The sequence below is a fragment of the Salmo trutta genome, chromosome 28, assembly GCF_901001165.1.
Source record: "Salmo trutta chromosome 28, fSalTru1.1, whole genome shotgun sequence".
NCBI lineage: Eukaryota > Metazoa > Chordata > Actinopteri > Salmoniformes > Salmonidae > Salmo > Salmo trutta.
Window position 1 is genome coordinate 19,630,806 of NC_042984.1, and position 243,793 is coordinate 19,874,598.

The following is a 243,793-nucleotide window of genomic DNA, read 5'->3' on the forward strand; positions in this document are numbered from 1 at the left end:
AGAGGAGAGGCTGCAGAGAAGAGAAAAGAAGAGAACAGAGGGGAAACGAAGAGTGGATAGGTACGGGAGAAAGGGAGAACGTGGTTGAGTTTCTACCTATTTACTATTTCTCTCTCTCTCCTGCAGAGCTCACCTGAAGAGCAGTAGGACAGACATGAAGAAGGTCTGGAAGTTGTTGTTCCTGTTGATATGTGAGTTGTCATCTATAGCAATCTTTCCAAATGTCTGCAAAAGGTGTGAGCATAGGCCATATTGTCACCAGCTGCATTTTAAATACTTTTGAAGGGGATACAATACATGGGAGGAGACCCACCTGCATGCCGATCACAGCGTAGATGAAGAAGATCATAGCAATAAGGAGACCGACATATGGCAAGGCCTGTGAGAGGTAGAAACGTACATTTTATTTACAAAATATAAATCAAACGTCACTGTGCATGTCTGTCTGTCTCTCTGTTTGTTTGTCTTGACATCTGTCTGAGCATAGTACTGACCTGGAGGGACTTGACAAAAGTCCAGAGGAGGGTTCGAATGCCCTCCCCTTTGCTGAGCAGCTTGACCAATCGCAAGACTCGGAACAAACGGAAGAATGTGATGGATACTTTTCCGCTTTCCTTCTTGGCCCCGGGCGGAGCTCCAGGTACGGCTACAGCTGCAGCTTTGGCTGCAGCCTCGATGGCCTGGAGAGAAACACAGAGGTTTAGGGAACAGAAGCTTGTTTTCACACAAGTTATGGAGAGAGATTAAAGGAAATAATTGTTTTGAAAGAGAGTGACAGAGAGAAAAAGAGAGGCAGAAAGAGAGAGGTGACAGACAGACAGACAGACAGACAGACAGACAGACAGACAGACAGACAGACAGACAGACAGACAGACAGACAGACAGACAGGCTGGAGAGAGTTGTGTCCCTGTCGTGGTCTTACTTCTCCATCCTCGTCTCCTCCCTGAAATAGAAAAAACCCCAGAAAAATATACATTAGATATCATATATCAGGGCTCTCCAACCCTGTTCCTGCAGAGCTACCATCCTGTAGGTTTACATTCCAACTCTAATCTAGCGCAGCTGATTCTAATAATTAGCTGGTTGATATGATGAATCAGGTTAGTTATAACGGAGGTTGGAGCGAAAACCTATAGGAGGGTGGCTTTCCAGGAACAGGGCGGGAGAGCCCTGACATATATGAACATCCAAAAGTTATTCTGACTGTAGCATACCCTACACAAGAGTATTATAAAGCAGTGTGTTTGTTAAACTGACCTTGAGATGTTACAATGAATAACTGTACACAAATAGTGTTGCAGGTCTCTTCCAAGCATTTTCTAAGTATCACATGTTTCCCTGACGTAAATAAATGGCTGAAGATGCAAGAGATGATGTAACATGAAGTAGCTAAAGGAGATACAGAGATAGTACTCACACTAAGCTCTGAGACCATGATGTCTAGCACACTGCCCACAACTATCAGAGCATCAAAGGTGTTCCAAGCATCAATGAAATATTGCTGGATATACAGACACACACAAACACAGTCAACAGCATGGAACATTAGAACATGGTATCGGAACATTAGAACATGGAACATTAGAACATGGTATCGGAACATTAGAACATGGAACATTAGAACATGGTATCGGAACATTAGAACATGGAACATTAGAACATGGTATCGGAACATTAGAACATGGAACATTAGAACACAGTATTGATATCAAAATGTGTCCAGTGAAAGCCTGTTGAACTCACATGTGTTCGGAGAGCCAGTAGCTTGATGACCATCTCTATGGTAAATAGGGCTGTGAAGATCAAGTTGAGGATGTCCATCACAGAGTTGAACGTTTTAGACTGCTCATAATGCTGCAGGGCAATACATGTAAACAGTTTACAATCTTATTCCTGTTGTAATATATACTGAACAAAAATGTAACCGCAACATGCAACAATTTCGAAGATTTTACTGAGTTACGGTTCATATAAGGAAATCAGTCAATTGAAATAAATTAATTAGGCCCTAATCTATGGATGTCACATGACTGGGAATACAGATATGCATCTGTTGGTCACAGATACCATAAAAAAAAGGTAGGGGCGTTGATCAGAAAACCAGTCAGTGTCTGGTGTGACCACTATTTCCCTCATGCAGTGCGACACATCTCCTTTGCATAGAATTGGGCAGGCTGTTGATTGTGCCCTCTGGAATGTTGTCCCACTACTCTTCAATGGCTGTGCGAAGTTGCTGGATATTGGCGGGAACTGAAGCACACTTTCGTACACGTCGATCCAGAGCATCCCAAACATGTTCAATGGGTGACATGTCTGGTGTTTATGCAGGCTATGGAAGAACTGGGACATTTTCAGCTTCCAGGAATTGTGTACAGATCCTTGTGACATGGGGCCGTGCATTATCATGCTGAAACATGAGGGGATGGCGGCGGATGAATGGCACGACAATGGGCCTCAGGATCTCGTCACATTATCTCTGTGCATTCATATTGCCATTGATAAAATGCAATTGTGTTAGTTGTCCGTAGTTTGTGCCTGCCCATACCATAACCCCACCGCCACCATGGGCCACTTTGTTCACAAACCACTTGCCCACACAACGCGATATACGTGGTCTGCGGTTGTGAGATCGGTTGGACCTACTGCCAAATTCTCTAAAACGATGTTGGAGGCGGCTTATGGTTGAAAAATTAACATTCAATTCTCTGGTAACAGCTCTGGTGGACGTTCCTGCAGTCAGCATGCCAATTGCATGTTCCCTCAAAACTGTGGCATTGTGTTGTGTGACAAAACTGCACATTTTAGAGTGGCTTTTTATTGTCCCCAGGACAAGGTGCACCTGTGTAATGATGTTTAATCAGCTTCTTGATATGCCACACCTATCAGGTAGATGGTTTATCTTGGCAAAGGAGAAATGCTCTCTAACAGGGATGTAAATACATTTGTGCACTAAATGTGAGAGAAATAAGCTTTTTGTGCGCATGGAAAATGTCTGGGATCTTTTATTTCAGCTCATGAAACATGGGACCAACACTTTACATGTTGCGTTTACATTATGCATACATTATGACTAGGTGTAGTTGAAACTGCAGTATTGTACCTGCACAGCCAAGGTGAGGGTGTTGAGAAGAATTAAGACAAACATGATGTATTCAAACTGGCTGGAGGCGATGATTTTCCAGAACTTTAGCTGGGACGGGTTTCTGGGAATGTAGATCTTGATGGGCTTGGCTTTCAGAGCGTACTGTACACATTGTCTCTGTGGAGGGCAGGACAGGAGACACAGGGAAGGTGGGAGTTGAAGTGATCACTCGCATTCTCAGTAGACTGAATGCCTTTCACATGATAAGGTACAGTAGCTTTGTGATTGTGATGAACATCATAATAAGTTCATCAAGGAAAAGGACTAACTTGATTTTTGTTCAGTTCGCAGTTTTTGAACTCAGATTCTCCCTGTTCACGGAACGTGATGATGACGAAGCCCACGAAGATGTTCATCATGAAGAAGGCGATGATGATGATGTAGATGATGAAGAATATGGAGATTTCCACACGGTAGTTGTAAATAGGGCCATGGTTCGCTGCATTGGCGTCGATGGCCTTGTACAGCAGCCTACGAGTTTATAATGGGAGAGATGAAAACAACAACAGCTATAATATATAAACAGATAGTCATCATATGTACTAATGTGTGGTCTTGGTACTCACTGTGGCCAGCCTTCAAATGTAGACACAGTGAACAGGGCCAGCATGCCCTGCAGCACGTTGTCAAAGTTGAATTCACTGTTTTGCCATTTCCTCTCTCTCACCATAGGGTGATTCATATCACCGTCCTTATACACCACAAACGTTCCCCTAAAACACACACACACACACACACACACACATAAAGCCATGCTTATTAGTAATCACATATACTGTAGTATGTCATGACAGGAATTTGATTGAGGCATTGGCTAAAAGAAAGACAAATAAATGACAAAATATTAAGACTTACATGCACTCATATGGATTGTGTTTAGCTTCATCAGTGCAACTGTAGAATCTGCCCTGTAATATACAGTGCAGAAAAACACATGGCTTTATAATGAGAAGACAACACACAGAGTATTTTCAAAGTACTGCTAAAAGCAATGACCAAGTACCTTGAAGAGCTGCACTCCAATACAGGCAAACATGAACTGGAGGAGCGTTGTGACGATCAAGATGTTTCCGATTGTTTTGATTGCCACAAACACGCACTGCACTACATTCTGCCAACAAAAGCAGACACAAGACCACATTTGCAGTTACAGTTGAAGTCGGAAGTTTACATACACCTCAGCCAAATACATTTAAACTCAGTTTTTCACAATTCCTGACATTTAATCCTAGTAAAAATTCCCTGTCTTAGGTCAGTTAGAATAACCACTTCATTTTAAGAATGTGAAATGTCAGAATAATAGTACAGAGAATTATTTATTTCAGCTTTTATTTCTTTCATCACATTCCCAGTGGGTCAGAAGTTTACATACTCTCAATTAGTATTTGGTAGCGTTGCCTTTAAATTGTTTAACTTGGGTCAAACTTTTCAGGTAGCCTTCCACAAGTTTCCCACAATAAGTTGGGTGAATTTTGGCCCATTCCTCCTGACAGAGCTGGTGTAACTGAGTCAGGTTTGTAGGCCTCCTTGCTCGCACACGCTTTTTCAGTTCGGCCCACACATTTTCTATAGGATTGAGGTCAGGGCTTTGTGATGGCCACCCTATACCTTGACTTTGTTGTCCTTAAGCCATTTTCCCACAACTTTGGAAGTATGCTTGGGGTCATTGTCCATTTGGAAGACCCATTTGCGACCAAGCTTGAACTTCCTGACTGATGTCTTGAGATGTTGCTTCAATATATCCACATAATTTTCCTCCTGATGCCATCTATTTTGTGAAGTGCACCAGTCCCTCCTGCAGCAAAGGACCCCCACCCCGTGCTTCACGGTTGGGATGATGTTCTTCGGCTTGCAAGCCTCCCCCTTTTTCCTCCAAACATAACGATGGTCATTATGACCAAACAGTTCTATTTTTGTTTCATCAGACCAGAGGACATTTCTCCAAAAAGTACGATCTTTGTCCCCATGTGCAGTTGCAAACCGTAGTCTGGCTTTTTTATGGCGGTTTTGGAGCAGTGGCTTCTTCCTTGCTGAGCGGGCTATCAGGTTATGTTGATATAGGACTCGTTTTACTGTGGATATAGATACTTTTGTACCTGTTTCCTCCAGCATCTTCACAATGTCCTTTGCTGTTGTTCCGGGATTGATTTGCACTTTTCGCACCAAAGTACCTTCATCTCTAGGAGACAGAACGCATCTCCTTCCTGAGTGGTATGACAGCTGCGTGGTCCCATGGTGTTTATACTTGCGTCTGTTGTTTGTACAGATGAACGTGGTATCTTCAGGCGTTTGGAAATTGCTCCCAAGGATGAACCATACTTGTGGAGGTCTACCATTTTTTTTTTGTGGTCTTGGCTGAATTCTTTTGATTTTCCCAATGATGTCAAGCAAAGAGGCACTGCGTTTGAAGGTAGGCCTTGAAATACATCCACAGGTACACCTCCAATTGACTCAAATTATGTCAATTAGCCTATCAGAAGCTTCTAAAGAAATTACATAATTTTCTGGAATTTTCCAAGCTGTTTAAAGGCACAGTCAACTTAGTGTATGTAAACTTCTGACCCACTGTAATTGTGAAACAGTGAATTATAAGTGAAATAATCTGTCTGTAAACAATTGTTGGAAAAATTACTTGTGTCATATACAAAGTAGATGTCCTAACCGACTTGCCAAAACTATAGTTTGTTAACATGAAATTTGTGGAGTGGTTGAAAAACGAGTTTTAATGACTCCAACCTAAGTGTATGTAAACTTCCGACTTCAACTGTATTTGAGAGAGTGAGAGAGAGAGAGAGAGAGAGAGAGAGTGAGAGAGAGAGAGAGAGAGAGAGAGAGTGAGAGAGAAAGAGAGAGAGAGAGAGAGAGAGAGAGGTGGTCAAAGTGGTCAAACGATTACCTTGAGTCCCTTGGCTCTGTTGATTGCTCGAAGAGGCCTGAGCACTTTAAGTACCCTGAAAATCTTGACCACAGAGATAGCGCTGGAACTGAGAGTATAAGAGAGGCAGATAAGAGTGTGAGAATGAATCACAAAGACCTGTTCTTGTCTGACCAGCAGAGAGTGCTGTTACAGAATTATGTCAATATAATCAGGGCCAATACTATCCATGGAGCTGTCAAGAAAGAGCAGTTCATCATCATTCCAATGTCATTTCAGGACAGAATCAATTCAACTAAATGTAGACTTTATTGTCCTCACAAATGGGAAATGTAGGCCCTATTGTGTAGCCAGAGTATGTATTGTAAGACACAATAAATACAGTATTCGTAACAATACGCACACACACATGCACACACACCGACAGCTGATCAAATCTTTCATCCATCTGCATAGCTAGCTAACTACCTTGTGATGGACTTTGATCCAATGGTCCATTGAAAAGCATGGTACAGCTCCAGTATTTTCGACCAACCTTTACTTGCCGATACTTTTCATAATTCCTGTTTCGGAAGGTCTTCCGTTTCCAGTTACAGGTGAAACTCCAAAAAACAGAGAATATTCAGAGAAATATTAAATCCACTTTTTGCACCTCGAGAGGAGTTTCCTCACCATCTTAGTTGCCGGACATCTGGCATTTTACAACATCTTTTCAGGAACTTGTCATTTCTAAGCTATGTGGCAGTAGCCACATATAGAAGATGATGACAGCACATCATGCAGAGTGACTCAAACAAATATTTACACACGTGAAAGTCCATTTCTCACTCGATACCAGGGTTGAGGAGTAACTGATTAAATGTACATGCAATCAGTTACATTTAATATGATTACAAAAACGGTAATCGGTTACATTACCAGCAAAGATATTGTAATCAGATTACAGATACTAGATGATTACTTCTTGGATAACTTTTAAATTCAGAGAAGATGTTTGCGAAAAAATACATTGTGACATCTTTCTGTTTTCTCAATGACATTCACTTCAGCATTGAAAAAAGGCACAAGTTTCAGTTTGATCCACCTGAGTGAGTCTGAATACAAGTCAGAGACCACTATGATGACACACCAAATACGTTTCATGGATCAATTTATCAAATAAATTTGACATTTTGTTAGTTGTATGTTTTCTTCTAATGCCTCTTAAGGGGAAAGTAATCCAAAAGCAACTGAAAATAATCATTAAGTTACTGAGTTTGGGTAATCCAAATGTTCCATTACTGAGTACAATTTTGGACAGGTAATTAGTAACTGCAACAGATTACATTTAGAAAGTAACCTACCCAACCCTGCTTGATAGAAAAAGTGGATTTAATATTTTTCTGAATATTCTCTGGTTTTTGGAGTTCCACCTGCAACTGGAAACAGAAGGTTAAAAGACACCAGAGACTTTCAAATAATAAAGGCAGTATTGGCAAGTAAAGGTTGGTTGAAAGTTATTGTACCATATTGTGCTTCACCTCAGGCACAAGCTTTAAAGCTGGAGGTTCGAGCCTGCTGGGCTAACATTCTGACAGATACTCACTGGAGGAAGAAGGACGCGAGCGACACACTGACAACCAGTAGATCCAGAAGGTTAAAGGCATTCCTACAGAACGATCCAGGATGAAGGAACGCACCGAAAACTGTCACCTAGAGAGGGAGAAAAATCACAAGAGTTAAGGGGGATTCTAAATGGCACTTACAATGCCATGTGTACTACTATATACGTTTACAGATAGACATAAAGCTCAGTGGAGGCTGGTGGGAGGAGCGATAGGAGGATGGGCTCATTGTAATGGCTGGAATGGAATGAATGGAATGGAGTCAAACATGTGATTTCCATATGTTTGAAGTGTTTGATACCGTTCCACTTTTTTGAGGAAAAGATCATGATCATTAGAAAGCAAATTACGGACTCCTCTTTAAATCTGCGTATTCCTCCAAAGCTCAGTTGTCCTGAGTCTGCACAACTCTGCCAGGACCTAGGATCAAGGGAGACACTCAAGTGTTTTAGTACTATATCTCTTGACACAATGATGAAAATAATCATGGCCTCTAAACCTTCAAGCTGCATACTGGACCCTATTCCAACTAAACTACTGAAAGAGCTGGTCCTGTGCTTGGCCCTCCTATGTTGAACATAATAAACGGCTCTCTATCCACCGGATGTGTACCAAACTCACTAAAAGTGGCAGTAATAAAGCCCCTCTTGAAAAAGCCAAACCTTGACCCAGAAAATATAAAAAACTATCGGCCTATATCGAATCTTCCATTCCTCTCAATTAAAAAAAAAAGCTGTTGAGCAGCAACTCACTGCCTTCCTGAAGACAAACAATGTATACAAAATGCTTCAGTCTGGTTTTAGACCCCATCACAGCACTGAGACTGCACTTGTGAAGGTGGTAAATTACCTTTTAATGGCATCAGACCGAGGCTCTGCATCTGTCCTCATGCTCCTAGACCTTAGTGCTGCTTTTGATACCATCGATCACCATATTATTTTGGAGAGATTGGAAACCCAAATTGTCTACACGGACAAGTTCTGGCCTGGTTTAGATCTTATCTGTCGGAAAGATATCAGTTTGTCTCTGTAAATTTCAGTGTTCCTCAAGGTTCCGTTTTAGGACCACTATTGTTTTCACTATATATTTTACCTCTTGGGGATGTCATTCGAAAATATAATGTTAACTTTCACTGCTATGCGGATGACACAAAGCTGTACATTTCAATAAAACATGGTGAAGCACCAAAATTGCCCTCGTTAGAAGCCTGTGTTTCAGACATAAGGAAGTGGATGGCTGCAAACTTTCTACTTTTAAACTCGGAGAAAACAGAGATGCTTGTTCTAGGTCCCAAGAAACAAAGAGATCTTCTGTTGAATCTGACAATTCATCTTGATGGTTGTACAGTCGTCTCAAATAAAACTGAGGGACCTCGGCGTTACTCTGGAGCCTGATCTCTCTTTTGATGAACATATCAAGACTGTTTCAAGGACAGCTTTTTTCCATCTACGTAACATTGCAAAAATCTGAAACTTTCTGTCCAAAAATGATGCAGAAAAATGAATCCATGCTTTTGTTACTTCTAGGTTAGACTACTGCAATGCTCTACTTTCCGGCTACCCGGACAAAGCACTAAATAAACTTCAGTTAGTGCTAAATACGGCTGCTAGAATCCTGACTAGAACCAAAAAATTTGATCATATTACTCCAGTGCTAGCCTCCCTACACTGGCTTCCTGTTAAGGCAAGGGCTGATTTCAAGGTTTTACTGCTAACCTACAAAGCATTACATGGGCTTGCTCCTACCTTTCTTTACGATTTGGTCCTGCCGTACATACCTACACGTACGCTACGGTCACAAGACGCAGGCCTCCTAATTGTCCCTAGAATTTCTAAGCAAACAGCTGGAGGTAGGGCTTTCTGCTATAGAGCTCTATTTTATGGAATGGTCTGCCTATCCATGTGAGAGACACGCAGACTCGGTCTCGACCTTTAAGTCTTTATTGAAGACTCATCTCTTCAGTAGGTCCTATAATTGAGTGTAGTCTGGCCCAGGAGTGTGAAGGTGAACGGAAAGGCACTGGAGCAACGAACCGCCCTTGCTGTCTCTGCCTGGCCGGTTCCCCTCTCTCCACTGGGATTCTCTGCCTCTAACCCTATTACAGGGGCTGAGTCACTGGCTTACTGGTGCTCTTCCATGCCGTCCCTAGGAGGGGTGCGTCACTTGAGTGGGTTGAGTCACTGACGTGGTCTTCCTGTCTGGGTTGGTGCCCCCCCTTGGGTTGTGCCGTGGCGGAGATCTTTGTGGGCTATACTCGGCCTTGTCTCAGGATGGTAGGTTGGTGGTTGGGGTCTCCTGACCCCTCCTGTCTCAGCCTCCAGTATTTATGCTGCAGTAGTTTATGTGTCGGGGGGCTAGGGTCAGTCTGTTATATCTGGAGTATTTCTCCTGTCTTATCCGGTGTCCTGTGTGAATTTAAGTATGCGCTCTCTAATTCTCTCTTTCTCTCTTTCTTTCTCTCTCTCGGAGGACCTGAGCCCTAGGACCATGCCTCAGGACTACCTGGCATGATGACTCCTTGTTGTCCCCAGTCCACCTGGCCGTGCTGCTGCTCCAGTTTCAACTGTTCTGTCTGCGGCTATGGAACCCTGACCTGTTCACTGTGATTACTATTATTTGACCATGCTGGTCATTTATGAACATTTGAACATCTTGGCCATGTTCTGTTATAATCTCCACCTGGCACAGCCAGAAGAGGACTGGCTACCCCTCATAGCCTGGTTCCTCTCTAGGTTTCTTCCTAGGATTTGGCCTTTCTAGCGAGTTTTTCCTAGCCACCATGCTTCTACACCTGCATTGCTTGCTGTTTGGGGTTTTAGGCTGGGTTTCTGTATAGCACTTTGATATATCAGCTGATGTAAGAAGGGCTATATAAATACATTTGATTTGATTGATTGATTCCATTGATTCCATTCCAGCCATTAAAATGAGCCTGTTCTGATATAGCTCCTCCCACCAGCCTCCACTGGTACAGCCACTGCCAGCAGGAAGGATAGCCTATGCAGAACATTGTCAATTCACAATGAACGAACATTCCAAAATGAAGTATATATTCATATTTGCTCATATTTTACCTTTAATATAATTTCCACAGTGAATATGGAGGTGAATGCATAGTCAGCGTAGCCAAGCATCTGAGGATAGACAAAATATCCTAAGTCAGGATTATGACAGCCATATTGAAACACTATTTGGTGGTGGCCGGTGTAAGGTGAGTGAGTATGTGAACAGTAGTTTTGGTTGAAACTGTTGAGCAGTGACGGTAGATGTATGGCAGAGTTGAGTGAGAGTGTGAACAGTCGAATCAATGACAGTTATACAGTGAGGGAAAAAAGTATTTGATCCCCTGCTGATTTTGTACATTTGCCCTCTGACAAAGAAATTATCAGTCTATCATTTTAATGGTAGGTTTATTTGAACAGTGAGAGACAGAATAACAACAAAAAAATCCAGAAAAACGCATGTCAAAAATGTTATAAATTGATTTGCATTTTAATGAGGGAAATAAGTATTTGACCCCTCTGCAAAACATGACTTAGTACTTGGTGGCAAAACCCTTGTTGGCAATCACAGAGGTAAGACGTTTCTTGTAGTTGGCCACCAGGTTTTCACACATCTCAGGAGGGATTTTGTCCCACTCCTCTTTGCAGATCTTCTCCAAGTCATTAAGGTTTCGAGGCTGACGTTTGGCAACTCAAACCTTGAGCTCCCTCCACAGATTTTCTATAGGATTAAGGTCTGGAGACTGGCGAGGCCACTCCAGGACCTTAATGTGCTTCTTCTTGAGCCACTCCTTTGTTGCCTTGGCCGGGTGTTTTGGGTCATTGTTATTCTGGAATACCCATCCACGTCCCATTTTCAATGCCCTGGCTGAGGGAAGGAGGTTCTCACCCAAGATTTGACGGTACATCGTCCCTTTGATGCGGTGAAGTTGTCCTGTCCCCTTAGCAGAAAAACACCCCCAAAGCATAATGTTTCCACCTCCATGTTTGACGGTGGGGATGGTGTTCTTGGGGTCATAGGCAGCATTCCTCCTCCTCCAAACACAGCGAGTTGAGTTGATGCCAAAGAGCTCCATTTTGGTCTCATCTGACCACAACACTTTCACCCAGTTGTCCTCTGAATCATTCAGATGTTCATTGGCAAACTTCAGACGGGCATGTATATGTGCTTTCTTGAGCAGGGGGACCTTGCGGGCGCTGCAGGATTTCAGTCCTTCACAGTGTTACCAATTGTTTTCTTGGTGACTATGCAAATTATTTGCGAATAATCACACCAAATGTTGTCACCTTCTCACCAAGCTGCTTGGCGATGGTCTTGTAGCCCATTCCAGCCTTGTGTAGGTCTACAATCTTGTCCCTGACATCCTTGGAGAGCTCTTTGGTCTTGGCCATGGGGGAGAGTTTGGAATCTGATTGATTGATTGCTTCTGTACACAGGTGTCTTTTATACAGGTAACAAACTGAGATTAGGAGCACTCCCTTTAAGAGTGTGCTCCTAATCTCAGCTTGTTACTTGTATAAAAGACACCTGGGAGCCAGAAATCTTTCTCATTGAGAGGGGGTCAAATACTTATTTCCCCTGTTAAAATGCCAATCAATTTATAAAATTTTTGACATGCGTTTTTCTGGATTTTTTTGTTGTTATTCTGTTTCTCACTGTTCAAATAAACCTACCATTAAAATTATAGACTGATCATTTCTTTATCAGTTGGCAAATGTACAAAATCAGCAGGGAATCAAATACTTTTTCCCCTCACTGTATATTGATTGGGCAGTAGTTTGTGTTTGGTTGTGAGGTCGGGACTGACTGTTGGCTGAGGAGATATCTAGAGGCTCTTTAGTTTCTTTGTTTGTTTGCCTTACGTTGTTTCTAAAAGAGTGAGCTCTGATTGGATCCTCAGCAGCCAGAGAAATGCTACTGGCGATGATGAAGACAAGGATGAGGTTGGTGAAGTAGGAGTGGTGGATGAGGTTGTGACAGGCCACTCGGAGGCTGAGGGGAGAGGAGAGAACATGCAAATTATATGGGTGCTCTGAAATGGCACACAATTCCCTATATAGTGTACTACTTTTGACCAGGGCCCATAGGGCTCCATGGCTGTAACTTACCAGTTTCTCTTTCCAAGAATGAAGAAGGAGCTACCATCTGGAATGGGTTCAATCTTCTCTTTTGGAGCGGAAAATTCAGGCTTCACAGGCATAATTCCTAGAGAGAGAGGGGAGTTGATCAGATCAGCGGATTTAGAGAACAATTCATGTGTCACAGTCGGATGAGAAGCCATCTGAGGTGTATGGAATAACACTTACCCTCCAGACCCTCAATGGCTCTCAACTCCTCATTCTCCTCCCAGTCATCCATCTCATTCTGCACAAGGAAAGAGTGAGCAAAAGAAATGCAAACATGAGATAATTGTTTATCATTAAAACACTGAGGATCACAGACACTTCTGAACCATTATCAGTTGGAGAAGGTAGCTGCTGTAGAAAATATTGTAGTGAGGCCTCCTGAGTGGCATAGCGGTCTAAGGCACTGCATCGCATTGTTGTGGCGTCACTACAGCCTGGGGTTTGATCCCAGGCTGTGTCACAACCGGCCGTGACCTGGAGTCGCATATGGCGGTGCACAATTGGCCCAGCGTTGTCCAGTTTAGAGGAGGGTTTGGCCGGGGGGGCTCTAGCAACTCCTTGTGGCGGGCCGGACGCCTGCAGGATGACTTCAGTCATCAGTTGAACAGCGTTTTCTCCGACACATTGGTGCAGCTGGCTTCCGGGTTAAGCGAGCGAGTGTTAAGAAGTGCGGCTTGGCGGGTCATGTTTCGGAGGACGCATGACTCGACCTTCACCTCTCCCGAGCCCATTGGGGAGTTGCAGCGATGAGAGAAGATCGTAATCACGAAAAAGGGGGTAAATAATAAAATAAAAAAAATCATAATTGTGTATTGGTCCCCTGAAACAACATCTAGGTACATACCGCTGCATCTTCCTCTTTGTCTTCGTCATCGTCCCAGTCCTCTTCCTCCTCCTTTTTCTCTCTGCAAAACCATTCATTCAGCACTTGGTCTTTGTTCACCATCTACATATCATCCTTATTACTGATGCTACTTAGCGATGTCCAGTACTAAGCCCAGACCATCAAATTATACCTTTTCTTTGTCTGCCTTTTGTGATACTTACTCTACTTTCTTTTTTCCCCCATCTCCTGCCAAGTTGTCCACAGCGATAGCCAAGAAGACATTCAGCAGGATATCTGATCAAGAGATATTAAGGAACTGACCAAGAGCTTGAGAACATCAGTGAATACAGATCAGTACAGTCTGTATCTTCTAGAGTACCTCTTGATAGAGGTTTGTGTACATTGAATGGCTTTGTACAAATGTGGATTATGGAATAACCAACACTCTGTCTTGGTAAACAGAAAGGATACAGTTACCGACAACAAAGAGGGAGACAAAGTAGATGCACACGATCATCTGTGGGAAGACTGGCCCGCCATAAGCCATGATCCCATCATACATCACTGCATTCCAGTCCTCTCCTGTAAGGATCTACAGAGGAAAAAGGTAGAGAGAGAGAGAGAGGGAGAGACAGACAGAAAGAGGGGGTCTGTAAGGAAAAGAACATCCAATGTGATTGTAGTGTGAAGGGTATTAGAAGTATAAGTCACCTGGAAGCAGGTGAGCAGGGCCTGGGGGAAAGTGTCAAACGTGCTCCTCTTCATCTGAGTCTCATCAAAGTTGAATTTGCCCCCAAACAGCTGCATACCCAGCAGAGAGAAGATGATTAGGAAGAGGAAGAGCAGGAGCAGTAGAGAGCAGATAGCCTTCATGGAGTTGAGCAGTGAATTGACCAGGTTTGACAGGGCTGCCCAGTGCCTAAACAGGAGACAGATGGTTTCAGTGTTTGAGGGTAAAGAATCAAGGTATGCAGTACCCTTCCATATGGAATTCATGCATGCAAAGCATTTAATCAATTGCAGAGAGTGACATTCCAGATAGTTATTTCAGAAGTACATTTGATTTGCATAGCAGCGTATTCTGGAAAGATCTGGGACCAGTCTAGCAAGACAGCCCAAACAGATTTGTAACCAAGCTAGCAAGACAACACAAACAGATCTGGGACCAAGCTAGCAAGACAACACAAACAGATCTGAGACCAAGCTAGCAAGACAACACAAACAGATCTGGGACCAAGCTAGCAAGACAACACAAACAGATCTGGGACCAAGCTAGCAAGACAACACAAACAGATCTGGGACCAAGCTAGCAAGACAACACAAACAGATCTGGGACCAAGCCAGCAAGACAGCACAAACAGATCTGAGACCAAGCTAGCACGACAGCACGAACGGATCTGGGACCAGGCCAGCAGTTACCTACCGTGTCACTTTGAACACCCTGAGCAGGCGGACGCAGCGCAGCACAGAGATGCCGATGGGAGGGATGATCTGCAACTCAACAAGGACCGTCTCCAGGATGCCACCACACACCACAAAGCAGTCGAAGCGGTTAAACAGAGCCAAGAAGTGGATCTGGAAACCGAAACTGTACATCTTCAACAGCATCTCCAGCGTGAACAACATCAACAGGATCTTATTGGCCCGCTCTGAAGGAAAGACAGAGAAAATGAAGGTTATTTATTTATGTATTTATTTATTGTTCCTGATGTCTATGTCACCATTTCAACCTGCTGAATTAGAGAGAAAATGACCCAGAGAAAAAGAGAGAGGGGAGGACGTAGAAATAAATAGAAAAGAACAGATCAGGTAGGTGAAGACAGAAAGTAGAACAGACAGAGATATAGAGAGGAGAGTGGATCTTGACCCTGCATCTCGGTGAGCCACTTGGGCTGGCCGTAGTGTTCAGAGGCGCTCGCTGCAGTGTTGAGAAAAACCAGTAGAAGCACCAGCCAATAGAAGTTCTGGGATTTGACTGCTACACGACAGTTTTTCCGAAAGGCGTGGTTCAGTTGGCATAGCTGGTCACTGAGTGAAGAGAGAATCAGTAGACACATTATATGAGGAGCGGAAGGGTCAGAAACAGGCTTTGTCAAAAGTCTGTAGTATAGGTACACTTTAAAAAAAACTAGAAATAAAACATTGTGTATATTCTTAGAGGTATCCTGCTCAACTTACCAGAAACTGTTGGCCATCATTTTAGCCCTACAAAAAAGGAGGAAGAACCATTAAAATATCACCAATGATAATTAATAAAAAATTAACATTTGTTTATTTGCTTACATTAGAGATGCGCAGCAGCCATTGTCGTCATCTAAATATGCTCCAAATTCAGAGTCTGAATCCGATTCTGTTGAACACAGAGCCATAGATTAGATTTTTTTGTTGTTGTTTTTATTAGGATCTTCATTTGTCTTACTGGGGTCCGACACATAACGAAAAAGAACAGGCAAAAGACTTTACAACTTCTATACATTTAAAAACATGAACATGTAGTGTACTTGTGTGTGCTTGTGTATACATCTATCAGTTAAACATACAGTGCATTGGGAAAGTACTTAGACCCCTTGACATTTTCCACATTTTGTTACCTTACAGCCTTACTGAAAATTATTATATCTTTTAAATCTCATCAATCTACACACAATACCCCATAATGAGAAAGAGAAACCTTTTTTTTCAAGTTAATGAAAAAAAGTAACAGAAATAACTATGTATTCAAACCCTTTACTATGAGACTCGAAATTGAGCTCAGGTGCATCCTGTTTCCATTGACTACCCTTGAGATGTTTCTACAACTTGATTGGAGTCCATCTGTGGTAAATTCAATTGATTGGACATGATTTGGAAAGGCAAACACCTGTCTATATAAGGTCCCACAGTTGACAGTGCATGTCAGAGCAAAAACCAAGCCATGAGGTTGAAGGAATTGTCCATAGAGCTCCGAGACAGGATTGTGTCGAGGCACAGATCTGGGGAAGGTAACCATAAAATGTCTGCAGCATTGAAGGTCCCCAAGAACACAGTGGCCTCCATCATTCTTAGATGGAAGAAGTTTGGAAACACCAAGACTCTTCCTAGAGCTGGCCGCCCGGCCAAACTGAGCATCGGGGGAGAAGGGCCTTGGCCATGGAGGTGAATAAGAACCCGATGGTCACTCTAACAGAACTCCAGAGTTCCTCTGTGGAGATGGGAGAACATTCTAGAAGGACAACCATCTCTGCAGCACTCCACCAATCAGGCCTTTATGGTAGAGTGGCCAGACGGAAGCCACTCCCAGTAAAAGGCACATGACAGCCCGCTTGGAGCTTGCCAAAAGGCACCGAAAGAACTCTCAGGCCATGAGAAACAAGATTCTCTGGTCTGATGAAACCAAGATTGAACTCTTTGGCCTGAATGCCAAGCGTCAAGTCTGGAGGAAACCTGGCATCCTCCCTATGGTGAAGCATGGTGCTGGTAGCATCATGCTGTGGAGATGTTTTTCAGAGGCAGGGACTGGGAGACTAGTCAGGTTTGAGGATAAGATGAACAGAGGAAAGTACAGAGAGATCCTTAATGAAAACCTGCTCCAGAGTGCTCAGGACCTCAGACTCAGGACCTCAGACTCCCACCCATAGCACGCGCTCCAGCAGGTATATTTCACTGGTCATCCCCAAAGCCAACTCCTCCTTTGGCCGCCTTTCCTTCCAGTTCTCTGCTGCCAATGACTCCTCATCCAACCTGACAGAGCTTGAGAGGATCTGCAGAGAAGAATGGGAAAAACACCCAAATACAGGTGTGCCAAGCTTGTAGCGTCATACTCAAGAAGACTCGAGGTTGTAATAGCTGCCATAGGTGATTCAACAAAGTACTGAGTAAAGGGTCTGAATACTTATGTAAATGTTATATTTCAGATTTTATATTTTTATAAATTAAAAAAGGGGTCTGAATACTTTCCGAATGCACTGTACATGTCAATACATATACACAAAAAGTATGTCACATAAGGGAAAGGCATTGTGCCGAGAGGTGTTGCTTTATTCAGGTTTTTTAAAACCAGTTTTGCAGTTCACTTGCGCTATATGAGATGGAAGGGAGTTCCATCCAATCATGGCTCTATATAGTACTATACACTTCCTTAAATTTGTTCTGGACCTGGGGACTGTGAAAAGACCGCTGGAGGCATGTCTGGTAGGGTAAGTGTGTGTGTCAATCATGTGTGTAAGTTGACTATGCAAACAATTTGGAATGAATGTTTCTTATTAAAAAAAACAGTCTGTCTTTCCTCAACTATTTGCCAAGAGGGACTGGCATGCATAATATTGATATTAGCCCTCTGATTGCAATGAAAAGCAAGATGTGCCGCTATGTTCTGGGCCAGCTGCAACATAACTGGGTCCTTCTTTGCAGCAATTGACCATATGACTGGACATTAATCCAAATAAGATCAAACTAGAGCCTGCAGGACTTGCTTTGTGGAGTGTGGTGTCAAAAAGCAGAGTATCTCTTTATCACAGACAGTTCTCTCCCCATCTTTACAACCATTGAATCTATATGTTTTGACCATGACAGTTTACAATCTAAGGTAACACCAAGTAATTTAGTCTCCTCAACTTGCAGCCACACCATTCATTACCTGATTCAGCTGAGGTCTAGAACTTAGGGAATGATTTGAACCAAATACAATGCTCTTAGTTTCAGAGATGTTCAAGATCAGTTTATTACTGCCCACCCATTCTAAAACTGACTGCAACTCTTTGTTTATGGATGGAGTGAATTCACTAGCAGTGGTTGCTGACGCGTATAGGGTTGAATTATTAGCATGCATGGAAACACAGGCTTTATTTAATGCCAGTGGCAGGTCATTGGTAAAAAGGGCCAAGAGAGCTGCCCTGTAGTACACCCTACTTTACATGTTTAACATTCGAGAAGCTTCCATTACAGGAACCCCTCTGTGTTCTATTATATAGATAGCTCTGAATCCACAATATGGCAGGTTGAAAAGCCATAACACATACATTTTTTCAACATGAGGTTATGGTCAATAATATCAAAGCACACTGAAATGTAACAGTAAAGCTCCCACAACCTTCTTATTATACATTTCTTTCAACCAATCATCTGTAATTTGTGTCAGTGCAGTACATGTTGAGTGCTCTTCTCTACAAGCATGCTGAAAGTCTGTAGTTAATTTGTTTACAAAGAAATAGCATTGTATTTGGTCAAACACAATTTTTGTCCAATAGTTTGCTAAGAGCTGGCAGCAAGCTGATAGCGGAATGACTTTGGCTTCCCTCCAGGCCTGAGGATAAACACTTTCCTCTAGGCACAGATTATTGATATGACAGATAGGAGTGGCTATAGAGTCAACTACCATCCTCATTAGCTTTCCATCTAAGATTACAGAGAGTCAATTAGTACAATACACAGACAGTAACAGTGAGAAGAGGGTGACAGGTTATCATACCTCCGTCCTCGCTGTGTTTATACCAGCCAAACTTCTTCATCATTTTCTTCTTGGCAACAGCAGCACCTTATTAGGAGACACAAAAGTTGAATATATAGGTGCGAGGCTGTGTTTGTGTGTGGGTACAGTTATATGTTTGTATGTATGTGTGTGTGTGTGTCTCTCTTAGGCAGTCAGTTAGCCATACGTTTGTTTCCTTCCTCATCCACATCCTCGGCCTCGATGAGCCAGTCCATGTAGCCACACATATCCTCCTCCATCTGCTTCTTATTCTGGGCGTCCTGCAGCTCTCCACGAGCCACAGCCTTCTCTCTTTCCTTGGAGAACTCTCTGCACACACAGACATGCACGCACGTACGCACACACACATATAGAGGGTCATTACACAACCTACACTCGGACAAGGCCTTCACACACAAATCTAAAACAAGACAAACATTCACACACACTTCAACTCACTCACCCACTCAACACTCCCAATACAAGGTTGAGTACGAAAAACGAGCCAAAGATGACCAGAGAGACAAAGTAGACCCAGGGCATCTCAAAGCCAATTGCATCATTCATCTGCAGGAATGCAGAGAGAGAGAGAGAGAGAGAGAGAGAGAGATAGAGGGAGATGAAGTATCATTAATCAGACACTGCCCACTGGGCACAGATGTCAATTCAACTTCTATTCCACGTTGGTTGATTCAAGCAGTGTGCCCAGTGGGCGTGTTCCATATTTATATGAAGATAGAAAATTTGATAAGAGGAGTACAGATGTCGGATCTTAATTTGAGCCAGTTTGCTACAGCAGGAAATGAATCCTGCAGCAACAGGAAATGTGAATTATTATGTGGATTAGAATGCATTTTGCAGGGATTGACACATTTTTCGTAAGGGAAGAAAAATGTCAAAGTGGAAATTACAAACTTCAGAAGCCTCAAATACTCTACAAGTTAAGATCCTAAAAGGAAGAAAAAAAGGACTAGTGTTCATCTGAAATGGCACTATTTTTCCTATGTAGTGTACTACTTTTAACTAGAGTCCACAATGCCCACAGCTTTCTGGTCAAAAGTAACGCACTATAGGGAATAGGGTACCATTTATGATGCAGCCAAGAAAGAAAAAAAGAGTGTGATGTTACCCAGTAGAGCACATCGGTCCAGCCCTCCATGGTGATACACTGGAACACAGTCAACATGGCAAAAAAGATGTTGTCGAAGTTGGTGATCCCACCGTTAGGCCCCTCCCACGGTCCTCTGCACTCTGTCCCGTTGCCCACACATTCCCGTCCGTTTCCAGCAAATGCACACGGTGTGGGGTCATCATCCACGTTCAGCTCTGGGAGAGAGGACAACATGGGGAGGTCAATCATCGTGACAAATGTATTTGTCTTCGTAAAAAGATGGAAATCTCATATGAAATCCAGGCTTCCAAAGCATTAATTGATAACAAACTTCTACAGTATGTAAATAACTTGCTTTCCCCGTCTGTGTACAATGACTGTGTGTACAATGACAGTAACATTGTTATATAGTGTTTGCATGTGTATGTACAGTATTGAGCAGTGTATATGTATATAAGTATAATTGTATTATTATTATATTATTATTATTCTGTTGTAAAAGTGGAGTCTGTACCTGTGCCCACATAGAAACAGGTCTTGTGCATCCTGCCGAGGAAGAGCTCCAGGCCGATGATGGCATAGATGATGATGACAAACATGACCAGCAGACCAATGTGCAACAGGGGAACCATGGCTTTCATGATGGAGTTCAAGACAATCTGGAGACCTGGACACACACACACACACACACACACAAACACAGCAGAGAGGGGTTTTACTGAAACACACACACACACACAAACACACAGCAGAGAGGGGTTTTACTGAAACACACACACACACACAAACACACAGCAGAGAGGGGTTTTACTGAAACACACACACACACACACACACACACACACACACACACACACACACACACACAGCAGAGAGGGGTTTTACTGAAACACACACACACAGCAGAGAGGGGTTTTACTGAAACACACACACAGCAGAGAGGGGTTTTACTGAAACACACACACACACACACACACACACACACACACACACACACACACACACACACACAGCAGAGAGGGGTTTTACTGAAACACACACACACACACACAGCAGAGAGGGGTTTTACTGAAACACACACACACAAACACACACACACACACACACACACACACACACACACACACACACACACACACACACACACACAGCAGAGAGGGGTTTTACTGAAACACACACAAACTTACTGGGCACTCCAGACACCAGCCTAAGGGGTCGCAGCACCCTAAAGGCTCTAAGAGCTTTGACATCCAGTCCTCCTGGTTTGCCTGCTGCATGGTGGGAATCTCCAGGCTTGTGGTCAGCCGTCCCCTCAGCAACCACACTGAACAACCTGCAACAACGGCCACACAACAACCAGTCAGCACACAACAATACAGCAAAAACACCATAAATAGAAAGGAGGGGGTAACAGAAGTGGAATGGAGACATGAGCTAGCATACCCGACGACGACGATGACAAAATCAAGCAAATTCCAGCCACTGCGGATGTAGGCGCTGGGGTGCATAACCAAGCCATAGGCCAGGATCTTAGTGAAGGTCTCAATGGTAAAGATAACTAGGAAGATGTACTCTACTTGTTCCTGCACTCACAGAGAGGAAGAAGATGGCATGGTCAAATACACATACTTCTTAATTTGTCTGTTTACTGTAATCAGTCAAGAGCAAAGACAGATGTTACGAAAATTAGGTAAAGACATTTTACAAGATGTCTGTGGAAGTTCATTATGCAGGGTTAATATGCAACTAATATCCTAATGAATATATTATATGTAGGGATGTATTGTTTTAATGTTGATATACACTACCGGTCAAAGGTTTTAAAATACCTCATTCAAGGGATTTTCTTTATTTTTATTATTTTCTACATTGTAGAATAAAAGTCAAGACATCAAAACTATTAAATAACACAAATAGAATCATGTAGTAACCAAAAAAGTCTTAAACATATTCTTCAAATAACCACCCTTTGCCTTAATGACAGCTTTGCACACTCTTGGCATTCTCTCAACCAGCTTCACCTGGAATGCTTTTCCAACAGTCTTGAAGGAGTTTCCACATTTGCTGAGCACTTGTTGGCTGCTTTTTCTTCACTCTGCGGTTCGACTCATCCCAAACCATCTCAATTTGGTTGAGGTCGGGGGATTGTGGAGGCCAGGTCATCTGATACAGCACTCCATCACTCTCCTTCTTTGTAAAATAGCCCTTACACGGCCTGGAGGTGTGTAGGGGCATTGTCCTGTTGAAAAACAAATGATAGTCCCACTAAGCCCAAAGCAGATGGGATGGCGTATCGCTGCATAATGCTGTGGTAGCCATGCTGGTGTGCCTTCAAGTGTGCCTTGAATTGTAAATAAATCACAGACAGTGTCACTAGCAAAGCACCCCCACACCATAACACCTCCTCCTCCATGCTTTATGGCGGGAAATACACATGCGGAGATCATCTGTTCATCCACTCCGCGTCTCACGAAGACATGGCGGTTGGAACCAAAAATCTCCAATTTGGACTACAGACCAAATAACAGATTTCCACCAGTCTAATGTCCATTGCTCGTGTTTCTTGGCCCAAGCAAGTCTCTTCTTCTTATTGCTGTCCTTTAGTAGTGGTTTCTTTGCAGAAATTCGACCATGAAGGCCTGATTCACACAGTCTCCTCTGGATAAGAGCGTCTGCTAAATGACTTAAATGTAAATGTAAATGTAATGTTGAGATGTGTCTGTTACTTGAACTCTGTGAAGCATTTACTTGGGCTGCAATTTCTGAGGCTGGCAACTCTAATGAATTTATCCTCTGCAGCAGAGGTAACTCTGGGTCTTCCATTCCTGTGGCGGTCCTCATAGGAGACAGTTTCTTTATAGAGCTTGATGGTTTTTGCGACTGCACTTGAAGAAACTTTCAAAGTTCTTAAAATTTTCCGGATTGACTGACCTTCATGTCTTTATGTAATGATGGACTGTTATTTCTCTTTGCTTCTTTGAGCTGTTCTTGCCATAATATGGACTTCGTCTTTAACCAAATAGGGCTGTCTTCTGTATACCACCCATACCTTGTCACAACGCAACTGATTGGCTCAAACGCATTAAGAAGGAATACCTGTTAATTGAAATGCATTCCAGGTGACTACCTCATGACGCTGGTTCAGAGAATGCCAAGAGTGTGCAAAGCTGTCATCAAGGCAAAGGGTGGCTACTTCGAAGAAGAAGAATCTAAAATACATTATTCCATGTGTTATTTCATAGTGTTGATTCTACAATGTAGAAAATAGTCAAAATAAAGAAAAACCCTTGAATGAGTAGGTGTTCTAAAACTATAGACTGGCAGTGTATCTACTACATGTGGGGTGGAAGGCAGGCACCGTCACGTTGATGGCATATATAGGTCAAAATTTGTGCACAGGAGTAAGGAGCCATAATAAGCCTGTCACTTAAGCGCTAGTCAGTAACCCTGGGCCAAATGCATCCTTATGCTGCTAATCTCTGGCACCACGGTCACTGGGCTTCTATGTCAGGCTGGAATAGAAAGGCAGCCAAAACCTGGCCATATCATCCTGGTCAAACAAGGTGATGTGACAGATTAGAAGGATAAGCTATAGTAGTATAATGAATGCATGAAGACATAGTGTATCACGATAGCAGAGAGGGGGTGGGGGAGGATTATGGGGAAGCGTCAGACTTCAGCCTCTGTTTCCTCCCCACAAATGCTAATCCAATAAAGGGATCTACTCCAAGATCTATAAAGGGATTTAAGGAGAGTACTATCCAACCATTGTCCTGCCCCACAGCCAAGCAGATGGATAACACTGACCCAGTATGATGATCTGCAAGGTTGTGTTCAGTGCGCCATGGCATAGATTTGACATATACCCTTATGTCGCTTCTGTCGAAACGTTGGACATAAATATTTTTGCATCTGAGCTCATAGAGTGTGCGGCTCTCCTTAATTGTTTTAAGTGTTCCACTCCGCTAGCCAGCACTTCGCCTAAATAGGTGTGCGTTTCTTTTGCCTCTAGATAGATGTTACAAGTGTCTGGAACTCTATTGGTGAGATGAGACGCCATTCTTTCTCGAGAAATTCCGTCATTTGGTGTTTTGTTGATGGTGGTGGAAACGCTGTCTCAGGCGCCGCTCCAGAATCTCCCTAAGTGTTCAATTGGGTTGAGATCTGGTGACTGAGACGGCCATGGCATATGGTTTACATAATTTTCATGCTAATCAAACCACTCAGTGACCACTCGTGCCCTGTGGTGGGGGCATAACCATGGTAGCCAAAATAATGGCAAAACCAATGGCCTGCCCAGCATTTTTATACATTACCCTAAGCATTGGATGTGTGGAAGCACCTGCTTTCAATATACAGTTGAAGTCGGAAGTTTACATACACTTAGGTTGGAGTCATTAAAACTCGTTTTTCAACCACTCCACAAATTTCTTCTTAACAAACTATAGTTTTGGCAAGTCGGTTAGGACATCTACTTTGTGCATGACACAAGTCATTTTTCCAACAATTGTTTACAGACAGATTATTTCACTTATAATTCACTGTATCACAATTCCAGTGGGTCAGAAGTTTACATACACTAAGTTGACTGTGCCTTTAAACATCTTGAAAAATTCCTGAAAATGATGTCATGGCTTTAGAAACTTCTGATAGGCTAATTGACATAATTTGAGTCAATTGGAGGTGTACCTGTGGATGTATTTCAAGGCCTACCTTCAAACTCAGTGCCTCTTTGCTTGACATCCTGGGAAAATAAAAAGAAATCAGCCAAGACCTCAGAAAAAAATGGTAGACCTCCACAAGTATGGTTCATCCTTGGGAGCAATTTCCAAATGCCTGACGGTACCAACAATAGTACGCAAGTATAAACACCATGAGACCATGCAGCCGTCATACCGCTCAGAAAGGAGACGTGTTCTGTCTCCTAGAGATGAGCGTACTTTGGTGCGAAAAGTGCAAATCAATCCCAGAACAACAGCAAAGGACGTTGTGAAGATGCTGGAGGAAACAGGTACAAAAGTATCTATATCCACAGTAAAACGAGTCCTATATCAACATAACCTGATAGGCCGCTCAGCAAGGAAGAAGCCACTGCTCCAAAACGGCCATTATAAAAGCCAGACTACGGTTTACAACTGCACATGGGGACAAAGATCGTACTTTTTGGAGAAATGTCCTCTGGTCTGATGAAACAAAAATAGAACTGTTTGGCCATAATAACCATCATTATGTTTGGAGGAAAAAGGGGGCGAATTACAAGCCGAAGAACACCATCCCATCCGTGAAGCATGGGGGTGGCAGCATCATGTTGTGGGGGTTCTTTGCTGCAGGAGGGACTGGTGCACTTCACAAAATAGATGGCATCACAAGGGAGGAAAGTGATGGGGATATATTGAAGCAGCATCTCAAGACATCAGTCAGGAAGTTAAAGCTTGGTCGCAAATGGGTCTTCCAAATGAACAATGACCCCAAGCATACTTCCAAAGTTGTGGAAAAATGGCTTAAGGACAACAAAGTCAAGGTATTGGAGTGGCCATCATAAAGCCCTGACCTCAATCCTATAGAAAATTTGTGGGCAGAACTGAAAAAGCGTGTGTGAGCAAGGAGGCCTACCAACCTGACTCAGTTACACCAGCTCTGTCAGGAGGAATGGGCCAAAATTCACCCAACTTATTGTGGGAAGCTTGTGGAAGGCTACCCGCAACGTTTGACCCAAGTTAAACAATTTAAAGGCAATGCTACCAAATACTAATTGAGTGTATGTAAACTTCTGACCCACTGGGAATGTGAATGAAATAAAAGCTGAAAATCATTCTCATCTATTCTTCTGACATTTCGCATTATTAAAAATAAAGTGGTGATCCTAACTGACCCAAGACAGAGAATTTTTACTAGGATTAAATGTCAGGAATTGTGAAAAACTGAGTTTAAATGTATTTGGCTAAGGTGTATGTAAACTTCCGACTTCAACTGTACTTTGTATCCCTAATTTACTGAAATGTTTTCTTTATTTTGGCAGTTACCTGTACATAAACTACAGTGGAATTGTATTCTATAAGAGATCACAGATCAGATCATGTCCTCTGCCATAGAGAGAGAGGGGCAGAGGGGCTTACATGGGGATGGAACAGATAGTCAGTATTTAAGTGTCATTGTCTCTCACACGGTCACCTGATCTGAGTCAGACCCCCATCTTTTCCTCTTTAAAGGGGCGATCAGCAGTAAAAACAATAACAAAGGGTCTTCCCCGCCCGTTCCGACAAAAAGCTGAGGGATGGGACTGGGGAAATGTACCCACTCTCAAATTCAGAGACAGAGCTATGGATGCATGTGTAACTGGTGTGAAATGGCTATCCAGTTAGCGGTGCGCATTAGTTGTGTTTCAGTCGGTGACGTCACTCGCTCTGAGACCTTGATGTAGCTGTGGCTTTTGTGGAGTGATAGGTAATTATGCTTATTGGGTGACTGTTGTCGATGTCTTCAGAGGGTCCCTGGTTCAAGCCCAGGTTGGGGCAAGGAGAGGGACTGAAGCAATACTGTTACACAAGGACTGACCATCCACGATATCAGTATTATATTTTTAACCATGTTTTGAGGCTATAAAGTATTTGTTTACTTTTATTTATAAACAATGGATTAAAACAAGCTGATATTTTGGGTTCTGATGGTGTATGACAGTTGAACTAAGTTCAAGTGGCATTTATAAGTTATATTGTTCAGGAATCAATGGGTACATAGCATACATATTTATAAGACAATACATGGATGTAGAAACTGCAGATTGCCCCTTTAACGGCATTATTCTTTAGGATTACACCCCTACCTTCACAGAAGCTGTTGTAGTCTACCTGTTGGATTTTCCCTAGACTTTTGATACCACCCTTTGATGTGCCACATCTCCCTTCATAAAAGACCTCCATGTTTTCCTGAAGTTGTTCAAATACTTTGAGCATTTGCTTGTGCCTGCCTAGAGTCCCAGATGGGTTTTGCACTTTTAGGTGTATTCCACTGATTCAATTGTGCCAAGTAAGCTCAGCTAAATTAGCTAAGATTTCAAATACAGTATATCTATTTGAACCCAGGTTTGGCCATTATATAGCACTCCCAATAACCCAGCCTCTATGATCTCCCTGACTGACACCTCAGCCTCTATATCAGCCGCCTTGCACCAACTCACCAGGTTGTGGTTGGTGGAATTGGAGTCCTCCTCTGGGAAGGGTTTAGATACACCCAGGGCCACACAGTTGGCAAAGATAGCAAGTAGAATGAAAATATCAAAAGGTCTGCAGGACCACAGTTAAGGGTAAATACTACACACCACAGTGAATGCATGATTGACTTACAGTTTTTCTCAATTGCGTACAAGCAATTTTTGGATCTGCATTTAAATGTATCTATTGCAGAACAGCAATGATCAAATGCTCAAAATACATTTACAAACGTCTGATAATTTTCTTGCCTTTGTACCTAACGTGCATATCTTAGACCACCTTTTGAAAAACGTTAAATACAAATGTCATCAGTAAATACAAAATTCACTGTTAGGTGTTTTGTTCACAAACATTGTCTTCATTAGAAGAGAAATGTGTGCAATTGTCTTCACTGTTTCCTGCTATCAGTAAATACTACTGCACAAAATTCCACATCACCCCATCAAGGTCATTACATGTACTGTACAATGTAGGGAAAGATCTAGCCAATGGGACTGTCTAATTTTTATGATTTTGTACAATATTGCTGATATGCAGAGATGTAGAGAATGAATGAGGTTACTTTCTAAGTATCTTTGGGTCATCATCTCTAACATTGTGACCTTCTATTATAGAGGTTTGCTTCTATTATAGAGGCCTCCACATTCATAGCAGTTGTGTTACTCCATTGTACTCACCTTTCCTTATTTATATTGTGGATTGTGTTTCTGTGTGCCGATGTAAAGTCTACAAAACTGTGAGCAAACCAGCCTATGTATTGAACACATGGAATTGAATTGTGATAATATCAATGAATGAATTCTGCACACAATGTGCTTATTTTTTTATTGATTTGATGTGTATAAAATTGTTTGTGAAATATGCATAATAGGAGATGAATTGCCCATAATTCTGCACCTTTGGATAGTTGTACTTCCAATTTTGATCACCGTGATTTGGTGACTTCAAAGAATATGTATTGTTCCCTTTCAGCCAGTCACTCAGTATAACATACTATGGGGAGTTAATGACCAATCATATCCACCTGAAGAAAACTGAAATCACACCACACGGGCCAATGGACGCCGAGCCCACCCTCGGAAGCCTCGCCTTCCTGGCTATAATACCGGGACTTGCATTATTTTTCTCAATTCTTGCTCTTCAGCTTGCCTGAAAGAAGAATATGTCACGCAATTTACAAACAGTCTCTTACTGGGGAGAGAGTACTCATCCTCCTAGATGTTGTGAGTTTTGGGTCTTGGTATCAATTTTTGTGTTTGCTAAAAACCCACTACTTTCTGCTCTGCTTGAGTAGCCAGTGCTTCCTTGCTTGAGTAGGATGGCCAGTGGTAAGTGTAAATTAAAAAAGGCTAACCTGCCTTTTCTAACCTGTTTGAACCTAAAAAGTACTCTAGGGCATGTGGTTTCACAACTTAAATTAAAGATACTCACGAGTGCTGTCCTGTTTGTCTGGGTTGGAAACACGCTCAGGAGGCTTTGGCTCGGACCAGTTCATGTGACCATTGTCTCCGGCTGGGTTCAACTTCCATTGGGTGTCGGGCTGACTTTGTGAGAAAGATTGGGTCTGCTGGTGAAGGGTCTTCCGGTGAAGCGACCTCGGGAATGGGGTTGTCTGAGGCCGGGAGAGAGCAGCAACAGTGGTGGGAGTTGACAGCTTTGGATTCGGCGGGTGAGAGTGAACCATTGGTGAAGCTGTGTCATAGGGCAGCAGATCACCTGGGGGTGGATTGGCCATCTTCTCCCTAACAGCAGAGTTCCTCCAGGTTTGGCTCGGCTATGGAGTCCTTACAGGCCCGGTTCGAGGTGAAACAAAAACAGGACGCAGCTCTACGGGTCCTTTTCCCACAAACTCCTTTGCGGGGGTGGCTCGGCAGTTCCCGAGGCGTGAAGGAAAGGGTTCAGGCCAGATGCGGGTAGCCCCGGGCCAGGGGGCGGCTTCGAGTTCATTTAATGACCGTCTTGTTGCTTCTGAACAGCGGGAGACGCCTTGGCACAGACGCCAAGCTGCGTCGAAGGAGAGTGGGGTGAATGCTGATTCTTACGCAGTGCTGGGGAAGGAGCAGACCCCGCAACCTTTGCTGGAAGCCGGGGAAGGGGCCCTGTTCTTGGGGCCCTCCTCCCCAAGCATTGACTGTGGCAACAGTGCTCCCAAGTGGCTCGGTCAATGGGGCAAGTTACTGGTTGCTGAAGTCCCCGAACCCAGTGTGGGCCGGGTATCAGAACGGCGGTTCCACAAAAGCACATTGTTTTTACCCAAGGTTCCTCTGTGTTCAAGTATATCGAGAGTGCGGTATCATCCAGGTGTGGGCATAATAAACACAGTTCCTTCCCTACATTCAGACATACAGTTGTCAAGAGTGGTGGATATGAAAAGAAGCATGACAAAAAAACGGATCATCCCAGTGCTCAGAGTGGCGCTCTACCCATTCAGGAGCTAATTTATGGGAGACTGGCAGCATGCTCTGTCCAGCGGCGTCATCAATGTTCCCCGAGGTCCTAGCGCCTGTCTTGAGAGATTTCCTCTCTCCTTCGAAAGCAGGCTATTTGGGTGGTCCCTGTGTTAGAAGTACAGAGCGGTTGGTACAGCCGGTACTTAGTTCCCAAGAGCAATGGAACGTTGCGTCCCATCCTGGACTTGCGTGTTTTAAACAAGCACCACAAGGCTTGCGAGTTTAAAATGCTCACACTTCGCCGGCTATATTGGTTCACGTCCATAGATCTGAAGGATGCGTATTTTCATGTGGTTTCTCACTGACCTCCCGAGTGGCGCAGCGGTGTCAGGCACTGCATCACTGTGCTAGAGGTGTCACTACAGACCTGGGTTTGATCCCAGGCTGTGTCACAGCCGGCCGCGACCGGGGGACCCATGAGGCCCAGTGTCATCCGGGTTAGGGGAGGGTTTGGCCGGCCCCCATATCCTTGTCCAATTGTGCTCTAGAGACTACTTCTGGCGGCCGGGCGCATGCACGCTGACTTCGGTTGCCAGCTGTACGGTGTTTCCTCCGACACATTGGTGCGGCTGGCTTCTGGGTTAAGCAAGCAGTGTGTCAAGAAGCAGTATGGTTTGGTGGGGTCATGTTTTGGAGGACGCATGGCCCTCGACCTTCGCCTCTCCTGAGTCCGTGCGGGAGTTGCAGGGATGGGACAAGACTGTACCTAACAATTGGATACCATGAAAATGGGGTAAAAATAAATAAATAAATAAAAGATATGGGGGTTTGGCCCCTGAAAGGTTTATTTTTACGGCTAGGGGTTTACCCTCAAACATGATTACTACTATACAGTCGGCACGTGTGCCCTCTACGAAAGGGTGAAAACATATGTGGTGGTGTGCGTTTGAGGGTTGGTGTCAGGTTATAGGAGTTTCTCCTTTTCAGAGCTCTTTATGTTCTTGTAAGAGCTTTTTGAGCAGGGCCTTTCTTTTTCCACATTGAAGGTTTATATGTCAGCCATCTCAGCGTGTCATGTAGGGATTGACTGCTCTACCCCGGGGTCTCATCTTCTGGTGGTGCGGTTCCTGAAAGGCGTGCGTTGGCCCAGACCGGTGTCTAAGTCTATGGCTCCGACCTGGGACCTGGCGAGCCTCTGTTTGAACCATTGTCGTCTGTGGACCTGAAGGTCCTTTCACTTCCCCTTTTTACATTTTAGTCATTTAGCAGACGCTCTTATCCCGAGCGACTTACAGTAGTGAATGCATACATTTCATTTTTTCTGTGCTGGCCCCCCCATGGGAATTGAACCCACAACACTGGCGTTGCAAACACCATGCTCTACCAACTGAGCTACAGGGAAGGCTTTCATACAAGACTGCTCTGCTCATAGCCTTGGCTTCGGACGAGCGCATTGGGGATCTCCACACACTATCAGTACACCTTTCCTGTTTGGAGTTCGCACCTGGCGAATCCAAAGTGATGTTATGTCCTAATGCAGCTTTTGCCCCCAAGGTCCCTGGCGTATGAAAGCAAAGGATGAGGGTTGCCTAGCAGTGTGTGTGCTCATTGTTTAGGGGCACGAGGATTTGTGATATCTGTGCTGCAGCGAGTTGGGACTCCCCAGATACATTTGTGAAGTTTTATTGCTTGGATGTAACTGCTCCCAGTGTGGCTCATAGAGTTCTTATGCCTGGGTCCGGGAGTGGGTGTTAGGCAGCATGCAGGTTGCACATTTATCCGGGTTACAACAGTTCTCTGTAGGTTGAAGCCTTAGGCTGCCTTGGCAGCGTGTGAGTACACTGTTTCCAGGTTACTTCAGGTTTCCTGTGGGTTTGAGACTCGCGTTGATTCTATGCAGTGAGCGTGTGCAATTTACCAAGTCACGACAGGTGTTCTGTTGTTTTGGACTTGCGGTTCCTTGTACGAGTTCTGGCATTTTGGGCTTGCAAGGTAAGCATTGTTCTTGGAACCTTGGGGTCTATGGACTTGGTATTCAGTGGCAGAGTGTCAATGCGCATAGCCACTTAGCAGCAGGTTCTGGTTCCCTATATGGGGCTCTGACAGTTCAGGCCCCATGAGGCTCTGGCAGTTCAGGCTTCTCGGGTAAGCCGGTGGAACCTGTGTGTGCTTGGGTTGCCATGGGCCTCCTAGTTTGGTACCCTCTGAGCCAGCTTGGCGTGTGATTGTATGTCTCCATCGTATGTTATACTGAGTGACCGACCATCAGGGGATTTGGCTTGCTGAAGAGCGGTACTGAATTGAATAAATGAATGCGATCCCCGGTATTACAGCCAGGAAGGCAGGGCTTCCAAGGGAGGGCTCGGCATCTTTTGGACTGTTGGGCGTAATTTCAGTTTTCTTCAGGTGAATATGATTGGTCGTTGACTCCACATACTATATTATTGTCACACCCTGATCTGTTTCACCTGTCTTTGTGATTGTCTCCACCCCCTCCAGGTGTCGCCCATCTTCCCCATTATCCCCTATGTATTTATACCTGTGTTTTCTGTCTGTCTGTGCCAGTTCGTCTTGTTTGTTCAAGCCTACCAGCGGTTTGTTTCAGCGCCTGCTTTTCCCCAGTCTCGCTTTTTCTCGCCCTCTTGGTTTTGACCCTTGCCTGTCCTGTCTCAGAGCCTGCCTGCCTGACCACTCTGCCTGATCCTGAGCCTGCCTGCCGTCCTGTACCTTTGCCCAACCTCTGGATTACCGACCTCTGCCTGACCTGAGCCTGCCTGCCGTCCTGCACCTTTCCCCCACTTCTCTGGACTATTGACCCCTGCCTGCCTTGACCGGTCTATTTGCCTGCCCCTTTGGGATGATTAAACTATTGGTTATCTGACGTGATCTGCATCTGGGTCTTACCTTCATATCTGATAATAACTCATTCCCTCCTTCAGGGAACAGTAGTGATATTCATAACTGTACGATCTACTGAGATTTCTTTTTTTTTTTAAACAGATGAACTTTCTGTTTTGTCTGTTTGGACTCTAAGTATGGTTGCGTTATTTTTGCAGCCAGTTTTTTTATGAATGTATTTGTAATTTGGATGGTATATAGTTTTAATGTATTTATGTTTTGAAGGCCACTTACATTTACTGTTTTGCAAAAGGCCACAGAGTTCTGTGTCTTGTGGACAGTGTTTTGAAATCGACAACATTTCAAAACATGAGGGGGTTTAACATGCATGCAGACACACGCGCGCGCACACACACACACACACACACAAGTTCACACACACACAGAGGTACATCATCATTGAAGGATATTTCCATTCAACAAGGGCCAAGGCAGCCATGCGGATGGGGTTACTGAGGGTGAGGCAGCAGAGAGCTCGAGGAGCTCGGAGAGCAGATTTGTTGGCTTGCATCTGCTTCTTCTGTCCTCCACCTCTCTTCTTGCCCGAGGCAGCAGAGCCGAGGGTGTCGGACTTGTCCCCGGCAACCGAGCCAGCCAAGGAGACTCCATCCTCTGCAGGAGACAGAGGGAAGATAGTCACCATTCATTCACCAAATTTATTTTCTAGGTTATTGCTATGTAGTTACTATGCACTACTGTGTGTATACAATGTTGTGTATTATTTGTATTTACTAGTCTATCAGGTGGCCTACTCTTTAATATTGTGTCAATTACTCAAACTGACCAATAAAAATTGACAGTGAAACGAAAATATTATAAACATATCAAACCTGGGAGTTCATTTGGATCCTTCTCTGTCCTTTGATACCCATATAAAACATATCTGAAAAGCATACTTTTTCCATCTAAGAAACAGTGCCCGGCTCAAACCATTGCTCTCCTAGCCAGATGCAGAGAAACTCGTCCCAGATCGACTACCGCAATGCTCTGTTCAGGGGCCTTCCAGCCAAATCCCTTCAGAGGCTACAACTCCTCAAGAATAGTGCTCCCAGAGTCCTGACCAAGAAGTCAGCCCACATCACCCTCATCCTTACTGAACTCCACTTCCTACCGGTCAACTATAGAATTGACTTTAAAATCCTCCTCCTAGTGTTTAAAGCCTTGAATGGATTGAGTCCCACCTATAACAGCGACCTACTTTCTATCAATGAGCCACCTCTGACTTTCCGCTCCAGCAACTCACCACTGCTTCAAGTTCCAAAGACACGTCTCCGAACTATGGGGGACCGAGCCGTCTGCTGTCTTGCCCCTCGCATATGGAATACTCTCCCTGACCATTTGAGAGCCGCTCAATCTGAATTTTTAAAATTGAATCTGGAAAGTACTTTTAGCACCTAGCTTACTATTGCTATTTCCTGTCTTGATTGTAAATGCATGATGTTTATATTCTATTTTTTCATGATAGGCCTACAAGGTACAGTAAAGTATGATAGACTTACATAGCACAGTAAGGTGCCATATTGAGCAGAACAGCCACAGGTGTTGGTTATTATTTCCTATTGTGTTTCATGACAATGGTATGTAGGCCTAATGGCTTTAAATTGGATAATGACATTGACAAAGCCGACAGAGTTGTTTTTAGAGTGACTAGGACTAACAATCTATATTGTAAAAGATCCTTGGGTTACAACTGCTGTTCAATATTATTTCAATACATTACATACATTATACCCACTGATTCTTGAAGAATATTAAAAGCCTTATGAGCTTATCCTACTATAACACAAAATCTGACATTGTTTTACACCATTGTTTATGTTGCTTTTCCATTGTCATGTGTAAACAAACAAAGTATAACTTCAAGATATGATTAGAAGTATGGTATCATGTCAATCTCATCCCACTGGGATCACCACGTCATTTCAAGGTGGATAATATTTGGTCGAGGCATTGATCAATGAGATTACAACCTATATTCACCCACTCAAAAAGAGAACCAAAAGTTAGTTGAATTTCCAATGTGTTATCATTATGCTTTCAAACAATTAAAAGGACAACAAAATTCCAACAACAGATATTTGGTTTAGTTGTCACCCAAATGTCTGTCACTGCACTTTCAACCATTTAAAAGCACAAAGTTCAAATGGGAATACAATGTCAGATATTTTGATAATTTATACAACAGATTGTGTTATCACTGCGCTTCATCTAATCGCACAACCAAATGACCTGAATTGAGATTACATTAAAAGTACAGTACCAGTCAAAAGTTGACACACCTACTCATTCAAAGATTTTTCTTTATTTTTACTATTTTCTCCATTGTAGAATAATAGTGAAGACATCAAAAATATGAAATAACACACATGGAATCATGTAGTAACCAAAAGAAGTGTTAGTCAAATCAAAATATATTTTATAGTTGAGGTTCTTCAAAGTAGCCACCCTTTGCCTTGATGACAGCTTTGCACACGCCTGGCATTCTCTCAACCAGCTTCATGGGGTAGTCACCTGGAATGCATTTCAATTAACAGGTATTTCAAAAATGATATTGAATTGTGTTTGGTTGTCAACGCAACCAAATATCAACATTTATCTTCTTCTTGGATAGTTCCATCCGTGCCACTGACTTAGTCTGGATTTAATTCCAATTTGTCAACAAATGTATAGTTGATGTTGGATTCACATCTCCGTCTCAACCAACAATCTAAGTCAAAGAATAGACCTAAATCAAATCAAACTTTGAATGCACTTTAAATAAAGTTTTATTTAATTTAGTCCTATTCTTTAACTTTGATTGTTGGTTAAGATAGTAGTAGCAGGAGGTGGCCGGTAGCCTTGCAGTTAAGAGTGTTGGGCCAGTAACCGAAAGGTTACTGGTTTGAATCCCTGAGCCGACTAGGTGAAAAATCTGTCAATGTCACCTTGAGCAACACACGTAACCCTAATTGCTCTGGATAAGAGCATCTGAAATGAAGTGAACATATAAATGATTGTTTTGTAGAAAAACTGGAATAAAAGTCACACTACTGTAAATCAGTGGCGCAGATGGAACTATCCAAGCAGAAGAAACTTCTTCAAATGTTGATATTTGGTTGTGTTGACAACCAAACACAATTCAATATCATTACAATCAACCAGAGCTTGAAACCCTATGCCTATTGCATTGTCTATTTTTAGTTGAATTCTGAGTTGAATTCAAACAATTGCTGTTGATCGCTTTGCAAATGCTATATAGGTCTAAATAGCATAATTGATGATTGATAAAGTATGGTTACATTTCATTTGCTCTGTTAAACCCACCCTTTGGAATAACTTTGATAGCAACAGTGAATCTATTTAATTTTGAAGTGGAGACCTCTCAACAATCCTTCTCACAATAGTACATTGGTAATAGATTCCCCAATATCAAAGCTAAGCAGGGCTGGGATTGGTTAAAACCCTGGATGGGACAACAAGGGTAGCTGTAGATCAGTGGTTCCCAAACTGTTTATAGTCCTGTACCCCTTCAAACATTCAACCTCCAACTGCGTACCCCCTCTAGCACCACGGTCATTGCACTCTCAAATGTTGTTTTTTTGCCATCATTGTACGTCTGCCACACACACACACTATACGATACATTTATTAAACATAAGAACGAGTGTGAGTTTTTGTCACAACCCGGCTCGTGGGAAGTGACAAAGAGCTCTTATAGGACCAGGGCACAAATAATAATAATCAATAATTTTTCTCTTTATTTAGCCATCTTACATATAAAACTTTATTTGTTCATCGGAAATTTGAATAACTCACCACAGGTTAATGAGAAGGGTATGCTTGAAAGGATGCACATAACTCTACAATGTTGGGTTGTATTGGAGAGAGTCTCCGTCTTAAATCATTTTCCACACACAGTCTGTGCCTGTATTTAGTTTTCATGCTAGTGAGGGCCGAGAAGCCACTCTCACATAGGTACATGGTTGCAAAGGACATCAGTGTCTTAACAGCGCGATTTGCCAAGGCAGGATACTCTGAGCGCAGCCCAATCCAGAAATCTGGCAGTGGCTTCTGATTAAATTACATTTTCACAGAACCGCTTGTTGCAATTTCGATGAGGCTCCCTTGTTCAGATATCGGTAAGTGGACTGGAGGCAGGGCATGAAAGGGATAACAAATCCAGTACCAATTTGTAAGTCGCTCTAGATAAGAGCGTCTGCTAAATGACGTAAATGTAAATACACTGTGGCTGAGGAAAGGCACTACTCCCAATATAAGTGAACCCCAAATCAATGTAGTTCTCATCATATTTGCGTCTCTTCGATGGTTCAACGTCCCTGTCTGTTGTTCGGTGCTTTCCCCGGTAAGGGGGCAGTAGCTCTTCGGCTGCATCAGATTCACAACTGTCAGTGTCCATGCTAGCTGGGCTAACAACAAATGTAGAATTACTGATGCTAGCATTGGATGTGCTCGTGTCAGCAGAACAATCTATCTACACCCCTGGTGTAGATAGATACATTTTCCAGTTCTAGGTGCTGCCCAGCCCATTTTGTTTTTGTCTGATAATGGATAAAACTTTGAAGATTTGACATTGTTTTAAAAGGTAAAAATGTAACATATGTTATGCTGAGTTTGTCTGTTGAAATTTGGTTACCACAATGACATAATCCTGTGGTTTAAATGTCACCCTCAAAGCAACAGTTGATTACATTTTTCAAATCCAATGTATTCTTCCATAAAGATGCACGTCACAATATGTTGACAAATTATGTTGAAACAACGTTGATTCGACCAGTTTGTTCCCAGTGGGTTAGTTTCCTTCAATGTGTAGCCTACATTTTGCATCATTCCATTACATCGTCAGTTTCCCTTTCTTTCCTCTGTCACGTCCGTCCGTGTTGTTGACCCTGATGGTTGCTAGCCATAGTGGATAATGTTATGCTAACGCAGCGTAGTGGATAATATTACGCTAACACTACACAGCTGATTCAAATGATCAAAGCTTGATGATTAGTTGATTATTTGAGTGCTAGGGTAAAAACCAAATGTGCACCCCTTGGGGTCCCGAGGACCGAGTTTTGGTAACCATGGGCTAACATATTACAAGTTGTGCATTAGTTTCGACATGTAGCCTATATGAATCACGATGGAATGCAGACCATACATAGCGGTTTAAACCTGGAGCCTGGCGCATGGTTCACGACAACTGGACTGTTGTCATCACAGTTCTATGATTAGTGAGGATTAGGGAACATTTATAGGACTATTGTTCCACCCATATTGTACACTTTTCTCACCTTCCAATATTTAATGGATTGAACAATTTCATATGTCAACTTTCAGGATATATTTTTGATCCACCTATATATTTAGTGCGTAAAGGCTCTCCAACCCTGTTTATGTACGACTCATAAATACTTCCCTAACCCTAAATAAATGCCCTAAGTATTCTTTTAAATCTAATTGGTGCTGAAAATGAGACGTATATGCGTGTATTTAGATGGCTTTCTTTCATTGATCCCTATTCTGAACGTGTCTCTAGATACATTGTAATGAGTCTGTCGAGAAAATTCGAATTAACGGTACAGCATATTTAAAGGATTGCTTTAGATAAATGTACTGAATGAAAACTCCAGGAGAAAATCTATTGGCCAGCAAGTGGGAGGGTTTTCAGCGGTTGAATTAAACGTATTCAGTGTGCTAGGGAGCCACATGTGCCTGCAAAGCCTGTTACACACCTGCATACCAACTGTTGACAAGTACTTAAATCAAAACGCATAAAAACTCAATAGATTTCCTAAGTCTGAATTGGGCCAACAATGCATAAAAGAAACAACCAAAATACATTTTGCACGGTCTACATCTTACCTTTTCCTGCCATGTCGCAGTTCAAAACCACAATATGCCTTCAGGGAAAGAGCCACCATCAAATAGTTGTGTAAGTTGCAGAGTTTGACTGACAACCAATTTCAAAATTGGCTGTGCATCGCGTATTGACTATTATCAAAACAAACACTTAAGAGTTAGCAAGCCATTTCTTAATCGTGTCAGTGCGCCACACCGGTAATTGGGACATCCTTGCCCATTAATTTCTACAGGAAATTACTCATGAAATCTGATCTTCTTATTTATTTGATCCAATGCAGCATCTTTTTGACCATGTATGCCCAGATACAAATGGAACAAGAATAATAATAAACTCGTCCCCACACACTCTACAGGTTGCTAGCTACCTGCTGTGGTCAGCCTTGAATCAGGATTAGAGTAATTGAGCCGTTTAAAAGGATGACCGTCCTGAAATCTTTAAGGGGAGGGCAGTGGGGACGTAGAGAAACTCCTGGTCAGTGTGGTCAGTGGATATACATTTCAGCACCGTGGACAGCAACTGACCACTCAATAACAGGGAAGATGGGCAAGTGGTGTAGGAAGTGTTGCAGTGGACACCTTGTGGGGGCATACTTTTATAGTATATTGGTTCTGGTACACAATGTCTCTTACTTCCAAGTGCAGCAGCATTCTCTTTACATTCATTTCTATATAGTTGATCATTAATAACAGTTGCATGCTACAGAGAAAATGTGTGATTCTATTTAGAAAAAGCTTTGTGTGCTTGAGCTTTTCCCAGCTGTGCTGACCAGGTACGTGTTTTCAGTTATTGTGTGACCAGGCAGGCAGGATGAATCTATTCTTCTACTTTGATCATCAAATCTAATAAGTTATAATAGGCTGATTGAAAAATAAAATCATGACAAGATATTGCATATGTATAAAATAAAGTGTAAATACATTTTGACAGCATTGGAGAAAAAAACAAAACCGCAATATTATAAGTCCATAGAAGGCACTGCTAAAAAGAAATACAACATTCGCAATGGAATAACATTTTACACAATGAAGGCAAACTGACATTAATGTTCTTGGCAACACATAATGCTTGGACAGAGACACATACATAATCCTGGTAAAAAATGATTGGAATCATAGCATCATAGAAGTAGAATTCATTGTATTTCTATTAAAAGCATACAGTTGTTCCACAATTGTCCTTGATCTGTCCCAACTCATTGAAACTTTCAACTGCATCAAATAGTAAAACCCAACAGCAGTAGAGGATGGACAATAACACAAAAAGTAGTGTGTTCAGAAGTTAGAGTAGTGGCTCATCAAACACCTTCAGGTTTCCATGTAAAAAAAACATAACGCTGGCGTTGTAACCATAACGCTGGCGTTTAAATTTCATTTTAAAAACCATCTTATTGTAGCACTCTCCACACTCCATGTCTGTTAGGAGGACACATTTGTTCTCAGAGCAGTATTTTAGCTCACATAATGTCAGCTTTCTGAGGATAAAATGCAGACTCTAATAAGGAGCTTGTCAAAGTGTGCAATATGACTTGTGGGGGAAAGAACCCATGACAGTTAGTGTGTGCATTAAAAAGGCTGCATAGAGTCCATAGAATTTGCAATCTGTAACACCACATTCGTGACACTGTGATATCATAATAATTTCACCACTGCTTTACTGTACTTCCCTCCTCTCTTCCTCTACTTTCCTCAGTCTCCCTCCCTCACCACCTCCCTGTCTCCCACTCTTAGTCTGAGAGGACTCATTCCATTTAGGTCTCTATCCCCTACCACTGTGATTACATATCAGGACAGGATATGTAAAGGAACTGAGCTCAACATATTGATAACATCTATCCAGTCCTTTCCGATGTGTGAATAGGGCTAGGTGCAAAAGATTGAAATAGAAGCAGGCATCTCTCTACCCCTTCCTCTCTTCCCCCTTTAGGACCCAGCCTCCTGTTCCTGTCCTAGTGACTCCAGTAGGAGCCCCATGGGTGTTCTCTTCAGCCCAATGTTCTCCAGCTTGTTCTCCAACTTGTTCTTGAGGGTCCTCAGCCTAACAGAGGCGTGGATCAGTATCACTGTAAGAGAGATAGAGGTAGAGAGAAAAGAGAGATCAGGGGCATAACAAAGGGAGAGAGAGCCTGAGAGTGTTATGTTACAATATTGCTATAAGCCGAAGACTGATATATGTTTACATTGTGGCAACAATAGTGGGGGTGAGGTGAAAGAGAGAATAAATACTAACAGAAGATGGGGAAGGCTATGCCGAAGAGGAAGACGGATACTCCTCCGAGCACTGTGATGAAAAGGAAGCTGGCCCCCAGGATGGCACCCAGGGCCAGGGATGGGTGGTTCCGTCGCAACTGTCTGATGGGGGCCTGGTTCTCTGCTGCCCACACAAACCCCATAAATATCAACGTCACCACTGTGGCCCCCAAGAAGAGGTGGAAGGGCCAGAAAAACCTGTCAGAGCAGGAGGGATATCAAATCAATTCGTATTGGTCACATACACATGGTTAGCAGATGTTATTGCGAGTGTAGCGAAATAGTGCTTCTAGTTCTGACAGTGCAGCAATATCTAACAAGTAATCTAACAATTCCACAACAACTACCTAATACACACACATCTAAGTAAAGGAATGGAATAAGAATATATATACATATAAATATATGGATGAGCAATGACCGAGCGGCATAGGCAAGATATGAGATGAGTAATGCAAGATATGTAAACATTATTAAAATGCCATTTTTAAAGTGACTAGTGATCCATTTATTAAAGTGGCCAAAGTTTTCAAGTCTGTATGTAGGCAGCAGCCTCTCTGTGTAGAGAAAAGGCTGATGTTAGTGGATTTCTCTATTTAGGTTAACTAAATTGTGTGTCACATTGATAAGGCCATGAATCCAATAAAACGATTAATCTGTGCATTATCACAGCCAATGGCTTGTTAGCTAGCTTATACATGATTATATTGATTATGGACCATGGACCCAGCACATCCATTTCCACAGAATTTGTGATGTCTCACATTACATTAGTAGCTACTATAGAGCTTTCCAGCTTGTAGTCCTAAAAAACGGAAATGAGTAACCTCTTGTTGGTTCAGTCATCCCTATTGGGAAAAGCAATGGGGAAAGAATAGGGCTTTGGGATGAACGCCGAAAATAAGGTCTGGGGTTAACACAGGCTTAGATCTTACACGTTTTGTTCTATGAGATAATATTAATATGTTAACATGACCTTTATGACTTATGAAGCCTTTTATATACTTTTTGTATTACATAAATGCTTAAAAATTCACAAAAGTGACGTTAGCCGATTAAGATTATCATAGAACAAAACGTATAAGACCTCCTAAACCTGTGTTGACAACAAAACCCTACTAAAACGCCATTCATTTCCACATAGACTTTTTCCAACGAACCATGGAGCTGCTACAAAAAGACGCCATTACTATTTATCTCCATAGCTGTGGTTTCATGCAACAAACGACCACTTCAGAAACATACCCTACTATTCCCAGGAATGTCAAAAACGAGACGAAATAGTTGGACTGGTAATACAGCAAGTTATTTATGATCCGATTGTTCCATCTCTCCAGATGGCGAATGTCTCGCACGGCAAACCGAGACGAATCCAAAACAAAATCATTCAAGGTTCGGATAGGAGGCGGCTGCACGTCCATTTTCACAATATTCAATCTAAAAACGAACATCTCCCATTACTCAAAGCGGCGGTAGGGGTGTGTTCGATTACGGACTTGTTCAAGAGAATCAACTGCTGCTTACTTGATGGCCTCAGAGGCTGATTAATGCCACAACCAGTAAGCGAATCGGAAATGTCCGAGTTTCCTAGATAGGAGTAGCACTCGAACGCGGCAATCAACATACGGTCATTGATCAGAAGGAATTCAGGAGCCACACAAGAATCAACAATTTAAATAATTTTCCCAGTCAATAACACTGTAAACATTTATTTTTCTGCATCATAAATACATTGAAACCAACAACTATTGTACAGCATTCTATACATTATAAAACATATCTTCATTGTGTCACAAAACCATCTAATTTTTCTCAACACAATAACACAGAGATGGAGTAAGAAAGTGCTTTGGTTCATCAAAGTGGATAGACCTTATAGTGCTTAGATGGTGGGAATGTCTAGTAATGCATGGCATAGTGGCAGGCATCCAATGAAGGTAGTGACATAAACAGCAGAACAAATGAGCCGTGACTGTATTTGGTCATGACATGCCATTCCAGCTATCTGAGTTTCACAAATGGAAACAAATCCTTGGTGCGTTTGTGATGTGACACAGACCCTTATAAGCCATACAATTATAAAAGAGGAGAGGAAATGAAATGATAGTGCAGTTCTCCTCCCTCAGTGCATTGCATTTTAAAAGCAAGAGAAAATATATCCGTTTTGAACGGCATTGATTGTGCCATAACTGACACACTTCTGATAAGATTGAGGGAATTTCTAATCCTAAATCTTGGCATCCCATACTTGTATGCCTGTATTAATGCCTATACATTTTCAGCTACCCATTCTATTTCTGTAGCTGTGGTAATAAAGCACCAACATTCTTACAGTCACCATAAATGTATCTGATAAAAGTGTGTATTATTCGGGACTACTCAGAAGGAACACTGGTGTACCGGTATACACAAACATATATTCATAAATAACTCAAATCAACTGTAATCTAGCCCTGAGGAATAACACTAAAGTGCATTTACATTCTTATTGCCATTGAGAGGATGGGGGCTTAGATTAGATATTTCCATTCCCCTGAGGATGCTGACACCTGTGTGGTCAGGTGATAGAGCGCCTCTCTAGTCAGAGACTGCCACAGTATGCAGGGCTGTAGCTAGGCTCACTAGCTCCAGACCAAGTTGGGTTCTACTGGAACCCAGTCTGCTGTTGGCTGGCATCCTTCGGAGGAAGCTGTCTGGGGTCATACACAAAGGGACTCGCTGGATAGGAGAAAGAGACATAAAACACGGATTTGTCATGTCTACTAGTTACTGCTGTGTGGTGGTTTTTCAGGTGTTTTTCATTCTATAGCTAGAGGCTCTCTCTAAACATTACTTACGGTTCTGAAACTGCTGTGCTGTGTATCTGGTGAGAAGGATCCCAAAGCCCTCGATCAGGGCCAGTAGGATGCCCCCCATCATAGCTGACCCCATCATAGCCAAGGGCCCACCTGAGAAGAGCACAAAGCCAACAGTCAAACCCTTGAGGTAATCTGACTTTGTTGGGTCGGTGGGGCAAGATGGTCAGGCAGAGGGTGGGGATGTGCTCAGATTAGAGGGTCTAGAAAGAAAAAAATATATATACCAAATTTAAATTATTGTCAAATAAATGTTTGCTTCTACACTCACTGCGTGCAGCCAGGACTGCACCAGTCATCGCTCCACTAGTTATAGAGTTCCAGGGATCCTCTTTCCCTCGAATATGGACCAGACCACAGTCGATCGTTGAGAAAAGTCCACCCCACACAGCAAAGCTACCTACAGGAACATCACACAAACTGTTAGTGAGAAATAAACAAACGGTACTTTGTGCTGTAGGAGAGAGAACTCCTGTAGGGACAGTGACCCTTACCGCCGATCTGTGGAGCTCTTATTCTCACAGCATTGGCACTACCTTTTAGTCTGTGCTGAAAGCCCTGTGCAGAGATGGAAAAAAGGATTGAATCACTGTGCTGATATTGATCTTAAAATATATTTAATATCCTCAGAGAAAGTATTTTAAAAACTCACCACAGGAGCGTTCCGAAAGCCCTTGATTGACTGGAATACCCCTCCGCCAATTGTCCCCATGGTGAATGCACCACCACAATCATCTACTATTCTCCAGGGACTGAGAAGTGTGTGTAAAAGACATGGGTAAATAAACCACAATACTGACAGATTCAACAGAAATCCTTTGTCTATCTATGCATAAATGTGTAGGCTTATTACCGATTTAAACGTTATATATACACACATACTACTATAATATTTAAATAGCTAATATTATTATTAGGATACTAATTAAAAACCATTAACAAACATTTTATAAAGAACATTTATAAAAAGGCTATTTTAAAGAGCAACTGAATGCACCGATTCTGCCTGTGTTTTTCTGTTGCTCATTACGAAAAACGAGATTTCAGTCTTTACGACCAAAATGTATATACTTACACTTTGTCAATTTTTGGCACTGGAATAAATGTTTGACCATATGCCGTTTTCAACGAGAGAAGTTGGTTCTCGATTTCAATTCTCATTTAAAGCAAGGAGTTAAATAAAGGTTAATTAAATTTTTTTTTTAAAAGGACAAGTACCAGATTTCTCTTAAGGTTACTGCTAGCTAATTCAACCATAATGTTTGTAATGACTCAGTCATGAAAGGCATAACCATATGGGGAAGCATACTCTTTAACCATGTATGTTGGCTAAAGAGAGATCGGACCAATATTGAAAACGGTTTACTTAATTCTCTGCCTAATCTGAAATGTACTTTACCAAGGTTCACGGGCATATTCCTCCATGTTTGTTGTTGCTGCTGTGACGACACATTTATGAGACGAAGGAATTGGGTTGGTTCACGTGCGTTCATTTCGCCAGTCTGAAGCGACGCTGCGTAGGTGGCTAGTTGTTTGCAATTTTGCATTGTTTCTGGTAGACTGGCAGCCACAAAACTGGACAGAACCATAGCTTCAAAAATCAGGAGACTGCGTTTCTATATTTCCCGACTTCAAAATAGAAATGCAGATACAGCAGACATGTTAGCACGTGAACCTGAACCCACCCCGCAAATAATGACATAATCCTAGTGCTGTTTCTATTGTCATTGAGGGGGCTAGCTAGCTAGATTTCACTCCACATCTGAAATTAAGTAGCTAAGGACACTTTTGGCTGCAGGTAACTATAAACCGGGCTTTTAGTTGTATTCACATTTGATTACATTAACGTTTCCCTTAAATTACGGCTAATTTGGATTGTCTGGAAACGTTAGTTTGCAGGCTACAATACGGATGCTTAGACGCGAGTGAGCTAACGTTAGCTACACTTTTTAAAATTTTTATCTAGCCAACTACCGGTAATATCTTTTGGCAATGACTGTGTGAGTGAGGCTAGTGTTAATCATTTATTTTCTCTTAGGATGCCTCTACCCTCGGCGTTACTGGCTCGCCTAGCCAAAAGAGGGATTCTTAAGCACTCAGATGAAGGTATGGCAACAAACTGTTCCAAACAATCTAATTTATACTCACTAAAATGTTAGCTATCTGTCATTCACCAGCACTACTTGTCTCTAGATGTGGAGATCATTGCTGAGGACTACGACAACAATGTAGATTATGAGGCCACTGCCCGTGAGAATTTACCTCCCAACTGGTACAAAGTATTTGACCCTATTTGGTTAGCACTCTTTCAGATTCTCTACTAAATCTGTAAATTGTACAACACCCATTGGCTACTGGACAGCAGCTATGATGGAGTGATTTATTTTTGCTCATAGACTGACTTTAAGATTCCATGTATTTTGTATCTTCAGTGGTCTGCCATACTACTGGAATGTGGACTCTGACCTGGTTGCCTGGCTGTCCCCAACCGACCCCACATCTATGATAACCAAAGCTGCCAAGATGTTGAGGGGTAAGAAGAGTCCTAGCATGACCACCCAGTAGGAGACTTGTATGTATTCAGACTCAATATTTAGGATGGATTTGATTGGCATTCATTAACCCCAATATTCTGTTTTTCTGTCTTACAGCAGAAGTTGGAGAGGACAGAGAGAGGGCGCAAGAACCTGAAATGGATAGGGAAAGAGGAAGGAATGATGGGAGGGAGAGAGACAGACGGATGCAGAGAAGAGAAGACGCTGCCCCTTATAGCAAGAACAAGCGAGGAGGTTCATAACCTTCCTCCGGAGGGACGTTGCATTTCTTGCTCCAAACATAAACAATTGTATACACTTGCTAACAGGTCTCTAAACTCTTTCAGGGAGGAAGGTTGAGGAGATGGACCCAATGGATCCCAGTGCTTATTCCGATGCTCCCGCGTAAGGCCACTGACCCAACCATAGTGGTCATTCATCGCCACTCTTTTCCCCCTGCTCTGTATCTAAGATTAATTTTCCTTCCCACAGGGGCAATTGGTCCACTGGCTTGCCCAAGCGCAATGAGGCGAAGACTGGGGCAGACACCACGGCATCAGGGCCTTTGTTCCAGCAGCGTCCGTACCCCAGCCCTGGAGCTGTACTCAGGGCCAACGCTGCCCATAAAAAGCCCCCCAGTGATTATGATGACGACTGACCACAGGGCTACAAACTGAGGGAAACACAGAACTGTGGGCTCCTGGTCTGCTACGTTTGTCTCTGACGTTACCGTTCTATTCTCAATCCATACACAACATGGAATGTGAGACTCCTGACCAAGCTTATCCGGTGAGGCAAATAAATTCATGTGCTTCAGTACATGTGTAAATATTACTTGGATTTATTTTTCTATTGCTCAAATGTTACCTGCAGGCTACCTTTTTAATGATCATCAGATGAGTGGCATTTCTAAATAAATTACTCATTTTGTAAAACAAAAAACATTTGACTTGAACTGGTGTTTTTCCTTTGGAGAGGCTGTGTGCAATGCTATTGCAGGAAACCTAGCAAATAAAAGGCATTCTGAATATTGTAGTATGGCCAACATGATTTTGCCACAGCACAATAAAATGGCTTTGCTTTTGACATGATTTTATTACAAAAGGTACTCAGTGTACACAGAGAAACTTGCATTTTATAACAAAAAGTGTAAAATGTAGACATTACATATCCACTAAGAGGACGTTGGGGCATGTTGACATCAGTGTTGTAGTGGAGGGTTTACACACTTGTGCACAAGAGTATACCCACCTAACACAGGGAAATGCATTGAAAGTACAGGGAATGTTACTTTCTTCACACTTTTTAAAAATGTATTTTTTAACCACTGCATCACGAGTTGAGCAGGTAAGACCAGAGAGGGTCAGTGATCTCCCCCTCCTACATAATGGCAGATGGAGTCATAGTCCAGGGTGAAGACTTTCTCCTCATATCTGTCCAGCTGCACCATGGCTCTGCTTCGGTCTTTGTCCCTCTGGAGGATACGGCCCACCTGAAACACGTAATTGACAACGGACCCTTTAAAATATGTACTTAAACATTCCCAATCTTGTAGCCCTTCAATCCAATCAGTAACGAAAGCTATGAAACAGAAATCAGCATGGATATTTTACAGGCAAAATTATAATGAGCCAGCCAACCCATCCACTTACCTGCCCTCTGTGTTCACCGAGTACAACCATGATGTCCTCCGAGTCACTCTTTGGCACAATGGTCTCTAGCATTGTCTGTTTAACATCTACGTTATCATAAAGACAAGGGCATCATTGAGTAAAAAAATAGATGAGTAGAGGGAATACCATTTAAAAGCATATGGGTTGGAGTGAGTAGAATATAATTCAGCAGTAAACCAAAGACTCATGAACTCACCATCTAAGAATCTGCCTTCCTCAGTACGACACACACAGATGTTTGGCGTCAAGACATCCTCTATTCGCATCTACAAGAAACAAACATGGGATATTAATTAAACTGATTCTAATGATCAACAACAGAACTGTTGTGGGCTGTAAAGTGTCAACAGGCAATGAGTTGCGATTTGTGTACTAGCGCCCCTTGTGTTAGTACCTTTGAATTGTAGTATCTTCCCCCTTTGAAGGCTTTATCTACAAAGCGAACTTTCAGGTCTCTCTGGAGCCAGGGGGGAGAAGCAGGGGGTAGCTTCGCCATAGGCTTCTCTCTGAGGAGAGAAGGAAAAGGTGATATGTGAGGATCAAGAAAAAATGACATTACAAAAGCTGAAGCAATCTACCCATACCTTTTCATTATTTGTTAAAAGCTGCAATATGTAACTTTTTGGGCGACCTGACCAAATTCACATAGAAATGTGAGTTATAGATCTTTAATTGAAAGAAAGTCTAAGAAGCGGTAGATATGTTCTATTTCTATGCATCCCGGTCTTAAGTTTATTTTCGCATTATACTTTCGGTTTTGTACACCAGTTTCAAACAGCTGAAAGTACAATATTTTTGGTTTAATGAAAATACATTTCACAGCGGTTTAGATGGTACAATGATTCTCTACACAATCTATTGCTTGTTTTATCAAACTGAAATTAGGCAAACTATTACAATTTTAGCAACCAGGAAATGGCGGAGCGATTTCTGCATATCGCACCTTTAAGAAATTAAATGGCGTGAGTAAATAATTGCTTCATATTTGTATTTCTATGAACGAGTACTATATTCCATTATAAACTAATCCAAGTCATATTCGTTATCCGCTTGTATTTATTATAAATATTACACTTCTGTGGGGGATGAATCAGAATTAGTTGGGTAACATAGATAATTAAGATGTTTTATTAGTATAATATGCTTATGTGAGATACTTGTCATTAGAAAGTGTCCTTTGACTCTGGAATGTTTCAGTTGCACGTTTCCCTCAGCTGGGGCTCAGACACTTGGGGCCCAGAGAGGGGAAGAGGTCAGACTTGTCTTTTACTTGTCTCTGTTGCTCTGCAGAATATCAGCAAGAGAGGAGGACAGAATGGAATATTGTCTTCATATGCTTAAACCATGTGAAGGGATGGCGTGATTAATGGGGAACCAATGACTTGTCTCCACAATGTCTGTGAGCAAGTCACACCCTCCTTTTTCTTATTGTGGGGAGGTTTATGGCAGTGTCTGGGACCATGGTCTCTTAGATATCGCACTTATCCTGTGATAGTATATGGCCTAGAGGCTCACTCACCCCAGTGAGCCTGTCCAGGAGAGGGGTCAAGAGGGGGTTTGCTTGAGATGGGAGTATCTAGAGTTGACAATTGATATATGCCATTGGATGAAATGGTGTTTTTGTTATATGAAGTACCAGGGACGAGATTAGAACCTTGTCATTAGGGATCAAACTGAACGATAATTTATAGTGAATGTTATCTAGCTGTGGATACTCCTCTCTAAAGTAAACAGTCTTTCTTTGTGAACCGTTCCTAACTGTCTGTGATTTGTCATGTCAAAAGGGGGTGGATCTTACTATAAAGATCTCAGAAGTCATTGTGTTCAACACTCAACGGGTCATTAGAAATGGTGAATCGTTGAAAGTCAACTGCTACTGCAAAGCTCTTATAATTAAAATTGTAGTTTAAGTATAAACTCTGACTGGTGTGTGTGAAGTTTGTCTCTCCTCCTTTGTTAATACAGAAATTAGCAACCACACTTCCAACATCAAATATTTTCAGGATACTCTACCTGTCCTGACTTGAATCCTGATGTTTCCTTTTTCTTTGATCCTTCCCACCATCTCTGTCCCTCTCAGATCTACCTTTCTTCCTCTCATCTTCATTATTCCTTTCTTTCTCCTTCTCTTCCCGTCTCTGCCGTTCCTTCTCTTTCTCCTTTTCTTTGTGGGCCCTGCTGAGGCGACCTGTTTTGAAGAAAGATAGTATTACAGGGGACTCCATTAAACAGTTGCATAAGCATTATCAAGTAGTCTCATCTGCATCATCGATAATAATAGTGCTGATACACATTTACCTGTTCAGCAATAACAAATAAGCCACAGAAGAGCAGTAAAATTAGCCTGTGCATAAACACATGAGCACCAATATTATTTGACTGGTATCCCTGATGTGTGAATCTCCCTCCACTTTTGGAACAGGTCTGTCTGATTACTGATAATAGAAGCAGTAACAGCATGGCTGTTTGTGGTTTAAATGGATATGGCCAGATCGCTCCTTTTCACACAGTGGCTCAAATGTCAGTTAGCTAGAGAGAGCTCAGCTCATCCCTCAACAGACCATTTTTTGCCCTTCTTGTCTGGAACCTTCCATCTTATGTAGAGGGGGTATCTCACAATATTGCAAAGAAGACAATAATATTGGAAATAATGATGGAAAGAACATTTCCATGACTCCCTGTTTGCTCAATTTGTCCAGTATTTTACTGAGAACAGGTTCAGTGTCATTTCATAGAGCATTCACAATGATGTCAGAAGACAGACTTACTGAGGTCTTTGCAGTTTTTGTCATATTCTGTGCGGTCAACCAGTTTCAGTGCATATTGACTGATTGTCACTGTCCTGCTACCAATTGCGAGCTTAACCACTACTCGTGCATTGTCCGGATCAACCCCTTCAATCTGTAACAAGAATGGTATGGTAATGAGAGGGGTGTGAGAAGGAGGGCGAGACAAAACAGTCAATCCCTGTGAAAATGCACAAGTAGAGGGGCAATAACATTTTAGCAAAGTGAAGTTAACTGTCTTGCTCTTTTTAAATAAGTCATCAAACTAGAACAACAACTATGACACAGAATATTGCCAGAATATAGACAGTGATATACCACAATGTCATGGTCTCAGGAGATTGATGTTGCTTTCTGTGGTTTCAGACTCCAGACACACAAAGTCAGATATCTCACCTTCCCGTAAAGGTCCTTGTGTGCTCCAGACTCAACCAGCACATGGCTTCCAGGCCGCAGGACGAGGGTCTCCTCCTTCCGCTCATCGCCTGGCTTGGGGGGCCTCCGGGGCCCACTGGGCTCCAGGTCTCTTATGGAAGAGCGATCAGCTCCCAGACCAAGACCCTTAGGCCTCAGCTGGTGCTCTATAGGCTTCACATCTCTAGAGAAAGAAAAAGACAAAAGAAATACTGATGCAATAAGCATGTGTAACCGATGTGAAATGGCTAGCTAGTTAGCGGTAGTGCGCGCTAATAGCGTTTCAATCGGTGACGTCACTCGCTCTGAGACCTTGAAGTAGTTGTTCCCCTTGCTCTGCAAGGGCCGTGGCTTTTGTGGCGCGATGGGTAACGATGCTTCGTGGGTGTCAGTTGTTGATGTGTGCAGAGGGTCCCTGGTTCGAGCCCAGGTAGGGGCGAGGAGAGGGACGGAAGCTATACTGTTACACATGGACACTATTGACATTATAAATAAAGCAGACAGAGAAACCTGGTTCTAAAAAAGCATTAACTACTATTTATAATAAATAAACACACACACACACACACACACACACAACCAGTCAAAAGTTTAGACAATTACTCATTCCAGGGTTTCTCTTTATTTTGACTATTTTCTACATTGTAGCATAATAGTGAAGACATCAAAACTATGAAATAACACAAATGGAATCATATAGTAACCAAAATAGTGTTAAACAAATCCAAATATATTGTACATTTGAGAATCTTCAAAGTAGCCACCCTTTGCCTTGAGGACCGTTTCGCACTCTCTTGGCATTCTCTCAACCAGCGTCATGAGGTAGTCACCTGGAATGCATTTCAATTAACAGGTGTGCCTTGTTAAAAGTTAATTTGTGGAATTTCTTTCCTTCTTAATGAATTTGAGCCAAGGTAGATGTGGTATACAGAAGATAATATGGACTATGGCAAGAACAGCTCAAATAAGCAAAGGGAAACAACAGTCCATCATTACTTTACATTTTACATTTACATTTTAGTCATTTAGCAGACGCTCTTATCCAGAGCGACTTACAGTAGCGAATGCATACATTTCATACATTTCCCCCCCGTACTGGTCCCCCATGAGAATCGAACCCACAACCCTGGCGTTGCAAACACCATGCTCTACCAACTGAGCCACACGGGACTTTAAGACATGAAGGTCAGTCAATCCGGAAAATGTCAAGAACTTTGAAAGTTTCTTCAAGTGCAGTCGCAAAAATCATCAATCGCTATGATGAAACTGGCTCTCATGAGGACTGCCACAGGAAAGGAAGACCCAGAGTTAACTCTAATGAACTTATCCTTTGCAGCAGACGTAACTGCACTTCAGATTGCATCCCAAAAACATTTTTCACAGAGTTCAAGTAACAGACACATCTCAACATCAACTGTTCAGAGGAGACTGCGTGAATCAGACCTTCATGGTCAAATTTCTGCAAAGAAACCACTACTAAAGGACACCAATAAGAAGAAGAGACTTGCTTGGGCCAAGAAACACGAGCAATGGACATTAGACCGATGGAAATCGGTCCTTTGGTCTGATGAGTCAAAATGTTTGATTTTTGGTTCCAACCGCCGTGTCTTTGTCAGACGCAGTGTAGGTGAACGGATGATCTCCGCATGTGTGGTTCCCACCGTGAAGCATGGAGGAGTTGGTGTGGGGGTGCTTTGCTGGTGACACTGTCAGTGATTTATTTAGAATTCAAGGCACACTTAACCAGCATGGCTACCACAGCATTCTGCAGTGATACTCCATCCCATCTGGTTTGCGCTTAGTGGGACTATCATTTGTTTTTCAACAGGACAATGACCCAACACACCTCCAGGCTGGGTAAGGGCTATTTGATCAAGAAGGAGAGTGATGGTGCTGCATCAGATGACCTGGCCTCCACAATCACACAACCTCAACCCAATTCAGATGGTTTGGGATGAATTGGACAGCAGAGTGAACGAAAAGCAGCCAACAAGTGCTCAGCATATGTGGGAACTCTTTCAAGAGTTTTGGAAAAGCATTCCAGGTGAAGCTGGTTGAGAAAATACCAAGAGTGTGCAAAGCTGTCATCAAGGCAAAGGGTGGCTATTTTGAAGAATCTCAAATATATATTTGGATTTGTTTAACCTCTATGGGACCGGCGGGACGAATTCGTCCCACCTACGTAACAGCCAGTGTAATCCTGTGGCGCGATTTTTAAAACGTTTGAAATGCTATTACTTCAATTTCTCAAACATATGACTATTTTACAGCTATTTAAAGACAAGACTCTCGTTAATCTAACCACACTGTCCGATTTCAAAAAGGCTTTACAACGAAAGCAAAACATTAGATTATGTCAGCAGAGTACCCAGCCAGAAATAATCAGACACCCATTTTTCAAGCTAGCATATAATGTCACAAAAACCTAAACCACAGCTAAATGCAGCACTAACCTTTTATGATCTTCATCAGATGACACACCTAGGACATTATGTTATACAATACATGCATGTCTGTTCAATCAAGTTCATATTTATATCAAAAACCAGCTTTTTACATTAGCATGTGACGTTCAGAAAAAGCATACCCCCCGCAAACTTCCGGGGAATTTACTAAAAATGTGCTAAATTACTCACGATAAACGTTCACAAAAAGCATAACAATTATTTTAAGAATTATAGATACATTACTCCTCTATGCACTCGATATGTCCGATTTTAAAATAGCTTTTCGGATGAAGCACATTTTGCAATATTCTAAGTATATAGCCCAGCCATCACGGGCTAGCTATTTAGACACCCGGCAAGTTTAGCCTTCACCAAAATCACATTTCCTATAAGAAAAATGGTCTTACCTTTCCTGTTCTTCGTCAGAATGCACTCCCAGGACTTCTACTTCAATAACAAATGTAGGTTTGGTCCCAAATAATCCATCGTTATATCCAAACAGCGGCGTTTTGTTCGTGCGTTCTAGACACTATCCCAATGCTAAATCACGGTCGTGCGCATGGCGCAGAACGTGACAAAAAAATTCTAAATATTCCATTACCGTACTTCGAAGCATGTCAACCGTTGTTTAAAATCAAGTTTTATGCAATTTATCTCGTAGAAAAGCGATAATATTCCGACCGGGAATCTGCAATTAGCTAAACAGCCGAAGGAAAATACTCCACGGGGTTGAATCGCGCACGCGCCTAATTCTATTGTCCACTGATGGGACACTTGGAAAAGGGGATTCTGTGTTTCAGCCTGAGGCTGCCTCGTCATCGTTCAGGTTTTTCCCGGGTTCTGAGAGCCTATTGGAGCCCTAGGAATTGTCACGTTACAGCTAAGATCCTGACTCTTCAATAAACAGAAGCAAGAACAACAACACCTTGTCAGACAGGGTACTTCCTGCATGAAACCTTCTCAGGTTTTTGCCTGCCATAGGAGTTCTGCTATACTCACAGACACCATTCAAACAGTTTTAGAAACTTTAGGGTGTTTTCTATCCAAACCTTAACAATAATATGCATATTCTAGCTTCTGAGTTGGTGTAGAAGGCAGTTAAAAATGGGCACATATTTTTTCCAAAATTCTCAATGCTGCCCCCTAGCCCGTAGAGGTTAACACTTTTTTGGTTACTACATGATCCCATATGTGTTATTTCATAGTCGTGATGTCTTCACGATTATTCTACATTGTATAAAATGGTCAAAATAAAGAAAAACCCTGGAATGAGTAGGTGTCCAAACTTTTGACTGGTACTGTATATTTTTTTATTGTTAACTCCGCATTGTTAGAAAAGGACCTATAAGTAAGCATTTCCCTGTTAGTCTACACCCGTTGTTTACGAAGCACGAGACAAATACAATTTTATTTGAAGACTGACCATGAGAGAGAATACTCACTGTTTGAAGGTCCGTCCAATTCCCTCTCCTGCCTTCCAGCCCATCCCCTTCAGCATGGCTAACCCGTACGCCTCCACAGGAACACTGTCATAGTCTGCCTCTGTGGACTGAACATACAGCAACTGATCAGAAACACATCAGTCTTGATGAAGTCCCAGAAAGGGAGAACATTTTACATCACTCTTTACACACCCACTGGTAGTCTAAGGCTCTGTACATCTGATTGTGTCAGCCTGCCAGACAGTGCTTCAATAGACTGACAGATGCTTGTGTATGTCCGGACTCCATACACAAGAAAAGTTGATGCCAATGTTGTTCTTATACAATCCTTTGGCTCAAGGCTCAGAGACTCAGCCAGTCCAGGCTGACTGATGTCACCAACCACATCACAGCAGACCACAGCAGTGTAGAGAGATGCTGCTGCCATTAATGTGTGTACTCTGTCCCAGTGGCCATGCTCATCACTAGCTCCCTTGTGGGCTCTGTCTGCTCTAGGAGGAGCTGGGATCACTCTAATGGGGGGAGAAGCATGAAAGTGACCCAGAGGTGGAATGAGCCAACCCCTTCTGCATTTCTACAGTCAAGACAGATGTAAGATGACAGTGATGAGAGGGCGGTGGGAGGGGTATTGAGGAAGAGTGGCACAAAGGAAGATGACTGTTGGTCTCTAGGTAGAGGGAGGGCGAGCAAGTGTCATCTCGTTCTTAAGACGCTGCCAGATCTGAAGTGTGTAAATATCCTGCGGTCAGCACTTTCACACAGTCTATGACTTCAGTCCCAGTTAAACTGGTCAGTCCACATGCCGCTGTCATTGTACACACTGTTGACCTGACTTACACACACTCTTGGTAATCCATCTCACTCTTATTCACTCACCCTTACCATAACTTTCCATCTCTGTTTATGAATCAACTTCTCTCTCATGAGCTGAACCAATTTTCAATCCCCCTCTGTAAAAGTTGCCTTCCCTAATTTGATTTCACACATAACATTTGCTGTGAAAACACATTGAAGTTACTTTACAGCCCAATGAGAAAAGACCTAAGACCCAGACAACAAGAATCAGGCAGTCACAGACAAGGTTTCTCTGACCTTTAACCCATACTTACAGACTCTGGTCGCAGGTCCACCTTGATGTGGTCTCCATCCTCAAACCCCTGTGGAGCCTGGTTCTGCATCAGCAGGGGGATGGTGAGGTTGGGGTCTGCCTGGTCCCCATTTTTCCACTGGTCAAGCTGCCTCTGGGATTCTGAAAGATAGATGTGAAGTTGAAAGCGTGCTAACAGACTATATCCTGTGGATTCACAACATTAGGATCATTTCTCAGAGGCTATTTTCACTGAAGTAGTAACTGAAGCTGACGAACACAAACCTTCAATAATTTCTTTGACAGCCTGTGATTCCACTGAGTCCTGCTCCTGAGAGGGGGGTTGTGTTTTGGCTTTAACCCCTCCATCACCTTGCCCCTGGACCAGGCCAGCTCTGTTTTCCTGCCTGCTGCACCAGCGGTTCCTTTGGATGAGTGGAATGATCAGCTCCTTCGGCTTCTCCACAGGATTGGTACTATGACAGACAGAGGTAGAAAGCATTTACTAACTAGACAACAATTAGCTATACAAGGGCTACATCCCAATTATCTCTCCTTTCCCCCAGTGTGTGCCCTTGTTCACTTTCCTTCACTGATTTAATGACTGGTCTAAAAGATAGTGGAAATTCCCACTAGCCCATGCCTCCACCAATCCAGATTTGTGGGAAGTAGGGAACGATTGTACACACTTTAGGAGAAAGGAGATATTATTAGGACGCACCCCCAGTCTCTCGTGGACAGGCGTCACATCGAGAAGCTGGTCGGCGCTCACGTGGGAAAACTGGGCTATGAGATTACTAGCTAGTATGCAAGGCTAACAGCCAGCAGAGCACACCGGGCGGGGGGCAGTAGAGTAAACAGCGGGTATTGAGGGGCCTTCGTATTGGGAGGAATGACGGATGACGAGATGATGCGAGGCAGAAAGAAGGGCGCTAGGTACAAACCGTACAAATCTAAGTCCACGCAACACAAACCAAGTACTTTGTCCTGCTTTGCTCTCCAGAGGAGAGCGCCGCTGAAAGGAGTGATAGCTGGGGTGGGGTGGATCAACTGAAGCTGAGGATCCCCGGTGTCTGTGATGCACGCCGTTTGGTGCAACGCAGACCTGGTGGTGAGCACGAGACTGAGGAGACAGTGTCCTGAGTTTTGATGCATTGTGTTCACTGGATAAAGTCATGCTAAGGTACTGTATATAAATTATCCTGTAAGAGCTTTTGTTCCGAACCCACTATGGTGTTTCAAGTTTCTGGTCATGTTGCAGCAATATGTACAGTACCAGTCAAAAGTTTGGACAAACCTACTCATTCTTTATTGGGACTATTTTCTACATTGTAGAATAATAGTGAAGACATCAAAACTATGAAATAACATACAATACTGTTCAAAAGTTTGGATTGACTTAGAAATGTCCTTGTTATTGAAAGAAAAGCACATTTTTAGTCCATTAAAATAACATGAAATTGATCAGAAATACAGTGTAGACATTGTTAATGTTGTAAATGACTATTGTAGCTGGAAATGGCAGATTTTTTATGGAATATCTTCATAGGCGTACAGAGGCCCAATATCAGCAACCATCACTCCTGTGTTCCAATGGCATGTTGTGTTAGGTAATCCAAGTTTATCATTTTAAAAGGCTAATTGATCATTAGAAAACACTTTTGCAATTACGTTAACAGAGCTGAAAACTGTCTTTCTGATTAAAGAAGCAATAAAACTGGCCTCTTTTAGACTAGTTGACTATCTGGAGCATCAGCATTACAGGCTCAAATGGCCAGAAACAAAGACCTTTCTTCTGAAACTCGTCAGTCTATTTTTGTTCTGAGAAATGAAGGCTATTCCATCTGATAAATGAAGGCTATTCCATGTGAGAAATTGCCAAGAAACTGAAGATCTCGTACAACGCTGTGTACTACTCCCTTCACAGAATTGCGCAAACTGGCTCTAACCAGAATAGAAAGACGAGTGGGAGGCCCTGGTGCACAACTGAGCAAGAGGACAAGTATATTAGAGTGTCTAGTTTGAGAAACAGATGCCTTAAGTCCTCAACTGGCAACATCATTAAATAGTACCTGCAAAACACCAGTTTCAGCGTCAACAGTGAAGAGGCAACTCCGGGATGCTGGCCCTGTAGGCAGAGTTGCAAAGAAAAAGCCATATCTCAGACTAGCCAATAAGCAGAAAATATTAAGATATATGGGGGGGGGGGGGGGGGGGGGGGGACACAGACACTGGACAGAGGAACTCTGCCTAGAAGGCCAGCATCCCGGAATCGCCTCTTCACTGTTGACATTGAGACTGGTGTTTTGCGGGTACTATTTCTATTTAATGAAGTTGGCAATTGGGACTCCCAATCACGGCCAGGTGTGATACAGGCTGGATTCGAACCAGGGACTGTAGTGACACCTCTTGCACTGAGATGCAGTGCCTTAGACCGCTGCGCAACTCGGGAGCCCAAATGGGGGATAGTGGTATATATTTAGGGTTAGATGGGGGGGGGATAAATTGCACCTCCATTTCCCATTTTTGTGAACAAAATGTGCAATTCACTTTCCGGACTGTGAAAGGCAGCAATACGCAACAAAGCGTCTAGTCTGCCGGAAAACCACATGGAGAAGAAGATCGCACCAGGTTCAAACAAGTGTAGCTAATACATAGCTAACAAACTAATACATGAATGGGCAGCAACATGTTTATTCAACACAGACTAGTAAAGTTATTAGCTAACTAGGCAACAACATGTACCTAATGGAACTGTATTTAGACACCAACGTTAGAAGAAAGCTAGATTTCTTACCTTAGCAATTCTTTCCCATCGACTCCGGTTAAATAATCTCGCTCATCTGCATCTATAGCTTCATCCCGACTAGATTTAAATTTACTTAAAGTTTTGCTAAAACCAAAAGATATAGCCCCTGCTTTTCTATCTCCTTGCTGTTGAACACTAGATGTTGAAGTATCAACATTACTGCAGTATTGTTCATGTTGCGACGACGCCATGTTTGCAATGTACGAGAGGAGACAAGAACAGAGAGCTTTGGGCAATATAGTTTTATATGCACCGACATGCTACTTGATGGATGCGTGAAGACACTACATTTCCCAAAATGCAATCGGCTAATGCCTTCATTATAGGGAATATTGTTATAGGCGGGCTTATTGCACATGCAAACAGTTTTTGTTGTTGGCTGTAGTCTATTTTTCCTTTCATACATGTTGTATTTTATATTAGAATAAACTTTAACGATTTTATGTCCAACCTGAGTTAATCCAATGGAAGTTCTGTGTATGGTCCATTACTTCAACTACAGCGTACTGTGTACTCATGTCAAAGTAGCCTAATGCTGAAAGACGAGCGCATCAGACAAACTAAATAAAGTGTATAATACTGTACACCACTTTCTCTAGGGGCAGTCCCCCCCCCCCCATTTTCATTCCCTTCCCTCCATGCCCCACATCCCTTGGTGCTCATTTGCTTCATCACGTTTTTTTTCTCAGCTTTTTGTGACCGACAACATTATGCCAAACATAGCATGCAATTTTGACTTGTTCAATTGCCTCAAGCCATGGGTATCGCGCTCTGACAGCATCTCATCTGCAATTCCGTAACACCTCTGTCCAGATAAAACCAATTTCGTCGTCGTGCCTTTTCTTTACATTAATGGTCTCAACTACAGTGTAAAAATCGTTTGAAAGTCTATAACCACACTGATATATCAAAAGAAGATCAAAAGCTAAGGAATATGCCTAGAAGAAAGCAGGATATTATGAAGGTGAGCGTCAGTGACCGGGTTCGTGTGTTAGCTTATCGATATTGTATCCCTTAACAAACATGTAATATCCCACTGTACACAGACGTCAATTCAACGTCTATTTCACGTTGGTTCAATGTAATTTCATAGACATTACGTGGAACCAACGTTGATTCAACCAGTGTGTGCCCAATGGGATAGCCCCATAATAAATGAAAACACCCATGCCATGTACCATTGTCATAATTAACAACAGCCCGGTGTATAAACTACCTACTCAGGCTCTTCATTTAGAGTAAATCTGTCAGATATTTTGCCTGACCGTTTTTTTTCGTCTGTCAGATCATCGCGGGTCTCGTGCTCAGCTGTAGAGCGTCCTCGTTGTTCATGACACACAAGTCTCCACTACAGTGTCCAAATACTCTGTCTGGCGTGCACATTGGGTCTGAGTGTCTGCAGAAACTGTCGATAACAGCTGTCAATAAACGCGCGTTAGTCCGATTTCAAATAGCTTGTATTGAATTAATGTAGAATAGAAAACTATTTGGCATTTATTTTGTAATATTCAATTCAGTGACCGTTGGGGTCAAGTGTAGTTTCGGTCGGGTGAATGTATATAGACGCGTTTAAACGGCTCCTCTTTGAACGGCTAAATTGCTTGAAAAGAATGTGTGTATGTCAGCGCCAAGGCAGGTCAGTATTTTACCCTGAATATTACGTATTGTGAGAGTGTGGGCTCGTGAGACAGAGAATAAGGGAGGGGAGATCTTATTGATAAAGGTAACAGTTGACTGGTCAAAATGGACCCGTAGGCTGTAGCTTTTAATTTTGTTTAGGTACTTTAATGTTTTGTTATTACAGTATAGTCAGAATGTGATTTTTTTCCACCATAAAGTACTTATTAGGCATAGCCTAATTATTTTGTGTTATTTGTGTTTCTATAATTAAGACAGTCTCAACATGCTAAGAAATATAATTTCCTTTTATTGTTGGATTCTGTGTTATACCCAAACAAAAATGTAAAAGGTAATAATGACAAAAGTGTATTATAAGTTTGTCTACTGTAACAGTAGAGCATATGTTCAATGAGTGTTTACATAGATACAGCTTTGACATATTTCATGCCTACAACATCTAGTGTGCTTGACAAACAGCTTGTATGTTGTTGATGAAATGATGTGTGCAGATGTCCATTATTATCTGTAAGAAAGCCTTTGTGTTATTGTGTGTGCTTCACTGTCAATTGGTGTGTAGGGTGTGTCCCTGCTTGTGAGAGCCTGACTTCACACTGAGCATTGCTCTGGGTTCTAGGAGCAGTCAAGGTTATAGTGGTATTATGAATCATGAATTAAGTCCAAGAGAACCAGAGACATGTGGCACCACCTCAGACCCTTGTGCTTTGAGAACACTGTCCCTCGCACCTTGACAAACACTGTATCTCAGAGAGACCTGATCTTTCCCTCTCATACCCCCAAGTTTACCCTTTTTTTTTTTTTTTTTTTTTTACATTTTAGTCATTTAGCAGACACTCTTATCCAGAGCAACTTACAGTAGTGAGTGCAAACATTTTCATTTGTACTGGTCCCCCATGGGAATCAAACCTACAACCCTAGCATTGCAAGTGCCATGCTCTACCATCTGAGCCATACAGGACCACAGGTCTTGAGTGTTGACTTTTCAGGATCTTGTTTGTGGAATCAATCAATCAATCAATCAATCAATCAATCAATCAATCAATCAAATGTATTTATAAAGCCCTTTTTACATTAGCCAATGTCACAAAGTTCTGTACAGAAACCCAGCCTAAAACCCCAAACACCAAGCAATGCAGATGTTGAAGCTCGGTGGCTAGGAAAAACTCCCTATCAAGGCTGGAACCTAGGAAGAAACCTAGAGAGGAACCAGGCTCTGAGGGGTGGCCAGTTCTCTTCTGGCGGTGCCGGGTGGAGATTATAACAGAATATGGCCAAGATTTTCAAACATTCATAGATGACCAGCAGGGTCAGATAATAATAAGCACAGTGGTTGTAGAGGGTGCAACAGGTCAGCACCTCAGGAGTAAATGACAGTTGGCTTTTCATAGCCGGTCATTCAGTGTTAGAGACAGCAGGTGCGGTAGAGAGAGTCCAAAACAGCAGGTCTGGGACAAGGTAGCACGTCCAGTGAACAGGTCAGGGTTCCATAGCCGCAGGCAGAACAGTTAAAACTGGAGCAGCAGCATGACCAGGTAGACTGGGGACAGCAAGGAGTCATCAGGCCAGGAAGTCCTGAGGCATGGTCTTAGGGCTCAGGTCCTCAGAGAGAAGAGAGAAAGAGAGAGTCCTCAGAGAGAAGAGAGAAAGAGAGGGGTGCGTCACTCAAGTGACGCACCCCTCCTAGGAACTGCATGGAAGAGCACCAGTAAGCCAGTGACTCAGCCCCCGTAATAGGGTTAGAGGCAGAGAATCCCAGTGGAGAGAGGGGAACCGGCCAGGCAGAGACAGCAAGGGTGGTTCGTCGCTCCAGTGCCTTTCCGTTCACCTTCACACTCCTGGGCCAGACTACACTCAATTATAGGACCTACTGAAGAGATGAGTCTTCAATAAAGACTTAAAGGTTGAGACCGAGTCTGCGTGTCTCTCACATGGGTAGGCAGACCATTCCATAAAAATGGAGCTCTATAGGAGAAAGCCAGCTGTTTGCTTAGAAATTCTAGGGACAGTAAGGAGGCCTGCGTCTTGTGACCATAGCGTACGTGTAGGTATGTACTGCAGGACCTTATCTCGGAATATTATAACGGAATAGCAGATTAAGTGGGAAGTGACATGCTTTTGTGTAGTATTAGTGTATGTCACCAGGAAGTTGTTGATTCTGTAATGATGTGCATGTTGTGCCCTTCACACTCATGCATTTTCATGACAGGGGTTTAAGGTGTGGTTAAGGAGGAGGAGGCTGCAGAGGGAAGATGTGTGTCTGTTTACCCTTGACAGGGCAGGGCTACACAGACACTCCCCCCATCTGTGGACCAAACCTTTATTCTCTGTTACTGCATTGGAATTCTGTAGCACTCACTGTCTATTGTCTTAAGTATAGCACGTCTGGCTGTACATTGTGATAGACATACTGTATACTTTGATTAGATAAATGTTTGCTAAGTGTGCAGGTGTAAAAAAAAAATATACTCAAATTGACAGACAAATTAATTTAATGACATATCAGCTTGTGAAATAACAATTGCACAGCAATAATTTTGGAAATGTCAATAAGGCCCTGAAAAGGCCCTGGTGGTGGTATCCTTGTGATCAGGTGATGCAGGGAGGGATGCGGTAGGAGTGGAGGGAGGGTCACCTTCACCCATCCCTACTGAATCAGCACAATCCCACACACCCACACACTAGAGACTCGTAATAATACACACACTCTCTCTCTCTCTGTCTCTCTCTCTCTCACACACAAACACGCACACTCACCAACTACCGATCGGTTTCGCCTTAAGTTACCGTACTGTGACCTCGTAAAACACAGAACCACACCTCTCCTCCTCCTTATCAGTTCATTGCTTCATCAGAAAAACAGCCAGTCCTTCCTTTATTTCCTGGTCTTCTCTCTTCTTTTTTAACTTTCCTTTCTCCTCTTATCCCATTTCCTTTCATTCTCTCTCTCCGTCTAAAAGTGAGCCATCTGCGTGGTGATGAGAGCTCATCGTTGACCTCACTGAGGAGTGATATGCTTCCCGGCAGACTTAGGGAATCTGTTGTTGCATTTTTCTTCCTAGGAGTACTGGACGGCTAAATAACACTGCTTACTTGCCCTAATGTGTTCATTTGAGGTTCAACTGAACGTTCCCTACTTCACTCCTTAGGGAGCCCCCTTTACTGAGACTGCCATCTATAGACAGACAGGTGTTGTATTTATCAGTATGTTTTCATTTTGCGTCTATCCTCAGATCTCTCCCATTCTGTACTGTGCGTTAGTCCCTAAGCACCATTGTGAGAGGAGTACAAAAGGACGCCATGAATAGACTAGAGGCACACACTACTCTAAATTCATGGATGAGAAGAGAACATCTCTGATTGAGGATATTGAATGGAATATCTATCAGATAGACAGGTTTACAAACAAATGCATCTTACATTGGGGTTTATGTATGCCACAGGTTTGTTTGTGTGTGATATTGTGGTTGGGTGCGTGCGGTTGTGTGTGCATGCTAGCGTGCGTTTGAGACAGAGGGAGTTATTTTATGTTTTTCATCCCACAGACATTTAATCTTTTATTTTTAAATCTGCCACTGCTGTCTGTTTTGTGTTGAACACTCCTGTGCCCTAGATTTAATAGTGAGTGAGCACCCCATGTTGTTGCACTGTCACGGTTGTCATAGGGTTGAGACCAAGACGCAGCGGGAAAATGTACACTCAACTTCTTTTATTAAAGTGAAGAAGGAAAAACACCAAAAACGTATACAAAATATAAAAACAAACTTGACAGTCTTGTCATGCACACATAGCTAAACAAGAATAATCTCCCACAATACTAAAACAAACACATACCTATTTATAGGACCCTCAATCAGAGGCAACGAGAAAACACCTGCCTCCAATTGAGAGTCCAACCCCCAATTAACTAAGCATAGAAATACAAATGACTAGACTAAACATAGAAATACAATAACATAGAACAGTGCCCAAAACCCAGAATAATAAATCAAACACCCTACTACTAACACAACCAGCCTGAACCACATAAAACAAATATCCTCTGCCACGTCCTGACCAAACTACAATAACAAATAACCCCTATTACTGGTCAGGACGTGACATGCACAGCTAATTTAAGTAAATATTCTGCAGGGGGGGTCAAAAGAAAGATGCTGATCAAGATGAACATTGAACCCTAGGATAAACCCTAATTTGCATTTCCTGTCTGTTAAAGAGAGTATGGTCTTCCTGTATCCATTTTATTAGTTACAATGAATATAAGGTCACTGGTTATGGTTGGCTGACCTCCAACACAGACAAGCCACAGGAGGATGGTGTAAGATTAGGAGCAGAGGACTTAGAGAAATACAGGTTAGAATGAATGAAGGAAAGGGCTTAGTGCAGTAGTAGGGGGAGATGTTGTGACAGCAGCTTAAATACTTGTACAGTGATACTTAAATAGTTTTAATGCTTATAAATGTGTGTAAATAGTTCAAAATGGAATCTCCTACCACCAGCACTTGAAAAAGTGTTTTGTCTTAGTTTCTCTTCTTTACAAGATCTGATGTAGCTTTACATCTCTTTGACATGGGTGAAGGATGACCGATAGATTGACATTAGAAGCACTGAGATACTCATCAAACCTGACAGTCTCTTCACCATGAAGACATTGTAATATCGCTACAGAGGTGATACTGGGTGAGATACCGGATGAGATACCGAGTGAGATACCGGGTGAGATACTGGGTGAGATACCGGGTGAGATACCTGGTGAGTTACTGGGTGAGATACCGGGTGAGATACCGGGTGAGATACCGGGTGAGATACTGGGTGAGATACCGGGTGAGATACCTGGTGAGTTACTGGGTGAGATACCGGGTGAGATACCGGGTGAGATACCTGGTGAGTTACTGGGTGAGATACCGGGTGAGATACCTGGTGAGTTACTGGGTGAGATAACAGAGTGAGATACCGGGTGAGATACCGGGTGAGATACCTGGTGAGATACCTGGTGAGTTACTGGGTGAGATAACAGAGTGAGATACCGGGTGAGATACCGGGTGAGATACCGGGTGAGATACCTGGTGAGATACCTGGTGAGTTACTGGGTGAGATAACAGAGTGAGATGCCGGGTGAGATACCGGGTGAGATACCTGGTGAGTTACTGGGTGAGATACCGAGTGAGATACCTGGTGAGTTACTGGGTGAGATAACAGAGTGAGATGCCGGGTGAGATACCGGGTGAGATACCTGGTGAGTTACTGGGTGAGATACCGAGTGAGATACTGGGTGAGATACCAGGTAAGATAGCAAGAAGCACGAGGCTACTGTATCAGTACTGAGATTGGTTATCAAGACAGGCAATTGAGATAGCCTATTGCCTATGAGTTGTGTCTGGACCAATGGCTTTATAATGTACACTGAGTGTACAAAACATCAGGAACATCTTCCGAAATTTGAGTTGCAAACACTTTTGCCCTCAGAACAGACTCAATTCGTCGGGGCATGGACTCTACAAAGTGTCTGAAGCGTTCCATAGGGATGCTGGCCCATGTTGACTCCAATACTTCCCACAGTTGTGTCAAGTTGGCTGGTAGTAGATCTCAACTCCAAATATCTTGTTTCATCTCATCCCACAGATGCTCAATTGGATTGAGAGCTGGTGACTGGGTAGACCACTGCAGTAAGCTGAATTCACCGTCATGTTCGTGGAACCATTCCTGGACAATCCTAGCATTGTGGTATGGGGCATTATGCTGCTGAAAAAATACATTTGCAGATGGATACACTGCTGCCATGAAGGGATGCACCTGATTGGCAATGATGTTCAAATATCCTGTGGCATTCAAACGTTGTTTCACTTTTTTCAATGGGCCCAATGTGTGCATGAAAACACCCAACACCATCACACCACCACCACCTGCCTGTAATGTTGACATGTGGCATGATGGATGCATGTACTCATGTGGTTTTCTCCATACCCTAGTCCTCCCATCAGCGAGAAACAGCAGGAACCGGGATTCATCAATGCTTTTCCAATTCTCCTGTGTGTTTTCGTTCCTTAGCCCACTGCAACTGCAGTTTCTTGTTTTTTGCTGAAAGAAGTGGAACTCCGTAAGGTTGTCAGCTGGCATACCCCATTTGTGTCAAGGTATGACGAGTTGTGCATTCTCTTATTGGTCTTTGGGCACCAATGTTGTACTGGACCGTCAGTTCACTAACTGTATCCCGTCTGTTGCTCTGCACAATTCGTGTCAGCCTCCTTTGTCCTCTTTCATCAATTACCGATTTCGACCACTGTCCTGCCGTTGGCTGGATATCCTTTGGTTGGTGGATCATTCTTGACAAACACAGGAAACTGTTGAGCGTGAAAAACCCAGCAGCGTTGCAGTTCTTGACACACTCAAACCAGTGGGCCTGGCATCTACCACCATACCCCCCATACCCCGTTCAAAGGCACTTAAACAATTTCTCTTCCCCATTCACCCTCTGAATGGCACACATACACAATCCATGTCTCAACTGTCTCAAGGCTTAAAAATCCTTCTTTAATCTGTCTCCTACCCTTCATCTACACTGATTGAAGTGGATTTAACAGGTGACATCAATAAGGGTTCATAGCTTTCAAGTGGATTCACCTGTTCAGTCTATGACATTTAAAGAGCAGATGTTCCTAATGTTTTGTACACTCAGTGTATATAGCATGTGATGATCCAACTGATATGTGTCTAAATGCTCTCTCCCCCTTGTTTTCCCCAGTCCTGTCCTGATAAATCTGCAAAGCAACACAGTTTTTCTATTTTCCAACGCCCTGCAGGAGCTGCTTAGCTGTGGTATTCAATTAGCCACTGTCTTAATTGAAGTGATTTGTTTACACCATTTTCTTGAAGGTCTTTGAAGATTTTATGGTCTCCAATGTCAAACACAGTGTCTCGTATCCTTTGTTCTTTCTTTTAACTTGACATTGAATTATTGAACTGAACTCAAGGCCTCATCTGAAACGGTGTTCTCTTTAGTTGGGAACTTGTGTTGTAAATAGGTCTAACCTGAACTGAAAGAAGCGCCAGGATAATGCTTCCCAGTATGCAGTTTCTCTCTGTTTTGGGTACTGTTTGGTGGCATTTGTAGTACAACAAAAGGGTCAGGTGGGTGATATGTGAGCTTATGAGTGTGTGATATGTGAGTGTTTGAGTGGTTTTGGTTTGACATTAGTATGCAATCTTAGTACTGTTTTAAGTGCTGTGATTAGTGGTTTTGTTTGAGTGAATTGTTCAGTATTCAGTGCAAGAAAACAAGCATGTTGTATGTTCCTCAGGATTAAAAAGCACATACTGTGCATTTGGAAAGTATTCAGACCCTTTGACTTTTTCCACATTTTGTTACGTTACAGCCTTATTCTAAAATGGATTAAATCATTTTTCCCCTCATCAATCTACACACAATACCCCATAATGACAAAGCAAAAACATTAAAAAAATAAACATTTTAGCAAATGTATTACCAAATAAAAAAAATGCAATATCTTCTTTACGTAAGTATTCAGACCCTTTGCTATGAGACTCGACATTGAGTTCAGGTGGATCCTGTTTCCATTGATCATCATTGAGATGTTTCTACAACTTGATTTGAGTCCACCTATGGTAAATTCAATTTATTGGACATGATTTGGAAAGGCACACACCTGTCTAACTAAGGTCCCACAGTTGACAGTGCATGTCAGAGCAAAAACCAAGCAATGAGGTCAAAGGAAGTAGAGCTTCGAGACAGGATTGTGTCGAGGCACAGATTTGGGGAAGGATACCAAAGAATTCTGCAGCATTGAAGATCCAGAAGAGTGGCCTCTATAATTCTTAAATGAAAGAAGTTTAGAACCACCAAGACTCTTCCAAGAGCTGGCCACCCGGCCAAACTGAGCAATCGGGGGAGAAGGGCCTTGGTCAGGGAGGTGACCAAGATCCCGATGGTCACTCTGACAGAGCTCTAGAGTTCCTCTGTGGAGAAGGGAGAACCTTCCAGAAGGACAACTATCTCTGCAGCACTCCAACAATCAAGACTTTATGGCAGAGTGGCTAGACGGAAGCCACTCCTCAATAAAAGGCACATGACAGCCCGCTTGGAGTTTGCCAACAGGCACCTAAAGGACTCTCAGACCATGAGAAACAAGATTCTCTGGTCTGATGAAACCAAGATTGAACTCTTTTGCCTGTGTGCCAAGTGTCTCGTATGGAGGAAACCTGGCACCATCCCCACGGTGAAGCATGGTGGTGGCAGCATCATGCTGTGGGAATGTTTTTCAGGGCAGGGACTGGAAGACTAGTCAGGATCGAGGGAAAGATGAACGGAGCAAAGTACAGAGAGAGATCCTTGATGAAAACCTGCTCTAGAGCGCTCAGGACCTCAGACTGGGGAGAAGGTTCACCTTCCAACAGGACAATGACCCTAAGCACACAGCCGAGACAACGCAGCAGTGCCTTCAGAACAAGTCTCTGAATGTCCTTGAGTGGCCCAGTCAGAGCACGGACTTGAACCCGATCGAACATCTCTGGAGAGACCTGAAAATAGCTGTGCAGCAACGCTCCCCATCCAACCTGACAGAGCTTGAGAGAAGAACAGGAGAAACTCCCCAAATAAAGCTGTGCCAAGGTTGTAGCATCATACCCAAGAAGATGCTACAGCAAAGTACTGAGTAAAGGGTCTGAATACTTATGAAATGTGATATATCAGTGTTTGCTTTTGTATACATTTGCAAAAATGTCTAAAAACCTGTTTTTGCTTTGTCATTATGGGATATTGTGTTTATATTGAATGGAAACAGGATGCACCTGAGCTCAATTTCGAGTTTCATAGCAAAGGTTCTGAATACTTATGTGAATAAGGTATTTCAGTTTTTTTCTGTTTCTTTAATAAATGTGCAAACATTTCTAAAAACCTGTTTTCGCTTTGCCATTATGGGATATTGTGTGTAGATTGCTGAGGATTCGTGTTTATTTAATCCATTATAGAATAAGGCTGTAACGTAACAAAATGCACTGTACTTAAAATGGAGAAAAAAAGAAAAGCCTTTGCTGTTTATGCTTTTCACGTTTTTCTTCTAAATGTGGCCTGAAACAGTAGCTATTCATACTTTCTCAATAAAAGAATAACGATCGTATAGGAATGAAGATTGACCTCCAAGAATAGCTTCCTCAGGGAGATGACTACATTGAGGTCTTTGTCAGGCGGGACTGGTATGAAATTACCTCAGAAAGACAGTAAGGAAAAAGCAGAGAGCCTAAACAGATCATTGGAAGGAGGAAGCCTGTGAAATAGGATACGTATTGGTCAGCTCTTCCTTCTGCTAAAGGTCAGCATTTTCAATACTGGGTGCTTTTTATAGGGCGAGATATCCTTGAGTCTGTATAGTGTGTTCTCCTCTGTCAAGCCGTTTAATTGCAGTCCGAAGTATTGCTGTTTTTATTTGTGATAAGAGCCTTCCCAGTGGGCACAGACGTCATTTCAACATATAGTTTTGATTTGGTTAAATTGTCAACTAAGCGAAAGGGGGATACCTAATCAGTTGTACAACTGAATGCATTCAACTGAAATGTGTCTTCCGCATTTAACCCAACTCCTCTGAATCAGAGACCTGTGGGGGGCTGCCTTAATTGACATCCTCATTATTGGTGCCCGGGGAGAAGTTGTTGTTGTGGGTTAAATGCCTTGCTCAGGGGCAGAACGATAGATTTTTACCTTGTTGCCTACTGGCCCAATGCTCCTACCCGCCAGGCTACCTGCCGCCCCAACTAACGTGAATTCAACGTGAAATCAACCAAAAAGGTCACCTTGTTATCGGATTTAGGTTAAAAGTTGGGTGAAAAAATCCGAAATTCCCTTACGTTGATGACTTTTTGCAAATCCAATCAGTTTTCCACGTTGATTCAACTTCATCACATTTCATTTTTGTTTGTTGAAATGACGTGGAAACAACGTTGATTCAACCAGTTTTTGCCCATTGTATTTGTATTCATTAAGGATCCCCATAAGCTGCTATCAATGTGTTGTTAATAATCATTTAACCCTAAAAGTGCCAAAACGGGTAAATTTTGACCCCAAAGGGTAAAAATGTCATAACCATTTTTTTTTGTTGCAACTAGTAACCGACAAAATAAACACAATTTACCATGATTTCTGTGTTTATGTGGAGGACCGAAAAATAATCTCTCTTTTGTACATTAGTGGTGCGTGGCTAAACTGAAAATGCGATCTCAATGGTAAACTTTGTGAACATTTGCCACCGAGGTAGTATATACCCTGAAAAGATATAGATATGGAGCCACCCTAGATTTGGCCCATGGTGGGTGTGGCAGCCACTATATTTAAAAAATGACTTAAATATTTAAATACATATTTAGTTTAGAGTCAATGTATCTATACTAACTGGAGAGTAGCATCTTTCAGATGCAATTGGAACTGAGTTGGTAGCCCATAGCGTTCCAAAGTTTGATCTAAAAGTCTAATGGCACCAGCACCAACAGTGCTTTCAGAAAGTATTCAGACCCCTTGACTTTTTCTACATTTTGTTAAGTTACAGCCTTATTCTAAAATGTATTAAATAAATACAAATCATCAGTAATCTACACACAATACCCCATAATGACAAAGCAAAAACGTTTTATTTTTTATTTTAGCAAATGTATTAAAAATCAAAAACAGAAATACATTATTTACATAAGTATTCAGACCCTTTACTATGAGACTTGAAATCGAGCTCAGGTGCATCCTGTTTCCACTGACCATCCTTGAGATGTTTCTACAACTTGATTGGAGTCCACCTGTGGTAAATTCAATTGATTGGACACACACTTCTCTATATAAGGTCCCACAGTTTACAGTGCATGTCAGAGCAAAAACCAAGCCATGAGGTCAAAGGAAGTGTCCGTAGAGTTCCGAGACAGGATTGTGTCGAGGCACATTATTCTAAAGTGAAAGAAGTTTGGAACCACCAAGACTCTTCCTAGAGCTGGCCACCCGGCCAAACTGAGCAATCGGAAGAGAAGGGCCTTGGTCAGGGAGGTGACCAAGATCCCGATGGTCACTCTGACAGAGCTCTAGAGTTCCTCTGTGGAGATGGGAGAACCTTCCAGAAGGACAACCATCTCTGCAGCACTTCACCAATCAGGCTTTTATGGTAGAGTGGCCAGACAGAAGGCACTCCTCAGTAAAAGGCACATGACAGCCCGCTTGGAATTTGCCAACAGGCACCTAAAGACTCTCGTCCCATGAGAAACAAGATTCTCTAGTCTGATGAAACCAAGATTGAACTCTTTGGCCTGAATGCCAAGCGTCACATCTGGAGGAAACCTGGTACCATCCCTACGGTGAAGCATGGTGGTGGCAGCATCATGCTATGGGGATATTCTTCAGCAGCAGGGACTGGGAGACTAGTCAGGATCGAGGCAAAGATGAAGGAGCAAAGTACAGAGAGATCCTTAATGAAAACCTGCTCTAGAGCGCTCAGGACCTCAGACTGGGGCAAAAGTTTACCTTCCAACAGGACAACAGCGTCTTGACAAGTCTCTGAATGTCCTTGAGTGGCCCAGCCAGTGCCCGGACTTGAACCCGATCGAAACATCTCTGGAGAGACCTGAAAATAGCTGTGCAGCAACTTTCCCCACCCAAACTGACAGAGCTTGAGAGCTTGAGAGGATCTGGAGAGAAGAATGGGAGAAACTCCCCAAATACAGGTGTCAAGCTTGTAGCGTCATACCCAAGAAGACTCGAGGCTGTAATCGCTGCCAAAGGTGCTTCAACGCTGTACTGAGTAAAGGGTCTGAATACTTAAGTAAATGTGATATTTCTGTTTATAATTTTTTTTTTAATTAGCAACAATTTCTAAAAAAACGTTTTTTCTTTGTCATTATGGAGTATTGTGCATAGATTGATGAGGAAAATAACAATTCATACATTTTAGAATAAGGCTGTAACCTAACAAAATGTGGAAAATGTCAAGGGGTCTGAATACTTTCAAAGGCACTGTATATCGCACATATCGTTAACATTATGTCAGATTAGCTCAATTGCCAATTTCTCAGTCTCTGAGTATCACAGAAACACACCACTTTTAATGAATACCAGACGCATGTTCATAACAAGTGGCTATGGATGAAATTGATCAAAATATCTATTCAAAATATTTTATGTTTAAGGTCAGGTTTTCTTTACTGTTTGTTATATTAAATACAGGACAGGACAGGGACAAGCACACAGTTTTCTGTACCCAGTCAGAGGTATCATGTGTTCATAGAAAACAACCTTCTCTTGTTTCTTAGGGCAACATTGTTATGAATAACCAGTTGAAAGAAGAAGGACATTTCAGTACAAACCCACAGCACTAGAAACAGTCTAGGGAGCCGTGGGGCAGAGTGGGGCCAGGAAAATAACCTCTCTCTCAATGTCAACAAAACGAAGGAGCTGATCGTGGACTTTAGGAAACAGCAAGGGAAGCACACCCCTATCCACATCGACGGGACCACAGTGGAGAAGGTGGAAAGCTTAAACTTCCTTGGCGTACTCACTGACATCACTGAAAAACTGAAATGGTCCACCCACATAGACAGTGTGGTGAAATAGGTGCAACAGCACCTCTTCAACCTCAGAAGGTTGAAGAAATTCGGCTTGGCCCCTAAGACCCTCAGAAACTTTTACGGATGCACAATTGAGGGCATCCTGTCGGGCTGTATCACCGCCTGGTACGGCAACTGCACCGCCTGCAACCGCAGGGCTCTCCAGAGGGTGGTACGGTCTGCCCAACACATCACCACGGCCACACTGCCTGTCTTCCAGGACACCTACAGCACCCGATGTCACAGGAAGGCTAAAAGATCATCAAGGACAACAACCACCCAAGCCACTGCCTGTTCACCCTGCTATCATCCAGAAGGTGAGGTCAGTACACGTGCATCAAAGCTGGGACCGAGAGACTGAAAAACAGCTTCTATTTCAAGGCCATCAGCCATCAGACTAGTCAGCTACCACCCAGCCACTCAACCCTGCACCTTAGAGGCTGCTACCCTATAGACGTAGACATGGAATCACTGGCCACTTTAATAATGGAACACTAATCAAATCAAATCAAATTGTATTAGTCACGTGCACCAAATACAACAGGTGTAGTAGACCTTTCAGTGAAATGCTTACTTACTAGCCCCTAACCGACAGTGCAGTTTCAAAAAATATGGATAAGAATAAGAGATAAAAGTAACAAGTAATTAAAGAGGAGCAGTAAAAAAATAACAATATATACAGGGGGGTGCGGGACAGAGTCAATGTGTGGGGGCACCGGATGGTTGAGGTAGTATGTACATGTAGGTAGAGTTAATTAAAGTGACTATGCATAGATGACAACAGAGAATGACAGTGGTGTGGAGGGGTGGGGGTGGGGGGGCCATGTGAATAGTCTGGGTAGACATTTGACTAGATGTTCAGGAGTCTTATGGCTTGGGGGAAGAAGCACTAGTCACTTTAATAATGTTTACATACTGCTTTACTCATCTCATATGTATAGGGCCTCTCTATCTGTGAGGCGAGAGCAACATGCTCTCTTGTTTATTTATAAAGCGCTTCTTTTAAAACTACCTCCATATATATCATCATTAATTTCCACTAGATATACACATTTTAAAACCAGATCACAGATGTGGATTACATTAGAGACTCCTGCGGTCTCCACAGAGTTGGGTAGGACTGCCTTTAGTTCCTTTGCGCCTTATTTATGGAACAAACTGCAGATCCAACTTAAGTTATTAAGTTAAACACTCTGGTGTCCCTTGCCCATTTCAAAAATTTTATGGAGGATCAATATGATGTTGTCTGTGATTGTTTCTGTTGAATTGTGTCTTTGTTTTGTATGTTTGAAATGTTCTTGTCTGTATGCCTAAAACTGTACATGTCAACATGTTTACACAGGGCACAGCCGTAAAAGAGATCCAGGTCTCAGTCTGTTTTCCCTGTTAAAATAAAGATTAAAAAAAAATATATATATATACTGTTTTCTATTGTACTGTATTTAGTCAATGCCACTCCGACATTGCTCGTCCTAATATTTAAATATTCTTTTACTTTTAGATGTGTATATTATTGTGAATTGTTAGATACTACTACACTGTTGGAGCTAGGAACACAAGCATTTCGCTACACCCGCAATAACATCTGCTAAATATGTGTACGTAACCAATACAATTTCATTTGATTTGTACTAAGCTGTGTTGACTGGCACAGAAAGACTCCAAGCCTCACCAGAGTTGACACAGTTGCGACTGAAGGTAAGAGACCAAGATAGCAGCCACCACACCAGAACACCACACCACAGCGGGCAACCCTGGTAAATCTAGACCACAACCAGAGCCATGCAAAACCCAAACATCATAGGATAGTTGGTATTTTTAGCGTGAGCATGTATAGCTCAGAAGATGAACATCTTTAGATAGAGCATTTGGGATCTCAAAGCTTATTGAACTTGTATTAAAACATGATGGAGTCAGGGTACTGCTCTCAGAAAGATGTACAGATCACATATGTCGATGCTAATACAATTTGTTGTGCGTTATTATTTTCGTTCTGTATTAGATGGCCTGACTGCCTCTTTTTGTGTTGAATCTGTATTTGGTGCATGTGTTTTATTGGTTGTGTTCGTGTGTACTCTGTGTCTGGGTGGAAGGATGGGTGGTTGGGAGGTACAATTTCAGCTGCAGAAGGTCTCTCAGTATGTCAGAAAGAGAGAGAGAGTGAGGGCACAGAGAGGACAATTAGGGATAAATTAAGAAATAAGCATAATATCTAAAAACAAATTCAGAAACAACACCTACTCATGACTTTGCTTTTTATCAATTAAATTCACAGACTCACTTGTCTCTGGACCAACAGAAGCATAGAACAAATAGAAGTTATTTCCCCATGGAGCAGACCAGACTGTAATCAAGCTCTGGCTCCTGTCGCCCTGCAAGGTCAAACCGGCGACTCCACTGCCAACCCCAGGCTGTGTAGTGCCTCTCTCTCTCCCCCATTCTCTCTTTTTTCCCTCTCCCCCACTCTCCCCTCTCTCTCCACCCCCACCCCCCTCCCCCGCTCGCTCGCTCTATTTCCAGCTCTCCCTCCCCGCTCTCTTCCCCTCCCTGATAAACATTACATTGGGGATCTGTGGAGTTGTCCTTCTTATATTTCTATTTTTCCTGTCTTTCATTATATGTCAGTCTCTCTGTGTTGTGTATCTCATTTAGAGTCCATCTTTATGTTTGACTGTCTCACAAAGCCTCTCATCCATGCACCCACCCATCCCTGTGTAGATCAGTGTGTGTCCTGTGTAACCGTGTGACAGTGCTGCTCCAGTCCTGTCAGACCAAGGCATTCTCTCTGTCACGGTGTAGGAGCACCTGCCCTCTCTCTGAGCCACCCATCTGTCACTTCACTGGCTCTCAACAAAGACCTTTAAAAGTCAACTGTTGGAAGAGGCATCACTCTTAACTTACAATTTTGTTATTTTGGAATTCTAGACAGTGGTGAATCATGTAAATCACCTAGCCTACAGTACAACATGTCCTATGAACAGCAATGTTTGACTGCAGTGCATACTCATTTCCATAGGTTGCGATATGTGACTCTAAAGCAGACATTACCTCAACAGGAGCTTCAGTGAACATGGAATAGTCTTCATTATTCACGTCTGACAAGACGATTTATAGATGCATATTACTGTAAGTGCAACTCATAGTGGAAATGAAGGAGGCCCAATCACCATGATTCCTTACAGGAATCATTAAAACAACAACACTTAGCTGTCAATTTATATGAAATATTTTACCCATATCAATAATGAGTATTCATTTACCTTGTCTGGTCTCGTCAGTATTGACCTGTTCATCTGATTGTGACAGTTTGTTTACTGTATTTCAGTTCAACCCACTGCCAAATACCACATACACACAAATACAGTTTCCAGGTTAGTCTGCTTCACATGTTCTAAAGGAGGGAATAGTTTAACTTGTACTGCAATTATTTCCTATCAGAGGCATGCTATGTTCTTTACCTTTTCTCAACAGTACCTTAGATAACTTCTGTGTTAAAAACTATTTCAGGGCAATGAAATTCTGAGCTTAAAGACATGAAATCACACCTTAACACGATTGTGTGAGTGACACTGCCTTCCCTCTGTGTCTGTCTCATACTCTCTCTCTCTCTCTCTCTCTCTCTCTCTCTCTCTCACACTCTCTCTCTCTCTCTCTCTCTCTCTCTCTCTCTCTCTCTCTCTCAATTCAATTTAAATTTAAGGGCTTTATTGGCATGGGAAACATATGTTTACATTGCCAAAGCAAGTGAAATAGATAATTAACAAAAGTGAAATAAGCAATACAAAATTAACAGTAAACACTATTCCAAAAGAATAGAGACATTTCAAATGTCATAGTATGTCTAAATACAGTGTTGTAATGACGTGCAAATAGTTAAAGTACAAACATAAATATAGGTATTTACAATGGTGTTTGTTCTTCACCAATTGCCATTTTCTTGTGGCAACAGGTCACAAATGCTTTGATTGCACACTGTGGCATTTCACCCAGTAGACATGGGAGTTTATCAAAATGGGATTTGTTTTCAAACTCTTTGTGGGTCTGTGTAATCTGAGGGAGATATGTGTCTCTAATATGGTCATACATTTGGCAGGAGGTTAGGAAGTGTATCTCAGTTTCCACATCATTTTGTGGGCAGCGTGCACATGGCCTGTTTTCTCTTGAGAGCCAGGTCTGCCTTCGGCGGCCTTTCTCAATAGCAAGGCTATGAGCTATCTGTACATAGTCAAAGATTTCCTTAATTTTGGGACAGTCACAGTGTTCAGGTATTCTGCCACTGTGTACTCTCTGTTTAGGGCCAAATAGCATTATAGTTTGCTCTGTTTTTTGTAAATTTTTTCTAATGTGTCAAGTAATTATCTTTTTGTTTTCTCATGATTTGGTTGAGTCTAATTGTGTTGCTGTCCTGGGGCTCTGTGGGGTCTGTTTGTGTTTGTGAACAGAGCCCCAGGACCAGCTTGCTTAGGGGGCTCTTCTCCAGCTTCATTTCTCTGTAGGTGATGGCTTTGTTATGTAAGGTTTGGGAATTGCTTCCTTTTAGGTGGTTGTAGAATTGAACTTCTCTTCTCTGGATTTTGATAGTTAGCGGGTATCGGCGTAATTCTGCTCTGCATGCATTATTTGGTGTTTTACATTGTACACAGAGGATATTTTTGCAGAATTCTGCATGCAGAGTCTCAATTTGGTGTTTGTCCCATTTTGTAAATTCTTGGTTGGTGAGTGGACCCCAGACCTCACAACCATAAAGGTCAATTGGTTCTATAACTGATTCAAGTATTTTTAGCCAGATCCTGGTATGTCGAATTTAATGTTCCTTTTGATGGCATAGAAGGCCCTTCTTGCCTTGTCTCTCAGATCGTTCACAGCTTTGTGGAAGTTGCCTGTGGCGCTGATGTTTAGGTTGAGGTGTGTATCGTTTTTTGTGTGCTCTAGGGCAACGGTGTCTACATGGATTTTTTATTTGTGGTCCTGGCAACTAGACCTTTTTTGGAACACCATTATTTTTGTCTTACTGAGATTTACTGTCAGGGCCCAGGTTTCCAGAATCTGTGCAGAAGATCTAGGTGCTGCTGTAGGCCCTCCTAGGTTGGGGAAAGAAGCACCAGATCATCAGCAAATAGTAGACATTTGACTTCAGATTCTAGTAGGATGAGGCTGGGTGCTGCAGACTGTTCTAGTGCCCTCACCAATTCATTAATATATATGTTGTAGACATTTAACACCATAGTTCCCTCCAAACTCGTCATTAAGCTCGAGACCATGGGTCTCGACCCCGCCCTGTGCAACTGGGTCCTGGACTTCCTGACGGGCCGCCCCCAGGTGGTGAGGGTAGGTAACAACATCTCCACCCAGCTGATCCTCAACACTGGGGCCCCACAAGGGTGCGTTCTCAGCCCTCTCCTGTAATCCCTGTTCACCCATGACTGCGTGGCCATGCACGCCTCCAACTCAATCATCAAGTTTGCAGACAACACTACAGTGGTAGGATTGATTACCAACAACGACGAGACGGCCTACAGGGAGGAGGTGAGGGCCCTCGGAGTGTGGTGTCAGAAAAATAACCTCAATGTCAACAAAACAAAGGAGATTATCGTGGATGTCAGGAAACAGCAGAGGGAGCAGCCCCCTATCCACATCGACGGGACAGTAGTTGGGAAGGTGGAAAGTTTTAAGTTCCTCTGTGTACACATCACAGATCAACTGAAATGGTCCACCCACACAGACAGCGTGGTGAAGAAGGCGCAGCAGTGCCTCTTCAACCTCAGGAGCCTGAAGAAATTCGGCTTGTCACCAAAAACACTCACAAACTTTTACAGATGCACAATCGAAAGCATCCTGTCGGGCTGTATCACCACCGCCTGGTACGGCAACTGCTCCGTCCACAACCGTAAGGCTCTCCAGAGGGTAGTGAGGTCTCCACAGCACATCACCGGGGGCAAACTACCTGCCCTCCAGGACACCTACACCACCCGATGTCACAGGAAGGCTAAAAGATCATCAAGGACAACAACCACCCAAGCCACTGCCTGTTCACCCCGCTATTATCCAGAAGGCGAGGTCAGTACAGGTGCATCAAAGCGGGGACCCGAGAGACTGAAAAACAGCTTCTATCTCAAGGCCATCAGACTGTTAAACAGCCATCACTAACATTGAGTGGCTGCTGCCAACATACTGACTCATCTCTAGCCCCTTTAATAATGAAAAATGTATGTAATAAATGTATCACTAGCCACTTTAAACAATGCCACTTTATATAATGTTTACATACCCTACATTACTCATCTCATATGTATATACTGTACTCTATACCATCTACTGCATCTTGCCTATGCCGTTCGGCCATCACTTATTCATATATTTTTATGTACATATTCTTATTCATTCCTTTACACTTGTGTGTATAAGGTAGTTGTTGTGAAATTGTTAGGTTAGATTACTTGTTAGATATTACTGCATGGTCGGAACTAGAAGCACAAGCATTTCACTACACTCGCATTAACATCTGCTAACCATGTATATGTGACAAATACAATTTGATTTGTTTTGATTTGTTGAAGAGGGTGGGGCTTAAGCTGCATCCCTGTCTCATCTCCTGACCCTGTGGAAAGAAATTTATGTTTTTTGCCAATTTTAACTGCACACATGTTGTTTATGTACATGGATTTTATAATGTTGTATGTTTTTCCCCCCAACACCACTTTCCATCAATTTGTATAGTAGACTCTCATTCCAAATATGGTCGAAAGATGTTTTGAAATCAACAAAGCATGAGAAGACTTTGTCTTTGTTTTGGTTAGTTTGTCAATTAGGGTGTGCAGGGTGAAAACCTGGTCTGTCGTACGGTAATTTGGTAAAAACCAATTTGACATTTGCTCAGTACATTGTTTTTGCTGAGGAAATGTACGAGTCTGCTGTTAATGATAATGCAGAGGATTTTTCCAATGTTGCTGTTGTATCCAACGATAGTTATTGGGGTCAAATTAGTCTCCACTTTCGTGGATTGGGGTGATCAGTCCTTGGTTCTAAATATTGGGGAAGATGCCAGAGCTAAGGATGATGTTAAAGAGTTTTAGTATAGCCAATTTGAATTTGTGGTCTGTATATTTTATCATTTAATTTAGCATACCATCAACCCCACAGTGGTTTTTGGGTTGGAGGGTTTGTATTTTGTCCTGTAGTTCATTCAATGTAATTGGAGAATCCAGTGGGTTCTGGTAGTCTTTAATAGTTGATTCTAAGATTTGTATTTGATCATATATATGTTTTTGCTATTTGTTCTTTGTAATAGAGCCAAAAAGACTGGAGAAGTGGTTTATCCATTCATCTCTGTTTTGGATAGATAACTCTTCGTTTTGTTGTTTGTTTAGAGTTTTCCAATTTTCCCAGAAGTGGTTAGATTCTATGGATTCTTCAACTACATTTAGCTGATTTCTGACATGCTGTTCCTTCTTTTTCCGTAGTGTATTTCTGTATTGTTTTACTGATTCACCATAGTGAAGGCATAGGCTCAGTGGATAGGTTTCTCAATTTCTTTCTTAGGTTTTTGCATTCTTCATCAAGCCATTTGTCATTGTTGTTAATTTTCTTAGGTTGTCTGCTTGAAATTTTTAGATCTCTCTCTCATCCTGCCCACCCCCCCTTCCCCCTCTCCCCTCCTCAGCTCATTTGCCATGTCTAAGGCAGCCGCGAGGAAGCTGCACTGGCACTCCAAGGTCCAGGATAGCTTCATCCCCCTGGTTGGTTCCTCGGGGGATCTGGGCGTGGCAGTGGGCGGTGGAGCCGACTATGGAGAGTTCCCATTCGTCACAGCAGCCCCTGGGGGCGGGCTCACAGTGGGCGACATAATCCTTGAGATTGGGGGAACCCCTGTGTTAGGGATGACACTAGGAGATGTCCGGGGAGTCCTCCACTCCTGCCTCCATCCCATCCGCATCAAGACCGTCTCACCAGGTGCTGTAAGGCTCAGTGTGGTAACTTACTCCTTGGTCTGGGGACACATTGTGAATGCTGCTGCTTCCTCTATCTCTTAAACCGATTTAACCAAATTGAGTTATAGACTTTGTCTGAGGGGGAATTGTTTTTTCATGTCTGTTGCATATTCAAACATCTTATAGAGTACCTGCATAACAGCATTGTAAACCTCAACTCCTTCTTCACATGACAACACTATGGGATTGGTCACACTGCGTTGCTCAGGCAACTCATAGAATAACACTTTACCCAAGTGTTTGTCCAAACATTGCTGAATAATCACTGTTACTGAAAAAACTAACTTGACACACTTTTAACATTCTGGTGTTGAAGTTCCTTTCAGTTTGCCCGGAGATCGTCTGAGTTTGGCCCTGGGAGGGAAGTGTTATAATTCCTGATGACACATGATAGAGTCCAGAGAGGGCTGTGTGCATGTGACGATACAGTTGTCTGTCACCCTGGAGGAGCCTTGATATTTATAGGGGGGATGTCTTTGTTAGGTCTGAACAGAGCAATATGTCACCGCTATATCACCTGACCGAGGCTCCCCCATGGCCTTGCTGGGGTAGATTAACGTCTGAATTCGCCAGCAGTACTGTAAATGGGGCCCTTTACTCCTGGTCCCTCTGCCACTGGTATATCCATAATCATTCTGTGAGCTAGGCGGCCAGGTAAACCGCTCTCCCTGGGTATTCTGACTGCATGAACTGTGGACAGTGATGGATGGGCTGAGCTGTATGGTGCTGCTGTACTGCCTGTACTGTAGGACTACTCCTCCTCCCCCTTCCCCCTCCTCTCCCTCCTCCCACTCCTCCTCCCATCCTTTCCCACTATTCCTCCTCCCCCTTCCCCTCCTCCTCTCCCTCCTCCCACTCCTCCTCCCATCCTTTCCCACTATTCCTCCTCCCCCTTCCCCTCCTCCTCTCCCTCCTCCCACTCCTCCTCCCATCCTTTCCCACTATTCCTCCCCCACCTTCTCCTTCACAGTTCACGCCATCAGGGACTCCATTGTGTTGTCAGGCTTTATAACACTAATGATATGATGTGAGAGTAAATAAGTGTGGTAAATGACCCCTCCATTGTGACACAAGAGGATTAAAGGTACCAACACTGTTAATGTTTTTGACAGACAGACACATAATTACGGTTTATGACAACCTTGAGAGCAGAAGTACAGTGTAGGGAAAACCTTTGCTTAAGTGATATGTGGCATATTGTGTTGTGGTGATGCATTGGTCATGGATGTTCATCATATGTGTTTTTGTCTAGGGCATTCTGTTGTTTCTGTGAAAACAACATGGCAATTTGAAAGCAAGCACTCTAGTTCATTTTACTTACAGTCTATGCCACATCATTAGTCTGATGTATTTTTTATATTCATAATAAAGCACAATGCTGGACAGCTGTTACACAATGCCAGTAAAAGCCTCTCATTATTACCCCCAGAAAGCTGCACGTCATACTGACCATATGTGGCGGGTCATGCGTGTGTGTAGGAGACTGCCTGTGCTAATAACGTTTTATTACAGTGATGTTTTAATATCATATCATACTCATATCTGGGCCAGGCGAGATTCCAGGGGGTGGGGAGCAGCAGCAGCAGGAGCAGGGGGGTCGTCCGTCAGTGTGACAAGCAGGAAGACGTATTCAGGCCATCCATAACACCAACTGACCTGTCATCAGAGGCCATAAAGCACTTGAGATGAAATGAATAGATCAGAGAGTGTAGTAAGTGCCTGACCATTAGCCCAGCCTGCTGTGTGACAGCACCACACTGTTGTGTTTTATAGCACTGCCTCTGTGTTATTACTTTATGCATGAGAGGCTGGGAAATGCCATATTATGTACTCTGGATGGCTGATCAAGTGTTTAGAAGGAAATGTACACTCTTAGTGTCACGACTTCTGCTGAAGTCGACGCCCCTCCTTGTTCGGGCGGTGCTCGGCGGTCGACGTCACCGGTCTTCTAGCCATCATTGATCCATTTTTCATTTTCCATTGGTTTTGTCTTGTCTTCCTACACGCCTGGTTCCAATCCCATTCCTTACATGTTGTGTATTTAACACTCTGTTTCTCCTCATGTCCTTGTCAGAGATTGTTTGTGCATATGCTCGTGTATTATGGATTGGTGCGCGACGGGTTCCAGTACCCACTTTTATTTATTATGTACTTTGGTTTTGGAGTTTTAGCAACGTTATTAAAATACTCCATTTATACCAAGTTTGATTCTCCTGCACCTGACTTCCCTGCCACCTACACACACGACATTACACTTAGAAAAAGGAGTCATAAAGGGTACTTCGGCTGTCCCCATAAAATAACCCTTTTTGGTTTCACGTAGAAACCCTTTTTGGTTCCATGTAGAACCCTCTGTGGAAAGGGTCCTACATGTTAGGTTCCCTTTAGGTTCTAGATACAGTAGCAAATGTTTTTCTATGAGTGTATTGTGTTTTAGATAGGGGTAGGAATGATATAGGGGGAGATTAAACCTACTGTAACGATACAGTCTCATTTCTATTTGGGAATGCTAGCTTGGGCTGTCACTCCCTTTTTGACGGGGTATACAAATATTTAGACATTTCGTCAGTTTTTGACTGTTGAGCTGATATTGCAATTTCTTTCTGTACGTCTTCGTCTCCTTCCGCTTCTCTCTCCCCCTCTTTCTTTTTCTCTCTCCTCTCTCTCCCTCTCAGGCTCTGTATTGTGTAAGGACCTCAGGTTGTATCTGAGTAAGTGTTTTACTCCAGGATCCATGGACAGCCAGCTTCAGCAGGTCATCCGGGAGAACCTCTACCTCAGAGCAGTGCCATGTAAGTCCCATGTTGCTGTGCTCTCTACCCCTCTCTCTAGCTGTGTTCTCTCTCTCTAGCTGTGCTCTCTCTCTCCTCTCTCTCTCTAGCTGTGCTGTCTACCTCTCCCTCTAGCTGTGCTGTCTACCTCTCCCTCTAGCTGTGCTGTCTACCTCTCTCTCTCTAGCTGTGCTGTCAACCTCTCCCTCTAGCTGTGCTCTCTACCTCTCCCTCTAGCTGTGCTCTCAACCTCTCCCTCTAGCTGTGCTCTCTACCTCTCCCTCTAGCTGTGCTCTCTACCTCTCCCTCTAGCTGTGCTCTCAACCTCTCCCTCTAGCTGTGCTCTCTACCTCTCCCTCTAGCTGTGCTCTCTACCTCTCCCTCTAGCTGTGCTCTCTACCTCTCCCTCTAGCTGTGCTCTCAACCTCTCTCTCTAGCTGTGCTCTCTACCTCTCCCTCTAGCTGTGCTCTCTACCTCTCCCTCTAGCTGTGCCCTCTACCTCTCCCTCTAGCTGTGCTCTCTACCTCTCCCTCTAGCTGTGCCCTCTACCTCTCCCTCTAGCTGTGCTCTCTACCTCTCCCTCTAGCTGTGCCCTCTACCTCTCCCTCTAGCTGTGCCCTCTACCTCTCCCTCTAGCTGTGCTCTCAACCTCTCTCTCTAGCTGTGCTGTCTACCTCTCCCTCTAGCTGTGCTCTCTACCTCTCCCTCTAGCTGTGCCCTCTACCTCTCCCTCTAGCTGTGCTCTCTACCTCTCCCTCTAGCTGTGCTGTCTACCTCTCCCTCTAGCTGTGCTCTCTACCTCTCCCTCTAGCTGTGCCCTCTACCTCTCCCTCTAGCTGTGCTCTCTACCTCTCCCTCTAGCTGTGCCCTCTACCTCTCCCTCTAGCTGTGCCCTCTACCTCTCCCTCTAGCTGTGCTCTCTACCTCTCCCTCTAGCTGTGCTCTCTACCTCTCCCTCTAGCTGTGCCCTCTACCTCTCCCTCTAGCTGTGCCCTCTACCTCTCCCTCTAGCTGTGCTCTCAACCTCTCTCTCTAGCTGTGCTGTCTACCTCTCCCTCTAGCTGTGCTCTCTACCTCTCCCTCTAGCTGTGCCCTCTACCTCTCCCTCTAGCTGTGCTCTCTACCTCTCCCTCTAGCTGTGCTGTCTACCTCTCCCTCTAGCTGTGCTCTCTACCTCTCCCTCTAGCTGTGCCCTCTACCTCTCCCTCTAGCTGTGCCCTCTACCTCTCCCTCTAGCTGTGCTCTCTACCTCTCCCTCTAGCTGTGCTCTCTACCTCTCCCTCTAGCTGTGCTCTCTACCTCTGCCTCTAGCTGTGCTCTCTACCTCTCCCTCTAGCTGTGCTCTCTACCTCTCCCTCTAGCTGTGCCCTCTACCTCTCCCTCTAGCTGTGCTCTCTACCTCTCCCTCTAGCTGTGCCCTCTACCTCTCCCTCTAGCTGTGCTCTCTACCTCTCCCTCTAGCTGTGCTCTCTACCTCTCCCTCTAGCTGTGCCCTCTCCCTCTACCTCTCCCTCTAGCTGTGCTCTCTACCTCTCCCTCTAGCTGTGCCCTCTCCCTCTACCTCTCCCTGTAGGTGTGCCCCGTTACGGTCCCCTTTAAGTCCCTTGCAGCTCTGCCTTCTAAATCCACTGGGACTCTAATAGCTGTGCCCCTGTATGTGTACCTTGTAAGCCCCCTTGTAGCTGAAACATGTCATTCCATTATAGGTTTCCATTTCATCATGGAAATAGGAATTAGTATCTTGATGCTCATTACTTATGCTGGACATCACGTCTCAACATTTCATCACTTCAACAAGTTCCTTATCGAACACATTCATTTCGATTTAGACCTGCATGGCTGTCACCATGAGAACCGTGTTAATTGGTGTGCAATCACAATCAGTGCCCGGGGAAGCTGTTTTTGCCACATCTCTGTGACAATGTATGCAAATGTGTGTTGAGTAGATTTTAAAATGTAGTTGTTACCCTGGCTTCATCAGCCAACCATTACAAGTTTAGGTGATAGGAGGAATATTCTCTAGAACATTTCCATGGCTACTGTCTGTATGGTTTAGAATACTCTCCGGCCTGTATCGGTGCCTTTTTCTGTCTTTATGCTATTTCACAGAGACATATGTCTGGTCTCTCCTTCTTGTTTGGTAACATATTCCCTTTTCTCTTTATTTCAGATGTGTTTTCATCTATTTTTACACTTAAAGCTATCCAAAACATTTGTCAAAGTCTCTTGGGTATATAGTATAGAGCATCTGTTTCTGTCTTAATAATCCTTTCGCTAAGGGCCTGAATGATGTCACAGTGAGAATGGACAGGAAAGGACTATGGTGTGGTTTTCTGTGAAGTGACTGGTGTAATATCTGTCTGATAGGTTTGGCTTGTGTCATGTTGTCTCTCTTACACAGTCATTAGTCTGTCTGGCTGGGCACAGACCACCCTGGCCGGCCGTAGCCTGGCCAGCCCAGCAGCGATGGGGAGTTTGATGCTAATCTCTCGTTTAGCCAGGAAGTAGGTCATGTGGAACAGTCTGCCAGACCAGTCAGCCCTTCGACTACGTGTCGCTCTGATCCGTTGAAAGAGCAAGACGCAGGTCACTCCCAAGAATACGTAAGAAAACAAGACATTCTGTGCTTTTGAGCTTTGAACAACGTGACATAAAAAATACACAATAAACAGGCACACATTCTCCAAGCCATTTTACATAACAATTCCATTTACCCAGTTTCTAATTAGCTAGATGGGGGTGGAGGATGGTGGATCAGTTTGATCTTAGTCTATACATTTTTAGCATCTGTACTATAAATATACTCAGCATTTATGGTGGTAGAGTCATGTGGCGATAGACTTGTGACACTTCCTGCCTGGCTCTAAGTTGGAGTGACAACGAGGCAGCAAGCTCAGCCTGTGGCTGTGTAATCCTCTGATCTGCAGGAGATGGATGACACAGTACGATGTTGCTGCTGCTCTCTCTCCTATAGGCTACTGACACAGACAAACATTGGAACAACGTTTAAACCCGTCCAAGTTTGCCCACTTGCAAAAACACAAGTAAGCAAGTCAACACAACTGACTCTATTTTATTGGACCTTATACCTCCCATGCTTGGTTTGAGACATAGTGGTATTGTTTTTCATGGTGGAAGAATACATAGTGCTTATGACTAAAACTTCAGCCTAAGGAGTAGAGTGCAACAGTCGCTCAGTGTCACCCCCTTCAGGAGCTGTGTTGCTCCTGACATTCCGTTATTTATACTAGCTTAAAACCGTTGAGTTAAATGAAGCTAAATACCAACTGTAGATCACAGAATGGAGTGAATGGTGAGTAAATGTAGTCAACAGTGACCTTATAGTGTGAAGTCACATCATATTATATTCAAATTTGATGTATTGCCTTTTCAAATAAGTATTACATGTTTGGAATACTTTTTTAAAGATATGTTTAACAAATGTGTTAATTTCTATTTGAACAGTGAAGTGAGTGTGCATAGCATCACTGTATTTAATTTTGTTCATAGGGGACCTGAAAAATTATTGATTTTGATTTTGATTTGCACTTCTCACCATTTAAAACACACTGTGTACTCTACTGTACTCTGCATTCTGCTGCCACTGGCAAGGAAAATGTTTACTAAGTGACTTTCATAAGAGCAGGGCAATGCTCTTATGAAATGCTGAACAGAATTAAGTAAACACAGGTCATTTATCAATAATTTAGCGGCAGAATGAAATGAAAAGCAGGCGTGTGGTCGAGACCTAATGTCTCTATGGGTTGTTATGGCTTCCCTGTGGCTCAGTTGGTAGAGCATGGTGTTTGCAACGCCAGCATGGTGTGTGTAACGCCAGGGTTGTGGGTTCGATTCCCACGGGGGGCCAGTACAAAAAAAACAAAAATGTATGAAATTAATGCATTCACTACTGTAAGGCGCTCTGGATAAGAGCGTCTGCTAAATGACTAAAATGTAAATGTATAAATGACACAGACACAACATTATCATTATTCATTTGGGAACTAGATACTGTATGATGCGCTCTTCTAGGAACTGTTTGTACATATGCCTTTGTCCTCCCACCCCGCCCCTAGAGGCATCATCAGTGCATTGGTATATGGTATCTGCCCTTGACTTTACATAGGATGATTCAAAGTCAGGGAAGACCTCCATGAATTCTAAATGACTCAGAGATGGGGAAAAAAGCACTTGTACTGGATTATTTACATTATTTTCCATTTGGTTACGTGATGTCCAGTTCTGGGGTTGATCATGGCCTGTCTTTGACTGACAGTTGTGTCTTGGTGTTTAATTACCCCTCTACTAACACTCCTGCTATCTCTCTCCCTCCCTCTGTCTGTCTGCCTGGCCCAGTGGGATCAGTGGGGGGGCCTGAAGCGAGACGCATAGAGGAATATGTCAATAATCCCAGCTATCTCCTGCTGACTTGTCATATATATCTCAGAGAAGGGCATGGGTAATGAGTCCCAGCCCCATCCTTCACACACACACACATGCACACATGCACGCGCACACACACACACACACACACACACACACACACACACACACACACACACACACGTACACACACATGCACACACGTACACACACTTTTGCTATCAGATTTGCTATCAGAATTTTTCATTACAGACAGAGCCTCATCTTCTGTTGCTGATTGGGACCTATTAACAGGCTCTCAGGGTATAAAGAGGATAGGTGTGTGTGTGAGTGTGTGATCTGTGTGTGTGAGTGTGTGCGTCTGTGTGCTCTCTCCTGCCTGTGTGTGTCATTGTAGTGTGGAGTGCTGTGCCCTCCCTGATGGTGAGACGGCAGTGCATTAATCATATGTTTTATGGAGTAACTGGGTTTGTCCTCCTACTGGCCCCACACTGCCATGTGTGTTCCTCCAGGAGAAGGAGAAGGACAAGGATTTGACCTTCGCTTGCTGTTTGGACAGTACCGACGTGTGGGTACAGTACTGGGGAAGCCAAACCAGGGGAAAAAAGCTATATTAAAAACGGTGTTAATTGCGTTGTTTGTTCTATAATCTGTCAGTTCATATGCCTTGCCACCGTGATATATAGGCCTAAGGCCAAGACAATAAGAAGACACAGTGGTAGAATAAATTCAATCATACCTTTGTTTCATCACAAAACCGGAGAGCAACATCTGTCCACAAAGCATATTGCATGTAACAAACAGTTACATGACCTACAGCATGGTCAAGCAAGTTAATGTTTCTGATATTTTCAGACTACTAAACTAAACAACTATTGAGTTAGAACCAATGAGAGTTACTGCGAAATGCCTCCACTATTCCAGAACCATTTCATCTTCAACATCATCAAATAACCTATAAGCACCTACTTTGTATGCTTAGTCTAATACAGTGACAACTAAAATATATCAAAAACAACTTAGTCCAATTAATGTAAGCTAAATATGATCTGTCTCTCCATGGTAGACTGCTGATTATCTGTCTGTGTGTGTGTGTGTGTGTGTGTGTGTGTGTGTGTGTGTGTGTGTGTGTGTGTGTGTGCGTGCGCGTGTGTGTGTGTGCGTGCGTGCGTGCGCGTGTGTGTGCGTGCAAGTAGAAAAAACATGTTGACTCACCCTCCTCTTCTCGTTAATGTTGCTGAAACGGTCTATGACTCTGCCATACAGTAGGCTACATGCTTTTAGTTTTTGTTGTCCTGACTAAAATGCTTGCTCGTTAGCCTAACTTCCTTTCATGGGCAACGATGAGCCAGCTAGTTAACATCAGCCTACTACATCTAGCTACATATTGAACTTCTATCCTCTCAGGCCAGAGGCACAAAGTATGAATTTATGGTTGAATCAGAATCTCTGCTATAATCATTGGCCAGTACGGATTATTAAGTAAAACCTCAAATCCAGATCCCTATCTCCGTCCATGGCTAATTTAGGAAAGGGCCAATTTTGCTAGCTAGCCACCGGAGGACAACAGAATGAGATGCAACAATTCGTTTTTTCTGTAAATTACGTTTGGCTTTTGTTGTGATGTGATTGGTGTAAATCAAAACTAGCATTCCTTTTTTTGAGCTCCAAGACCATTCGCAGTTGAGCTCACTCAGTTTAGCTCAATGCTGATTGGTTATTATTTTATACTTTTTTTATCAAGGGAGGCCAAATGCCCGCTAGCTTCCCTTGCATTCAATGCTACAGGCAGCAACAATATTATACTATTTTTGACTAGACAGCATCAGATAGATGAGTTACACATACAGAGACAGAGGGGCGCTATTTTGCTCGCTCGGATGCTTTCTCCAGTGAGATACTGTACATTCAGCCTCTTGTGAAATGAAGGAAAATTCTGAAACATAGTGAGATGAAACATAAATTATACAGTATATATATATTTTTTAATGCATTGGTCAATCTTTTGGGGAAGCCTGGTTTCGCTTGGCATCCATGAATACACGCCACTGTGTTTGGAAAGGAATCATTTCGGACAGATTAGAAAGATTTACAAGCAAACTGCACTCACGCTGACAAGTAACATGCAACTCACAAATAAGCGTTCATTTAATAATGAATCTACCCCCCTTTCATCTTTATAAAAGAATATGAAATGCTGGAGTCTACATATCCTAGTTGCAAATGCTATATACAGTATCAGTTTCAATACTTTGTTTAATTTCATTAGGAGTATATTAATGTATTAGGTTGAAACAGTGAACTGTGGAGACAGACTGGGATGTGTAACGCTCTGTTTGTCTGTTGTCATCTACCCCTCTCCAGGCACGACCAGACTGCCCCGTGATGGGGAGATATCTGGGGTGGACTACAACTTTGTCTCCATAGAAGAGTTCTTCTCTCTGGAGGAGTCAGCAGCGTTGCTGGAGAGCGGCAAATTCAAAGGTGAGCAGAGAAGAGGCCCAGGTTGGTATTCATTCACTCAGTCATCTCTCTCTGGCCTCAAATGCATTGTCATTTCACATACGTTCTTTCGTGATCAATGCACTATAAGTTGTATACTGTATATTGCAGATAGATAATGATGATAGTTTATATACAGTATAGGGTTAGAGTACTAACCCACAACCCACAAACCAATACACACAGCTTCACTTACCAGGCAGTCTCATGGCTGGTGAATGTCACTCATACAAATCAAATTAAATGTTATTCATCACATGCTTCGTAAACAAGTGTAGTCTAACAGTGAAATTGTTACTTACGGCCCTTCCCAACAATGTAGAGAGAAAATTAGAAAAAGAATAACACAAGGAATAAGTATACAATGAGTAACGATAAATTGGCTATATACACGGGGTACCAGTACCAAGTCGATGTTCAGGGGTACGAGGTAATTGAGGTAGATAAACTCAGCAAAAAAAGAAACGTCCCTTTTTCAGTCTTTCAAAGATAATTCATAAAAATCTAAATAAATATACAGATCTTCATTGTAAAGGGTTTAAACACTGTTTCCCATGCTTGTTCAATGAACCATAAACAATTAATGAAAATGCACCTGTGGAACGGTCGTTAAGTCACTAACAGCTTACAGACAGTAGGCAATTAAGGTCACAGTTATGAAAACTTAGGACACTAAAGAGGCCTTTCTACTGACTCTGAAAAACACCAAAAGAAAGATACCCAGGGTCCCTGCTCATCTGCATGAACGTGCCTTAGACATGCTGCAAGGAGGCATGAGGACTGCAGATGTGGCCAGGGAAATAAATTGCAATGTCCGTACTGTGAGATGCCTAAGACAGCGCTACAGGGAGACAGGACGGACAGCTGATCGTCCTCGCAGTGGCAGACCACGTGTAACAACATCTGCACAGGATCGGTACATCCGAACATCACACCTGCGAGATAGGTACAGGATGGCAACAACAACTGCCCGAGTTACACCAGGAACGCACAATCCCTCCATCAGTGCTCAGACTGTCCGCAATAGGCTGAGAGAGGCTGGACTGAGGGCTTGTAGGCCTATTGTAAGGCAGGTCCTCACCAGACATCACCGGCAACAACATCGCCTATGGGCACAAACCCACCGTTGCTGGACCAGACAGGACTGGCAAAAAGTGCTCTTCACTGACGAGTTGCGGTTTTGTCTCACCAGGGGTGATGGTCGGATTCGCGTTTATCGTCAAAGGAATAAGCGTTACACCCCGAGGCCTGTACTCTGGAGCGGGATCGATTTGGAGGTGGAGGGTCCGTCATGGTCAGGGGCTGTGTGTCACAGCATCATCGGACTGAGCTTGTTGTCATTGCAGGCAATCTCAACGCTGTGCATTACAGGGAAGACATCCTCCTCCCTCATGTGGTACCCTTCCTGCAGGCTCATCCTGACATGACCCTCCAGCATGACCAATGCCACCAGCCATACTGCTCGTTCTGTGCGTGATTTCCTGCAAGACAGGAATGTCAATGTACTGCCATGGCCAGCGAAGAGCCTGGATCTCAATCTCATTGAGCACGTCTGGGACCTGTTGGATTGGAGGGCTAGGGCCATTCCCCCCAGAAATGTCCGGGAACTTGCAGGTGCCTTGGTGGAAGAGTGGGGTAACATCTCACAGCAAGAACTGGAAAATCTGGTACAGTCCATAAGGAGGAGATGCATTGCAGTACTTAATGCAGCTGGTGGCCACACCAGATACTGACTGTTACTCTTGATTTTGACACCCCCTTTGTTCAGGACACACTCCCGACAGCCGAGCGGAAATGGAGGAAAACTAGCCTCCCTGCGGACCTGGCATCTTTTCACTCCCTCCTCTCCACATTTTCTTCCTCTGTTTCTGCTGCTAAAGCCACTTTCTACCACTCTAAATTCCAAGCATCTGCCTCTAACCCTAGGAAGCTCTTTGCCACCTTCTCCTCCCTCCTGAATCCTCCTCCCCCTCCCCCCCTCCTCCCTCTCTGCGGACGACTTTGTCAACCATTTTGAAAAGAAGGTTGACGACATCCGATCCTCGTTTGTTAAGTCAAACGACACCGCTGGTCCTGCTCACATTGCCCTACCCTATGCTTTGACCTCTTTCTCCCCTCTCTCTCCAGATGAAATCTTGCGACTTGTGACGGCCGGCCGCCCAACAACCTGCCCGCTTAACCCTATCCCCTCCTCTCTTCTCCAGACCATTTCCTGAGACCTTCTCCCTTACCTCACCTCGCTCATCAACTCATCCTTGACCGCTGGCTACGTCCCTTCCGTCTTCAAGAGAGCGAGAGTTGCACCCCTTCTCAAAAAACCTACACTCGATCCCTCCGATGTCAACAACTACAGACCAGTATCCCTTCTTTCTTTCCTCTCCAAAACTCTTGAGCGTGCCGTCCTTGGCCAGCTCTCTTGCTATCTCTCTCAGAATGACCTTCTTGATCCAAATCAGTCAGGTTTCAAGACTGGTCATTCAACTGAGACTGCTCTTTTCTGTGTCACGGAGGCTCTCCGCACTGGTAAAGCTAACTCTCTCTCCTCTGCTCTCATCCTTCTAGACCTATCTGCTGCCTTTGATACTGTGAACCATCAGATCCTCCTCTCCACCCTCTCTGAGTTGGGCATCTCCGGCGCGGCTCACTCTTGGATTGCGTCCTACCTGACAGGTCGCTCCTACCAGGTGGCATGGCGAGAATCTGTCTCCGCACCACGTGCTCTCACCCCTGGTGTCCCCCAGGGCTCAGTTCTAGGCCCTCTCCTATTCTCGCTATACACCAAGTCACTTGGCTCTGTCATATCCTCACATGGTCTCTCCTATCATTGCAACGCAGACGGCACACAATTAATCTTCTCCTTTCCCCCTTCTGATAACCAGGTGGCAAATCACATCTCTGCATGTCTGGCAGACATATCAGTGTGGATGACGGATCACCACCTCAAGCTGAACCTCGGCAAGACGGAGCTGCTCTTCCTCCCGGGGAAGGACTGCCCGTTCCATGATCTCGCCATCACGGTTGACAACTCCATTGTGTCCTCCTCCCAGAGTGCTAAGAGCCTTGGCGTGACCCTGGACAACACCCTGTCATTCTCCGCTAACATCAAGGCGGTGACCCGATCCTGTAGGTTCATGCTCTACAACATTCGCAGAGTACGACCCTGCCTCACACAGGAAGCGGCGCAGGTCCTAATCCAGGCACTTGTCATCTCCCGTCTGGATTACTGCAACTCGCTGTTGGCGGGGCTCCCTGCCTGTGCCATCAAACCCCTACAACTCATCCAGAACGCCGCAGCCCGTCTGGTGTTCAACCTTCCCAAGTTCTCTCACGTCACCCCGCTCCTCCGCACACTCCACTGGCTTCCAGTTGAAGCTCGCATCTGCTACAAGACCATGGTGCTTGCCTACGGAGCTGTGAGGGGAACGGCACCTCCGTACCTTCAGGCTCTGATCAGTCCCTACACCCAAAGAAGGGCACTGCGTTCATCCACCTCTGGCCTGCTCGCCTCCCTACCTCTGCGGAAGCAAAGTTCCCGCTCAGCCCAGTCAAAACTTTTCGCTGCTCTGGCACCCCAATGGTGGAACAAGCTCCCTCACGACGCCAGGACAGCGGAGTCAATCACCACCTTCCGGAGACACCTGAAACCCCACCTCTTTAAGGAATACCTGGGATAGGATTAAGTAATCCTTCTACCCCCCCCCCAAAAAAAATATATAGATGTACTATTGTAAAGTGGTTGTTCCACTGGATATCATAAGGTGAATGCACCAATTTGTAAGTCGCTCTGGATAAGATCATCTGCTAAATGACGTAAATGTAATGTAAATGTCTGTTAGTCACATGTCTGTGGAACTTGTTCAGTTTATGTCTCAGTTGTTGAATCTTGTTATGTTCATACAAATATTTACAGATGTTAAGTTTGCTGAAAATAAACGCAGTTGACAGTGAGAGGACGTTCTTTTTTTGCTGAGGGTTAGGGTTAGGGTTAGGGGTTATGTACATATAGGTAGGGGTAAAGTGACTAGGCAACAGGATAGATGATAAACAGTAGCAGCGGTGTATTTGATGAGTCAAAAGAGTTAGTGCAAAAAGGGTCAATCTAGATAGTCTGGGTAGCTATTTGGTTAACTATTTAGTAATCTTATGGCTTGGAGGTGGAAGCTGTTTAGGGTCCTGTTGGTTCCAGTCATGGTGCATCGGTACCGCTTTCTGTGCGGTAGCAGAGAGAACAGTCTATGACTTGGGGGCTGGAGTCTTTGACAATTTTTAAGGCCTTCCTCTGACCCCATCTGGTATAGAGGTCCTGGATGGCAGGGAGCTAGAGCCCAGTGATGAACTGGGTCGTACGCACTACCCTCTGTAGCGCCTTGCGGTCGGATGCCAAGAGTTGCCATACCAAGCGGTGATGCAGCCAATCAACATGCTCTCAATGCTGCAGCTGTACAAGTGTTTGAGGATCTGTGGGCCCATGCCAAATCTTTTCAGCCTCATTTTCTCAGAGGTAGCCTTATTATTTCCATGTAGTTAATGACACCAGGTCTTGAACAGGTCTCAGTCTCTCCACCCCAGGAGGGTTAGAGTTGGACTGCTTTCTCTGATTAAAAAGACATCCCCCGAGTACAACAGCAATCTAATGTTTCCCCTTATCTCCTTACCCTGATCTGACTGCATGAGCTGGAGGAATACATTTAAGTAATTTGATTTGTATTATAGCTACCATAACAGAAGGATAGAATTGAAGGGGAAAATAGAGTAGACTTTACTGATCCTAAGGGTGGATGGTAATCTATGTGATATTATATTTAGGATTGACTGTATTTTCTATATTTGGTATAATGATAGCCTTTTCAGATGTGTGTTTGGGATCTCCATCTCTACGCTGAATTGCTTTACCTCTTACCCTTTTCGCAATCATATTTTTGATTTCTCTTTTCCCCATTCTTTCTTGGCACCAAGGACCAACAGTACAAATATGATTCTAACAATAACGTTGTGGCTTATTCACTCACTTTCTCTTACACCTCCTCCTCCTGCTCTCTCTCAGGGAACTACTACGGCACCCCACGGCCAGTACACATCGGTCCAGAGAGCCCTCCCATCACCTACCAGGAACACTGCAACCTGCTTCGGAACTTCCGGACACGCAGCAAGTCGCTTAGCAACCTGGAGAAAGCAGCAGAGGAAGAGGAGAATAGCGAGGAGGTCTCTGGCCTGTCAGGCAGGTTTACCAAAGACAGGCCGCTCCCCCGTAAGACTATATGGGTGACCAATTTACTACAGTCATATATAGTGTTAATACGTATTAGTAGTAGCAGTCATAGTAAGCATAGTGTAAGTAGTAGTAGTAACAGTAGTTGTAGTAAATTGTTTTAATTTGAAACCTTTTTGTGATTTTAAGTTTTCAAAATGTGTGCCAGGTATGGTGGCCTGCAGCTACTGTAAAGACTGTAAATACTGCATTGTCCTTCTGTACCTCATAGTCTTTGATGGCCAAATGAATCAATGATTAGCATGATTAGTATGCTCCTGGCTCTATGTGGGGCTGTGGCCACATCGATCGCTGGACTTGCTCCAGAGGAGGGTCAAGCTGACCAAAGGAAGGCTGTGTGGCAGGCAGGGAACAGGGAGTTGTCTATGGTCCTGACCTGTGCTGCTGAGTCTTCTATCGCCTGGCTATGTGGTGCTGAACGGAGTGTTGGCTGGGCTGGCTCTGACCGCAGCTCTGGGTATGCAGCAGGCCACATCCTCCCACGTTTAGTACATTCTAAAGGACAGGAGGGTTGAGCAAAAGCTGTTTACATAGACCCTGTGCTGTACTGTAATGTATGGAATGCATGCCTTGCTTTTTTGCTTATTTTTTTTTACACTAGACTCAATGGGTCTGGATTTGGAAATGTGGATTTAAAGCTAGCTGTAAACTAAGTCCAGTGTAGACAATTTCCATGATTCCAGAGATTATTCAAGGGTTCTATTTTCACTGAGTGTAAGCTGAGAACAACTTTAATAATGTGTCAAACACTCGTTTTCAGTGTTTTGCCTGTTGTCTTCAATGACGTTCCAGGTGGATCAGCGGGTATCAGCAATGCCCATCCCACCTCCCTGTCCCCCTGCCGGTCAAGAGGGTATGGCAGCGCCATGGAGAACGGTCATGGCAGCACCAGTGCCAGGGTGCCAGCAGTGATGTCTAAAAACTGGAAGGAGGCCTTCAGCAACTCAGGAGAGCCTTTCTACATAGAGTGAGTGAATCATATCCCAATTTATTCAAAGTGCATTTAACAAGGTCACACCACACTTTACAGAAATAAATAAATAAAAAAGAAAGTGACTATTCTATTCTGTTCTATGTTGATAGACTGCTCTCTGTATGTTTTAGGTTGTTTCTGGTCCAGGATTAAGTTCCTCTATATCTTAAAGGTGTTGGCTTGTAAATACTGTTATATAGCATCACCATGGTGGTGCTTGATTGGTGACTTTGAGGTGGCCTGTCTGTCACTCTCTTTTAGCCATTACTCCAAGACTACCAGCTGGCAGGATCCTCGTGCTCAGAGCAGCAGAGAAACGACGCTAGACAAGAATGAATGTGAGCTCTCTCCCACTCTATAATTATGGAAACAGTGCTGGAGCGTTTAACCATTGGGCTGCCTAATGATGCACTGTACGTTAATAAGACGGGAACTATAGGACCATAGGCACAGTGAGCCTGTTAATACATTGAAATGAAATGAAATGAGCTTTTAGTAGAATTGAGATACTGTGTAGTGATTAATCCCTAACCCCATAACAGCAAGCAAGGAGGAACCACTGGCACAGGTCTGTTCTGCAGTGGATGACAGAGGCCATGTGTTGGGCATGACACTGACAACCTTCCATCATAATTGTGTCATGTGATTCACAGATAAAACAAACTAATACAACAACGTTTGACCAATATAGCTGATTATAGCAATTAGAGCCCCATCTGCCAGAATATCATGGGTAAAGCTGGTCAAAATCTTACTGGGTTGCAGTTCACTGTTTTAACCAGCAGGAGGTGATACTGATCAGGCAGAGAGTTTATTTCCTTTTCAAGGGGTTTGAATCTTCTCTGTGGGCCATTATGACAGGGAGGAAAAAACCTTTGCCTGCATGTCTATTTATTTCTAAACGTTTTGCACTAAGTGCCATCTGGCCATGAGTTTTCAGTTTTCAGTGTTGTGCGTCTCAACTCAGCCCCGAACGGCACATTCTAAACAGTTCACTCATTCACACACATACAGGGTGCAGTCTCTCTCTGTCTCTCTGTCTTTCTCTCAACCTCTTCTTGGTGACCTTTAGTTCCTCTTTACCTTCCAATTGCACATAACCTCTTTGTCGCTCTCCCTCTCTTCTTTGCACTTTTCACTCCTTCCCGTATCTTTTCCCACTCTCTTTCCATCCCTCCATCTCGTTATCTCAGTACCAGGGTTCACAGACCAGCCAGGGGAGCTGAGGGGTTTCTCTATCCACATATGTCTCTCTAAAGGTCCCAGGGGGTTTGGTTTCAACATCGTGGGGGGCAGCAGAGCCCGGGAGTTCCTCCAGGTCTACAGCGTCACACCAGGGGGACCTGGAACTCTCAACACAGGTAGGAGGGAGGGAGGGAGGGGACAATATTATTAGCATTTTTGAAAAGTTTTACACTTGTAAATGTAAGTCTTTGATATTCCTTCCTAGGAATATGTTACATTTTGCTTCTTTAAGGGTATCATAACTTTGCCAGTGTTGACATTACAATATTGAGCGTTAAAGCCGGATTCCTCGTAAATGTAATTGTCAGTTAAACAGAAATTAGTCTTGGATTTATGTTTGCAACAGATTGAACTGTGGATTATTGAGCGTTAAAGCCAGATGTTTAATAGGCAAAACATTTTTAAAAGCTATTAGCTACACACTGTTGAATACTTGCAGACTGTGAAAATGGACTCCTGTAAACTCTCTCTCCTCACTGTACTTGACCTTGGTCTGGGTTTTTTAACCTGGTTTAAATGTGGCTTGTTTAGGCAGTTTGAGAATATTCCATCTCTCTTTGTAACTTTATCAGAGATGTCAACCCACAGAATCACATTATTTTTGTTGTTGTTACAATACTCACTAGAATGTAAACACTATATTTAGTATTGTTATACTGTAAAAAGCATGTGACTATCTCTCTCTCTCTCTCTCTCTCTCTCTCTCTCTCTCTCTTTGGAGCTGGAGCTGGATTATAGTGGTGTGATTTTTCTGTGATCTCTCACAGAGAGTAGATCTCAATCAATCCCTAATCCTAATGGCATGCATGCCATAATCTAGCTATCATCACATCCAGCAACACACGTGCATACTGTATGTGCACACTAACACACACTAAACACCCACTAATACAGACTGTGACACCTGTCACAAGCACCCAGAGTTGAGCATTTTAGAAGGTTGGGATACAGAGGGATTAGTTGGTAAGATCACATTTCACACATACCAACACAAAAATAGCATAGCATTTATGAACTAGAACTACAATGTCCCTCAAACAATTTGCAAATAGATGATGTGATGTTCTATATGTAGGCTTTAAAGGTATTCTAATGCTGTGGGATAACTGAACCAGAACCCTTTCAACCCATCCCCTCGGTCCCCACAGCGGATATCCTGGTGTACATCAACGACGTCTGTGTCCTGGGAACGTCTCATAAAGAGGTGGTGGAGATGCTGAAGGCAGTGCCTGTGGGCCACAGTGTGGACGTGGTCCTCCGGAGGGGCTACCCCATGCTCTACAACCCAGATGGCTGCCTCAAGCAGTCCCATCCTGGGTCAACTGATGTCTGTGACCCCCTCCTCCCACCTACCACCACCCAGCCCCAGCCATTACACCAGCTCCTCCCCCGCCCATCCACAGCCCCAACCCAGACCCAGTATCTTAATCTCAATGGCGTCCTTTCTCACCACCATGACGTGGGTTATATGGGTCCAGGAGTGGGGCCGGGACTGGATGCCAATGGGAATGCCACCTCCACAGCTACCCGACCGCCACCCTCTTACAGACACTCCAGTGGAAACCTCGCTCACTCCACGGCCCCTTCACCACCCTTTTATAGAATATCCAGTGGACATCTTTCTGACTCCACTGCCTTTGATTCACCCTCATACAGACGGTCTAGTGTGCACCCCGCTCACTCCGCCGAGCCACCCTCCTACAGACGATCCAGGCGTCACCTATCTGACTCCACCTCCCCTACACCACCATCTTATAGACGTTCCAGAGGCAGCATCACTGTCACCACCCCCCCGGCCCGCCCACCCCGCTCCCTGAGGGGTCTCGCCCACCTGCAGGCCCCGGACAACTCCCAGAGTGACAGTGAGGTGGTCTCAGCCATCGGCTCACACAGGTGACACACACACACGCACACCCACACACAATGTAATTTACAGATACAGAACCAGTTTTTCACAATTCCTGACATTTAATCCTAGCAAAAATTCCCTGTTTTAGGTCAATCTCAATGGCGTCTTTTATTTTAAGAATGTGAAATGTCAGAATAATAGTAGAGAGAATGATTTATTTCAGCTTTTATTTCTTTCATCACATTCCCAGTGGGTCAGAAGTTTACATACACTCAATTAGTATTTGGTAGCATTGCCTTTAAATTGTTTAACTTGGGTCAAACGTTTCGGGTAGCCTTCCACAAGCTTCCTACAATAAGTTGACTTTGTTGTCCTTAAGCCATTTTACCACAACTTTGGTAGTATGCTTGGGGTCATTGTCCATTTGGAAGACCATTTGCGACCAAGCTTTAACTTCCTGACTGATGTCTTGAGATGTTGCTTCAATATATCCACATTATTTTCCATCCTCATGATGCCATCTATTTTGTGAAATACACCAGTCCCTCCTGCAGCAATGCACCCCCACAACATGATGCTGCCCCCCCCCCGTGCTTCACAGTTGGGATGGTGTTCTTCGGCTTGCAAGCCTCCCCCTTTTTCCTCCAAACATAACGATGGTCATTATGGCCAAACAGTTCTATTTTTGTTTCATCAGACCAGAGGACATTTCTCCAAAAAGTACGATCTTTGTCCCCATGTGCAGTTGCAAACCGTAATATGGCTTTTTTTATGACGGTTTTGGAGCAGTGGCTTCTTCCTTGCTGAGCAGCCTTTCAGGTTATGTCGATATAGGACTCGTTTTACTGTGGATATAGATACTTTTGTACCTGTTTTCTCCAGCATCTTCACAATGTCCTTTGCTATTGTTCTGGGATTGATTTGCACTTTTCGCACCAAAGTACGTTCATCTCTAGGAGACAGAACGCTTCTCCTTCCTCAGAGGTATGACGGCTACGTGGTCCCATGGTGTTTATACTTGCGCACTATTGTTTGTACAGATGAACGTGGGACCTTCAGGTGTTAGGAAATTGCTCCCAAGGATGAACCAGACTTGTGGAGGTCTACAATTATTTTCTGAGGTCTTGGCTGATTTCTTTTGATTTTCCCATGATGTGAAGCAAAGAGGCACTGAGTTTGAAGGTAGGCCTTGAAATACATCCACAGGTACACCTCCAATTGACTCAATTGGTGTCAATTAGCCTATCAGAAGCTTCTAAAGCCATGACATCATTTTCTGGAATTTTCCAAGGCACAGTCAACTTAATGTATGTAAACTTCTGCCCCACTGGAATTGTGATACAGTGAATTATAAGTGAAATAATCTGTCTGTAAACAATTGTTGGAAAAATTACTTGTGTCATGCACAAAGTAGATGTCCTAATCAACTTGCCAAAACTATAGTTTGTTAACAAGACATTTGTGGAGTGGTTGAAAAACAAGTTTTAATGACTCTAACCTAAGTGTATGTAAACTTCCAACTTCAACTGTATTTTACTTTCATGGAGAACACTGACTATCTTTCTGTCTCTTTTCTTTCTCTGCAGGGCATCCATGATCCGTAACCACAACAATAACTCCCTCTTTACCCCCCCTCAGCCCGTGCGCTACAGAACCTCTAAAAGTGACCTGTCAGAAAGCGATCTGTCCAACTCCTCCACACTCCCTGTGTCCAGACAGCCCATGCCCCAGTCAGGGAGACCCCGCCTTTCATCGTCCCCAGGCGGAGGGGTATACTCCCGCCTCATCAGGCCCCAGGCTTCCCTGCTGAGACCCCCTCCCACCCCTGACAGCCCACAAATCGGCTTCCATGGCAACACCAGTGGCAGTGGCAGTCACAGCAGCATCTCGTCTCCGGGGTTGATGAGCCGGTGCAGCGGAGGTGGGGTCGGAGGAGGTGGGGTTGGAGGTGGAGGGGAGCTGGTGCCTGTAGCCCTGGCTCAGTGTGAGAGGGGAGGAGATATGGGCTTCAGTGTGATGGCCGGGGGACAGGGGGGCAGGCTGGCCCTGGTCAAGAGGGTCTGGGATAGGAGGCAGTGCTCCTCCCTACAGCCAGGGGATGCCATCATGAAGATCAACGGAGTAGACGTCCAGAGTCTCAGCTTTGCACAGGTACTGAGGAGGGAAACGTGGAGAGAAAGAAGATATGAAAGAGATGGAGAATACATAAGATTAGGTCAAGTTAAATCAGATATCCTAAATTGATACCTTTCCCTCCAGATACAACGAGTTCTCCAGGAATACACCAAACAAGGAGAAGTTATCCTATTGGTTCACAGAGGAGGTAAGAACATTAGCTACTTTACTGCAAACTTGTTTTTAGGAGATTTTATTTACTGCATTCATTACATTGTTTCTCAGTAATGAATAAAACCTAAAAAAATCTCTCAACAACTCCTTTGTCTTTTGTGATGTTATTCCCCTTCTTCAGGTTCCCATCATTCTTCCATCTCCCCCAACTCTATGCGGAAAGTCCCCTCACCACTCCTTCGCCCCCCTCCTTCACCTGTGGCCTCAGGCAAGAACCCATCGCCCCATGCAGTTGTCCTCTTCCCACCCCGTCCCACCTCCACCCCTCCTCCCCCTCCCCCAGCCATGGTGCGCTCCTCTCTGGTCCAGAGCACCAGTTTCCTGGAGTCAGTCCCAGTCACCCTCACCATGGAGCCCAAAGACTGGCTGTACGCAGGCATAGAGGATGAGGGGGACAGGGGGGTGGTGGTCCCAGGACCAGGGCAAGAGGGAGGGGGACGGAATCGTGTACCCCGGGGATTCGATGTGGAGCTGAGGAGGAAGCCAGGAGAGGGGTTCGGATTTGTCATCGCTTCACAGGATGTAGAGAAGGGGAAAGGTGAGAACTAATTCATTTGTAGCAGAACACATGTCATTTTACATTGTCAAATATGCATCTTCTTATTGATTGGATTGAGTTTCAGTTTTCCCTCGCTTGAAAGTTGGTGAGGTATTGTATTGCAGTTTCTGCAGAAAATAGGAACCATAACATTTTAGACCAAATCCCTTATCTTGTCCCCAACAAATGTCAACGGCAGTCATCACCCAGTGAAAAGATGGTCTTTCGCATGAAGAGAAAGGCTTCCTAACTAGACATACTGTTCTGTAGTTTGATGAATAAATAATTATGGCTGCATAACAGTCACTGAGTCATGATGATGAGTCATAGGTCTATGTCACTTAAAGACAGCCCCCAGGCTGCACACTGCTCATTATCTTTTTAGTGTTTCAGCCAGCGCTCCAGATAATATGGAGTCATAAAACACAAAAACAGTCCAATGACAGCATTTATTGCACTGCATTTACCCCATTTCCCTTTCCCTTCCCCATTATGCTAAAGCTGGGATCTTGTTACGCTGCTTCCTTCCTTGTGTGTGTGGGTGTGTGTGTGTGTGTGGGTGTGTGTGTGTGTGTGTGTGTTGAAGTGTTATATTGCTGTTATAGGGTGTAATATTTTGTTTGGTGGTGCCCATGTGTTCAAGTGCATTAGATGAATATGTATGTGTGTGGGATTTGCGTGTGTACTACATACGCTAGCCCTCGTGACAATCAATGGAATCAATAGTGAGATTATCCAGCGTGAAGCCCCATGCCACAGGGCTATTAGGAGCTAAGCCACACAGGTTTTATATGTGTCAGTGCTCTTATCTACATCAGCCTGTCAGCTCTATTTGCCTCCAACAGAATAACCTTTTGATGATAACATGCTGCTTTACACCAATACAATCCTAATCCTGATGTAACACTACAGTATCACTACAACTCTGTCACGTTACAGATGTAGGATCTTAATTTGACCTATATTGTCACAGAAAAATAATCCTGCAGCAACAGGATTTCAATGTTTAGTTCTTAATGTTGCTTGATCGGTGCTTAGGCTCTTAGCTGGCCAAAAGTAGTTTATTAACAATACTGTTAATAAAATGAGTGTGGGTTTTCAGTGAATTTATGTAAATCATTGAACTCATCTGCAGCAACATAAGTGATCAAATTAAGATCCTACACCCGTAACAGCGCAATGAAGCTAGTTTGTGTTCTCATTACAGCTGTGAAGGGGAAAACATCCCACCTGATAAACTATTAGCTAGAGGGAATTAATTAAATACCAGGTTAGCTACAGTATACCAACCATTCCCTCCCACTGGGCACAGATGTCCATTCAACGTATATTCCACGTTGGTTCAACGTAATTTAATTTAAATGTTGTGGAAACAACTTTGATTCAACCAGTGTTTGCCCAGTAGTTTCCCCTCTCTTTGTATTTGCCTCTCTGACCAATTCTAATGCAGTTCAATTTGCTTTATGGGCAAAGTTAACATACATTAATGCTGTCTTGTCTCAACAGCACAAAGAATGTCTCTCTCTCCATTATCCTCTCTCACCCGCATTTCACCTCTGTCTTATCTCAATAACTATAGTCTCCGTCTCCCTGCCTCGCTCTCTCTCTCTCATAATCTATCCGTTTCTATATACCACACTCTCCCTCCCTTTTCTCTGCAGTGAAATGATTCAGTCTGGTTTCTCTAAAGATTAAAACTCCCTCCCCCCTCTCTTTCACGCCTCTCTCGCTCTCAATCTCTTTCTCTGAATTGCTTTAGTGAGACGTTACACTGAACCAGAGCAACAGCAGGGACATGTTTTAGTTCATTGTGTTTTTTTGGTCTGACCCCCATTCATTTAGATGTAAGCATCTCCAAGCTGTTTTGTTGGAATTCAGGATTTTTTTACGCTACATATGTAATTCAAAGAGCCATGTTGGAAAGACTGCAGTCTGCTTTGAAAACTGTCAAGGACTCCAAACGTAATTATGTTGCGACTTTCTGGTTTCTGGTTGAATGCTGTCTAAGTTTGATGCTTTGTGTGAGTTATGCCAATGTATGAGTATGTCTGCGTTTGTGCGTACGTGTGTATTTGCGTGCATGTGTGTGTGTGTGTGTGTGTATGAGAATTTTGTTTAATTGAAATTAACATGACAGATTTGCATCAAAGCTGTCAATTAGTTCAACATCTGCAATATGTTTCTCATCCTGTTTCCTTGAGCAACATTGGAGTTTGAGTCATTCATGGCCTGAGGTGTACTGTAAGCAGTTAACAGTTGTATTGTAGTTGTGGATGTAATCCTACAAGTGGTAATAGTAGTGGTAAAAGTACCAGCAGTAATAATAATAATAATAAATGTAATTTGTATGGCGCTTTTCATTACAGTTATTTGAAAGCTCTACCGAAGAATAAAAAAAATATATACATACCATAAAAAGAACACATTTAGAATCAAGGCAGGTAATAGTTCAGAGGGGTGGAGCGGCTCTCAGATGGTCAGGGAGAGTATTCCATAGGCGAGGGGCAAGGCAGCTGAAGGCTCGGTCCCCCATAGTTTGGAGATCTGTCTTGGGGACTTGAAGCAGTGGTGAGTGGCAGGTGGAGAGTGCAAGGTGGCTCGCTGATTGAGATGAGGTCGCTGATGTAGGTGTGGCTCAATCCATTCAAGGCTTTAAATACAAGCATGACAATGCCGGTCCTGTAGATGACTGGTAGCCAGTGGAGTTGGGCCAGGATCGGTGTGATATGGTCTGAATTCTTGGTCCTGGTCAGAACCCTGGCAGCACTGTTAGTTAGAGCCTCTGTACTGATTTGACTGGGAGGTCCCCAAACAGCACATTGCCATAGTCGATCCGAGAGAAGAGGAAGGTGTGGATGAGTTTCTCTGCATCTGGCTGGGAGAGTGATGGTATGACCCGGGTAATGTTTTTAAGATGAAAAATGATCTAACAGTTTTGATCTAACAGTTTGTCAGAGAAGCACACACACACAAAACATACTCACACACACCATTTTTCACCTTATCTGCCCTCTGTGTCTCTGATGTTTTGCATGACAGAGAGGGTGAGTCAGTGTGAGTGATGTTTTGTAAGCTAAGTTGAGGGGGAGGGCTGGGTAAGTTTGGACAGTGTTCTTCTCACAGTCAGGGAAAATGTCAAGCAAGCACAAACATCAAAGACTGAAAAAAGTGTGCATGAAAGAAAGAGACCAAGCAGCGTGGTCCGGAGAAATGGACCAGGGAAGACACCCAGGAGGAGATGGCATCCATAACTATTGAGGAGATGAGGAGGAGTATATCCAGGGCTTTGGAGGAATTAGGGGCAGGAGAAAAGCGCCTCCAATGGGAACAGGTGGAGGCAGCAAGAGCACGGCAACGAGGGAAGCACGAGAGGCAGCCCCAAACAAAACATTTTTTGGTGGGGGGCACACGGGGAGATTAGCAGAGTAAGGTTGGAGACCTGAGCCAACTCCTCGTGCTTACCGTGGGGAGCGAGTGACTGAGCAAGCACTGTGTTATGCGGTGATGCGCACTGTGTCGCCAGTGCGCATTCACAGGCCGGTGCGCTCTGTGCCTGCCCCATGTACCAGGCCTCCAGTGAGTATATCCAGCCTGGTACGCCCTGTGCCTGCTCCTCGCACTTGCCCTGAGGTGCGTGTCACCAGTCTGGCGCCACCTGTGCCAGCCCCACGCATCAGGTCTCTAGTGCGCCTGCCCAGTCTGGTGTGTTCTGTTCCTGCTCCTCGCACTCGCCCTGAGGTGCGTGTCACCAGTCTGGCGCCACCTGTGCCAGCCCCACGCATCAGGCCTCCAGTGCGCCTTCCCAGTCCAGAGCTTCCGGCGACAGTTCCCAGTCCAGAGCTTCCGGCGACGTCCCCCAGTCCGGAGCCTCCAGCAACGTTCCCTAGTCCGGTGAGACCTGTTCCGGCTCCAAGTAAGAAGCCTCCAGTGATGATCCATGGTCCGAAGCCTCCAGTGATGATCCATGGTCCGAAGCCTCCAGTGATGATCCATGGCACGAAGCCTCCAGTGATGATCCATGGCCCAGAGCCTGTAGTGATGATCCATGGCATGAAGCCTCCAGTGATAATCCATAGCAAGAAGCCTGTAGGGATGATCCATGGCCCGGAGCCTGTAGGGATGATCCATGGCCCGGAGCCTGTAGGGATGATCCATGGCCCGGAGCCTCCAGTGATGATCCATGGCACAAAGCCTCCAGTGGTGATCCATGGCGTGGAGCCTGCAGTGACGATCCATGGCATGGAGCCTGCAGCGACGGTCCCCAGTCCGGAACCTCCTGAGACAGCCCACAGTCCGGAACCTCCTGAGACGGCCCACAGTCCGGAACCTCCTGAGACGGCCCACAGTCCGGAACCTCCTGAGACGGCCCACAGTCCGGAACCTCCTGAGACGGCCCACAGTCCGGAACCTCCTGAGACGGCCCACAGTCCGGAACCTCCAGCGACGTTCCCCAGTCCGGAGTCTTCAGCGACGTTCCCCAGTCCGGAGTCTTCAGCGACGTTCCCCAGTCCGGAGTCTTCAGCAACGTTCCCCAGTCCAGAGTCTTCGGCGACATTCCCCAGATCAGAGTCTTCGGCGACATTCCCCAGTCCAGAGCCTCCGGCGGCAGTTCGCAGCCCAGAGCCTCCGGCGGCGGTCCGCAGCCCAGAGCCTCCGGCGGCGGTCCGCAGTCCAGAGCCTCCGGCGATGATCTACAGTCTGGTTCCTCCAGCAACACAAAAGCGGAGGGATCAGCGGGCGGAGTGGGGGCTACGCCCCAAACTGGAGCCGCCACCATGAGTAGATGCCCACCCGGACCCTCCCCTATAGGTTCAGGTTTGCGGCCGGGAGTCCGCACCTTTGGGGGTGGGGTACTGTCACGCCCTGACCTGAGAGAGCCGTTTTTCTCTGTTTGGTTAGGTCAGGGTGTGACATGGGGTGGGCATTCTATGTGTTATATTTCTATGTTTTTTTCCCCCTTTGATTGGCCTAGTATGGTTTCCAATCAGAGGCAGCTGTCTATCGTTGTCTCTGATTGGAAATCATACTTAGGCAGCCATTTTTCCCACTTTCAGTTGTGGGATCTTGCTTTTGTATTGCTGTTAGTAGCCTGCAAGACTTTTCGTTTGTTGTGTTGTTTATTGTTTTGTTTTTTGCTGGTTCACCGTTAAATAAAATATGATGAACCCAACACACGCTGCGACTTGGTCTACCCTTTACGACGAACGTCACAGTTATGCAGAATGTGTCACGGCTGTTCGAAGGATCAGACCAAAATGCAGCGTGTTCGTATAGTGCGAGGAGCAGGTATCGGTCTCACCGGACTGGGGAGATGCACTAAGGGCCGAGTGCTCACAGCAGGCACTGGCTGTACCGGGTTATGGATGCGCACTGAAACGAGAGTGCGAGGAGCAGGCACAGGACGTACTGGACTATGGAGGCGCACTGGAGGGAGAGTGCGAGGAGCAGGAACAGGACGTACTGGACTATGGAGGCGCACTGGAGGGAGAGTGCGAGGAGCTTGCACCGACCGCACCGGGCTGTGAGTGCGTATGGGCGATATAGTGCGCACCATACCATAACTCATCGCTCGCTCCCCCGCACGCCCGCTCCGCCGTGCTCTTTCTGCCAGTACTTCCCTTCGGAATCTCTCGTCGAGCTCCGCGCTTGACTCCTGTACTGACTTCTGTCTGCTCCACGGCTCTCTCCGATAGGCACGGGAAGTTCGATCAGGGCTCCCCCTTGATGTTGACAAACTCCCCTTATGCCCCCCCCCCAAAAATGTATGGGGCTGCCTCTCCACCTTGATTATAGGTGGATATAGCACTTCGTAGTAACGTCGCTCCCTCTTGGCTTCCTCTAGTTCCTCCTTCGGGCGACGATACTCCCCAGCCTGCCTCCAGGGTCCTTTCCCATCCAGGATTTCTTCCCAAGTCAATTTCTCCTGCTGCTCCATTCCACGCTGCTTGGTCCTTTTATGGTGGGTTATTCTGTCACGGCTGTTCGAAGGATCGGACCAAAATGCTGTGTTCGTAGTTCCACATATTTATTCAAACGTGAAACTGAATGCGATACATAAATAACTTGAAAACACAAAAACAACAAACCGTGACGCAAAGAGGAAAACACACTAGTCAAAAGATAATAACCCACAAAACAGGAAGAGAAAAACCCCTACTTAAATATGATCTCTAATCAGAGTCAATGAGGATCAGCAGCCTCCAATTAGAGATCAACCTAAACAATCCCAACATAGAAATAGAAAAACTAGAACTTAAACATAGAAATAAAAAACATAGAACAACCCAAAACACCCCCTGTCATGCCCCGCCCTACTCTACATTAGAAAATGACATCTTACTAGGGTCAGGACGTGACAGAATGTAAGCACATTTTTTGCTTACAGTTTAGAAAATGACTTTAAGGACTGTAGTATTGGAATAGAGAGATGGACAGAGGGAATTATTACATTCTAGAGTTTATAGATATCAGAGTCAACCATTCTTTGCTTGTCGCTGGTACTACAAAAGGTTGAAAAACACTGTTAGAAGACATGTCATATCTGAAAATGTCATATCAATAAGGACAGGAAATGGCCCTTGTTGTGTCGGGGATAGAGCTATGGACTGATTGATGGGGGGGGTGAAGGAGGACAAATTAGTTTTGGAGATGGAAAGAGAAAAGCAGACGAAGAGAGAGTAGATACTGACTAAGTGCAGTCAAAAACAGCCAAGGTTTAATTACAGCTTGTTTTGAGGGATTCTGCCACAAACCAGGATGATTTACAACTTCTCTCTCTGCTCTTTCTCTTAGATGACCTTACTCATTAGTTCTTCACTGTGACTTTTAAAGAGGTTTTCTAATGAGCAACAAACTCTAATGAAAATACAATTATTGGGGAGAAACAGGGAAGTTTCAGTCTCTTGAGATGTATTTAACCTTAAAAATGTTTTATTGTTAAACGTTCAAGTATATACTGCAGCAATGTGCTTCAACCTGAGGTTTGAGATACGTGTTCTTCTGTGCCGCTGTACCGATCCAGGACTAATTAGGGGTTGAAGAGAAGGTTTTACTATGGAACTTTAATACCTCTCTCTCTCTCTCTCTCTCTCTCTCTCTCTGTCTCTCTCTCTCTCTCTCTCTGTCTCTCTCTCTCTCTCTCTCTCTCTCTCTCTCTCTCTCTCTCTTTCTCTCTCTCTCTCTCTTCAATATACTTTGACATGGAAAGTAAAACACTTCCATTGTTAAAGTAAACATACAACAACGATGGACCAATAAGACAGGAACATACTAGACTGTTAGTAATAATAATAATGTTAATAACTTTACCACAAATAAAAATGGTTATTGTTATTCTCTCTCTCTCTCTCTCTCTCTCTCTCTCTCTCTCTCTCTCTCTCTCTCACACTTTTTTTAGCTGCCTCCCTCCTCCCTCACCGGTTTGTGACGGTGCGTCGGGGCAGTCCTGCGGCGAGGAGCGGTCAGATACGGCCCGGTGACCGGTTGGAGGCGGTTCAGGGGCATTCTGTGGTGACCCTTCCACACCGGGAGCTCACCCACATCCTCCGCAGAGCTGGAAACACCCTACGCCTCACCATCATCCCCCGTCCTAGCACCTGTGAGCATAGAGAAATACACACAATGTTATACACACACACACATTTCCAAAAACACAATAAAAACCGAAATGCACACAATCCACTTGCTTGCATACTCCCCATTAATGCTCAGAGTATAACTAAGACACTATGCATCTCCCCTCTGTACTGGAGCGTTAACTTCTTGTACCTATCTATGCTAACCACTATCCCTTATTTCTTTCCCAGACTCTTCCAGCCTATCAGAGACCACAGATTATGACCCCAATTACACAAGCAGGAAAGGTCACAGGTCACGACCCAAGGTGAGGACAGCAGCCATCCATTATGTTTGTGTCAATGATCCACACCTTTTTAAGAGTAAGCCCAAATACATCTGCAATACATTGAAATGTATTTTCCACTTTAAGTTTAGATCTCGATCTCATTCTGTCCATCTCTCCCTCCATGTTTCTTATAGCATGGCTCTAGGTATTACAGTGTGGATCTAGACCGCGGGCAGACAGGGTTTGGGTTCAGCCTGCGAGGGGGCAGTGAGTACAACATGGGTCTGTATGTATTGGGACTGATGGAGGGGGGACCTGCCTCACGCAGCCACAAAATACAGGTGAGTGTATTGTGTACCTCTTTAAAGAATGGGGTGTCTAATATTTCACAGTAAACTGTAAGTTATCTCAACTCAGGAAATCAAGTTTTGTTGACAAAACATGATATTACATGCATTATGGGATACTATTTCATACAACAACTGACTATGCTGTCACTGTGTACTGTAGGTGAGTGATCAGTTGGTGGAGATCAACGGGGACAGCACAGCAGGGATGACCCACAGCCAGGCAGTAGAGCAGATACGCAGGGGAGGACACCGCATATACCTGGTTCTAAAGAAAGGCAATGGATACGTCCCTGACTACGGTAAGATACAGAAAAGGACAGGGGGGGTGGAAACACTGTAAAACCCCAGAGACGCTCCTCCTACTGCGCAAACTGTCACTCGGTTTCACTTGGTTTTAAGAGAAGGTGTGAGAAAAGAATAGGTGGGATGAGGACTGAGGATAAGGTGGCAATATACTAGAGATAATCATGACATTCAACTGAGCATAGCCACTAGAGAATCCTCCTCAAACTGTCACAACTTATGTTGTTTATCTCTTTTTGGTGTATAATATCTCTCTTGGGTGTATAATATTTCTCTCTTGGGTGTATAGTATCTCTCTTGGGTGTATAGTATCTCTCTTGGGTGTATAGTATCTCTCTTGGGTGTATAACCTCTAAATTACTAACACCACTTTTCTTGTTTCTCTTTTTGGGGCTTTGCTTCCTTCTATTATTTCACCTTTCCTTGTGATTCATTCTTTGGACTCTCCATCTCTCACCTTCTATCTTACCTTCACCACCACGTTTCCCTTTGCTCTCTCTTATTTCTTCTCTTCTTTCCCTTTTTCATATTACTCCTACACATCTTTCTCTAATTATTTTCTCTTTCTCCGTTCCTCGTCTCTCCCTCTCAGTGGAGCTGTCCAGTCTGTCTCTATGTATGACCAACTCCAAGCTAGGCGAGCCTTGCTTCTATGTCATCGGCCGGACAGAGAATACGCGGTTGGTGATCGTTCCTGTTAGTCCTCCATTTATTTGTCTCTCTACATTCCTCTTCTCCTCACTTCCTATGTTGTCTTTACTGTTGTCGTTGTTGAAAATATATTATGTGTCACTGTACGTCGACACCCTCATCGTGAGACCATGATCACCCACGTGCTGAAATCATATGTTGTATTGTCTTGAGACCGGGGTATAACTAAATGGGCTCTATGTTCTGTTGCGGTTAAGGCGGCGCTATTGTCAAACCCACGTCAGTTTGCAATTTCGTCATGTCAAAACTGGTGCACTGGCATTTTCCAGCCCTAGCGCTCGGATGGGCGGGGTGGAAATATTTGAGGGCTGTGCTTAAAAACATGATCCAAAGTGCTAATTTCAGGCAGCACTGATAGGACCAACCAGAAGCTGGTTTTAGCATGTTGGTTATGGCATGAATTTGACAGCGGAAACGCATCCTATCCAGCCGTGACGCTCACTGCCCATATGCACATGGAACAAGAGTAGTCTAATGTGCTTTTGGTGCCTGTATACTTCGTATTTAGAAACATAAAAAACTGATGTTTTTTCCCATTTCGTTTTATTTGATTAAAATCCTAGCATAGCTTCGCCTCCTCTCAATGAAGGCTTTTTTTGTCTGCCCAATGCAATCTCAAAGCAGTCAAGACAGACAATAAAGGATTTGGCTCCTGAGACTGCTTGAAAATAAATCGTAATCACCAAAGCTTCATTAAAATATAAAGTTTGAAAGGAGTAAAACAGTGAGCTGACATACATTTTTTATCTATGCATTGTAGGCATGCCCACATTATTTTAGCCATGCCGGTCCCGTTTTGAATGTGCGTAAAAACCCTCCAGGATGTAGGCTACGTGTCCATGCCCATTATCAAACGATATATGAGAACCTCAGTGAATACCGGTGAACCTCGTATTTAGAATCTGTAACCTTAAAAAATGGGTTGTTTTCCGTTTCATATGTTCAAAACCCAAGCCCTCCCATATGGCTACTATAGCGAAGGCTGGTTCAACAGCAATGTGTGTCTTTTTTATCCTGGCAGTTTTATATCATTACATTTTACATTGTATTAAAAAAACTGATTGCTTGGTTTTCGTTACATTTTATTACAATCAAACTTATTAGAATGATTCACCTTCATGGTTTTATGGTGACAACATCCGCGGCGCTCTTGCATTGCAATTTCTGGAGATGTGTCATGTGTGAATGCGATCTGATCTGTAAAATGGTTCCGATTATGTTCATAAAACATAGACCTATTTGGGAGCAGTATAATGGTGAGTGGACATTCTCGCTTTCCATTTATATTGGATCTTTGTCCAGCTACTGTGAAAAGTGTGGATGTGTGTAAAACCCTCCATAGTCTGCATTGTTTTAATATTATAGTGCCTGTAAGTGTGACATAGCATATTTAAAACAAGTTATTTCGTTTATAATTTGATTCAAATTATTATTTTTAGGCCTTTTCAATAAATAATTGACAATGTTTGGTATGTTCATGCTCAGCCATAATATAATGTACAGTAGGCCTAACTGTCACGTTCGTGAGGAAAGACGGACCAAGGCGCAGCGTGTGTTGAGTTCCACATCTTTTAATAAAGTGAAACTTCTAAACAAACCAATAAACAAACAACGAAATGTGACATCCGTGGTGCTACATGCACATACACAAAACAATATCCCACAAAGCAGGTGGGAACAGGGACACCTTAAGTATGATCCCCAATTAGAGACAACGAACATCAGCTGCCTCTAATTGGGAACCATACTAAGAGCACCAACATAGAAATGAAAAGACTAGAACACCCCCTAGTCACGCCCTGACCTACAACACCATAGAGAACTCAGAGGGCTCTCTATGGTCAGGGCGTGACACTAGCCCCTATATCAATGGGAATGATATTGAAGCCATGCAATTACTTAGAACAATGTGGACTGCAAATGGGTTCAAGTTAACGTATTTAGCAAAGATAGTCTACATTTTGTTATTTAGTTTCTATGAGCCATTTAACAAACAAACTATAACGGACTGACATTGGCATTGGAGTTGATTCCAAGGAAATACATAAAAGACCGTAAATGTACAACTTGAAGCAACCACATATTTCACCATGGAGCACGTTCTGATTGGCCAGTGAGGGGCCAAGCCTCTACACACCCACAACTTGTTTATTCATTAAAACCCAGCCGTTTCGCGCCAATGCAGTAAATGCGACTATAATTGTGATGGTGAAAATAGCAAAAATATTTCTGACACACCCCTGAACCTATAGCGCTACCACCTGCGCTTAGATTTACCATTGTGTTAGGTTTGTTAAAATAGAGCCCTATAGCTTAAAACTCAGTTTTAAAAATGGCTTAGCCAGGTTAATCAATGACAACCAATATCCCTTGGTTGAATTAATTCTAGTGTGCAACCTGCCACTAGTGTTGCTGAATGTAAAGGAGAGCTAGTGATCTATATGCTTCAACAGTACAGCTGACATTCTGCATGAGAGCACACAATGTTGATAAGTATTGTAATATAATGAGGGTCAGGGAAGTAGCAGCTGTTGTTACACAACACAACCTACACACATACAGCTTCTGACAGAGACATGCTCCGTGAACTCTGGAGTTCCTCCACAGTGATTATGTAACATCACCTGCTTCTCTAACTCTCCTCACTCTCTTCTCCACCTATTCATTTTGCTCTCTCTGTTCCCTGCTTCCTATGTCCTGTCCCTGTGTGTTCATCAGTCCGTGAGAGCAGAGTCACCTCCCCCTCCCTCCCACAGCAGCACCCCGAGGAGCAGAGTGTGGCTCCAGTAGACCTGGCCCGCCTGGAGGGCCGCATCCACAGATCCAAGGTGAAGATGCGGGGGAGGTCTTCGAAAGGGGAGATAAAGGAAGGACATCAGGGAGAGGAAGGAGCAGGGGCAGTAAGACACAGCCTTGATTCAGACCCTGATTCTGAGAGACAGGAGGAGGGCAGTGAGACAGGAGGCGGTGGACTGAGAGAGAGGACTCAGGTGAGAGGGAAGGATAGCAGGAGGAAGAGCAGGAACAAGGGAGGCTCTCACAGTTTACCCAGAGATGCCCTGAGGAACTATGGCAACGATGATATACACACAGAGGCGGAGTGAGGGAGGGAGGGAGGGAGATAAAGAGAGTAAAAGCAGGAGTGAGGAGAGGGTCAGGAAGAGGGAGAACAATGAGAAAACTGAGGAATATGAAGAAACAGCGGAGGTGAAGGAAAGGGGGTAGGAGCATGTGGAGGAATAAGAGGTGAAACAGGAGGAGGAGGATGAAGAGGAGGAGGATGCTTACCTCCCCATTCCTAACCAAAGTCTGCCCAGGCCCAAGCAAGACTGTGAGGAAGAGGATGTGGAAGAGAAGACGAGGAACAGGAGAAAATGGGAACTGGAAAGAGAGAGGGAGTTGGAGGATGAGAGGTTGAGGGAGATAAAGTGGAGAGTATAAATGATGAAGAGAGTGGTGAGGATCATGAACAGATTGAATGGGTGGAGAGAGAGAGGTCTCAGTCCCTGAACAACCTGCTCTCCTTGGAGTCTCGCGTGACCTCTCCACTACAGAGAGAACCCTTTTTCTTCCTCACTACATCCTCAGAGCTGGAGAACGCAGAGTGTGGAGCCAGCCACTCGGATGGCAGTATTCCTGCTGCCTATGTCTCTGGCCTCTCCCTGGCCCTCACAGAAGGGGCCGTTCTAGGGGCACTAGGCCTGCTACTCCCAGGCTCCTGGCTCACACCCAGCCAACAGAGGACTGGGTTCATACAGGAGAACAGGCTTATAGGAGAACAGCGATAAAGAGGGAGAGGAAGGGGAAGAGGAGTCATAGAATAATTGGTAATCTAGCGGTAACTGCCAAAATAAAGGAATCGCCAACATAAAGTGTCTTAATAGGGCGTTGGGCCTTGGCATAGATTTTACAGGTATCTGGAACGTTATTTGAGGGATGTGACACCATTCTTCCATAATTTGGTGTTTTATTGATGATGGTGGAAAACTGTCTCAGGCGCCGCTCTAGAATCTCTCATTAGTGTTCAATTGGGTTGAGACCTGGTGACTGAGACAGACAGACCACTATGCTCCTTTGAGACCCCTCGTTAAAAGTCACTGAGATCTCTTCTTCTAGCTATGGTAGACAACATAATGGGCAACTAGGAATTTTTTATACATGGCCCTAAGCAAGATGGAATGTTAATTGCTTAATTAACTGTGGAACCACATCTGTTTGGAAGCACCTGCTTTCAATATACTTTGTATCTCTCATTTACTCAAGTGTTTCCTTTATTTTGGCAGTTACCTGTCGTAGCAAAGCAAAAATATACACACTGTTTGAGGAAACCATAATCATATAATTCTGAGGGCCCATGATCAGTGACAGTATCAAACCATATCCCCTTTGGAATATACCGTAAACTTGCTTTTTCAAACTACACACAACGCTACTCACACTCAGTTTGTTTTACTGTGACTTTTGATAATGTTGTATTATACAGTAATATTCTATGTGCCTTTTAACAGCTGGTTTCTGGCTGATGTTAATCAGCTGTTGATCATGTTAATTTGTACATATTTTAAGATGTTCCAGTGGAACACAATCTCTGTCTTTTCTCTGCTTGTTTTCTTTATGCAGCGCTCTTCTCTGCTCTCCCTCAGGAGTTGCCATAGAATTGTCCTTGTGTTTGGGGACACTGGAAGACTGTCTCAGGGGACAATGGAGACAGTATACAGTACATGAAATGATACCTCATGATACTGAGCAATAATATGTGACAGTCCCAGGCTATACTATGTCCAGTCCACCATACACTCTTAGAAAAATAGGTGCTATCTAGAACCTAAAAGGGTTCTTCGCCTGTCCCCATAGAGAAACCTTTGAAAAACCCTTTTTGGTTTCATGTAGAACCATTTCCACCGATTGTTCTACATTGAACCCAAAAGGGTTCTACCTGGAACCAAAAAGGGTTATCTTATGTGGACAGCCAAAGAATCCATTTGGAACACTGATTTTGTACGTTTGCCCACTGACAAAGAAATGATCAGTCTATCATTTTAAATGGTAGGTTTATTTAAAATCAATTTATAACATTTTTGACATGCGTTTTTCTGGATTTGTTTGTTGTTATTCTGTCTCTCACTGTTCAAATAAACCTACCATTAAAATTATACACTGATCCTTTCTTTGTCAGTGGGCAAACGTACAAAATCAGCAGGGGATCAAATACTTTTTTCCCTCACTGTAGATATGGTTAGAAGGGAAGGGGTGGTATTGTATAGTAACATTCTTCTGACCATTCAATTGGAGAATGAAATAGATCCATGAGGTTGTTCTATGTATGGATTTGATTGTGATGACTTTCAGAGCAACGTGACTTTGACAGCCAGTTTGTGCTGTGTGCAATCTATATAATGTAAAGATATTTGTATGAAATAAATAACTAAATGCTATTGTATATACAATATTGAATGGAGCCCTGATTAGTATTGTTGATACTGTGGAATATAATAATATATGTAACAGATATACTCAAAACATTTTAATCAATATGATATATTTGTGTTGTGATATTGGATACGTTTCAGGGTATTATGTGCAAAATTCAATAAAAAAAATCTTACCAAAGTAATACATTATGCACATATAGTAGAGTCAAAAGTTTGGACACACCTACTCATTCAAGGGTCTTTCTTAATTTTAACTATTTTGTACATTGCAGAATAGTAGTGAAGACATCACCACTATGAAATAACACATATGGAATCATGTAGTAACCAAAAAAGTGTTAAACAAATCCAAATATATTTTCGATTTTCGATTCTTCAAAGTAGCCACCCTTTGGCTTGATGACAGCTTTGCACACTCTTGGTATTCTCTCAACCAGCATAATGAGGAATGCTTTTCCAACAGTCTTGAAGAACTTCCCACATATGTTGAGCACTTGTTGGCTGCTTTTCCTTCACTCTGCAGTCCAACTCATCCCAAAACATCTCAATTGGGTTGAGGTCGGGTTATTGTGGAGACCAGGTCATCTGATGCAGCACTCCATCACTCTCCTTCTTGGTCAAATAACCCTTACACAGCCTGGAGGTGTGTTGGGTCATTGTCCTGTTGAAAAACAAATGATAGTCCCACTAAGCGCAAACCAGACGGGATGGTGTATCGCTGCAGAATGCTGTGGAGCCATGCTGGTTAAGTGTGCACCAATCGGAGTTAAACAAAGCTAGCTAGATAGCCAATGAGCTGGGCTTTACGGGAGTATCCGGAAACCTTGTATCTGTTGTAAAATGTAGCTACTAACCTTGTTCGACAGCATGCCTTTTCCTTTTGGACAAAAATTATTAGAATATTCAGAGTTATGAAGTTATGAAAGTCCAAGTATACAGATTTGACGATATTCTTGCAGAATATGAATGCAAATGTCTCCTTCACGATTTGCCTTAATGTACCTGGGTGACTTCACACTAAATGTTATGTAGTTCGCTCATACTTCAAGTATCTGTCTGAAACTTTGCACGTACACTGCTGCCATCTTGTGGACACCATCGGAATTACAACCAGAGTGATGACTGGAACAGGGACCTTTTTGTTCCATTTTAAAGATGGTGGTAGAAAAAAAACGGTTGTTTTTTTCTTTGTATTTTCTTCTACCAGATCTTTTGTGTTATATTCTCCTACATTCAATTCACATTTCCACTTTAGGTGAAAATTGAAAAAAGGGGGGCTATCCCCAATTTTTTGGTTACTACATGATTCCATATGTGTTATTTCATAGTTTTGATGTCTTCACTATTATTCTACAATGTAGAAAATAGTGAAAATAAATATATCGGTGTCCAAATTTTTGTCTGGTACTGTATATTTACATTGTCAAAAGTTTATTTTATGGAAGTAAGAACAAATACACTATCAATTGTAGTAAGTGTTGTGCCCTCTTACCCTGTGAGACCCAAGCATTGATCCAAATGAGGGGGAAAAAGTATTACCTTTCAGAAATACTTGCATCATGAATTTCAAGTTTATAAAAAATGTTCTTGAAAAGTAGCAATGGTATGAACATTTTGTGATAAGAAAACTGTTAAATTCTATAAAAATCACATAAAAAGTGTATTAAGAGTATTGACGTAATGGAAAATATTGGGTAATGGTATATTTTTCTCAAATAGTCATATTTTGTCTGAAATACCAAATTGAACAACTTGACCAATCCAAATGTTAGTACTTTGCTATCAAAAATGTATATTTTCGAAAGCATCAACTATTTTGTGGGTTTTCTATGTAACATCTAACTTTAAGTAATATTTGGTTGATCTTTCTGGCTTAACTTGGTGAGATAACCTCCTATCTTGATTCTTTGCCATACAGTTATTGGTCATCAATGTCAGTAATATGACATAAAAAAAATATATTCATTTTTGTTCTTTTGAAGTGTAGAGGGAACAACGTTACTCTTAAAGTATTTGGTTGTCCATATTTGCAGAATTTGGAAGGGAAACAATCTCTCTAACATGTCAGTCCTTGCATTCTTAGCCACGTCTCCAGCCCCATCCCTAAGCTGTTTACCTAAAAAAGGTGGCGGGGTGTCCGTTTTGTTGTTATTTGAACTGCAGATTGCCCCTTTAAGCCCTATGTTGCCTTTTTGCAACACTTGCAAAACTACCTCTAGCTCCGGCTCAGAATGTTTGTTTGTCAATTTCTTATTTAATATTTAAAGTCATGTACTTGCATGGATGGCTTACAACATATGCTTGTGTAGGGGACCAGTATGGTCTCAGACGAGTTGACAGTTTTCTCATGTTTCAGAGGCTACTGAAGCCCCAATAATCATACTGACACACAACAATACTACTAAGAGAAACATCTGGGTCTAAGGAGATGCACTATGTAGTGTTTGACTAGATTGTTTGGTTTAGGACATGTACAGGATGCAATTTAGGAGACATTGCATATTTGCAACTGTGGGTCTCACAGGGTTAAGTGCCACTTACAGTTGCCTTGGTAACCAAACCATACTGAACCATTAAGCTGGCTCTTACTGTAAATATAGCATTGAATGAATGAGTAGTGGGTGTGTCATTATAGTCCTCCTGTCATGTCTGAAATGGTCAAATATCGACATATTTTTCCTGTCTATTGAGCTTCAGTAAAAACAATCAACGACTCTCCTGACGTTGAGTTATCTGAATTAATAAAGGGCACAATGTTAAATCAATATGTTATCGCTTTGCCAAACAATTGGCTGACAGTTGTGAGCCAGTTATGATGGCAGAGGCTCAAATATGATATTTTTGTAAAGATGTTTTTTTTAAATGTTCAGGTACTGAGATGTACTCCATAAACCAAGATATATTAAGTCCCTGATTGCTCCTTTGGGTCGCTGTCAATGAGAGTGTCTGCTAAATGATTGGAATGTAGTGTACATTTTGAGCGGCTTTACTGCAGGTGGTTGTATATAAAAGAAATTCTGTAAAACAGTTTTATATATATATATACTGAGTATAAAAAACATTAAGAACATCTGCTCTTTCCATGACATAGACTGACCAGGTGAATCCAGGTGAAAGTTATGATCCCTTATTGATGTCACTTGTTAAATCCACTTCAATCAGTGTAGATGAAGGGGAGGAGACAGGTTAAAGAATGATTTTTAAGCCTTGAGACACTTTCAACACCTTGTACAGTCCAGGCCCCGATGAATTAAGCCTGTTCTGAGGACCAAAAGTATATACTGTATACACTGAGTGAACAAAACTTTAGGAACCTAATATTCCAAATATTGAGTTGCACACACTTTTTCCCTCAGAACATCCTCAATTTGTGAACTACAAGGTGTCAAAAGTGTTCCACAGGGATTCAGGGCTGGCCCATGTTGCCTCCAATGCTTCCCTCAGTTGTGTCAAGTTGGCTGGATGTCTTTTGGGTGGTGGACCATTCTCGATACACTTGGGAAACTGTGGAGCGGGAAAACCCCATCAGTGTTGCATTTCTTGACATACCGGTACGCCTGGCACCTACTACCATACCCCGTTCAAAGGCACTTCAATCTTTTCTTGCACTTCAATCTTTTCTTGCACATTCACCCTCTGAATAGCACACATACACAATCCATGTCTTATTGTCTCAAGGCTTAAAATATTTTTTTAACCTGTCTCCTCCCGTTCATCTACACTGATTGAAGTGGATTTAACAGGTGGCATCAATAAGGGATCATAGCTTTCAGCTGGATTCACCTGGTCAGTCTATGTTATGGAAAGAGCAGATGTTCTTAATGTTTTGTACACTCAGTGTATATTAAGATGAAGGACTGAAAACTAAATACAGGAAGACACATATTGCTTCAATGTACATCCCAGTCAAGTCATTTGGAAATGGTGCTGTATGCATGGAAGTATGTTGTATACACAGAAGCACCTGGTGACCTACAGAAAACATGTGAGGGAAGCAACTACAGTATGTATTACCTAGATGTTGTCTAATTTTATATACCGTTTTTATATTGTTATTCTTATTCTCATTCTCATCCCAATCGTACAAAGCAGAGATGTCACATTAGAGATGGCACAGCACGTCTCTAGTATTAACCAGTGTATGACTACATTATTACACATCAGCATATGACTACCAGACCAAACCAGTCCAGTCTAGTATTAACCAGTGTATGACTACATTATTACACATCAGCATATGACTACCAGACCAAACCAGTCCAGTCTAGTATTAACCAGTGTATGACTACATTATTACACATCAGCATATGACTACCAGACCAAACCAGTCCAGTCTAGTATTAACCAGTGTATGACTACATTATTACACATCAGCATATGACTACCAGACCAAACCAGTCCAGTCTGGCTCAGTTTATTTTTCAGACTGTCATTGTTACTGTTGTAAGTTATGTTTTTGAATGCTTCTTTTTTTCATTTTCCTAAAGAAGATAATCGCCAATAAACTGTCAAAAAACATATAATAAACTGCTAATAAACTATTTATATTTATTGACATAGTTTTCTCAGCTATTTGGACAATACTTGTGTGTCTTTTAGAGAACAAGGATCGTTGACAAAATGTTTTCTACTTAAAGCAGTAGATGGCAGCAACATTTTGTACTGTGGGTGAGGGTGAAAATGCATCTGTGAAAAACAACTTTGCCAGGGTGTGTGTGTGTGTGTTTGTGTGTGTGTTTGTTTATATCCATCTTATCTTAAGTATCACTGGAGGGCACTGCTTCAGAGCACTTAAGGACACTCGTCTCCTCTACCCTGTACTGGTGTTGACAGCCATCAAACCAACGTCTCCAAAAACAGAGAGTTGGGTGAGAGCCAGGACTGATAGAGGCTGACAAACAAATAAGGAGAGAGTAAAGAAACTATCAGAAGAGAGCTGGAAATGAAGGATGGCATAGAGAGTTGTATAGAGTGTGTGAGAAGAGAGATTGAAATGGAAGGTGAGAGATGTGGTTGTATAGAGTGTGTGAGAAGAGAGATTGAAATGGAAGGTGAGAGATGTGGTTGTATAGAGTGTGAGAAGAGAGATTGAAATGGAAGGTGAGAGATGTGGTTGTATAGAGTGTGAGAAGAGAGATTGAAATGGAAGGTGAGAGATGTGGTTGTATAGAGTGTGAGAAGAGAGATTGAAATGGAAGGTGAGAGATGTGGTTGTATAGAGTGTGTGAGAAGAGAGATTGAAATGGAAGGTGAGAGATGTGGTTGTATAGAGTGTGAGAAGAGAGATTGAAATGGAAGGTGAGAGATGTGGTTGTATAGAGTGTGAGAAGAGAGATTGAAATGGAAGGTGAGAGATGTGGTTGTATAGAGTGTGAGAAGAGAGATTGAAATGGAAGGTGAGAGATGTGGTTGTATAGAGTGTGAGAAGAGAGATTGAAATGGAAGGTGAGAGATGTGGTTGTATAGAGTGTGAGAAGAGAGATTGAAATGGAAGGTGAGAGATGTGGTTGTATAGAGGGAGTGAGAAGAGAGATTGAAATGGAAGGTGAGAGATGTGGTTGTATAGAGTGTGTGAGAAGAGAGATTGAAATGGAAGGTGAGAGATGTGGTTGTATAGAGTGTGTGAGAAGAGAGATTGAAATGGAAGGTGAGAGATGTGGCTGTATAGAGGGAGTGAGAAGAGAGATTGAAATGGCTGGTGAGAGATGTGGTTGTATAGAGGGAGTGAGAAGAGAGATTGAAATGGAAGGTGAGAGATGTGGTTGTATAGAGTGTGTGAGAAGAGAGATTGAAATGGCTGGTGAGAGATGTGGTTGTATAGAGGGAGTGAAAAAAGAAAGAGATGCCTGAATAGCTTCAGTGTAAGCGTGGCAGAGGGAGCACTCTGTATGGGAAATGTTTAGATGCGCCTGGATAGAGAATGTATAGACAAAGGGACTTTGTGTGTGTGTGACAGATGAGGATCATTTGATCTTTACGTAGCACATTAATGATTTACCAGGCTCTGTGGAAGAGCAGGGATTTCACTTCTCTCCATGTACTCCACTCACTGATCTAATATCAGGCTTTTTACTGTTAGTGTACAGGGTGTAAAATTGCCTCACCTGTAACACATGCACACAGGCATCTCTCACTCACTCTCTCAATCTCTCTCTCAATCTCTCTCTCTATATATATATATTTCTCTCTGTGTCCCTTCTTTCTCTGTCTCTTCCACACACACACACACACACACACACACACACACACACACACACACACACACACACACACACACACACACAGTTATTAGCACATTTACACAAAGACCTTTATCAACCTGGCACTGGGATCTTAAAACAAAATGACAGTTAGGTAATCCTGTATTACTAAAAATATCATGGAACAGAGGTCCTTCAGATGGCTATTTTCTGCCATAGTCTGACGCTTCATTGAATTATTCAAGTATCATTATTCTGAAGTAAATGCACAGAGGGAGCCATAAGAGTAGGCAATATTACCAATAGTGACATATTACTGTAGGCCTAGTCTGGTAAAGACTAGAACCGTCTCATCAGCATAGCGTTCTGCAATTAAACTTGCTAATAGCGCAGAACGCGCAGCGCGCGCTAGTTTTTCTCCAGTTGAGTCCAGCCTGGCCCTAGAGCCATATATACAGTATACGAATCATACTGTACGTATTTTTGTGCACTTCCAAGACTTAGGCCCGTAATATACAATGGTCTACTCTAGTCTAATGGTCTAGTTACTTTAGACCATGCAGCCTGGCCTCAGAGCCAAAGAATCAAGTGTGAAATGAATCGGCTTGAGGAAATGACTAACTTCCCTTCACCTCGGAGATTTTGGGAAATGCTTGCGAAGTGGAGTTACAGCAAACCAGTAGCCTAAGCTACAGGCTATAATATTAAAACCAATAAGAAAAACAATTTAACCGTTGGTAAAGCCATTGATAAATGCAGTTAAAAAGACAACATAAAATGTTCGTTAAATGTATCATTATAGACAATTAATTAAAACGTTTTGGAAAAAATATACATTTTAAGTTGCCGATGCAATATAGAGTCTAGGCTACATGTCTATAACGATTGTGCAGCATACCTTGCGCGTCGCCACGGGAGCGCTCCTGAGCACCACGCGCGCTCAGGACAGTTCACAGATTTGCAAGGAGTCAATATCTTCGTTTATCTGTGCCACCACTAGTGCGAAGTTACCGCAACTGTAGTTGAAAATCGTTTGCTAAATGCACTTTATTTTTATCATAGGGGATTTTAGAAATTAGCAGAGGACTATTTTATTGGTTTCCCTGAAACGTCGCGACACAGGCAAGTGGAAACTCCTTATACCGATAAAGTATGTATATTGAAGACGTGTGAACTATTTTACATTTATATTATTATTCAGCTAACAATTTTCTAAAAGAAACTGGACTGTCGAAAGATTTGTAGAGGACTCGATCGAGTAGGCAATTATCCGTTATGGATGCGTGACGTTGATCGCAGTGCGGTGATATACAAGGAACACTCGGGCAAAGCTGTAGCCTAAAAGCCAATCTCAGGCTCTTGGATGTGGTCTGTACAGGGCAGGGGTGAGGACTTGGACCTCAACTATGAAATGAATCAGTCGTCCAACGTCTTCATTTTTTCCACCCAAAGACACATCTAGTCATGGGGTGAGGAGGATGAGGTAGAGACTGCGGGATAGTCTGTATGGGAGGGAACATGGAATATTCTCTATTATATCATCTTTGACAAAAACTGCTTATTAGTGGGAGACCATTACAAGCCATTTTGCCTGACCCCTTTCCCCTTTCCCTTTTTAGCAGGAGAAACAGACAACGTTTAGTGATCATTAATACTTTAGGAAAGAATCAATGTATTTGCACCACAACACTTGGCTGTTGAGATCATAATACATCTCGACTGAAGTTAACAAGGAGAACACGGGTTTATGAAAAGTGCCACTGGTGTGTATTCTCTTTATTTGACTGATCTTTTATTACACAGAAACCCCCTATGTTTGCCTCTCCATAAGAGAGAATAATATTGAATTGTCAAGATGGCTAAGGTGCATTTATTGTTTCAGATTTCAACTATACCTCTCTGTCTCTTTTCTCTGCGATGATCCATCTCTATTTTATTGTTTGATTTTGGTTGATCATCTGGAATAATGACACCTGCCACACAAAGCTCTGGATTTCAAACCTCCACCATCCTTCAACATGCTGAATTTAAAGACACTAAGTATTCAGCTAACCCCACTCAGTTGTACCCCTTACTTGTTTTTCAACTTTGCACCGTTGTCTTGGTTTAGCCATCTCTTATGGACCTAGAACAATTGCAGCCAACCCCATCTTGCATTGTGATATTTGATATGTAATAATTAGAGAAACTGTCGACACACTCTGTTGTGTCCCTTGACCTCTCTGAATCTCTGAAAGGCTTTTTGCGTAAAGTAGAAAGGGACAAAAACAATCTCCAAGTTCATCTTCTTCCAGCCCCCCTGTCCGTCCTCCCCTCTCCCCCCCACTCATCAGGGCTGGTGGGGGGGTGGGATCTGGAGCTCCAGGGTCGTAGCGGCGGAGGTGGTGGTACCCTGGAGCCTCCCTGGAGCAAGGCCTCCCACCATGGAGACCAGCCCCGAGAGCCCCAACCGTGCCGTGGAGTACCTCCTAGAGCTCAACAACATCATCGAGAGCCAGGCCAAGCTCCTGGAGACACAGCGGCGGCGCATCGAGGAGCTAGAAGGCCAGCTGGACCGAGTCAGCCAGGAGAACCAGGACCTGAGGCTGGAAAGACCCACTCCTCCACGAGCCCCGGAGCTCCCCGAACAGAACCATACCAACACCAACCACAGAGCAGAGAAGCCCCTCTCCCTGCCCATCCACCCTGGCAGCAGTAGTGGAGGTAATGGCAGCACCACCAGCCCTGTCGCCATCCCGTCCCCCGCGGTGGTGGTGCCCCCTGCAGGGCCGAGCCGGGAGAGACGTACCCACACCAGGCTGACCCGGGGCATGTCCTGTGGCTCGAACCCAGCCGAGAGGGAGCAGCGGGAGAGACTGGAACACACAGACAGCTCCGATACCAACAGCTCCACCATCCGCAGAAAGTGAGTTATGTTACAATGTGTCTCTGGTTCTCTCTCGTATAATTCCCATGTTTTCCCCCCTAGTGCTTTCTTTCCATGGCCCATGGAAGCATGGGTTGCTTCACTTGCTTGATGGCTATGGTGTTATGATCCTATTCCCTGACTGAAGTAAAACATTGTCACTAGTTGTCACTGTTTCTTGATGGCAGTCACCCAGTATTAGCTGGATGTTCCCAACATGCCCAAATGATGTATGCCCAAAATGTCCCCTGTTGCTGATCTTACTTAATTTGGTTTGAATTCAACGAGTTGACATGCTGTTCATTTAATTGTGATCGCGCCGTTATATAACTCCTCTGTGTATCTCAGTGAGTGACAGCACCATTGTGTAAAACCAGAGGGATATTTTGTGTGATGCGCTCACTGTGTAGAGACCACATCACAGATAGGTAGCTACTGTACTGAATGGGTGAGTGTGTGACACACTGGGATTATTAGATATTGATGCATCTGCTTGGGGCTTTGTTTTAAGGATCCTGAGTGTATTTATGTGGATAGGGTTTCATTTCCACAGACTGACCGTTACTGTAATACAGTCTGAGTTTTAGTTCAGTGAGTGAAATGTATAGGCACTGCACTGTGTGGGCTGTTCATGTGTTCCTCTTTCTGTGGGTGTTCCATTGTATGAGTGTGCTGATTTTGTTAGTGGGGTCGTGAGATCTGTGTGAAGGAGGGATTTTGATGCATTGTGTGTAGGAGTGAGATATGTACAGTTGTGTGCAGAGGAAGGCAGTGTGTGTGTGTGTGGGGGGGGGGGGGGGGGGCGTGTGTGTTCGCGTGTGTGCTCGCATGTGTGTGTATGTGGAGGTATCTATGAAATGATTATGTTCTGCTTTTTGCCTATCAGGAAAATATAGCTGGACGCCCACGTCTGCTCAGAAATACACTTTTGTTATGTCTTGTGGGTTTCATAACCACATCTTTATAACAATTAAATAATGATGAGAAGGGAGACAGGAATTAGTTTAACCATTTATCTGAACAAACACATCTCAATATACAACTCCCATGATGCTCTGCGTGGGTTTCATACACCACATCCCGTCCTCACCTACTTAACAACAATTATGAACAAGTCCAAGCGTCTTGGTGCCCACCTATCACTTGTAGGGTAATGGCGGTCAACCTGACTCTCAATAACAGTAGCAAGATTTCCATCCAATTGGTGACAGATTTTCACGCAAATATTCTAAAATACACAAAAACTAAATTTCCCACCAGTGATGTTTCATCAAATTGACTCAAAAAAAAAGCTGTACGTGATGATGCAGTGCACATAAAAATTGTTTTTGTGGTTAAATTCCCATGTACCGAATAAAAAATACACTCTCTGGTTTTCTTACAAAAAATGTTCTGTTATGTAGCGAGTGTTCCCACTCTGGTATTGGCAGGTGCGCTCTACCCAACAACTGGCAGATACAGTGTGGGTAGGCCAGCCTACATGATAAGATTATAATGGACAAAAGAGCAAGATTATTATTATTTGTCAAATGGCAGCCAATCATCGATGATCATGTCACCAGAATAAGAACCTCGATATTTATTGGAAAGGAGCATCAATTGAGCTCATCACCTCGCGCTTTCACCACCCTCTGAAGTTCAACATCATTTATTTCATCTGTAGCCAACTAGTCATAGTGGGAGGATCACACATGTTATCGCGTGAGGTGTGACTCCAAGTTTATTTCAATATGATGGTTATTATATCAATATTTGCACATAAAAGCGTTTCCACTAACATTTCTCGCAAAATACATTTTACCAACACCAAAAGATCCCACCTTGTCTAGCGTATTTTGTTTTGTCGACATTTGGAATGGCCTCATGGAAAGTTTCCATCAGGCCTGTCATTACATTTTTTATTCAACATGTACTTTACTCGCATAAAAAGGTTGGATTGAAACCTGGTTACTGTCTTTAGACTGTGGCGTTGACACAGGTGTAGGCATGTGAGTAGCCTGTGTCACAGTCTCGTCACACACTTGTATGGGTGTGCCTGAGTCAGTGTCCTGAGAATGTGACTGTGAGCCCTTAGGTGATGACTGCTGGGTCAGAGTGTCACCCAGTAACAGTTCTGGGCCACTCACGACTGGTGATTCTATCGGTGTTGCTTTACGCACCAGTAACTGATCTATGTGCCTTTTCCAGATGACATCCTCTGCAGTCTAGACAATGTAGGACACAGGACCTGTCTGAGCAATGACTGCAGCAGGAACCTACTTTGGTCCTTTAGGGTAGTTCCTAGCTAAGACAGTTTCTCCAGGATTGAAAGCTCTGTCCTTTGCTCTCAGTTCACAACATTTGATATAACCTTCCTGTTGACGTCGCACTGTCTCCTTTGCGTTCAGAGGTTTGAGTAGGTCAAAGCTTGTGCGTAGCTCTCTCTTCATGAGTAGTGATGCAAGCAATGCTTTGGTGGTTGCATGAGGCTTGTTCCTATAGGATAAAAGGAAGCTGTTCAAGCTGTCGTGTCTTTGGCATCATTAAACTGAAGACATGTTTATCAAATAACTCTCTGTAATTATTATTACGCGATTAAACTGATTAATCGTGTAATTAACTAGGAGATTGGGGCACCAAGGAAAATATTCAGATTACAAAGTTATAATTTTCGTAATATAACTTTCAAATATCATAATATCTGATCTCTGAGCCTTCTGATTTAATGACATATTCTTTACCTTGGTCAGTCTCATTCCAAACGTCGTAAATTGTTGGTTATCTGCACGAGCCCAGTCTTCACTATGAGTCATCCATGCATCAATTGTCTTAAAATCATTTATTTACTAAACTAAATAATTCGCAGAAAGGCATACTAACAGTAGGTATCGTTACAAAGAAATGGTAGAGGAATGTTCCCTCGTGGGCTAAACCGGCATGGCGGCTTGTTAAACAAAAGGGGGGTGGGGTCAGCTGAGAAGGCACTACAGAGTTGATAAATATTAACAATTGAAATGCTAATCCTTTGCACATGAACGCTCACTCATTCGGGAACAATTGCAATCAATATATATATTTACGCTCAGTGTGTCGTCGGGATCTTTGTTGAAAAGTTCTGTTCTGTTGGAGAGTTTTGTCCTCGCGTTCTCTCTCTCTCTCTCTCTATTAGAATGGATATTTCAAAGTAACATTCATTAATGTCGTTAAAGGACAGATGTTTTCCCGGCGGTTGTCGCGTTCAATGATACCGAATTCCTAGCTGCAGACTAGTAATTAATATCAAAGACTTGTTCTTATTCTGTATCGATAGTCTAATAGTTTAACCACGTGGTATGGTTAAAGTTCAGTAGAGGGATGCATGGTCAAACCTATTAGCCAACTCGTAATGGAGTGGAGGCCTGGTCTGGGGAAAGAAATCCTGGGTGGGGTTTATATTCGGAATACAGAAAAAGGCTGTCTCATGACGCCAGGTCCTGTCTGTGTCCCTGGGGGCGTGCCGATGACTTGGTAAAACTTTAAACAGAAAATACAATTCTCTTACATTAACATCTTACAAGCATCCCAACATATTCCAAATAGCTTTATCCTTATTCATTAATTTTATACAACCATTTAGATGTAAGTCTCATAGCTGAGGCTAATATATAAACATTATTATGGTAATATGGCCGTATTGTCTCTCATGAGTTTCACAAAATTGTACCAAATGGACCAGTTCGTAGCTGGATTCTTCACCGATCTTTTATACCTTCTCCAGAACATAAATGTCGTTCGATTCTCCCATCCTGTGAGGTGGAAGAATTCCTTTGTCTCTCCATGAAAACACTCTGTCTCTTTATACTGTGGCCACGAGGCAGGACATTTTCTTAGGAATTTACGACCCCTTCTGACCACAGCAGCCTGGGTGTAGGAGACAGAGGGAGATAGGTGCAGAAGTAGGGGGATGGTGCAGAGGGAGAGGGTCAACTGTGCTCGCTGTATCCAAAGAGGGCAACGTCATGACAAAGCATTGGTGCAAGCATTGGTCAGTTGTTGCTTACAAGATGGAGTAGCAAGCTGAACTGACTAAACACTTCTCCAAGCTTCTCGATTGTCTTCTCAGCAGTAGTAGACCTCATGATAGCAACCACTGGCCACTTGCTATGAGCATCCACTACCACAAGAAAGATTCTGTCTTCAAATGGACCTGCGAAGTCGACGTGTATGTGTTACCATGCCTGCTCCAGGCCAATCCCACAGACAAAGAGGTGCAAGTTGCGGTACGGTAAGAAACTTCTGATTTGAGGAACATGTTTTCGCTTTCTCCTCAGTGCTTCCATCCAACCCAGGCCACCAGAAGTAGCTTTGTGTGATTTCCTTAATGCAAACCATTCCACAATGCTCTGAGTGTAGCTGTTGCAACACTGATGTCCTCAGCTAAGGCAGAATGATTACTCTCCTCCCCCATAGCAGACAACCGGACTGTACTGACAGCTCAGTTCTCCTCGGAAGGTAAGGTTTTAGTTCCGGAGCTTCCCCTGCGGCTCTACCTTTGATGATGATGTCCATCTCTTCAGATAACATTGGGTTGTTTCTGGTGTTATTTCTGCACTTGTGTTGAAGGGACTGGTGCATTTTCCACTTGTCTGAAGTAGAAGATGTCCACTTGGCATGACTCTGGCTTGACCCACAGGTAGTGGTAACCTGGAAAGTCCATCTGCTTTGCAGTGCAGTTCTGACTTGTGGTACTTGATGTCGTAGTTGTGTGCTGACAACAATAAAGCCCACCTTTGCATTCTGCTTGCTGCAAGTGACGGAATCCCAATATGCGGCCCAAATGTGCTCGTCAGTGAATGATGAGCTGTAAGAAGGGTGAACTTCCTCCCATACAGATACTAGTGAAAAATACTCACTCAAAATATGATGCCTAGGGCTTCTCGTGATATCTGTGTGTAGTTACTTTCTGCTTTGTTCAATGTCCTTGATGCGAAAGCGATCGGCTGCTCTTTACTTGAAGGCATGATATAGGACACTACTGCTCCCACACCATAGCAACTAGCATCACAAACTAGTTGGGTGGGCAATGACAGGTCCAAGTGCGTCAGTGCCTCAGATTTCAGGAGTGTTTCCTTGGTTTTCAGAAACGTTTCCTTGCATTGTTCTGTCCATTTCCATGTTTTGTCCTGACAAAGCAACTGATTCAGCGGCTTCAGCTTCTTGCTAACCTCAGGATAAAGCGTCCATAGTAATTCAGTAACCCCAGGAAAGAACGCAGTTGGCTGACGTTCTGAGGCACTGGGGCGTCCAAGATAGCCTTGACCTTGAAGGCCTGTAGCATTGAGGACGTGTCCAAGGTATTCAACTGATGAAGAAGGCCCATTTGTCCTTACGAACTCGCAGTCCATAGTCCATCAATCTCTGTAAGGTTGCGTCCAAATTCTGGAGATTGTCCTCTTTCGTTCTTTCCAGTAACGAGGATGTCATCCAGGTAGCATTGTACTCCAGGCAATTCACTCAAGATCTGGTCCATCGCCCTCTGGAACAGCACTGGCGCACTTCTGATTCCAAACGGTAGATGACAGTACCTGAAGAGCCCCTTCTGTGTCAAGATGTTCAGCATCTCCTTTGACTTTTCATCCATCTGCAGGTAGGGTTGGCAGAGGTCGATTTTGCTGAATTTTGACCTTCAGCAAAACCTGCGAAAAGGTCATTGTGTGTGGTAACGGTTAACTGTGACTTTAAAGTTTCCACATATCCTGATTCCACCATCCTTCTTAAGGACTGGTACGATGGGTGTTGCCCATTCACTCACGCTGACAGGCTCCAGTACTTTGTTCTTGACTAAAGCGTCCAAGTCAGCCTCAACTTTTGGTCTGATAGCACAAGGTGCTTTCAGAAACTTTGGTTTGCTGTCTGGTTTCATGCTAAGCTTCACTGTAATATATTTCATGCTACCCAGCTTTCCATTAAAGACTTCTCCATGTTTCTTTAAGATGGCGGGGAGGCCTGTGTCTCCATGTGTCATTGTACGAACTGATGGCCAGTCTAGTGGGATTTTCTTCTGCCATGAACATCCCAGCGGATAGTCTCCTTACACGACGTAGAGTGGCAGCTTGTCAGTTTGTCCGTTTAACTGAACTTTGACCTCAGTGAGATCTCTTACGGTGACAGATTCACCTGTGTAAGTCTTTAACATGATGTGTGCTAGCTGAAGTGGAAGGTGTTTCAGTGTCTTTTTGTAGACTGTGTCTGACACAAGAGATACAGCTGCTCATGTGTCAATCTCCATATGCACCGGCTACCCATTTAGCAAGAGAGAGACATAGTAGCTGTGCGGCCCCCCAGCAACAGTCAGAATATTCAGTGTGACTTCCTCGTCTGATGAGTCACTCACCTCTCTGTTCTCTTTCTCAAAAGCGTGAACATGTCTCTTTGACGTTTTCTCTGAGCTCTTTTTGTTTCTGCAGGCTTGTTCGATGTGGCCCTTTTTACCACAGGCTCAGAAATCCATGTCCTTGCACCAGCATGTAGACAGACGCCTGATGTCCCGCTTTGCCACAGCGGAAGCATGTGCCTTGATTTCCCTTTCTCTGATTTTCAATTGCAATCTGTGCACTTTTCCTGATGAACTTAACTGCTGAGCCTCATTGGCAGCTAGATCCATGGACACACTGACTCCAATGGCCCTTGCCAAGTAGGCTACCAGGCTATTTGGAAAAAGCCATGGGATGGTTTTTTAATACCGTCAAAACAATTTCTTTGAAGTTTTTCAATAAATGTGAATATTTGTAGCTACTTTTTAAGTTAATACATGCAGTCAACTTGTGCAATACGTTAGGAGATAAATTAGATTGTGTTCTTCATTTCACCTGTCACATTATTTTACATCATGAAGTTGAGCCAGTCATGTGTTTGTTTTAAATAGCACAATGGGGGAGTCTCTGTTGCGCGGCACACATGATGTGATGAAGTTATGTTTGCCATCAGATATCTTATAATGGCTTTCTGCCAGAAGTCAAAGAGCTCTGGATGAGTTATCTGTACTGTACAGTTGCCATTTTTTCCCTGTGCTTCCTACTATTTTTTTTCTCCTCTGTTCTTCTCCCATCTACTCCATGTACACATTCTGCTCTTCCTTCTGAAAAGAATGCATCACAACTTTGTTCATTTGCACAATTTCTCTTGTTCACATTCACTTGTAAATATCCACACTCACCAAAAATGGCATTCGGTAACTACTAGCTATGCTTGTATAACTGAGCTGGATTTGCCAGCTTCGTTAGCATTTAGTTAACAGCGTCTATATGATTTCGCTATTAGTTTGTGCTAATTTTGTTTGAATTCTTGTGTTTTTAGCGCCCCCTTATGTGCTATGCCGGTAATACCATAAATCCCGGAATGAGAGAAGGACAGTATGACGATATAAAAATCTGGATACCACCTAAGCCTATTGCCAGATCAGATTACTTTCAGTCAATAGTATCTTTTGTGTAGCTTCACTCCGTAGCATTCAGTACATCATTAAACTTAAAGTACTCTGATAGTTTCTTTAATGCAGTAGCAAACATTGTCACTGATTCTCCCTCTTCCTGATTTCTCCTGTGGAATCTAAACCTTTCAGCAATAACTAGTGGTTTTGGTGAAAAGAGTCCTTTCAGTATTTTCACAATATCCCCATATGTCTTATTACCTGGCCTGTCTGACTGTAGCAGGCTGCATAGTAAATTAAATAAAATGTCTTTGGCCCCATAACACAATTTTGTCCTCATCAATGTAATTTGCAAGAACAGAATATTCAAACCGTTCTGTATATTAGCTCCACTGCTCAACACTTTCATGAAACTGTCCAATATTTTCGACAATCCCAGGCATTTTTCGTTTTTCAGTATTTTCCTCAACCATGGCAATATTTTCCTCAGTCACGTGATCTTCATTCACTTCACTCACTGACGTTTCATCCTCAAATTCTTTCATTTATCACTCCAGTGTTAATCTGCTAAATTGTAATTACCTCGCTACTATGGCCTATTTATTGCCTACCTCCTCACTCCATTTGCACACACTGTATATAGACTTTATTTTTTTCTATTGTGTTATTGACTGTACGCTTGTTTATTCCACGTGTAACTCTGTGTTGTTGTTTGTGCCGCACTACTTTGCTTTATCTTGGCCAGGTCGCAGTTGTAAATGAGAACTTGTTCTCAACTAGCCTACCTGGTTAAATTAAGGGGAAATAAATAAAAATAAAAAATTCCAAAGTTCGTCTTCACTGTTGAATAAATGTCCTTTCCTTTACTCACTGTATATTCCTCCGTTTTTAATCACGTTGTTTTCCCGCGCCAACATCCGTCTCGAATCCTTTTCTGCCTTCCATGACAATGCTAACTCTCTCTCTTAGCTAGCTCGACTGTGCACTTGCCTCTGCTAGCAATTAGCCTCTATCACGGAAAATAACAGTTTTAAACATTAAAAAAAACAACTTCTACCGGACAGAATATTTACTGTAGGTTCAGACTTACTTGTCGCCAATCTTTTATGTCTCGTGGTTTCATAAGCCCGCCTATGTAACAATTCAATAATGATGAGATGGGATTTAGCCTGAACGTGCGTATCTCAATGTACAACTCCCACGATGTTCTGATGCTCTGCGGCACCACCGCAATACACCATAACTTTTCTGTATTTTTCTCAGAGTGAAGGAGATCAGCTCTTTACTGGCCAGGCCAAGCTAAAGGGAAAGTCTGGAACCCATCTCAGTTTTACTTCCAGATTATAATGTTTGGTCTAATATGTTCTGGTACTAGGTCTATTATCTATGCTGTTTGACTAGAGGCAGATCTCTGTGGAAATACTGTTTTATTCTAACATATAACCAAAAAGCTAGTTGCATCATACAGCATGTGTTATGAAGCTATAATAACATCAGAAAAATCATCATATCATTTCTCATTTTGGTGGACTACGACTTAATTCCTTCATTGTGTCATGACTTGATCTTCATTTGTTCTCAGTCCCTCATGAAATTGATTCAGACTCTTGACTAGACTAAATTCCCTATTGATCAGGAACATCGCCTTCAGTCTCAGTCTATTCTTCCGTTCCTTCCTCTGTGTCCTCCTGCCTCCATCCCGTGGGATGACTTAGTCATTAGATAGAAACACATATTAGTTATTTATGTGGGTGTTATGTGAATCTAGGACAGTTTGCTGATTTTCCTGTTAATGGTAGTGTTGGTTGTGACACATTAGCCACTTGGTTTAGGTGTTTATCTAATAGCTACTGTTCTTCAATTCAAGTGCCACATTTACAGTAATAAGGAGTTGTGATTTATTTTAGGTTTGCCTATGTGTTGGTCTCTGCCCTGACCTTGTCCTCAAAACCTTACCCAACTCTCACCTGTCAGCTCATTCTTAGGCTACTGGTGAGGCCTGTCATCTGTCAACAACACACTAATAATCACAATATTTACTTCTTCCATATTCAGGTCACTCTCTGCCATCTAGATATGTTTCAGATCAAAGAAGGAAAGAGAGACAGAGGGAGGAGGGATATAGAGTGGAAGGGAGGGAGATAGGGAAGAGAGAGAGAGCGACCCCAACTCAGCATGCTTCGTTCTAAAAGAGAAACCGTGGAACACACACACTGGTTCACCATCTGTTATCAGGGAGGTAGAGGGAGATAAATGGAGGGAGGGAGATAGAAAGAGAGAGAGAACAAGCGAGAGAGAGAAATGGAGGAGGCAGGGAGAGGGCAGGGCAGAGGAACTAGGTTTAGAGATAAGGTATTTATGGCCTCTTAGTGAAGGTTCTTGCAAAAAACTCAACATTGCCCATGTGACTGTCCTGTCCTCCTGCTCTGAGTTATAGGGCTGTGATGTACAGTAGAATGGCCTGACTTAGAGTATGATAAACTGTGTCACTTCTGCTTCTGAACCACAGCAACAACAGCACAAACTAGCCCATCTTCTCTTCCAGTGGCTCAGCGAAGTAGCCTAAACAGCTCTCCATATTTTGTCCCATATTCCACTCCCTCTGGCCCCGCTAATGGGAAGATGAACAATGTGAGTCACAGGTCCTCAGGTTACTGAATCTGACAGAGATACAGGAGTCAGTCTGGAGCCATGTCAGTGGCTGTGTGCCTAATGGTCCTATTGGTTGTGGTCAAAGTAGTGCACTAGTGAATAGAGTGTATTCTGTCATGTGTGCATTTCTGCATGCTTGTGCAAATGTTTGGAAGTGTCTGGCTACGTGTGAAACAGAGAGGGAGACTCACACAGAGGGAGTGTGAGAGATTAATTAGTGTGACCTGAGTACAATTACTCCTGGCCAAGGGGCGATGATTACTGCTGTGTGTGTGTGTGTGTGTGTGTGTGTGTGTGTGTGTGTGTGTGTGTGTGTGTGTGTGTGTGTGTGTGTGTGTGTGTGTGTGTGTGTGTGTGTGTGTGTGTGTGTGTGTGTGTGTGTGTGAGAGAGAGAGAGAGAGTGTATGTGTGTGAAGGATCTCCTGGGATGTCCAATATTAGACAGTAGAGTCCACAGGCATCTTATGGGCATCATGGAATCTTTTTAATGGGATGATATGACAGTTCTCCCCATGGTGAAAGATTGCACCAGGTAACAAGTACTATAACGTTGATCTTAGTCAAAATGGCTTGCTCATAACATTTCCCTGTAGAGAAGGAACGTAGGAAACTTAAGCTGTTTAGGACGGCCGGTTAGAGTTGCTGAGTATTGCTGATGTGCTGAAGAAAAGAAAGAAGTGGAGCTCTCTGTTGCTCTCTCTCTCTCTCTCTCTCTCTCTCACTCTCTCTCTCTCTCTCTCTCTCTCTCTCTCTCTCTCTCTCTCTCTCTTCCTCTCCTCCCTCTCCTCTCTGCCTCTCTTGAGGGCACTACATGTGGATATTTCCTCTGCTTTGTAGGCTGACATTAATTCTGTTTTGAAATGCAGGGGATGGTAATGGCTTTTGTTACAGAGGAAGATAATTCTGTTGAATCACTCACATACTTGCTCTCTCTCTCTCTCTTTCTTTTTTTCTCTCTCTCTCTCTCTCTTTCTCCCCCTCACTGTTTCTGTTTCCCTCTGCTGCAGATATGACTCAGAGGAGCTGCAGAAATTACCTTTGTATCCTCTTCCTCCATCACTCACTTCCTCTTTTCTCCTCCATCACCATCTGGTTGACCCTTTCTCCTTTTTTAGACTGAAGAAATGATATATGTCGATGAAAGTCGTCTGTGATTACATACAGTACTTGTCAAAAGTTTGGATACACCTACTCATTCAAGGGTTTTTCTTTATTTTTACTATTTTCTACATTGTAAAATAATAGTGAAGACATCAGAACTATGAAATAACACATGGAATCATGTAGTAACCAAAAAGTGTTAAACAAATCAAAACATATTTTATATTTGAGATTCTTCAAAGTAGCCACCCTTTGCCTTGATGACAGCTTTGCACACTCTTGGCATTCTCTCAACCAGCTTCATGAGGTAGTCACCTGGAATGCATTTCAATTAACAGGTGTGCCTTGTTAAAAGTTAATGTGTGTGTCATTCCACATTTTATTTACACTGTGAAACTATGCGATACATAAACATAAACTAATGAACAAAACAACAAATCATGACGCAGAGTTGAAACATACACTACTCAAAAAACAATCTCCCACAAACCCAGGTGGAAAAAAACCCTACTTAAGTATGATCTCCAATTAGAGACAACGAGGATCAGCTGCCTCTAATTGGAGATCATCCCAAACAAAACCCAACATAGAAATACCAAACTAGAACCTGACAACTTAGAAATAGAAAACATAGAATAGAACAAACTACAAATCTCGAATGCCCACCCAAATCACACCCTGACCTAACCAAAATAGAGAAACAAAACGTCTCTCTCAGGTCAGGGCGTGACACTTCATTTAGATTTTTTTTGTGGTTATCTGTTGTTTCATGTAGTGAATCTGTTATTTAATGTGTTTGGCTAATAGCAGTAATGCCAAAATCAATGTTTCATCAAATAATTTTTTATATATTATTTTGATACCTTAAGGGGTCTTGAAATTCAAAATCAAATAGCTAAATTAGCTTTGGTATGACCGTCTTAAAACAATTCCATATGTTATCTTGGAATGTTTGGGAAAGATTTGGTGAAGTAATAAAAGTGGATGATAGCAGTTGTGTGTGATGATTGTGAAGCGCTATACAAATACAACAGTCACAAGATGGGGACTTCAAATAGGCCTATGGCACATCAAGGGAACTGTAGCCTATACTGTTCAAATGGGTTAAATGGAAACTGAAATCTGGACACTGACTGTAGGTCTATAACCTCTTATATAACCTCTTTAATATTAACTCCTGCAGAATTAAGCATTTCTTGCAATAAAATGACACACCAAATGTAGGAAACATTTTTACTCGGGAACAGGAGTATAGAAATATGATTTATTTATTTCAGCATCTTGAGAGAATGCGAACGCGCAGTTAGATACCGTCTGTAAAGGTGCTATATTTATCAGCATCATAAAAGCTGATAGTAACCTAAATATGCATCCAAGCCGAACTGAAATCTGATCAGAAACACGTTGGGTCGTTTTCACAGCTTTCTATTTCCTTACAGACGGTCAAACTGATGTCATTTAGAAATGTTGCACAGAAAATCATTCCCGTTTCTTTTTTGTTATTTCATTTTCTCCCTGGTCCCTAAACGTCAACTAGATTGAAGCATTCAATCGAACGATTTATGAAATTATTCTGTTGAGCAAGGGTTTATTTAGTCTTCTAGGGCAACATATAATGACAGAGAAGCTACATGCATCTAATTATAGACAAGTTGACTAACAAATAGCCTACCAAAATGTTGGCAATTATAAGCAGAAACATTTCTAAATCAGGCAACAAAAAAATCTGCACTCCCTGTCAAAAAATCGTTCCGCCGTCTCTGACTGTAACCTACAGTGCATTTCCTATATTAGCGGGATAGGGTCGGGTACGGGCCTTAGATTTTCACTTTATCGCATGAAGTCTAGTCAGACGGTTGTGGATTGGTTATTAGCAATTGTGGGCGGATGCAGATGAACAAACCGCTGACCCGCACACCACTAATGCACATGCTGTTCCCCTTCCCCGCTGTTGCAGTGCATTCTGACATTTGTATCTTTAAGTAGGGACTCTTATACAAAGACACAAGTTACTGCTGAAATAACTTTGCCTCGGGCAGATTTGTGAATATGCTTTAGCTCAACCTGCTTGACCCGTGCCAATAAAGAGCAGTATACTGTATAAGATAATAAGATCTCTCTGGACCCTCTCTAGTAAAGATGCCCTGAAGGCAGCAGCATCCTCTTCAACAAGTAGTGAAGCTCCTCCCACTACATCCTCTACATGGAAGCACTTAGTGGTGGCGTAGTCTACATTTTACCCTACAGTCACAAAACCACTTTCCTTTTATCTTTTTTGGGATAAAATTATATTTGTAGTTATTATTCTCTGTGTATTATTCTGTTGTAGCTCTAGTAGTCACATATAAGGTTGTGCTGTAAGCCTCACATAATAAGAGCTTATTGGGAACTTGGAAAAGGTGTGATAACACATTGTTGAATATTGATATCAATTGATGTTAAAGTTGGAGTACACTGTCCTTGGCTGAGGTTTATAATATGTTGTAGAAAACATGGTTGCTGTGGAAACTGTAAAGCGTTCCCTAAGGCAGTTCCAATGTTGTGTTTCCGTTCTCCTCCACCTACTCTCCCCCAGCCTGCCTCCCCCAGCCTGCCTCTCCCAGCCTGCCTCCCCCAGCCTGCCTCCCCCAGCCTGCCTCCCCCAGCCTGCCTCTCCCAGCCTGCCTCCCCCAGCCTGGCTCCCCCAGCCTGCCTCTCCCAGCCTGCCTCCCCCAGCCTGCCTCTCCCAGCCTGCCTCTCCCAGCCTGCCTCTCCCAGCCTGCCTCCCCCAGCCTGCCTCCCCCAGCCTGCCTCACCTCCCACGTTCATTGGGTGGGTTGATGCTGGCGTCAACCCACCCATCTGATTATTCAATTGCTCCTTTAAATTAGTGGTTGTGTACAGAAAAACAGTTGTGTCGGAGCGGTGACATAGTCAATTAGAGATGCACAGTGGTAATAAGCACATGCAGGACATTAAAATGATGACTTATGACACATTCTTTTGTTGACGCATGAGTATGTTAACTACTATAAAATATGCTCTCTTGACCCCTAGAATGTGGTGGTCATTTCCATGTAAAAGGACCCATGAGCACCAACATGTGAAGTTCATAGGAGCATGTCAAATTGGGGGTCAAATAAAAGCTAAGAGTCTATATATTTGAGAAATTAAGGCATATATACATTTTTCAACCATTTTCCATCCTAAAAAATGTTAATAAGTAAAGGCATTGATTTCTGGTGAAACAGATAGAAAAGGGGTCTGAGAAAACATCTACCAGAAAAAGTTTTAAAAGGCATCAGAAATACATCAAAACACAATAATGTTGAAGTAGAGACCCCTGCCAACTAATATCAACACTTAGATTTAGTTTGGAGAAAATGTTCTGCCTTATGTAAGTTTAAGAAACATTGCCTTGTGCTTTGAAATTCCATTACCAAAAACCCACATATCTTTAAGATACACTACATGAGTGCCAAAAGTATATGGACACCTCGTTGAACATCTCATTCCAATATGGAGTTGGTCCCTCCTTTGCTGCTATAACCGCCTCCACTCTTTTGGGAAGGCTTTCCTGGAACATTGGTGCGGGGACTTGCTTCCAATCAGGCACAAAAGCATTAGTGAGGTCGGGCACTGATGATGGGTGATTAGGCCTGGCTCGCAGTCAGCATTCCAATTCATCCCAAAGGTGTTCGATGGAGTTGAGGTCAGGGCTTTGTGCAGCCAGTCAAGTTCTTCCACACCATTCTCAACAAATCATTTCTGTATGGACCTCGCTTTGTGCACAGGGGCACTGTCATGCTGAAACAGGAAAGAGACTTCCCCAAACTGTTGCCACAAAGTTCGAAGCACAGAATCGTCTAGAATGTAATTGTATGCTGTAGTGTTAAGATTTCCCTTCACTGGAAGGGGCCTAGCCTGAACCATGAAAAACAGCCCCAGACCATTATTCCTCCTCCACTAAACTTTACAGTTGGCACTATGTAGTCAGGCAGGTAGCGTTCTCCTGGCATCCGCTAAACCCAGATTTGTCTGTTGGACTGCCAGTTGGTGAAGGCTGATTCTTCACTCCAGAGAACGCATTTCCACTGCTCCAGAGTCCAATGGCGGTGAGCTTTACACTTCTCCAGCCGACGCTTGGCATTGCGCATGGTGATTTTAGGCTTGTGTGCGGCTGCTCGGCCATGGAAACCCATTTCATGAAGCTGATGTTGCTTCCAGAGGCAGTTTGGAACTCAGTATTGAGTGTTGCAACCGAGGACAGATGATTTTTACGCTCGGCGGTCCCTTTCTGTGAGCTTGTGTGGCTTATCACTTCGTAGCTGAGCCGTTGTTGCTCCTAGACCTTTCCACTAACAGCACTTACAGTTGACCAGGGAAGCTCTAGCAGGGCAGAAATTTGATGCACTGACTTGTTGGAAAGTTGGCATCCTATGACTGTGCCACGTTGAAAATCACTGAGATCTTCAGTATTTTTTTAATTAATTTTTTATTTAACTAGGCATGTCAGTTAAGAACAAAATCTTATTTACAATGACGGCCTAGGAACAGCGGGTTAATTGCCTTGTTCAGGGGCAGAACGACAGATTTTTACCTTATCAGCTCAGGGATTCGATCACTTCTGTGTTCCAATGGCATGTTGTGTTATCTAATCCAAGTTTATCATTTTAAAAGGCTGACTGATAATTAGAAAACCCTTTTGCAATTATGTTAGCCCAGCTGAAAACGGTTGTCCTGATTAAAGAAACAATAAAACTGGCCTTCTTTAGACTAGTTACCAAATCAGTAACTGAATTTCTTAAAAATTGGTAGTGGGATTTATGCCGTTTAATTAGCTACAATGGGAAAACATAGTAGTCAAAAACCACAGTTGGGTTCACAAGTTTGGACAGCACAGTAGAGTAGAGTAAAGAAAAGTAGAGTATAGTTCAGTACAGTACACAGTAGAGCACACTAGAGTTGAGTACACTATAATGTACTGTATTGTACTGTATTGTACTGTACTGTGCTGAACTATACTTTACTTTACTTTACTGTACTGTATTCTACTCTAATGCACTCTACTGTACAGAACTATACTCTACTTTACTGTGCTGTACGCTACTGTACTCTACTGTACTGTACTGAACTATACTGTGCTGAACTGAACTCTACTTTACTGAGCTCTACTGTACTATACTGAACTATACTGTACTGTACTCTACTGAGCTCTACTGTACTGTATTGAACTATACTGTACTGTACTGAACTCTACTTTACTGAGCTCTACTGTGCTGTACTGTACTCTAATGTACTGTACTGAGCTCTACTGTACAGTACTGAACTATACTGTACTGTACTGAACTCTACTGTACTGAGCTCTACTGTACTGTACTGAACTATACTGTACTGTACTGAACTCTACTGTACTGAGCTCTACTGTGCTGTACCGAACTCTACTTTACTGAGCTCTACTGTACTGTACTGAACTCTACTTTACTGAGCTCTACTGTACTGTACTGAACTCTACTTTACTGAGCTCTACTGTGCTGTACTTTGATGTCCAAACTTGTGAAACATAGACGTCTTTGGATGGTGAATTATCATAGTCAAGTCATATTGACAAAGGTGTTTTGAAGATGGGGAGAGGTATGTCAGTTATAAAAAGATTTTCAGCATTTTTTACACAAAAAGGCTCTGGTCTTGTTCCATTTTGATTACTGTCTGGTAATATGGTCAAGTGCAGCAAAGAAAGACCTAGCAAAGAAGCCGCTGGCTCAAAACAGAGAAGCACACCTTGTCCTTAACTGCACACACAGAACATCATGCATGCCAGTCTTTCCTGGTTGAGGGTTGATGAGACAGTAACTGCTTCTCTTTTAGTTTTTATGATAAATATTACTGTGACAAAAATTCCAGATTGTTTGCATAATCAAATAACATTCAGCTCAGACACCCATACTGTGCATACCCCACAAGACATGCCACCAGGGGTCTCTTCACAGTCCCCAAGTCCAAAACCAATTCACGGGAACGCAGTTTTATACAGAGCCATGATGGCATGCAACTCCCTTCCATCTCCAATTGCTCAAGAAAACAGCAAAAAACAGATAAACAACACACACATCATTTTTTTCTTGTATTGTTTGTATATCGTTGTATCTTACATTTGTGTTACTGTTCTTGTCTATCACTGTATCAGTATTTTGTTACTTGTCATGTTTTGCAGAAGAGCATCTGCTGCTTCTGCAAAATCTAATGGGGATCTAAATAAACAAATATACCAAATTTGGTCTTGTTTTGGGGCAGACCTCATTTGGAAATGTTAGTGCTGAAACAAGGTTTAGCATCATTGACTGACTGAGGACGTTATATCTGCATTATTACTATACTGATCTGTCCATACATTATATCTATCTATAGTTGTGATTTGATGAAACCAGTTGGCTTTAGTTGACATGTTTTGATCCTGGCTTAATCAGCTGTCCTTTAGCCACTGGCCATTGTGGCTTGCTTAACTATTAATTGATTCAGTGCCTTTGACATTCAGATGTAGATAAGTGGTAGTTTGATGACAGGACGTGGATGAAACACATACATTTGCACTCAGTGCTGTGGAGCAGAAGACTGGTTACCGTGGGAACGCTGTGAGCTCCTCTGCAAAGAACTCTGTGGGCGAGAGAGAATAGAGAGAGGGAGAGAAGAGGAGAGGGTAGGAGTGAGACCAGGAGAGGAGTGAAAGACAGACGATATATAGAGAGAAAAGAGAGAGATGGAAGAAAGCCGCTGAAAAGTGAGTGAGAGTCATTTTTAATTGGAGGGTAAGCTACAGGTCCCCTCAGTTGGTAAAGTTGGACCACTGTTTCTGTGTCAAATGACATAAGGGATCATTATACTTTTCACACTAACTAACTGATCCTGTGACAACTCAACATAATGTCAGCCTCTTGAGTGAATCTGTCACTGGCTTCCCACCTCTTCTCCTCCTAATGAAACCTAATTGTGTCTGTCCATACAACCACCAGAAAACACATCTGATAGGTAAACCACCCAGGCAGCATAGTATTAAAACCCTCATCTTAGGGTAGTACACACAGTGGTGTTGTTGTTTACTCTGCTAGAGAGGTCCAATAGACAGAGCAGGTGCAGGCTGCTACATAGATAGAGTCAGTCGACTGGCTAGTAACTGTAACCATACCCATCTTCTTCTCTGGCGAGCGAGCGCTGCTATCGCCTAGCACTCAGCACCAAACGCCCACACAGGCAGTCCACGCTGTTGCCAAGCAGCGGGAGATTCGGAGCCCAGAATCGGGGGAGGGGGTATGCAAAACACTTAACTTTAGGCTAGAGGCAGCTCACACAGCTATAGTGGCCATCTAATCATCTCTCCTTCTCAGCAGGGGGGTCAAGGGTCACACGCTGGAGGTGGTATGACGCAGTAGGCTCCCACATGCAGGAACTCTCATCTGTGGACAGTGAATAGAAATGTTGAAATGTGAAATGAAATGGTTTATCAAGAGGTTTGTGCCTGGCTACTGGCTGAGAATAGTGAACGCGAATCCTTATTGGCCATAAACTGTAATCTGCATCAAAGTTTAAATGTTCAAGCTATACGATGTGAAACAGGTGGTTGTTTAAAGATAATGACACAATGGTAGAGACGAATGTATGTAATGGGTAAACCGTATACATTCCGTATGTTGTTATGAGTGTCTTCCTCTTCCGTCTCCTCTATAGATAGACAGATTCACCTACACACCAACACCTCCTGACACTCTATTTACCCTGCTGTGTGTTGGAGGAAGTCCTTTATTTGTAACGTGAACACCCCTCCACACACCATATTTCTGTTTCCTCCTCCACTTCTAACTCTCCCCTCCTCCGCTCCTCTTCTCTTGATTATTTTCACCCCTTGGCCTCCTCCGTATACAACCTCTGTGGCTCTCCTGTACTTCTCTCTCTCCTCCCACTCTTCTCTTCCTCCCTCCATTCTTGCTGCCGTAAATACACATCACCTCTGTGTCTCTCTCCTCCCTGTGTGCTGCTATCCTTGCCTTTCTTCACTCTCTCTGCCCTCCCTCTGTCAAGGGTGTGTACGGGAGGCGAAGTCAGGTGCAGGAGAGCAGAGTGTAGTGAACAGGCGCACTTTAATTCCGTTCCAAAAATGACAGCACATAAAAACAATAACGTGCCAAAAACACGGAACGTAGCAAAAGAAAAGCGCCTGACAATAATCCACATCACAAACAAACAATTACACACAAAGACATGGAGGGCAAACAGAGGACTAAATACATGCAGTCATTATGGAATGAAAACCAGGTGTGTAATGGAACAAGACAAAACCAATGGAATATGAGAAATGGAGCGGCGATGGCTAGAAAGCCGATGGCTAGAAAGCCGGTGGCGTCGATCGCCGAACGCCGCCCGAACAAGGAGAGGAGCCGACTTCGGTGGAAGTCGTGACACCCTCCATCAAAATTCCTCTACTGTTAGTGTGCGTGTGTGTGAGTGTGCGCACATATATGTGTGTGTGCGTGTGTACATGTAACAATATAACATACCCCCTCTGTTCATGTTACTGTTCATGTTACTGTTCATGTTACTTTTCCAGTTACTGTTCATGATGCTGTTCCTCTTATTGTTAATGTTACTGTTCATTTTACTGTTGATGTTAGTTAAGGAGATGCTGCTAATGAACAGGAGTCAGGAGGCCTCTCATGCAGGACATACTGTATGCTAGCTAGGTCTTGCATAACAACATCTGCTCTGAGATCTCACTTCTTCACTTAGAGTCAGACCCCAGGCTGAATAATCAGGACTATTCTAGAATTATACTTTTTTACTGTAGAATAATCAGTGTAGCAAGACTAATATGTCATGACATAGTAAAGTAGGGTTCACACAGATTTGGGAGAAGCCTTTCTTTCCCATGGTGTTCTACTCTGCAGGCTTCCTCTAAAACATTGGATAATTGCCTTAATATTTAGGCAGAAAGCATTCTCATCAGTACTGATATAATATTTAGGCAGAAAGCTTTCTCATCAGTACAGAAATAACTAAGTACTGTAACCTGTATTTAATCAGAATAAATAGGGATGTGCTGTGATCTCAGCTACCACATTCAGCACTATCAAACCCATGCTGACAGGTTGTTTTGATTTAATTGGAACTCTTATCATCATCCATGCCACGCAAACCAGCGCTGCCGCCTCTGCATAATTATAATGTTTAGTCCTGTTTTACCTCTTCCATTCTTTCTCTATAACAGAAGGCCAGCATCCCGGAGTCGCCTCTTCACTGTTGACGTTGAGACTGGTGTTTTGCGGGAACTATTTAAGGAAGCTGCCAGTTGAGGACCTGTGAGGTGTCTGTTTCTCAAACTAGACACTCTAATGTACTTGTCCTCTTGCTTAGTTGTGCACCGGGGCCTCCCACTCCTCTTTCTATTCTGGTTAGAGCCAGTTTGCTCTGTTCTGTGAAGGGAGTAGTACACAGCATTGTACGAGATCTTCAGTTTCTTGGCAATTTCTCGCATGGAATAGCCTTCATTTCTCAGAACAAAAATAGACTGACGAGTTTCAGAAGAAAGGTCTTTGTTTCTGACCATTTGAGTCTGTAATCGAACCCACAAATGCTGATGCTCCAGATAGTCAACTAGTCTAAAAGAGGCCCGTTTTATTGCTTCTTTAATCAGAAAGACAGTTTTCAGCTCTGCTGAAACATAATTGCAAAAGGGTTTTCTAATGATCAATTAGCCTTTTAAAATGATACACTTGGATTAGCTAACACAACGTGCCATTGGAACACAGGAGGGATGGTTGCTGAAAATGGGCCTCTGTACGCCTATGTAGATAATCAATAATAAATCTGTCGTTTCCAGCTACAATAGTCATTTATTAACAATGTCTACACTGTATTTCTGATCAATTTGCTTTTCTTTCAAAAACAAGGACATTTCTAAGTGACCCTAAACTTTTGAACAGTAGCGTATGTATATACAGTTGAAGTCAGAAGTTTACATACACTTAGGTTGGAGTCATTAAAACTCATTTTTCAACCACTCCACAAATGTCTTGTTAACAAACTATAGTTTTGGAAAGTCGGTTAGGGCATCTACTTTGTGCATGACACAAGTCATTTTTCCAACAATTGTTTGCAGACAGATTATTTCACTTATAATTCACTGTATCACAATTCTAGCGGGTCAGAAGTTTACATACACTAAGTTGACTGTGCCTTTAAACAGCTTGGAAAAGTCCAGAAAATGATGTCATGGATTTAGAAGCTTCTGATAGGCTAATTGACATCATTTGAGTCCATTGGAGGTGTACCTGTGGATGTATTTCAAGGCCTACCTTCAAACTCAGTGCCTCTTTGCTTGACATCATGGGAAAATCAAAAGAAATCAGCCAAGACCTCAGAAAAAAAAGAACTCCACAAGTCTGGTTCATCCTTGGGAGCAATTTCCAAACAGCTGAAGGTACCACGTTCATCTGTACAAACAATAGAACGCAATTATAAACACCATGGGACCACGCAGCCGTCATACCGCTCAGGAAGGAGACGCATTCTGTCTCCTAGAGATGAAGGTACTTTGGTGTGAAAAGTGCAAATCAACCCCAGAACAACAGCAAAGGACCTTGTGCTGGAGGAAACCGGTACAAAAGTATCTATATACACAGTAAAACGAGTCCTATGTCGACATAACCCAAAAGGCCGCTCAGCAAGGAAGAAGCCACTGCTCCAAAACTGCCATTAAAAAAAACCAGACTATGGTTTGCAACTGCACATGGGGACAAAGATCGTACCTTTTGGAGAAATGTCCTCTGGTCTGATGAAACAAAAATAGAACTGTTTGGCCATAATGACCATCGTTATGTTTGGAGGAAAAAGGGGGAAGCTTGCAAGCCGAAGAACACAATCCCAACCGTGAAGCATGGAGGTGGCAGCATCATGTTGTGGGGGTGCTTTGCTGCAGGAGGGACTGGTGCACTTCACAAAATAGATGGGATTATGAGGATGGAAAATAATGTGGATATATTGAAGCAACATCTGAAGACATTTGTCAGGAAGTTAAAGCTTGGTTGCAAATGGGTCTTCTAAATGGATAATGACGTCAAGCATACTTCCAAAATTGTGTCAAAAAAGGACAACAAAGTCAAGGTTTTGGAGTGGCCATCACAAAGCCCTGACCTCAATCCTATAGAACATTTGTGGGCAGAACTGAAAAAGTGTGTGCAAGCAAGGAGGCCTACAAACCTGACTCAGTTACACCAGCTCAGTCAGGAGTAATGGGCCCAAATTCTAATAGGAGGTTAAGCTAAGTCAGGGAATTTTTATTAGGATTAAATGTCAGGAATTAGGAAAAACTGAGTTTAAATGTATTTGGCTAAGGTGTATGCAAACTTCTGACTTCAACTGTATATCGTCTTTGTATCTCAAAATCATTGTAATGTGGTTAACCTTAAAAATGAAAAGATAAAAGATCAAATTCAACCAGAGTGCGCTTAGATCGTGGGAAAAGGCTGCACTTGACCGTTGTGCTTGAATCGGAATGATTCAAGTGCAACCGTCAAATGAGGCCTTTTGAGCTGTCATGCGGCCGAATGCTGCAGACAACACATTCACGGGTCACAAGGAGGAGTTTTGGTTCCTGACTCAAAGGGAATACCCTACCGTCTCCCTCAGAACATTACAACTCATGGTACCCTTTGTCAGCTTATATCTGTGTGGAGCTGGATTCAGCAGTGCTCTCGTCTGCATTAAAACCAAATATGTGACCCATTTCAAGAAGCTAGGCGTATGTCGCACATCACTACTTCACAGGAAAGGCATTTGTTTTTTTTATCAAAATGCGTTTTTTTGCCAGAAATGCCTTCCGGAAAATACAGGAACCTTCCCGCTAGCCATGATTGGCAGAGATAAAGCATGGGCTGGACATGCCGAGAGATGAGTTCAGATTGGTCTGCCATGTAGCATGCTTCTGTCGATAACATGAGCTCCTCAGTATGTGTAGATAGTTTACAGGCACTATTGACAAAGATCAGTGGGAAAATGTTGTGATGGACTACTTTCTGGAGGACGATCATACCATGCTGACTCTCTTTGACTCTGAAAATGGATCAGACGATGAGGAAATCCCTGATTTAGGTATAACATTTTTCTTTGAACCAGACATTGTATAATCTTCCGATGACAGTGATGTGGAAGAAATGGCGATCGACAGTGTTGTTGTCATGGAAGAAGTTGACCGAGTTTTGAAATCAGTGGAATGCCCAGTGGAAGCAGAGAGATGATTGCCAAATGTGGAGAGTCGAAAAGAGAACACCTGTCTCCGGGTTTACATCTTCAAACTAAGGGTAACCATGGCATCCATGACAGAGAGGGAGAAGCGTTCATCCATTTATACGAGTAAGAGTCTAGCTACATTTTCAGATATTATAAGTTTCTAATTTTGTCTTAAAGTTGTTTTCATTGCAAGTTAAAGTGTACTGCTGGCTAATGTTAGCTTGCTGGCTCGCTAGCTAACGTTACGTGTATGATCTATGTAGTAATATTATTTGTATCTCAGAAATTAATTTGTATTGCTAGTTATAGCCTAATGTTACCTAGCTGGCTAGCAGTGGATGACCGTTCAAACGGATTTTTCCCAGTCTGAGCACATTGTTTTTCAAGTTACCAGTTGTCTTGAATGCACTGAAGTTAGAAGTTGGATATTTCCGAGTTCCCAGTTGTTTTGAACGTGACATTAGATACATTATGTCAGACAAATTTGCAATTGACTGTCATAGCCTCACATTAAAAGTATGTGATGGTGAGTTGAGAAGACAATCAGAAATACTGTTAGAATGTTTTGCAATTGACTGCCATAGTCCCAAATAAAAAAGTAAACATTGGCTGTTAATTAAACATTTTTTTAACATGGTTGGGATCCCGAGAATTTTCAGATATCAAAATGGACGAAAAAAGTTGGGGAACCCCTGCTGTAAATGCTTATAGTATGCTGATACAATGATTTATTTGGGACCCTGTCACACGCAAAGTTATGTTCAATTCCAGTTCAAGTCAGCTGAATTGAAATCCAAGTCATGAAAAGAAAATGTATCGCTGCAGCAGGCAGCGACCGGGAGACCCTTGAGGTGCAGCACAATTGGCCCAGCGTCGTCCAGGTTAGGGGAAGGTTTGGCCGGCCGGGTTGTCATTGTCCCATCGCACTCTAGCGACTCCTGTGGCAGGCCGTGCGCAATGCATGCTTACACGGTCGCCAGGTGTACGGTGTTTCCTCCGACACATTGGTGCGGCTGGCTTCCGGGTTAAGCGAGCATTGTGTCTAGAAGCAGTGCGGCTTGGTGGGGTCGTGTTTTGGAGGACGCACGGCTCTCGACCTTCGCCTCTCCCGAGTCCATTCGGGAGTTGCAGTGATGGGACAAGACTGTAACTACCAATTGGATATCATGAAATTGGGGAGAAAAAGGGGTAAAAAAAAGGAAATGTATCAATATTGAGTATGCATGACATAGTTCAAATAGAGCCAAACTTTCTTGTCACTCACCCTGCACTCTCTCAGATCTGCAGTATCTCTCATCTCTTGGCTAACTCTTTTCCATTAATATCTCATAGTTATCCGCAACTTCTTTCCCCAAGATATTTTTAACTCCACTTACTCCCTCTTACCCATTTAGCTACATCTGTATGAGGGACCACTTTAAAACTCTTTTCCTGGTCAGGTGTACTCCAGGTGACCTGCTGAAGTGTGTGAGCAGCGAAAGTGAGTGAGGTCTCTCTCCCTGGCCTCCGCACCACACGCAGCAGGCCCCCATGCTAAATGACCGGGACTGTGTGTCCTTGTCTGACAGCAGCTGCTCGCCTCAGTGAGAGGGCTGCTAATTACATGCTAATCCAACTCAACCAAGAGCTCTCCACTTTCTCCTCTCTCTCCTTTCCATCCAGCCATGCTTAGATGCTGCAGATGGAATTACTCCTGATTTTTTGGAAAAGGGATAATTTAGGGATAATTTAGATTTTGGAGTGACTTCAAAAAGCTTATGGATTTTTAGTGCACTTTTACTGTATTGCAGGGAGTGGTTTGACTTTGTTATAGAATAATCCAGAAGAGCAGTGTGGTACATTGCAGTGTTGTGTTATATAATCCTTTAGAGTGGTCTGAGTTTTCAGATATAATCCCCCCTCTCTCTTTCTCTCTCTTCTTCTTTCTCGCTCCGTGTTATTTCATCATTTTCATGTCTTCATTATTATTCTACAATGTAGAAAATAGTAAAAATAAAGTAAAACCCATGAATGAGTAGGTGTGTCCACATTTTTGACCGGTACTGTATATATATATATATATATATATATATATATATATATATATATATATATATATATATATATATCAGTGACGGTCAGAGCCATACAAGATGAGGGAGGATGATATGTTTTAATGAACATGGCCTTCTTTTTTTTACAGCATATTGGATGACTGTCATTCATATTCCATTCACCCAGCTCAATGCAACATCGATAGGTTTAGGCTACTACATGATACTCAAATGTTCCTTATACCCATCATGTGGTTGCTAATACCTAGCCAATGAATGATAGTTTATAACGTAGTTGCATCGGTCGAGAGAATGTTGAGTAATCAAGGTGACAGACATTTACACATTCAATACAGCCCTGCACACTCTTGCCTGCATCTAGCTGATCTAGGGTGTAATCATTAGTCCAACAGTTGCAAACGAGAATTTGTTTATCCCTGTTTGTTCCGTTTGCTTCCGTTTAAGACACGTTTTTCAATAGAATCGGCGGAATGAATTCACCCCTGATCACACGCATACACAGTTCACTTTCATAGCAGACACATACAAACAGCTCATTGTATATATAATTCCTTCTCACATCTATCTACGCTTTCTCCTCCTCTCACCTTTTCCCTTCACTTGTGGACTTCAGGGCACAACACATCAGCTGTCTGTGACTAGGCGAAAAAAGCTTTCCAAGCCAAACCCTCATATCATGACCGCTAACCGCTACACACAGCCTACTTCGTTGTCACGTCATAGTCAACATAGCTACTAGAACTAATGCATTAGTAAACCCACTACAATCATGCAGTACAGTGTAGTCAGCAGCAATCAGTTTAGCAGTTACACCAGCGGGCCACGGAGGCAATAAATTAATAAAACCAAAAGCTTGTGAAGTTGGATTCCACCCCTGCACTTTCTCTCAGACAGTCAATAGAATAGAAGATGATGTTGAGAGGTCAGGGCGGTTGGCTGCCTCACTGCCTCTGAGGAGTGGCATTGTTTGCAGCAGCTCTGTACCTTTGTTGTCCTTCACTCCCTGAGGTTGTTAGTAACTTCAGTATGGTGGTCATGTACATTGCAATTCACTGTACTTCAGCTTCTTTTAATCTCGCTCTATCTACAGGATATGCATCTCATGTTTACTACCATTGCTGCTTCACTCAATGTCAATGTTGTTTCTTGTTTCTTGCTTCAATTCAATTTTCTCTTTCTGTCTTCATTTTTGCTTCATCTCTCTGTCTCTTTTCCTCTCTCTGTGTGTGTCTCTGTCTCTTTTTTGGTCTTTCTTAAGTGTCAGGCAGTCACCATCTTACTCAAGCTATCCAATCTCTGCTCCCACAACCCCTACTGCAGCCAGCCCCTATGCCACCCTCCTCCCCACCAGTCTGACTGTAAACAGCTTCTTCAGCCTCCATCAGTACTGCTGCCCCTCGTCTGCCAAACACTCGCAGCAGGCAAGGTAAGGGCCACCTAAAGGCCTTCAAAAGATCCCCAAGAATCTTTGAATACCTCACAACAATCCTTACCTCCTGCAAGACCCTTAGAACCCTAAAAAGATTCCCAGTCCACCACTCCCCTGCCCTGGTCACCAACCCTACCTTCAAAGCTTGCCCTCCCTTACTCCTTCCTACAAATCCCCTTCAATCCACTGGTTCTAACCCACTGGTTAACCCTAACACCCTTACGTCATACCCAGCCCCTGACCTGTGTAAGAACCCTCCATTGCTATGTCACCTGATCCTCTCACCATTTTTCACCACCTGCTTTGCCTTTCATCACCTTGCCTCCCATACACCTGTGGGAATGTGTCACCAGTTCACCCCTGACCCTAGCCTGTGCCATACTGCCTCCTCATCTTTCTTCCTATCAGGAGTCCTCACTGTTCTTGTCTCCATCTTAACTGCTGTGTCTGAGAGGGGAAGAGAGAGGACTACCTCTTAAACAGCTTAACAAAGAGAGCCAGAGAGCTCACTTAAAAAGGGCCTTTATACAAATGGAGAGATGTCCTCACTTAGAGAAGAGAAAGAACAATCATCTTTAATGAGTGGAGGGTCTGAAGGTGGTTTTAGTCACCACTAAACCCACTGAATCTTTCTTTCTTTCTTTCTCTTTTCTTTTTCTTTTCTTATCTTTTTCTTTTTTCTTTTCTTCTTATCTTCTTTCTTTTTTCTTCTTCTTTCTTTCTTTCTTTCTTTCTTTTCTTTCTTTCTCTCTCTCTCTCTCTCTCTCATTCTCTCTCTCATTCTCTCTCTCATTCTCTCTCTCTGTCTTTTCTCTCTCTCTCTCTCTCTCTCTCTCTCTCTCTCTCCCTATATCTCTCGCTCTCTCTAACTCTCTGCCTGAACTTGAACAGACACCAGCTTCAGTGCATCATGCTCCAGGACTGCCATCTATTGGGAGAGGATATACAGGCCTAGTGTGCAGTCAGTGGGCGCTAGTTAGCATTTTTGCCTGGACAGGGTATTATGGAAATATGACCTAGAATACAGCAGTTGATGGCTAAGCAACACAAATGATAATGTAGCCATGGTAACACATTAGGGTGTCTCATTTGCATGTAGAGTTTCCTAGTGTTAAATATTTTAAATGTTATCCAACGATCCTTAGGGATGGATCGAAATGTACAGAATGGTTACCTGGAGGAAAATGGGGGAGGGTCATGCCTTTTCAATTTTAGTCAAGGGGAGGGTTTAGTATTTTTTAAATCTAGTCCAGGAGAGGGTCATGTAGTCTGTAATTGATGACATTTAAACATTTCTCAGTGTTTTAGAATTCGTTGCTTATTAAAACCTCTTGCATCTAGACGTTCCGCTAGCGGAACGCCTCCCCAAATATCCAATGGAAGAACGTGGCGCGAAATACAAAAACCTCAAAAATGCAAGAATTTCAATTTTTCAAACATACGACTATTTTACACCATTTTAAAGACAAGACTCTCGTTAATCTAAACACATTGTCCGATTTCAAAAAGGCTTTACAGCGAAAGCAAAACATTAGATTATGTTAGGAGAGTACATAGCCAAAAACAATCACACAGCCATTTTCCAAGCAAGCATATATGTCACATAAACCCAAAACACAGCTAAATGAAGCACTAACCTTTGATGATCTTCATCAGATGACACTCCTAGGACATTATGTTATACAATACATGCATGTTTTGTTCAATCAAGTTCATATTTATATCCAAAAACAGCTTTTTACATTGGCATGTGATGTTCAGAACATGCATTCCCACCCAAAACCTCCGTGAATTTACTAAATTACTCATCATAAACGTTGACAAAATACATAACAATTATTTTAAGAATTATAGATACAGAACTCCTTTATGCAATTGCTATGTCAGATTTTAAAATAGCTTTTCGGCGAAAGCACATTTTGCAATATTCTGAGTACATAGCTTAGCCATCACGGCTAGCTATTTTGACACCCGCCAACTTCGGGGCACACTAAACTCAGAATTACTATTAGAAAAATGGTATTACCTTTGCTGATCTTCGTCAGAATGCACTCCCAGGACTGCTACTTCCACAAGAAATGTTGTTTTTGTTCCAAATAATCCATAGTTATGTCCAAATACCTCCGTTTTGTTCGTGCGTTCAGGTCACTATCCAAAGGGTAACGCGTGAGCGCATATTGAGACAAAAAAATTAAAAACGTTCCTTTACCGTACTTAGAAGCATGTCAAACGCTGTTTAAAATCTATTTTTATGGTATTTTTCTCATAAAATAGCGCTAATATTCCAACCGGACAATAGTGTATTCATTCAAAGACGAAAAGAAAAAACAGCATGGTCGCGGGACCGCACATCTCCAATCTCTTAGTCACTAGGCAGACCACTGACAAACTGAGCTACCATACTCTGCCCAGAGACAGGAGACGCCTCAATCCGCATCCTGAAGGCTTTAGAGAGCCAATGGAAGCCTTAGAAAGTTCCACGTAACAGCTCAGATTCTGTAGTTTTGATAGAGAAGCAAAAGAAGGACTACAAATTCGCAGACAGGCCACTTCCTGCTTGGAATCTTCTCAGGTTTTTGCCTGCCATATGAGTTCTGTTATACTCACAGACACCATTCAAACAGTTTTAGAAACTTTAGAGTGTTTTCTATCCAAATCTACTAATAATACCAGTTTAAATCGGGTATGTTTTTTTCATCCGTCCGTGAAAATACTGCCCCCTATCCCAAACAGGTTAAGCTATATATCAATGTGTGCCCGATACCGCACCTTATCTCTGATTCTCGGCTGGGCGCGCAATATTAAGTGCGCCTATAGGCTATGCAGTGTGGTCTTAATCAAATTTTACATAGGCTATAGGCTACGAAGTGCATGCTTGGAGAAGCACAGAGCAAATTTATATTTCTAAGATAGCTGCTGGGATGGTTGGAATACAAGTGGGCTGCATTACACACTGCAATGGATATACGAACCCTAAGTCCCAGCCTGCTCTGCTCTTTCTGATCCAAAACTGTTTTGTGTGCTGCCTAACCAATGGTTGTGCTGTGTAGGACTACTTTGGCATTTCATTTTGGGGATTAGGCCTAGTCCAGAAAATCTTGCGCGCAGACTAGCCTGTACAGTGCCAATGTTCTGTACAGTTTGAGAAGGAGAGCACAAAGATGAGAAGGAGGACCGGAGGTCAACTTTCATAGCTTGCTACTACTATAATTGATTTGAAGAAAAACAATGTTTCTTGCCCATGATGTATTTATCAGAGTTATTGACCTCACAATAAGTCAGATTCGAGTCATTTACATTGTGGTGCTGAAACTTGAAGCAGCAGCTGCTTTACAATCGATCGGAAATAGACATTTCATGGTGCCGTAAGTAGGCATAATCAATTCCTCAACCCACCATGCACTCCTTAAATAGCCTACCTCCATGTCAATGAAGGGCTGTTAAGTTAAACCCTAGACTTGAATTGAGGGGTATGAGAGGGTATGCCATAGGCTTACATTTTATTAAAGAAAATGGCAAAAAGCACAGGCCTAAACCCCCTCGTTAGCTTACGATTTTGAAGGAAATAAAATGGATATATTAATGATATATAACAGTACTTTTTCCTCGATGCTTTATGCTAGTAACAAGCTGTAAAATACCCGGATTCATATGGGAATATCATCGTTTAGTTTCTTTGACATTCAGAGGCTGAGGTATAACCTTCTATAGCCGAAAAGACAAACAATGTACTTTGCTTGGGAAGTAATCTAATTCTGTCACTATCAACTGATTAAGCTATTCACTTTCTGTACAACAGAAGATGTTTAAACCCAGACAGCTTTTTGGGAAAGCTCATTGGGTTAAGCCACGGAAGAGTAGCAAGCAGTTAAAGCATATAGTTTTCTGCATCGGTAAGGCTACTTTGTTTGGGGTGGATAGGTAGGTCTAACTTTTGAAAGTACATGCTCAGATTCATAATGACGTCTTATATTTAATTATTTGCGAACAGGGACAGTTTTGTTGTAAACAAGACACACTGATTTTGCATTGGATAAATCTGATAAGATGAACACATACAGTACCAGTCAAAAGTTTGGACACCTACTCATTCAAGGGTTTTTTTTATTTTTACTATTTTCTACATTGTAGAATAATAGTGAAGACATCAATACTATGAAATAACACATGGAATCATGTAGTAAGCAAAAAATGTTCAAATCAAAATATATTGTACATTTTAAGATTCTTCAAAGTAGCCACTCTTTGCCTTGATGACAACTTTGCACACATTCTCTCAACCAGCTTCATGAGGTAGTCACCTGGGATGCATTTCAATTAACAGGTGTGCCTTGTTAAAAGTTAATTTGGGGAATTTCTTTCCTTCTTAATGCGTTTGAGCAAATCAGTTGTGTTGTGACAAGGTAGGGGTGGTATACAGAAGATAGCTCTATTTGGTAAAAGACCAAGTCCATATTATGGTAAGAACAGCTCAAATAAGCAATGAGAAACAACAGTCCATCATTACTTTAAGACATGAAGGTCAGTCAATGCAGAACATTTCAAGAACTTTGAAAGTTTCTTCAAGTGCAGTCACAAAAACCATCAAGTGCTATGATGAAACTGGCACTCACGAGGACTGCCACAGGAAAGGAGGACTCAGAGTTATCTCTGCTGTAGAGGATAATTTCATTAGAGTTACCAGCCTCAGAAATTGAAGTAACAGACACATCACAACATCAACTGTTCAGAGGAGACTGCGTGAATCAGGCCTTCATAGTCGAACTGAAACCACTACTAAAGGACACCAATAATAAGAAGAGACTTGCTTGGGCCAAGAAACACAAGCAATGGACATTAGACTGGTGGAAATGTGTCCTTTTGTCTGATGAGTCCATATTTGTAATTTTTGGTGCCAACCGCCGTGTCTTTGTGAGACGAAGAGTATGTGAACGGATGATCTCCGCATACGTGGTTCCCACCTTGGAGCATGGAGGAGGAGGTGTGATGGTGTGGGGGTGCTTTGCTGGTGATATTGTCTGTGATTTACTTAGAGTTCAAGGCACACTTAACCAGCATGGCTACCACAGCATTCTGCAGCGATATGTCATCCCATGTGGTTTGCACTTAGTGGGACGATCATTTGTTTTTCAACAGGACAATGACCCAACACACCTCCAGGCTGTGTAAGGGCTATTTGACCAAGAAGGAGAGTGATGGCATGCTGCATCAGATGACCTGGCCTCCACAATCACCTGACCTCAACCCAATTGAGATGCTTTGGGATGAGTTGGACCGCAGAGTGAAGGAAAAGCAGCCAACAAGTGCTCCGCATATGTGGGAACTCCTTCATGACTGTTGGAAAAACATTCCAGGTGAAGCTGGTTGAGAGAATGCCAAGAGTGTGCAAACTGTAGGCAAAGGGTGGATACTTTGAAGAATCTAAAATCTAAAATATATTTACATTTTTTAAACACTTTTTTGGTTACTACATGATTCCATGGTTTTGATGTCTTCACTATTATTCTACAATGTAGAAAAAAGTCAAAATAAAGAAAAACCCTTGAATGAGTAGGCTGTTTTTTCAGTAATACGTGTAGTATTCAAAAATATTTTGCTAATATGTAAAATGACAGAATTGCAGGAGATTTTTTATTAAAGGCTATTTTTCTCCGACCTGCAAATACGATGATCGACTCATGCAATGTTTCCACTCCTACTCTTGTCTATCGTGGTCTGCGAACCCACAACCTTCTAACCCGCAGCCCTGTGCACTATCAAAATTCCTGGGTTGCCATGTAATGCTTACAGGACAAAATCAGTGTCTAAATCTAAGGCTCTGGTCTGTCCAAGATTTGAGGGTAAATGGTAGACATGTTCTCTGCCATCCACTTTATTTTAATTATTATTTTGGGTATAAGGTGGGTCACTTGTTTATTTTTCAAGCGTTTAGGGAGGGTTTAGGTCAAAGATATTTTGCTGAAGGGAGGGTCATCCATTTTCATTTCAGAGAGGTCCGATTTTCTCCATGTAACCATTATTATAAATAACGTTCACTCCCTTAGCTTTACTATGATGATCTTGACCTCTGCCTTCAGCTGACACAGACACAGAAACTTTACTTCAAACTGTTTCCTTTTTACACATTTAGGATATGACAGGAACATTTCAACAGCCTCTTGCTCCTCTCTTCTCTCAGTATCATTTCCACCAATGTATGCTTTGATCAACTTTTTGTCATGTATTTCTATCTCATGCTTTTTCTCTTTTTCTTGCTATCTGTTTTCTCTGTTTCTCTGTGTATCTTTTGTCTTTCTCCGTCCTCTCCCTCCCTACTTCCATGTCTTCTTCCCTCACTCTATCTCCTTCCCTACCTCCCTTTCCGTCTGTCTATCACCCTGTCTCCATCCCTTTCTCTCTGTCTGTCTCTCGCTTTACTCATTCCCGTTGGTTCCTCAGTGAGGAGTGTGAGGATGATGCATCCCATCAGTTCTGTTGTCCCTCCTCAGGGTGCAGTAGCCCCTCCTCTCGATAACCCTGCACTTTGATTGGTCTCTTGGCATCAAGCTGGACAGCTGATTGGTCTCATGGAGTCAAGCTGGACAGCTCAGTCAATCACCTGAGTCGGACTCTCAGTCTCTATGAGGGACTCCAGTTGAATGACACTGGACAGAGCCCCAGTCTGGATGGATTTAAATGGAATGATCCTTCTTTAGTTGCATGCGAATTTTAGTCTCATTGTGATAGTTGTTGTGATAGTGATTTACCAGAAAGTATGACTCAGTGGTAGTTGGTTCATGAACTGTAATGTTTTCCTCACATACTGTATATCTCTGTCTCTTGTTTGCTCACTGTCTGAGATCATTAGCTTTTCTCTGCTCATCTCACACCTGTCTCCTCAGTTTTAAAGTAGCCTAGTCATTCTTTGTGTTCAGCAGCTACTACACTGCCACCCAAGTCTGTGAGAAGTTAGGTCTTATCATCACACAATGAGATTGAACCAAAAAAAATGTCAATGGTTTGAATGTCCTGGTATTTGTTTGTGTTTGTTTAGAAATGTTAGAGGACATTGATCCGTATCTGAAATAAACATATCATAATTGGTGCAGAGAAGAATTGAAAAAAAAACGGTCCTGATGTACACCCATCATAGTTTCCCACTGTAAATGTAGTTGTAGTGTAGACCTCGGGACAGCAGAGGGCACAGTGATTATAATCTCAATGGTAGAGTAGTCCTACTGTACTTCTCAACTGTGTCTCTGAGACGCATACAGTAATCGACCGGTAACTGTGGGCACGGGCATCTTCAATAAAATGTTGGCGACCAATAGAAAATTATATCTGTGTGTATTTATGATGTATGCGTGTTTTCTTTACTTGATTAGGCCTACACATGAACACACCCACACACTTATGAAGGTATAGTAGTGTACAGTATAGCAGAAATGCAGTATGACGTGACATAATACACCAGGTATCAAGCTATATAGACCTGACTCCATCTCTTCATTGGTGCCATTTGAATGAGAAGTTCATTATCTCACCTCTGACCCTTTCTCTCCTAGCTGTTCTGTTGTGACTGGTGTGTTTGTACTATTTGTCACTGTGTAATAGTGTGTGCCTGCCTGTCGGTCAGCTGGGTAATGTGAGAAGGAAAGAAACAGGGGGAGGGAGTGTGAGAGAGTTTGGGCAGGGTGAGTAAGTTCAGAGCTGTCAAAAGACTGTAAGGAATATATCCTTGCTGCTCTGAAGGGCGAGTGAGAGAATGTGAGTGTGTGTTTGTGAAGTGTGTGTGTGTTTGTTATCGCGCTTCACCAGTCTGTGTGGGACCTCTCTTTAACTGCAGCAGCAGCACGGTAAGGACTCTTGATTTCACTCCCAAACTTTCTGTACAGCGCAACAGAGATGACATGCTGTAACTAAGTGTTGAGTGATTGTCAGTTGGATTGTATGTAAAACGTGTGTATGCACTGTATGTGTTTTTTATAGAGCTCACTGAGTCAGTATGACTGAGTCACTATGCAGGACCTACTGTGTTACAAACGCTGTTTAACTCAGCTCCAGTCTATGTCCTTGATGCATTTCTTTCTATTGGAACAGCTTCTATAGATACTATGACTGTGTATGGACAGTTAACTGTACACAATGGTGTCTATTTTTTAATATATAAAAATATATATATATTGCACCTTTATTTAACCAGGTAGGCCAGTTGAGAACAAGTTCTCATTTACAACTGCGACCTGGCCAAGATAAAGCAAAGCAGTGCAACAAAAAACAACAACACAGAGTTACACATGGAATAAACAAACGTACAGTCAATAACACAATAGAAAATCTGTATACAGTGAGTGCAAATGAAGTAAAGAGGTAAGGCAATAAATAGGCCATAGTGGCGAAGTAATTACAATATAGCAATTAACACTGAAGTGATAGATGTGCAGATAAGGATGTGCAAGTAGGAATACTGGTGTGCAAAAGAGCAGAAAAAAAATATGTGGATGAGGTAGGTAGTTGGTTAGATGAGCTATTTACAGATGGGCTGTGTACAGCTGCAGCGATCAGTAAACTGCTCTGACAGCTGATGCTTGAAATTAGTGAGGGAGATATAAGTCTCCAACTTCAGTGATTTTTGCAATTCGTTCCAGTCATTGGCACCAGAGAACTGGAAGGAAAGGCGGCCAAATGAGGTGTCTTTGGGGATGACCAGTGAAATATACCTGCTGAGCTGAGATAAGGCGGAGCTTTACCTAGCAAAGACTTATAGATGACCTGGAGCCAGTGGGTTTGGTGACAAATATGTATCAATGTGAGGATACATCAGGGTTATTGGAAGTGTTCATTACAGTAAGTTCATGTTTGCGACAGTGAGAGGTTACATTCAGTAGTGATGAAAGCAGACCTGTCGTGTTCACTGTCTATAGATAGAGCCGAGGGTGGAAGTAGATTGAGTGAAATGCAGGAGGATTTCTTTTGATTTTCCCATGATGTCAAGCAAAGAGGCACTGAGTTTGAAGGACGGCCTTGAAATACATCCACAGGTACACCTCCAATTGACTCAAATGATGTCAATTAGCCTATCAGAAGCTTCTAAATCCATGACATCATTTTCTGGACTTTTCCAAGCTGTTTAAAGGCACAGTCAACTTAGTGTATGTAAACTTCTGACCCACTGGAATTGTGACACAGTGAATTATAAATGAAATAATCTGTCTGTAAACAATTCTTGGAATAATTACTTGTGTCATGCACAAAGTAGATGTCCTAACCAACTTGCCAAAACTATAGTTTGTTAACAAGAAATTTGTGGAGTGGTTGAAAAACAAGTTTTAATGACTCCAACCTAAGTGTATGTAAACTTCCTACTTCAACTGTATGTACAATATCAGTATGTGAGTAATGTCTGCGAGGGAACAGGTTTTATGTTGGAGATTATCAGAAAGTCAGTTAGATGGAGGAGTGGAATTAGTGGATGGAGTGTAGGACGCAGAAGAATGCTGGAATCTGACAAATGAATGATTTGTTTGTTCTCTCACAGTATTCACTTCTTCTGAGTTCTACAATGAAAGTTATTCAACTCATGGGTAAATGTGTTCATTTCCTGTTTCAGACATGATGTACAGTAAGAGCGATATTATCTATGTTTCCATCATTACTAGAATATAGCTGTTTGATGATGTGACATTATCACCAAATAGCAGTGATGGTTCATACACTACATTACCATAAGTATGTGGACAGGGGCATTGTCATGCTGAACCAGGAAAGGGCCTTCCCCAAACTGTTGCCACAAAGTTGGAAGCACAGAATTGTCTAGAATGTCATTGTATGCTGTAGCGTTAAGATTTCCCTTCACTGGAAGGGGCCTAGCCTGAGCCATGAAAAACAGCCCCAGACCTTTATTCCTCCTCCACCAAACTTTACAGTTGGCACTATGCACTGGGGCAGGTAGCCTTCTCCAGGCATCCGGTCATTTCTATATACCTATCAGCAACGGGTGTGGCTTAAAATGACCAAATCCAATAATTTGAAGGGGTGTCCACATACTTTGGTATATACAGTGCATTCGTAAAGTATTCACACCTTTTCCACATTTTGTTACGTTACAGCCTTATTCTAAAATTGATGAAATTGTTTTTTTCCCTCATCAATCTACACACAAAACCCCATAATGACAAAGCAAAAACCAGTTTTCAGAATTTTTTAATGGAAATATCACTTTTACATAAGTATTCAGACCCTTTACTCAGTACTTTGTTGAAGCACCTTTGGCAGCCATTACAGCCTCGAGTCTTCTTGGGTATGACGCTACAAGCTTGGCACACCTGTATTTGGGGAGTTTCTCCTGTTCTTCTCTGCAGATCCTCTCAAGCTCTGTCAGGTTGCATGGCTGTGTGCTCAATTTCATACACCTGTCAGCTGAAATAGCCCGAATCCACTAATTTGAAGAGGTGTCCACATACTTTGGTATATACAGTGTAGCTTACATAAACTAAAGTCTGTTGTTGTTCTCTCTGGATGGCTGGTCAGTGGGGTTTTCCTTTGATGGGTCTTGGAAAGGATTGTTTTATTCTATCACTATTGCTAAAACATAAGGCTTGGGTTACTCTCAACCCCGGTGTCTGTCTGTGAGCTCTATTGTGGAGACAGAACAAGGAAAAGGTGAGGGACAAGTGAGGGGTGAAGGACAGACAGAGACAGAGGAGACAAAGGAGGTGGCATTTGAGAGGAGGCTGTTAAAGTGACGTGTGGTCAGTCACAGTGCAGATCAATAGACTATCATGGTCTCTCATCGATGGCAGGGAGCTCATGTGGTTTTAAAGTCCCATTCACTCTGACCTGTTGTGGACCCATGAGACATGCTGCTGCCCTGCCTCTGCAACACACGCAGGCAGGCTGCCCATCAATAATGAATAAGGTGGGACACGATGGAACAGGCTGCAGGGGGCAACTAGCAAGGAGGTGACACTGTTTCACACTGCAGACAATCTCTTCCCCACTCACGTCTCTCCTCCTCTCCTCTCGTCACATATTGTCAAAAGCACCTGCGGTGTCACACATCTGTTCCCCCAGAAAGTCACCCATCGGTTTCTAATCCGAAATGAATCTGAGGTGAAGAGAGCTATGTTGGGACCTTCTGAGTGTAAGCTACCTGTAGCACCACAGAGGGCCTCAGTCAGTAGCAACACTGTAACAGGACTACAGGAGGCTCATTCATCAGACAGGAGGCTCTGATGTCATCTGTGCTATGGCCACCCTCATGATTTATACAACAAACGTTTCACTCATACATCCGTTGTGTCTAAGTGTATTATGTAAACACAGTCATACACAGTTATACCATGCGAAAAACATTCAAATGCAGTAGCACCCATGGAGTTATCAAGACACAACAAGGCCGACTTCAAATGCAATCATCCATAGGCAGCGTGTGAGTTTCAAGTTTGGGGAAGCAATTTCTTCACCATTTGCATAGTAATGTAAGATAGGCTGCTATTCTTAATGTGATAAGTAGATTGCAAAGTCATAATTTAGGCTAATAATATAACTCAGTCACTATGAGCAAAACAGACAGTTCTGAACAATGCATGCCTGAGTGTGTAGTGACAGAGAGTAGGCCTAATGAGAGATATTTCTTCTCTCTTTGCATGGGAAAAATGTGGCGTTTATAAACACATTTCATGCAATTCTACTACACTTAATGACTGGAGACATACTGCAACTTTGGTTTTAGAAGTGGGGGGACATCACTTTTGGGGGGGGGGGGGGGGTCGTGTAAACACTCCAAAAAGCCTACCCAACCGCTTGGAGGCCTCCGAATGGTCCTAAAGCACACCGTTGTCTCGATTTGTATCACATTCCAATTATAAAATGGGGGGGGGACAAAAATGCAATTTCAGAATGTAGACATGTCCCCCCCGTCCCATGTGAAAGTTGCGTCTTTGGGCCGAGGCCTATTTAACTGCTTTTCACTGACCGCTGCAACTCAACAATCAGCTATTTGGTAGGCTATTTGCCCTGCACACTACCCAAATTGCATGCTTAAAACAATCCACAGCTAATTGACCTAATTGACCTAATGACACTCTGTGGCCATATCATGCTTTCTGGTGTAGTATTTTGAATGATTTTATTTATTTATGTATAGGCACAAGTCATTCTAAAGCTAATTTTGACAAATTTAATTAAAAAGGGGAAGCTTATCTTACCCTAGCTTATTGAATGCACTGCCTTTGCCGACATCAATGTGAAAGTATCCTATGCATAAAACAGCTGGCATGTTTACAAGGCCGAGTTCAAAGGCTAACATCAAATTCAAAGCAATCGGTGCACTGCCTAAACGGCTGACCGTTCAGGCAGAAAACTGTCTGGCACTGTCTCTGCTCTCTGCTTTCTTAAAGTGAGAGAAAGGCGTGCAGGCTGGCAGTTACTCTCCGAAAGCCAGCCAAGCAATAGGCTAAACAGCCTTTGCATTTTAATCCGGATTGGAACGATTTGTCTAGTTTTTTGTTGCCTACTTTTACATTTTTGGTCTTTAAATAGGGTATGGCAACTGCCCTGGGTTTGAGTATGAGCTGAGATGAGGAGAGTACAAAGAAAGAGGATGTTCAGACAGTTATCATCAGTAGCCTAGAAAGCTTAGGTTGTTTTTTCATGTGTGATGTTATGCAACCTATGTTTAGATATGGCTGGGAGACAGACATGAAAAGGCCATCTGTGCCCTCCTGTGTGATGTGGCAGCCAGCGTGGTGTCCCTATCTTTCGGTGTATAACTGTGTGGCTTTGTCACCAACTTCTGTGTCCAAACTGTCCATGTTTTCCACTCCATAAAAGGGGCACTGGTTTTCGTGGTGCACTGTGGTAAGTCGCAGACTATTTATACAGTAAAAGGGAACACAGACCTGCAATAGAGACTGGGTGTGTGAGTTTAGTCTCTAACTACAGTAGTCTGCCCAGTGTTATACATTTATGTCCTGTATGTATAAACACTGAGAAGATTTGTTGAAGCACACACTTGTAGCATTATAGTCATGATGACTGTCCGTCACTCACAGCCCACAATGCATCTACACCCACCTAAACGATGTTAACGGTCAATCCATCGTCATGGCAACTATGCTCCTCATCCCATCAACTGCCTCCCCGCCCACATAGGTCTCACGGCAACCGTCACTATGCAACCCCCTCCTCCTTCTCTGTTTCTCCATTTGTGAGGATGCGGGGGCAGAGAAAGAAAGAGGGATTAGAAAAGTTGGAGTGAGAGATGATTATACATCCAGAAAAATCTGATTTATAAGTAGAGTGGAGATGTTGAGGTAGAGGGTGGATTTCAGCAAAGCTTGAGATCTGTACAGAGCTGCTAAATAATATTACATTCTTAGAGAAGTCTGATTAAACTTAAATAGAGTAAAAGGAAGTTGTCTTTATACACAAGGTACATTAATACAGAACATCTTGTAGTTGAAACATAAGTTTAGATACAGTACATCATATAGTTTAAACACAAGGTACATCAATACAGTACCTCTTATAGTTCAAACACAATGAGGCCGTCATCCCCATCATTTGCATGAGGAAAAAACGGAGATATCATGGTCGACGGTCCGGGCGCCTTGTAAGGAGCCGTTGCCGAGAGGGTAATCTACCTTTACCATCGGTCCTATTAGCCAACATACAATCAATCAATAATAAAATATACAAACTACGAGCACGTATATCATACCAACGGGACATTAAAAACTGTAATATCTTATGTTTCACCCGAGTCGTGGCTGAACGACGACATGATTAACATACAGCTAGCGGGTTTTAAGCTTTTTCGGCAGGATAGAACAGCAGCCTCTAGTAAGACAAGGGGTGACGGCCTATGGATATTTGTAAACAACAGCTGGTGCACGAAATCTAAGGAAGTCTCAAGGTTTTTCTTGCATGGTGTAGAGTATCTCATGATAAGCTGTAGACCACACTATTTACCAAGAGAGTTTACGTCTATATTTTTCGTAGCTGTCTATATACCACCGCAGACCGATGCTGGCATTAAGACCACACTCAATGAGCTCTATCCGGCCATAAGCAAACAGGAAAACACTGATCCAGAGGTGGTGCTCCTAGTGGCCAGGGACTTTAATGCAGGGAAACTCAAATCAGTTTTACCTAATTACTATCAGCATGTTAAATGTGCAACCAGATGGGGAAAAAAGTCTAGACCACCTTTACTCCACACACAGAGATACGTACAAAGCTCTCCCTCGCCCTCCATTTGGCAAATCTGACCATAATTCTATCCTCCTGATTCCTGCTTACAAGCAAAAACTAAAGCAGGAAGCACCAGTGACTCGGTCAATAAGAAAGTGGTCAGATGAAGCAGATGCTAAGCTACAGGACTGTTTTGCTAGCACAGACTGGAATATGTTCCGGGATTCTTCCGATGGCATTGAGGAGGACACCACATCAGTCACTGGCTTCATCAATAAGTGCATCGATGACGTCGTCCCCACAGTGATCTTACGTACATACCCCAACCAAAAGCCATGGATTACAGGCAACATCCGCACTGAGCTAAATGGTAGAGCTGCTGTGTTCAAGGAGTGGGACTCTAACCCGGAAGCTCATAAGAAATCCCACTATGCTCTCCGACAAACCATCAAACAGGCAAAGCATCAATACAGGACTAAGATTGAATCGTACTACACTGGCTCCGACGCTCATTGGATGTGGCTGGGATTGCAAACAATTACAGACTACAAAGGGAAGCACAGACATGAGCTGCCCAGTGATACGAACCTACCAGACGAGCTAAATTACTTCTATGCTCGCTTTGAGGCAAGTAACACTGAAACATGCATGAGAGCACCAGCTGTTCCAGAACATCTGTGCGATCACGCTCTCCGTAGCCGATGTGAGTAAGACCTTTAAACAGGTCAACATTCACAAGGCCGCAGGGCCAGATGGATTACCAAGACGTGTACTCCAAGCATGTGCTGACCAACTGGCAAGTGTCTTCACTGACATTTTCAACCTGTCCCTGACTGAGTCTGTAATACCAACATGTTTCAAGCTGACCAAGAACAATAAGATAACCTGTCTAACCTGTCTACCGATGCGTAGCACTCACATCTAGAGCCATGAAGTGCTTTGAAAGGCTGGTCATGGCTCACATCAACACCATTATCCCAGAAACCCTAGACCCACTCCAATTTGCATACCGCCCCAACAGATCCACAGATGATGCAATCTCTATTGCACTCAACACTGCCCTTTCCCACCTGGACAAAAGGAACACCTATGTGAGAATGCTATTCATTGACTACAGCTCAGCGTTCAACAACATGGTGCCATCAAAGCTCATCACTAAGCTAAGGACCCTGGGACTAAACACCTCCCTCTGCACCTGGATCCTGGACTTCCTGACAGGCCGCCCCCAGGTGGTAAGGGTAGGGAACAACACATCCGCCACGCTGATCCTCAACATGGGGGCCCCTCAGGGGTGTGTGCTCAGTCCCCTCCTGTACTCCCTGTTCACTCATGACTGCATGGCCAGGCATGACTCCAACACCATCATCAAGTTTGCCGATGACACAACAGTGGTAGATCTGATCACCGACAATGATGAGACAGCCTATAGGGAGGAGGTCAGAGACCTGGCAGTGTGGTGCCAGGACAACAACCTCTCCCTCAACGTGATCAAGACAAAGGAGATGATTGTGGACTACAGGAAAAGAAGGACTGAGCACGCCCCCATTCCCATCGACGGGGCTGTAGTGGAACAGGTTGAGAGCTTCAAGTTTTTGGTGTCCACACCACCAACAAACTATCATGGTCCAAACACACTAAGACAGTCATGAAGAGGGCACGACAAAGGCTATTCCCCCTCAGGAGACTGAAAAGATTTGGCATGGGTCCTCAGATCCTCAAAAGGTTCTACAGCTGCACCATCGAGAGCATCCTTACTGGTTGCATCACTGCCTGGTATGGCAACTGCTCGGCCTCCGACCGCAAGGAACTACAGAGGGTGGTGCGTAAAGCCCAGTACATCACTGGGGCCAAGCTTCCTGCCATCCAGGACCTCTATATCACACTGTGTCAGAGGAAGGCCCTAAAAATTGTCAGAGACTCCAGCCACCCTAGTCATAGACTGTTCTCCCTGCTACCGCACGGCAAGCAGCACCGGAGCGCCAAGTCGAGGTCCAAAGGGCTTCTTAACAGCTTCTACCCCCAAGCCATAAGACTCCTGAACAGCTAATCAAAGGGCTACACAGACCCCTCTTTTACATTGCTGCTACTCTCTTTTTATAATCTATGCATAGTCACTTTAACTCTACCTACATGTACACTACCGTTCAAAAGTTTGGGGTCACTTAGAAATGCCCTTGTTTTTCAAAGAAAATCGCATTTTTTGTCCATTGACATAACATCAAATTGATCAGAAAAACAGTGTAGACATTGTTAATGTTGTAAATGACTATTGTAGCTGGAAACGGCAGATTTTTTATGGAATATCTACATATGCGTACAGAGGCCCATTATCAGCAACCATCACTCCTGTGTACCAATGGCATGTTGTGTTAGCTAATCCAAGTTTATCATTTTAAAAGGCTAATTGATCATTAGAAACCCTTTTGCAATTATGTTAGCACAGCTGAAAACTGTTGTGTTAATTAAAGAAGCAATAAAACTGGTCTCCTTTAGACTAGTTGACTATCTGGAGCATCAGCATTTGTGGGTTCGATTACAGGCTCAAAATGGCCAGAAACAAAGTACTTTCTTCTGAAACGCATCAGTCTATTATTGTTCTGAGAAATTAAGGCTATTCCAAGCGAGAATTTGCCAAGAAAATTAAGATCTTGTACAACGCTGTGTACTACTCCCTTCACAGAACAACGCAAACTGTCTTTAACCAGAATAGAAAGAGGAATGGGAGGCCCCGGTGCAAAACTAAGCAAGAGGACAAGTACATTAGAGTGTTTAGTTTGAGAAAGAGACGCCTCACAAGTCCTCAACTGGCAGCTTCATTAAATAGTACCCGCAAAACACCAGTCCCAATGTCAACAGTGAAGAGGCGACTCCGGGATGCTGGCCATCTAGGCCGAGTTCCTCTGTCCAGTATTCTTTTGCCCATCTTAATCTTTTCTTTTTATTGGCCAATCTGAGATATGACTTTTTCTTTGCAACTGGGCCTAGAAGGCCAGCATCCCAGAGTCGCCTCTTCACTGTTGACGCTGAGACTAGTGTTTTGTGGGTACTATTTAATGAAGCTGCCAATAGAGGACTTATTTTTCTTATCTTCTTAAAGCATTGTTGGTTAAGGGCTTGTAAGTAAACATTTCACTGTAAGGTCTACACCTATTGTATTCGGCACATGTGACAAATACAATTTGATTTGATGTACATCAATGCAGTACCTCTAATAGTCCAAACACAAGGTACATCAATGTGAAGTATAGTACAAATGTAACTGATGTACACTTATTGGCCACTACCATTTCTCAGTACAGGAAATGCTGTTAAAAACCACTATGACGTGGGTACACAGCTTCCTCTCCTGTGATGTTCTGATTGCTAAGGTGTTGTAACATCAACACTCTGTTGCTATTGCACAAATAACATAGTACTCTCAACCTCAACTAATGTGTCTACTGTGGCTGTGTAAGGATCATTGGTGTTCTGTTTCCATAGTCCTCCAAAGTGTTCCTTCCTGTCAAATATTTTCTGTCAGCTCCACACCAACACAGGAAATCACTGCTTCTCAGGGGAAGAGAATAAGATAAACAAGAAAAAGGGAGGACCAAAAAGAGAGAGAAAGAACATATCTTTCCAAATTGTTGTACCCTAGTCCTACAGAACGTGTTGTAACCACTTAGGTATTTTACAATGACGTTTGCCTGCCTCATAGTCTGAATATAGCTTTCACCACATACATTTGCACACTGCCAGTTTTAGTTTCCCTGTGACTCTGCTCTGTCATTATGTTTTCTTCAGGGAGGGAGAAAGAACCAGAGGGCAGCTCCTGGACAGAGGGGGTATGGCAAGGGAAGGAAGTCAAGGCAGGAGCATATGACTGTGGTGAAATGGTTACTCATTGACTGCCTGGCTGACTGGACTGGCTGACTGTTGCTACATGGGATAGAGAGCAGGACAGTGGAGTAGCTGTTGGATTACCTGGAAGATCAGGCCTGAGACGACTGTTGGGCTTTACTGTATATGAGGCTGTTTCTGTTTCTACATGCCTATCTCTAATTATTTTGAACAGTAGGTCATTATGTAGGTTACATCAGACACGTGTATGTTGTAGTACTGTACAGGCCTAGCGGGAGATGTTAACGTTTATATGTATAAGTGTTTGTTTCATAATCTACTGTATTTGTCAATAGTACAGTCCTGTGTGTCCATGCGTGTGAACTTATTGTAAAGACCGGGTCTTTCCGGTCAGGTATGGAGTTAGTGGCATGTGACAGTGGAGTGTGTTTATGGCTAATGACTGCCCCAATGTGAAAATACTTGTTATCTTCCTGTATGACAGAGAGAGAATGTGAGACAGAAAGAGAGAGAGACTCGCTGCTAAAAGACAAAGAAATAGAGAGAGATGTCTGAACAAGGGCACTGAAACGCAGTAAGTAGTACATTAATAGCACAGGGAGTTTGTCCGGCCTGGAAAGAAGGAAAGAAAGAGACAGAAAGAGAGAGAGAGAGGACAAGAGAGAGAGGGTAGAGAGAGAAAGAGAAAGGGCAGAGACCCTGTCACCTGCAGGACTTTGGTTCACAAGGCAGGAAACTTCACGATTCTGTCAGCTCCAGTGGAAGGAACATTGTTTTGGTGGAATGGGTCATGCTAATCCAGCCTGTAGCTTTGATCACATGTTGTTTTATTACCATCGTTGTGACTGAAAGGGTTGCTGCACATAAAATGACCTATGTAGAATAGCTGGAGTCAATTATGATCTTTGTTGTGGTGAGAAGCTAAGTACAAAGTTCCAGTTTGAGTGTGTGAATGTGTGTGTGTGTAAGTTTGGTCCTCTTCCATCATGAGATCCAGCAGGAGAAGTTAGTGACAATATATCTGTGTTTGGGACTGGAGATTGTTTGGGGCTGGGGATTACTGCAGTAAAGTATGTTTTCATCAAGCCCTTTCCCCTCTCATTCATTCTTCTGTACCCAGTGTGGAAGCAGAAACCCGATGTGTGGAACCGCCAGGGCCCCACATAGACGGCCCTTACAGCCAGACCACAGCGTACCTGCGTGGCACCGAGCGCTACAGTGACAACAGCAGGTGTCCTGGTCCTCCAGGCCCCCGGGGGCTTCCGTGTGTGGCCCCTCCCAGCTCGGCCAGCCTTGCCTGGGCCCTGCGAACACGTCATCAGCCTGCCAGTCTGGCCCTCCGCAAGCAAGAGGAGGAGGAGAACAAGAGGTGTAAGGCCAGTCTCTCTGACAGCTATGAGCTCTCCACAGACCTACAGGACAAGAAGGTACATGTAGGCCTGCCCTGAGGTGTGGTTAGAGTATATACACTATGGTTTGAACTGTGAAAGAGAAAGAACAAGCCTGACAACATGCATTACTTTACTGGCAGTGAGTGTTGTGGTATCCCTGTCTATAACCGCTCTGTCCCCTGTTCTGTCTCCTCTGTCAGGTGGAGATGTTGGAGAGAAAGTATGGTGGCTCCTTCGTGAGCCGCAGAGCAGCCCGGACCATCCAGACGGCCTTCCGCCAGTACCGTATGAACAAGAACTTTGAGCGCCTCCGCAACTCGGCGTCCGAGAGCCGCATGACGCGACGCATCATCCTGTCCAACATGCGGCTGCAGTACTCATTTGACGACCGCCAGGCGCAGCAGCAGGGGGCCGGAACACAGACCAACTTCACACACAGTGTGGGTATCGGCCCTCCTCATTCACCTGACACAGAGCGGACAGGAGACTACACACACCTAGAAGACTCCTTCTCCAAACAGGTCAGTCAGACAGCTGGTTCTTTAACTACAGCAGTAATATGTTGAATCGGGTGGCTGGTTAAAATAATCCTCAGTTGGAGATTCTATTCAATTCTATTCCTGTTTGAGTCTTTGTTTTGTCACACTGCCGGTTGAGTATCTGTACCTAATAACTGTACTGAGCTTCCTCTCACCATGTACAGGTAAAGTCCCTGGCTGACTCCATAGATGACGCCCTGACCTGCCGTGGAGGGCGGGATGACTCCCAAGAGGGTAGCAGGGAAGGCGGAGGCATCAGTGATGACTTTGGGGAGTGTGTGTGGAGCAGCAGCAGTAACCCCTCATCCCGCAGAGGCCTGGGTGAGAGATCTCGAGGAGGTGGAGGAAGCCTCAGCATGCATGGAGACAGCACAGCAACCTCCTACAGTGATGTCACTCTATACATGGATGACTGCATGCCCTCCTCGCCCCTGTCTCTGGACCGGGCCCCCAGCAGCACAGACACAGAGTACTGGGGCCCCAGGGGGGGCGTGGGGGGCCGTGAGGACAGCAGGGATACTGAGGGAGGGGGTAGTAGTAACAGCCGTCGCAGCACCCCCTGCACGGAGTGTCGAGACTACCGTCTAAGGGGCGCCCACCTGCCCCTGCTCACCATCGAGCCCCCCAGCGACAGCTCCGTGGACACTAGCGACCGTTCAGACCGTGGCTCCCTCAGCAGACAGATCTATGAGCAGGAGCCAGCAGGAGGAGCAGGCTCTCCTCAGGGAACCCTGAAACACTCCCCTAACACTCCCCGCCCTGTCTCCACAGCAGCAGCGCAGGGCCAGACCCGGACCCCTGGCCGGGGCCCCCCCCTGCCCACTCACATCCCCCATCACGTGGCACACCACCATCACCACCACCCTCACCACCACCAGTACCCAGACACACCCTCGTCCTCGTCCTCCCCCCAGCAGCCCCCCACCACCCCCTTGTCCTCCTCCTCCTCTGCTGCGCTGCCCCCTGGTGGCCTAGAACAGCCCTGTCTGTCTGACGGGGACAACGACTCTCTCAACTCCACCACCAACTCCAACGAGACGGTGAACTGCAGCTCTGGCTCCTCGTCTCAGGACAGCCTGAGGGAGCCCCTACCCCCTCTGGGCAAGCAGACCTACCAGAGAGAGAGTAGACACAGCTGGGACTCACCGCCATTCAACAACGACGTAGTGCAAAGACGCCAGTACCGCATCGGACTCAACCTATTCAACAAGTAAGACATTTGCAATCCATTCATATTTTACTACATAAACTACTTAAAACAAACAGCCACGTATCCCAATCATTGAAAGTAAAACCTTCAAAATAGGACAAGTAGGATATAGCGTCAAGGGAGTCTTGTCATTTTCTGATTGGTCTCTGTGGTTCTCAGGAAGCCAGAGAAAGGGATCCAGTACCTGATCGAGAGAGGCTTTGTGTCCGACACTCCGGTTGGGATCGCTCGCTTCATCCTGGAGAGGAAGGGCCTGAGCAGACAGATGATTGGAGAATTCCTTGGTAACCGGCAAAAACAGTTCAACAAGGACGTACTGGAGTAAGTCTGGGAATGAGGGAGGGAGAGAGGTAAAGGGGTATAATTCAGAATGGAAATATACAGTAACAGGGGATAACAGGGGATTACTAAATCCTTAATTTAGAGGGGATACATAAATCTATTCCATCCTTTTATTTTATTTTTATCCTGAAGACCTCTAATCGTCCCCAAGACCTGGTCCAACGTCCCCAAGACCTCTAATCCTGTGATATTTCCTAATTTTAGTGTGTTACTGGTAGTTATAAGGTTCTTACTCATACAGTGCCTTCGGAAAGTATTCAGACCCCTTCACTTTTTCCACATTTTGTTATGTTACAGCCTTATGCTAAAATAGATTTTTTTCCTCATCAATCAACACACAGTATCCCATAATGACAAAGCAAAAACAGGTTTTTAGATATTTTTGCAAATGTATTAAAAATAAAAAAACTGAAATATTACATTTACATAAGTATTCAGACCCTTTACTCAGTACTTTGTTTAAGCACCTTTGGCAGCGATTACAGCCTCAAATCTTCTTGGGTACGACGCTACAAGCTTGGCACACCTGTATTTGGGGAGTTTCTCCCATTCTTCTATACAGAGCCTCTCAAGCTCTGTCAGGCTGCACAGCTATTTTCAGGTCTCTGCAGAGATATTCAATCGGGTTCAAGTCCGGGATCTGGCTGGGCCACTGAAGGACATTCAGAGACTTGTCCCGAAGCCACTCCTGCGTTGTCTTAGTTGTGTGCTTAGGGTCGTTGCCCTGTTGGAAGGTGAACCTTCGCCCCAGTTTGAGGTCCTTAGCGCTCTGGAGCAGGTTTTCATCAAGGATCTCTCTATATTTTGCTCCATTCATCTTTCCCTCAATCCTGACTAGTCTCCCAGTCCCTGCCGCTGAAAAACATCCCCACAGCATGATGCTGCCACCACCATGCTTCATCATAGGGATGATGCCAGGTTTCCTCCAGACGTGGCGTTTTGCATTCAGGTCAAAGAGTTTAATCTTGGTTTCATCAGACCAGAGAATCTTGTTTCTCATGGTCCTTTAGGTGCCTTTTGGCAAACTCCAAGCGGGCTGTCATGTGCCTTTTACTGAGGAGTTGCTTCCATCTGGCCATTCTACTATAAAGGCCTGATTGGTGGAGTGCTGCAGAGATGGTTGTCCTTCTGGAAGGTTCTCCCATCTCCACAGAGGAACTCTGGAGCTCTGCCAGAGTGACCATGGGGTTCTTGGTCACGTCCCTGACAGAGGCCCTTCTCCCCTGATTGCTTAGTTTGGCCGGGCGGCCAGCTCTAGGAAGAGTCTTGGTGGTTCCAAATTTCTTCCATTTAAGAATGATGGAGGCCACTGTGTTCTTAGGGACCTTCAATGCTGCAGACATTTTTTGGTACCCTTCCCTAGAGTATTTCTGTTTTTTAATTTTAATACATTTGTAAAAATGTAAAAAAAAAACTGTTTTCGCTTTGTCATTATGGGGTATTGTGTGTAGATTGATGAGGGGAAAAAATTATTTTATCCATTTTAGAATAAGGCTGTAACGTAATAAAATGTGGAAAAAGTCGAGGGTTCTGACTACTTTCTGAATGCACTGTATATATTGGGCTTAAAACCATCTCAGCTTTGCAGATTCTAGATCATTTATTCTGATATTGCTCCCAGGTAGCTTGTTTCTGGTCACAGGTTCAGGAATGGCTGAACAAAAATCTATAATTAGCACTGCTGGGAGATTTGGAAAGCCATAGTCAATCAATCAACAATATAATAATACTCAAAAATATAAATCTTTAAATTACAATCTGTGGATACTATGCAATTAGAAAGCTTCAAACATATGTAAAACATCATAACACAGTTGAAAAAGATGAACGCATGGAAATCAAAAGAGGTGGCCTAAGGAGATAGATGGGATGGGCTGAGAGAAGCTGAGGGAATCTGGAATAGTTATGACTGATAACACTATGTATAGAGTACACATGGTATGTACTATCTATCCAAATTCAATGTATATAAAAAAAAAAAAACCATGTAAATGTATGTAAAATGTTAGTAAGATGTTTGTGTGGCAAAAAGCTGTGAAAACAAAAATATAAAACAGAAATGTCAAAATGTTGTCCTCCGACACGTGGGGAGGGGGGTTTAAAAAAGTCCTTGGGAGGCTACTGTTACAGTGTTGACTGTGTCTCCTGTGTGTGTTGTAGTTGTGTGGTGGACGAGATGGATTTCTCTGGGATGGACCTGGACGATGCTCTGAGGAAGTTCCAGGCCCAGATCAGAGTTCAAGGAGAAGCCCAGAAAGTAGAGAGGCTCATAGAGGCTTTCAGGTGTGTTTACAATGTATTCCTGTTTACGTGTACAATAGTCCTGCTTTGCCAAACTCATGGTTCTACTACATTGTTAGAGTGATAGAGAATGTGTGTTGTTTTTGGAAATCTCTCTTAAGATTTTACAACATATTCTTCTTTCTCCCAGTCAGCGGTACTGTGTGTGTAACCCAACGCTGGTCCGCCAGTTCCAGAACCCAGACACAATCTTCATCCTGGCCTTCGCCATCATCCTCCTCAACACGGATATGTACAGCCCCAACGTTAAGGCAGAGAGGAAGATGAAGATAGAGGACTTCATCAAGAACCTCAGAGGTGCGGTTGGAACAAACACATCCATACACATGCGCACAAACAAAATAATAATGTAACATTAAACTTAGCATATGGCTCCCCCTGGTGTTGGGAGAAATACAATTCTCAGGCACCCAGACTATAAATTAGCAGCGTACTGGGATAAATTATGACTATTGCCACTGCGTTTGTCTCATCCTTTTGGCTTGTATGAGTTCTGGGTCATGACTCGTGCCTCTCATACCTCCCAGATAATGCAAGTCTTGGGCCTTTCAATCAAATGAGCAACATAATACAGCAGGAAATAGATTGATGTAGGTGCATTTATACATGAACACATAACAGCCTGTCTCTTTCTCTGCATGTCTTCTAGGAGTGGACAACGGCCAGGACATTCCCAGGGATCTATTGGTTGGGATCTACCAGCGCATCCAGAAGTGGGAGCTAAGGACCAATGATGACCACGTGTCCCAAGTGCAGGCAGTGGAGAGAGTCATAGTAGGCAAAAAGCCTGTGAGTTGTCTGGGCTTGAAATGTAACTGTAGCCCCGTGTCATTTCCCTGTTTAGTCTGCGAGGAGCTGTGTAGTACTGGCTCTTGTTGCTATGTGTTACAGCTTTGACAAGCTGTAATACTAGTACATTCTTTGTGTTACTGCTCAGCCTTAAGGAGATTTAATACTAAACTCGTTTTTTTTTGTGTTTTGTGTAGGTGATGTCTCTGCCACACCGCAGGCTGGTATGCTGCTGTCAGCTCTATGAGGTGCCTGACCCCAACCGACCCCAGAGGACAGGAGTTCACCAACGGGAGGTCTTCCTGTTTAATGACCTGCTGGTGGTAAGGCTTCCTGTAACACGTCCTCATAACAATGGGAATTCCTATGAGAGCGTCCTACTATGGCTATGTAGAGTTGGAGACCACCAGGCTATCCTAAACAATATAGAAATATGTAAGAGTGATTTCCTCTTTTCCACTACCTAAACAACCATATCTTCTCCATTTGCTTCCTCAGGTGACTAAGATTTTCCAGAAGAAGAAGACTTCTGTGACGTACAGTTTCAGACAGTCCTTCCCTCTAGTGGAGATGCAAGTCCACATGTTCCAGAACTCCTGTGAGACCCTGTTCCCACCTCTGCCTGCTCCTCATATTCTTCACACAACTCAACCATCCATCTAGATACTACATTAACTGTCTCCTCTGTACACTAGGATTCCCTTTCGCTCCCTTCACTCTGTGTGTGTGTATCTATATGTCTATGCCTGTCACCATAGGTCATAAAGTTAACAGCCATACGATAAATGTTGTGTTTTTATGTTCCTCTCTGTCTGTCACCCAGACTACCTCCACGGTATCCGCCTGACCTCAGCAGTGTTGGGTGGGGACAGTAAGGTCCTTATCGTGTTCATGGCGCCCAGTCAGCAGGACCGCACCCGCTTTGTCAGTGACCTGAGAGAGAGTATAGCTGAGGTGCAGGAGATGGAGAAGTACAGAGTAGAGTGTGAGTACACCTCCCCCTGTTGGTCATTATGGGGAACTACGGCTGTGTGTGGGCGTATTGGTGTGTGACTCGATGAAGTAACAGAGTGGCTATTGCTTTCCTGTATCTTCCCCAATCCACCTGTAAGTGAATTACAGGAAGACAGGCAGTGATGTGGGAGTATTGCTTTTAACTACTTATATTGTCAATCTCTCTCTCTGTCTCTCGATCTCTCCCTCTCTCTCCTTCAATCCGTAGCTGAGTTGGAGAAGCAGAAAGGCGTGATGCGGACTGGCCTGCTGACCGGCTTGGTCGGCGGCGGAGTGGGGGTGAAGGGTGAGGTGGTGAACGGCACCCTGGGAAGGCCCAGTCTAGATGACAACTACTCTGCGGGAGAGGGACTGAAACGCTCCGCGCTCAGCTCATCTCTCCGAGATCTATCAGACGGAGGTGAGAATCTCACACACACACACACACACACACACACACACACACACACACACACACACACACACACACACACACACACACAAACCACTCTCTCTTGAAAATGGTGTCTTATTATAATAAAATACTCTCACTAATCCTGCCGGTTGATAGATATGCTATTTTTACTGACTGACTGGGTTCTTTATAAGAATTAACAGAAATTCTTCAGACACTATAGTCTAGACACTGAGAGGGTACCCTACCCATGGGACTGCTTTAGATTTTTCCTTGCTTTGCCTCCTGTTTGCATCGTGTTCTATTTCCTCTGGCACATGAATACACAGTATCTGCTGCATCTCTGCAAGCTCACTCGGAAACATTCTGTTACTGTATTTCCCCTCTTCCGCAACCTGCCTCTTCCTGGCTGGGTGCAGGGAAACGTGGTCGCAGTAACAGTGTTGGCTCCCTCGACAGTACCATGGAAGTAAGTCGGAATGGACTAACTGAATTGTGCACCTGCCCCTTTAATACCTGCCCCTCAAGCATAGCCATCTCAGTACATTCATTTAATAGAGCCATAAATGTGAAGTCATTCCCCTCGTCTTTGACCCTGACCCATCATTAGCATGTTCTCTGTGTGACGTGTGTGACTGACGTGTGTGATTGACGTGTGTGATTGACGTGTGTGATTGACGTGTGTATGCGTGTGTTCTGGAATGTGCTTTGTATAACCATGCCTCTGGGCTTTCACAACTGCCTGTGCATGTGTTTGTTCTCAACTCTTGTTCTTCTCCATTCTTGCATTGTTTGTTTGTTTCAATGGTTTGTTGTTGATGTGCAGGTGTTGTGGTGTTTGTAACCTGACATACTCATTGCAGTGTTCCAGTGATTTGTGATATGATGTCATACTGTATGTATGTTTGCAGAGCTCCTCCTCAACTGTCCTTCCACTTCCTCAGGGTTCCATCATTAGCAGCCCCCGGCCCCACCAGTGTTACCCGGTTCCGGGCGTGATCCCAGGTTGCTACCCTACAGAAGACTACCGGCCGCATCGCCCCATCCTGAGCCCCGGAACAGGGGTGGGGGGTGGGCCGGGGCAACAACAGACCGCTGCTGGGATGGGAGTTGGGGGGGTTCCCAGCAGTGTAGAGAGAGCAGTGGTGGGGAGCGGCCCTGGGGGGGGCAATACGGGCTCCTTCCTGGGCTCTCTATTCGGCAGCAAACGCGCCAAACCGCCAAGTCCCCTTATACCACCGGGGCCACCCTACCCCGCCCCTGTCCCGCCACCCACTACGGGAGGGCCCCCTCCTCACTCCCCATCATCTCTGTGCCAGTCAGAGGGGGGCCCTTCCAAGATCCAGGCCCTGCATGCTCAGTACTGCCACACGGCCACCGTGCAGCCCCCTCCCCCCTACTACCATCACCATCGCTACCACGTCCAAGCTGGCCCTCCTCCCTTGCCAGGAGGGGGCGTGCCCCCTCATATCCTTCAGAGAGGGCCGCTCCCCTGTCGCCCTCCTTTTGGCCCCCCTCACGCCCAGCTCCAGCAGCTGGCCCATCTCTCCCAGTTTTCCCAGCATGGCATGCAGGGTCGCTACGGCAACATAGCGGTGGGCTGTCCTCCCCCCCTTTCTCCTCACTCCCAACATTCCCAGAACCCCCAGTTCGCCCTGTACCACACGCAGACCCCACAATCTATCAGGGGGGGCGCTGTGCCAAGCAAACCTCCTCTGACTTTGTCTCACTCCCACCCGCACCCCCACGCACACTCCCACACCCACCCCGGGCACCCACTCAGTGCCGCGCCACACCCCACCGCCCACCCACATCAGTCTCACTTCATTTTTGGCACGCTGCCCCACCAACATCAGCACCAGCAGCCGCCCGCCTCCGTCAACGCCCATCACGCTACGTCCGCCGCCCAGTATCAGCCCCAGTACCCTCCTCTCTCTTCCATCCCCCCTCCCCCCCCCCCACTCCCCTTTACCCCCCCCTTCTATCCCCCTTACCCCTCTTACGCCTCTCTGCCCTCACCCCCCCCAGCACCCCGGGCAGCCTCAGCAGGGGCCCCAGGTGACGGGGGCTGGGGCGACTGGCACAGGGGTCAGCTCCAAATCCAAACCTATCAACCGGATCAGCACGGTAGTGTGAGGAACAGAACGTGGGGGCACAGAGGGCAGAGGTCAGAGGGCACGATGGAGGAAGTGGGCAGAGCTAGGGCCAGAGATAGAGCCAGGGCTAGTAGAGGTGAGCAGGACAGCAGCAGCAGTAACAACAGCGCCAGTGACAAAAAGAAACGCAACTTATTTCGCCTCTGCTACTTTCATCTCCGCTTCCCACACATGTAGACAGAGAGACCAGAAGAGATAGTTGGAGCTGGATAGCATGCATATACCTGAACATACAAACATACCTTCACACATACAGTACAGGACACACAAGCACACACAGGCAGAATCAACACACATAAAGCAAGAAACGCCCATATGTATGCACACAAATATGTTTGTATATAGTATAGGCAAAGGCTAGCACAATCATGCATATAACACATACACTCCGTGGTCAGTTTATTAGGTACACCTATCTAGTACCGGGTCGGACCATCTAGTACCGGGTCCAGAACAGCCTGAATTCTTCAGGGCATGGATTCTACAAGGTGTCAGAAATGTTCCACACGTAGTTGCTGCAGATTGGACGGCGGTACATTGGGTTTGGTCAGCAACAATGTTCAGATATACTGTGGCGTTCAGTCGTTGCTCAGTTAGTATCAAGGGACCTAACGTGTGCCAGGCAAACATTCTCCACAACAGTACACCACCGCCACCAGCCTGTACCGTTGACACCAGGCAGGATGGATCCATGGGCTCATGCTGCTTATGCCAAATCCTGACTCTGCCATCAACATGATGCAACAGGAATTGGGATTCATCGGACCAGGCAATGTTTTTCCACTCCTCAATTGTCCAGTGTTGGTGATCGCGTTCTCACTGGAGCCACTTCTTCTTGTTTTTAGCTGATAGGAGTGGAACCTGGTGTGGTTGTCTGCTGCAGTAGCCCATCCGTGACAGAGTTGTGCATTCCGAGATGCCGTTCTACACACCACTGTTGTACAGCGCCGTTATTTGTCTGTCTGTTAGCTTGCCATTCTCCTTCGACCTCTCTCATCAACTAGTTTTCGCCCAGAGGACTGCCGCTAACTGGATGTTTTCGCACCATTCTCTGTAAACCCTAGACACTGTAGTGCATGAAAAGGCCACGAGGGCAGCCGTTTCTGAGATACTGGGTCCGACGTGCCGATCATACCACGCTCAAAGTCACTTAGATCACTCGTTTTGCCCATTCTGTTCAGTCGAACAGTAACCAAATGCCTCGATGCCTGTCTGCCTACTTTATAGAGCAAACCACAGCCACGTGACTCACTCTCTGTAGAAACTATCAATTTTTGTGAACGGGTGGTGTACCTAATAAACTGGCCATTGAGTGTATACTGCAGTTGTATAGAGTTTCCGTTGCAGTTTCTCAGGTGTATTCTATAAGCTCTCAGCACACACTTATAAGGGAGAGTCACAGGTAGGAGCAATGACGTAGATTTCTGAAGTTGGCAGCAGGCAGGAAAAAGTATCACACACACACACAATTAACCATTTCTATAGCCATAGAACGGATGCTAGTAGTAAATGTACAGTAGAGGGCCTGTAACCCAGTGTTTCACTGTCTGAACTATTATTGGAAACTCTGGACACTGCCAAGACATGAGCTTGAAACTGTTTTAAACACAGGTACCAACATGTAATTGTGCAACGTTATTAATTGGACAAATCTAGTCTCTCGTAATGAAGGAAGCAACCAAGATTTGGTTCTCTGTCGTCGAGATTAGGATAATGCTGACCAATAGAAAGACCAACCCCACCCACCTGGAGCTGAAAAAGTCTTCAACACTAAATACATTCCAGCAGGGTTGTGCATTGTAAACAGCCATTGAGGATAGTTGCAAAAAATGTCCCTTGACTTTGCAATAATTTATTCAGCTTAATGTCTTTGTTCATTTCCATGGCAGGTCTTCATCACTGAAAGGTATCCTTTTTGAATGTAGACCTCAGAGAAATGTTGCTTTGTCTTAAACTTGTATGACTATTGCACGATTCAATAGCAGTCTTATGCTCTATGGTCTTCTACATGTTAAGAGAAGTCATCTGATTTCATAAGATTTACATGCATTCCCTATGGGGTGTGTGGATTAATGATACTACAAATCATATTTTTGAATGTTTTTAAGCTTTTTTTGCTGTTGAATAAATGTTACATATATACTTGCTATGAGTATGATGAATATTGTCTAATAACATAACTGTTTTGATCCAGTGATTAATTATATATAAATAATTGATTGATTGATTAGATGTTTGATTATAAATGATTATACAGAGGATATATACACATGTATTAATTCCCTCATACTTTTGATATGTAACGAGGGTGTTATAAAGTGTGATTTCTTTTTGTTCTCTATGATGATTGCCATCGATAACTTCTATTATCAGTTATTATTATTGATTGTTGAAAATATTAGTTCATATTTATTACTTTTTGTTATAATATAGTTGTGTACCCTCTCTATCTCCCTCCCTTTTTTCTGAACTTGCAGTGGCGCAGTGTCTAAAAATGGGGTCATTGGAGTCTAAATTCACCTTAACAGATAGGGGATCATTTTAAATTATGTTTATGTAGTCTTATGTGTTTTGAATCAACTCTTTCCAGACCCCTTCGAAATATCCTCTTAAGGGCTTTGACCTTTGACCTGGTCATATACAATGACCCTCATTTAATTGGTGACCCTGCTGTTTATGTTCTCTCTATTATCAGGAGACTCGCTTACAAGCATCAGGTCTTGTTGAGTTTCTCACACGGCGTGTGTTTGGACAGTTTATGTCTTTGAACAAGCACGCTTTGTAATGCAGTTTTGTGATTTTGCACACGTGGTGTCTTAAAGTCAGAAATTGCCTTCTTTTAAAAACGCTCCTCCCATACCCCCTTGCCAGTCCTCAGAGAACTCACCACCACCCAAATACCCTTCACCCCAGCAACCTTACTGAATGTGCTTGTCATTAGATCAAACAAGTTTGCTCATTTTCTCCTCTTTCATCTCTGTCGACCCACTTTTTAACCTCCTCTCTCTGTCCTTCTATTGCACTGTGTTAGAACAATGCTAGGTTGAAGAAGGGACAAAGGAAGGGACAAAAGGAAATAATTCAATTTTAGGATGTAAGATGTAGTTAGAAATGTTAGACAATACTTGTTAAAACTAAGAGACAGATTAACTTTAAAATCCAGAATAAGAGTATGTGTAGTCAGGGAAAAATAAGAGGTTTTAGGGGTGGTTAATGTTGAAGCTTTGTGTTGGCTACTTCCTGTCTAATTTCCTCTGTATTGTACCTTTGTGACCCCTCTTGCATGAATATATCTGCACTTATTGAATGGATTGTACTGTATAAACATGAATGTACATATTATATTACAAATACTTAATGACTTTGGAAATAAATATTTCCATTTTGTTATTAAGGTGTGTGCGTGTGCGCGTGTGAGCGTGCATGCCTGCGTGTGTGAGAAAGAAAGAGGAGCAGGGGGACTTTGGTCCGATTGAATTATTTTTATTTTAGACTGAAGGTTAGATAATAAATTGAAGTACTGAAATGTTTGTATGTCAGAGCACTAATTGATATTATTTTAAACATACAACAAGTATGATCCTAAGAATTTAATTTGTGTATGTAGTAAGTGTAAACTGAAAGAATAGAGAATTGAGATGTGAATATTTATTGCTTCTGACATATTAAAAAGTGTCCTTGCAGTGACGCGATCTTCTGTCTTTTATTGACGTCTTCTTGACTGCAAATGTGATGGATGATGAACACAGCTCCATCATTGGGCTTTCTAAACCCTGTTTTACAATGTAATCAACAGCACCAACTAGTGGCTAAACGCAATTTCTGCCACCCATGATCATGATGTCCCTGGGACGTGATGCTCTTGGAACAGGTATTATTCCTGAGACTGATTGTAGGTGTGATACTGAATGAGGTCCCTAGGACTGGACAACATAGCTTTTTCTTTGTACTTCATTTAAAAAAAGTCTCCAACACCAGCCTAAATCCTATTATGTGGAGGCAGGTAGTCTAGTGGTTAGAGCGTTGGGCCAGTAACCGAAAGGTTCAATCAAGATCTCAGCGATCACTGACTCATTGCCTGCATCAGTAATGGGTCTGCGACCAAACCTCATCACTGTCAAACGCTCCCTAAAACACTTCTGCGAGCAGGCCTTTCTAATCGACCTGGCCGGGGTATCCTGGAATGACATTGACCTCATCCCGTCAGTATATGATGCCTGGCTATTCTTTAAAAGTGCCTTCCTCACCTGCTTAAATAAGCATGCCCCACTCAAAAAATGTAGAACTATGAATACAGTGAGGGAAAAAAGTATTTGATCCCCTGCTGATTTTGTACGTTTACCCACTGACAAAGAAATGATCAGTCTATAATTTTAACGGTAGGTTTATTTGAACAGTGAGAGACAGAATAACAACAACAAAAAACTCCAGAAAAACACATGTCAAAAATGTTATAAATTGATTTGCATTTTAATGAGGGAAATAAGTATTTGACCCCCTCTCAATCAGAAAGATTTCTGGCTACCAGGTGTCTTTTATACAGGTAATGAGCTGAGATTAGGAGCACACTCTTAAATGGAGTGATCCTAATCTCAGCTTGTTACCTGTATAAAAGACACCTGTCCACAGAAGCAATCAATCAATCAGATTCCAAACTCTCCACCATGGCCAAGACCAAAGAGCTCTCCAAGGACGTCAGGGACAAGATTGTAGACCTACACAAGGCTGGAATGGGCTACAAGACCATCGCCAAGCAGCTTGGTGAGAAGGTGACAACAGTTGGTGCGATTATTCGCAAATGGAAGAAACACAAAAGAACTGTCAATCTCCCTCAGCCTGGGGCGCCATGCAAGACCTCACCTCGTGGAGTTGCAATGATCATGAGAACGGTGAGGAATCAGCCCAGAACTACACGGGAGGATCTTGTCAATGATCTCAAGGCAGCTGGGACCATAGTCACCAAGAAAACAATTGGTAACACACTACGCCGTGAAGGACTGAAATCCTGCAGCGCCCGCAAGGTCCCCCTGCTCAAGAAAGCACATATATAATTTGTAAGTCGCTCTGGATAAGAGCGTCTGCTAAATGACTTAAATGTAAATGTTAAATGTACATGCCGTCTGAAGTTTGCCAATGAACATCTGAATGATTCAGAGGACAACTGGGTGAAAGTGTTGTGGTCAGATGAGACCAAAATGGAGCTCTTTGGCATCACCTCAACTTGCTGTGTTTGGAGGAGCCCAAGAACACCATCCACACCGTCAAACATGGAGGTGGAAACATTATGCTAAGGATGTGTTTTTATGCTAAGGGGACAGGACAACTTCACCGCATCAAAGGCACGATGGACAGGGCCATGTACCATCAAATCTTGGGTGAGAACCTCCTTCCCTCAGCCAGGGCATTGAAAATGGGTCGTGGATGGGTATTCGAGCATGGCAATGACCCAAAACACACGGCCAAGGCAACAAAGGAGTGGCTCAAGAAGATGCACATTAAGGTCCTGGAGTGGCCTAGCCAGTCTCCAGACCTTAATCCCATAGCAAATCTGTGGAGGGAGCTGAAGGTTTGAGTTGCCAAACGTCAGCCTCGAAACCTTAATGACTTGGAGAAGATCTGCAAAGAGGAGTGGGACAAAATCCTTCCTGGGATGTGTGCAAACCTGGTGGTCAACTACAAGAAACGTCTGACCTCTGTGATTGCCAACAAGGGTTTTGCCACCAAGTACAAAGTCCATGTTTTGGACTTAAAATGCAAATCAATTTATAACATTTTTGACATGCGTTTTTCTGAATTTTTTTGTTGTTATTCTGTCTCTCACTGTTCAAATAAACCTACCATTAAAATTATAGACTGATCATTTCTTTGTCAGTGGGCAAACGTACAAAATTAGCAGGGGATCAAATACTTTCCCCCCTCACTGTAGATATAGTCCTTGGTTCACTCCAGACCTAATTTCAATAAGCATTTCTCTACGGCTGGCCATGCTTTCCACCTGGCTACCCCTACCCCGGTCAACTGCCCAGCACCATCCACAGCAACCCGCCAATGCCCCCACCATTTCTCCTTCACCCAAATTCAGATAGCTGATGTTCTGAAAGAGCTGCAAAATCTGGACCCATACAAATCAGGCGGGCTAGACAATCTGGACCCTCTCTTTCTAAAATGATCTGCCGAAATTGTTGCAACCCCTATTACTAGCCTGTTCAACCTCTTTCGTATCATCTGAGATTCCCAAAGATTGGAAAGCTGCCGCGGTCATCCCCCTCTTCAAAGGGGGTGACACTCTAGACCCAAACTGCTACAGACCTATATCTTTCTAAGGTCTTCGAAAGCCAAGTTAACAAACAGATTACCGACCATTTCGAATCCCACCGTACCTTCTCCGCTATGCAATCTGGTTTCAGATCTGGTCATGGGTGCACCTCAGCCACGCTCAAGGTCCTAAACGACATCATAACCGCCATCGATAAGAGACATTACTGTGTAGCCGTATTCATCGACCTGGCCAAGGCTTTCAACTCTGTCAATCACCACATTCTTATTGGCAGACTCGACAGCCTTGGTTTCTCAAATGATTGCCTCGCCTGGTTTACCAACTACTTCTCTGATAGAGTTCAGTGTGTCAAATCGGAGGGCCTGTTGTCCGGAACCTCTGGCAGTCTCTATGGGTGTGCCACAGGGTTCAATTCTCGGGCCGACTCTCTTCTCTGTATATATCAATGATGTTGCTCTTGCTGCTGGTGATTCTCTGATCCACCTCTACGCAGACGACACCATTCTGTATACATCTGGCCCCTCTTTGGACACTGTGTTAACTAACCTCCAGACAAGCTTCAGTGCCATACAACTCTCCTTCCGTGGCCTCCAACTGCTCTTTAACGCAAGTAAAACTAAATGCATGCTATTCAATCGATCACTGCCCGCACCTGCTCGCCCATCCAGCATCACTACTCTGGACGGCTCTGACTTAGAATACGTGGACAACTACAAATACCTGTCCAAATACCAATCCAAAATTAAATTTAGAATCGGCTTCCTATATCGCAACAAAGCATCCTTCACTCATGCTGGCAAACATACCCTCGTAAAACTGACCATCCTACCAATCCTCGACTTCAGTGATGTCATCATAAAATAGCCTCCAACACTCTACTCAATTCCTCCTTTGGTCGCCTTTCCTTACAGTTCTCTGCTGCCAATGACTGGAACGAACTGCAAAAATCACTGAACCTGGAGACTCATATCTCCCTCATTAGCTTTAAGCACCAGCTGTCAGAGCAGCTCACAGATCACCGCACCTGTACATAGCCCATCTATCTACCTACCTCATCCCCATACTGTATTTATTTATTTATCTTGCTCCTTTGCTTGCTCCTCTCTACGTGCACATTCATCTTCTGCACATCTACCATTCCAGTGTTTAATTGCTATATTGTAATTACTTCGCCACCATGGCCTATTTATTGCCTTAACTTACCTCATTTGCACTCACTGTATATAGACTTTTTTTTTTGTTCTACTGTATTATTGACTGTATGTTTTGTTTATTCCATGTGTACCTCTGTGTTGTTGTATGTGTCGAATTGCTATGCTTTATCTTGGCCAGGTCGCAGTTGCAAATGAGAACTTGTTCTTAACTGGCCTACCTGGTTAAAAAAAATAGCAAGAGGTGCCAGTAGGTATATTACTCCGTGTCACGTACCTGCATCATGCAACTCTGCCATCCTCCACATCTGAATTAATGTGCAGTACCGTCTGCTGCCATTCTTATTCATTGAATATTGGCACACGTTTTAAACTATATATTAATTGTATGTAGCCATGCGTATACTGGTGATACAATTCAGTGAATGGGCATCATAATTCGTGAAATAGGTCAAGATAAGAGAAAATGCGTCTATGAACTACTTTCTATAAACGAGCGAATGTGGAGGGATTAATTCCTACCCTCTCTTCCGCTCAAATAACTAATCTGTCGTAGTCAGTAGTTGAGAGATTTAAGGTTGTGCTTAGGCAATGATGAAACTAAGATGGCGTCTAACACGGACAGGATGAACGGGGGATAGCGAAGTTGGTCACAAATTGATTTGATGGGGACGTAATTCTCACAGTCACTCGTTGTACAAGCAAACGAGTCTTTGAAGTGGATAATCTTTACCCTTCTACATCAATAGAAGTGGGTCTATGGGGGAAGCGAGGCTGAAAACGGCCAACTTTACGTGAGCTAACTGGACCTAGCTTGTTAGCTAACGTTCGCTAGCTAACCAGCGACAGCTAGCTAAACAACAACAAAGTAAGGAGGATAGTCTCAGGAGAAGGAAGTGTCTACGGGATTGTCCGGAATCTTTTGATATAAAATTAAGCAATTCACATCTGGCTTGGGACACGTCCAAAACAGAAGTAACCAATATGTCAAGTTAAACTTCCACGCCAATTTGCAGTGATATCCGAGACCGGAGGTGCTGCCTGGGGTGGGCTGAAAAGTGGAGGCCATAACGACCATTCGCTTCAGCCACCCTAATCGTGACCCAGTGCTGAACAATAGACCCCGTGAGCTTTCAAGACACCTAAACGGCCCATTATTGGTGACATCTGAATCCATTATTTCGTCTTTGACCACGCTGAACGTGTCCGGAAGAGTTGCTGTCCAAGTACCAACTATCTAATATGATGTAAGTCTATATAGTCTAATAACGTTAGATATACATCTTATCAAGTAAGTTAGCTAACTAGTTAAGCTGCTAAAAATCACAAACTCCTTGGGATTTTCCTAGCTTGTCACCAAGGACCTATGTGTGTGCGAAATGGCCCATATTTTGTGGTGTTTGACAATGACAACATTAATTTGTTACCTAACTTGAATGGGTTGCTCCCATATTTGGGCTTAAGTGGATGGGTGCAATCAGGCCTTCCATTTAAGTAATTTAGCCTTAACTCCTGTGACGTCTGTATGTTGAGATTAGGGACTTTACAATTTGAGAATGTGTCCCAACATTTGAGTACTAAGCTTCCTCAAATGTCTTTATCATTATTTTCTAGTAACAGGAAATGAAGGAGGCCTTCTCAGATAACATACCTCAGTACTTGTGAAATCAATTGTAGTAAACAAAACAAATCCCAGACAGTAGGACTTTAACTTTTTCATATCACCATTATTAGTAAGTGTGTTATTTTCTATTGATGACCAAACACCAATTTGACCTCTTGATGCATCTGAGACATATCCATGGCACCATGTAAGAAGTGCTTTATTTGTTGTGGCTGTAAGGTAGGGGGAGGGGTGACCAGTCACAGAACTCCTCCCCCATATTGGGTTAACAACAGGTTTGGGTTTTTGATGTCATAGGCTACGTTTTAGACAGGCAGCCCAATTCTGGTCATTTTGTCACTAATTGGTCTTTTCACCAATCAGATCATCTCTGAAAAAGTTGTGAAAATACCTGTTGTGATTGGTCGAAAGACCAATTAGTCTAAAAAAATTATTGGACTGCATGTCTAAATGCAGTTTTACTAGATTATATGATGTTCTGTTTACTTATTCCGAATATCAGAACAGGATTCTATTCAAACATTTTATTCACAAGTAGAAGGATCATGTAAGATTTGTGAAACAATGGCCATTCAAAAATGTTGGTTGTCTCCCTTGGGCCCCTTTTTCTTTGTTTGAGCTGATGGAAAAACATACTCTGAAGCGGTGTTAATGTATACAATTAGATTTATGAAACTGTACTTATGAACTTCTTAATAATGGGTAATCCCAAGGGAAAAAGACCATATGATTGTTTGACCCTTAGCCTAATTTTGAACTTGTCTCAACATGTTTCTTGTCCCCTATTGACAGGATTGGAAGTTACAAAAATATATTTTTATGATAGATATTAATGTGTTTGCAAATATTATGATAGATATTAATGTGTTTTTATGTAATATTTGCAATCTTAGATTTGGGTGATGGTGTAAATTGTATTTCAGAGCCCACAGACGCCGGGAGTCTGGTGGCACATTGTGACACAGCTACACGGCTCTGAGACCACCGTCTGTAGGAGACGCATAGCCCAACCGCACACCTTCCCAAAATCCCCATCAAACGTGTCTCTGCGTACACGTCGTCTATTCATTTGAATGTGGTGACAGATGGAGAAATTGCTTGAACCGCGCAGAGAATTCCAAAAGTATGAAAACCAACCATACAATTTTCTAGAACACTGCTGGGCGGTCGCGTACACGCTTTGGACTCTGATTAGCCCTTAAGACAGTTGCTAAGTAAGTTGCTTCACTGTGTGGTGACTTGACATGCTGATTCTTGGCCTTACCTGTTGCCAGGGCGATGGAGGGGGAAGACTTTGTGCCGCCTCCTGAGTGCCCAGTGTTCGAGCCGTCATGGGAGGAGTTTCAGGATCCCCTGGGCTATATTGCCAAGATCCGTCCAATTGCAGAGAAGTCTGGAATCTGCAAGATTCGTCCTCCTGGTGTAAGTGTTTACTGATACGCATCTATCATTTAACCCATTGAAACCTGTAGAGTTGAATGCGGTTGTTTTCCTCCAACCGTAACCAATCTGATGTAGTCTCACTGTGTTATTTGTGTCCAGCACACAACAAAAAAAGTCTTTCTCTCTTACAAGCTGAGCAAAGGCTTGAGATTGCAGGAGACAGAATGACAAGTGTTTACATCAAACTGACATTGATCAAAGGGTTCCCTTTCCCCTACAGGACTGGCAGCCACCCTTTGCTGTGGAGGTGGATAGCTTCCGCTTCACACCCCGTATACAGAGACTCAATGAGCTAGAGGTTTGTCTCTCTCCATCCTATGATGTATCACTGAATGGTTGAGTCTTGATATTGAATAACTCTTCTAGAAGTCACTTGTTCTGGTTGACTCAGATTCAATTTTTGTTTTCACTCCATCTAATCATATTAACTCCTGACCCCCCCATCCTCAGGCGGAGACCCGAGTCAAGCTGAACTACTTGGACCGGATTGCCAAGTTCTGGGAGATCCAGGGATCCTCCCTCAAGATCCCAAACATCGAGAGGCGTATCTTGGACCTTTTCAGCCTGTCCAAGGTGCTAGAGCTGACTGACTCATGTCATTTCTCAATAAACCCCCTGTTGCATGTCTTACTTCAGTATAACAAAAAAAAGACGGAATCTTTTCAAAATTGTGATAGATCTTACTATTGCTAACACTCTCCAACTGTACTTAGGCCAGTAAAACTAAGCTGACTGTACACTTACTGTATTATTTTGTGCTGTAGGTTGTGATAGAGGAGGGAGGGTTTGATATAGTCAGTAAGGAGCGGCGTTGGGCTCGTGTGGCCCAGAAGCTTGGCTACCCAACTGGCAGGAACATTGGCTCCCTCCTGCGCTCACACTACGAGAGGATTGTCTACCCCTTTGAGGTGTTTCATGCTGGGGCCAGCCTGCCGGTAACGCTACACTCACCCACTTTGCTCCTGCTCTTTTGCGCTTACACAAGCGATCTATCAACTTATGATCTATCAAATAGAATTTGACTTACATGACTTGCATTCATTATTTGTTAAGCCAGTTGCGTATGTTAATAAAGTGTGTCCGTCCATAGTCATGAATGTAGAACAGTGTATAACCCCAGGATTTGTTTGTGTAGCAGACTAAGCCAAAGCTATATGATGGAGAAGAGGTGGATAGAGAATACAAGCCCCACTCCATCCCCCTACGCCAGTCTGTCCAGCCTTCCAAGATGAGCAGCTACGGACGCCGAGCCAATCGCCTCCAGCCAGACGTGAGTTACGGGCATACAGTCCACAATGACTTAATATATTCCCTTTTAACACTGTCAACCTTTGTGTGTGTGTGTGCTATTTAAAAACCTTTTTCACAGATCTTAACAGAAGTTGGTTATTTTTTACCCATTGCCATGATCGTGTTGATCATTCATGTAAGCACTCACATTCCACCACTGAATAATCAACCATAATCTATAAATAGCCAAATCTATTCATTGGGTGATGTGCTGCCTTCTGAGAACTGGAAGTGAGAAAAAAAAATAATGCTCTACTCTGGTTATTACAGAGCTGTCAGTGTAATACCTTGGGGAGAACAACACCTGCCATTAACACAAATCATGTTACATTTGTAGATGTTATTATCTATGTAGACTATCAGTGATGGATTTTGTTAGTACTTGAATAGTAGTCATGGAGATAAACTTGTATCATACGCCCATATAATCATGTACACTAAACAAAAATATAAACGCAACATTTAAGTATTGGTCCCATGTTTAATGAGCTGAAATAAAAGATCCCAGACATTTTCCATATGCACAAAAAGCTTATTTCTCTCAAATTGTGTTCACATTTATTTACATCCCTGTTAGTGAGCATTTCTCCTTTGTCAAGATAATCTGTCCACCGGACAGGTGTGGCATATCAAGAAGCTGATTAATCAGCATGGTCATTACACAGGTGCACCTTGTGCTGGGGACAATAAAAGGCCACTCTAAAATGTGCAGTTTTGTCACACAACACGATGCCACAGGTGTCTCAAGTTTTGAGGGATTATGCAATGGCATGCTGACTGCACGAATGTCCACCAGAGCTTTTTCCAGATAATTGAATGTTCAATTCTCTACCATAAGCCGCCTCCAACTTTGTTTTTTGAGAATTTCGCAGTACATCCAACTGGCCTCACAACTGCAGACCCTGTGTATGGCGTTGTGTGGGTGAGCGTTTTGAACAGAGTGCCCCTTGGTGGGGTTATGGAATGGGCAGGCATAGCTATGGACAGCGAACACAATTGCGTTTTATCGCGAGATCCTGTTGCCCATTTTTTAAGGTAACTGTGACCAACGGATGCATATCTGTATTCCCAATCATGTGAAATCCATAGAATAAGGCCCAATAAATGTATTGTTGCATTTGTATTTTTGTTCAGTATAATTATACCCATCTCTTCTTTTGGCAGTAAACGCCTCACTTTTCATTTTGCAGATACTTTTTTGTGTGTGTGGAGACACACCTTCAAATCAGTGGATTCTGCTATTTCAGCCACACCCAATGCTGACCGGTGTATAAAATCAAGCACACAGCCATGCAATCTCCATAAACAAACATTGGCATTTGAATGACCTTACTGAAAAGCTCCGTCAAATGGAAAGGCACCGTCATAGGGTGGCATCTTTCCAAAAAGTCAGTTTGTCAAATGTATGCCCTGCTAGAGCTGCCCCGGTCAACTGTAAGTGCTGTTATTGTGAAGTGGAAACGTTTAGGAGCAACAACGGCTCATCCTCGACGTGGTAGGCCGCACAAGCTCACAGAACAGAACCATCGAGTGCTGAAGTGCATAGCTTGTAAAAAATTGTCAGTCCACTCACTACAGAGTTCCAAACTGCCTCTGGAAGCAACGTCATCACAATAACTGTTTGTCGGGAGCTTCATGAAATGGGTTTCCATGGCCGAGCAGCCGCACGCACACAAGCCTAAGCTCACCATGCTCAATGCCAAGCGTCGGCTGGAGTGGTGTAAAGCATGCCGCCCTGGACTCTGGAGCAGTGGAAACGCGTTCTCTGGAGGGATGAATCGCACTTCACCATCTGGTAGTTCGACGGACTAATCTCTGTTTGGCGGATGCCAGGAGAACACTACCTGCCCCAATGCATAGTGCCAACTGAAAAGTTTGGTGGGGGAGAAATAATGGTCTGGGGCTGTTTTTTCATGGTTCGGACTAGGCGAAGGGAAATCTTAACGATACAGCGTACAATGACATTCTAGACGATTCTGTGCTTCCAACTTTGTGGCAACAGTTTGGGGAAGTCTCCTGTTTCAGCATGACAATGCTTGCGTGCACAAAGCAAGGTCCATACAGAAACGGTTTGTTGAGATTGGTGTGGAAGAACTTGACTGGCTTGCACAGAGCCTTGACCTCAACCCCATCGAACACTTTGGGATGAATTGGAACACTGACTGCGAACCAGACCTAATCACACATCATCAGAGCCTGACCTCTCTAATGCTCTTCTGGTTGAATGGAAGCTTCCGCTGCAATGTTCCATCTAGTGGAAAGTCCTCCCAGAAGAGTGGAGGCTGTTATAGCAGTAAAGGCGGGACCAACTCCATATTAATGCCCATGATTTTGGAATGAGATGTTCGACAAGCAGCTGTCCACATTCTTTTGGTCATGTAGTGTATGTTATTCATAACATAATCTTTTTTAAATGTCAATATTTTCCTTCCATCTAACATTTCTTAACATTATTCAGTTCCTTTGGCTTTGATGCCTCATGATTTGAGTATAGCTCTGTTTAAGTAGTGTGATTTTGCTGTGATCTGATAGGGGTGTCTCTGGACTGACTAAATGATCGAAGAGAGTCTGGGTTGAGGTCAGTGATAAAGTAGTCTATAGTACTACTGCCAAGAGATGAGCTATAGGTGTACCTACCATACTAGTCCCCTCGAAGCCGACCATTGACAATGGACTAGGGGACTACTATGATGTCTGACAAAGCTGCAGGAGTTATGACCTGTTTTTGTTGGTTATGTTGTCGTAGTTGTGTCTAGGGGGGCATATGGGGGAGGGAATGCTCTCCCCTCCAGGTGGGTGTTTGTCTCCCTGTGTGCTGAGGGTGTCAGGTTCTTGTCCAGTTCTAGGCATTTAGGTTGCCACAGACTAGTTAGTACATGTCCTTGAGCCTGGAAATTGTTGATCTCCCCCTCTAGGTTGGAGAAGCTGTCATTGTTAAAGTATGGGGATTATTTAAGGGTAGCACACATGAGGACATTTTTCTCTGAGAAAATGTCCTCATTAATTTCTAGCCAGATGTAAAATGTTCCTCTTTTGACTAATTTAATAGTGGGGTAGGTCTGCTCTATACCTGTCTCGCTTTCTCCTGTCTCTGTTTGCCGCCCCCCCCCCCCCCCCCACTGGTTGTTAATTTTGTCACACCTACCATTGAACATTGTAGCTACCTGTATGCATCCTGTACTTGTTTTCATTTGCTGCTCTAATTATTGAACTCCGTGTGCTGTGCGTTCTGAGTGCTCAGTTATATACAGGTCAAAAAGTGCTTGTGATGTTATCAATACAAGCACAACTATATTTGGCTAGCACATTGTTCTCCCACACCTAGGCCTATATATTATAATATTTGATGTTATATCCATCTCTCTCCATATGCCTTTTTTCCACTCTGCCCTGTTCCCTTCAATCACTTATTTTTTTTCTCCTCAGCTCCTCTTTTTCCTACTCCTGTCTCAATCCATTGTTGTTGTTGTCTCCCCATGCAGGGTCCAGAGGATTCTGCCTCCCACCCTCTCACTACTGGCTCTCAACACATCTCTGCATCGGTACTGTCTCTCTTGAGTGCAATGCGCCTGCTCGCTCTCGCTCCTTCCTGGCTCTCTTCTCGCCCCGTCTCTCTAGATGGCTCTGTTTCTTTAGAAACAAACCCCTCTGTCTCTCGACCTTCATTTTGTGCCAGGCGCCCTTTGCTCTCCTTTTATAACTATTAACAAACGTCACCATTCATCAGCTTGGCATCAAGCTTTATCTGTGTTTAGCCCTTATTCCACTCAGACTGTTTGTTCCTGGCAACAGCTTGTGTAAATGCATCAGCATTAAGCGGTCTCACCTGTCCTTGTTTGTGAAATTAGTGTTGATCTTTCTCGCTCTCATTTGTACTTTTCTTGGGTGGCTTTACTGCCAGGTCTCTCTGCATCATTGCGTTGCTGTTGACTGTTAGCACTGCAGCAGACCGGGGAATGAAAGCGTTATTGTGACTGCATGTGTTCTATTAGAGTGCACCACTCAGTTAAAAACCGGTAGGTTGTGTTTGGCAAGAACCCTGTTAGACAGTTTAATTTGGTAGTAAGTCAAATATTTGGAATATGCAAAAGCAGCTTTTTACATTCATGCCCTCAAGCATTGCCCCTTCAGAAGTTGGAAACACAATTGTACAAATTTAGGATCTGAGGCCGAGGACACCTCACAACCGTTTTGTTGGTGTTTTTTATTTAAAAATGTTCACTCAACCACTCTGTTCAGCTCAGTTAACTTGTATGTTGGTTCCCCAAATTATTTTCCTTTTCCTTTTGTTGCTAAGTGTGTGTAGGTGCGTGTTTTGGTGCTTTTGCTGTAACAGAGTGGTGGGTCTTTACCTTTGTTTAATAACTCAATTGTCACAGATGTACTGGGAGTGTTTCTACTCTCTTAGCCAGTCCTCTCCTCTAGTACTTCAGTTGCTGATATTCTCCCTCATCCTCACACTCTCCTGATTCCTTGACCCTTCTGCTTCTCCATTCCCTCTCAGTATAGTTGAAAGTGTATTGTATTTGCTACCTCCACATCTCCTTACTGACCTTTAACCTCTGTCCCCTAGCCTGACCCCACGGAGGAGGACATAGAGAAGAACCCTGAGCTGAAGAAACTACAAATCTACGGGGCAGGACCTAAGATGATGGGGCTAGGACTGGTTCCCAGGAATAAGAGCATCCCCAAGAAAGGTAACACAACTCATCCCCTTCCCTCACCACTGGGTGTCTCTGGAAAAAGTAGAATACGGTGCAATTTGAGATGCAGTCTCTTATCAAGTCAGTCTGTGATGAATGCTGGGTAAGGTTACTGCTGGTCTCCTTCCAGAAGAGCTGCCTCAGACTGTGACTGTCCGTGATGCAGCTGCTGCTGTCCAGGACAAGGAGGAACCAGGAGAGGTCAAAGAGGGAGACTCCAGCACAGCCACGCCACCGCCTCCTCCTGATGTCACGGTCAAGAATAAAGTGAAGAAAGAGGAAGATGATGATGGTGGAGACAGACATGATGAAAAGGACCAAGACGACCCTAACGGTGATGGGCCCTGCACCAAGATGACCATGAGGTTGAGACGTAACCTCAGCAACCCCCAGTTTGTAAGTGGCCTAGCTTCAATTCACCCTTATGGGCCGATTGCCCAGACACGGATTACCACTAATCCTGTACTAAGGAGCGTGATCACTGGAGATTCTCTGTCTGGGAATCCAGCCCTCTATTATCTGATCCTAAATCAGATGTTATAGATAATCTAATCATAAGGATGGAAATTTAAATGAAAAAACAAAGATCGTTGAACACTACACGGAGTGGGTGTAGCGAGGGGGGGGTTTAACACTCAATATTAGGAAGGTGTTCTTAATGTTTGGTATACTCACTGTATATGCGCCCAATAATTTAATGGATAAAACATTTAAATTTACTGTTCCGTTAGTTAGTAACTTTCCAACAACTGGGTGTATGTCAATTCATGCTTTTCACTGTCAATTTAAATGGAGAACTTAAATTCCATCTCACTAATCTGTTCTGTTTTCTGCTAAGGTGGATTCGTTTGTGTGTCGGATGTGTGGCCGTGGCGACGAGGATGAGAAGCTCCTGCTGTGTGACGGTTGTGACGACAACTACCACACCTTCTGTCTGCTGCCCCCCCTCACTGAAGCCCCCAAGGGCAACTGGCGCTGCCCCAAATGTGTGGCTGAGGTGAGAGAGTGTCATGGAGACTCACAACATCCTGTTGTGTCAAACAAACATTATTCTATGTGGGTGCAGCCAGCCACAGTCTATTTTAACCTGGGGAGTCAGTAGCTAGGTTTCCGTCCAATTTGCGACAGATTTTTATGTAATATTCTAAAATCTGCATACGAAAATATCCCCACCAGAGGTGTTTCCTTCAGGCTGACTTTGTTGTAAATAAAAGGCTGTGTGTGATAATGTAGTGCACATAAAAAACACTTATTTTATGTACTTGCGTTTTCCAGTCTACCGATAGTTTTGTCTCAAACTGTTGCAATAAATGGCGAACTTGCCCAATCTGTTTTTTTGCGCATGCTGTTTAGACAAGTTTGCTGATAAGGTGGAGACTGGGCAGGTTAGGTTATATGAAGATCATTTTTATTTGTCAATTGGCTGCTAAGCACCTGTCACTAGCGCACAAATGAAGACTATTGATTTTAGGACCACATGACATTGCTTGACTGTAAATGTACCTACATTTACCATGGTTATTCTATTGGCAATTGCGCAATAAATCATTTTCACCGCAATTTGTCACATAATTAATTTAAGACACAATCCCACTATGTCGAACGAACAAATAGTGATTTATAAAATTGTAACACAAAATCAAACACAGGCTTGACGTTTATACAACAGGTGGGTCTAATCCTGGACGCTGATTGGTTAAAGTTACCATAAGTTACCACAAGCTAAATCTGACGTTGAAATGCCTTTTTACTCTGTTCCATCTCACTTCTCAATCCACTGTCTCATCAGCCAGAACATTTATAAACTTAATCTTCACTATTAAAAAGAATCTTGACATTCTCCCATTTTCGTTTAGCATTTATCCAAATAAATGTCACTAGAAAACAGCTTATGCAAATGCAGCTACTTTGTTGTTATTCTGGCTGCACTGTTTGACGTGACGAAGTTAGCTGTAGTTGGCTAGCTAGCAGGCAAGGGATAGAATGTTGCCAGCCACTATGGCAATACAAAATTTAGAACGAACGACTGGGTCACGTCCATAGATGCAGAACAAAAAAACTGAACGACTGGGCCGTGTCTCTGGCAACCGAATGACCAGCCAGCTTGGATAGCAACCCTAGATTTGTGTCGGGACTATATCTTGTGGAATGATGAAATAGTATTAATTAAATGAACCAAAATGTTTTTAATAAAATTATGTCAATCATTATTTGAATATGTTGGTAACCTGTTGTATAAAAGTGATAATGCCCTTGCAGCTGGTGTTTTGGAGGATATATTGACACGTGCCAATATATCCTCCAAACACCGGCTACGAGGGCATTATCACTTAAGTAAACCAGTTAGGAAAATCACTGGGAATAAACTGAGCATTATATTCATCTGTATTTATGGTAATAATTTTCTTTGCCTCTGTCCAATCCATCTCTTCAATGCCCTCACGTCTGCCTCTCCTCTACTTCCCTGTAGGAGTGTAAAAGACCAGCGGAGGCCTTCGGTTTTGAGCAGGCTACCAGAGAGTACACCCTGCAGAGTTTTGGGGAGATGGCCGACACATACAAAGCAGACTACTTCAATATGCCTGTCCATGTACGTAGCCCTGTACAAACCTAAAAGACAAATGCTTTACTCTGATGTGGACAAACTTTTATTCATTCTGATCAATCGGTTGAGTTTTTATCTTGTTAGTAACAACCTTGGTGTGTGAAGATGGTTCCTACAGAGCTGGTGGAGAAAGAGTTCTGGCGCTTGGTCAGTAGCATAGAGGAGGATGTGACAGTGGAGTATGGCGCCGACATCCACTCTAAAGAGTTTGGCAGTGGATTCCCCATGAACAATGGCAAGAAGAACCTCTCACAAGAGGAAGCGGTAACTAGCTACTAAACGATCTTCCTTTCTGTCTCGCCTTAATTCAACTGCTCATTTCACTCCTGTAGGTCTTCATATGCCAGTTTCTCTACATGGTTCTGTTTCCCCTAATTGAGGGATTTACAAAGTTATTTACTATTACTTCATGTAACACTATATACAGTTCCTCTAAACCATTCCCTGTACATGACCCTCTTCTTATTCTCTGTCTGCAGGATTATGCCTGCAGCGGCTGGAACCTGAATGTGATGCCGGTGCTGGAGCAGTCGGTGCTGTGCCACATCAACGCCGATATCTCTGGTATGAAGGTGCCCTGGCTGTACGTGGGCATGGTCTTCTCAGCTTTCTGCTGGCACATCGAAGACCACTGGAGCTACTCCATCAACTACCTACACTGGTAAATAGGACACTAACTACCACACACTACAGGACATGTTACAAACCGTATATGTTACAAACCGTACAGGAGACATGAGAAATGAATAGGCAGTTCATCTGTAGATGGTTGAGATGATTGCCCTTTAGGTCCACTATTTTTATACAGCATTCTAGATTTACTGACTGATAGATATGGTTAGTGTGACTAAAGCTGTTCCCTTCTCTGCCCCCTCTCCTCCTGCAGGGGTGAGCCTAAGACGTGGTACGGGGTTCCCTCTGTAGCAGCAGAACGGTTAGAGGAGGTGATGAAGAAGCTGACCCCAGAGCTGTTTGAGTCCCAGCCTGACCTCCTCCACCAGCTGGTTACTATTATGAACCCCAACATCCTCATGTCTCACGGGGTCCCTGTGAGTAATGACACATGTACACATCTTCATATTCTAGTGATGATCGATAATACTGAGAGAAATGTCCATGCTGATAACCTCCTTTCCATTTGATTGACAGGTTGTACGCACCAACCAGTGTGCTGGCGAGTTTGTCATCACATTCCCCAGGGCTTACCACAGCGGCTTCAATCAGGGATATAATTTTGCTGAAGCCGTTAACTTCTGCACTGCAGACTGGGTATGCCTCTTTTCCAATGGGTGTTTTTATGTAGTGTTTTCAAAATTCTTAATTTCCCTTTGGTTTTCTTTCTCCCTCTGTTTGTTTCTCTCCCTTCCCTCTGCCAGCTGCCTGCAGGGCGCTCCTGTATTGAGCACTACCGTCGTCTGCGGCGGTACTGTGTTTTCTCTCACGAGGAACTGACCTGTAAGATGGCCGCCTGCCCTGAGAAGCTGGACCTCAACCTGGCCGCTGCCACTCACAGAGAGATGTTCATCATCGTCCAGGAGGAGAGGAAGCTACGGAAGGGCCTGCTGGAGAGGGTGAGACTAATAATCTAGAAGTTGAGCGTGTGAAACACAGGACTATCTGTGGTTTGGTCACTGACTTCAGCAGTCAGTAAAATGACTGGTGGGAGCAATTTGATTGTTGTGGTTTCTTGCGTAATATTGTCTGTTTGGTTTAGGAGTTTCTCAAATGTTGGTGTTGTGGTATTTTGCATAATACTGACTCATCTTGTATACAGTGTTGCTCTTGCATGTGTTGTGGTTTCCTAAAGCCCTGTGTGTCGTGGTTTCCTAAAGCCCTGTGTGTTGTGGTTTCCTAAAGCCCTGTGTGTCGTGGTTTCCTAAAGCCCTGTGTGTCGTGGTTTCCTAAAGCCCTGTGTGTCGTGGTTTCCTAAAGCCCTGTGTGTCGTGGTTTCCTAAAGCCCTATGTGTCGTGGTTTCCTAAAGCCCTGTGTGTCGTGGTTTCCTAAAGCCCTGTGTGTCGTGGTTTCCTAAAGCCCTGTGTGTCGTGGTTTCCTAAAGCCCTGTGTGTCGTGGTTTCCTAAAGCCCTGTGTGTCGTGGTTTCCTAAAGCCCTGTGTGTCGTGGTTTCCTAAAGCCCTGTGTGTCGTGGTTTCCTAAAGCCCTGTGTGTCGTGGTTTCCTAAAGCCCTGTGTGTCGTGGTTTCCTAAAGCCCTGTGTGTCGTGGTTTCCTAAAGCCCTGTGTGTCGTGGTTTCCTAAAGCCCTGTGTGTCGTGGTTTCCTAAAGCCCTGTGTGTCGTGGTCTTTCAGGGTATCACAGAGGCAGAGAGGGAGGCATTCGAGCTGCTGCCTGATGACGAGAGGCAGTGTGATAATTGCAAGACGACCTGCTTCCTGTCTGCCCTGGCCTGTTCCAACTGCCCTGAACGCCTCGTCTGTCTCTACCACACACAGGACCTCTGTAGCTGCCCCACAGACAAGCTCTACCTCAGGTACTACTGACCCACTGTCTCTGTGAGTCTCTCTTTCTCTCCATGTATCATTTGTTTACCACTAGCGCCTCACCTGTCTCTTCCTCCTCCCTACCAGGTACAGGTACACTCTGGATGAGCTGTTTGCCATGTTACATCGGCTCAAAGTGCGAGCCGAGGTGTTTGATTCCTGGGCCAACAGAGTGAAAGAGGCTCTGGAGCAGGAAGAGGGCAACAAGATAGGTGGGAAATGCCATAGACACAACCCATAAGATAGGAAGGTAGAACACACTGTTCTAGAATTGTGAGAGTTAGATGGGTGAAAATAACAAATGTTCCAAAAGGTGTGTAATGACACTGACTGTGTTTTAACTCCAGGCATCACAGACCTGGATGTCCTGAAGGCAGAGGCAGCAGAGAAGAAGTTCCCTGACAACGAGCTGCTCCAAAGACTCAACACTGTCCTCACTGACACTCAGAACTGTCAGCAGACAAGCACTGAACTCCTCAACAAGACACAGACCAGGTAACACACACGACCTAAATCATATCTAACACTGCCATACCCACAACTGCATTGAACTGCTCAGTGACCCACTCACAGTAACACACACTGTTGTGTATGTGTTTGTAGGAGGATGACGCTGGCAGAGCTGAAGGCTCTAGTGGAGAAGATGGAGAACCTGCCCTGTGTGATGAGCCAGCTGGAGGACGTACAGGTCAGTGTCCACCAGCTGGATCTGAGCCACCAGAGGAAACCAGTAAACCTGCTGTAGCTGGAACGTTGTTAATGTCCACACCGCTCTTCCTTCCCTACTTCCTCTCATTCCTTTTTTAATTCCCCCTCTCTCAGGCGGTCCTGCGTACAATAGAAGAGTTCCAGACTCAGTCCCGGGCTCTAGTGAGCGACAGGGACTGGCGGCGAGACTCCGCTCCCCCAGAACAACTGCAGGCCCTGTTGGAGCAGGGGGCTGGCCTGCCGGTCGATGCCCCAGAGTGTGAGCTCCTCAAGGGGCTGCAGGAGCAGGGCCGCTGGCTGGGCGAGGTGCGGCAGACCCTGGGGCCCGAGGGTGGGGTGATGACCCTGGCGGTCCTCAGGAACTTGATGGAGGTGGGCTGCAATGTGCCCCAGAGCGTCTCAGTGGAAACAGCCATGGCAGAGCTTCAGGAGCTCCTGACTATAGCAGAACGATGGGAGGAGAAGGCCCAGATCTGTCTGGAGCAACGGTGAGGGACACATGACTCATACTGAATCTCTCTTTCTATCTCCTCACTGTCTCAATCGGTCACTCTTTCTTTGTCTCTCTCTCTCACTTACACACAATTCTCAGGTTGTCTGCTCTTCCTAATGTCCCCTCTCTCCCGGTGTGATTTCAGGCAGAAGCACCCTCTGTCCACCCTGGAGGCCATAGTAAACGAGGCCCAGCTCATCCCAGTCAAGCTGCCCAACATCCTGTCTCTCCAGGGCTGTCTGAGCCGAGCCAAGGCCTGGGTCAATGACCTGGAGGAGATCCAGGCAAGTAGAACCAACTCCTGCTGTCTATTATAACCTTATAACCACGTTCAATAGTAATGTTGCAGATAGAAAATGCATAAATACAGTGGACGTGAATTATTTATTGTAAATGTCAGAGGCATGTTTGTTCAACATAATACATGTGAATGTTACACAATGTTGTGCCCTGCTGAACGTAACCCTGACTTGTCCTCCGTTAACCTTCTCTTCCTCTCCCGTGTGTGTACTGTAGAATGGGGAGCACTACCCGTGTCTGGATGATCTGGAGGGCCTGGTGGCGATAGGGAGAGACCTCCCTGTCAGGATGGAGGAGCTGAGGCAGCTGGAGCTGCAGGTAGCCAGCGCCCACTCCTGGAGAGACAAGGCCTCCAAGACCTTCCTGAAGAAGAGCAGCCAGCACAGCCTGCTACAGGTCAGAGAGGCCAGGGGTGGTGTGTGTGTGTGTGTGTGTGTGTGTGTGTGTGTGTGTGTGTGTGTGTGTGTGTGTGTGTGTGTGTGTGTGTGTGTGTGTGTGTGTGTGTGTGTGTGTGTGTGTGTGTGTGTGTGAGCCTTTTTAGTTCTTTATCTACAGTGGTTTAAAAGATTTGGTATTTAGCGCACATATCAATCACTAACACTTCAGGGAATACCAGAATATTATTAGTGTTAGCCCTTATTTTAATTTGTCTGTGAACGTGTGGGTCTTACTACTTTTTCTTGCTGCAGGTGTTGTGTCCGTGTGTGGAGAAACGTAAGGAGAGGGGAGAAGAGACGGATCCATTAGATGACCCAGATACCAACACTCTGGGCCTCTCTGCTCAGGACCTGAGAGACCCTGGCGCCATTGTGAGTCTGTATAGTCTGGCCTAGCCAGACATTATGGCTGTCAAGTTCTAGTGTGTTATTTACCAATGTTCCCTTTAAGCTGCAGACGGGCGCGCAGCATCCCGGGACTGCCGCGCAGAAGTAATATTAGCCTGTGCAAAGAAGCACAAGATTGAACTTCACTCAATTTTCTAGAGTTTTCCCCCTTAGTTAACACTATCAACGTTTCCCTTTACTGTGTGAATTGTGATCGAATCAACATTAGCCACTTTCAATGCGGCATATCGAAACAAATGCTTAATATGCCAAACTTAGTAAGGCAGAACCCATGAGAGTAGGATTTTATTGCATTGACAGGCACTATTCAGCCCTCTACACAGACCTGTTTGGCATAACTAATCAGAGCTGCAGTAGGACTGTATTCAACTAGACCCTTGCTATATATGGATCTGTGCCAACTGGACTGTGTTTACAGGATGAGCGGTCGTGAGTAGATGTGCTTGTTTTGAGATCAAAGTGAGAGCTGCATGTAGCCACGTGTGCACATTTGTTCATATCCTTTGCTAGTTAGTGAGTTATTAGCCCAGTTATAGATTTGTAGTCAGCAATAGGGGAATGATTGCTTCCTACAGGAGCACAAAACGTGTACATTTCTAGACATCTTTGAAAAGCCAGTCCTGTAAAAAGCTTTTTCTGTCTTCAAGGGGGAAGTGTTGTATTTAGCCAATAGGCAGAGGGTAGTATAATTTGTCTTGTTCTCTGTAATAATGGTATGGGAATATTAATGCAGTTTATTTTGTAAAGTGGTTTCTTGCATCAAGCAACACATTTTCAGTCACCTCCTTGTCTGAAGGACAAGTGGATAAACAGGTTCATGTCAAGCCCTGCATGTTGTTTTTCAAGTCTTATGGAATGTAGGCCTAAATTGAACACCACACATTGGCTGCTACTGTAGACTGAATGATAGAACAGCTATTTCCATGTTAAAAAGTTATGCTATGCATCTTCTCCATTGTTTTTGATGGTAGGCCACTCTGGTAGTCCTACATTATGATCAAATAGCCACAGTAGCCTACTCAACCACTGTCTGAAACTGTAACTTAAAGTGGATACAACCTCAGTGTTTATTGTAAACACACGTGGAAGTTGCACATAATTTTCACAATTTTAAGGGAACATTGCCGGTGTCAGTATGTCATAACCAAATTCAAACAACTTGATTTGTCAACAGTTTCTGTTAGGGCTTCAACGGGGCCGCAGACTCATACAAACAACAGGCAGAGATGACAACTAGACAAGACATGAGACAATGACTTAAAAGTACAGGGCAGTGCATAATCCGTGTCTGTCTCTCTAGGTGATGGCGTTTAAAGAGGGAGAGCACCAGGAGAAAGAGGCTCTGCTGAGGCTCCAGAAGGTCAACCTGTCTAAACCAGGTGTGGAGAAGAAGGCTGAGAAAGAGATCAAGACAGAGCGGGAGGACAAGGAGAATGGAGGTGGGAGGTGGGGGGAGGACCCAATGGAGCTAGACACAGCCCTCCACTCTGAGAACTGTGGAAAGGGGAACGGGGACAGTAACCACACGACGACAAGCAGCAGCACTCCTCCTCAGTCGGTGTGTGTGTGTGGCCGGGCGCCACGCCCCCCTCTGCTGCGCTGTCACCTGTGTAAAGACTGGTTCCACGGTGGGTGTGTCCCGTTCCCCTCCCTCCTGCCTTCCTCCTCAGGGCTCCCCACCAACCCCCTCTGCTGGTGGGACTGGGACTCACGCTTCCTGTGCCCGCGGTGCCAGCGCTCGCGGCGCCCACGTCTGGAGACCATCCTGGCCCTGCTGGTGGCGCTCCAGAGGCTGCCCGTCCGTCTGCCAGAGGGAGAGGCTCTGCAGTGTCTCACAGAGAGGGCCATCACCTGGCAGGGGCGTGCCAAGGAGGCACTGGACACCCCCGAGATACAGGGGGCACTAGAGAGGCTGCAGGAGCTCAAACAGAACCAGTCTCACAGGGAGGGAGAGGAGGAAGAGGACGGGAAGAAAGGGAACTGTGAGTCAGTGATAGTACTATCAGATTCAGAGGGAGGAGAAGGAGATGGAGTGATAGACCTCACAGAGGAGAACTCTCCCAAGAAGACCGTAAAGAAAGAGATGAATGGCGGCATGCAGGCTGGATGTGAAAACGGCGTAAGCAAGAAAGTAAAGCCTCACCACAATGTTACAGGTTAGTACACAACATTGGAACTCCAGTCCATGATGTAACTTTTTCCTTGTCTGAATGTATCCCTTTACTGTAGACACGTACCATGTATCTGACTGTATCCCTGTGTATGTACACACACACACACACGTGTGCCATGTATCTGACTGTACCTCCACCCAGGTGTGGGCTCTCTGCTGCCGCTGGTCCCATCACTAAAAGGCCCGGTGATAGAGCTGTCCCTGACCACCAGGACCCAGCTAGAGGAGTTACAGCTAGAGGGAGACCTGCTGGAGGTGTCTCTGGACCAGACCATCACCATCCACAGAGTCCTGCAGGCTGCTTTAGAGCCACACAGACACACACTCAGAACACTCATACTGGTGAGAGACCAGGAAACCTCTAGCTTTAGCTGTGTATGTTGTATTAGCTTAACCTCTCTGGGCTAGCGTCCCACCTACTCAACAGCCAGTTGAATCCCGTGGCGCGTTATTCAAATACCTTAGAAATGCTATTACTTCAATTTCTCAAACATATGACTATTTTACAGCATTTTAAAGACAAGACTCTCGTTAATCTAACCACACTGTCCGATTTCAAAAAGGCTTTACAACGAAAGCAAAACATTAGATTATGTCAGCAGAGTACCCAGCCAGAAATAATCAGACACCCATTTTTCAAGCTAGCATATAATGTCACATAAACCCAAACCACAGCTAAATGCAGCACTAACCTTTGATGATCTTCATCAGATGACAATCTTAGGACATTATGTTATACAATACATGCATGTCTGTTCAATCAAGTTCATATTTATATAAAAAAACAGCTTTTTACATTAGCAGGTGACTAGCATGTGACTAGAATTCCCACCGAACACTTCCGGTGAATTTACTAAATTACTCACGATAAACATTCACAAAAAACATAATTATTTTAAGAATTATAGATACAGAACTCCTCTAGGCACTCGCTATGTCCGATTTTAAAATAGCTTTTCGGTGAAAGCACATTTTGCAATATTCTAAGTAGATAGCCCGGCATCACAGGGCTAGCTATTTAGACACCCAGCAAGTTTAGCATTCACCAAAGTCAGATTTACTATAAGAAAAATGTTATTACCTTTGCTGTCTTCGTCAGAATGCACTCCCAGGACTTCTACTTCAATAACAAATGTTGGTTTGGTCCCAAATAATCCATTGTTATATCCAAATAGCGGCGTTTTGTTCGTGCTTTCAAGACACTATCCGAAAGGGTAAATAAGGGTTACGAGCAGGGCGCATTTCGTGACAAAATTTATAAATATTCCATTACCGTACTTCGAAGCATGTCAACCGCTGTTTAAAATCAATTTTTATGCCACTTTTCTCGTAAAAAAAGCGATAATATTCCGACCGGCAAAGCCTGTTTACATTCAACGAGAGAGAAAGTAAAAGCATGCTATCCCCTCATGGACGAGCCTCAGTCTAAAGGCCCTCTGATAGAGCACTTGCCAAACGCGCTAGTGTGTTTCAGCCTGGGGCTGCCTCGATATCGTTCAGCTTTTTCCCGGGTTCTGAGAGCCTATGGGAGCCGTAGGAAGTGTCACGTTACAGCAAAGATCCTCAGTCTTCAATAAAAAGAGCCAAGATTAACAAGAACTTGTCAGACAGGCCACTTCCTGTTCAGAATCTTCTCAGGTTTTTGCCTGCCATATGAGTTCTGTTATACTCACAGACACCATTCAAACAGTTTTAGAAACTTTAGGGTGTTTTCTATCCAAAGCCAATAATTATATGCATATTCTAGTTACTGGGCAGGAGTAGTAACCAGATTAAATCGGGTACGTTTTTTATCCGGCCGTGTAAATACTGCCCCCTAGCCCTAACAGGTTAACTCCTATGGTGGTGTTGAAATGTACAATTTAGTTAGTAGCTCAATTACTTTAAAACACTGAAGTGTGGGAAGATACGTGTGTGTGGACACCCCTTCACATTAGTGGAATGGCCTTACTGAAGAGCTCAGTGGCTTTCAACGTGGCACCGCCACCTTTCCAACAAGTCAGTTCGTCAAATTTCTTCCCCGGTCAACTGTAAGTGCTGTTATTGTGAAGTGGAATCGTCTAGGAGCAATAACGGCTCATCTGCGAAGTGGTAGGTCACACAAGCTCACAGACCGGGATCACTAAAGCGTGTAGCGCACACAAATCGTCTGTCCTCGATTGCAACACCGTTTCAAACTGCCTCTGGAAGCAACGTCACCACAAGAACTGTTCGTTGGGAGCTTCATGAAATGGGTTTCCATGGCCGAGCAGCCGCACACAAGCCTGAGATCACTGTGCTCAATGCCAAGCATCGGCTTGAGTGGTGTAAAGCTCGCCACCATTGGACTCTGGAGCAGTGGAAACGCGTTCCCTGGAGTGATGAATCACGCTTCACCATCTGGCAGTCCGACTGACAAATCTGGGTTTGCGGATGCCTGGAGAATGCTACCTGCCCCAATGCATAGTGCCAAATGTAAAGTTTGGAGGAGGAATAATGGTCTGGGGTGGTTTTTCATGGTTTGGGCTAGGTGAAGGGAAGGAAAAGCTTAATGATACAGCGTACAATGACATTATAGACGGTTCTGTGCTTCCAACTTTGTGGCAACAGTTTGGGGAAGGTCCTTTCCTGTTTCAGCATGACAATGCCCCCATGCACAAAGCGAGGTCCATACAGAAATGGTTTGTCGAAATTGGTGTGGAAGAACTTGACTGGCCTGCACAGAGCCCTGACCTCAACCCCATCAAACACCTTTGGGATGAATTGGAACGCCGACTGAGCCAGGCCTAATTGCCCAACATCAGTGCCCGACCTCACTAATGCTCTTGTGGCTAAATGGAAGCAAGTCCCCGCAGCAATGTTCCAACATCTAATGGAAAGCCTTCCCAGAAGAGTGGAGGCTGTTATATTAATGCTCATGATTTTGGAATGAGATGTTCGGCGAGCAGGTATCCACATACTTTTGGTCATGTTGTGTATCATGTTTTTGTCCTGACCCCTGTCCTTAGATTGAGCTCCAGGAGCAGAAGGGAGTGGGCCGTGGGGGGCGGGCTAAAGACTCCAAGAGGAAGAGGAAAAGCCAGAGGGGCGTCACAGGGGTGGAGGTGACACCCCGGTCCCAGGACGCCTCGGAGTGCAAGAAGACCTGTCCCCTCAACCACACACCCCCTCACATACCCATCCAGACACACCCCGAGGTAACTGACCTCCTCGCTTTTTGTTTTCTTCTTTTTGTTTCTATTCTGTTAGGCCCACCTCAATTTTGTTCAAGAAATGTAGACATTAGTTACGATACCTGTTTGAAAAAAAGGTTAACCAGTTTAACTCATGCTTCTCTCGCTTTCTCTCTCGCTTTCTCTCTCCCTCTCCCTCAGATCTTGTGATATGGTTATGGATGCAAATCTGGAGTAAAGAATGGTCAAACGTTTGGAGAGAGAGATAGAATGGACAGATTCTGGGCCGAAAGACATTGTCAAACTGTGGAAAGAAAAATGCAGGCCGCTCCCCTCTACGGCTCCCCTGCCTATCACATTCAAACACTAACACTGATTTTCTTTCTGAGCACCTACATATAGATTCTACACTCCTGTCTCATTCTCCATCCCCCTTGAACATACCAGCACATTCCTCTCTTCTGCCCTGTACTTTACACCCCCTCCCTCTCTATCTACCTCCCTCCATCCTCCCTGTGAAAGTGTTTTGGAGTGTGTGAGCTGGCATTGTCATAGGAGAGCAGTTATCTTGGTCTTAATTAGGGATCCAGTTCTCTGAGGTCAGTCTGTTACTCAGTCAGTCAATATGCTATGTGTTCTCAGCTATATTAAATGCTAGTTTGACACAAGCCTGTCGAACACAGACAAGGAGGTCCAGTTGTTGACCCACTTACTGAAGTAGGAATGAATTATTTCATGATCCATTTTTCTTGGGGTTTTGGACATGAAGCATACTTAAAGCTGAAGTTCAGTTCGTTGGAAGGTTGTGAATGACATTGTATCCTAGGTGACAATGGTCACCGTGGTAACGCTTGTATTTTTTTGTATTGGTTCTTGTTTAAGGCTGGGCTGTTGGAGGGGACTTTGCATTTTCAGTAAAGCCCATTTTGGATATTTTGGGAAGTGTGAAAAACAGGCATTCATGTTTTTGGTGCTACTTTCCCAAAATAGGTATCTGTACCTCTCACCTCTTTCACATTCTCTCTCTCTTTGTCACCACTGACTCTTTCATTTGTTTTCATTCTATGATTTCCCCCCTCAGACTAATTATTTGATTCTCTGTCCTGTTTTTCAGTCTGCTCCTCAACTTTCTTCCCTCCTTCCAAACTAAAGTAACACTTCACTTTAACTATCACAATTTACTTTGTCTCTTCTGGGTTCAAATTATTATTATTATTATTATTATTATTATTGGTATTGCAGACACGCAGTGGTCGAGTTTGTGTATAAACTTTTCATTTCAATGTTATCTTTTTGTTTTTCACTCTTGTTAGAAAATAAAGGTTTAGAGTTGTTTTAGGAATCTTGACTCCTGTCCCTCTTGTCCTTTCCATTCAATTATTTGACAGCATATTTAAAAATATTTCTGCTGCTGAATGGATCAGTACACCCTTTGTGTTGCATGAACGTGAAGTTAAACCACAGGGGTAGTCATGGTGGTGCTGAGCTCCTGGCATCTCCCTTGAGATCATTTTGAGCTTGTTACTGTATTGCAGTGTGACAGAAACAACGCAAACAATTCAAAGGATAAAATCACTTAACAATTTATATAGAAAAGCTTTTATTGTAAAACGCTTATGGACTAGACATCACAGTAAACTGAACAAACAGGGCCACACAGTTTTCTAGTCTAAGAATTGAACAAGTGAAGAACATGTCACATTATCACGTCCACAATTTCACACTAAGATTTTTGAACTTTTTAAAGTCTATTTTAACTTGTTCCTTTTTACATTTATAGTCAACATGCAAGTAACTAAATGTCAAAGAACCACTTACCACTCCTCATTGTTCTGTCATACTGTATGAGTAAGTAACTCCATACGATCGTACCAGTCATCAGAAGACTCCAGAAGATTTCCTCCCGTCTCCACCACCAGAGATGTAGTTGTCGTGTGCTGTGGGATTTGGTGTGCCTTTTTTCTCACTGTGCTTCTCAATTTATTCATATGAAAACACATGCTTGTCAGATCTTACCGCAATGTCCATTTCAGTCGTTAGTCAAGGCCCAGGCTCTGTGTTCTTTGCCAATGTGCTTTGTAAATGCCGTACACAGGCATATTAGTTGGCGTACGAGACACTGTCCTTTTTAAGCATGGTCAATAACTACAGGTTGGTTAATTTCACCAGATCTTTATTTTTACTTGTCTTGCCTTCCTGTTTATCATTTTCTCTCAGGCAGAAATGACAGCTTGCAATATTGGTAATTATAAAGTGGGTGGTTCGAGTCCTGAATGCTGATTGGCTGAAAGCCGTGGTATATCAGACCGTATACCATGGGTATGAGAGAAATACTATTTACTGCTCTAACTATGTTGGTAACCAGTTAATAGCAATAAGGCACCTAGAGTGCTTGTGGTATATGCCCAATATACCACTAAGGGCTGTATCCAGGCACGCCAGGATGCGTCTCGCATAGGAACAGCCCTTAGCCGTGGTATATTGGCCATATACCACACCACCTCGGGCCATATTGCTTAATTATGTTCTTCTACATTGCACCATTCTTTTCCTCCTCTCCTCACAGACTGGTGACTATGCAGCACGTGGTGCGATCTCACCCGTTCTCCCTCCTATGTGCAGTGACCATAGGGGTATACCTGTATACCTGTTTAAGCGTGGATATTGCCATTGAAGGCTTCCGCCATAAAGTAGTCAACTGGGTGGTGATTCCTATAGCCTGAATGGAGCTGCCCAGGCTGTCACAGACCCTATAATGGTACAGATATAAAGATGATTCCTCTATGGCAGTGAAACAAGATTGAGGTGGATTTCTTTTCCTCTAAATCAACCCCTCCACAAACTACTTCTCCACTCTTCTCGTCCTCTCTCGGTCTTCCGTTCTCTGTCCTCTATACCCATCACCTCTCCCATCTACATTAAACAGTGGTGACTGACAGCAGAGGGTTGTAGACCTTCTTCCCGTCAGGTGACCTGGTCCCGTGAGCCAGTAGTTCCTGGATGGTGATCCAGTTATCCAGGATCCTACGGCTCCGTTTCTTCTGGCTCCTCCTGTGGCTCAGCTCCAGGATGGTAGTGGGCTCTTGCCCCTGTGGAGCCCCGTGTTGTCCACCGCCACGCGACTCCCTCAGGAAGTCCAGCCGGCTCTGCATCATAAACTCCCTGCGTCTGCGCTGCTCCCTGGCCCTCAGCAACTGCTGCTTCCTTTCCTCTTTCGACCAATAGCGGCCCATCTTCATCTCACTGACGGCGTCGTCGTCCGTGGTCATGCCACTGCGCTCTTCCCGGATCTTCATGGCCCGGGCCTTCAGGAGGCGGTCCCTAACGGGACGCTTGGCAACATAGCGGGAGCCGTCGCTTCGTACTTTGACCTTCCACTCCATACGTGGCGAGGCTGGCGGCGGGAGGGGAGGGAGGATGGGTAAGGAAGGCATGGACACAGGGCCCTGGTGGATGTCCTTGCATGTGCTCCCCAGGCTCATGGGACTGTCGCTGCCCTCCCTGGGTCGCTCCAGGCCCTCGGAGGTACAGGGGGACCTCAGCTGCATGCAGCTCTGGTAGCGCTGGGGGATTCTGGGGCCAGAGTGGCGGCGGGACAGATAAGGGCTGTTCTCAGCGCTATGTCCTCTTCCCCTCCCCTCTACTGTCCCGTTGGTTTTGGGGCGTCCTGCACCTCCGTCCGACCCCCTCCTGGCCGCCTCGTCGCGGGATAGGGATCTGAACTTGGCCCCTCCCGGGCTGGAGGTCTTGGCTTCCACTCCCCTTCTGTGTGAGTTAGGGGAGTAGGGCTGGTTCAGGTTAGCCTGCCCCCTCTCCTCCCTCCTGCCTCCCCTCTCCCTGTGCCGGCTGGGGGTCCGACATTGCAAAGAGGCTGAGTCTCCCCCCTCCAGGCTGCTGCGGCCATGTGCAGAGAGGGAGGGGTACTGTTCGGTGACCAGAGGGGTGGTCCTGCAGCTCTCCCCTCCTGTGTTGTAGGCGCTGGTGCTGTCCTTGTCAGAGCGCTCCCTCTCAGGGAGCTCATTAATGTCTGACAGCTCATGTTGACAGGACTCCTCACTAACCAGAAGAGCCGCGCGCCCAGCCCCACCTCCGGCCCCGCTCTCCTCCTCCTCCTCCAGGGGCCATGCCTTCAGACAGCGCTCCCGGAGCTGCTGCATCTTCTGGGCCCTCAGGATGTTACGACACTTGAACTCCAGGTGGCGTAGCTCCTCTTCCAGGAGGGCCATCTCATGCTGCATCAGGCTCTCATTCCTGTTCACATCCAGAGGAATCCCCCCATCGCCCACCTGCCCGTGACCCCCATGCTCCCCCAGCAGCAGAAGAGCGTTGCCGTTCTTCTCATAGTAGCACTTGATCTCCAGGAGCTCCCTGTATCTATCACACTCTTCCTCCGTCAGTCCAGGCATCATCCTCACTGGGTCAGCTGTGTAGACCCTCTCCCCTGCCAGGTCAACACCCCCCCCTCCCCCTCCTCCTCCACCACCCAGACAGTCCAGCCCCAGCAAAGAGTCTGTGCTTAAGTGGAACTCTGTGGAGTGACCATGGAGCAGGGGTGGGGTCCCTCTGTCCCCCTGGCCACAGTGGAACCTGCGCATGCTGCCGGGGGTGTTGGTGGCGTTGGTGGTGGGGGCACTGGTCTGGTCGTCTCCCAGCAGGTCATGTTCTGAGGACTCCTCGTTGCGGGTGCTCTCGTCCGTACGGCCCACCCCGCTGTCCAGCTCCTGGCTGTTACTCAGCACCGTGTGGAGCAGGCTAGGAGAGTCACGGTGACCCCACTCACGGCCTCCCACCCCACCACCACCCATGACCCCTGGTTCTGCATCGAGCACGGAGGCCCCGTTCCTCAGCTGATGGGGGCTGGGCAGATGGACGGCATTGTCCAGAACCTCCAGCTCCAGCTCATCTGGGTCCAGCTGGTTGTCATTCTGAGTTGTAGAAGGTGTTTCACATATTGTGTTTGTTGTTTTGATGGCCGTTGTTGAGTTGAAGGTGTCATTGAAGTGGGAAAAGAAACATATGAGAATAAAGCAGGTTTATTTTATTGTACTCTTTTGAACCTCATACAACATGTTAGACGTATGTCTTATTGTTCATCTCTGTCACTAGATGGCGCAGGAGCCAACTTAATGTGTGAGTTCATTACCATTTTAAAGACATTTTTGTACTTGGGGGTATTTTCCACTGACCTGTCTGGATGAATAGGTCAATTGGGCCTAAAAGTAAATATATGCACACCCACTCACCCAGCTATACACGTGCACACACACATTACCAGTCTGTTCTGTTATGATTTTGTTTAGTGTGTTGTTACTACTAGTGAATAGAGTAGGTAGGAAAATGACTAATTCATCCCTTTATTCAGACCCTCTGAGATATTGATAATGTATATGTAAATATTCTGGTTGAATTCAGCAAACAATTCACGCCTCAGAGTGGAGTTGACCACATTTCATTGATATACATTTGAATATGTTTCAGACTTTTGGATTATTCCTATCTAACAACCCCTTTATGTATTTATGTATCTCCCCCTATCCCCAAGACAGGTGAAATAACCCTAAAAAGGTCCAATACAGCCATTTGTATCTGAATATCAAATCATTTCTGGGTAACAATTAAATACCATACTGTGATTGTTTTCAATTCAAATTGTTAATAATAAATAAATAATAGCTTTTTGCCAAGAAGCTATTTCTCAAGACAGAATTTTGCTAGGACAGTATGGGAGTGGCCTGAGTGAGGGTCCTAATTGGAGGAGCCTAATGGGAGGGATATGTAACCTGAAAACTAGCTGTTATTGGCAGAGAGGAGGGGAAAGTCTCTTTGTTTTTGATCTATTAACTTATACCGCCTGATGATGTCTCCAGGCGGTCCAAAAAACCCACCCATGCAAACGAGCTGAAATTTCAGCCGGTCTCTTCAAACAGCTCTTACACTAAAAGGACAATCCATTTTCACAATTTCACAGTATTATTCCAACCTCAGTGTGGAAATATATATAAAACACCAACAAAAATCAGGATTTTGACTGCACTGCCCCTTTAATCTCTGCTCATATATTTCCCTCTGATGATTCCCCCTCTCCTCAACTCCCTCTGTGAGGATTCATATTGATAAAGCATTGTCTATCTCAGTTTTAGCCGACCCTGCATCTCATTTTTCTCTGCAGATTGGAAGGCGCCACATGAGTAAAGGAAGATGAGGGTACGTGCAGTGCGTGACTGACTGGGTAGCAACCTACATTTTAATGGCCCTCGCTTAAATCTGCCCTCTAGCTGAATGTGGACTGCATTCCGATTTCAACACTGACTATGTCTCAGAGCACATGTACAGACGTGTTTGTTTGTGTCTATGGCTTATGCACCACTCTCAGTATAAAAAGGTAAACTATTCTGCCCCATCTGGAGGTGTGTGTTCAGTGACTACCCATTTGCTGTGTGTATGTGTGTATATTATGGGATGTCCTGGGACTGTGTCCTCAGATCTGGTGAGCTGTGACCTTGAGGGAAACAAAGCAATGCCACATTGGCACATACTGAAAACAAGCAGGCTCTCCTCGTTCTCCCACTAACGCTCGCTGTCCATCCCTCCCACCCCGCTCCATTTCCCTCTATCTGTCCTCATCTGTCTCCCTCTTCACTCCTCTCACCTTTCCTGTCTCCTGGGTAAACAGGGTAGGGGGAGAACTCCAGTCTTATTTCCTTTACATGAATGTCCCCTTGTTATAGACGTACCAATCTGATCTGCCTTTGATTCTATGTTGATCAATTTGGTGATCTATGTTGAATTGTACTTGACGGAAAATTGTAAATGGGGATCTTGTGAAAATAAATAACTGTAGTGGGTGCCGCTATGGATGTTTTGTACGCTCGATACAGATGGAGGATCTTAATTTGATACAGTTTGCTACAGCAAGAAAATAATCCTTTAGCAACAGGAAATATGGATTATTATGTGGATTATAATTAATAGACATTTTTGTAGAGGGAAATTCAAGTCAAATTTCCAAGTGAAAATTACAAACTTCAGAAACCTTTTTATACCTTTTTAAATGTAGGAATATTATCATGTAACAGGGTGATCAACTTAAGATCCTACATCTGTATGTCAGATGCTGGGTGTTTTGTTCTGGGAGAGGTTCTCACCTCTATTTCGGGTCGGGCCAGGAGCAGGGAGATGTTGGTACTGTCCTCCCTGGTAAGAATGGCCACCGCCTCCTCTCTGTTCTGGATGTCCACCCCGTTTATCTGATTCAGAATCACATCATAAATGTACTTTGACCCTTTTTTTCTACATAGACTTGCTATAATATAGAACTTTGTCTGAAATGTTATCCTAACAATCCTAATGTTCTCTTACCTGTAATATTCTATCCCCCTCTCGGATGCGGCCGTCCATAGCAGCTATACTATTGGGGTTGACCTGGAGTGAGAGAGGATTAGGTTAGCTGGCAAACAGGTGATCAGAGCGAAGATAACCATCATCCTCACTCCCATCCTCCTCACCTCGCCCACATAGATCCCCAGATCCTCCTCATCGTCTGTCCGGTAGCACACCGTTAACCCCAGTTTGTCCTGCTGACGAGACTTATACAGCTCCACCTCCTATTGAAATGTGTGGCAGGAAAAAACACACATTTTGAGTGACAAGTTAAACACCTGAACACTGGTAATGGAGATAGAGAGTGCATGAAGAATGTGATTTCTGTTGAATTAGATGGTAGACAATTTGATTTGACAAGACAATTGAGACTTACCTCGTATTCTAACTCATCCTGTCGGAGATCCCCCTCCTGCTGAGTGATGTCAAAGTAGTTGTTGGGGTCGTAATATTCAGGCTCTAGGAGACTGAGAATAAAACATATGAGAGAAAATATGTCATGTGTCCCAATTTTGTTTGTTTGTCAGACATACAGAATGCAGCGCTTTCAAACATCTTGGATAAATTGAATCTCAAACTCTTCCACCCCCCCCCCCCCCCCCTTCTGTCTCTCAATTCAATTTAAGGGCTTCATTGGCATGGGAAACATGATAACATTGCCAAAGCAAGTGAAGTAGGTAATAAACAAATGTGAAATAAACAGTAAATCTGTCTGTCCCTTTCTCTCACACACTCTCTCTCGCTATCATTCTCTATCCTTCTCTTTCTCTTTCCACTCACAGCTCATTGAGCAGGCAGGGTTCCAGGATGGGTGGCAGTGGTGGAGAGGGGGAAGGGTGAGGGGGCGGGGCTCCACATGGGTTGTGGGCGGTCCTTCCCAGGGTCAAGATGTGCTGGAAGCTGATGTCAGTCTGAGTGCCGCTGTCCACACAGTCAGTCAGCCCCCCTGTCACTGCTACTGTCCCGTCTAGCCCCGCTAGTCGCCCTGCATGTCCCACCCGCCGCCGGGTCCCCCTCCTCAACACGTAAGACAGCAGGGGGTCTTTCACATCCAGGGTGGGGTCCCCAGAGGGACGAGACAGCTCTTTACCATTCACCTAGAGGAGGGAGGGTTCAGAGGTTAGCCAGCGGGAGGTGGGGGAAGAAGGAGAAGAGTGAGATCAGAGGTTAGAGAGGCGGAGAAGAAAGGAAGAGTAGGGGACTGGTGGAGAATGATTAAACACAAAGGAGTACAAGGACATGGAACACACAGAGGAAGATGTGAGAGAGAGCAACACAAAGGAAAACAAGCCATTTGTAGAGCGAGAAAGGGCAATGGGTGGGTGGTAGAGATTGGACTGGTGTGTGATTACAATACAGGTGTATATAAAGATTAAACAGGATAATAGATAGTAGATGTATTGAGCCACATTAGCAGAGTTCTCACAACACATACAGACAGAACAGGTTAGTTCACTGTGTTAGAATTAACCACAACACATACAGACAGAACAGGTTGGGTCACTGTGTTAGAATTAACCACAACACATACAGACAGAACAGGTTAGTACACTGTGTTAGAATTAACCACAACACATACAGACAGAACAGGTTGGTTCACTGTGTTAGAATTAACCACAACACATACAGACAGAACAGGTTAGTTCACTGTGTTAGAATTAACCACAACACATACAGACAGAACAGGTTAGTACACTGTGTTAGAATTAACCACAACACATACAGACAGAACAGGTTGGTTCACTGTGCTAGAATTAACCACAACACATACAGACAGAACAGGTTGGTTCACTGTGTTAGAATTAACCACAACACATACAGACAGAACAGGTTGGTTCACTGTTAGAATTAACCACAACACATACAGACAGAACAGGTTGGTTCACTGTGTTAGAATTAACCACAACACATACAGACAGAACAGGTTGGTTCACTGTTAGAATTAACCACAACACATACAGACAGAACAGGTTAGTTCACTGTTAGAATTAACCACAACACATACAGACAGAACAGGTTGGTTCACTGTGTTAGAATTAACCACAACACATACAGAGAGAACAGGTTGGTTCACTGTGCTAGAATTAACCACAACACATACAGACAGAACAGGTTGGTTCACTGTTAGAATTAACCACAACACATACAGACAGAACAGGTTGGGTCACTGTTAGAATTAACCACAACACATACAGACAGAACAGGTTGGTTCACTGTTAGAATTAACCACAACACATACAGACAGAACAGGTTAGTTCACTGTTAGAATTAACCACAACACATACAGACAGAACAGGTTGGTTCACTGTGTTAGAATTAACCACAACACAAAGACTGAGGAGGAGAATAGATGAACACAACACATACAGACAGGCCTAAAACACAAAGCTAGGGGTTATTCAGTCAACACAGCCAATTAAGTGAACAGCACAAAACACCTGAACAAATAGAGAAATGTGTAGGTCCATTCGGAAAGGTGCATTCGGAAAGTATTCAGACCCCTTGACTTTTTTCACATTTTGTTAAATCACAGCCTTATTCTAAAATTGATCAAATCATTTTTTTCTCCATCAATCTACACACAGTACCCCATAGTGACAAAGCAAAAACAGGTTTTTAGACATTTTTGCAAATGTATAAAATCAAATAAAACTGACATTTCATTTACATAAGTATTCAGATCCTTTACTCAGTACTTTGTTGAAGCACCTTAGACAGTGATTACAGCCTCGAGTCTTCTTGGGTATGATGCTACAAGCTTGGAACACCAGTATTTAGGGAGTTTCTCCCATTCTTCTCTGCAGATCCTCTCAAACTTTGTCATGTTGGATGGGGAGCGTTGCTGCACAGCTATTTTCAGGTCTCTCCAGAGATGTTCGATCTGGTTCAAGTCCAGGCTCTGGCTGGGCCACTCAAGGACATTCAGAGACTTGTCCAGAAGCCACTCCTGCATTGTCTTGGCTGTGTGCTTAGGGTCGTTGTCCTGTTGGAAAGTGAACCTTCACCCCAGTCTGAGGTCCTGAGCGCTCTGTAGCAGGTTTTCATCAAGGATCCCTCTGTACTTTCCTCTGTTAATCTTTCCCTCGATCCTGACTAGTCTCCCAGTCCCTGCCCCTGAAAAGCATCCCCACAGCATGATGCTGCCACCACCATGCTTCACCGTAGGGATGGTGCCAGGTTTCCTCCAGACGTGACGCTTGGCATTCAGGCCAAAGAGTTCAATCTTGGTTTTATCAGACCAGAGAATCTTGTTTCTCATGGTCTGAGAGTCTTTAGGTGACTTTTGGCAAACTCTAAGTGGGCTGTCATGTGCCTTTTACTGAGGAGTGGCTTCCATCTGGCCACTCTATCATAAAGGCCTGATTGGTGGAGTGATGCAGAGATGGTTGTCCTTCTGGAAGATTCTCCCATCTCCACAGAGGAGCTCTGGAGCTCTGCCAGAGTGACCATCAGGTTCTTGGTCACCTCCCTGACCAAGGCCCTTCTCCCCCGATTGCTCAGTTTAGCCGGGCAGCCAGCTCTAGGAAGAGTCTTGGTGGTTTCAAACTTCTTCCATCTAAGAATGATGGAGGCCACTGTGTTCTTGGGGCCCTTCAATGCTGCAGAAATGTTTTGGTTCCCTTCCCCAGATCTTTGCCTTGACACAATCCTGTCTCTGAGCTCTACAGACAATTCCATTGACCTCATGGCTTGGTTTTTGCTCTGATATGCACTGTCAACTGTGGGACCTTATATAGACAGGTGTCTATATATATAAATCATGCCCAATCAATTGAATTTACCACAGGTGGACTCCAATAAAGTTGAAGGAACATCTCAAGGATGATCAATGGAAACAGGATGCACCTGAGCTCACTTTCGTGTCTCACAGCAAAGGGTCTGAATACTTATGTAAATAAGGTATCTCAGTTTTTTTATTTGTAATACATCTAAAACAAATTCTACACACCTGTTTTTGCTTTGTCATTATGGGGTATTGTTTGTAGATTGAGGAAATAAGGTTGTAGATTGAGGAAATAAGGCTGTAACATAACAAAATGTGGAAAAATGTAAGGGATCTGAATACTTTCCAAATGTACTCTATATTAGTAATACACCCTCCCCCACACACCCACACGTAGGATTACAAAGGCACATCACAGTTTTTGGTACATTTAGCTCAACTAAAAAGGTTTTGAAATCACATACAGCGGGGAGAAGAAAAACGTTATACTGAGACCTTCAATCGACCTTCTCCATCTAAAGAACACAGCATGTTACTTATTTGACCCTTCTGTGGAGAGAGAGAGGGAGAGGAATGGAATCATTAGAGAAGAGAAAATGAAAGTTAATAGGGTTGGTTCAGTGGGAAAAATGGAAGTGTATGTTATAAGGAAATGGGTTAATATTGGTTGAGATCATAGATTGCCTGTTGGCAGGCTAATCCCTGTATTAGTCCTAACTCCCTCTGCATGTGTCTAACCATGCTGTAAATGATCCTCTCTCTTCGAAACAACACAACTCAGTTACATCCTTTACAAAAGAAGATTGCAGTCAGAGTGCATTATAAACTGCAGTTCAAAATACCACAGTCGACTGCAGTTACTGCAGTTTCAAGTAATCAACATGTGTACCAACCCAGCCTGATATATAAACCCTCTCTAGTTCCCTATATCTGCATGTCTGTGAAGTCAGTTCTCTCTCTCTGTGTGTGTCTCCGTGTCTCCCTGTCTCTCTGTGACTGCTTTATTGGCATGAAATACAATTTGTAGATATTGCCAAAGCGGTATAGTGGTACAGCATTTCAGTAAATACAGTACAATGCAATGAGGATAATGAAATACAGTTAATTTCTTGTAGTAATAATAATAGTTATACAGGTACAGCACTACTGCTGTTATATTGTGTCTTTCTAAACAGAAAATGTCAAATAAATAAACAACAAAATTAACACGGATGATGGTTACACTATGCATACTTCTAAGTTACATACAATTGAAAAACTACAGATAATTAATGTTCATGCGATGTTCCTCAGGCTATGGCAATCATATACTGTACATATCTGGCAGTAATATTTGCAGTTTCTCCCTCACCCAGAATAATTCCCAGTTTTATGTCATTAGTAAATGCACAGAAGTTGGAAATTGATAGAGATGTTTTCTTGAAAAAATCTCATCTTATTTGGGAGTATTTCTCGCAGTGGAGGAAAAAGTGAATTTCTGTGACAATCTGATTGATTTCCCTGTGTGCTTGAATAATACAGTTGTTTAGTGTTTTTAACAGCTGACATAGTGGACTCTTTTCAGGGTTCAGCTCTTGGGTTTCCAGTGCTTTGAATCGTATGGATGTTTTGGGGCTATATTTACATTTAAATGGAATCTTCAGAGTTCCACTCTGCATGCATTATTTGGTTCTTTCTTTTGTCTATTAAAGATAATTCTGCAGAGTTCTGTATGTAGGTTTTATATTAGTTTTTTCTCCCAATTGTTATAATTGTAAAAACATGTTGGACCCATAACCTCACTTCCATACAGTACAATTGGTAAAATTACACTTGAATATTTTGCACCAGATCTGGATATTAATGTTTATTTTTTTGAATTTTCTTTTTATGAAGTAAAATGCTTGCAGGCTTTTTTCTTTTAGTACATTCACTGCCAAACCAAATCCACCAGAGGCACATACTTTTTGTCCCAGGTAGTTATACCATTGGGCATGTTCAACCATGGTATTTCCTCATTTGAAGGAGTGTCTGCTGCAGATAGAGGGCCGTTTAATATTAGGGATTAGTGGGTGTAGATCTGCATGAGGAATCTGATTGAAACAGCAGGGATATTGCTCCGGGGGTGACTAAACTGATGAATATGATTGAAACAGCAGGGATATTGCTCCGGGGGTGACTAAACTGATGAATCTGATTGAAACAGCAGGGATATTGCTCCGGGGGTGACTAAACTGATGAATCTGATTGAAACAGCAGGGATATTGCTCCGTGGGTGACTAAACTGATGAATCTGATTGAAACAGCAGGGATATTGCTCCGGGGGTGACTAAACTGATGAATCTGATTGAAACAGCAGGGATATTGCTCGGGGGTGACTAAACTGATGAATCTGATTGAAACAGCAAGGATATTGCTCCGGGGGTGACTAAACTGATGAATCTGATTGAAACAGCGGGGATATTGCTCCGGGGGTGACTAAACTGATGAATCTGATTGAAACAGCAGGGATATTGCTCGGGGGTGACTAAACTGATGAATCTGATTGAAACAGCAGGGATATTGCTCCGGGGGTGACTAAACTGATGAATCTGATTGAAACAGCAGGGATATTGCTCCGGGGGTGACTAAACTGATGAATCTGATTGAAACAGCAGGGATATTGCTCCGGGGGTGACTAAACTGATGAATCTGATTGAAAGAGCAGGGATATTGCTCCGGGGGTGACTAAACTGATGAATCTGATTGAAACAGCAGGGATATTGCTCCAGGGGTGACTAAACTGGCTCCGAGGAGAAGCAGTGATCGTGGTCAACTGATGCAAGACCCCACAACATTGAATCTGTTCAGAGGTGAAAGATCTTACAACAGTTTATGCCCCTCTTTTATAAAATGGTAATGCACTTTTTGGCGTTCATAGAATCCATTGGTTGATGTCATGAGCACACAACTGTGCGAGTGTGCATAGACTATGTGCTTATGCACGTGCGTTTGTGTGTGTTTTAATGGAGCGCTATAGACAGTATTGAGGTGGTCTAAGTGACAGACAGACAGACACCCAGACAGACATTGTGTTAGTGCGCTCATGGTCAAACACTGACCTTGGCTGTCTGGGGAGTTCTCTCTCTCTCTCTCTCTCTCTCTCTCTCTCTCTCTCTCTCTGCCTCCCCTACACTCTACCTTGCTCTATTCTCTCCATCTCCAGGCTCTCTTTCACTCTCTCTCTTCTGAATGCTGTCACAACACTTCTTGTTCTCAATCCCCTCCCTAGAGGAGACAAAACATGCTCCTCTCTTTGAGCCGCTTCTTTCCTCTGCCTGTTCCCATACTAATGGCCTGCCATAAATCTCTGTCTGTCTCTCTCTCTCTCTCTATTTTCATTTGTTATTTCAATTGAAGACAAATAAGAAACTTCATTTTTTGCATGGCTTCTTAGGCAATGCCAAATGGAGTTAACAGTGTGAAGCGTACCTGTATTTTTCATTTGTCAAGTCTAATGAAGTTGTCCACGACAAAAGCTTGTCATGCCACTGAATCAAGCATTGTTCTTATATTTTCTCCTCTTTTTTTCCCCTCTCTCTTTGGCTGGTTCCTATTCCCTTAGTTTGTCTACACAGGATACACCATCATCAGGACCAATGAGGGATTGGGTATACAGAAAAATAGCCGTATGGTCATGACTGACAGGTCTGAGAATACTCAGAAAAAATATGTAGGGGGGTGCCTCTGCATTAATTATCAATGAGAGGCAGTGAGATGGCTTTGAGGTTGGCTTCGTACAGGTTAATGGTTGTTGTGCATTAGATTGGAAGGATAATTCATCTTGACATGTTGTGATGCATTATACATCCACTGGTCCATTATGTCAGCTAAGTTCATGACCTATAACTTCTGACTTTACACTTAGCATCTTTTTTTCTATCTAGAACCTAAAATGCTTCTTCGGCTGTCCCCATAGGAGAACCATTTGAATAACCCTTTTTGGTTCCAGGTAGAACACTTTTGGTTCCAGGTAGAACCCCTTTGGATTCCAAGTAGAATCCTTTCCACAGAGTGTTCTACATGGAACTTTAAAGGGTTCTACCAGAAACCAAAAAGGGTTCTTCAAAGGGTTCTCCTATGGGGACAGACAAAGAACCCCTTTGGAACCCTTTTTTCTTAGAGTGTAGCAGTGTCCCATTGTATCCAATGACTGTCAAGTCAAATTGCGGGTGACAGAGAGAAGGGTATTTATTGTTAATTCCTTCACTAATGGTGTATGTAATAACAGGCGAATAGATACTGAGTTCCATGCCATTATATATTCCTATCATAAGGTACAATATTCGGAGTAGCACAGTAGGGGGGAGGATGGGGGAGGCGGTGGAACGAGGGGAGGGGGAGAAAGAGAGGGAGATGAAAGAGAAGCAGGGAGTTCAAAGGGGTGAGGGAAAAGCGAGGGAGCGAGGCTGATGGAGAGCAGCACAGGGGGAAGGGGAGGTGAGGAAAGATGAGTGAAATACAAGGACAAAGAGAGAGGGAAGGAAGGAGCTTTCGAGGAATAGTAGATAATGAGGGTGTGAATATCTCACAACTCCATGCTTGTTGGTAAATATTTGAAACACACAGAAGAACCCCCAGGGAGGTGTCTTAGTGGTTGAGGCTTAATGAGGTTTTATCTCAGCCGTTTTAGCTGCAGATTGATATAATATCTACAGTGCACCAGACTCTGTGAGAGGGGAAGACATGCTCCTGTAAAGGTGTCCACATGCTTCCCAGCCAAAACAGTTTGGAAGAGTTAGAGCATATATTATGACCACATTTTGTGACGTTTTTGTTTGTTTCGGACTTCGGTAAGAGTTTTTTCGGGTGTTCAGGCACACACATTTTTTCTTGAGGCAAGCCGAATCGATAGCCAAAGTCTACGCCCCTTCATCAGTGATTGGTCAACAGTAGGGATTCATCAGTAAAGTCTTTGTTGTTATTCACTGAGAGATGACTCATTTTCATCCACATTTTACATTTAGAAATACTGCATCAAAGTAGAATTGTGACAAAAACGTCACAAAATGTCTTCATAATATATGCACAAACTCTTCCGAAATGTTTAGGCTGGGAGGCATGCAGGCACCTTTACCGGAGCAAAATTGCACAACTAAGATCTCCTTGCCAAAAATGTCAAAATCAAAGACAGACACAGATTAGATTAGATTAATTCTGAGTATTTTAGCCTGCCAAGTGTATTCAGGCTACGGCTTCTCAAAATGGACAAATAGTACAATCGCCGCTTTTTTCTCGTTTTTCAAGCAAATGTCTTATGGGAGCAAACTCGTTCGGTTTGCCTAGCCGACTTCGGCTAGCCGCCAGCCAAACTGAAGAATGTTGACGCCTTAAACCGACTTCGGCTAGCCCCCAGCCAAACTGAAGAATGTTGACGCCTTAAACCGACTTCGGCTAGCCCCCAGCCAAACTGAAGAATGTTGACGCCTTAAGTCGCTCTGAATTAGAGCGTCGGCCTAATGACTAAAATGTAAAAAAAATGAAGACAAAGAGTGGGAATGGGTGGTGAACACCCACCCAGCAGTAAAGGAGTATTTGTAAAATGTATCGCATCATAAACTCTATGCTGAAGCATATTCTTCCCAATGAATACTTATAAAATACTATAAAATGATGCATAAAAATACATTATAAAAGGTTCACAATATTTCTTCCATATTTGTGTTCAGACTTTACGCTGACCGGGCCCTGCATGTGCCCTCCACATATTGAATTCTACTTGTTGGGCAAGTGATTTTTCTCATCTCCCATGTTTTGAAGGTTGTAAAAGTCACCTCTTCACAAAATCAATTCATCTGGAGACATGTTCAGTGCCCTCTGGTCCCAACCCAGATATTTGATATGACAAGAGAACATTTCAATTGGACAGTCGGCAGTGGTGGAGCTCCGACACATGGACAACGATGAGCTGCTATTGAGTAAAGTACTGCTAAAACAATTGGACAAATTAAACTAACAAGTATTTTGGGTAAATAGCAATACTGGAGGCATACCAGTAAGCAGATGTATTTTTGTTGGTTTCTGCAAACCTCTTTAGGAGCTGTATGTATTTGTTATTGTCCAAGAAAACAAATGTATTTCCTCTTCTTCTATTTTCCTCCCCCCATTATGTCTCTCTCTCTCTCTCCCTCGACCTCTCTCGCTCTCTGCTGAAACAGACAAGTCTGACTAGACCAGCCATACCACCCATAAATCCCCTCTCCTCACTTTATGACCTCCAACCTAATCACAAGCCTGTCGAGCAGGAAGGTGATAGAACTAGAACAAAGCTGTTGACACACACACACACACACACACACACACACACACACACACACACAAAAAAAAATCTTTACCAGAGAAAGAGGTGTTCCCAAGGGAAAATGTGCAGCCATCATGATAAAGAGGCAGATGAGTTGACTAATAATAGGTCTGTTTTGAGGTGAGTACCAAGCCAATTAGTGAGAGTCAACAGGTATTTCCGTTTAGAGATAATTTACTTTGGATGCCTATAGACCCCGAACCCTCACTGAGTAGTAATCAGGTTGCTCCGGTTTATATCTGTCTTTGGGAGAATTCCCTACGAATATTGCTGTGTTGAGGCTTAGTATTTCAGAGCGAGAGAGTGATGGAAGAGAGAGAGAGACAGAAAGTGGATTGGGCGTGTGTGTGACTATGTGAAGCCGTTTGGATATTTGTAGCAAGAGAAGAAGTCAATCAATACACAGATACTGAGAGGAAGAGAAGAAAAGGGGCAGATCAGATTCAATCTAAGATAGCAGAGGGAGAGAATGTGAGAGACAGATATTGGCTTAGATAGTCTGTCAGAGGGAAAGTCAATTTCATTGTCAAGTTGTAATTTCACTGTACTCCAGTGGAGGCTGGTGGGAGGAGCTATAGGAGGACGGGCTCATTGTAATGGCTAGAATAGAATCAATGGAACGGAGTCAAACGTGGTTCCATATGTTTCAATATAAAGAATCTGTGATCTTTATGTGTGTGCTTGTGTGTGTGTATGTGCATGCATATGCCCATGCGTACTCGCTCTCAGTAAATATGTCAGTAGGCTATCTATGTGTGTTTGCACAGTGTGTACGTCAGTACATGCCTGTGTCAGTGTGAAAAATAACATTTTAGGCTTGTTTAATGACTTCAGTTGCCACGGCAACAGCCTCCCATTGAAACCCATTCTACAGAGAGAAGAGAGAGGTAGACAGGATTGGGGGAAAGACTGAGGGGAGGATGGGTAGATGGAAGGGTAGACTGAAGGGGGGTTGGTGTGTGTTGGGTGCAACACAAAATGGATACTGTGCTCATACCGTGTTGTGTAGGTATATACATTTTCTGGTTAGTTTGCTATGCATTACACATATAGTACAACTAATAGCTCAACTAATGCTTACTACAAACACATAGGCAGACATAAAATATGGGTGTGTACTGTGCAAGACATGGCACCAGCCAGCAACACATTAATAAGTTCCTCCAGCAAGAGAAGCGTATGTTCAGACCAATGCTGTATGTAAACCATGGATTGTTGAGCCATGTATTGGCCATTGAGAGGCTTTGAAGCCACCGGTCAGCCATATCGACACCCTAATCTATGGATTTCACACGACTGGACTGAGTTTTTCCCTACAAAGGGCTTTATTACAGACAGAAATACTCAGCTCATGAAACATGGGACCCACACTTTACATGTTGCGTTTATATTTTTGTTCAGTGTACTTTGAGGAAAATGTTTATACATATATACACTGCTCAAAAAAATAAAGGGAACACTTAAACAACACAATGTAACTCCAAGTCAATCACACTTCTGTGAAATCAAACTGTCCACTTAGGAAGCAACACTGATTGACAATACATTTCACATGCTGTTGTGCAAATGGAATAGACAACAGGTGGAAATTATAGGCAATTAGCAAGACACCCCCAATAAAGGAGTGGTTCGGCAGGTGGTGACCACAGACCACTTCTCAGTTCTTATGCTTCCTGGCTGATGTTTTGGTCACTTTTGAATGCTGGCGGTGCTTTCACTCTAGTGGTAGCATGAGACGGAGTCTACAACCCACACAAGTGGCTCAGGTAGTGCAGCTCATCCAGGATGGCACATCAATGCGAGCTGTGGCAAGAAGGTTTGCTATGTCTGTCAGCGTAGTGTCCAGAGCATGGAGGCGCTACCAGGAGACAGGCCAGTACATCAGGAGACATGGAGGAGGCCGTAGGAGGGCAACAACCCAGCAGCAGGACCGCTACCTCCGCCTTTGTGCAAAGAGGAGCAGGAGGAGCACTGCCAGAGCCCTGCAAAATGACCTCCAGCAGGCCACAAATGTGCTCAAACGGTCAGAAACAGACTGGTATGAGGGCCCGAAGTCCACAGGTGGGGGTTGTGCTTACAGCCCAACACCGTGCAGGACGTTTGGCATTTGCCAGAGAACACCAAGATTGGCAAATTCGCCACTGGCGCCCTGTGCTCTTCACAGATGAAGCAGGTTCACACTGAGCACATGACAGACGTGACAGAGTCTGGAGATGCCGTGGAGAACGTTCTGCTGCCTGCAACATCCTCCAGCATGACCGGTTTGGCGGTGGGTCAATCATGGTGTGGGGTGGCATTTCTTTGGGGGGCCGCACAGCCCTCCATGTGCTCGCCAGAGGTAGCCTGACTGCCATTAGGTACCGAGGTGAGATCCTCAGACCCCTTGTGAGACCAAATGCTGGTGCGGTTGGCCCTGGGTTCCTCCTAATGCAAGACAATGCTAGACCTCATGTGGCTGGAGTGTGTCAGCAGTTCCTGCAAGAGGGAGGCATTGATGCTATGGACTGGCCCGCCTGTTCCCCAGACCTGAATCCAATTGAGCACATCTGGGACATCATGTCTCGCTCCATCCACCAACGCCACGTTGCACCACAGACTGTCCAGGAGTTGGCGGATGCTTTAGTCCAGGTCTGGGAGGAGATCCCTCAGGAGACCATCCGCCACCTCATCAGGAGCATGCCCAGGCGTTGTAGGGAGGTCATACAGGCACGTGAAGGCCACACACACTACTGAGCCTCATTTTGACTTGTTTTAAGGACATTACATCAAAGTTGGATCGGCCTGTAGTGTGGTTTTCCACTTTAATTTTGAGTGTGACTCCGAATCCAGACCTCCATGGGTTGATAAATTGGATTTCCATTGATTATTTTTGTGTGATTTTGTTGTCAGCACATTCAACTATGTAAAGAAAAAAGTATTTAATAAGATAATTTCTTTCATTCAGATCTAGGATGTATTGTTTAAGTGTTCCCTTTATTTTTTTGAGCAGTATATATACACACAGTTGAAGTCAGAAGTTTACATACACCTTAGCCAAATACATTTAAACTCCGTTTTTCACAATTCCTGACATTTAATCCTAGTAAAGATTCCCTGTCTTAGGTCAGTTAGGATCACCACTTTATTTTAAGAATGTGAAATGTCAGAATAATAGTAGAGAGAATTATTTATTTCAGCTTTTATTTATTTCATCGCATTCCATGTGGGTTGAAGTTTACATACACTCAATTAGTATTTGGTAGCATTGCCTTTAAATTGTTTAACTTGGGTCAAACGTTTCAGGTAGCCTTCCACAAGCTTCCCACAATAAATTGGGTGAATTTTGGCCCATTCCTCCTGACAGAGCTGGTGTAACTGAGTCAGGTTTCTAGGCCTCCTTGCTCGCACACGCTTTTTCAGTTTTGCCCACAAATTTTCTATAGGATTGAGGTCAGGGCTTTGTGATGGCCACTCCAATACATTGACTTTGTTGTCCTTAAGCCATTTTGCCACAACTTTGGAAGTATGCTTGAGGTCATTGTCCATTTGGAAGACCCATTTGCGACCAAGCTTTAACTTCCTGACTGATGTCTTGAGATGTCGCTTCAATATATCCACATAATTATCCTTCCACATGATGCCATCTATTTTGTGAAGTGCACCAGTCCCTCCTGCAGCAAAGCACCCCCACAACATGATGCTGCCACACCCGTGCTTCACGGTTGGGATGGTGTTCTTCGGCTTGCAAGCCTCCCCCTTTTTCCTCCAAACATAATGATGGTCATTGTGGCCAAACAGTTATATTTTTGATTCATCAGACCAGTTGCAAACTGTAGTCCGGCTTTTTTTGGAGCAGTGGCTTCTTCCTTGCTGAGCGGCCTTTCAGGTTATGTCAATATACGACTCGTTTTACTGTGGATATAGTTACTTTTGTACCTGTTTCCTCCAGCATCTTCACAATGTCCTTTGCTATTGTTCTGGGATTGATTTGCACTTTTCGCACCAAAATACGTTCATCTCTAGGAGACAGAACGCTTCTCCTTCCTCAGAGGTATGACGGCTGCATGGTCCCATGGTGTTTATACTTGCGTACTATTGTTTGTACTGATGAATTTGGTCCCTACAGGCATTTGGACATTGCTCCCAAGGATGCACCAGACTTGTGGAGGTCTACAGTTTTTTTTCTGAGGTCTTGGCTGATTTCTTTTGATTTTCCCATGATGTCAAGCAAAGAGGCACTGTGTTTGAAGGTAGGCCTTGAAATACATCCACAGGTACACCTCTAATTGACTCAAATGATGTCAATTAGCCTATCAGAAGCTTCTAAAGCCATGACATAATTTTCTGGAATTTTCCAAGCTGTTGAAAGGCACAGTCAATTTAGTGAATGTAAACTTCTGACCCACTGGAATTGTGATACAGTGAATTATGAGTGAAATAATCTTTCTGTAAACAATTGTTGGAAAAATTACTTGTGTCATGCACAAAGTAGATGTCCTAACTGACTTGCCAAAATTATAGTTTGTTAACAAGAAATTTGTGGAGTGGTTGAAAAACGAGTTTTAATGACTCCAACCTAAGTGTATGTAAACTTCCGACTTCAACTGAATATTTATACTTCAACTGTATACATACTGTAAAAAAAAAACGATATATTAAATTATGTGAGCTAAACATAACAAAACACACATATTATATATATATGTGTGTGTGTGTGTGTGTGTGTGTGTGTGTGTGTGTGTGTGTGTGTGTGTGTGTGTGTGTGTGTGTGCTTTTTTATGTTACGCTCACATCATTTAATTTCAAAGTATGCTTTAAGGCTAATATGGCTAATTGAGTGACTGTCAGTGACTGACATAACAAGAGAAAAACTGCTGAGGCACATCCACATTTTTTAAATGCACCTTGTGTATTCTACTATTCTAACTCTCAACAGTAATTATTTTTAATTTGTTCACTCTGATATGTCCCGACCCACATTAACATGGTGCTTGCCTATGGAGCAGCAAGGGGAACTGCCCCTCCCTTCCTTACTTTAAGGCTATGCTCAAATCAGCAAGGGGAACTGCCCCTCCCTTCCCTACTTTCAGGCTATGCTCAAATCAGCAAGGGGAACTGCCCCTCCCTTCCCTACTTTCAGGATATGCTTCTTTATTGAGGAAAAATGTACTTACTATGACTGTGATATGCGGTTGTCTCACCTTAAGATGAATGCACTAACTGTAAATCTCTCTGGAGCTAAATGACTAAAATGTAAATGTAGCATACTTTAGAAAGAATGCATTAAGGTGTCTAACAGAATAAATGTGACAAAAACAAATGAGAACATTAAATGTATTTCTATAGCTTCCAAAATATATTTTAGTGGAGGAGTGCATCAAAGCAGGGACTGAGAGACTGAAAAACAGCTTCTATCTCAAGGCCATCAGACTGTTAAACAGCCATCACTAACGTTGAGTGGCTGCTACAAACATACTGACTCAACTCACTAGCCACTTCAAACAATGACACTTTATATAATGTTTACATACCCTACATTACTCATCTCATATGTATATACTGTACTCTATACCATCCACTGCATCTTGCCTATGCCGTTCTATACCATCACTCATTCATATATTTTTGTTATGTACATATACATTCATTTACACTTGTGTATAAGGTAACTGTTGTGAAATTGTTAGGTTAGATTACTCGTTGGATATTACTGCATTGTCGGAACTAGAAGCACAAGCATTTCACTACACTCGCATTAACATCTGCTAACCATGTGTATGTGACAAATAAAATTTAATTTGATGGAGGCACAGTGGCTTCAACACAGCACCCCCCTATCAGTCATCTAGTGTATAAATCATGGATTCAGACAGACAAAACTGTCTGTTTCTTCTCTTGCATTGCTGTAAACACTGTCAGTGTAATGTGGCATTGTAATGTCAGTGTAATGTTGCATTGTAATGTCAGTGTAATGTTGCAGTGTAATGTCAGTGTAATGTTGCATTGTAATGTCAGTGTAATGTTGCATTGTAATGTCAGTGTAATGTTGCATTGTAATGTCAGTGTAATGTTGCAGTGTAATGTCAGTGTAATGTTGCATTGTAATGTCAGTGTAATGTTGCATTGTAATGTCAGTGTAATGTTGCATTGTAATATCAGTGTAATGTTGCATTGTAATGTCAGTGTAGTGTTGCATTGTAATGTCAGTGTAATGTTGCATTGTAATGTCAGTGTAATGTTGCAATGTAATGTCAGTGTAATGTTGCATTGTAATGTCAGTGAATTGTTGCATTGTAATGTCAGTGTAATGTTGCATTGTAATGTCAGTGTAATGTTGCATTGTAATGTCAGTGTAACGTTGAATTGTAATGTCAGTGTAATGTTGCATTGTAATGTCAGTGTAATGTTGCATTGTAATGTCAGTGAAATGTTGCATTGTAATGTCAGTGTAATGTTGCATTGTAATGTCAGTATAATGCTGCATTGTAATGTCAGTGTAACGTTGAATTGTAATGTCAGTGTAATGTTGCATTGTAATGTCAGTGTAATGTTGCATTGTAATGTCAGTGAATTGTTGCATTGTAATGTCAGTGTAATGTTGCATTGTAATGTCAGTGTAACGTTGAATTGTAATGTCAGTGTAATGTTGCATTGTAATGTCAGTGTAATGTTGCATTGTAATGTCAGTGTAATGTTGCAGTGTAATGTCAGTGTAATGTTGCATTGTAATGTCAGTGTAACGTTGAATTGTAATGTCAGTGTAATGTTGCATTGTAATGTCAGTGTAACGTTGAATTGTAATGTCAGTGTAATGTTGCATTGTAATGTCAGTGTAACGTTGAATTGTAATGTCAGTGTAATGTTGCATTGTAATGTCAGTGTAACGTTGAATTGTAATGTCAGTGTAATGTTGCATTGTAATGTCAGTGTAATGTTGCATTGTAATGTCAGTGTAATGTTGCATTGTAATGTCAGTGTAACGTTGAATTGTAATGTCAGTGTAATGTTGCATTGTAATGTCAGTGTAATGTTGCATTGTAATGTCAGTGTAATGTCAGTGTAATGTTGCAATGTACATGAGTAGCAGATCATTTCTCCTTTAACTGAGTCTAATTTGGATGTGTATTTATGCATTTTTGTGGAAAACCCTGGGCCCGGTTTCCAAAAAGCATCTTAAGGCTAAGTTCATCCTTTAGGCTAAGTTCATCCTTTAGGCTAAGTTCATCCTTAAGGCTAAGTTCATCCTTAAGGCTAAGTTCATCCTTAAGGCTAAGTTCATCCTTTAGGCTAAGTTCATCCTTAAGGCTAAGTTCATCCTTTAGGCTAAGTTCATCCTTAAGGCTAAGTTCATCCTTTAGGCTAAGTTCATCCTTTAGGCTAAGTTCATCCTTTAGGCTAAGTTCATCCTTTAGGCTAAGTTCATCCTTAAGGCTAAGTTCATCCTTAAGGCTAAGTTCATCCTTTAGGCTAAGTTCATCCTTTAGGCTAAGTTCATCCTTTAGGCTAAGTTCATCCTTTAGGCTAAGTTCATCCTTTAGGCTAAGTTCATCCTTAAGGCTAAGTTCATCCTTAAGGCTAAGTTCATCCTTAAGGCTAAGTTCATCCTTTAGGCTAAGTTCATCCTTTAGGCTAAGTTCATCCTTTAGGCTAAGTTCATCCTTAAGGCTAAGTTCATCCTTAAGGCTAAGTTCATCCTTTAGATGCTTTTGGGAAACCGTCCCCAGAACAAAGCACAAAACCTCAAGAGACATGCAGTGTTTTAGATAACCGTGAAAATTGTTCTCTTTTATTTGGCATCATGGAGTTTTTAAACCAATCAACCATCTGTTCTGTTAGAAATTCTGTATTTACAATATTGTCATGTGGTGAGTTCTTTTAATTTAAGAATTGTATTTAAATAGAAATTTCAGCCTTTGGATGAAAGGAAAACATGCTTTACTATCAAACTGTCAGTGTATTCTGTTTGGAATGCTGATGGTCTAGCTACATGCCTATGTGATCATCTTGACACACCCTTTGCCATCTGGCCTTCGCAGGTTGCATGAGAGCACTGGTGGTAACCAGGATTTCTGCCAATAGAATAGTGGTGTATGTGTCTCAGTTCTGTCGGTGTATGCTCCCTTTATCCAGGCAGAGGCTCTCTTGTGTGCTCTTTGGAGGCATTGGGTACAGACTGATTGGACCACAGTGCATACAAACAGGTTCCATGCTACATCACCCAGACGGGACAGAGAACAGAAGTCTTCTGCCCAGTCAGAGGACTCAGTGATAAACCACCACTGTTTTACTCCCCACCCCTGCCTGTTTGGGTCTCAGACAGTGGCTCACACAGTCTGCCAGTGGATTTTGCTGTCTATAAAAGCTGAACACCTTGTGTGTCGTTAGAGCTCACTCCCTTGGGCATACCTTTATGTACCGCTTATTACACAATTGTTTGAACGCTTGATCAGTGAAGTGATTTGATTTTACACTATATCAATACACACTGACCCAGCATGTGGTCTTTGTCATCAAGGCTGACCTCTGAAAAAGGGTAAATGAATTTACCGCCAGTCTCCCTTGCATGCTTCAGACTGCACACACACACACACGCACGCACGCACGCAGACACACACACCCGGGGGATCAGCGAAGTCACTCAAGCCTACCTATTCATCCCTGCTCTGTGAAGCGCTCAAATCAATTACTCCTGTCATCTGAGGGCAAACAGCAGAAAAATAGCCTTCTCATTCCTTCCTTCCTTCCTTCTCTTCCCTTTTTCTTTTCCCCATTCTGTCTTCTCCTTTCCTTTGCCTGACTCATTAGTCTACCACTTGCAGTCATGTCGTCGCCCGTTGTTCTCTTTCTTGGCTTTGCCTCAGGCACCAGATGCAACTCTGATAACTGGCACAGATTCACATGTCCTGACTCTTTGACATACAACCATAACAATAGAATAACAATCCATACAGTATACATCCCTATGCTTGTTGTGACACGTCTGATACATGAGAACATGGATATTGAAGCTGATTCCTGGGCATTATCTTTTTATGTGGTGTGTTTATTCAGTCTCACAGACATTACCAAAAACTCATGAAGCAAAAACTACATTCACATGGTACATGGGAGTACACCTAGATCTTGCAGTTGCCAAATGTTGCTGTTTGCTGAGGCTGTAACCGTGGCAACCCTTCTGTGCACCCCCTGGACAAAAACTATTTTGGCACTGAGCTAAAATGCCTACATTTAATGAATTATGCAACTTTGTCAGATAAAAAGATAATCATGAATATTCCTGCATTATTAGTTTTTTTTACAATAATAATCAGATTCTTTAGATTGATGATATTGTTATTTTTCTCTTTGTGTTTTTGTTTTCTAATAGTCCATCATTATGGTGGTTGTAGTTACATTGTTCATGGTCATTTTACTGTGTGCACCTCTGTAATTGCTTGTGGGTGTTATTACTTTGAATCGTTCATCAATAGTTTGATCATTTTCATTGATACATGCATGGCTTGTTCAAATGGATGGGGTGTTGAAACCATTGAGCATGCAAATGATCTGTCAGCTGGTTTGCTGAATGACTGACATTAGACCTATATGACGTCAGCATATTGACGCCCGTCTCTGTTGCTACAGGTGGTGCCACCAGAGCATTGTGACTGAGTTGTGGCTGAGCATGGCTCACGATACAGTGCCTTCGGAAAGTATTCAGACCTCTTGACTTTTTCCGCATATTGTTAGGTTACAGCCTTATTCAAAAAATAATTAAATCGTTTTTTTTCCTGATTAATCTACACACAATACCCCATACTGACAAAGCAAAAACACGTTTTTAGAAATGTTTGCTAATAAAAAAACTGATTTCAGATTTGCATAAGTATTCAGACCCTTTACTCAGTACTTTGTTGAAACACCTTTTGGCAGAGATTACAGCCTCGAGTCTTCTTGCGTATGACGCTACAAGCTTGGCACACCTGTATTTGGGGAGTTCCTCCCATTCTTCTCTGCAGATCCTCTCAAGCGCTGTCAGGTTAGATGGGGAGCATTGCTGCACAGCTATTTTCAGGTCTCTCCAGAGATGTTTGATCGGGTTCAAGTCCGGGCTCTGGCTGGGCCACTCAAGGACATTCAGAGACTTGTCCCGAAGCCACTCCTGCATTGTCTTGGCTGTGTGTTTAGGGTTGTTGTCCTGTTGGAAGGTGAACCAGGTTTTCATCAAGGATCTCTCTGTACTTTGCTCCATTCATCTTTCCCTCGATCCTGACTAGTCTCCCAGTCCCTGCCGCTGAAAAACTTCCCCACAGCATGATGCTGCCACCACCATGCTTCACGGTAGGGATGGTGCCAGGTTTCCTCCAGACGTGATGCTTGGTTTCATCAGACCAGAGAAGCTTGTTTCTCATGGTCTGAGAGTCTTTAGGTGTCTTTTGGCAAACTCTAAGTGGGCTGTCATGTGCCTTTTACTGAGGAGTAGCTTCCATCTGGCCACTCTACCATAAAGGCCTGATTGGTGGAGTGCTGCCGAGATGGTTGTCCTTTTGGAAGGTTCTCCCCTCTCCACAGAGGAACTCTGGAGCTCTGTCAGAGTGACCATTGGGTCCTTGGTCACCTCCCTGACCAAGGCCCTTCTCCCCTGATTGCTCAGTTTGGCCGGGCAGCCAGCTCTAGGAAGAGTCTCGGTGGTTCCAAACTTCTTCCATTTAAGAATGATGGAGGCCACTGTGTTCTTAGGGACCTTCAATGCTGCAGACATTTTTTGGTACCCTTCCCCAGTTCTGTGCCTCGACGCAATCCTGTCTCTGAGCTCTACGGACAATTTCATCGACCTTATGGCTTGGTTTTTACTCTGACATGCACTATCAACTGTGGGACCTTATATAGACAGCTGTGTGCCATTCCAAATCATGTCCAATTAATGGAATTTACTACAGGTGGACTCCAATCAAGTTGTAGAAACATCTCAAGGATGATCAATGGAAACAGAATGCACCTGAGCTCAATTTCGAGTCTCACAGTAAAGGGTCTGAATACTTATGTAAATAAGGTATTTAAAAAAAAAAAATTTATACATTTGCTAAAAATTCCAAAAACCTGTTTACGCTTTGTCATTATGGGGTATTGTCACAACTTCCGCCGAAGTCGCCTCCTCTCCTTGTTCGGGCGGCGTTCGGCGGTCGACGTCACTGGCTTTCTAGCCATCGCCGCTCCATTTTTAATTTATCCATTTGTTTTGTCTTGTTCCCTGCACACCTGGTTTTCATTCCCCAATCACACCACATGTATTTATTCCTCTGTTCCCCCTCATGTCTTTGTGTGTGATTGTTTGTGTGTTACGTGTTTTTTGTAACGCGCCAGGCTGGCGTTCGTTATTTTCTGTGTTATTTTCACGAAGCTTGTATGTATTGTTAAACATTGATGTTTTGTGACAATTTTTGCTCGCGTTACACTTTGCCTTGTTGGCTGGAGGTTTTTGGCGCAGCTGCGTCTGTCTGTATAAAGTGTGTGCCTGTTCACAATTCTCTGCTCTCCTGCACCTGACTTCACCACAAGTACGCACACGCCTGACAGGTATTGTGTGTAGATTTCTGAGGATTTATTATTTTTTTAATCCATTTTAGAATATGGCTGTAATGTAACAAAATGTGGAAAAAGTCAGTAGGTCTGAATACAACAACACATACTGTCATTAGATTGCAGACAGACAGACACTATCAGAAAGGTGTCAATATGAAGAGGCTGTGGCAGTATCAAGAGAGCAAGAGAGGAGGAGACAGGAGAATGTTAAGAGGCTTGGTACTACAGTAGGCTAGGAGAGAGAGAGAGAGAGAGAGAGAGAGAGAGAGAGAGAGAGAGAGAAACTCACCTGGAACATGACCCTGTACTGTTCCTCAGGCTTCTGAACCATACACATGTTACACCCCATGGTGTCCTGAACTCAGGCCAGGCGAGGCCAAACCAGTCCAGGAGAACAGTACCTAAAAACACCTCTCTCTCCCTTCGGTGTGGCAGTCAGAGAGCTCCCCACAGACCTACGGGTCCTGAGTGTCAACCCCTCTTATGTCAGGGCACTGTGGATTATGGATACCAGAGTTTCTCTGTCCCCAAAAACAGGCTGTGTCCCTGTGTCCTGTTCCTATCCTCGTTCCAGATGTCAAGTTTTACAATCCAAACCTAATCCCTACATTTAAAAAAGGGTTTTGGATGTCCTCCCATCTGTTTCTGTCCCCATTGCAGAGTACACATATCTTTGTTTGTCTTCATAAGCATAAGAGTGGTTATGTTCAGGTTAGGTTTTGCGTGACTCCATCATGATTTTTGGACGGGTGAGTCAGAGGGAGGGAGGAGGGGGAATGACTGAGAGATGAGTAAGTTGACAAGGGAGCTGAGGATGGGTTGAAAGGACTGACAGCTGATCAGTGTTATTGTGGTGTAATGTATTTAAGACAGTCCATCATAACTATTCAATAATGATTCAATCACCTGTCAATAAGAATCATGCGTGTGATCTAGACCTAAAGTGTATGCAGCCTAATTCTGCCTGATTTCTGTTGAACAGTCACCATTTGAGCTGTCTCTCTCAACTAGCCGAGATGTTTTTCCCAATGGAAGTCAAAGTGAACTCGCCCACGCCTTTCCCTGGTCTCACGCTCAGCTCAGCTAATCCTCAGCACTCTTTTAAAGAAACTCTTTCAAAGTTTCAGATGCAAACAGGCACCGATATCAAATAACTTCTTGCCCTCTTTTTCCCCTAACACTCCCGCTTGAGTTTCCCACCTTCTTCGCTTTCCAGGTTTAGAAGGATTGCTCGAGTCTGGCTTGTGTGATAAGTTATCCCTCTGACGGCCTTTTTCTCAGGTTTCACTTTTCTTTTGCTCTGGTACTTTCACCTTTTCAGGATCAATGGCCTCCTCAGTACTTTTTTCCTTGGTGCTTGGAGTCATTGACATTTTCTGGTTTACCTCCATTGAAACAGACCAAGAGGAGAGAGAGATAATCTGCCCACTGAACAATCTATCCTACTGCCTGAATCTCAAGCCCTGGCTGTCGAGCTAAGATTAGCAGTATGTATTGGCTACACGAAACCCAATAACACGCACACCTGCACACGAATCACAGTGAGGCAACAACAGATGAGGAAACTGCTGTCTCAACTGCACCTCTCTGCTTGATGTTGTGTATCTGCCAGAATAACAGATGCTAAGAACCACTTTTAGGATACAACTGTTTCACTGACACTGGTCTACATATAAAATGTATATCATGTCAATTATCACTGTGGAGTGTTTGAGGAAAGTAGACAGTTGTCTGCAGAAGGCGTGTGAGACAGACTGGTAGATTCAGCTTCAGGTGTTCTTTCAGGTTTCTAGCCAGCTCTTTTGACAGTTATGGCTCATTGATAAGCTAAACCAGGGCACTGAAACACTGGAGGCTATTGATCTGGGGTGTCACTGAATGGAAAATTATAATTAAATTATAGGCCTGTTAGAGAACAGGAACCCTCCTACTCAGTCATGTGCAAAAATCTATATCAAAACCTCTAAGGGATCAATTACATGTTGTGTTTGCAGGACTATTGGTGAAATCAGGACTAGTCAACATTAAGACCACCAATGATAAGCCATGTGTAAAATAATGGGCTTTTCATTGGACATAAGGTTTAAGGGTCTTTGTTTTCCTCATTAAAATGTGTTGATTGAAAGTCTGCCTCTTCCTCCTCTCTCATTCCTATCTATCATTCAATCCGTCCTTCACCTGTTTAAGTGGACCAACTCAGTGTATTGACTTAAATCCTACACTCCTTCTCTCATTATCCCCTAAGATAACGCATGCTGAAGTGGAAACGTACTGCATTATACTGTAACCTTGTAACCATTTACAGTCTGTATCTCTCCTGACTGTCTCTGTCTCATTACCTAGGTTAAACCTTTAAGTCTTATCAGTACTTCCTCCAGAAGGCCCTGCAGTCTGGACATCACTCAACATTTTACGCTTTGAAAAGTTCACCTCTGCCCAGCCAAGCCACTGTCAAAAACAAGGTGCTAGCTTCTGTAATCCTTCCTCAAAGCCTCACTGACTGAACCCACCTCTATCTCCAGACACTCAGTGTTATCCTTGACACTGGCACATACACACAATATGTAACCAACTCCAATATAAAAGATCAACACACACACAGAGACATACACACACACTTGTAAAAACCCCTCCCAGTCTGTCAGGCTAGGCAGTAAGCACCAGAGCCAATGCCAGTCTAGCTGTAGAACTGTCAGACAGTCACAGCAGGTGCTGAAAGCCAAACAGGCGTGTCAAATGTCCCAACGGTTCCTACGCTCTCTCCATGTTCAGTTCCACATAGAGCCTTTCATCGCATGAGGATGTACGTGAATTCTAATTCTTACCTGGCCACTATTGTAAAACCTCTAGTTTGAGACCCACAGTCTGTCATGTGAATGATCTGAGTCTAACAGGTATGGACTCATTCAGGATTCTACAGATCCACGGAGGAGAGAAGAAGAGGAGATGTAAAATGTAGTGATGAGAAATGACAGAAAATTAGAGTATTTCCTCTTGCAGGACTTCTGCCACTCTATGTCCTCACAAACAAAAACAAATCTTAAACTAGAGCCCAGAAAAAGAAAGTTCATCCATCTTCTACTGCAGGAAGAAAATAACATCAAATCAAGAATGTAAGGTACCAGATCTGCAGTAATAATCCACCTTTTGTCTGTTATTCATTCTTTTAAAAAATCCGCAATTAGAAACAAAAGCGTTGGGAGGGACAAAAGCATCCATCCAGGTGGTTTATAGAGCCAGAGTGTAAAGCACACTGCCTCTCTCAGGTTGGACATAAATCCCAATCAGCACACTCAGAAGATGATAGAAATCACTGACGGCTGATTGGGGGATTGTCTTGGCTTCTCCCCTCAGGCACGACAGTAAATGTGCTCCCCCACTGCAGCGGGGAACACAAAGGCGTTCCTGCCCAGCGCTAAGGAGCCTGCTGATCCGCACACAGCACTATCAAGCATGTCTGCTACTGCTGAATAGGATTCTACTGGATGCAACACTGTTCTCTCTGGCTTTCCAGGGGAGGGCTCTGGCCCCCTCCCCTAGTCCCCCATATTTTTGCCCACACCTCATTTGCTACCCCTCCTCCCCCTCTTGCTCTCTCTCTTGCTCCCTTCTCTCTCTGTCTCTCTCTCTGTGGGAAACACAGGGCATGCTCCAGAAAGCCTGATGATCTGTTTTCACTATGCAGGTAGAACAGAGCAGAAGGAGAGAGAGAGAGAGAGTAAGCTACTACAATCTACATGAAATAATGAACAGTCAAGGCGCACTATCAATAAACATTTGTCAATATTCATATATAATGTGACATACTGTATGTATCCTTACAAGTATCAGTTGCTTTAATGATAAGGTACCAAGAATTATATGGGATAATGTACTGTACTAGACAAACAGAAATGGCCAAAGGAGGTAGAGCGCCTCTGACCGCCTGTGAAT

General features: G+C 43.6%; 10 protein-coding genes across 25 annotated transcripts in view; 5 read left to right on the forward strand and 5 right to left on the reverse strand.

Annotated features, from left to right (window-relative positions):
- Positions 1–20,775, reverse strand: part of LOC115166484 (voltage-dependent L-type calcium channel subunit alpha-1D-like) — a 26,442-nt gene extending 5,667 nt beyond the window's left edge. Inside the window, exons 1-29 of the mRNA XM_029720378.1 lie at positions 20,649–20,775; positions 20,153–20,349; positions 19,487–19,590; positions 19,211–19,353; positions 19,024–19,089; positions 15,861–15,927; positions 15,756–15,782; positions 15,445–15,605; positions 15,001–15,226; positions 14,289–14,496; positions 14,049–14,169; positions 13,799–13,871; positions 13,596–13,656; positions 12,932–12,989; positions 12,734–12,830; positions 12,488–12,617; positions 10,697–10,756; positions 7,604–7,710; positions 6,040–6,127; positions 4,147–4,254; positions 3,999–4,051; positions 3,710–3,856; positions 3,413–3,614; positions 3,102–3,260; positions 1,745–1,855; positions 1,404–1,502; positions 495–617; positions 314–379; positions 134–225 (exon numbers count right to left, since the gene is read on the reverse strand). Of these exons, the coding sequence (XP_029576238.1) occupies positions 134–225; positions 314–379; positions 495–617; positions 1,404–1,502; positions 1,745–1,855; positions 3,102–3,260; positions 3,413–3,614; positions 3,710–3,856; positions 3,999–4,051; positions 4,147–4,254; positions 6,040–6,127; positions 7,604–7,710; positions 10,697–10,756; positions 12,488–12,617; positions 12,734–12,830; positions 12,932–12,989; positions 13,596–13,656; positions 13,799–13,871; positions 14,049–14,169; positions 14,289–14,496; positions 15,001–15,226; positions 15,445–15,605; positions 15,756–15,782; positions 15,861–15,927; positions 19,024–19,089; positions 19,211–19,353; positions 19,487–19,590; positions 20,153–20,349; positions 20,649–20,775 (3,281 nt within the window). The remainder of the gene's footprint in view (positions 1–133; positions 226–313; positions 380–494; positions 618–1,403; positions 1,503–1,744; positions 1,856–3,101; positions 3,261–3,412; positions 3,615–3,709; positions 3,857–3,998; positions 4,052–4,146; positions 4,255–6,039; positions 6,128–7,603; positions 7,711–10,696; positions 10,757–12,487; positions 12,618–12,733; positions 12,831–12,931; positions 12,990–13,595; positions 13,657–13,798; positions 13,872–14,048; positions 14,170–14,288; positions 14,497–15,000; positions 15,227–15,444; positions 15,606–15,755; positions 15,783–15,860; positions 15,928–19,023; positions 19,090–19,210; positions 19,354–19,486; positions 19,591–20,152; positions 20,350–20,648) is intronic.
- A 17,953-nt stretch (positions 20,776–38,728) lies between these two features.
- On the reverse strand, positions 38,729–42,227 carry LOC115165736 (PRA1 family protein 2). The gene is made up of 3 exons (XM_029719058.1): positions 41,973–42,227; positions 40,708–40,925; positions 38,729–40,540 (listed from the first exon to the last, which is right to left on the reverse strand). The coding sequence occupies exons 1-3, from the start codon at positions 42,176–42,178 to the stop codon at positions 40,401–40,403; spliced, it is 564 nt and encodes a 187-aa protein (XP_029574918.1). The 5' UTR covers positions 42,179–42,227; the 3' UTR covers positions 38,729–40,400.
- Positions 42,228–42,404: 177 nt separating this feature from the next.
- Positions 42,405–45,070, reverse strand: LOC115165735 (mitochondrial import inner membrane translocase subunit Tim17-B). Of its 2 annotated transcripts, none has more exons than XM_029719057.1 (6): positions 44,982–45,070; positions 44,235–44,334; positions 44,077–44,140; positions 43,854–43,982; positions 43,565–43,675; positions 42,405–43,445 (listed from the first exon to the last, which is right to left on the reverse strand). In XM_029719057.1, exons 1-6 carry the CDS (start codon positions 45,005–45,007, stop codon positions 43,372–43,374), a joined length of 504 nt encoding a protein of 167 aa, XP_029574917.1. In that variant the 5' UTR covers positions 45,008–45,070; the 3' UTR covers positions 42,405–43,371. The 2 variants fall into 2 exon arrangements, with proteins under 2 accessions (XP_029574917.1, XP_029574916.1); XM_029719056.1 differs by having other exon boundaries at positions 44,658–45,007.
- Position 45,071: 1 nt separating this feature from the next.
- LOC115165734 (polyglutamine-binding protein 1) lies at positions 45,072–47,058 on the forward strand. 4 transcript variants are annotated; one of them, XM_029719055.1, is made up of 7 exons: positions 45,072–45,380; positions 45,621–45,688; positions 45,776–45,854; positions 46,015–46,115; positions 46,237–46,371; positions 46,464–46,521; positions 46,609–47,058. In XM_029719055.1, exons 2-7 carry the CDS (start codon positions 45,622–45,624, stop codon positions 46,772–46,774), a joined length of 606 nt encoding a protein of 201 aa, XP_029574915.1. In that variant the 5' UTR covers positions 45,072–45,380; position 45,621; the 3' UTR covers positions 46,775–47,058. The 4 variants fall into 4 exon arrangements, with proteins under 4 accessions (XP_029574915.1, XP_029574913.1, XP_029574914.1 ...); XM_029719053.1 differs by having other exon boundaries at positions 45,073–45,380; positions 45,776–45,878; XM_029719054.1 differs by having other exon boundaries at positions 45,075–45,380; positions 46,234–46,371.
- Positions 47,059–47,187: 129 nt separating this feature from the next.
- LOC115165733 (G-patch domain and KOW motifs-containing protein-like) lies at positions 47,188–58,990 on the reverse strand. Its single transcript, XM_029719050.1, has 11 exons — positions 58,763–58,990; positions 56,251–56,441; positions 55,988–56,127; positions 54,879–54,985; positions 50,972–51,173; positions 50,558–50,690; positions 49,803–49,977; positions 48,184–48,295; positions 47,986–48,055; positions 47,769–47,854; positions 47,188–47,608 (listed from the first exon to the last, which is right to left on the reverse strand). The coding sequence occupies exons 1-11, from the start codon at positions 58,963–58,965 to the stop codon at positions 47,480–47,482; spliced, it is 1,548 nt and encodes a 515-aa protein (XP_029574910.1). The 5' UTR covers positions 58,966–58,990; the 3' UTR covers positions 47,188–47,479.
- Positions 58,991–95,044: 36,054 nt separating this feature from the next.
- LOC115166485 (membrane-associated guanylate kinase, WW and PDZ domain-containing protein 2-like) lies at positions 95,045–102,873 on the forward strand. The gene is made up of 9 exons (XM_029720379.1): positions 95,045–95,099; positions 95,684–95,861; positions 96,669–96,875; positions 97,143–97,219; positions 98,075–98,242; positions 99,275–100,019; positions 101,562–102,126; positions 102,235–102,298; positions 102,446–102,873. Exons 1-9 carry the CDS (start codon positions 95,045–95,047, stop codon positions 102,871–102,873), a joined length of 2,487 nt encoding a protein of 828 aa, XP_029576239.1.
- A 1,777-nt stretch (positions 102,874–104,650) lies between these two features.
- Positions 104,651–115,155, forward strand: LOC115165737 (membrane-associated guanylate kinase, WW and PDZ domain-containing protein 2-like). Its single transcript, XM_029719059.1, has 7 exons — positions 104,651–104,824; positions 110,259–110,459; positions 110,668–110,744; positions 110,900–111,046; positions 111,216–111,354; positions 111,951–112,054; positions 114,788–115,155. Exons 1-7 carry the CDS (start codon positions 104,776–104,778, stop codon positions 114,857–114,859), a joined length of 789 nt encoding a protein of 262 aa, XP_029574919.1. The 5' UTR covers positions 104,651–104,775; the 3' UTR covers positions 114,860–115,155.
- A 9,466-nt stretch (positions 115,156–124,621) lies between these two features.
- On the forward strand, positions 124,622–185,322 carry LOC115165739 (IQ motif and SEC7 domain-containing protein 1). Of its 6 annotated transcripts, none has more exons than XM_029719061.1 (15): positions 124,622–126,606; positions 153,314–153,481; positions 172,620–172,926; positions 173,091–173,411; positions 173,594–174,639; positions 174,799–174,960; positions 177,142–177,264; positions 177,413–177,579; positions 177,932–178,071; positions 178,269–178,394; positions 178,570–178,669; positions 178,895–179,056; positions 179,294–179,485; positions 179,899–179,948; positions 180,424–185,322. In XM_029719061.1, the coding sequence occupies exons 1-15, from the start codon at positions 126,125–126,127 to the stop codon at positions 181,810–181,812; spliced, it is 4,935 nt and encodes a 1,644-aa protein (XP_029574921.1). In that variant the 5' UTR covers positions 124,622–126,124; the 3' UTR covers positions 181,813–185,322. The 6 variants fall into 6 exon arrangements, with proteins under 6 accessions (XP_029574921.1, XP_029574926.1, XP_029574922.1 ...); XM_029719064.1 differs by lacking the exons at positions 124,622–126,606; positions 153,314–153,481 and adding exons at positions 161,212–161,319; positions 171,443–171,712; XM_029719066.1 differs by lacking the exon at positions 179,899–179,948 and having other exon boundaries at positions 124,624–126,606; positions 180,424–180,562.
- Positions 185,323–189,447: 4,125 nt separating this feature from the next.
- LOC115165740 (lysine-specific demethylase 5C-like) lies at positions 189,448–212,238 on the forward strand. 6 transcript variants are annotated; one of them, XM_029719069.1, is made up of 29 exons: positions 189,448–190,310; positions 191,611–191,810; positions 191,962–192,109; positions 192,351–192,428; positions 192,581–192,703; positions 192,895–193,065; positions 193,266–193,400; positions 196,903–196,962; positions 197,994–198,117; positions 198,257–198,519; positions 198,962–199,120; positions 200,594–200,713; positions 200,834–200,992; positions 201,208–201,389; positions 201,615–201,777; positions 201,878–201,997; positions 202,105–202,299; positions 203,034–203,215; positions 203,313–203,437; positions 203,573–203,720; positions 203,829–203,913; positions 204,048–204,421; positions 204,572–204,710; positions 204,943–205,122; positions 205,416–205,535; positions 206,872–207,727; positions 207,887–208,086; positions 210,732–210,920; positions 211,098–212,238. In XM_029719069.1, exons 2-29 carry the CDS (start codon positions 191,773–191,775, stop codon positions 211,104–211,106), a joined length of 4,845 nt encoding a protein of 1,614 aa, XP_029574929.1. In that variant the 5' UTR covers positions 189,448–190,310; positions 191,611–191,772; the 3' UTR covers positions 211,107–212,238. The 6 variants fall into 6 exon arrangements, with proteins under 6 accessions (XP_029574929.1, XP_029574932.1, XP_029574928.1 ...); XM_029719068.1 differs by having other exon boundaries at positions 189,453–190,310; positions 193,269–193,400; positions 198,254–198,519; XM_029719067.1 differs by having other exon boundaries at positions 189,454–190,310; positions 198,254–198,519.
- Positions 212,239–212,472: 234 nt separating this feature from the next.
- LOC115165741 (PDZ domain-containing protein 4) lies at positions 212,473–243,314 on the reverse strand. Of its 2 annotated transcripts, none has more exons than XM_029719074.1 (8): positions 242,686–243,314; positions 222,496–222,549; positions 219,057–219,373; positions 218,653–218,743; positions 218,402–218,500; positions 218,256–218,318; positions 218,042–218,143; positions 212,473–215,821 (listed from the first exon to the last, which is right to left on the reverse strand). In XM_029719074.1, the coding sequence occupies exons 2-8, from the start codon at positions 222,529–222,531 to the stop codon at positions 213,815–213,817; spliced, it is 2,715 nt and encodes a 904-aa protein (XP_029574934.1). In that variant the 5' UTR covers positions 222,532–222,549; positions 242,686–243,314; the 3' UTR covers positions 212,473–213,814. The 2 variants fall into 2 exon arrangements, with proteins under 2 accessions (XP_029574934.1, XP_029574933.1); XM_029719073.1 differs by having other exon boundaries at positions 240,150–243,314.
- Between the last annotated feature and the right edge of the window lie 479 nt (positions 243,315–243,793).

Bases quoted from the DNA above. Each gene is read 5' to 3' on its own strand.
- LOC115165734 (XM_029719052.1), top strand. From the start codon at position 45,622: ATGCCTCTACCCTCGGCGTTACTGGCTCGCCTAGCCAAAAGAGGGATT. The intron at 45,879-46,014 runs GTTAGCACTCTT...TTGTATCTTCAG, and splicing joins AAAGTATTTGACCCTATTTG to TGGTCTGCCATACTACTGGA. The intron at 46,522-46,608 runs GTAAGGCCACTG...TCCTTCCCACAG, and splicing joins GCTTATTCCGATGCTCCCGC to GGGCAATTGGTCCACTGGCT.
- LOC115166485 (XM_029720379.1), top strand. From the start codon at position 95,045: ATGCAGCCAATCAACATGCTCTCAATGCTGCAGCTGTACAAGTGTTTG. The intron at 95,100-95,683 runs GTGGGCCCATGC...GCTCTCTCTCAG, and splicing joins GTACAAGTGTTTGAGGATCT to GGAACTACTACGGCACCCCA. The intron at 95,862-96,668 runs GTTTACCAAAGA...ACTCGTTTTCAG, and splicing joins GTCTCTGGCCTGTCAGGCAG to TGTTTTGCCTGTTGTCTTCA.
- LOC115165737 (XM_029719059.1), top strand. From the start codon at position 104,776: ATGTTGGAAAGACTGCAGTCTGCTTTGAAAACTGTCAAGGACTCCAAA. The intron at 104,825-110,258 runs GTAATTATGTTG...CACTTTTTTTAG, and splicing joins AACTGTCAAGGACTCCAAAC to CTGCCTCCCTCCTCCCTCAC. The intron at 110,745-110,899 runs GTGAGGACAGCA...TGTTTCTTATAG, and splicing joins GTCACAGGTCACGACCCAAG to CATGGCTCTAGGTATTACAG.
- LOC115165739 (XM_029719061.1), top strand. From the start codon at position 126,125: ATGGAGACCAGCCCCGAGAGCCCCAACCGTGCCGTGGAGTACCTCCTA. The intron at 172,927-173,090 runs GTACATGTAGGC...CTCCTCTGTCAG, and splicing joins CAGACCTACAGGACAAGAAG to GTGGAGATGTTGGAGAGAAA. The intron at 178,670-178,894 runs GTGAGACCCTGT...TCTGTCACCCAG, and splicing joins CCACATGTTCCAGAACTCCT to ACTACCTCCACGGTATCCGC.
- LOC115165736 (XM_029719058.1), bottom strand. From the start codon at position 42,178: ATGTTCGTTTTTAGATTGAATATTGTGAAAATGGACGTGCAGCCGCCT. The intron at 40,926-41,972 runs GTATGTTTCTGA...CTGCTCTGACAG, and splicing joins ACATTCCTGGGAATAGTAGG to GTTTTTCTGGCCCTTCCACC. The intron at 40,541-40,707 runs GTTAGTATTTAT...TCTCTCTTACAG, and splicing joins CATAGCCTTCCCCATCTTCT to TGATACTGATCCACGCCTCT.
- LOC115165740 (XM_029719067.1), top strand. From the start codon at position 191,773: ATGGAGAAATTGCTTGAACCGCGCAGAGAATTCCAAAA. The intron at 199,121-200,593 runs GTGAGAGAGTGT...ACTTCCCTGTAG, and splicing joins GCCCCAAATGTGTGGCTGAG to GAGTGTAAAAGACCAGCGGA. The intron at 201,778-201,877 runs GTGAGTAATGAC...TTTGATTGACAG, and splicing joins TCATGTCTCACGGGGTCCCT to GTTGTACGCACCAACCAGTG.
- LOC115165735 (XM_029719056.1), bottom strand. From the start codon at position 44,743: ATGAGAATTGAAATCGAGAACCAACTTCTCTCGTTGAAAACGGCATAT. The intron at 43,676-43,853 runs GTGAGTGTAGAA...TGCTCTTCTCAG, and splicing joins TGCAGTCCTGGCTGCACGCA to GTGGGCCCTTGGCTATGATG. The intron at 43,446-43,564 runs GTAAGTAATGTT...TCTCCTATCCAG, and splicing joins AGCACAGCAGTTTCAGAACC to CGAGTCCCTTTGTGTATGAC.
- LOC115165741 (XM_029719073.1), bottom strand. From the start codon at position 240,209: ATGGGGTGTAACATGTGTATGGTTCAGAAGCCTGAGGAACAGTACAGG. The intron at 218,744-219,056 runs GTGAGTGGAAAG...TTTTATTCTCAG, and splicing joins CCCTGCCTGCTCAATGAGCT to TCTCCTAGAGCCTGAATATT. The intron at 218,501-218,652 runs GTAAGTCTCAAT...ACATTTCAATAG, and splicing joins AGGATGAGTTAGAATACGAG to GAGGTGGAGCTGTATAAGTC.
- LOC115165733 (XM_029719050.1), bottom strand. From the start codon at position 58,965: ATGGCGTCGTCGCAACATGAACAATACTGCAGTAATGTTGATACTTCA. The intron at 56,128-56,250 runs GTTTGTGTTCGT...TCTATCTTTCAG, and splicing joins TGTCAAAGAAATTATTGAAG to AATCCCAGAGGCAGCTTGAC. The intron at 49,978-50,557 runs GTAAGTCTGTCT...TCTTCAAAACAG, and splicing joins CAAAAACTGCAAAGACCTCA to GTCGCCTCAGCAGGGCCCAC.